The 288358-nt window shown below is 36.7% G+C and overlaps 1 protein-coding gene and 1 long non-coding RNA gene across 2 annotated transcripts; one reads left to right on the top strand and one right to left on the bottom strand.

The window, feature by feature from the left end:
• Window positions 1-45556: 45556 nt before the first annotated feature.
• Window positions 45557-282706, bottom strand: KCNK12 (potassium two pore domain channel subfamily K member 12). Its single transcript, XM_053709346.1, has 2 exons — window positions 282364-282706; window positions 45557-46522 (listed from the first exon to the last, which is right to left on the bottom strand). Exons 1-2 carry the CDS (start codon window positions 282704-282706, stop codon window positions 45627-45629), a joined length of 1239 nt encoding a protein of 412 aa, XP_053565321.1. The 3' UTR covers window positions 45557-45626.
• On the top strand, window positions 149054-170505 carry LOC128655775 (uncharacterized). The gene is made up of 3 exons (XR_008401902.1): window positions 149054-149187; window positions 170320-170373; window positions 170489-170505. It is a non-coding gene; the product is annotated as an uncharacterized LOC128655775 (long non-coding RNA).
• Window positions 282707-288358: the final 5652 nt, after the last annotated feature.

Genomic DNA, 288358 nt, shown 5'->3' with positions numbered 1-288358 from the left:
ATGAAAAAGGTACAAAAAAAACAGCATTGCAGGTATATATATACTGTATATATAAAAAAGAAAAGAAAAAGATATTTTGTGCTTTTGCATGCCAACGACAAATATAGAATCTGTAGTGAGACATTGTTCACTTCTTCTGCAGATCACTGCAATGGGCTTTGTCACATCTTAAAGTATTAAAAATTATATAACTGAAAAAATAAAAGATAAAAAATGCATTCAATTTCGCGTAGTGGGTAGTCCAAAGCATTGATTCTTGCTGCTTGAATACCTGTTGCACAAAAAAATACGACTGTGATTTAATATCTGTAAATGTGTTCTGATGTGTTAAAAAAAAGAGAAGCAAATAGTATTTTTTATTCATATAGCAATTTTAGTTCATGAAATAAAATATTTTTCTTTAGTTGAGTTTCAAAGTTATAAGACAATACACTGACAGCTATATAAGTTCTTATCAATAGCACATGATCAGAAGCTGTTAAAAAAAGGCATTTAAAGACAGAATATTTTCTAGTATTCATACATTTTTATATTCTGGTTACATTATGGATACATTTAGTTATAAATGATCATCAATTAAATATTAGTTGTGATGCAGATATCTTAACACCAAAGCAAAAACATGTTCTTATAAATGTTCCTCTTTAGCATCTGTTTAGAAAGAGACCAATAGTTAGACATATAGACAGATAGATAATAAATAAATAATGATTAAAGGGAAATAAAACAGGTTGAGATATGTGCCTATCCTAAAAGGGCTAATTAATTAAAAATAGTTTGCATAAAAAAATGTTTAAAAATTGCTGGCAAGTGTTTTAAAATAATTTCCAAAAATAAGCAAAATTAATTACATAGCTAACCTGCCTGAAGCAGCCAACTACACCACCCCCCTTATCAATGTTTAGACACAGGCATTGTATTTCAACTGAGTTCACAGCTTCTAGGAATGCTCCAGCAGATAATCCCTATGCCTTTTTGCATTTTACCAAAACAACAATAGATATAGATACAGCCATAGAAGGAATTGTGTGGGGGAGCTAGAGCTTTACAATTCGGAAACTAAAAAGAAAGGTTTAATGGCGAGGCACTACAGTATAAATTTGCAGGTAAAGTAATTAAAGTACATATTATATTTTGTCTCTATCCCAACTTGTTTTATGTCCCTTTAAATACATTTATGATGCATACTTCAGACTAATAAGAAAATTAGTTATGTAGAGTGATTCAAATTTACAGAGTGTTCCTTGTGTCCAGTCCCACCTGAGTACAGGTTATTCAATCACAATTATCAAACTACTTAACAGTTTTTAAAGGAAAATGTTACTCTGTTGGGGGTTCTAGGTCTAGAAATACAAGAACAATCATAGTGTCAATAGTATGCTTGGGCTGTACATTGGTGGTGTTATATATTTTAGAAGGTGTTAAATTATGTTTTTTTCCCTTAGGTTTACAAATCGTGGGTTAGATTACAAGTGGCGCACTAAATGTAGTGCAGGACACAATAAGCAATATTGTGACCCGCGCTAACAAGCACGCATATTACAAGTTGAAAGTAAACAGCTGTGCTTAAGCTCAAACATAATTTGCGCTCAACAGATTAGCGGGCCTGAAGACCTATCGCAAAGTGTAAGGGTTAAAAAAGTTCACTAAACACATCAAAAACACATTAAATTAAAGTATTACACTCAAATAAACACTTTCTGATAAAAAAATATTTTTTAGACATTAATATTTTTTTTATAAGGGTTAAACTTATGACAAGGTATTTGACTGGAATGGGCTATAGTTTATATATATATATAGACAAATAAGAATGACTTTGTGAATAAACAGGTCATATTTATTGATGTTTCCGGGTCAAACTTAACCCCAGAACTAAGTTTAACCCCGAAACGTCAATAAATTTGACCTGTTTATTCACAAATCCCGAGAGTGCACATTCTTATTTGTCTATTGTACTTCAATAGTGCACCCAGGTGGATGACCTTTTGGTGGGATTTAAACAACTAAGTGGATGCATATATATATATATATATATATATATATATATATATATATATATATATATATATATATATATATATATATATATATATATATATGTGTGTGTGTGTGTGTGTGTGTGAATCTGTGTGTATATGTGTATTTATGTATATACATGCATATATACACATATAAACACATATATACTCATGTGTGTGTGTATATATATTAAACATGAAAAATAATTTTTTATCAATGGTATTATATTTTTAATATGTTTTACTGTGTTTGTAATGTAAATATTTTACATTACAATGTTCTTCACTTGAAAGAAAATGCTCTTTGTATTTCTAAATACAACAACATTTAAAATTAGGGGGAGGTAAAAAGTGAGTTTAAAATCCTCCACTACGCACAAAATATAGAGAAAATAACTAATTGTGTAGTTCATTAACAAACCTACGGCTAGATTACGAGTTTTGCGTTAGAGGCTGTGCGGTGCTAATGAGCAGTTTATGTTCACCGCTCACTTACAGACAGTGCTGGTATTACGAGTTTTTACAAACCAGACAAGAAGTGAGCATTGAGCAAAATTTTGCTCATTACCGCACTCCAATACCAGCACTGCTTACGTTAGCGGTGAGCTGGTGTAACGTACTCGTGCACGATTTCCCCATAGGAATCAATGGGGAGAGCCGGATGAAAGAAAGTCTAACACCTGCAAAAAAGCAGCGTAAAGCTCCTTAACGCAGCCCCATTGGTTCCTATGGGGAAATACATTTTATGTCTACACCTAACATCCTAACATGAACCCTGAGTCTAAACACCCCTAATCTTACACTTATTAACCCCTAATCTGCCGCCCCCAACATCACCGACACCTACATTATATTATTAACCGCTAATCTGCCCCTCCGGACATCGCCGCCACCTACATTATAATTATTAACCCCTAATCTACCGCTCCGGACACCGGCGCCACCTATATTATATTTGTTAACCCCTAATCTGCTGCCCCCAACATTGTCGAACCCTACATTATATTTATTAACCCCTACTCTGCTGCCCCCAATGTCGCCGCCACCTACCTAACTTATTAACCCCTAATCTGCTGCCCCAACGTCGCCACCACTATAATAAACATATTAACCCCTAAACCGCCGCACTCCTGCCTTGCAAACATTAGTTAAATATTATTAACCCCTAATCTGCCGTCCCTAACATCGCCAACACCTACCTACATTTATTAACCGCTAATCTGCCGCCCCCAACGTCGCCGCCACTATACTAAATGTATTAACCCCTAAACCTAAGTCTGACCCTAACCCTAACACCCCCTAACTTAAATGTAATTAAAATAAATCTAAATAAAAATTCCTATCATTAACTAAATAATTCCTATTTAAAACTAAATACTTACCTATAAAATAAACCCTAAGATAGCTACAATATAACTAATAGTTACATTGTAGCTAGCTTAGGATTTATTTTTATTTTACAGGCAAGTTTTTATTTATTTTAACTAGGTAGAATAGTTATTAAATAGTTATTAACTATTTAATAACTACCTAGCTAAAATAAATACAAAAGTACCTGTAAAATAAAACCTAACCTAAGTTACAATAACACTTAACACTACACTATAATTCAATTATTTCCCTACAATTAAATAAAATTATCTTAAGTAAAAAAACAAAAACAAAAAAAAACCTCTAAATTACAGAAAAAAATAAACAAATTACAAGATTTTTAAACTAATTACACCTAATCTAATCCCCCTAACAAAATAAAGAAGCCCCCCCCCCCAAATAAAAAAGCCCTACCCTACACTAAATTACAAACAGCCCTTAAAAGGGCCTTTTGCGGGGCATTGCCCCAAAGTAATCAGCTCTTTTACCTGTAAAAAAAATTACAATTCCCCCCCAACATTAAAACCCACCACCTACACAACCAACCCTACTCTAAAACCCACCCAATACCCCCTTAAAAAAACCTAACACTAACCCCTTGAAGATCACCTTACCGGGAGAAGTCTTCATCCAACCGGGCCGAAGTCCTCAACGAAGCCGGGAGAAGTCTTCATCCAAGCCGGGCGAAGTGGTCCTCCAGACGGCCAGAAGTCTTCATCCAGACGGCATCTTCTATCTTCATCCATCCGGCGCAGAGCGGGTCCATCTTCAAGACATCCGACGCAGAGCATCCTCTTCATCCGACGGCTAAGACTGAATGAAGGTTCCTTTAAATGACGTCATCCAAGATGGCGTCCCTTCAATTCCGATTGGCTGATAGAATTCTATCACCCAATCGGAATTAAGGTAGAAAAAATCCTATTGGCTGATGCAATCAGCCGATAGGATTGAGCTGACATTCTATTGGCTGTTCCAATCAGCCAATAGAATGTGAGCTCAATAGGATTTTTTCTACCTTAATTCCGATTGGCTGATAGAATTCTATCAGCCAATCGGAATTGAAGGGACACCATCTTGGATGATGTCATTTAAAGGAACCTTCATTCAGTCTTAGCCATCGGATGAAGAGGATGCTCCGCGTCGGATGTCTTGAAGATGGACCCGCTCCACGCCGGATGGATGAAGATAGAAGATGCCGTCTGGATGAAGACCTGCCCATCTGGAGGACCACTTCGCCCGGCTTAGATGAAGACTTCTCCCGGCTTCGTTGAGGACTTCGGCCGGGTTGGATGAAGACTTCTCCCGGTAAGGTGATCTTCAAGGGGTTAGTGTTAGGTTTTTTTAAGAGGGTTGGTTGTGTGAGTTTTAGAGTAGGGTTGGTTGTGTGGATGGAAGGTTTTAATGTTGGGGGGGATTTGTAATTTTTTTTACATGTAAAAGAGCTGATTACTTTGGGGCAATGCCCCGCAAAAGGCCCTTTAAAGGGCTATTTGTAATTTAGTGTAGGGTAGGGCTTTTTTTATTTTGGGGGGGCTTTTTTATTTTGTTAGGTGGATTAGATTAGGTGAAATTAGTTTAAAAATCTTGTAATTTGTTTATTATTTTCTGTAATTTAGTGTTTGTTTTTTTGTACTTTAGATAATTTTATTTAATTGTATTTAATTGTATTTAATTTAGGGAAATCATTTAATTATAGTGTAGTGTTAGGTGTAATTGTAACTTAGGTTAGGTTTTATTTTACAGGTAACTTTGTATTTATTCTAGCTAGGTAGTTATTAAATAGGTAATAACTATTAAATAACTATTCTACCTAGTTAAAACAAATACAAACTTGCCTGTAAAATAAAAATAAATCCTAAGCTAGCTACAATGTAACTATTAGTTATATTGTAGCTATCTTAGGGTTTATTTTATAGGTAAGAATTTAGTTTTAAATAGGAATTATTTAGTTAATGATAGGAATTTTTATTTAGATTTATTTTAATTATATTTAAGTTAGGGGGTGTTAGGGTTAGACTTAGATTTAGGGGTTAATAACTTTAGTATAGTGGCGGCGACGTTTAGGACGGCAGATAAGAGATTAATAAATGTAGGTAGGTGTTGGCGATGTTAGGGACGGCAGATTAGGGGTTAATAATATTTAACTAATGTTTGTGAGGCGGGAGTGCGGCTGTTTAGGGGTTAATATGTTTATTATGGTGGCAGCGATGTCCGGTTCGGCAGATTAGGGGTTAAAAAATTTATTTTAGTGTTTGCAATGCGGGAGGGCCTCGGTTTAGGGGTTAATATGTAGTTTATGGGTGTTAGTGTACTTTTTAGCACTTTAGTTAAGAGTTTTATGCTACGGCATTGTAGTGTAAAACTCTTAACTACTGACTTTAAAATGCGGTACCAGTCTTGACAGGAGAGGGTCTACCACTCACTTTTTGGCAGACTCGTAATACCGGCGCTATGCAAGTCCCCTTGAAAAAAGAGGATATTAAATTTACGTAAGTGGATTTGCGGTATTTCCAAGTCTGGCCAAAAAAGTGAGCGGTACACCGTTAACGCTGTTTTTAAAACCTAACGCACAACTCGTACTCTAGCCACTAGGCAGGCCAGAAAGCTTGTTTTTCCCACAGAAAACTATTGAATTACATTGTTTCCAATGCAGCAAAGGATTCTGGGTAAGATATGCAAATGAGGTTCACGACACACTTTTTTACTTCAAGTCTGCTTTTCAGCAGATTTCCTTTACGCCAAAGCATCACTGTTCACACAGCTTATAAGCTTAGCTAGGGTTAGTGCAGTGATTCATAACCATCATTAACAGTGCTAAGTATATGTGCATAGTCTTCTTTATAGTAGTGTCTATTACATGCAGTTATATTAAATTGGTGTATACTGTCCCCTTAAAAAAAAAAAGAAAATTGTCTTCTATGTGAAGAACATTGAAATGTAAAATATTCATAACTCACTTTTTGGTTTACTGCAGTTGGTCTAATGCATCTTAGGATATCGAGCAAGCGATACGTTTTTTAATTTTTTTTTTATTATTCAGCGTACTCAATTGAAGTTTATGGGGAGAAGAAGTTAATACAGTCGTGATATCCGAAGTCCTGAAATTAGCGCATCGAGTTTCTTTTGTGCGCAAGCTTTTTACTTTGAACTTGTAATACTTGTGCTAACCCACCCCCTTTGTAATCTAGCCCTTTGCTATTCTATTTTAGAAGTTCCCCAAAAACTTGCCAGACGTTAGTTGTATGTTAAGTGTAAGAACTGTTTTTTTAATGCCCTTTCCACCTTTATGAGTGATCAACTCTGGTGCAATAGACATGTAAATACATTTTTTTGAAAATATTTAAATAACTACTTAGAGCATGTCATTTTCAGACTACCAAATCTAGACTGCTGTGTGTTTAACCCCTGCAAAGGGAATAAAAACACATACTAGAGCAGAGAACTGAGCAGAAAATTCTGCTTAACCAATTAGCAGTGCTAGTCGCACGACTCTGAAGTGGAACTAGCACTGCTGATTGGATTAGCTGTGTTTTACTATCAGGGCCAGCAGTGCTCTGCGAGTCCTGAATGGTATTTCTACTTTGCAAGGTTAAACACACAGTAGCCTAGATTCAATTGTCTTAAAATTGGTCTAATGGATTAGCGCATGTCATTTTTTAAACTAGAATGGCCCTGTAATATTCTACATCGGTATAAGCAATATTGTATACTAATTATAAATTCTTTATTACTTAATATATGATATTTCAGTATTCATTATGTTATATCTTAATGTTAATAGGTACCATTTAATATTAAATATTACAATTGTTTAAATATTCACATGATTTTAGAGAATATATGTGGTTTCTATTTTGTTTTAAAAATGTTTCATATTTTGTAATACTAGTACTAAAGAGCATTTTGATTGTTTATGACAATGAGAGGGAGCAGAACATGTATAGGGCTAGAAAGATAAAAAATGTGCATGAGTGCATTTCAATTTAAAATATAAGCATTTTTCGAATATACTTTCATTAACAAAAATACTTCTAGTAAAAGTCATTACTGTTTTTGCAGCATGCGCACATTTCCTGTGAATGCGCATGCACCAGAGTCAGCAGTGGCTCGTATGACAAAAAGTAAGCGTATGCCGCAGAAAGACAGTAGTAACTTTTACTAGAAGCATTTTTGTTTTGCTGATGAAAGTATATTGCAAAAATAATTTTATTTCAAACTGAAATGCACCCAAGCACATTTCATGTTTGACAGTTTTATCCCTTTAAGTCCATTTAATGGGAGCATACCATAAGCTGAGAGCTGTTAACAGGCTCAATGTAAATTGTGCAAAAATTGTGCTTTTTTAGCTTTCATGAACTTCAAATGTTGAGGAAATAGAGCTTCTGAAGTCATACTTTGAAAAGCACAAAAGTGTTTTCTTTCTCTATGGCTATTGACCAGCTGTGTAAACTCAGCCTTTACCATTGACGTGTACACGCACAAATTGTCACCTGCTAGCCTAGCGCAAGAGAAAGGGGACAATATTGGGGTTACAAAAAAGGCTAAAGCAACTTTTGTCAAGTTACATTATAGAGTAGGAGTAGTTTTGTAATATACTGGATATGTATTCTTATTAAATACTTTTGTATACACATTAAATAATTTTATATAAGATATAAGAATGGCAATCAAGTGTTTGCTCCTAATGAAGAACTTGCTACAAAAACTGGCATGCATGCCAAAACTTTTAATTGGATTGTCTTGACATAATTAAATAACTTCCAAACATTAAAGGGACAGTCTAGACCCAATACATAATTTTCAATAATTTAATTTACATACCAGAGAAGCATCCTGCAACTGGTCCATATATAAGCTTGTAAGAAGTATATGAAACATTAAAATAGTCATTGTTTGTTAGGAGACAAAAATGGCCGTCAAGCTCTGCCCACCTATTGTGAGTATATTTTGGTATGTTAAGTTTCTCCAATCATGATCAACTCTTAACCCCTTAATGGCCGCAACATACCATGTAAGTAGCCATTAGTTAAGGGTTGTCTTGCTACTAATAGTGTGGGGAGACCACTCAATTAATTCCACAATCCCCATAGAAAGACCAGAGACATACAGGGTATGTCGCTGGTCCTTAAGGGGTTAAATATATTTTCCTGCTTGCACATGTTGATTTGTGCATGTGCAATTTGAAATAGATAACTGTCACACACGAAAACAGCTAACTGTAAGAGGAGAAAGCTTTGGAGAGAGCATGGCGGACATTTTTCGCTGCTAACAAACGATTATTTAAAAGTTTAATGTACTTATTATAAGCTTATAGATGTCAACCCCATTGCAAGATGCTTGTCTGATATGAAACAATAAGTAATAAAAAATAAGTATTGGGTCTAGAATGTCATTTTAAATTAAAAGGAGATTCCAGCCAAAATTTAGAATCCACATGAATGTGTTTCAGTGTTGAATAGAAGCATTTTGTAATATACATGTATTAGCAAAAATGCTTCTAATAAAAGCTATAGCTTTTTCAAAATTGTATTGAAGTATATGACTCAATGATTTTTAATTGCTGACATGATGCATGCCCCACTGGCATACTGAATTGCTGCATTATTTAAAATGCTGGTGTACTGAGCATATCTAGCTATGCTTCACATGCATGTGCAGAGAAAAATGTTAACACTAAAACAGTGATAACTCTTACTAGAAGCATTTTTGCCAGTACATTTATGTTGCAAATATGTTTCTTTTCAAAGATGTAATTAATCTATGGGCATTTCAATTTTGACCATAATGTCCCTTTAAAGAAATAAAACTCTTCAGTGTTGCATAGTCACCATTTTATGTAAACTATTCCACTTTCACAGTTCATGGGCAATTAAATTAAAAAGTATTCAAGTCTGTTAAACTTAACAACACAACATTGACATGTGTGACTGCAGTTACCCAACCTAATTTGTGTTGCTGATACTGAGTTCTACTAAACAATTAATCAAACAACTGAACAACGACTATATTACCTGTAATTTATCTTTGTCATGACACAAATAAAATGCATTCATTCAGACAACAAATTGAAAAAGGCAAATGATTTGTTTTCATTATATTGCAAAAGGTGTCACAGTACGTTTGCACAGAATTAAAATGTACATCATCTATAATCTGATTTAGTATGTGCCTTCAGATCTTTCTGACGAATGAAATTGTGTTTATATTTCCATTGCCCTTGAAGGAAAATTATTATCAGCTGCAATATGGAGAAATGATAAATGTATTAAATGCATCTGGAAAGTCTGTAATATTTTTATAAAGTTTATCATGATACCCTTTGTGAGATAGAGATAATTGCATGCTGATTCAGAGGTATAGAACATTGCAACAATAATCAGTTTAAGATGGTTTGCAATTACTGTAATGACCAAAGTAATCTAACAAATTGAAAACTAGTTTCTAAGGTGTAATGTAGGGCAGTGTATACCAAAGACGCAATCAAGGGATTAACAGACAATCAAAGAGAAAAAATCTAAGCATTAAAAGGACATTAAATTGAATAGGTAATTACCCATAGATGAATTAAACGACCATAAATCAAAAAGTATATAATAAAAAGACAATGCAATAGCAAATTTCAAAATTTCAAATGTATCATATGACAGCCATCAGCCAATCACAGACTCATATATATAATTTTACACTGTGAACTCTTGCACATGCTCAGTAGGAGATGGTGCCTCATAAAGTGTGCATATAAAAGACTATGCAAAATTTGATAATGGTAGCAAATTGGAAAGTCTCTTATAAATCCATGCTCTATCTATCATTAAAGTTTAATTTTGATTTTAGTGTCCCTTTAATAAAAATTAACCAATATTGCAAAATACATTCATTATTAATTTTTCTTGCCTTTACTGTAAAACACATTCATTTTCTTGTAAAAATTAGACATCGGCATTCGGATGCTTTGTAACATCTGAATGCAGAAGAAGGTATCCGCTCGGGGCATTCGACTATTTCTGAGCCAGATTTCTTCTTATGAAACTGTAACAGACTAAGATATGTGGATATCAATCTTAGTGTATTGCACTTTCACATGAAGAAATCTGGCTCTAAAAAGAGCCAAATGCCATGTGTGGCTGCCTTCTTCTGCATTTGGATGCTGAGGAAGCATCCAAATTCCTATGCCTACTAAAAAATGTACTTGGCCCACACTCTATAGAGAAGATGTTAGGCAAATTCTGTAACATAAGTATGCTGCAAAATGTTGCAAATTGTCCATACCAAATACATACTACAACTGGATTGTTTACAGCAGTACACAGACTAATTTACAGTTTGCACTATCAAGTGAAAGATAATAAACATACTTACCAAGGCGCTGACATATGGTGCAAATATAAAATAAATAAATATAATACCCCTTTAGGCATAAACTACACTGGCTTAAGTTTAATAGAGTGGTAGTAAAGTACGTCAATATAATCCAATATTCAGTCCATCATTATACAATGACGTAGAGAAGTAGGTCTTTAATAATGGTCATACGAAATTTAGAAAAACAAAACATTTTGTCATATGCCTTTGAGAAAAAAACATACATTTACCCATTAGGTACATTCAGATACATTATGTTTTCTTTTTTTTTTTTAATTATTATTATTATTTTGTTTCCCAAAATTCCAAAGTAAATACTGTTCAGGGGCACAACTGCATATTCTAAACTCTTTTTCTTTCCAACGTTTTTTTTTTTTACATTAGCAAAAAACGAAGTTTTAAACATTTCAATGGTACATTCAATGATATTTGTGGAAGAGATGTGAGCCTGCATGATTCACCATTACTTTGACAATAGTTGGGTGTGAGTCTGAATATGAACTGGATCATTTATACACACCAGGATTTATTTACTGTGATGAGGTGATATGACCAAGTGAAAGAGATGTCTCATTTCTATTTTGCTGCTTTTAGCCTATAAACTGTTTTTGTAAAATCTCTTAAACCTGAAAAAGAAAACTCATAGTACATGATTAAGGTAGGTATCTCTTCTGGGAGACAATGTGGTTATTATAGTCAATATAGACCGAATCATAGCCTAGATATAATGCTTTTCCTTTACAGTCTTAATAGTTATGTTTTGAATACAATATATTATAAATTATTTTATTAAAATGTTTAGTTATTTGCCAGTTTGAGGGCATTTTATGAAAACATAACCCACATATTAATCACATACAGAATAGTAATCTGACCAAAAAATGTTTGAAAAACTTGCATCCACTTATACCTCTGTCTTCTTTGTTCTAAATATGAGCTATCATCTTTTATATCAAATATATATTTATACCCATTACCTATATATCTGTATGAATACATACAGATAGAGATACAGATATATATAGTATATACAGATATATATAGTATATACAGATATATATACTGTATATATATATATATATATATATATATATATATATATATATATATATATATATAAATATATAATAAAAAAGAAAAAACATAGAAATTTCAAGTATTTCTATTAAAAACACATTTAAAATTAATAAAAAATATATTGCATGTTTCATTGTATTTCACTGGGAAAGGCTCAAAAGTGCAGAAAGGTGTATACATATGTGTATATAAATGTATACATGTGTATTTATGTGTGTATATATATTTGTATGTGTGCAAATACATATTTACACATTTAAACACATAAATACACATGTACTGTATACACATGTATATACATATATTATTATTATACTTTATTTATAAAGCGCCAACCGATTCTGCAGCGCTGTCCATGGGTACAAAGATAAAAGTACAGTACAATACAATATAAAAGACACCAGACAAAGTTTAACAAACAAGTACAGGGAGAATTGAGGGCCCTGTTCCTGTGGGAACTTACAATCTAGATGGGTAGGAGGATGGGAAACAGGAGGCGGGGACTGCAAAAGTGATATATATATATATATATGTACAGTGAACAAGCGAGCACTCACTGGTCTTTCTCCAAAACAGTGTTTATTGTGAACATTTTGGAGAAAGACCAGTCAGTGCTCGCTTGTTCACTGTGGATATTTGATATTATCTCAAAGTACTCTGGCACGTAAACTAAAGAGGTGTGCTTGATGGCGAATTTAAAAAAATAAAATATTTATATATAGATCCAGAGAATAGAAGGCACTGGCATGGGGGTTGTGCACTCACTGGAGGTGTTTGGTGAGTACGAATATGTATTTAAACAGTTGTGAATGAGGTTGCTATCTGTTTTAATGGTTTGAGGACGGAAGTGATACCCTGAAATGTCACCTAATATATATGTATAGGCTTGGAAAAGAACAGAGACAACAAAACACGGAAGGGGACTGCACTCTCAGACTTGACTGGGTACACATCCTATGACCCTGCACCATGCACAGCCCGGGATGCTCAATAGCACTCTCAGGCAGCTGCACTGTACCCAGAGTCCCAGGCAGTTTACCCAGACAGGTCCGAGTGTAAGGCTCATAGGGAAAATTACAAAACAAATTAATACAGCACATAGAGGAAGTCCAGCACTCACTTGCAAGCTCTCAGCCAAGATTTAAAGCAAAAAAATTAAAAGTTAGTTACTGCATCTGGCCAAATGGGACAAGCCCAGGTAGCACGTCAAGGTGTCTCCCAAAACCTGGGTACCTAAAACAGCCAAACAGCCAAACAATGCAAGCTCCCAATCAAACTACTTGTTCCCAGTTTGTTTGAGTGAGTGCTTGCATTGTTTGGCTGTTTTAGGGACCCAGGTTTTGGGAGAGACCTTGACGTGGTACCTAGCCTTGTCCCATTTGGCCAGATGCAGTAACTAACTCTTCCATTTTTGCTTTTAATCTTAGCTGAGAGCTGGCAAGTGAGTGCTGGACTTCCTCTGCGTGATATATATATATATATATATATATATATACATATATATATATATATATATATATATATATATATATATATATATATATATATATATATATATATATATATATATATATATATATATATATATATATATATGAGCCATATACCATATCTCTTTTTAAAACAATTTTATTAATAAAATTATATATACCAATAACAGATAATCATATCCAGCACTTGACAATTTTAGCAACAATTATTACTTAAAAGGGTTTTTTATTTTGCACTTCCACCCTCACTTCATAACTCTTCCCACATATACATGATGATGATGATGATATATATATATATATATATATATATATATATATATATATATATATATACTGTATATATACTGCTTTATTGCTTTAGACTTGATAAAGGAAGGAACTCTTCCGAAAGCTTGTCAACTTATAAATGTATAGTTAGTCCAATAAAAAAAGTATCATTGCTCAATGCAATACTTGTTATTTTGATATCTAAATCTCTGGACTAACACGGCTACTCCAATCAACGTATATATATATGACCCTGCACCATGCACAGCCCGGGATGCTCAATAGCACTCTCAGGCAGCTGCACTGTACCCAGAGTCCCAGGCAGTTTACCCAGACAGGTCCGAGTGTAAGGCTCATAGGGAAAATTACAAAACAAATTAATACAGCACATAGAGGAAGTCCAGCACTCACTTGCAAGCTCTCAGCCAAGATTTAAAGCAAAAAAATTAAAAGTTAGTTACTGCATCTGGCCAAATGGGACAAGCCCAGGTAGCACGTCAAGGTGTCTCCCAAAACCTGGGTACCTAAAACAGCCAAACAGCCAAACAATGCAAGCTCCCAATCAAACTACTTGTTCCCAGTTTGTTTGAGTGAGTGCTTGCATTGTTTGGCTGTTTTAGGGACCCAGGTTTTGGGAGAGACCTTGACGTGGTACCTAGCCTTGTCCCATTTGGCCAGATGCAGTAACTAACTCTTCCATTTTTGCTTTTAATCTTAGCTGAGAGCTGGCAAGTGAGTGCTGGACTTCCTCTGCGTGATATATATATATATATACATATATATATATATATATATATATATATATATATATATATATATATATATATATATATGAGCCATATACCATATCTCTTTTTAAAACAATTTTATTAATAAAATTATATATACCAATAACAGATAATCATATCCAGCACTTGACAATTTTAGCAACAATTATTACTTAAAAGGGTTTTTTATTTTGCACTTCCACCCTCACTTCATAACTCTTCCCACATATACATGATGATGATATATATATATATATATATATATATATATATATATACTGTATATATACTGCTTTATTGCTTTAGACTTGATAAAGGAAGGAACTCTTCCGAAAGCTTGTCAACTTATAAATGTATAGTTAGTCCAATAAAAAAAGTATCATTGCTCAATGCAATACTTGTTATTTTGATATCTAAATCTCTGGACTAACACGGCTACTCCAATCAACGTATATATATATATATATATATATATATATATATATATATATATATATATATATATATATATATATATATATATATATATATATATAAATATATAAATAATAAAGAGAGGTCCACCCATGTGAGTGCAAAAGACAAGAATAAATATCATAAAAACAGTGCATGCTGAATCACACAAATTATACAGGAAGGGATCAGGTAATATTAGATATGATAACATAAGACAATTTAATTACAACTATGTATACAAGTACCTGAGTAAGGTAAATTGAGCAAGAGATAAATGCGAGAGAAAAAATGCATGGAAAAATTCATGGAAAAATTCATAGAAAAATTCATAGAGAAATGCATAATATAATAATAATTACATTAATACTATATACTGAAAAGTGCTGAGCTCAAGACGGAAATGGAGAGAATGCTGGAGATAAAGAGCAGATCTACTGCTGAACAGTAGGAACGAAGGAGTTACACTAGAGGGCCTATTATGGTTGCCATATAGGCTTTTTTTGGTATGTTGACTATATTTGCCTTTTGTTGGCTTATTAGAAGTAGGATTCCATGTAAGACATAAGGACTAAGGATAAAGAAGACCAACTAGTGGCCATTGTGTACAGGATCGTTTGGAGACTCATTAATACCGAATGGTATATAGTGCCAGTCCAAATTTGTGTTCAGTCCTCTGGGGCTCAATGTGCCAAGGGTGTATATCCAGAGCGATTCACACTGCAGTAAGAGCCTGGCTCTGTCTCCTCCTCTTGTGGGTGGAGAGATATGATCTATTATGGTGTATACAACAAATACAAAGAAAGGTGTATATGTGCGCTACAAAGCTATGGGGTCAATGAGAAGCTAATTAAAACAGTATAATACCTATAGTCTGAATTGGTTAAGGCGTTAAATGAAGACAAAGAAAATGTAGAATATATAAAAAATATAATTATTTATTCCTATACACAAAAATCTAAAAAATATATAGAATACACTAAATGAGTGGGTGCATTATAAAGAACATACATTAAAAACATAAATATGACCGGTCATATATCTATAATAAAACGATTTCCACCTTAAAGATAAAACGGCTACCACCTTAAGTTTCAACCACTTTGTGGCAGGTGTATAAAAGACTTATTTGATAAAGGCAGTGGTATGTAAATCCTGATATGAAGGATACGTTCTCTTCTTGTTAATCTTGATATAGTAAATTGAAGAAAATCCAGCTTGTTTGCGTGGATGAAGTATCCGGAATCAATAACAAGTGCTGGCTGACTCAAATGTATAAATATGGCAAAACAATGTCTAGTCGGCTTACATCAGATATAACAATCAACTTTTGTCCGACAAGACCAACAAATCCAACAGATACCACACTAGCACAGGCTAATACACCTCATGTGCCTACCTTGTTGTCCGTCTAGTTGGTTCTTCTGGGTTGGTCTCTCTGTGTGCTACTATGGGAAGTAGTTCCGTGATGGCAGTATATCCTTACTCTGCGCAGAGTGTATGAGTTTCTTTTACAGGAAAGTAGTCCCTTAACGAATCCGTGTCAATCCTCTACGGATATTGAATTCCTTCAATGTAAGCAAGCTGGACTTGTACCATCAACGCTTTTTCAAGATGGTAAAAGATATTTACAGATGTCTTTATAAACATGCACTTTGCTGCTGATTGGTTGGTTTACTCTACTTCATATCCGGTACTTTGTCTAAAGGTGGAAACTTTAATAAAGGTGGATTATCGTAATAATTTACATACACATACATGTGATAAGATATGCAAATATATTTAACTCATTGAATATTATACTACATATAATCAGTTATTACTTAATCTATAAGGAAATAATAAATAATAATAATAGATAGTGTGTCTTAATATCTTAATAAGAGGATTAGTATACTCGATTGGACCTAACCCCTTTATTTTAGATTAATCTCCATAGAGTATACTAATCCTCTTATTTTGCAAGTAGGTATATCCTATATATTTGATTATGGGCATTTATGTCGATATCGATTTAACTCCCATTAAGGAGTCTAATTTTTGACATGTATGACCATGGCCAGATATATATTGACCCAAATACCAAAATTAGTTCTAACTTTTACTATATAACTTTCATTTTCCAGAGTATCAGTATCTAGGTTCACATTAACTTACTATATATCTATGTTTGATATAACTTACTATATATCTATGTTTGATTTGTGGATCAAGATATTAAGACACACTATTATTATTTATTATTTATTATTTACTTATAGATTAAGTAATAACTGATTATATGTAATATAATATTCAATGAGTTAAATATATTTACATATCTTATCACATTTATGTTATGTAAATTATTACGATAATCCACCTTTATTAAAGTTTCCACCTTTAGATAAAGTACCAAATTTGAAGTAAAGTAAACCAACCATTCAGCTGCAAAGTGCATGTTTATAAAGACATCTGTAAATATCTTTTACCATCTTGAAAAAGCTGCGTATAACGGCAAAACGCGGTGATGGTACAAGTCCAGCTTGCTGACATTGAAGAAATTTAATATCCATAGAGGATTGACACGGATTCATTAAGGGACTACTTTCCTGTAAAAGAAACTCATACAATCTGCGCAGAGTACGGATATACTGCTGTCATGGAACTACTTCCCATAGTAGCACACAGAGAGACCAACCCGGAAGAACCAACTAGATGGAGCTAGAGAGACACCTGTGCCCAGCCAAACCAACGGCAATTTTAGCTGCAACAAGGTAGGCACATGAGGTGTATTAGCCCGTGCTAGTGTGGTATCTTTGGATTTGTCTGATGATTGTTGATTGTTATATCTGATGTAAGCCGACTGGACATTGTTTTGTTATATTTATACATTTGAGTCAGCCAGCACTTGTCATTGATTCCAGATACTTCATTCAAGCAAACAAGCTGGATTTTCTTCAATTTACTATATCAAGATTAACAAGAAGAGAACGTATCCTTCATATCAGGATTTACATACCACTGCCTTTATCAAATAGTTCTTTTATACACCTGCCACAAAGTGGTTTAAACTTAAGGTGGTAGCTGGTTTATCTTTAAGGTGGAAACCGTTTTATTATAGATACATGACCGGTCATATTTATATTTTTAATATATGCTCTTTATAATTCACCCAATCATTTGGTATATTCTATATATTTTTTAGATTTTTGTGTATACTAATAAATAATTATATTTTTTATATATTCTACATTTTCTCTGTCTTCATTTAACGCCTTAACCAATTCAGACTATAGGTATTATACTGTTTTAATACACTTCTCATTGACCACGCAGCTTTGTAGCGCACATATACACCTTTCTTTGTATTTTTGTATATATCTTTTCTGCTTTTGGGAGCAGATCAGTATATGTGTAGGGGTTTACTTGCGCACTACTTAATACACCTCTATCTATTATGGTGTATCTCAAGTCTGAGACTTGATGGCCTGCTTCAGCATCCTTATGCAATTTGTCCAGATGCATCTGTTCATAACTCTCAATCTCTGTTTTAGTGACTTTAACTAATCTCCCCACCTCCTCGATTACCAGGAGGATCAGATCAAGGGAACACTTATTCAGTATATTGCACCAAATGGTGCAAAATTCAGGATTATTCTTGCCAGTTGTTGGTAAATTAATGTAATTATTATTATTATCATCATGCATTTTTCTATGAATTTGTCCATGCATTTTCTCTCTCATTTGTCTCTTGTTCATTTTACCTTACTCAGGTACTTGTCTGCATAGTTGTAATTAAATCATTTTATGGTATTATGTTATCTTATCTAATATTACCTGATCCCTTCCTGTATTATTTGTGTGATTCAGCGTTCACTGTTTTAAAGATATTTATTCTTGTCTTTTGCACTCACATGGGTGGAAATTATAGGTAGTATACTGCTGTCATTGCCGCTGTTAGGCAGCATCTGGTATCCATGGCCACGGGTGGTCCTGGTGAGTCATCATTAGCAACTGGAGCCAGATGATGAAGTCACTTACATCTGGAACGCCGCCGGCAGTGGCGTGATTGTAAGCACTCGTTGGAGGGTATAAGTAAGGTAAGTCTGCACAGTATTTTGTAACATTTTGTGGTCTGAAGATGGGGGCGACCCCAAAACGTGACATGAAACCCACATTTTTTCTTTCATGATTTAGAAAGAGAATGAAATTTTAAACATCTTTCTAATTTACTTCTATTATCTAATGTGTTTTATTCTCTTGATATTCTTTGCTGAAAAGCATATCTAGATATGCTCAGTAGCTGCTGATTGGTTGCTGCACATAGAAGCCTTGTGTGATTGGCTCACCCATGTGCATTGCTTTTTCTTCAACTAAGGATATCTAAAAAATGAAGAAAAATAAATAATAGAAGTAAATTGTAATGTTGTTTAAATTTGTATTCTCTATCTGAATCATGAAAGAAAGATTTTGGGTTTAGTGGCCCTTTAAGACCCTGTGAGTGTACCTCTCTTTATTAATTCTGTACATACATCGCTAGGATCGCACCCAGGGCATGAGATATGTGACGTGAGTGCTTGACCCTACCCAGCCAGTATATATATATATATATATATATATATATATATATATATATATATATATATATATACAGCTTATTATTATCTTGTTTACTTTTTAGTTGTAAAGTTAACAAACTTTTGTAAAAGCAAAAATCTTCATGATAGCAAGACTTTTTTGCAACTATTCTGGGGTTTTATATTATGCACTGGTTTAAATATATTAGCAAGGGCTTTGCAGATTAAGTATACCTCATACATTCAAAGAAGAATACATTCATTATATTTTACTGGTGCCCTTGCTTGAAACTCTAAAAAAATATATAATTAACCTGATCAACATATCACAATTGGCTAGTTTATATATATTCACACATATGAATATGAATACTTACATATATGAAAGAAATTCTATTTATTTAGAGAAATTTAACACACATTTTGCTAAAATATGAAGATCATCTCAGCTTGTTTACATATTCCTGATTGGCAACCTTCTCCAGTAGATTCAAAGCAAGATCCATCAAGATCAATCAAACAATCCTCCTTATTTTTTATAGCAAAATATACAATGTGGTTGAGGTGCACTAAAGAATAAAAACCAACACTAGAGTAGCCCTGTTGATAAATAATCAGATCAAAGTCTTAGAGATCACAATTCTTACATGTTGACCATGCAAGTACACATATAATCCACCATTACATTATTGGTTCATAAAAAACACATTTTCCACTGTCTTATATATGCATTACACTTTGTTGCACATGTTGTTTCTTATTTCAACTGAGAGTGGTTGTGGGAGGCTGCATCAAGAGGAAGGTACGTATTACTGTCACTTTATTTGTATTGTCTTGGAATACTATATTGAAGAAGTCACAGTAAGCATCCACATTTGTTTTCACACAAGTGGAATGCAATGTGACTCTCAATTTCTGTATCATTTTTTGAATATGTACATCATATGTTATGCTTTTCATATATAGTATACCCTTTGTAATAAATATACATGTGGAATATGTTTGTTTTCTACACATAATGAATTTAAAAAAAAATAGACAAATCTACTGAACATGTTTCAAATGGCTTTGAATAAATCTCTTTATGTCCTCTTCATGCCACAGATAGAGGTGTAGTATGATATTAGGGCTAAACATTTGAGGATAATAATGAGTAAAATGTATATTTGGAAGAATTTTCTTGAGCTGGCAAATGAGAATATAATTGGATAAGGATGTGGTGGAACAGATTAAACTCCAAAACATTATAAAGTTGATCTGTTGTTGAACTGTAACATAAATAAACTTACATTATGATCAGCAGTGTAACCGGAAATAATTTTACTAATCGTTGTGTTTGTGTAAAGCCTTATTTTAGTCCTAGCTGAGTAAAAAGTAGTAGTACTTACTACAAGGCGATTATTATTTATTATAGAGGTTATATATTTAAGGCAAGTTAAATGTGTCACTGTTAAAATATTTAAAAGAATTATTGACTATTATGTATTGTATTGTGGGCAAGTCTCCAATAAAACAAAGGACAGAAGAGTCAACAAAATGAAAAAAGAATATAAAGGTTGCACAAATACTGTTCCAATGATTATTGTATATATAATAAAATAGGCATCCAAGTAATAAGAAAATAATTTATAACTATGTTCAGTTGGAGTACAAGAAACATTTAATTTAGCTTTTCATATTAAGGAGAGTGCAATTAAGACAACTGGCAGCACAACTTAGTGCTTTTATAGAGAATAAATCATTTACTACTGTAACAACATATATAATAAACATCTTTTAAAAGGGAAATTATAAAAATATGTAAAAAAAAAAATGTGTGTCAATGATTTTAACTACCTGAGGATATATATATGAAATATATTTTTGTGAAAAGGCAATATTTGCAAATTAAGACATGCAAATTTAGAAAAGGTCCTATAGACAAAATGATTTACAAACACATCAATCTTAGAGCTTTGACATTCAATTGTGGTACCAAAGGCACAAAAATACTGTTAACACCCATCAATTATGGGCAGAAAATCACGTATGAATGACGTATAAAAGTTGCATGAAATGCACATAACATTGCTTATCATTTACAATAAACACACAAGGACACTTTTGTTTAGCTTTACCACCTTTACAAATAAAATTATGGAAAAAATAATGTGTCTTTTTGTTACCAGAAAACAAACAAACAAATCAGTAACCTACTGCTTTTTTAATCTGTACAATAATTTGTTGATTTATATGAAAATGAAATTCTTAAAACTTATGACAATTTTCTAATCTTTTCTGGTAAACTATTTACCAAAACACATTAAGGATCGTGCATAATTAAGGATAAATGCTTTAATTTTTCCAATGTGTAAACACCACCACCACATGCCAAAAACCCATGATAATATAAATTAAATATCATTATTTACGTCTTCTGCTTGGATTCCATGCATTTAATTTTTTAAATCTATTTATTAATATTGCATTTCTATATATATGGTATATTTTGTGCTGATCTTTTTAAATTTCACTTGTGGCCACCATGTGTTAATTAGCAAATACACTGCACCATCTTCACAACCTCCGTGGATGATATCAGTTATATTTATAATTTGATTATTTATTTTTTAATAATCTTTCAGTGAAATGCCACAACTAATCAACCTATAGTGGTATATAATGTACCTCTTCCAATTTATTTTCACATGCAAATAAGTAGGATAAAAGCCATAAAATAATGCATACCTTAAAACCTGTATTACAAATAAAATAATATGGTTATTTAGCTAAAAGAATGAAACATTATTTATAATATTTATGAAAACCTGTGGAAACTATTAAAAACATTATGCAAAATGTACTCTCAAAAAACTCGATTAACTGTAATTAAGATTAAATTCTAGTTTTAATTAAAATTATGGAAATGTGTGTCAACTTCAGTGGCCTAAGCTATTGTAAGCAAAATGGCTTTCCCAGAGTGATCTTAGACATATCAAAAGAATATTTCCACAAAGGTTTTTTAATATTCTAAATGATAATAAAAAAAAATAAAAAAATTCTGTGTCAATTTTCTATTCTACAGAGTTATTTTGTTTAGGGCGGAAAGAAATACTAAAGTATTATCTAGATGCAAAAAGGCTGCTGTATTAATAAGGAAGAGTACTAGTAGGTTTTTAATGCTTTGCACAATTACATGCCATATGTAGAATGTGGATAGTTTTTAATAGGGGTGTGCAAAATTTCGGGATTCTGATAATTTTGGCGCTTGATTCAGTAGAGTAAAAGTGAAACACACAAATATATGGATTTGCAACGATATTTGAGTGTTGCACTTTTACTCAATTAATAAACTAGGTGATTGTCACAGACTGTGGTCATTTTCGGCCATTGTCTCACAATTTTTGAGATTGGTTTCATAACAAATGTTGGATGATGAACTTTTGCACATCACTAGTTTTTAACTAAAGAATGATTGCCTCAATTAATATAAATGGTAATAATTGCAATATACTTTGTTCTTTGAGCAAAATAAATACAATTACAATACAAATATAATTTGTAATTATAATTATATCTGACAATAACATATTTAGGGCTATATTACAAGTAGAGCAGAATTTAGTGCTCACGCTTAAGCATTAACCCCGCTAGACTTCAGCATTTTTGCGTGCTTCAGGTTGAGTGGGTATTACAAGGGGAAAATGAAATGTTTTCGCTTGTGCGCTAACTCAACACATGCAAAAAGCTGAACTAACATTGTGACTGCATTAACGTATCCCATAGACTTCAATGAAGCCGAAAAATGGAAAAGAAACCTGACACCGTACTCACCTGAAAACCCGATCTCATTTTCTCAAGTGCGCTAACTCGACATGAAAAATGAATATTTCACATTCTAATGTTCTTCATATTGAAGAATTTGTTCTATTTATTCATAAATACATATTTATATATATATATATATATATATATATATATATATATATATATATATATATATATATATATATGCATGCATTCAATATTGATGATTACTATCTAATTAATATAATATTTTTCATACAAGGCACTTTTTATTGTGTGTGAAAAAGTGTTAATATTTCCCTGTATCTTATAAGCAGAATGCATTACATGTGTACACCCTCTGCTGGCTAGATATACACATATTTCCCATGCCTAATACAAATGTGTAAGCAGTGCTATCCTATAGAGGGTGCTGCATTATACTGAAGGAGGTGATGAGGTGGGATAACAAGAAAGGGAGGTGCTATGTTTACCTGAAAGCAGAGATTAAAATAGGTGAAGGTGCATCCTCCAATACAACTATTTATCTCATCAGCTTTGGAATTTTCAGTATTCCTTTGGCCTGGTTACCGTTCTGTTTTACAACTTGCACATCTGTGCTATGGTTTACTTTCTCCCATGCCCTACTCTTTGGGCAAAATTTATCAAGCCCTTCTCCTCTCCTTGACTGAAGCTTCGCACAAGAGGATCTGCAGTGGTCATCAGACTGCTGCTTCCCTACCCTGTTCTCCACCTCTTAGGTGGAGAATATCAATATCCCCGGTCTCGTTTGACCAGGGAGATTGACAGCTCCAGCCTGCATGGGAAAAGAAACGGTGTCCTGCGCACTCGGAGGGTAATTATATAAAAAACAATCTTTATTTGAGCAAAGTGAAAAATTCTTTGAAAATGCAGGAATCAAGGAGAAAGCTGTACTAGGACAGCTTTCTCCTTGATTCCTGCATGTTCATGGAATGTTTAAGTTTGCTCAAATAAAGATTTTTTTTTTTTATATTTCCATTCTAAGTGCTCAGGATATTGTTTCTTTTTGCTATATGGTGGGTTGGTTCCCACCGCTCACCTGATGCACTGAACTGCAGTCTAGGGCTGGTAGTTCTGTAGAACAGGTTTACTATTGCTGGGTGTTCCATTTTCAGTTGCGGCAATTTCTAGTGGGAAATATGACCGCCCTGTCCACCATGGATTGATAAATCGAGTCCAAATTTTGTGTCCATTAGCCGTCTGCTCACATGCTATAGATATTAGCCCTAAAGAACTTAATGAACAAATTTAACTTCTTTTAATTTCCAAAGTATTACCTATGTTGCCAATTACAATCCATTAAAAGTCACTTTGCCTAGCCTTTCACAGATTTTTTTTAATTCAAGGACAATTAGCACATGTTTGTCACATGGTTTTGCACAATATTAAATACATAGTAAACACTTTAATATTTTATATATGGAATATACTTTCACCTAGATTACGAGTTTTGCGTTAGAGGCTGTTCGGTGCTAACGAGCAGTTTATGCTCACTGCTCACTTACAGACAGCGCTGGTATTACGAGTTTTTACAAACCAGACAAAAAGTGAGCATTGAGCAAAATTTTGCTCATTACCGCACTCCAATACCAGCGCTGCTTACGTTAGCAGTGAGCTGGTGTAACGTGCTCATGCACGATTTCCCCATATGAATCAACAGGGAGAACCGGCTGAAAAAAAGCAGCGTAAAACTCCTTAACGTAGCCCCATTGATTCCTATAGGGAAATACATTTTATGTCTACACCTAACACCCTAACATGAACCCCGAGTCTAAACACCCCTAATCTTACACTTATTAACCCCTAATCTGCCGCCCCCGACATCGTCGCCACCTACATTATAATTATTAACCCCTAATCTGCCGCTCCGGACACCGCCGCCACCTACATTATACTTATGAACCCCTAATCTGCTGCCCCCAACATCGCCGAACCCTACATTATATTTATTAACCCCTAATCTGCCGGCCCTAACATCGCCGCCACCTACCTACATTTATTAACCCCTAATCTGCCACCCCCAACGTCGCCGCCACTATATTAAAGTTATTAACCTCTAAACCTAAGTCTAACCCTAAACCTAACACCTCCTAACCTAAATATAATTAAAATAAATTGAAATAAAACCTACTATTAATAACTAAATAATTCTTATTTAAACCTAAGTTACACTAACACCTAACACTACACTATAATTAAATTAATCTCCTAAATTAAATACAATTAAATACAATTAAATAAAATTAGCTAAAGTACAATAAAAACACACTAAATTACAGAAAATATTAAACAAATTACATGATTTTTAAACAAATTACACCTAATCTAATCCCCCTAACAAAATAAAAAAGCCCCCCAAAATAAAAAAAGCCCTACCCTACACTAAATTAGAAATAGCCCTTAAAAGGGCCTTTTGCGGGGCATTGCCCCAAAGTAATCAGCTCTTTTACCTGTAAAAAAAATTACAAATCTCCCCCCAACATTAAAACCCACCACCCACACAACCAACCCTACTCTAAAACCCACCCAATACCCCCTTAAATAAACCTAACACTAACCCCTTGAAGATCACCTTACCGGAAGAAGTCTTCATCCAACCTGGCCGAAATCCTCAACGAAGCCGGGAGAAGTCTTCATCCAAGCCAGGCGAAGTGGTCCTCCAGACGGGCAGAAGTCTTCATCCAGACGGCATCTTCTATCTTCATCCATCCGGCGCAGAGCGGGTCCATCTTCAAGACATCCGACACGGAGCATCCTCTTCCTTCTGACGGCTAACACTGAATGAAGGTTCCTTTAAATGACATCATCCAAGATGGCGCCCCTTCAATTCCGATTGGCTGATAGAATTCTATCAGCCAATCGGAATTAAGGTAGAACAAATCCTATTGGCTGATGCAATCAGCCAATAGGATTGAAGTTCAATCCTATTGGCTGATCCAATCAGCCAATAGGATTGAGCTGGCATTCTATTGGCTGATTGGAACAGCCAATAGAATGACAGCTCAATCCTATTGGCTGATTGCATCAGCCAATAGGATTTTTTCTACCTTAATTCCTATTGGCTGATAGAATTCTATCAGCCAATCGGAATTGAAGGGGCACCATCTTGAATGCACAGTTGCTTCCTGGTTGCCTGCAAAAAAACTCAAACCTATTTTTTATAATAAAAAATGTACACAGTGAAATATAATTATATGAATGCTCATTTATTGTTTTGTTTTAGTTTTTGGACTTTTTGAGACATTGTAGTGCAAAATGCTCTATTTATTAGGATTTTTAGTGTGGTCAAAACGTTTTACATAAACAGCAACTCAGCATAGAAAGAGGCAATTGCCTGTAGTATTTCATCTCATGGTTGTGTTTTACCATTTTAATGCTAAATACCTTGGGGCCTATTTATTATGGTGCGAGCGGTCATGATTCGATATTGTGGATCAGGGGGTGTCAATAAACTTGATCGTATTCAATCAGGTTGATTTCTGTCCGCTGCCTCAGAGCAGGCAGACAGGTTATGGAGCAGCAGTCTTTAGATCGCTGCTTGATAACTACTGTTTCTGGCGAGCCTTACGGAGCTTGATAAATATGCCCCCTTGTCTTTGTTTTTGTTTTGTTTTATTTTAATTTTCTTTCGGCTAGATTATGAGTTTTGCGGTAAGGTAAAAAAGCAGCGTTAACAGGTCCTAACGCTGCTTTTTTACACCCGCTGCTATCTTGCAGGTATAGGTGTACCACACACTTTGTTGGCCTTACCGCAAACCCACTTACGTAAAGTTCGTAAAGCCTTTTTTCTATGGGACTTCCATAGCGCTGGTATTACAAGTTTGTCCTGGGAGGCCAAAAAGTGAGCAGTACAGCCAATACCGACAAGATTCGTAACGCAGTTTAAAGTCAGTAGTTATGAGTTTTACACTTCATCGCTGTAGCATAAAGCTCATAACTAAAGTGCTAACAAGTACACTAACACCCATAAACTACCTATTAACCCCTAAACTGAGGCCCTCCCACATCGCAAACACTATAATACAATTTTTAACCCCTAATCTGCTGCTCCGGACATCGCCGCCACTAGAATAAACATATTAACCCCTAAACCGCTGCACTCCCGCCTCGCAAACACTAGTTAAATATTGCAAACACTAGTTAAATATTATTAACCCCTAATCTTCCGCTCCAGACATCGCCGCAACCTACAATATATTTATTAACCCATAATCTGCTGCCCCCAACATTGCCGCCACCTACCTACATTTATTAATCCCTAATCTGCCGTCCCCAACGTCGCTGCCACTATTCTATATTTATTAACCTAAGTCTAACCCTAACACCCCCTAACTTAAAAATAATTTAAATAAATCTAAATAAAATTCCTATCATCAACTACATTATTCTTATTTAAAACTAAACTTACCTATAAAATAAACCCTAAGCTAGCTACAATATAACTAATAGTTTCATTGTAGCTAGTTTAGAGTTTATTTTTATTTTACAGGCAAGTTTTTATTTATTTTAACTAGGTAGAATAGTTACTAAATAGTTATTAACTATTTAATAGCTACCTAAAATGAATACAAATTTACCTGTAAAAAAAAAAAAACCTATCCTTAGTTACACTAACACCTAACCTTACAGTACAATTAAATAAATTACCTAAATTAAATACAATTACCTAAATCACAAACCCCCCCACTAAATTACAGAAAATAAAAAACAAATTACAGATCTTTAAACTAATTACACCTAATCTAAGAGCCCTATCAAAATAAAAAAGCCCGCCCAAAACAAAAAAACCCTAGCCTAAACTAAACTACCAATAGCCCTTAAAAGGGCCTTTTGCGGGGCATTGCCCCAAAGAAATCAGCTCTTTTACCTGTAAAAAAATACAAACAACCCCCCAAAAGTAAAACCCACCACCCACACAACCAACCCCCCAAATAAAACCCTAACTAAAAAAACTAAGCTCCCCATTGCCCTGAAAAGGGCTTTTGGATGGGCATTGCCCTTAAATGGGCATTTAGCTCTATTGCTGCCCAAAGCCCTAACCTAAAAAATATACCCACCCAATACACCCTTAAAAAATCCTAACACTAACCCCCGAAGATTCACTTACTGGGAGAAGTCTTCATCCAAGCTGCAAGAGGTCCTCAATGAAGCCGGCAGAAGTGGTCCTCCAGACGGGCAGAAGTCTTCATCCAGACGGCATCTTCTATCTTCATCCTTCCGACGCTGAGCGGCTCCATCTTCAAGACATCCGGCGCGGAGCATCCTCTTCAAATGACGGCTTCTTCGGAATGAATATCTCTTTAAGTGACATCATCCAAGATGGCGTCCCTTAGATTCAGATTGGCTGATAGAATTCTATCAGCCAATCAGAATTAAGGTAGAAGAAATCCTATTGGTTGATGCAATCAGCCAATAGGATTGAACTTCAATCCTATTGGCTGATCCAATCAGCCAATAGGATTGAGCTTGCATTCTATTGGCTGATTGGAACAGCCAATAGAATGACAGCTCAATCCTATTGAGCCAATAGGATTTTTTCTACCTTAATTCCGATTGGCTGGTAGAATTCTATAAGCAAATCGGAATCTAAGGGACGCCATCTTGGATGACGTCACTTAAAGGGACAGTATACACTCATTTTCATATAACTGCATGTAATAGACACTACTATAAAGAATAATATGCACAGATACTGATATAAAAATCCAGTATAAAACTGTTTAAAAACTTACTTAGAAGCTGTCAGTTTGGCTCTGTTGAAAAGGTAGCTGGAAAGCCCACTGCAAGTGGCAAATAAGACACTCCCCCCCTCCCCCTTCTTTTGCATATGAAAAGACCCTTTACACAAACAGTTGCAAGCTGGAGTAGGTAGCTGAGCGTATTCACATAAAACTTTGGGGCTTGGTTAGGAGTCTGAAAATCAGAGCAATGTTATTTAAAAATAAGCAAAACTATACATTAGTTTAAAAAAAAACCTTTATGGACTATATAAATAGATCATCTACAAAACATTTATGCAAAGAAAAAATGAGTGTATAATGTCCCTTTAAAGAGATATTCATTCCAAAAAAGTCGTCATTTTAAGAGGATGTTCTGGGCCGGATGTCTTGAATATGGACCCGCTCCACATCGGAAGTATGAAGATAGAAGATGCCATCTGGATGAAGACTTCTGCCCATCTGGAGGACCACTTCTGCCCATCTGGAGGACCACTTCTGCCCGTCTGGAGGACCACTTCTGCCAGATTCGTTGAGGACATCTTGCAGCTTGGATGAAGACTTCTACCGGTAACTGAATCTTCGGGGGTTAGTGTTAGGATTTTTTAAGGGTGTATTGGGTGGGTTTATTTTTTAGGTTAGGGCTTTGGGCAGCAACAGAGCTAAATGCCTTTTTAAGGTCAATGCCCATCCAAATGCCCTTTTCAGGGCAATGGGCAGCTTAGGTTTTTTTAGTTAGGGTTTTATTTGGGGGGTTGGTTGTGTAGGTAGTGGGTTTTACTGTTGGGAGGGAGTTTGTATTTTTTTTTACAGGTAAAAGAGCTGATTTCTTTGGGGCAATGCCCCACAAAAGGCCCTTTTAAGGGCTATTAGTAGTTTAGATTAGGCTAGGTTTTTTTTATTTTGGGTGGGCTTTTTTTTATTTTGATAGGGCTCTTAGATTAGGTGTAATTAGTTTAAAGATCTGTAATTTGTTTTTTATTTTCTGTAATTTAGTGTTTTGTTTTGTGATTTAGCTAATTTAATTTAATTTATTTAATTGTATTTAATGTAGGGAATTTATTTAATTGTAGTGTAAGGTTAGGTGTTATTGTAACTTAGATTAGGTTTTATTTTACAGGTACTTTTGTCTTTATTTTAGCTAGGTAGTTATTAAATAGTTAATAACTATTTAATAACTATTGTACCTAGTTAAAATAAATACAAACTTGCCTGTAAAATAAAAATAAACCCTAAGCTAGCTACAATGTAATTATTTGTTATATTGTAGCTATCTTAGGGTTTATTTTATAGGTAAGTATTTAGTTTTAAATAAGAATAATTTAGTTAATGATAGGAATTTTATTTAGATTTATTTAAATTATATTTAAGTTAGGGGGTGTTAGGGTTATATTTAGGGGTTAATACATTTAATATAGTGGCGGCGACGGGGACGGCAGATTAGGGGTTAATAATATTTAACTAATTTTTGCGAGGCGTGAGTGTGGCTGTTTAGGGGTTAATATATTTATTATAGTGGCGGTGATGTCCGGTTCGGCAGATTAGGGGTTAAAATTTTTCTTTTAGTGTTTGCAATGTGGGAGTGCCTCGGTTTAGGGGTTAATAGGTAGTTTATGGGTGTTAGTGTACTTTTTAGCACTTTAGTTAAGAGTTTTATGCTACGGCTTTGTAGTGTAAAACTCTTAACTACTGACTTTAAAATGCGGTACCAGTCTTGACAGGAGAGGGTCTACCGCTCACTTTTTGGCAGACTCGTAATACCAGCGGGCGTTAAAAAGCAGCGTTAGGACCGGCTAACGCTGCTTTTTAAGCTTACCGCAAAACTCGTAATCTAGCCGTTAAATTGCACTCAAGCAAACGTGTTTACTTTTAACTCGTAGTACCGCGCTACTCTCGAAAGAGCTGTGATAAACCCGTTATCGCTTGCACGCAACAGTTCGCACAACAGTTTTAAGCTTCATCAGTTAACAGAATATTATTTAATGACTTACAAAATAATAAAACCTGGTTTATTTTCACAAATGAAAAAGTTTTTTAAAAAAAAGATGAGTTCATGTGTCTAACAAGTAAAATATTTTGGTTAAGTATATTATAAGATTATATTACCTATTTAAAACTGGTAAAATTTAACTAATGTATTACTAATGTATTATCTGGTTTTATAGTCTAGCTCAAGAAATAAATACTTTAAAAGCCACAAAAATATGGATTTAAAAATTGATCAGCCATATTACACACTTAGGACCAGAAAACAAATGGCACACTAAATTATTTTTTCGCTCAAGCGCTAACTGTGCTCAAAGTGAAAATTTATCGCAGCTGCATTAGCATACGTATAACAAGTTGGAAGTTAAAAGTTAGTGAGAGAGCAAAACACCAATGTGCGCTAACTTCAGGACTTCAGATATTGCAACCTCTAGGAAGCATTGCAAAAAGAAAAAAACTGTTATCACTCGCGCGATAACCCAACACTGCACTAGAGCAACTGTGCTAAAGCCGAAAGTGTTAGGAATACTTGAAATTCCTATGTTCTTCTCATAGAAGACTGTGTTCTTTTTAATTTTAAATATATATATATATATATATATATTTCTATATAAATCTGAAAATTTGTTACAGTGAAGGAAAAAGTGGCTCAAGAAGAAGCACATTAAGGTCCTAGAGTGGCCTAGCCAGTCTCCAGACCTTAATCCCATAGAAAATATGTGGAGGGAGCTGAAGGTTCGAGTTGCCAAACGTCAGCCTTGAAACCTTAATGACTTGGAGAGGATCTGCAAAGAGGAGTGGGACAAAATCCCTCCTGAGATGTGTGCAACCTGGTGGCCAACTACAAGAAACGTCTGACCTCTGATTGCCAGCAAGGGTTTTGCCACCAAGTACTGTCATATTTTGCAAATCAATGCAAATCAATTTATAACTTTTTTGAAATGTATTTTTCTGGATTTTTTGTTGTTATTCTGTCTCTCACTGTTCAAATAAACCTACCATAAAATTATAGACTGATAATTTCTTTGTCAGTGGGCAAACGTACAAAATCTGCAGGGGGTCAACTATTTTTTCCCCTCACTGTATATATGTGTGTATATATGTGTGTATATATGTGTATATATATATATATATATATATATATATATATTGGCCCCCCTGGTAATACTTACCAGTGAGACCCCCTCTCCTGAGGGGCGTGGACAGAACTATCCACTCCCCTCATTTGCATAAAAGTCTGAAGGAGATACCGTATCATCCGCCTCCTAGTTCTGTCCAGCCTGTGTTTGGTGGACAGGGCTAGGAGTCCCTCTCCATTTTGGTTACCTTCTGGGCTTGTTTTTCACTCGTTTTTTCTGGGCTTCTTGGGCCTGTTTGTATCAGCTGACATAGTTTCAGCTAAGATTGGATCTATTGTTGTGGCTGCAGTCACTCAGATTACAAAAGGCGGTGGGTTATTCATTTTTTCATTTCCCTGTGGGGGCCGCCATATTACCGTGATGTCATCAATACCGGACGTCACGGGGGCTGTGTCTGAGGGCTTCCTCTTTGTGTACGCGTGTACATAAAGCTTGCCTCGGCATGGCTTGTAGCAGCTGCGTTTCCTGTTCCCTGCTAGAGAATTATTATATTTTCCACAGCTTGATATCTTACCAGATTAACGCTTTTTTGGTGGTAAGTGTTGTGCACTAACTTAGTGAAAATTTTTATATAAAAATGTTATTCTTTATAAGCTGCTGGGGCTTCATATCTTATATAAACTCCAACTATATATGTAGTACTCACTATGGAGAACGAAAATGATCCAGGTCAGCCTGAGTCCCAACCTGTTACAGCCCAGGAGGAATCAAGGTCAGACATAAGGTATGATTTAATACTATTTTTTTCTTGGTGTTGAAATTTATTTTATTTTAGGTTATATTATTTATTGGTTACTATTGTTTGTTTCATAGTAATTCAGCCCAGCCTTTGCCTACCTGTTCCCTATGTGACAATGCTTGCTGGCAGGACAAGAAACTTTGTAAAGTGTGTATTGGCCAGATTTATGGTGGAAGCTTTTCTATAACACCTGAGGGTTCTTTGGAAAATTTACATAACCTTGATTGTGCCTCTGATGGGGAAGATTCAGAATCTGATTTGCCTATGGTGTTTGATTCTACAAAGGTTTCTGAGTTCATTAAGGGGATTAAACATTCCCTGGGCATTGAAGATGAACAGTCTCAAAAATCATCTGATTGGTTTAAATCAAATTCTTCTACAGATCAATTTTTTCCCGTTTCTGATAACTTGAAATCAATATATTTAAATATTTTTTCTAAGCCCGATAAACAAAGTGGAGTTCAAGATAAGATATATAAAAGTTTTCCTTTGGAGAAATCTCTGCGTAACCAGTTCATTACTGTTCCCAAGATTGATGCTGCTATTGCCAGACTTTCAAAAAGATTGTTTTTTCCTGTAGATAATTCAGGATCATTTAAGGATGTCATGGATAAAAAAAATGGAACAAAATTTAAAGAGACTTTATCTTCAACAAGGGGCCTTATTTCACCCTCTGCTTGCACTTTTTTCAACTTTAAAAGCTTCTGAAGTGTGGTCTTCTAATCTATGTGATTCTTTTCAAGATAATGAAAATATTGTATCTTTTCTTGCAGATTTTAATATGGTTCTTTCTTTTTGTTTATTCTGGAGCTTAATGCAAAATCTATGTCTACTGCTAACCTTGTTAGAAGAGCATTGTGGCTGCAACATTGGGAAGCTGATGCAGGTTCCAAATTGAATTTATTAACTCTGCCTTTTGAAGGAGATATGCTATTTGGTAAGCAATTAGACACCTTAATTTCAAAGAGAACAGGAAGTAAGAGTCCTTTCCTCCCACAGGTTTTCAAAGGCCGAAAACATCCTTCCTTTGCTCACAGTCAACATAATATGCATCAAACTTTAAAGTTTCTTCCAGGAAAGAATTCTTTCAGCATCAGGATGGAAGATCAACCCTTCAGTTTTGAGGTAGAGGACGTGGTAAGTCCTTTCCTTCCTTTCAGGCTAGAAAGCAATGATGGTGCGCTGACCCAGATCCTTCCTTTGGGAGGAAGATTGTTCAATTTCAGGGGGGTCTGGGCTTCCAGTATTTCAGACCAATGGGTTCTGGGGATTCTTCACCACGGTTATTATCTGGAGTTCATCAAAAAGCCTATCCTTCCATGCTTAGTAAAAGCTCCACTCCCCAGGGATCCTGTCAAATTAGAAGCAATACTGGAATTTGTCACCAAGCTTCTTAACAATGGTGTTATTCAAGAGTTACCAATACAAGACCACGACAAGGGATTTTATTCACCTCTCTTCCAGATCAAAAAGAAGCCAGTTCTAGATCTTCGAGTGTTAAACACTTTCCTCAAAGTTCAACATTTCAAGATGGAATCCGTCCTATCAGTGATCAATATCATCCCACCAAAATCATTCCTGCTTTCCATAGATTTGAAGGATGCTTATTTCCATATTCCCATTGCAAGACAGCACAGCAAGTTTCTCTGCTTCACGGTCAGAAATCGTCATTTTCAGTTTTTTATCCACAGCTCCAAGGGTCTTTACAAAGGTTTTAATTCCTCTCATAGCAGAGTTACGTGTAAAGGGATTATTCATAATCCATTATTTAGACGACATTCTTCTATTGGCAAGTTCACAGCAACAGGCACTGGCACACAGGTCTATCCTTTTAAAAGTCCTTCAGGATCACGGCTGGAATATCAATTTCCAAAAGAGTCAACTTCTACCTTGCCAACAGATAGTTTTTCTAGGAGCACATTTCGATACGCAGAATAAGATAGTGTCTCTTCCAGAAATCTGAGTCAAATTTCTTCTAAAATACTTCCAACAGTTCCGCAGTGTCACTTATCTTACAGCCTGCCTATGGATGAAGGTTTTAGGTCACATGTCCTCAGTGATCCATATGGTGAAATGGGCCAGATGGAGAATGCGTAAGTTTCAAATCTTTTTCCTTCAAGCATTCAACAGAAGCAAGGGTTTGTCTCAGCAAATAAAGATGCCTATGAATCTAAAGATCTCTCTTCATTGGTGGTCTCAATCAAAGAACCTATCCAGGGGCCTTCCTCTTCAGGAACCGAATTGGATTGTGGTTCAAACAGATGCCTGCAAGACCGGTTGGGGGGCACATTGTCTGGACAGGTATACCCAGGGCACATGGGAAAGAAGACATCAGTCTCTTTCATCAAATCTTTTGGAGATCAGAGCAGAATTCTTAGCTCTCTTAGCATTCCAGCGATTATTGGAAGGAAAAGCAGTAAGAATCTTAACAGACAACAGGACAGTGGCAACTTATCTCCAATTACAGGGAGGTACAAGAAGTCTAAATGCATTAAAGGAAATATCTCCAATTTTCAAATGGGCACAACGTCACATTCAGTTTCTATCTGCAATCCATGTTCCGGGAAGAGAGAATATCAAGGCAGACTATTTGAGCAGAAGTCGAATTTCTCCGACCGAATGGCAACTGAACAAATGGTTGTTCCGGAAGATAACCAGTCTCTGGGGTATTCCAGAAGTCGATCTGATGGCCTCTCCATTAAACCATCAGGTTCCTCAGTTCTTCAGTCGTTACCCGACACCTTATGCATTAGGAGTGGATGCCTTTCTCCACGATTGGCCATACAACATTCTTTATGTTTTTCCTCCAATTCCTCTGATTCCCAAGTTATTGAAGAGAATTCTGCAGGAGCAGGCTACCTTCATTGTCATCCTTCCATTTTGGCCTCGAAGGCCTTGGTTTCCTCTGGTACTCAAACTAGCAATCCAACCTCCTTGGCATCTTCCAGTCTCTTGGGACATGCTGAATCAGGGACCAATTATCCATCCGAATCCACACCAATTCTGATTAATGGCTTGGTTGCTGAGGTCTCAAGATTACAACACTTGAAGATTTCAACTCCTGTCATTGAGACGCTACTTCAAGCTCGAAAGGGAAATACATCCAAAGCATATTACCGTATTTGGGATATCTTTTCATCTTGGATGATTTCACATGATATTTCTACAGCAACAATCAAAATATTCCATCTATTAGATTTTCTTCATGATGGTTTTCTTAAGGGTCTTAGTGCCAGAACTCTTAAAGTTCAAATTTCTGCAATATCTGGTACCAGGTGGGCCCAGGATCCCTTAATTATTCAATTCTTTCAAGCCTTGGCTCATATCCATCCATCTATCAAAAAACGAATTCCATCCTGGGATCTGCCTTTAGTTCTGGATTCTCTTCTAGAATCTCCCTTTGAACCTTTGAGAGAAGCTTCCTTATGGTTTTTAACATTAAAAACTATTTTCTTGGTGGCAATAACATTGGCTCGTCGAGTATCTGAACTTCAAGCTCTTTCAGTCAAGGATTCTAATATTGTATTCCATCAAGATAAGGTAGTACTTCGTTCTGTTCCTGAATTTCTCCCAAAAGTAGTGTCTGACTTTCATCAACATCAAGATATTATTCTTCCTTCTTTTTGCCCTAAAAACTCAGAATCCCAAACTAAACCTTTGTTTCATTTGGATGTGGTCAGATGTCTTCATATCTACATCTCAAGGACTCAGGATATCCAAAAGACTGAAAGGTTATTCATCGTTCCTGGTGGTCCTACAATTATCTCTCACTGGATTGTTCAGGCCATTTCAAGAGCCTATAAAGTAAAAGGGGAACAGGTACCTGAAGGGCTTAAGGCTCATTCCACAAGGGCTGTAACAACCTCTTGGGCACTTCAAGCTAATGCTTCTCCAGAAGAAATTTGTCAAGCAGAAGTATGGAAATCATTCAATACGTTTATTTCACATTATAAGTTAGATGTTCGTCAGTCTGCTGCTGCCAAATTTGGTCGAAAGATATTATCCTCCGTTGTTATGGAATAAATATTTATATTTTTTCTGCAGTATCTTTGTGTACTCTGTGTTTATTTCCCACCCATTCTTTTAAGTTTGCTCGGTATTCTCTCACTGGTAAGTATTACCAGGGGGGCCAAGATAATTGGAAATTAACAACAAAATATAAGCAAATTCTATATCTTGGCCCATACCATGGGTAATACTTACCAGGCTCCCTTCCCTAGTTTGTTCACCTGTTTCTGGCGGGACATCTCTAGGAGGAGGATGATGCGGTGTCTCCTTCAGACTTTTATGCAAATGAGGGGAGTGGATAGTCCTGTCCATGCCCCTCAGGAGAGGGGGTCTCACTGGTAAGTATTACCCAGGGTATGGGCCAAGATATAGAAATTGCTTATATTTTGTTGTTAATTTCCAATTATATATATATATATATATATATATATATATATATATATATATATATATATATATATATATATACATTTTTTCTATCTGAAGAACATAGGAATTTCAAGTATTACTATACAAAACACAGAGGCTGGTCCCAAGCAGAAATAACTGTTGACCCAATCAGCAGAAGTAGTCACAACCCAGCTGTGTAGATGCTGATACTGATTGGCTCACTGACAGTTTACACTTAGGACCAGCAGTTCTCTGCAATCTCCAAACAGTACTTTAGCTATGTGGTTAACTACTTTGCAGGGGTTAAATACATAGGGCTAGTTTACAAGTGGCATGCTAACGTAAGTGAGCGCAATATTAAAATATTGCGTCCATGTTAAATTGCATCCGTATTCCAAGTTGAAAGTAAACGCGACTGCACAAGCACAATTTTAATTTGTACTCTTTGCTTTAGTGCGACTTAAGACCTTGGGGCCAAATTATCAAGGGTCGAATGGCCCCTGATGCCCCTGTTTCCGCGCGAGCCTTCATGCTCACCGTAAACAGCAGTTAAGAAGCAGCGGTCTTAAGACCGCTGCTCCTTAACTGATCCGCCTGCTCTGAACGGTGAACAGCAATCTACCTGATCGAATACGATCGGGTTGATTGACACCCCCTCCCTGCTAGTGGCCGATTGGCTGTGAATCTACAGGGGGCAGCATTGCACAAGCAATTCACAAGAACTGCTTGTGCAATGATAAATACCGACAGCGTATGCGATGCGACAGCGATGATAAATTGCCCGCCTTGAGTAAAGGTTTAAGACTAAAATAAAAGCTGCATTACACACTGCATAAATACATTTAAATTAATAGTTTAAATAATATATGCACTATCTAATTAAAATTATTCACATACATATTAAAAAAAGTTATAAGGGTTAAAAGGTATATGGTATATGATTAGGTATTTGAATGGAAAGGGCTATAATGGATATCAGACATCCCAACTCTTCCTGATTGTAATAGCGGCTCCCTGTGTTTCTTTAAGGAATGCCTTTAGTTGCTGGGACATTATAGAACCCTCAAAGCATGCATCACTAACCAAAAAGCCAACACTGATATTAATAAAATAAAACACAAATGCTACCTTATTTACTGCACAAAATTAAACAGCGTATTCTAAAATATTTAAGCATTCAACCAAGCATACGGTCACTGGAAAATAGGTTTGTTGTATGTGGTTGTGCAATAAAGCAACTTTTTTATGTGACTTTAGTGGGAAGCTACTCTAATGATAAGTCTCTATCTTATTTAGGGTTTCAAGATGTCCAATATATAACTAGGAGGTGGGTCGGTGGTGGCTCAGTAGCCGGTAAAGCCACCTCCCTGAAATGAGTTTTTGCAGGTTGGTGTGTCTGGGATATATACATAGTTACATATGCATGTCTAAATCATATGTATTTTTATATATATATATATATATATATATATATATATATATATATATATATATATATATATATATATATATATATATATATATATATATATACATATGTATTTATGTTTATATGTGTATATATGTATAAACACATATATTTACACACATATATATATATATATATATATATATATATATATATATATATATATATATATATATATATATATATATATATATATATATATATATATACAGTACATATATAAATGTAAATATACTTTGGAGTCCTTTCCACTCAAATACCTGGAAACAAGAAAAACATTTTTAACAAATTTTAATATTTAATAATGTGTTTTACTGTGTATACATATTTTACATTACAATGTTCTTCACATAGGGGAAAGGTTCTATGTATTTTTAAATATATATTCCTTTATATATCTGTATATACCTATATATATATATAATATATATATATATATATATATATATATATATATATATATATATAAAAATAAATATATATAAATATATGTTGCAGGTAAAGTAAGAAATTGTGTAATTCTAGCATTACCCGGGTAAACCTGACATTACCCAAGTGTTATTGCAGTGATGCCTCGATATGGAGGCATCCTGCAATAACCTTACATGGCCTTCCGGTGCAGAGAGAGCCACTCTGTGGCCCTCTCTGCACCGGACATCGATGGCCGGTATCGTTGGTGGGTGGGAGCCGGCTTGGGAGGCGGGTGGGCGGCCATCGGTGTGTGCTGCTTAGTCAAGGGGGGCGGGATCGGGGGCGGGAACGTTAGGGGGCGCGCGCGGGCGCGCGCGCGTGCACGGAGGGTGGCGGGCGGGCGCGTGCACGGGCGGGAGCGGGTGGGAACCGCTACACTACGGCAAAGAAATGCCCAAATCTTTAATAAGAAATGCCCAAATCTCACAAAAAGAGATCGTGGAGGGGTGGGGGGTTGGTTTGGTGTGGGGGGAAGCTACACTACAGAAAAAATTAGTAAAAATAAAAAAAAAGCATGTTTTCTTCTAAACTGGGTACTGGCAGACAGCTGCCAGTACCCAAGATGGCGCAGATTAAGTTAGAGTGGGAGGGTTATAGAGCTGTTTGGGGGGGATCAGTGAGGTTAGGGGCTAAGGGGGGATAGTACACAGCAGCATATGTAAATATGCTTTTTTAAAAACACACAAAAAAACCAAATATAGCTTTTATTTTAGTACTGGCAGACTTTCTGCCAGTACTTAAGATGGCGGGGACAATTGTGGGGTGGGGGAGGGAAGAGAGCTGTTTGGGAGGGATCAGGGGGTCTGATGTTTCAGGTGGGAGGCTGAGCTCTACTCTAAATGTGATATTAACCCTGCAAGCTCCCTACAAGCTACCTAATTAACCCCTTCACTGCTAGCTATAATACACGTGTGATGCGCAGCGGCATTTAGCGGCCTTCTAAATACCAAAAAGCAACGCCAAAGCCATATATGTCTGCTATTTCTGAACAAAGGGGATCCCAGAGAAGCATTTACAACCATTTGTGCCATAACTGCACAAGCTGTTTGTAAATGATTTCAGTGAGAAACCTAAAATTGTGAAAAATGTTACGTTTTTTTTAATTTGATCGCATTTGGCGGTGAAATGGTGGCATGAAATATACCAAAATGGGCCTAGATCAATACTTGGGGTTGTCTACTACACTACACTAAAGCTAAAATTACCCCAAAAAGCTCCCTACATGCTCCCTAATTAACCCCTTCACTGCTGGGCATAATACACGTGTGGTGCGCAGTGGCATTTAGTGGCATTCTAATTACCAAAAAGCAACACCAAAGCCATATAAGTCTGCTATTTCTGAACAAAGGGGATCCCAGAGAACAATTTACAACCATTTGTGCCATAATTGCACAAGCTGTTTGTAAATAATTTCAGTGAGAAACCTAAAGTTTGTGAAAAAATTTGTGAAAAAGTGAACAATTTTTTTTATTTGATCGCATTTGGCGGTGAAATGGTGGCATGAAATATACAAAAATGGGCCTAGATCAATACTTTGGGATGTCTACTAAAAAAAAAAATATATATGTCAATAGATATTCAGAGATTCTTGAAAGATATTAGTGTTCTAATGTAACTAGCGCTAATTTTGAAAAAAAATGGTTTGGAAATAGCAAAGTGCTATTTGTATTTATTGCCCTATAACTTGCAAAAAAAGTAAAGAACATGTAAACATTGGGTATTTCTAAACTCAGGACAAAATTTAGAAACTATTTAGCATGGGTGTTTTTTGGTGGTTGTAGATATGTAACAGATTTTGGGGGTCAAAGTTAGAAAAAGTGTGTTTTTTTCCATTTTTCCTCATATTTTATAATTTTTTTTATAGTAAATTATAAGATATGATGAAAATAATGGTATCTTTAGAAAGTCCATTTAATGGCGAGAAAAACGGTATATAATATGTGTGGGTACAGTAAATGAGCAAGAGGAAAATTACAGCTAAACACAAACACCGCAAAAATGTAAAAATAGCCTTGGTCCCAAACGGACAGAAAATGGAAAAGTGCTGTGGTCATTAAGGGGTTAAACAGCCCTAAAATGGGAAGAGAACTACATATGGGTAACAGTGGATGTTACAGTTTTGTAAACCAATATTCCACACAACCTGGGAATAAAAGCTGTTGAATATTGGTTGCAGAGACACACTATCCTCACGAACACGAAACAAAACTTTATTTTGGAATCCATAAAATTAATCTTGGAACAAAATGACTTCCTCTTTGAAGAGGAATACTATCTACAGGTTAGCGGTACAGCTATGGGGACAAAAATCGCCCCTAGCTATGCTAACCTATGGGAGGAAGAGTGTATCTGGAACAACAACCGGGTCCTTAATAACATAGTGACATGGGCCCACTTCATAGATGACATTGTATTTATTTGGGAAGAATATCTTCAAAGAATTTCTGATATACATTAATGAAAATGAGGCAAATTTACAGTTCACGGAAAAACATAGTGAATTTGAAATGGAATTTTTGGATGTGGTATTATTTCAGGAAAGATTTGAGATTAAAACCAAACTTTACAAAAAAGAGACGAATAGCAATGTTTTTTCTTTCATGTAATTCAGTTTTACAAACTTTGCCTCCTATGGAGGTGGTGAAGTAAGTTTGTGCTTGATTTTTTTGTTTTCTTCTTGGGCTTTTAAGAATGAAGCTTCTGTTGATCAGATTTGCAAAGCAGCAACTTGGTCTTCTTTATGTACATTTACAAAATTTTACCATTTTGATGTATTTGCTTCTTCTGAAGCAGTCTTTGGTAGAAAAGTTCTTCAGGCAGCTGTCGTGATAATCAAAGTTAGTGCGCGTCAGCTTTCGTTCATGCACAAACATTTTACTTTCAACTTGTTTATTTCTGGCGGTGTTTGCGTCTGAGAGAAAGCACTAAATAGCACACCACTTGTAATCTAATCCATAGTGTTGCAGGGTTGTTTCTGATAAAATTAGATGCTCTAATAAATTAGAGCATTTTCGCTAAAGCAGGGTTTTTCCACAAACCTGCATAACAGGCCAGATTTTCAGGATTACCTTGGGTGAGAGCAGGTTAATATTTTACTTATCAGATGATTATTTCACCTGTGCTCCAGTTCAGATATCCTGAAAATCTGGCCTGTAAAGGAGGCCTAGGAACATGTTTGAAAACCCCTGATCTGTGCATTAGATCACATTCCAGATAAATGTTTTCTAACCTGACCAATAAACATTTTTTATGGTAAATTTGAGATTTTTGTTTTAGCTACCTACTGTTAAATTTACAAGATGAAATATAATTTAGCCTTGGAAACAATAACAATGTAGCTGTTGTAGATTTCTTGGGAATAATAATATTATTTTTAAAATGGCCATTGGGATCTAATTAGTAAATCGTCTTTTGAAGGAAAAAATACATTATTTTAAATTTACTATAATCGTAATATTAATTACCTTAACAATCTTAAGCACTTCTGGTAACAGAGATATCAGCAATGCCTTTAATTTAAGCTCCGCACAAGCTGTATTTAGAATATAAAGTTCCTCTCTACCACGTCATACCCTCGAAAGTGGATTTTTTTCAGCGGCATTTCTTCCTTAAAATATGTTTTTAACCTCCACAAAGGAGTTGCACTTTTACTTCAGAGTTGTACATAGCTGCTGATTGGCTGCTGTGTGCCAGTTGTGATTAGATACCAGCTTATATTCAGCAGCAGTGAACAAGTGCCGTGGAGGCATGAAACACGCCATGACAATGTGGGGTCCGTGATTCACGTTCTACCCTTCCTTCAACTATCTCTTATGTTTCTTTTTTTAAATATATATAAAGCTCCTTAGCCTTTATATTGACATTTGAAATAGCTTATTTTTGCCTGTAGTATCCCTACCTATACTGAAAGTTTTTATACCTAGGTATAAGCTAATGAGAAACGATGTAAACACAGCCAGCAGCAGAAATTATACTCACAGTGTGAAGTGGAAGAGATAACAGCTTTAAAATGTTAATTTTCAATTGTTCTAAGTATTGTACAGAGACAGAGATAAGAAAGAGAAGCATTTGAGTGATAAGATAACGAGATCTGATCTGTCAGCAAGTCAAGCCTATTTTGATAGGCTGTGGTTTTATAGAGCAAAATCAGCTATTTCTTTTGCAAAAAGAAAAATAAATGAGCAATTTCTCATACATTTTATATGCTCTAGCTGGTATAACAAGTCATGGGGAACACATTCAGTGAAAAAACTATTTTACAGCGAACTGTCCCTTTAATATTGTGGTTATCTACTTTTAAAAGGAATGAACATATTGGTAGTTCTACTTTGGATAGTTACGACTAACAGGGGTCACTTCCTGCTGCACCCAACATCAACTATACTGCGGACCAGTGCTGTTGCAGAAGACCTCCACAGATAGCAATCAGTTTAAGGCCCCCAGTAACTAAATAAGGGTTATATTCAGAAACAGATTACCACTTCAGAGCTGCCTTTAACTATGTGTTTAACACTGTTGCAGAGGTTAAATATATAATCATATGGAAGTAATCGTACCATAAGAAAATGCATTATTGCAAATTCAGGCTCAATTAATCTCAAATTATTTTAAGTTACTGTTGGCACACGGCCCACAAACAGAGTGCAAATGACAACAGAGGCATATAAAATCCCAATATCTAACCTCTCTTAGCAACATACGTATGTGTATCTAGTATAGAGCAGCCTACTTCTTGTGTTGTGCCAACAATGTTGGGAAAACGCTACCTCAGTGCCAATGTAAGTGAACAGTTTTCCAACACAACAGTTTGCTAACCACAAGGGACTTTCTGTTCATCCAGGTCTCTCATGGTGTTTATATCAGGCTGCTAATGGTCAGACCAAAGTCTTTGCTCATAACAATAGCACAATTCTCAAAATTGTTACAACCCAACTTCACCTGTGATACTGCTCTACAGCTCCAGATTATGTGGTGGTGAAACTGATGATTGCTGATTCATTTATGTAAAAAAAACTAAAATAAAGTTTATGTGTTCCATCCTGTTTAGACATAGGGAATTTTCAACTAATAAATGATAAGACTTGAATATCTTCATTAACAATTACAAATCATTTTAAAATGTGTTTATCTATATATTGCACAATACGTTATCAAAATCTAGCTACTTTTAAAAACCTAAAAGATCAAAGATTTTTTAATGCAAAATTGTTTAATGTTAAATGACTGCAACAAAAAATTATATGTGTCAAAGTGTCACCAAAAAAATGCCTTTTTGTTTTTACATATTTATCTAATATATTAAGTATTCATATTATTTAACAATAAAGTATGTACATGTAAAAAATATGATAGCCAAAAATGTATCATAACATATATTTTAAAGCTTAAATGGCAGATTTTCCTTTACATTCTCCAGTTCTGCATATATAATATAGCAGATTAGGTTTTCATGCAGAGCCTTGCAATATTCAAATGTGTTTCATATCTTATCTCCTTTTCTTATATATTTCCGATTAAGAGCCTGTCCTCCAGAGTGAATATATATATATATATATATATATATATATATATATATATATATACACACACACATATATATGCAAATTTGGCAGTGTATACAAATATGTAGCAATCACAGTTTGCAACTCATTTCCAAAGCCTTAAATAAATATGAAAATAATTGGTTAGGATATTATCTATTTGACATCATATATACCTGTACTGTTTGGAAAAATGGTAAAAATTACTGTGAAATTAATTCTGATAATTACTGTCATTCTAATAATACGAACTGAAGGTAGAGGTAGCTTATTTTCTTTAAGACATTTTATATTTCTTTACAGTTTACAGATCATTGCTTTGGTATAATAGTAATTCATACATATATTTATATATATATATATATATATACACATATACAGTATTTATATAAAACATATATATGTATATATGCATATATATATATATATATATGTATATATATACTATATATATATACTATATATATATATATATATATATATAAATAAATATACGGTATATATAAATCTTTACAGGTTTAGTTATGTGGTTTGTGTTTGTAAATATGGCTTCTTAATAACATTCTAGGACATTATTTGCTGACTCCGATATTATTCCCTGCAGTAAGCAAGTGTGAAGGTGTTCAAATTATACAGGAAATCAATATTTTTCCTCAACTAAACCATGTAAATAAAACATTCTTCTTTGTATAAGGGGAAAAAAATAAAAAATTACAAGTTGTAATAAAATAAATTAGAGTTTTCATTTTCAAGCCAATATCATTTCTAATTTCCCTTAGAGGCCACATATTATTGTCCTCTTTTGTAATCATCATGAAATTACAAATTTAATAGGTGATGCTTGTGATATAAAATACATAAATATGCAAAAAGAAATTGTGGTTTCGAGGGTGATATTCATCATGTCACTTGCCATTAATGTAACCATAAGCTTGGCAAATTTTATTTAAAAATAAAGGTACTTAAACTAAAATAGGAATTCGAAAAGACTCTACCTAGAATCACTTGTTTCTGCCAACCTATTGTTCATGATGGCTAGAGCACCGACCCCTCCTGAGAAGCCATTTTGCCTGGTGTTGATGCAAACAGTTCTAGGATAACCATTGGCTGTTTCAGATAACTGTTTCTGCAGTATTGCAAGAGAAACCTTATTTGATGCTGTCAGGTCTCTCATGGAGATCATTTCACCAGAAAGTCTCCTGCCCTCTGTGTCACTGTCGTAGGTTCCATCTGTCTCCATAGACATGGCATTCCTGCGGAAACGAGCTCCAGGAGTGATGGCATTACGACGCCCAAGACGGCTATTTGATTTATGGCACTTAGAACAACATCTGCACCTAAACTTTTTTAAAAGCCAGTTTAAAACTTGCTTGATTACAATCGATATGACGTTAAAAAGAGAGTAAATGCAACACACTCCCAGTAGTATAAACATGAAATTTCCAAACCTGTATAATCCCTGATATTGATACACTGCATTTTGGCTGCTTACTAAATCTCCAAAGCCAATGGTACTAAAGGTAACAAAACAATAATATAAAGAATCAATGTAGTTCCATTCTTCAACTGGTGTATACATGGCTGATGCACAGCAAGAAAGTGTTATAGCAAATATACCCAAAATGAGCATTACATGGTACACTGATGGCTTCCAACCAACCAGGCTGTCTACTTCTGAGATTGATGATCCTCTGCGTACGGTGGGGGGCAAAAGTCCACTTTGCCGTAGCCTCCTTTCATAACAAGCTTTCATGATAAAAGCCAGGAGAGATATTATACGTTCCAAGAAAAGGTTGAAAAACAATATAGTCCCGGCACATCCAAAGAGACCATAAAAAATAAGGAACACTTTTCCAGTAACTGTGGCTGGAGTGGTCATCCCAAAACCTACAGAAACACAGAAGATTGGACATAGTTATTCATAGTGTAACCTCAATAATCACAGTATAATTAGAGGGACATCAAATCCAAAATTCTGCTAGAGCAAACAACTTAAAACTACTTTCCATTTTTCTTCTATGATCAAATTTGCTTAATTTTCTTTGCACTTCTGGGAGCTAGCTAAACATATCAGGTGATCTGATGACAAAATGCATATACGTGCAGCCACCAATCAAAAATGCATTGCTGCTTCTGAGCCTACCTAGGCATGTTTTTCACCAAAGGATACCAGGAGAATAATGCAAATGAGATAATAGAAGTATAAAGGAAAGTTGTTTAAACTTGCATGCTCTATCTTCATCATGCACTTTTCATTTTGTCTTTACTCCCCCTTTAATAAAACAGTTTTATTCCTGGTAAGGCGTATGATAATCAGAAAACTTTAGTTGTTTTTAGATTTCTAGCTATTTTTCTTTATCCCTTAATATAAAAAGATCTGTTTTTTGTATATCTCTAAAAGCTATTCCACCTTAGTCTTTCCATATTGCAGTTAACTGATGAACCAACCATGAAATCTTGTTTGTTCTGTGGATTGGCTGTATAGGTTAAGCTGACAGCCATGAACTTCAGAGTGATAGGTTCTAGTCTTGTTTGTAATCATTCATCCAACATGCACTTTCTAAATATGAGTTTTTATTACATTCAAGAGTCATTCTTATAGAGGGTCAATGCCTCTTTATGACTATGGTCTCACTGCCTACAGTCTTTTAATGGAAGTTTGCAAGCAAGACTGTGGATTGTTATTAGTTTTCATGGGAAGTTCATCTCAATTATCCATTTCTCTTTAAAAGCCTCTGAGAACATTGCTATAAACTTCCTCATAAAATTGTACTTGTTCCACTTTCTCCAGAGTAACTTGAGTGCCGCTAATATACTTAAAGGGGCATGAAACCCATCATTTTTCTTCCATGATTTAAATAAAATATATATTAACTTACACACTTATCTAGGGCATACAATTAAAAAAAAAGTGTCCAATTTACTTCTATTATCAAATGTACTTAATTATGATGGTATTCTTTGTTAAAGAGAATATCAAGGTAGGTAGAATGCTTTTGAGCCTCAGATGGGAGCTGTGTATAACATTGTTACAACCATTCTTGCAAAACATCTTCAGCTCCTGAGCCTACCTACCTACCTGCTTTTCAACCAATGATGCAAACAGAAATAAATACGTTTGATAATAGAAGTAAATTGGATTGTTCACTCTATCTGTATGGCACAATGTACAGGATCCTATAATATTCTAAACAGTGATTTCACATATATATTTGACCCTAAATAGCCTCAGAAAAAGGAGTGATTTTAAAGCAGATCTTTCAGAAACAGATGTTTAGCAATGCACAATTGATGACAACATTTTTAATATTTATAGGGCTATTATAGTGGAAAAATGACGTGCACTATTTTTTAGATCATGTCATTTTAACACTAGTGATACTGTAATGTTTTATGTTTAACCCCCACAAAGGGTTAAAGTACCACTCACAAGCTACAGAGAACTGCTGGTCCCCAGTAGAAACAGCCAATGACTTAATCTTCAATAAATTAGAACGTCATTTTTTTACTATAATTGTCATTTAAAAAAGTCTTTAAAGTCAGTTTAGCAAGGTTTTTAAGGCTCACTGTAACCACGTACTCCCCTGTTTTTATTCCAATCAAATACATATATCATAAATGGCATCTGAATTCTGATATAATATTAAATAATAATAATAAAAAGAATAGTATGTATTTTGCATTACATTTATGCAGATTTTATTGCAGACACACAATCCAACCGGTGTTACCATTATTAGTACACATACCCATGTCTGCCAGTCAATAAAACTGACAAGGGACCGTGTACTCAAATACGTCCATATTAAAGAGCGGCATGTAAAGGTACAGTAAAACAACTTTTTGAAATGGACTTAATTAATTATTTTGCCAACTTTTTCTGTAATAAAAAAAAAGAAATAAGAGTTTTCAATTCTGACAGTCGGGAATGCTAATGACAGGGTTTACAAACTTAAAGGGATATGAAACCCAAATTTGTTCTTTCGTGATTCAGGTAGAGCAGGAAATTGTAAGCAACTTTCTAATTTACTCCTATTATCATATTTTTTCTTCGTTCTCTTGGTATGTTTACTTGAAAAGGCAGGAATGTAAGGTTAGGAGCTGCCCCATTTTTGGTTTAGCACCCTAGATAGGGCTTGCTGATTGGTGGCTACAGTCCTACTTTTTCAAATAAAGATACCAAGAGAACGAATAAAAATGAATAATAGGAGTAAATTAGAAAGAAAGAATCTGAATCATTTTAGCTTGGCTTCTCAAAATTAGGCAATCGCAAGAAAGAAGGTGTTGATGCATTCAGAACATTTTAATAATATTAAAGGGACATCAGACCCAAAAACTTTCCTTCGCAATTCAAATAGAGAATACAATTTTTTCAAAGTTTCCAATTTACTTCTATTATCAAATTTATTTCATTCTCATGTTATTCTTCATTTAAGAGATACCTAGATAGGTAGTGTGCACATGTCTGAAGCACTACATGACAGGAAATTGTTCTGTCATCTAGTGCCCCTGCATATGTATAACATTGTTGAAAAACTGCTGCTGTATAGTGCTGCAGACACGTGCACACTCTTGAGCGTACATCTCTGCTTTTCAACAATGGATAACAAGAAAAAGAAGAAATGTTGATAATAGAAGTAAATTAGAAAGTTGTTTAAAATTGTATGTTCTATCTAAATCATAAGAGAAAAAAAAAATCAGGGTTTATGTCCCTTTAATGCATTGCAATACCTTGTAATAGCCCTTAAAAGGGCCTTCACTATTTAACATTTTATGAAAACAAAGATATAATTGTGCCTTTTTTAAATGTAGACTACATATGAGCGAGAAGAGATCTTGGCATAACATCAGTATATGTTGTGCAAAAAACAGGACAAAATTGTTTTTCAAAATGTAAAAGCTTTTTAATTAACTCAAAAATCATGTGTGATGAACTAAAACGTCTTTGAAAATTATAAGAATCTTTATTTACATTGCATTAAAAGGACATGAAACCCAATTTTTTTATGATTAAAACAAATTTACAATATAGTTGTGTTATCAATTTTGATTTGTTCTCTTTGTGTCCTTTGTTGAAGGAACATCATTGCACTAGTGGGAGCTAGCTGAGCATATCAGATGAGCCAATGTCAAGAGGCATATATGTGCAGCCACAGTAGTTACCTCCCAGTAGTGCATTGCAGCTCCTGAGACTAGGTATCTAGATATGCTTTTGAACAAAGGATAATAAAAGAACGCATAAAATTAGATAATAGAAGTAAATTGGAAAGTTGTTTGAATTGCATGTTCTATCTGAATCATGAGAGCTTAGATTTTTCTGTGGAGGTTTCTCAATGCAAATCAACTGACAGGTTTTTGCAGTACAAATCCATTTGAAAGCCACATGCAAACTGATTTTTCTAAGGGATTGGAATGACTTTGATTTTGAAATGGCTTAACACTAGACATGTACAGAGACAAAAAAATGGGGTCTTTTAATATTTATTTGCTAATGAAAATCTGTTTGCATTCAAACACTCTTAACTTGATTGGATTTGATATCATATTTTTTTTAATAGCAGTTTTGGTGACCTTTAACTGGTCAGTTCACTGTAAACCAGTTTACACATTTCTTATAAATTAATTATGTGTGATGTCTAGTTAGTGTCTTTCCTTTACCCCATTTCAGGCTTTTATTTTGAAAACTGTTATAATTGTTCATTAAGGTAATGTTATTGTGTCATCGTTTTATATCACTTAAGAAAATAGATGTGAAAATCTGGTGATATGCTAAATACACTGCTTGTTCTTCTTTGTCTAAAAATGTAATACAAATAATAATACTATGAGACTTATAAAATGTACATAACTTGCCAGTAACCTTATTGAAAAAAATGCAGTAGTTGGTAATTGTTATTGTTAAATGCAACCAAGGGACTTTTTTATCTTATATATGTGATAGATTTTTCTGACAAGAAACAAGTCTATTTGACATTAATCATGGGGGAAATCAATAGAGCTTTACCAAATCACTTTTGAAGTCTGTTGAACACTTGACTGGATTTATTCTATGCATTTTCTTTATTTTGTGGTTACATTAGCTGAGTAATAATTGACTTGTTCAAGGTTCAAGTGTCAAGAAGCTTGCAAAAACAAATCTTGCGGAAATTTTAATTAAATAAAGCCAAAATTATCAGTCCTTTATGAAGTATGGTCCTCGGTTTAATAAGACAATAACATAAAACAGCAATGTACTATATACAGTACAATCTATATTATTTATATTTTCAGTTATCAACAGTTATAATCTTTGCATTACTGAACAAGTGAGCAACTGCAGATCTTTATGAAACATGTATAATTAGCACTGCATTGCCCTTGGTCATGTTATTAATTGTTACTGTTTGGTACTTCATATAGTGTGGTAAAGTATTAATGTGTAGAAGTCTTTAATGTATTCAGTTCCTTAAAGGGTCATGGAACCCAATATTTGTATTTCACTACTGGGAGCTAGCTGCTGATTGGTGGCTACACATACGCCTGTTGTGATTGGCTTACCAATGAGTTCAGCTAGCTCCCAATAGTATGTTACTGGTCCTTCAAGAAAGGATTCCAAGAGAATGAAGCAAAACTGATAATAGAAGCAAATTGGAAAGTTTTTTTAAAAAAAAATATATGCTCTATCTTAATTACAAAAGAAAAAAATTGGGTTTCATGCCCCTTTAATTATTAGGTTCACCATCTTTTTTTTTTTCAAAGAAAATTGGAGAGACTAAGGAATCAACAAATTTAATGTAGGACATCGAAATAATTATACAGTACCTACAGAAAACCCCCCCAATATTTTACAATTTGATACAATTTGGTACAACATTCTTTATACAAATGATCTTCATTCATACAGTCCAGCTTAATACATTCAACAACCTTCTGCAAATCCCTTAATTCTATTTCTCATTTAAGGCACTTTGGGAGTAAAGACAATAAACTGACTGATACATCAAAATGATTAACAAAATAAGGAGTACAAGAGACTATTGGGAGTACAATAATACATTTGTTTGAAGTTAAGATTTTCATGTTCTAAAAATATGGTAGAAAATTTTCTAAAAGAAGATAAACAAGGGAGCCTGAGACACTGTTAAAACGTTTGGTGAATAAAGGGAGATCACATGAAATAATAGGGTTTCCAACCCTCCCTTAATTATGTGCAGAATATGGGCAGGACTTCCTGCACCTAGGAAGTTTGTTATGCTGTAGTAAAGTTTTGTCACTGAGAAATGACAGGACCCACAAGGCATCTGGAGTACATTTAAATATTCTTATGATATTAATTCTGCTAGCCTTACAATTAAGTCTATGAGGATTAAACTTCAAGTGTTAAAGGGACACTGAATCCGATTTTTTTCTTTCGGGATTCAGATAGAGCATGACATTTTAAGTAACTTTCTAATTTACTCCTATTACCAAATTTACTTTATTCTCTTGGCATCTTTATTTGAAATGCCAGAATGTAAGTTTGGATGCCAGGCCATTTTTGGTGAACAACCTGGGTTGTCCTTGCTGATTGGTAGATAAATTCATCCACCAATAAAAAAGTAATGTCCAGAGGTCTGAACCAAGAAAAAATCTTAGATGCCTTCTTTTTCAAATAAAGATAGCAAGAAACAAAGAAAAATTGATACTAGGAGTAAATTAGAAAGTTGCTTAAAATTCATGTTCTATCTGAATCATGAAAGAAAAAATTGGGTTCAGTGTCCCTTTAACATTCAGATATTTGAATGCGACTTTCTAAATCTGAATGTTAAATTAGATAAGTGGAAAATGTATGTCTTTTTCAAAACCAAATCTTTAGAGTAAACAAATGCATATACTAATTATGCTGCATTATTGAAAAAAAATATTTTTTGTGCCATTTCAGTAATTTTCAATTTTTTGTTACCTTTGTCTATGTCCTTACCCAATTGTGTGTATATATATATAAATATATATATATATATATATATATATATATATATATATATATATATATATATATATATATGTGTGTGTATATATATATATATATATATATATATATACTGTGTGTATATATATATATAAAAATCACATTTTCATTCAAGTTTGTTTTTATTTGAATGGCCTAACTTAAAGCTGACAGTTGATGAAAAGTTCAGAGCAAAGATTAATTGATTTCTTTGCATAACAGTATGTTCTACCTGCATCCAATTAGTTATTAACCCCTTGGCTGCCATGGATAGTACACTGCACAAGTAACTTGTTACAAACCTCTCTGAAAGCCACAGGGAGGACAATTAAATTAAACAACACATTTTCAAGGTTCCATAGGTTCATTATCACAGGTTTCTTTAAAATGTTTCACCACTTCTATGAATTTAAGCACATCAACGAAAGTGTAAATATTGCAATATGCAATTAAGTGTGTAAGGATTTCTTTATACTATAAATTATGCATTTAAAAATGATGGGTGTAAGAATCCTACAAAAACAGACAATACATTCAGTTATGGAAAGCCAAAATATATTATTATAAACCTTATTATTCTAATTAATTTGCATAATGTATGTGTATTTTCTCTATTAATTAACATTTTGCATTATTTGGGCTAATTTAAAGAAGTAAACCCATGTTGTTATAAAGAAATCTCTTGGGAAAATCAATTGCACCATGATTTTATTTGTGGACACATCTCCTCTGAGGCTCTTACAAAAGTGTCAAGACTTAAAAAGTTGCAGGAGACGTATTTGTCTGTGTGGTTAGGGAATAAATCTGTAAGTTAAAGTTTATTTTTGCTTTTTGTTCATGGGAAACTAGAAAATTAAGCAGAATTGTAAGAAATAAAAAAAATATAAAAGAAAAGAAATTTGTAGCTGGGATTGTACCTTTTTGTTTCCTTCTGATATGTGTCTCATTACATCTGTATATAGTAAACATGTATCACATTCTTTCACAAATTACAAAGATCAGAATAGCCAAACAGAATATATATTTTTTGTATTTTGAAAGATGTAGTTTGTTTGTTCATTGGACATATATTTAAAAGTCTTAAAACTATGTTCCATGAATTTTGCTTATTAAACACTTTTGCTATGTTGATATACACTAGTGTTAAAAGTTTGGGGTCACTTAGAAATGTCATTGTTTACGAAAGAAAAGCATTTTTTGTCCATTAAAATTACATCAAATGGATCAGAAATACAGTGTAGACATTATTAAATGACTACTGTAGCTGGAAATGTCGGATTGTTAATGGAATATCTAAGTAGGCATAAAGAGCCCTATTATCAGCAACCAACTGACTTGTGTTCCAATGGGACGTTGTGTTTGCTAATCCAAGTTTATAATTTAAAAATGCTAATTGATCATTTGAAAGCACTTTTGCAATTATGTTAGCACAGCTGAAAACTGTTGTGCTGATTAAAGCAATTAAACAGGCCTTCATTAGACCAGTTGAGTATGTAGAGCTTCAGCAATTGTGTCCCCTTGACCGCATTTAGCATGTAAGCCTTTGAGCCTAGATGTTTTGTAGATCACTTTCATGAGAGTTGATTTACAACAGTGCAACTCTTGGCAGGGCCCTCTATCCTTTTGTCTTCCATAATCATTACCTTGGATATTAGACCCATGTCTATAGTTGAATCTGTTGTCACTCTATAAATAACTGATAATAATAATAATAATATTAATAAAAGGATTAGCTTTGAGAAGTCTGCAGAATTCTGAGCATTAGAAAAAACACAATTACCAGAGTGAAATTACATAAAAAGCTTGGGAAATAAATCACAAAAGTACATGGCTGTGTTTCACTACACACAACTAAATATTTTATATGAAAATCTCAATTTTACTGCCCCATTAATAACTTGTTAATTTATTATGTTTTAGTTTATTTCTGTAAATATGTTGCTTTACAGAATGTCTAGAAGTGGTAGGATGGAACACATTTATTGAAATAATTCAATAGTGCTTGGTACATGAATTATGTATAAAAAAAGATGAACAATTAAAAGATTGTGAATTTTGGCTTGGAATATGAATTTTGTATATTTTTGAAGAAGTGTTTAACAGACTATTTGGGGAATTTTGTTTCTGATTTGATAACAAGATCTATGTATGCACTATTGAATTATTGTAGTACATCAGTAGTTTATTTATTTATAACTATTGAGATTGAGATTGGAAAACGCTGAACACTTTAATGCACCCAGCTTTTGTAGTGTAACAGTTAGCATCCTTAATTCACATTTGTTGGTTTAAGTGATCACAAGACAGGTCATTTAAAAATATACTGCTATTAATCACTTTTCAATTTAAGATACCTCTAATTGTGATCTCTTGATAGTTCTTTTTTTGCTACAAGCTTAATTAAGAAACTTCAACTTTTAATTAACTTTGATGTTATTTACTCAGAAGAAAATTAGAATAAAACAAGCAATATATGTTTAGAAACACTTTTTCCAGTACACAAAACATTACTTAGCTTTCAAATAAAAATGACTAAGAATGTAGTTTACCTCCTAAATAGTATTAAAGGGACACTCAAGTCAAAATTAAACTTTAATGATTCAGATAGCGCAGCAATTTTTTTAAACAGCTTTCCAATTTACTTCCATTAACAAAATGTGCTCAGTCTTTTTATGGTGACAAGTTTTGATTCTCCAGCTCCTACTAAGCAAGTGCAAGAATTCACAGAACATACGTATATGAATTTGTGATTGGCTGATGGCTGACACATGATAGAGGGGGAGTGGAAATAGACAAAACTTTGACATTTGTCAGAAAAAAAATCTACTACTGATTTGAAGTTCAGACTAAGTGCTATGGCATTGTCTTTCTATCATGCATGTGTTGATTATGCAAATCTCCTGTAATTATTGGTCCTTTAAGTATTAACAGAATTATACTTGATCCAATGCTGTTATGTTTTCTCACCTAATTTAGGTCTAAACCCCCCCCCCCATAAATTTAGGATACAGTGCTAACACTTTTCAAATCTGAAAATATCTGCAGAAGACTTTTCTATTCCATCTGCTGCTTTCATGCGCCCTCTTTATCATGTCTCATGCAGAACCTATAATTACATAATTATACATAACAACACATTGAGTTGTCATGGTCATGTCTATTATACATTGTTTATGTAGCCTTGCCAGTAAAGCACCCATAACTTGCTCTTCTTCTTTCTACTCTTAATTTTGTGAAGTATCAACTTCCTCTGGTTTCTAAACACCATCCATATATTTCCTATACGTCGATATCAAAGCTTTATCTTTTCTCACTGACTTGACTCAATGTCACCTTTTATCTGTACATTTTCTCAGTCATACCCCATTTCATATGTACCCTGGCTTTGTTTTTGTATCACCTATATCCTGGTTTCTCAACAGCCGGGCCGTGGCCCAGTACTGGGCCGTGATAGCCCTGCTGGTGGGCCCTGACCTGTCATGCCCCCACTGCACACTCTTACCCCACTGCAAACCAGGTGCAGACTGAGACCAATCAAGGCCCCAGGAACACTGTCTCACACTGACTAAAATGTATTAAATGGTATGCAGATGTACATGGTAGCCTTCCTGCCCTGCCCCTAACAGGCCCCTCATCCTACAGAGCCAGGACCCCCAACATTAAGGGCCAGAGAAAGGGCACCCAACCTCCAGGGCCAGACCCCACACTCCATGGCCCTCACAGCGACAGACCCCTGCCAGGGCCCCCACTAAACCCACGCTTATTTGCTTAGTTACTGATAGGGCAATTGAAAACTCCAGCTTAAGGAATGCACCAGGATCCGTGGAGATACCATTTGTGGGCCCCCCTACTTGCTGGTCCCTCAGCCCAGGTCCTATTTGCCTGGCTGATCAGCCCACCCCTGCTGCTCACTATATATATATATATATATATGTATATATATATATATATATATATATATATATATATATATATATATATATATATATATATATATATATAGATATATATATGTATATATAAATATATATATAAATAAACTACTGGGCCTCGGACATGTCTAGCTAAAATTTACCGGGCCTTGAGGTCACTTTGGTTGAGAACCACTGACCTATATCATACATTCTGTCACCTCCTTGCCCTGGGCTCAGATTACTTTAGAAGAAGCAAAAAGGTTGGTCTCTTACATGTGTTTTAAGCCTGCTTATATAGGGCATCGCTTACACCAGAATTATGATTGTAGAATTGAACAGCCATAGTTCTATGTTAAGAGGTGTTTTTTAAAATGATTCTAACATGAATCAATGATAGAGTTTAGCTCATTATTTGGTATTTTACCTTAGACTTTCAGCTACTTAAAATAAGCCTGTTCAAAAGTTTTTGAGTTGTTTAATGGTGAAAGAAATGTGCTTTCCAATTTCCCAATAAAAGAGATTTTCTACGCTGTCTCATTCTTACTTTTAAAGCAATTTCACCTGTCCATAGGGATAATGCTATGACAGTTATTGTAATCCAGGCGAGATAATAATTTTTTGACAGTGTAAGAAATGATGCCGATTTGACACAGCAACTGTGACTTTTAAAATGTCAGTTACAATTCCATAAAATGTTATAAAGCTAATTTGCCAGCCATCCAATCAAATGCTGACAGACTGACTTACAAAGAAAAAAAAAAGGCTAAAACAATTATAGGAACCTTTGATGAGAAAAGGTATAAAATTAAAAAAAGTGCATCTATTATGAATCTGTGCTTTTTGCTTGGGTTCAGTCACTAAATCACTGTCTTTCACTTGTTCCTGTTTCTCTGGGGTATAAATATGAGATTGCATGCATGTAAAATCCATTTGTCACCAACCAGCATGCATAGCACAAAAGAGCTTGCTGCTGAAAGGAAACAGATTGTTGTTGACATCACGTAACAGATATAAAATATAATAAACAGAAAATACCAGTAAGCAGAGTAAGGGAAAAATCAAAAAGTCCAGAAGTGTGGCAGACAGTCAGTACGAAGGTGGCAGAGAAGAATCAATGGATCTCATTTACAGAAATGCACTGTCTAGTAGTTTTTGGGCCATCAAGATCAAATTTTAGATGTCAACATGCTTTTTGCAATTGTTGCAGAAAAAGACTTGACTAAGCCAAACCCAAGCCAAAATGATGGTAACTGAGTATTACTAATCATTATTGCAACTACACATGGAATCATTTGCCTAGATTATGAGTTTTGAGCGCTATAGGGAAATTAACGAACGCAACAAAGTGGCGTTAGGTAATCCCCTATAGCGCTGCCATTACAAGTTTCAAAAAACCCGACTTGTGCGGGGGATATGGTGCTTTTAAGCTCCATACCGCACCAAAAACTAGCTCTGTTTTGAGGTGCTTGTGCACGCTTTCCCAAAGACATCAATGGGGAGAGCGGGTCAGAAAAAAGTCAACTGCGATCGCGGAAAAAAAGCTCCGTAACGCAGCCCTATTGATGTCAATGGGGAAAAAGAAAATACCTTTTAAACGTAACACCCTAACATAAACTCCATGTCTAAACACCCCTAATCTGCTGCCCCCGACATCGCCAACGCCTGCCTACAGTTATTAACCCCTAATCTGCCGCTCCCGATATCGGCACCACCTAAATAAAGTTATTAACCCCTAATCTGCCACTCCTGATATCGCCGCCACTATACTAAAATTATTAACCCCTTTTCCGCCGCACCCCAACATCACTGCCACTATTTTAAAGTTATTAACCCCTATTCCGCCACTCCCCGACATTGCCGCAACTAAATAAAGTTATTAACCCCTAAACCTCTAGCCTCCCACATCACTGCCACTAAATTAAACTATTAACCCCTAAACCTAACCCTATCCCTAAACCTAACCCTAACGTAACCCTAACACCCCCTAACTTTAACATAATTAAAATAGATCTAATATAAAGTTACAATTATTAACTAAATAATACCTATTTAAAACTAAATATTTACCTGTAAAATAAAAGCTAAGCTAGCTACACTATAACTAATAGTTATAGTGTAGCTAGCTTAGGTTTTATTTTTATTTCACAACTAAGTTTGTATTTATTTTAACACTAGGTAGACTAGTTAGGAAATAGTTATTAACTATTTAATAACTACCTAGTTAAAATAAATACAACATTACCTGTCAAATAAAACCTAAGTTACCTTACACTAAGACCTAAAATTACAAAAAATAAAAAAACCTACCATTACAAAAAAATAAAAAAACCTACCATTACAAAAAAAACCAAACAAAATTATCCAAAAAAATATATAAATATTCTTATTCTATTACCCTTTAAAAAAAAAAAAAAACACACTCTGAAATAAAAAAAGCCTAATCTAGAATAAATTACCAAGGGCCCTAAAAAGGGCCTTTTGGGGGCCCTTAAAAGGGTCTTTTGTAGGGCATTGCCCTAAGTTAAACAGCTCTTTTGCTACAAAAACAAACAACCCTTAACAGTATACAAACCCCCACCCCCCAAACTACCAAGGGCCCTTAAAATGGCCTTTTGAGGGGCCCTTAAAAGGGCCTTTTATAGGGCATTGCCCTAAGTTAAACAGCTCTTTTGCTACAAAAAACAAACACCCCCTAACAGTATACAAACCCCCCACCCCCCTAACTACCAAAGGCCCTTAAAAGGGCCTTCTGTACACATCGAAATACATATTGTGATATGTATTTCGATGTGTATATATGTATTTAGAGACATATATACACATATAAATACATATTTATACATATATAGACATATATGCAAGTACATTGGAGCCCTTTACAGTAAAGGAGATGAAAACATGTAAAAGTATATTTATGCAATATTAATTTTTCATAAAGGTTTTAACTATGTATTTACTGTTAATATTTGGCATTCCAATGTTCTGCACATAGCAGAATATGTTCTATGTATTTCTAAATAGATATTCCTATATATTTGTATACATCTATACTTATATATAATCATCTATATACAGATATAAATATATATTTTTACCAACAATCCATCAAATATATATAGATAATTGTATTTATGGAGAAATAGAACATATTAGAATGTGAAATATTCATATTTTCATGTCAGTTAGCGCACATTAGATTATGCGATTGTGTTTGCGTGAGATTAGGGTGTTTTTCCCACTCTTTTTGCTTCATTGACTTCTATGGGGGAATACTTGAAAGTGCACATAATATTCTAACTTCAGTAAAATGCTTACTTCTAATGCAGTTAACGCTTGAGCGGGAGCTTTAAATAGTGCTCCACTCGTAATCTGGCCCACAATGTTTGTATATTCAACATTTTCAAAATAGATACATATTGTAAGAAGAAACCCATTTTTTATGTAAATGAAGATTCTCCTACCAAAAATGAATACTTGATTATCCTAGAGTAACTGCAATTACGTTAAATCTATTTGAACTGATAATAGAGCCTGTGTACTGTTCACACTGCAAATAATGCTCAGTAAGGCAAGATTACAAGTGGCGCACAATTTTTTTTCCACTTACGCACAGTTTAGCAGGTATAATACAAGTTGAAAGTAAATTGTTTGCCGTGAGCAAAACCTGATGCACACTAACTACAGGACTTTATTGCCACAGCATTAACTTCTCCTCATAGACTTCATTGCCTGCTTAGATCTACAATGTTAAACCTGAAGGTAGTTATGAATATTTTACATTCATATGTTCTTCACATAGAATAAATAGAATAAAATGTTCTTTTATTTTTAACTATATATTTCTAGATGTATCTGATGTTTTTTTTTTTTTTAAATAAATATATCTATACCTATATATATATATATATATATATATATATATATATATATATATATATATATATATATATATATATATATATATATATATATATAGGGAGAAAAAGGTACACATATGGACTAGATTTAACAAGCAGCGGATGCTGCTATCCCGTCCAAAGTTTCCCGGCTCACCGGAAACTGAAGTTAAAAAGCAGTGGTCGTAGGTGGCAGACTGCAATCATCCCAATCCGATCGGGACGATTGACACCCCCTGCTAGCTCAATAACTTTTATTTTTAACCTAGTAATACTTTTCACAGAGAAGAACTTTCCTGTAGTATATCAGTCTGATCCTGCCTTTAATGGTCAGTCCAGCACCGAAATACCAGGCCTCTCTAAACAAGGAACACGGCAGCCCCAGACAATCGTTTCGGCCTTTATTGGGCATCATCAGTGAGATACAACCAGACGTGGACTCCTTGCTCAGTGTGCTTAGTGGAATATGGATGCACCTCTCTGACGAGTCCAATGAAGGCTGAAATGATCATCTGTGGTTGCCGTGTTCCTTGTTCAGAGAAAAATTGCCACTCGTAATCTAGTCCTATATGTGAATACACGCAAGCACTGACTGCAAGTTTAATATTGACTTTCATATCCCTTATTTAGACACTTTGGCTTCTTGCACATGATTTGAGCATGAGCATATGTACACCACCACTAGTTTATATAAGTACATCAACAATAATTAACAGGTTATTACATTTTAAAGAACAATGGTATTTGTTTAACATTTGACTCTAGGACCTCTAGTTATCAAGCCGTCGACTTTCTTGAATTCGACGGCACCAATATGCTCGCCTAAGATCGCCTATAATCGCTGCCACGGACCTGAATACGTTTGCCAAATTTATCAAGAAAGCTGTCAAAAAGCCGCGCACCAAGTACGGAGCGATGAGCAGCGGACTGTTGATAACTAACAGTCATCAATCTCGCTGCTCTTTGGCTTATTTGCAGCTTTCTTGGTACCCTGTCACTAAGCACCCACACTATACTATACTGTTTTACCCCCTATACCACCGCTCCCGGAGCCCACCGCACCTAAATAAAGTTATTTACCCCTAAACTGCCGCTCCCCGAGCCCACCACCACCTACATTATATGTATTAACCCCTAAACCGCCACTTCCGGAGCCCACCGCAACTCTAATAAAGTGTTTAACCCCTAAACCGCTGCTCCCAGACCCCTCCACACTTAAATAAATTTATTAACCCCTAAACCGCCGCTCCCGGAGCCCACCACCACCTACATTATGTGTATTAACCCCTAAACCGCCGCTCCTGAAGCCCACCGCAACTCTAATAAAGTGTTTAACCCCTAAACCGACGCTCCTGGACCCCGCCGCAACTAAATAAAATGTTTAACCCCTAAACCACCGCTTACGGACCCTGCCGCCACTTACATTAAATTTATTAACTCCTAATCTCCCGCCCCCAATGTCGTGGCCACTATATTAAATTTATTAACCCCTAAACCTAAGTCTAACCCTAACCCTAACACCCCCTAACTTAAATATAATTTAAATTAATCTAAATAATAATTACTATCATTAACTAAATTATTTCTATTTAAAACTAAATACTTACCTGTAAAATAAACCCTAAGATAGCTACAATATAACTAATAGTTACATTGTAGCTATTTTAGGATTTATTTTTATTTTACAGGCAAGTTTGTATTTATTTTAACTAGGTACAATAGTTATTAAATAGTTATTAACTATTTAATAACTACCTAGTTAAAATAAATACAAAAGTACCTGTAAAATAAAACCTAACCTAAGTTACACTGACACCTAACACTACACTATCATTAAAATAATTAAATAAATTAACTACAATTAAATAAAATGAAATACAATTAAATAAAATTAACTAAAGTACAAAAAACCCCACTAAATAACAGAAAATAAAAAAATAATTACAAGATTTTTAAACTAATTACACCTAATCTAATCCCCCTAATAAAATAAAAAAAGCCCCCCAAAATAATAAAAATCCCTACCCTATACTAAATTACAAATAGCCCTTAAAAGGGCTTTTTGCGGGGCATTGCCCCAAAGTAATCAGCTCTTTTACCTGTAAAAAAAATTACAATACCCAACCAACATTAAAACCCACCACCCACACACCCAACCCTACTCTAAAACCCACCCAATCCCCCCTTAATAAAACTTAACACTACCCCCTTGAAGATCACCCTACCTTGAGACGTCTTCACCCAACCGGGCCTAAGTCCTCAACGAAGCCGGGCTAAGTCTTCATCTAACTGGGCAGTAGAGGTCCTCCAGACAGGCAGAAGTCTTCATCCAGGCGGCATCTTCTATCTTCATCCATCTGACGAGTAGCGGTTCCATCTTGAAGACATCCGACGCGGAGCATCCATCCAGACCGATGACTACCCGACAAATTAATATACCTTTAAATGATGTCATCCAAGATGGCGTCCCTTGAATTCCGATTGGCTGATAGAATTCTATCAACCAATCGGAATTATGGTAGGAAAAATCCTATTGGTTGATGCAATCAGCCAATAGGATTGAGCTCGCATTCTATTGGCTGATTGGAACAGCCAATAGTATGCAAGCTCAATCCTATTGGCTGACTGCATCAGCCAATAGGATTTTTCCTACCTTAATTCCGATTGGCTGATAGAATTCTATCAGCCAATCGGAATTCAAGGGACGCCATCTTGGATGACGTCATTTAAAGGAATATTCATTCGTCGGGTAGTCATCGGTCTGGATGGATGCTCGGCGTCGGATGTTTTCAAGATGGAGCCGCTCCTCGTCGGATGGATGAAGATAGAAGATGCCGTCTGGATGAAGACTTCTGCCTGTCTGGATGACCTCTTCTGCCCGGTTGGATGAAGACTTCTCCCGGCTTCGTTGAGGACTTAATCCCAGTTGGGTGAAGACGTCTTAAGGTAGGGTGATCTTCAAGGGGGTAGTGTTAGGTTTTATTAAGGGGGGATTGGGTGGGTTTTAGAGTAGGGTTGGGTGTGTGGGTGGTGGGTTTTAATGTTGGGTGGGTTGTAATCTTTTTATAGGTAAAAGAGCTGATTACTTTGGGGCAATGCCCCGCAAAAAGCCCTTTTAAGGGCTATTTGTAATTTAGTATAGGGTATGGTTTTTTATTATTTTATTTTATTTTATTAGGGGGATTAGATTAGGTGTAATTAGTTTAAAATTCTTGTAATTATTTTTTATTTTCTGTAATTTAGTGGGGTCTTTTTGTACTGTTAGTTATATTGTAGCTAGCTTAGGGTTTATTTTATAGGTAAGTATTTAGTTTTAAAAAGGAATTATTTAGTTAATTATAGGAATATTTATTTAGAGTTGTTTAAATTATATTTAAGTTAGTGGGTGTTAGGTTTAGGGTTAGACTTAGGTTTAGGGTTTAATAACTTTATTATAGTGGCGGCGGTGTAGGGGGGGCAGATAAGGGGTTAATAAATATAATGTAGGTGGCGGTGGGCTCCGGGAGCGACAGTTTAGGGGTTAATCAATTTATTTAGTTGCAGCGGGGTCCGGGATCGGCAGGATAGGGGTTAATAACTTTATGTAGGTTGCAGCTGTATAGGGGGCGGCAGATTAGGGGTTAATAGGTATAATGTAGGTGGCATCAGGGTCCAGGAGCGGCGGTTTAGGGGTTAATAAGTTTATTGAGTTGCGGCGGGGTCCAGGAGCGGCGGTTTAGGGGTTATTAAGTTTATTAGAGTGGTGGTGGGCTCCGGGAGCGGCGGTTTAGGGGTTAATAAGTATAATGTAGGTGGCGGCGGTGTAGGGGGGGCAGATTAGGGGTGTTTAGACTTGGGGTACATGTTAGGGTGTTAGGTGTAGACATTACCATAGGAATCAATGGGATATCGGGCAGCAGCGAACATGAGCTTTCGCTGCTGTCAGACTCCCATTGATTCCTATGGCATCCGCCGCATCCAGGGTGACGGATTGAAAACCAGGTACGCTGGGCCAGAATAGTGGCGAGCGTACCTGGTAGTTCTTTGATAATTTCCAAAAGTAGTCAGATTGTGCCGAACTTGCGTTCGAAACATCTGTTGTGACGTAACCATCGATCTGTGTCGGACTGAGTCCGGCGGATCGTATGTTACATCACTATATTCTACTTTTGACGGTTTGTAGGGTTTGATAACTACGGCGAATCAGGCTCGCCACAAATACGCTGCAGAATTCCAGCGTAAAAGTACAAGAAGACAGAGGGGCGTCTCATGTGTGGTATAATCAGATGGTATGATACAAAACAAACAGAATGGAGCCAAATGAGTACTCACATACTATTGAAGCACACCTATGTGTTGGTAGAGACAAGCTGCAATTTCAGATAGGTGTGACAGCTCACCCTCCAGGCAAAACTGTGTAGCTGGTGAGAGATTAAAAAACACAAAAAGAAAGCACTACATGTGGAGACCATTAAAGGTATAACCAGCAATATCTCTTAGATGATACAGATGGGTACTCACATACTCCTGTAGCACACTTATGTGCTGGTAGAGGCAGGCTGTAACTTTAAGACAGGTGTAGCAGCTCACCCTAGATGAAAGGATTTTAACAAAGGATTTTAACATAGAGATACATACATATACATTGCTAAAGATGTATTTGGATGTATATAGATATGTTTAACTGTGTATATACTATAAATAATTCACATTCCAATGTTCTGCACATAGCAGAATATGTTCTATGCATTTTTAAATAGATATTCCTATATATCTGCTGGCTGCCACACTTTCCTCAGGCTCCTGACCTCTTCTGGATTTATCTTAATTTTAACCTTCTTACATTCAAAATTCATTATAATTATTTCAAGGACCAATACCGACTCCACATAACGCACAACTAGACTCATAAAAATTGAACGGATGACATTACTAAAGTGAGATACTCAACGGATGGAAATATACTCCCACCGGACCATCTTACTACCAGAAAGAGATACCTTCAGCTGAACACCACAAACAAGGTACACTTAAACTAAAAAAAAAACAACCCATGCACAAATTGGATTTTGGATTTCATCATCCATTTAACAATGCTCAGATTTCATTTCTAAACACAAGAAAAACTAATTAATTAAGTCTATTTTACTAAAATACATTGGTTTTAAAACCCCTGCATGCTTTCTTATCTATCTACAATGCAGCCTGAAGTGCAAAATCTCACACCTCACTCTGCCCTGAATCCTATAGAGCAGGGCAATGTAACCAACCCCCACTGCTAACATTCCTACAAATACTAGAAGCTATTTTAACCCCTTCACTACAGAGGGAATGACCACCTATACGCCCTCACATCTGCACTCCTTAAGACCCCAAAAAGCAGTCGCAGCACTCAGTCCCTCACTAGTGGCTACCCTAAAATCACTCAGCATTTTCAAAGGGACCGACAGGGGCTGTCATGGAGGAAAATCAAAATTTAAAGTTCTATATCCTGACACTATAACAGCTGCCCCACCACCCTGTCCACCCGCAAGCCCAACTGAAGTTATCCAACCTAAAAGCCACAAAAAACGCACTATCAAATCAAGAAAATCTCTTTGTGTTATCCCTATTAGAAGACACGTTGTCTCCAAAGTACAGAGCAAAAACTCAGAATCCCAAGACTGTCCTATCAGAGCAATCCTATGCAATGCCAGATCAATAAAGAACAAAACAGCTATTATTTCTGACCTTATTGAAACATGTGAATTAGCATGCATCACAGAATCATGGTTAGATGAAAATGCAGGGCCTATTCTAGAGGCAGCTATTCCAGACAATTACACAGTGTTCCACCGCCCGAGACAAGATCGCAAGGGAGGCGGAGTTATGATCTGTGCAAAATCATCCTTAAATCCCAGACCAATATCAGTCCACAAAACCCAATATTTTGAATGTGTAGCTGCCAGCCTCTCAATAGAGAGAGGATTCCGAATACTGCGAATATACAGACCCCCAGGAGAGGGGAAGAGATTTCTTCAGGAACTCCCAGACCTTTTGGCTGGCTTAATCCTTGAACACCCCAGATGGCTTATATTAGGAGACTTCAACACTTGGATTGACAATACCCTATCCCTGCTTGGGCAGGATCTCCTCAGCTTGATGAGTACACTCGGCTTTACACAAATCGTCACCACTCCCACCCACAGAAAAGGTCATACACTTGATCTAGTGTTTCAGTCTGGACTAGAAGTGTCACCAGTAACTGTAAACCCAGTTTGTGCGATAGTCGGGAGTTCGTTTTTCCCCCACATTTTTTCTCTCCATTGACTTCTTTTTGTGTCATGTTACCGCTTGTAATAGGAGCGCAACCTGACTAGCGCAAAAAACTTAACTCTAGCAGAGTTTTTGTGATAGCAAAAACACAATATACCACGCCACTTGTAATCTAGCCCTTTATATTATCAATTTCAAAATATGTATTATCCCTTTACACCTGTAAGCTAAATAGGGATTCTAAGATAACTGTGCATTGACATTTGAATAGTTTCCCTTGATATTAATTATGCTATTCAAATGTTTTTATAGAACAAATGTTATCATCGGAATAATGAGTGCAACATTCAAGTATTTGAATGTAACATTCAAATATCACTTTGGAATACTGATTTTCACTGTCATACAGTGAAGTGAGATCCAACATTTAATTATACAATGTTACATATAATACTAATTTTAAATGTTAAAAAAAACATTAATATACATATAGAACTAAATACTAAAAATGGGGCCTGTATAGAGGTCTTGTAGATAAATGTTGAACATCTCTATTCTAAAGTTTGATGTGTCTAGATTGTACATTTAAAAGGCCATGAAACCCACATTTTTTTCTTTCATGATTTAGAAAGAGCATGCATTTTTAAACAACTTTCTAATTGACTTCTATTATCTAATTTGTTTTATGCTCTTGATATTTTTTTGCTGAAAAGCATATCTAGATAGGCTCAGTAGTTGCTGATTGGTTCCTGCACAAATAAGCCTGGGGTGATTGGCTCACCCATATGCATTGCTTTTTCTTCAACTTAGAATATCTAACAAATTAAGCAAAATAAATAATAGAAGTAAATTGTAATGTTGTTTACATTTGTATTCTCTATCTGAATAATGAAAGAAAATTTTAGGGTTTAGTGTCCCTTTTATAAAATCCTAATGTATTCTATGGTCAATATAAAAAGTTCATTTTATCTTTTTTTTTTTTTACATATGAAGAGTATTATTAATTGTGGAATATATATAGCTACAGCTGCAGGTGGGTTTATTTACACATACTTTAAGTCTACAGTAATTATATGTTATTATATACTGTTTTTAGTGGTCCCAGTATCTGATAAATTAAATATAAAAAAAACATTTCCGTTATCTGAATTTAAGAAAAAAAAAACTTGTCGGTTGGTTTATGACATGAAAATAACTATTATTACATTTGGAAATGCCACAGACCAGAATGATTCATCATTTAATCAGAAGAAATGCCATCCAGAAACCCTCAATGGTGATAAATTCTTCTCCACAACCTGTGATTAAAGCTTTTTTTTACTTTTTCTCTGCTCCTCTCCTGACAATAATGTGAAAAAAGAAAAGGGTATAAAAAATGTTGTAAATTGTGTTCGCAAATAAGGTCATAGCTACTATTCTATCCTTTCCTTTTCATAGTTTCTTTCTTATTTCCTGCCATTTCCTATTGATTGGTGTTTGGTTGATCATATTAATTGCAGTGTGGATCAGTCTATGCAATGGTTTATTTTTAACTAAGTTGTAAACTAATAATACAGAAAATATCAGATGAAGGACATGGAACTCAAAATTAAACTTTTGTGATTAGATAGTGTAATTTTTTTAAAATATATTTGTGTAGATAAATTTACTTCTTTCTTTTGGTATATGAGGTACAGGAGTGTGCATGTATATTGCATATTCTTTGGAGGCAACATTTGTATCAATAGCATATAAGCAACCTGTAGAGGAAGCTTTAGAGTGCACTACCATCAGTAACTCTATGGGAAAACTCTATGGTAAACTGATTACAAGTAGAGCGCTAAATTATAGCTCCTTTTACTTGAGCGAGATAAATAACCAGCCATTACAAATGGCTGCTTATTGCTACCGCAAGCTTGCCATAGCAATTAGTGCTTATAACATTAACCAGAGATTAAATGTTCCCTAAAATCAAGTGTAATATACTTATATAAAAAAATCGGCAGTGAAAAGTGTTTTTACATAGCGGTCTATGGGAATTGTATGTTCCCAGTAAATATATATATGTATATGCTTATATACATATATATTTACAATTCGCTACCAAAACTGCGCAATTTACCCCTTCACTGTGCTAGTTATCATGCCGTGCTACTCCTACTCCTGCCCTTTCTGCTTTGTGGTGGTCATCATCCGTCAATGCTAAACTTTTAGAGAACTGTTAGTCATTGTTTCCAAGGGGCTCTATCACTTGGAGGTGTATTTTTGGGGTTTGTGTACCAGAGGCCTACCTAGTTCAGCAGCTCTGCGGCCTGCTGCAGCCTCTCCTGCTCCTGCCCTTCCTTCTCTGTGATGTCAGTCAAAGCAATAAAATGTAGCAAACTGTTGGCCCCTGTGTCCAAGGGTCTCTAAGCACATGTTAATCCTCCTACCTTGGAGGTGTATTTTTGGCGTTTGCATGCTGGAGGCCTACTTAGTTTAGAAACTCTGTTGCCTGCTCCTGCTTTTCCTGCTTTGTGGTAGTCATCATCCATCAATGCCAAATCCTCAGGGAACTGTTGGCAACTGTGCCCACATTGGAGGTTTATTTTTGAGGTTTATGTACAGTGAGACCTACCTAGTTCAGTAAGTCTGCTGCCAGCTATTGCCTCTCCTGCCCTACCTGCTCTGTGGTAGTTATGATCATTTAATGTAAATTTTTTTTAGCAAACTGCTGGCCATTGTTTCCAAGGGGCTCTAGGCACTTGTCCTCCTCAATTGGAGGTGTAATTGTGGGGTTTGTGTACCAGAGGCCCACCTAATTCAGTAACTCTGCTGCCTGCTGCTGCGTCTCCTGCTCCCGCCCTTCCTACTCTGTTGTAGTGTTCACCCATCAATGCCAAATCCTCATAAAACTGCTGGCCACTGTGTCCTAGGGGCTCTAGGCATGTGTTTGTTCTCCTTTCTCTTTGTAGGTGTATTTTTAAGGTTTATGTACTGTGAGGCCTATCTAGTTCAGTTACTCTGCTGCCTGCTGCTGCCACTCTTGCTCCTGCCCTTCCTGCTCTGTTGTAGTCATCATCCATCAATACCAAATCCTCATTGAACTGCTGGCCGCTGTATCCAATGGTCTCTTAAGCACATGTTTGTCCACCTCCCTTGAAGGAGTACCTTTTGTGTTTGTGTACCAAAAGCCTACCTAGCTTAGCAACTCTTCTGCCTGCTGCTGCCACTCTTTCTCTTGCCTTTCCTGCTTTGTGGTAGTTATCATCAGTCCATGCCAAATCCTCAGGTAACTGCTGGCCGCTGTGTCCAATGGTCTCTAAGCACGTGTTTGTCCACCTCCCTTGGAGGAGTACTTTTTGGGTTTGTGTACCGAAAGCCTACCTAGCTTAGCAACTCTGCTGCCTGCTGCTGCCGCTCTTGCTCTTGCCCTTCCTGCTCTGTGATAGTTATCATCTGTCCACGCCAAATCCTCAGGGAAATGTTATTGTAATTGAATAAAATTTGTATCTGAATATTTGAACGAACCAAATGCGACAACAAACAAAATTCTGACAACCCGAATCGGCTAAAAATTCTGAACAAAATCTTTGTCTAATGCACATTACTTTATTGAAAAAAGTTTGTTTATAAAGCGCCTCTCATATTTTAGTGTTTCTTCCTATTCTTTTCCACTAATAAAGGCAAATCAGTATAGTAAGATACATCATCCTTATATATATGTGTTTCACAATGATTAAATGGAATAGTTTATTCACCGAGTAACCATAGTAACATAGTAACATAGTAACATAGTAACATAGTAGATAAGGTTGAAAAAAGACTGAAGTCCATCGAGTTCAACCTATACAAATCTAAAATACTTACAAAAAGCTCCAGTTAAGCTTAAATAACCCCATTAAAATGTGACCCATTTAATACTAGCAATCATATCCATGAATTTTGTTTATATACAGAAATTTATCCAGACTATTTTTAAATGTATCAATGGCATTGGCATTCACTACCTCCTTTGGTAATGAGTTCCACAATTTTATTGCTCTTACAGTGAAAAAACGTTTCCGTTGCAGGAGATTAAATCTCCTTTCCTCCAACCTTAAATTATGACCTCTTGTCAGAAACAATTTTCTTGGAATAAACAGAGCTTCTGCCATCTCTGTATATGGGCCTTGAATATATTTATATAAAGTAATCATGTCACCTCTCAAGCGCCTTTTTTCTAAAGAGAACAGACCCAGTTTGGCTAGCCTCTCCTAATAGGTTAATTTCAACAATCCCCTTATTAGCTTTGTGGCCCTTCTCTGAACTTTTTCTAGTTCTGCAATATATTTTTTAGCAATCGGTCCCCAGAACTGCACTCCAAACTCAAGGTGAGGTCTTACCAGGGCTTTATATAATGACAGAATTATGCTTTCCTCCCTTGAATCAATGCCTCTTTTAATACATGCTAGTATCTTATTAGCCTTTGAAGCCGCTGCCCTGCATTGTGCACTCATCTTTAGCTTGTTATCTATTACTACTCCCAAATCCCTTTCCTCCTGTGTTTGGCTAAGTCTTGTCCCATTCAAAAAATACATAGCCTGCTTATTTTTACTTCCAAAATGTAGAACCTTGCATTTTTCCGTATTAAATCTCATTTTCCATTCACTTGCCCATAGTTCTAATTTTAGCAAATACCTTTGTAAAGAGAGTTTGTCCTGCTCTGACCTAATGACCTTACTTAACTTAGTATCATCTGCAAAAATAGAGATGCCACTATTTAATCCTTGCTCCAAGTCATTTATAAAAATATTTAAAAGAACAGGGCCCAGTACTGATCCCTGGGGGACGCCACTGATTACCTTTGTCCAATCTGAGTATGATCCATTTACTACTACTCGTTTCTCCCTATCTTTTATCCAGTTATTTATCCATGATCTAACATTTTCAGCTATTCCCAGTCCCTTAATTTTCTGCATTAATCTCTCATGTGGAACTGTATCAAATGCCTTTGCAAAATCTAAGTATATCACATCAACTGATTCCCCTTTATCTTTATCTTATCCCCTTTATATATTTTTACTTACTTCCTCGTAGAATCTAATTAGATTAGGTTGACATGATCTATTTCTCCTAAAGCCATGCTGATTAGAACTCATAATCTTGTTTACACGAATATGCTCATCAATATAATCCCTTATAACCCCTTCAAATATCTTCCCCACTATTGATGTCAGACTAACTGGTCTATAGCTTCCTGGATCATCCCTGCTTCCCTTTTTGAAGAGTGGCACCACATCAGCTTTACGCCAATCCTGGGGTACCATGCCTGAGGATAATGAGTCTTGAAAAATTAAGAGTAAAGGTTTGTCTATAACAGCGCTAAGTTCCCTTAAAACACTTGGGTGTATTCCATCTGGACCTGGAGTTTTATTTACCTTAATATTTTCCAGTTTTTTCCTGATATCCTCTAAACAAAACTCAGTTACTGGTATGGACTGGCATGTTCTATTCTGTTCCAAAGTATCATTCAATGGTTCCTCTCTTGTGTATACCGAAGAAAAAAACTGGTTTAGTACCTCAGCCTTCTCCCTGTCATTATTTATCATGCTTCCCTCCACGCATTTTAATGTACCTATATTATCCTTCTTAGATTTTTTTGCTATTTATGTACTTAAAGAACCTTTTAAGGTTAGACTTAGAATCCTTAGCAATTAATTTTTCATTTTCAATTTTGGCTAATTTGATTGCTTTTTTGCATGCTTTGTTACATTCCTTATAAATATTGTATGCTGAGTCTGTATTATTTTCTTTTAATAATTTAAATGCCCTACGTTTTTTCCTAATTTCGCTTAACACATTTTTATTTAGTCATAACGGCTTTGTTTTTTTTTTTATTATTTTTTAACCATATGGTATGTGTTGATATGTATATTTATTTAACAAATTTTTAAATATTATCCATTTATCCTCTGTATTTTTATTAGAAAATACATTGTCCCAATTTATATTATATAATATATATTATATAATAATGTTGTGCATTTTGCTTTGCACATTTTTTATTGCATACTCTAGTGTTGGCATTTATATTCTATTTATATTCTACTTGCCTGGTTCTTTATGAATTTTTAAACATAAGGGGCGAGATTACATATACTGCATAGGTTTCAGCGGAACTGCTGAAACCCACGCCACCCATAAGTTCACCGTGCACATCGGGTGAATCACATATATGGCGCCTGCAGATGCTATACTGCCGTAAATCGGATATTCTGGCGAGGTTCAGAAATGTGTGCAAATACACATTTCTGGAGTCGCCAGTGACTTACGGCAGTATATGATCTGCCGGCGCCTAAGTAAAAAACAAAAAAGTTTAATCGCACTAAAAATGTAACCGGCCTTTAAAAAATAAACACGACACATCAAAAACCCCTATATCCGACATCCCCCACATCGCAACTACTAATAAAATGTATTGACCTCTAAACTGCCAACCCCCCACAATGCAAAGTACCTAATAAACATATTAATCCCTAGCTCGCCATCCCCCACAATGCAATCTAAATAATTACACTATTAACCCCTAATCCACCAACCCCCCACAACGCAAAGTACCTAATTAACCTATTAAACCCTAAACCACCATCCCCCCACATCACAAACTACCTATTAATACTATTAACCCCTAATCCACCAATTGACCACAATGTAAAGTATTAATCTAATACCTAAGCCCTTTAACCAAACACCCCCTAAGTTAACCCTAATTAAAATACAATTACATAAAATAAAAAAAGACTATCGTCCTAAAAAATTAATTAAAAATTACTGAAATAAAAAATTGTAAGATCACATCAAAATAAAAAATCTTTGCATTCCAGTAAAATAAAAAAAAACTAACATTACAGTAAAAAAACACCTAACATTACATGAAAGTAATAAAAAATCTAATATTACAAAAAATAAAAAAATCTAAGATTACAGAAAAAAATAAATTAAATTAAATTATCCAGAATATTTTTTTAACCTAATCTAATACCCCTATAAAAACAAAAAAGCCACCCCAAAATAAAAACATCCCCCTAAATTAACACTAAACTACCAATAGCCCTTAAAATAGCCTTTTGTAGGGCATTGCCCTAAGTTTAACAGCTCTTTTAATTAAAAAAAATACTATGTCCCCCCCTAACAGTACAACAACCCCCCAAAATAAAAAAGACCTAACTATAAAAAACCTTATCTACCCATTGCCCCTAAAGGGGCATTTGTATGGGTATTGCCCTTAAAAGGGCAATCAGCTTTTTAGTGCCCATTGAAAAACAAAGCCCTAATCTAAAAAAAAAAAAAAAAAAAAATCCTAACACTAACCCGGAAATAGGTACTCACTATTCCTGAAGTCCTGTAGTGAAGGTCTTTTTCCAGGCAGCTCCATCTTCAATTTTATTCCCAGTGTCACAGAGCTGAGTCGGCACCATCTTCAATCTTCATCTAGGGGTCACGAAGCGGAAGCGGCGTGGAGCATAAACGGATCGGTAGTGGTGGTGCTGTCATCTGATGTGGAGGCTCCTCTTATCCTATTGGCTGATTTAAAAATTTCAGCCAATAGAAATACAAGGTACCCCAATATAAAATGGGTACCTCGCATTCAATCTTCAACGTACAGCAGATGATTGCATGAAGAGCACGTCGGATGATCGCGCCTCCGCTGATTCGTCTCTGCTCCGCGACCCCTGGATGAAGATTAAAGATGGTGCCTCCTCTGCTCCATGACACCGGGATGAAGATTGAAGATGGAGCAGCCAAGAAGAAGACATTCACCCAGTGGAGGCTCCTCCATATGAGCACAGGCGCACGTGAACCCCCACTTTTTTACAGATGTAAAATAAAAAAAAATTGTTATGCATCAGTAAAGAATATGCATAACAAATGTAGTAAAAATGTTTTCCATCTTAGAAATCTTCACGGGTTTAATTCTTGAATTTTATACACCACCGCCATCTGCTGGCTGCAAGTAATATAGCAAGCAATATAATATAATATTATGATTGTGTGTGTGTGTGTGTGTAAAATATTTATCTGTGGACACCATGTGCCTGGAGGTTGGCAATCACTACTGTATATAATTTATTCAAAGAAAATATTCTAAATTTAAACATAGATCTTTACCATTGGCTTCTAAACATGATAAAAAGATACATAACTCAAACTTATGCAAACAGCGATGCAGTATTTGTGCAAAGTTTGACACAGTGAGTAGGAGAGGAAGGGATAAATTATGAATGAACAGAACACTGTATTACATACTACAAAGTCTATTTGAAAGGAAGGTGCACAAGTCCCAATGTAGGCTCACATGGGAATGCAGGTGTTTTACAAATAACCAACTTCAAAACTTTCCAATAAATATTTATGTTCCTAGCTGGTTCTAGCCAATAATTTGAATGTGTTTGATTGCAAAATCAAGCATAAAATACACACAAAAAAACCCTTATTAAATAAATGAACACAGGGAATATGCATTATTGTTGTCTAGGAACTTTCTTAAAACTAAACTATTTGCCTGGTATAACTTTTCAAAGGGGTGTTTAAATTCAAAGCAATTATAAACCTTTAGAAAACCCTTTGATGATCCACATATCACAAGCTTGGTGTGATATCCCTGTATATCATATATATGGCCATATATATATTGAATATACAGTGTGTGTGTGTATATATATATATATATATATATAAACGATAAAGAAGGGATCCAGGCGTAATCCAAGTCCATTAAAAAAGAATCTTTATTATCATCAATTTAAAAGATATATAGGCTTGAAACCAGAGCTGCCAATAGGTTTAAAAGTTAACACCTAGTCTTACATGTTTCAGCCTCCACGGCCGTAATCATAGACATATATATATATATATATATATATATATATATATATATATATATAACTTTTACATAACTATTCTGTGAACCCCCATTTGAATAACCCAAGAGTCGCCACTGCATTCACCGCCGGACTTCAGGAATGGTGAGTACCTATTTTGGGGTTAGTGTTAGGTTTTTGTGTTTGTTTTAGTTTTTTGGGTGTTTTTTAGATTTTTCTAGATTTTAGATGAAGCCGTCTGAAAAAAGACCTTCACCGCCGGACTTCAGGAATGGTGAGTACCTATTTCGGGGTCTTAGTCTTAGGTTTTTATTTTTTGGGTGTTTTTTTTTTTAAGGTTAGGGCTTTTTATTTTTTTTAATGGGCACTAAAAGATATGATTGCCCTTTTAAGGGCAATACCCATACAATTGCCCCTTTAAGGGCAATGGGTAGATTAGGCTTTATTACCAGACGTGGACTCCTTGCCCAGTGTGCTTAGAGGAATGTGGCTGCACCTCACTGACGAGGCCCATAGGAGGCCGAAACGATCGTCTGGGGTTGTCATGTTCCTTGTTCAGAGGAGAATTGCCTGGTATTTCGGGGCTGGACTGACCTTAATTGGCAGGATCAGACTGATATACTTCAGGAAAGTTTTCTTCTGTGAAAAGCACACTGGTCTAAAAGAGGCTGCTTCCGGGTGGTAAATCGCCATAGAACAAGCCACTGAGCTGTTGTTCGTTCCTGGTAGAGCGCTTCTCTCTTTGTAGGCTTTATTATAGTTAGGTCTTTTTTATTTTGGGGTGTTGAGTGGGTGGGGGATTGTACTGTTAGGGGGGACTTAGTATTTTTTTTAACTGAAAGAGTTGTTAAACTTAGGGCAATGCCCTACAAAAGGCCCTTTTATGGGCTATTGGTAGTTTAATATTAGATTAGGGGGTGTTTTTATTTTGGGTTGGCATTTTTGTTTTTATAGGGGTATTAGATTAGGTTTAATTTTTTCATTTTGGATAATTTAGTTTATTTTTGTAATCAAATGGCTAGATTACGAGTTTTGTCGGTAAGGCTGTGTGGTGCTAATGAGCAGTTTTGTCTCAACACTCACTTACAGACAATGCTGGTATTACGTTTTTTTACAAACCCGGCGTTAGCCGCAGAAAAGTGAGCGGAGAGCAAAAATTTGCTCCACATCACACCTCAATACCGGCGCTGCTTACGGTAGCGGTGAGCTGGCAAAACGTGCTCGTGCAGGATTTCCCCATAAGAATCAATGGGGCAGAGCTGGCTGAAAAAAAACCTGCAAAAAAGCAGCGTTCAGCTCTTTATGTCTACACCCTAACATGAACCCCAAGTCTAAACACCCCTAATCTTACACTTATTAACACCTAATCTGCCGCCCCCGACATCGCCGACACCTACATTATATTATTAACCCCTAATCTGCCGCTCCGGACACCGCCGCCACCTACATTATACTTATGAACCCCGAATCTGCTGACCCCAACATCGTTGACACCTACATTATATTTATTAACCCCCATGTCGCCGCAACCTGCCTACAATTATTAACCTCTAATTTGCCGCCCCAATGTCGCCGCCACTATATTAAAGTTATTAACCCCTAAAACTAAATCTAACCCTAACCCCCTAACTTAAATATAATTTAAATAAATCTAAATATAATTACTATCATTAACTAAATTATTCCTATTTAAAACTAAATACCTATAAAATAAACCCTAAGCTAGCTACAATATAACTAATAGTTACATTGTAGCTAGTTTAGGATTTATTTTTATTTTACAGGCAACTTTGTATTTATTTTAACTAGGTACACTAGTTATTAAATAGTTATTAACTATTTAATAGCTACCTAGTTAAAATAAAGTCAAATTTACCTGTAAAATAAACCTAACCTAAGTTACAATTACACCTAACACTACACTATAATTAAATTAATTCCCTAAACTAAATACAATTAAATACAATTATCTAAAGTACGAAAAAAACAAACACTAAATTACACTAAACACTAAAAAAAGTACAATACCCCCCCAACATTAAAACCCACCACCCACACACCCAACCCTACTCTAAAACCCACCTAATCCCCCCTTAATAAAACCTAACACTGACCCCTTGAAGATCACCCAACCTTGAGAAGTCTTCACCCAACCAGGCGGAGTGGTCCTCCAGACGGGCAGAAGTCTTCATTCAAGCCGGGAAGAAGAGCTCCTCCAGACGGGCAGAAGTCTTCATCCAGGCGGCATCTTCTATCTTCATCCATCCAGCATGGAGCGGGTCCATCTTCAAGACATCCGACGCGGAGCATCCTCTTCAAACGACGTCCAACTGAAGACTGAAGGTTCCTTTAAATGACGTCATCCAAGATGGCATCCCTTCAATTCCGATTGGCTGATAGAATTCTATCAGCCAATCGGAATTAAGGTAGAAAAAATCCTATTGGCTGTCGCAATCAACCAATAGGATTGAGCTTGCATTCTATTGGCTGATCCAATCAGCCAATAGAATGCCAGCTCAATCCTATTGGCTGATTGGATCAGCCAAAAGGATTGAACTTCAATCCTATTGGCTGATTGCATCAGCCAATATGATTTTTTCTACCTTAATTCCGATTGGCTGATAGAATTCTAGCAGCCAATCGAAATTGAAGGGACACCATCTTGGATGACGTCATTTAAAGGAACCTTCATTCTTCAGTTGGACGTCGTTTGAAGAGGATGCTCCACGTCGGATGTCTTGAAGATGGAGTCGCTCCGCGCTGGATGGATGAAGATAGAAGATGCCGCCTGGATTAAGACTTCTGCCCGTCTGGAGGACCTCTTCTTCCCGGCTTGGATGAAGACTACTGCCCATCTGGAGGACCACTTGCCCGGCTTCGTGGAGGACTTCGGCCCGGCTGGGTGAAGACTTCTCAAGGTAGGGTGATCTTCAAGGGGTTAGTGTTAGGTTTTATTAAGGGGGAATAGGGTGGGTTTTAGAGTAGGGTTAGGTGTGTGGGTGGTGGGTTTTAAAGTTGGTGGGGGGGTATTGTACTTTTTTTTTACAGATAAAAGAGCTGATTACTTTGGGGCAATGCACCACAAAAGGCCCTTTTAAGGGCTATTTGTAATTTAGTATAGGGTAGGGATTTTTATTATTTTGGGGGGCTTTTTATTTTATTAGGGGGATTAGATTAGGTGTAATTAGTTTAAAAAAACTTGTAATTATTTTATTATTTTCTGTAATTTAGTGGTTTTTTTTCCGTACTTTAGATAATTGTATTTAATTGTATTTAATTGTAGTTAGTTTAGGGAATTAATTTAATTATAGTGTAGTGTTAGGTGTAATTGTAACTTAGGTTAGGTTTTATTTTACAGGTACTTTTGTCTTTATTTTAACTAGGTAGCTATTAAATAGTTAATAACTATTTAGTAACTATTGTACCTAGTTAAAATAAATACAAAGTTGCCTGTAAAATAAAAATAAATCCTGAGATAGCTACAATGTAACTATTAGTTATTTTGTAGCTATCTTATGGTTTATTTTATAGGTAAGTATTTAGTTTTAAATAGGAATAATTTAGTTAATGATAGTAATTTTCTTTAGATTTATTTAAATTATATTTAAGTTAGGGGGTGTTAGGGTTATGGTTAGACTTAGATTTAGGGGTTAATACATTTAATATAGTTGCGGCGACGTTGGGGGCGGAATATTAGGGGTTAATAAATGTAGGTAGGTGTCGGCAATGTTTGGGTCGGCAGATTAGGGGTTAATAAAATGTAACTAGCGTTTGCGATGCGGGAGTGCGGCGGTTTAGGGGTTAATATATTTATTATAGTGGCGGCGATCTCCGGTTCGGCGGATTAGGGGTTAAAAATGTATTATAGTGTTTGCGATGTGGGGGGGCCTCGGTTTAGGGGTTAATAGGTAGTTTATGGGTGTTAGTGTACTTTTTAGAAGGCGTTAGCCCATAAAACTCTCAACTACTGACTTTTAAATGTGGTACCAGGCTTGACAGGAGAGGGTCTACCGCTCACTTTTTCGAAGACTTGTAATACCGGCGCTATGCAAGTTCCATTGAAAATATAGGATACGCAATTGACGTAAGTGGATTTGCGGTATTTTCAAGTCTGGCCGAAAAAGTGAGCTGTGAGCCTGTCATTTCAAGACTCGTAATACCAGCGGGCGTTAAAAAGCAGCGTTGGGACCTCTCAACGCTGCTTTTTAAGGCTAACGCAAGACTCGTAATCTAGGTGTTAGTTTTTTTAATGTAATCTTAGGTTTTTTTATTTTGAGTAAGGGTAGGTTTTTTATTTTCAGTAAAGATAGGGTAATTTCCTTTTTTATAATTTTGGTAAATGTTTATTATTTTTAAATGTAGTTAGTCTTTTTTATTTTATGTAATGGTAGTTTAATTGGGGTTAATTTAGGGGGTGCTAGGTTAGCGGGCTTAGTTATTAGATTGATACTGTTCATTGTGGAGGTTTGGTGGTTTAGGGGTTAATAGGTTAATTAGGTAGATTGCGTTGTGGGGGGTTGGTGGTTTAGTGTAATTAGGTGATCTGCATTGTGGGGGAGTTGGTGTTTTAGGGATTAATAGTGTTAATAGGTAGTTTGTGATGTGGGGGGTTGGCGGATTAGGGGTTAATAACTTTATCAGGTACTTTGTGATGTGGGGTTTGGTGGATTAGGGGTTAATACATTATATTAGTTATTGCGGTGGGGAAATGGCGGTTCAGAGGTAGATATTGCACATGAGTTAGGTGTTTGTTAAGACTTCCAGGGAGTTACGGTACTAATATATTCAGCGCAAGGCTTGCTGCGTCTGCCTATGTGTGGCAAGGTGAAAATGAAGTAAAATTTCTCCATTCTCGCCACTTAAGTCCTTGGGCTGAATATATGATACCGACTTGTGACACCGATGCTATGTTAGTTTATGGGAGTAAAAACAGCTGGCGACAGGTAAAATATACGCGCCATACTTGTATGCTTTTGCACCCAATACCGCATATGTGATCAGGTCTAAGATGTTTAGGAAAATAAACAAGTCACATAATTTTTGTCTAACTATTCATTTCCTTAAGTGGGATTTGAACTTGTAAACCATGAAAAAAAAGATGTGTAAATCTCATTTTAAGTTTATGGTGCTTAAAATGTAGCTCTGCTACATGCAGTGGCATATTTAAGCTTTGTGCTGCTCTAGGCACTCAAAATTCTGCTGCCCTCCCCCCCCCCCCCCCCAAAAAAAAGGTTTTAGGCCTTTTTTCCCCTTAATATTTTTTTTCCATAACAATTCAAAAGAAAATGGCCTAGCAAAACACTTGCATATAGGTGGGTTTAATTGCATGCATCTCATACCATATCCCTGAGAGAAGGGAGAGAAAAGAAGGGGAGGGGAGAAAAGAGAGGGAAAGGAAAGAAGGGAGGGAGAGAGAGAGAGAGTGAGAGAGAGAGAATAGAAAAGGGGGGAGGGATAGGAGAAAAGGGGTGAGGGAAAGAAAGGAGTGAAAGAAGGGTGCAAGGGAGGGAGTTGAGAGATAGAAGAGAGGGAGGAAAAGAAGAGAGGAAACGAAAGAAGGGAGGGAGTTGAGAGATAGAAGGGAGGGAGGAAAAGAAGGGAGGAAACAAAAGAAGGGAGGGAGTTGAGAGATAGAAGGGAGGGAGGAAAAGAAGGGAGGGAACAAAAGAAGGGAGGGAGTTGAGGGAGGGAGTGAGTTGAGGGAGGAAGGGAGGGAGAAAGGAAAATAAGGGAGAGAGGAAGGGAGGGAAAGTAGAATACACTTTGAAACAATCATTGCCCTTTACATGCAACACCATACAGTAATTACCATCATTCAAGTAATGAAACTTTTTAAGTGTCTGTTTACTATTTACTCCGTGGGTTCATGAATGCAGAGAATGCTATCTATTAGTAGCTAACATACATTAGCACTGAGAGTTTATGATTAGACATCACAATCTGATCTAAGCAGTGCACAGCAGTGCACAGACGCATCCAGTCTGTTAGTTAATAAGCACTGCGCTCCGGGACCCACCACAGCTGACAAGGGGAGGCAGCATATCGGCAAAATGTCTTCTCCTCCAGCCTCACCTTGTAAGCATATCCCCGGGAAAGTTTCTCACCAAGAACGCTTCCACTACAAAAATGCTGGCGGATCTAAATGAAGCAACAGTTTAAAGGAGCACTGCCTATGAAGAGTGACCTTAATCAGCACTCGTGCCTTGTCTTCTCTGTAAAAGCCTGCACTTTATCGCTCACTGTACTGTGTGCTGGCTTTTAGAGAGAGGATAGGGCAGATGTGCTGCCCCCCCAAATATGTTGCTCTAGACACCGGCCTTGTTGGCCGAGGCCATAATACGCCCCTGGCTACATGCCTTTTACAGAAATGGTTTCTTGCAAAAGTTCTGAATGTAGAAAACTCACCAGACTAGGTATAAATACAGCTGAAATGTATTCATTAATGAACCCTATATATATAAATGATCTGCAATATAGACTATTTTCTGCTAAAACCAAAGCAAACAAATAATGAGATTGTTATAAGTACAAAAAGTACTCTTTTCTCCTGCTCTATGAATAAACTTAGCATTTTAAAGGCATATAAGTCAGGTACACAACTTTTTAAATAAAGTATGGTGAGTCAATCTGGTTTGGCCTGTCCCTGAAACTATGCATAATCAGATCTCTAATAGGCATGTGCATATATTCAGCATTCATTTTTGTTAGGTAAAAAATGCCACAAATATAGCAGTGGTTTGAGGAATTTGGCTCTTTCTGCCGTCATATTTATTAGAAAAGAAGTGCAGCACATTAATATCTATGCAAATCTGAATGTTTGTGTTTTGCATATCCTTTTTAAATTAAATGCATCTGTGGAAAGAGCCGAATGCTTCAGACCACAGCTATTTTCAGTATTTGTTTACCTAAGGTATAACAAATACCAAATATATGCATATGCCTAAACTCTAACATAAATGTCCTAAGTGTATGCTGTGAAAGAAAATGAGTGATTTCAAATCAAAATTTCTAAACTAATCATGTGACTTAAATTGTTTCTGTATAATCATTTAAAATAAAAATGAAAGTTACATGGATCCACTATTGGAAACCAAATCTATACATATATACCAAATGAGTATAGCTCTCCCATAACCACATATGATGTGTTGTACTGGAATTATCTTGGAAAATGTAATCTATAGAAATGTACACATTATATGGCCAACTGTGGACACCCCTACTAATTATTGAGATCAGGTGTTTCAGCCACACTCATTGTTAACAGGCGCATAAAATGCAGCAAATAGACATGCAATCTCCATAGAAAAACATTGGCATGAAATAAGTTTCCTTACCTAAGCACCTATACACAAGACTCACATAAACATGCACAATGCCAAGCATCATCTGGAGTGTGGTGGATGCCAGCAGAACACTAACAACTGGAATGCATAGTGCATACTGTAATGTTTAGTGAAGGAGGGATAATGGTCTAGGGCTGTGTTTCAGGGTTTGGGCTAGGTCCCTTAGTTCCAGAGAAGCTACAGGATACAATTACATTTTAGACAATTGGTTGCCCTTTCCTGTTCCAGCATGACCACGCCCCTTGTGCACAAAACAAGGTTTATGAAGACATGACCTTGAGTGGCCTGCACAAAACCTGACCTCAACCCCCTTGAACACCATTGGGATGAATTAAAACACCAACTGGGAACCAGATCTGCTCGTCCAAGATCAGTGCCTAACTTAACAAATACTCTTTTGACTGAATGGACACAAATCTCTAGAGACACACTTTGAAATCTTTTGGAAAGCCTTCCCAGGAGAGTTGTGGCTGTTATACTGGCTAAGGGGATGAGGCAACTCCATATTAATGTCCAATGTTTTTGGAATGGGATGTCCAACAAGCTCATTTATGTGTGATAGTTAGGTGTTCACATACTTTTGGCCAAGTAGTGTACCTTCTATACACCTTAATAAGGACTAGATTACAAGTGGTCCATTGTTGTTAGCATGGGAGCGATCTTGCAATACCGTGCCCGCGTTAACTTGCACGCTTATTAAAAGTTAAAAGTAAATGCACACTGCAGAGCACAATCTGAATTGTGATACCTCACACAAAGCATAGGAGGTTAAAAAAGTTGCACCAAATACAACATTAATACATTAAAATAAACTGTTACACACACACAGGGAGTGCAGAATTATTAGGCAAGTTGTATTTTTGAGGATTCATTTTTATTATTGAACAACAACCATGTTCTCAATGAACCCAAAAAACTCATTGATATCAAAGCTGAATAGTTTTGGAAGTAGTTTTTAGTTTGTTTTTAGTTATAGCTATTTTAGGGGGATATCTGTGTGTGCAGGTGACTATTACTGTGCATAATTATTAGGCAACTTAACAAAAAACAAATATATACCCATTTCAATTATTTATTTTTACCAGTGAAACCAATATAACATCTCAACATTCACAAATATACATTTCTGACATTCAAAAACAAAACAAAAACAAATCAGTGACCAATATAGCCACCTTTCTTTGCAAGTACACTCAAAAGCCTGCCATCCATGGATTCTGTCAGTGTTTTGATCTGTTCACCATCAACATTGCGTGCAGCAGCAACCACAGCCTCCCAGACACTGTTCAGAGAGGTGTACTGTTTTCCCTCCTTGTAAATCTCACATTAGATGATGGACCACAGGTTCTCAATGGCGTTCAGATCAGGTGAACAAGGAGGCCATGTCATTAGATTTTCTTCTTTTATACCCTTTCTTGCCAGCCACGCTGTTGAGTACTTGGACGCGTGTGATGGAGCATTGTCCTGCATGAAAATCATGTTTTTCTTGAAGGATGCAGACTTCTTCCGGTACCACTGCTTGAAGAAGGTGTCTTCCAGAAACTGGCAGTAGGACTGGGAGTTGAGCTTGACTCCATCCTCAACCCGAAAAGGCCCCACAAGCTCATCTTTGATGATACCAGCCCAAACCAGTACTCCACCTCCACCTTGCTGGCGTCTGAGTCGGACTGGAGCTCTCTGCCCTTTACCAATCCAGCCACGGGCCCATCCATCTGGCCCATCAAGACTCACTCTCATTTCATCAGTCCATAAAACCTTAGAAAAATCAGTCTTGAGATATTTCTTGGCCCAGTCTTGACGTTTCAGCTTGTGTGTCTTGTTCAGTGGTGGTCGTCTTTCAGCCTTTCTTACCTTGGCCATGTCTCTGAGTATTGCACACCTTGTGCTTTTGGGCACTCCAGTGATGTTGCAGCTCTGAAATATGGCCAAACTGGTGGCAAGTGGCATCTTGGCAGCTGCACGCTTGACTTTTCTCAGTTCATGGGCAGTTATTTTGTGCCTTGGTTTTTCCACATGCTTCTTGCGACCCTGTTGACTATTTTGAATGAAACGCTTGATTGTTCGATGATCACGCTTCAGAAGCTTTGCAATTTTAAGAGTGCTGCATCCCTCTGCAAGATATCTCACTATTTTTGACTTTTCTGAGCCTGTCAAGTCCTTCTTTTGACCCATTTTGCCAAAGGAAAGGACGTTGCCTAACAATTATGCACACCTGATATAGGGTGTTGATGTCATTAGACCACACCCCTTCTCATTACAGAGATGCACATCACCTAATATGCTTAATTGGTAGTAGGCTTTCAAGCCTATACAGCTTGGAGTAAGACAACATGCATAAAGAGGATGATGTGGTCAAAATACTCATTTGCCTAATAATTCTGCACTCCCTGTATATGCACTATCTGGTAAACAATTATTCATAAAAATATAAAAAAACAACAACATTATAAGGTTTCAAAGGTATATGACAAGGTGTAAATATCTATGTATGTATGTGTATAAATATATATTTTTATATATTTATATATATATATATATATATATATATATATATATATATATATATACACACAGTATATGTGTATGTATACATGTGTATTTATCTATTTATATATGCATATGTATATACATACATACAGCATATACAAAAATATATACACTTTGGACTCCATTTATCATTATTTTTTGAAATACGACTTTCAGTTCTCCGCAACTCGCCTTTGGAGAGGCACACATGTGCGCCAATATTTATCATAAAACCGGTAGCATTTTAACGCCAATTTCCAAAGTCGAGATGCGGCGGATTAATGATAGATCTCGACATTAGTATTACATATGCGCCTTATTTATCATTAGAAATACTCCCAAATTTAGACTGATAAGCTAGTCTTACTTTACAGATAGTGATGAATAGGACACCAAATTGTTATATTGAAATCATATATTTATTCTAAAAAATAAAAAAATATGTTATCTTCACATTCATCATTGTTAAAATATATTATACAGAAGAAATTTACATCTTTTCATGTCTCCTTTGCATTTCCATCATCAAGACAAATTTCACTGCCCCTTGCCAAAGAAATAGCAGCCAAAATTAAGAAATATTCCATCTTCTCTCGCGAAAAAAGTGGAGTGAATGCAATGTTCTCCACAGTGGTTATGGAGAACTTTCGTGGTGGTATTTGTAGGAGAATATTAGGTTCTCATAAGGCGCAAAATAATGATAAATCTGAATTTCGGCGATTAGTGAGGCGTATTTCTAAAAATACGACCGAAAAAGCAAATTTTTAAGCTTTATTTGATGCACATGTGCGCCTTGGCGAGAGAGAATAGAGTGGGAGAAATGTGCTTAATTTTAGGTGTATTTTGCATTGATAAATAGGTGAAAAATGATGACAGCGTATTTATAGTCGCAAATGTAGGAGGATTACAATGATAAATGGAGCCTTTTGGAGCCCTTTCTTGAAAACATTAAAAAATAATTTTACTCACTTTTAATATTTACCTGTATATATATATATATATATATATTTTTTTTTTTTTTAACAAAAATGAATACGATATATATAGAAATATATATGTAAAATGTGAATAACTACCTTCGGGTTTAGCACCCATTGTCTAATGCGGTGTCGGGTTAGCGTTAGCGCATGAGTGGTATGTGATATTATTTTTTTAATAGTGCGCTCTATTGAAGTTTATAGGGAGAATAAGTTAAAGGGCCACTAAACCCAAAATCTTTCTTTCATGATTCAGATAGAACATACAAGTTTAAACCACATTACAATTTACTTCTATTTTTTATTTTGTTTCATTTTTTAGATATCCTTAGTTGAAGAAAAAGCAATGCACATCGGTGAGCCAATCACATGAGGTTTCTATTTGCAGCAACCAATCAGCAGCTACTGAGCATATCTAGATATGCTTTTCAGCAAAGAATATCAAGAGAATAAAACAAATTAGATAATAGAAGTAAATTAGAAAGATGTTTAAAAATGCATTCTCTTTCTAAATCATGAAAGAAAAAATGTGGGTGTCATGTCCCTTTAACGTGGTAGTGGTTTGTTAAGTCGTCACTCACGCGCAAACCATTTACTTTCAACTTGTAATATGCGTGCTATCCCGCACACATATTTCAGTGGTATTAGCGCTCAAGCAACAGCATTAAATGCCACTCCACTTGTAACCTAGCTCTAAATGTGAAAAACATAATTTGAGCTGATTGCTACTCCATCTATTATAGCTGTATAATAGGATAGTCACAAATTAAATTTGAATGACCAATCTAATTAAATATTTTATTTTAATTTATGATTATTCTTTTAATGCAGCACATCAGTAGCTCACTAATTTCTAAAATTAAAGGGACAGTCTAGTATAAATTAAACTTTCATTATTCAGATAGGACTTATAATTTTAATCAACTTTCCAATTTACTTTTATCATCAAATTTTCTTTTTTATCTTGGTATTCTTAGTTTAAACTAAACATAGGTAGGCTCATATGCTAATTTCTAAGCCTTTGAGGGCTGCCTCTTATCACATGCTTTTTAAATCTCTTTTCAACACAAAGAGACAGAAAGTACACGTGGGTCATATAGATAACACTGTGTTCAGGCACAGGGGGTTATTTAAGATTTAGCACAAAACAATGCTAAATTTAAGACAATAGATAACTAACAGTCACAGTCATGTGATCAGGGGGCTTGAAGAAGGTTTTTAGATACAAGGTAATCACAGAGGTAAAAAGTATATTAATATAACTGTGTTGGTTTTGCAAAACTGGGGAATGGGTAATGAAGGGATTATCTATCTTTTAAAACAATAACAATTCTATGGTAGACTGTCCCTTTAAGCTAATAATACCCAATTTCCATATTTGTGGAAAAGAATAAAGGTGTAATAAAAGCTTATCTGTGTCTAAAGATATCTTGCCATGTTTTCACGTTACTGTATTCCACATAGACTTTAACGGAGCGTGTAAACTTCCACATAGACTTCAATGGAGCGTGAAAACTGGAGAAAACACACCCTTACTTGCACACAAACCCAATCACATTTTCTCAAGTGCGCTTTAAATATTAATATTTCACATTCCAATGATCTTTACATAGTAGAATATGTTCTATTTATTTGTAAATATTTCTATATATATAGATGATGGTTTTAGTAAAATATATATCTATTCATATATAGATAATTATTTTACCAAAAGGTATATATATATATAATTATTATAATTTGGAAATTACTTTGACCCATTTACAAAAGTCAAAAAACTATCCTTCAACTTAGACGATGAAAGTCAATTAGTAATACAACAAAATGCTAATCCCAAAGAAATCTTTGAAAACTTAGAAAAACTAAGCAAAAAACAACTAACCCACTGGTATGACAACTTAAACCTAGAAAGATACCTTAAATACAAGATAATCCCCAAAGGCCTCAAACTCTATAAATCTTCCATTTTCGATCCTGAAGATGTAGAATATCTGTCAGAATGGGACACAGCTTTGGAGGAATGCTCCATCATTCTAATTAAAATTGCCTCAAAATATCGTAATCACAAAATAGAAAATATAACAGAAGAGATAAAAGAACTAAAAAATAGTCTGGAAAAATTCAAAGGGGACCCTGGGGTTAAAGAACTAGATGAAAAAAACAAAGAAAAAATCTCCCGCTTTGAAACGCTCCTAGAAGCCAAAAAGAGAAAAAAGTTTCTAAGAGACTATTTAGACATGCAAGAAGGCGAAGAGTCTAAGGGTCCAGATGGAGAGGATAACATATGGGAAGACATTAATCCCTCAGAACTACCGCCTAATGAAAACCCTACAGAAAATATACAGGACACGACACATACCAATAATCACAATAAGATTAAAAACCAGAAAGATAAGAGACAGATACACTTCAAACTCCCTATAAACAGTACACAAAGAAGAGATAGCACAATGGTTTCCTCTAATTCATCTAAACACACAATAAGAACAAACAGTATGAATTCAGACAATTCCTACCACAATAGAAACAGACAAAATCAGTATCCAAATTCCAATAGAAACAAAAACAAAACAAATAATTACTCTCAACATCCATCACAACAGAATAGTTGGTATCACAATGGGCAAAACAGGAAACATAGTGGACATACAAACAATATAGATCATGCTCACTATAACCATTACAATCAATATCCACAAAATAAGAAACATATTACATACCAACAATATTACAATAAGAAAAACAGCTATCAGACAAATTCTGAATATGACTGGAGAAACTCTAATCCAGGGCCAAGTGGGTATACCGCGCACAGACAAGATGACAGAATACCTAGAACACATACAAATAAAGAACATAAACAGAATTTTTTAGAGCAAGAATGGACAGGTTATCACCATCCACAAACCAGACAAAATACTATAGAGATACCCAAAAGAAACAGGATAGAATCAATCGACTACGAAGTGAACCTCAGACCACAATGGTCGAGGGACACAACCAGAAAAAGAAAAGGACCAGAAGAGGAAGAAGAGGAAGAGGGATGGTGGGATCTAGAAGGCGAAAAAGAAGCTCCAAGAACACCCAAGAGAGGAAAACGGGAGAGGGATTTTTAAAAATATTTAACCTCTCCAACAGCATCTTCTCAAATACACAACTAGAAATTCTATCCAAAGGTCTTAGCTTTGCACCCACAAGAGGCCCAAATTCTTTTAACCTGTTCATCGACTTTAATAAATTCATTCGCAAATTAACTCTCTGCAGACATTTTGAAAAAATCAAAATGAAAGACAAAACAAATGCGAAAGAACAATTAGAAGATACTGACTATGAAACACTAAACATTCTAGAAGAACTATATTCAAATACTGATAACCATATAGAGGATAATATCCTCAAGGCGAACAACAACTCAAATTTAAAACCCTCATCCATCTTTTATCCGACACAATCAAAGGGAAATTTTATTCCCACATTTTATGATCTAGTAATGAAAGAACTAGACATTCTCTGCACTGGCTTCAAAATAAGACATGATAACCTGTGTAAAAAGGAGAAAGAGGCTCTAAAAAACTTAATGGACATGGATGACATCATTCTAAGGGAAGCTGACAAAGGAGGGGGTCTAGTCATCCAAAATAAGACGGATTACATCAAAGAAGCATACAGGCTTCTGAATGATAGCCATACATATGTCCAACTAAGAGGAGACCCTACTGAATCTTTTCAAAAATAATACGATTCCCTCATAGACACAGCTCAGTTCAACAAACTCTTAAACACCAACGAATTAAAATTTCTAAAACACCCATATCCTAGGAAGGCAATCTTTTACCACCTGCCGAAAATACATAAGGACCCAAAAAATCCTCCAGGACGTCCAATTGTGTCAGGGATTGACTCATTAACCGCTAAATTATCACAATATGTGGACTATTTTTTGAAGCCCTTGGTGCCAAAACTAACCTCATACATAAGAGATTCTACTGATCTAATTACAAAACTAACCCAAAAGAAATGGAAAAAAACGTTCAAATGGATGACACTAGACGTGTCTTCTTTATACACTTGCATCCCACATAATTTGGGAATACAAACCATGTCTCAGGTGTTAAAAGAAACATCACTGACAGAGAATCACCAACATTTCATTCTGGACAGCATAAGATTTGTCCTGGAGAAAAATTATTTCTTGTTCGATGGCAAATTCTTTTTACAAACTAGTGGAACAGCCATGGGGACCACTATGGCCCCCAGCTACGCGAACCTCTATATGGGGGAATGGGAAAAGGCTTACATTTACACCAACAACCAATTTCAGCAAAATATAATTTGGTGGGGGAGGTATATCGACGACATCGTGGTGATATGGGAAGGAGATGACAAAACCAGCAACGAATTTATCGAGTACCTAAACACAAACACCTTCAATTTAAAATTTACATCAAAAATCTCGGATACAAACATTGAATACCTAGATCTAGTGTTATTTAATGAAAAAGAAGAGATCCTAACCAAATTATATACCAAAGAAACCGACTGCAATGGCTATCTGAGGGCGGACAGTGGTCACCATCGACCATGGATCAACAACATTCCGTATGGACAGTTTCAGAGAGTGCGAAGAAACTGTTCCAAAATACAAGATTATAATACAGAATCAGATATCCTAAAAACTAAATTCATTGAAAAGAAATACCCAAAAAAACTCATTGAAAATTCCCAGAAGAAAGTGAGACAGCTAGAAAGGAAAAATTTATTACAAGGTAAAACAACAAAAAATGGTACCAACGAAATACAAAAGATCTCTTTGATCACCACTTACAACGAGGCCGCTCCAGAAATCAAAAAGATTCTTAGGAAATTCTGGCCAATACTACAGCAGGACAAACTATTAAAGAACGCAATAGGCCCAGCACCTAAAATAATTTTTAGAAAAAATCTAAATTTTAAACAAATGCTGGCACCCAGTCAAATCAAGAAGAAGTCTGGAGAAAATTGGCTAACAGAAAAAAGTAAAGGGTTCTTCAAATGCAATCGGTTGAACTGCAAGGGATGCGAACATGCCTATGACCCAAAAAAACCGACAAAACTGGTACAGTCCCTCACTTTCCCACATAAAAAATGTAACATCAATAGACTAACCAACTGCAAAACCAATTTCGTGGTATATCTACTAGAATGCCCGTGTAAACTTCATTACATCGGACGCACCAAGAGGACGTACAAAACACGTCTGCTGGAGCACCTAAAAAACATAGAAGAAGGCTATAAAGATCATAGCCTATCGAGACATTTCAAACATTTTCACCAAAAAAATCCCGCTCTCCTAAAGGGTACAATTCTTGAACATGTTCTAGCCCCAGTGAGAGGAGGGGATAGATTCCAAAAACTGAGACAAAGAGAATCTTATTGGATACACTACATGGGTACCATGACCCCCAGAGGTCTAAACGAGGAAATAGACTTAGCAGCATTTCTTTGATAAACTATATAGTTAAATCTCCATTATTCTACATTAGTATTTAGATAGTACGTAAACTCATCAACAAACATAGTATAGTTCACTCAGAGTCCTTTCTCTAAATTAAACACAACAAAGTTTTTTCAGAAGTATTCATCTGGTCATATAGATATGATGGAGCACTCCTCGTAACTGCATTCCAGATTCCTCTTGACAGTAAAATCTCTGACATTGTCCAGCACTAGATTTGAGATAGCGGATCCTTTTTAAACACAACACACACTTCCAGAGGGGCTTTTTAAGCGACTTTCAAATAAATCCCTGAATAAGTCCATTATATATCCCATAGCAGGTTCCACTATATACTGAAAAACAAACAAAATTTTAAAAATCAATAAGTAAAAACCAAAAAAATTGGAAAACTTTCCAATAGACACGTTAACAAAGTTATCGTTTATTCCTAAATAGCATTCAGGGAAACCAGCTTGATAATCCCACTTAGCTATTTTTTGTGGAAACTAATTAGCATTTTTTCTAAACAAACTCTAATCACTACCAAAACTCATCAGAAAATAATAAGCAAATGCCATACGTAACTAAAAAGGGCATTTAGTGTTTTTCTCTCCCCCCTCTATTCCTAATCCCTTTTCTATGGCACAAAAATATCGATTCAGCCTAGAACGGACATACCTTAGCTCCCAGGTAACTAGTATTTACTCGTAAACCACTGTAACCTAGGCAACATACACAAATTGCAGCCGCACCCGCCATAACGTAAACACGCGTTACGCAAAAGGTAAAAGAGACGCCCACTCTTGGACCTTTAAAAGCCAGCACCTTTGATTAGCAAGCCACAAACTCCTCTGACGAAGAAGCAACCCCACGCTTCGAAACGCGTAAGGATTTACCTTTACAGAGTGTGGCTTAGCTCTTTTTTACCTTAGCGACTGCAACTAGCATCAGCCTTTTAACTGCGGTTAATAATATACTTTGCATACTTGTGCAGAAATACCTTTTTGACCGCCAACCGCGGCACTTCTAAGTACTTTATCATTACTTTTGGCAGCATTTTCTACGCTGCCCTGACATATCCGCATTTGCATAAACACAGTAGTCTGATAGCAGCCTCACAATACAGTCAGTAAGACTATAGGCCTATCGAACTTTACACTACACCAGCAGCTCATCCTAGGCTGCTTTAATATATCAGCATTCCAACCTTCACCTGCACGAACATAGCCTTTGCTAACAGGGAAGCCTAACAGCTTTCTGTTTTGGGACACAGAGGACACCACGTGAAGTGACTTTATTACCAGGACATACCAAATTAATTTATCAACAGACACTTACCTCAGCAACACCTGCCTAAGGTGTATAAATATATACTTACACGCCATTGCTTACCTCATACGGATTGAGGGTAATAAATGTGAGTGCATTTCTTACACCTGCCTTGTATGTAATAAATATATATTTTTTATACAGTATTACGCTATGTGCTCTTTTTCTTTCCTTGCCATATTTCATCCTACACGGTGAGAGCCAAGACCCATATCGCATTACCATACTGCGGAGAGATACCAAGTCAGCAATATCAGGGACCAGGAGACTCTAAGGTTGAAAGTACCATACACAAGCCTGGCATGAAATAAAAGAAACAAAGGATAAGAAAATCCTCCAACACAAGGAAGACTGCCAAGATATACCGGAGAGACACCGACCAGACACTCAGACATTACCTCATATGATTGAGGTACCCTCTGGTAAGGGCACACCACTGGTCTTCTAGTACCAGCATTACTGTTACCATTTAGTTGTATTGATAAATATACATCTTGAACGTATAAATATTCATCGTACTTGTTCATAATCATCATCTGAAAACCCTTTTTTTATAAGACTAAGGAAATTTGTCTACTTCAATCAAGAGACATTTTATTTTATTTCATTTCATTGCATACCATTTCTTTCTGGTAAAACCGTTCATACTTTTATACAGTCTGAGTATTTGTAGCGCTGAATATTTTTTCGATATTTCTCTTGTACACAATATATATATATATACATACATATATATACATACTGTGTATGTATATATATATATATATATATATATACATACTGTATATAATTTATATATATATATATATATATATATATTATATATATATATTTAAAAATACATAGAACATATCCCCCATGTGAAGAACATTGGAATGTGAAAAATTTACATTAAACACATAGTTAAAACCTTTTTTCATTATTAATATTTTAACTACCTGACTTCTCTGTAAATACATATATAAACATATACACACATAAACATATATACAGTATATATATAAAAATATATACATATTACAACTCCAATTTTGAAAAAGTTGGGGCAGTATGGAAAATGCAAAAAAATAAAAATAATTGTCATTTGAAAATTCAATTCACTCAGTACTATATTGAAAACACAGACAGCCAGATTACGAGTTTTGCGTTATGGCTGCTCGCTAATTACTTGTATGTTATTTTCACCGCTCACCTTTCATAGTGCTGGCATTACAGGTTTTAAAAAACCCGGCTTGTGCGGACGATATGGTTGCGTTGAGCTCCATACCTCACCCAAATACAAGCGCTACTTTGACATGCTTGTGCACGATTTCCCCATAGACTTCAATGGGGTGAACCGGCAAAAAAAAGGCCTAACACATTCGATCAAGGAAGCAAAAGCTCTGTAACGCAGTCCCATTGATGTCTAAGGGGAAAGAAAAAGTTACCTTTAAACCTAACACCCTAACATAAACCCCACGTCTAAACACCCCTAATCTGCCGCCCCTAACATCGCCGCCACCTACATAAAACTATTAACCACTAACCTGCCGCCCTTAACATCGCCGCCACTTAAATAAAACCATTAACCTTGAATCTGCTGCCGCAAACATCGCCGCCATTTACTTTACGGTTATTAATCCCTAAATTGCCACCCTCCCGCATCGCAAACACTATTTAAATATTCGGGGCTGGACTGTACTGTGAAGTCAGGATCAGACTGATATGCTTCAGGAAAGTTCTTCTCTGTGAAAGGCACATGTTGAGCAAAAATAGGCTGCTTCTTGGATGGTAACTAGCCATAGAACAAGCTATTATGCTATTGTTCGTTTCCAGGTTGAGCACTTCTCTCTTTTTATTTATGCAAATTATGACACTTAGGGATGTCTCCCTAAGTGTGATGTGAGAATCCAGACTTGGACCTGTTGCCCAGTGTGCCTAGGGGGTTATGGCTGCACCTCACTGACGAGGCCCACAATAGGCTGAAACGTATGTCTGGGGTTTTGCTGTTTCTCTCATTCTGAGAGGAATCGCCTGGTATTTCGGGGCTGGACTGTACTGTGAAGTCAGGATCAGACTGATATGCTTCAGGAAAGTTCTTCTCTGTGAAAGGCACATGTTGAGCAAAAAGAGGCTGCTTCTTGGATGGTAACTAGCCATAGAACAAGCTATTATGCTATTGTTCGTTTCCAGGTTGAGCACTTCTCTCTTTTTATTTATGCAAATTATGACACTTAGGGATGTCTCCATAAGTTTGCTGCGAGAATCCAGACGTGGACCCGTTGCTCAGTGTGCCTAGGGGGATATGGCTGCACCTCACTGACAAGGCCCAGGAGAGGCCAAAACGTACGTCTGTGGTTCTGCTGTTTCTCTCGTTCAGAGAGGGATTGCCTGGTATTTCGGGGCTGGACTGTACTGTGAAGTCAGGATCAGACTGATATGCTTCACGAAAGTTCTTCTCTGTGAAAGGCACATATTGAGCAAAAAGAGGCTGCTTCTTGGATGGTAACTAGCCATAGAACAAGCTATTATGCTATTGTTCGTTTCCAGGTTGAGCCTTTGTCCCTTTTTATTTATGCAAATTATGACACTTAGGGATGTCTCCCTAAGTGTGATGCGGGAATCCAGACTTGGACCCGTTGTTCAATGTGCCTAGGGGGATATGGCTGCACCTCACTGATGAGGCCCACAATAGGCCAAAACGTACATCTGGGGTTTTGCTGTTTCTCTCGTTAAGAGAGGGATTGCCTGGTATTTCGGAGCTGGACTGTACTGTGAAGTCATGATCAGACTGATATGCTTTAGGAAAGTTCTTCTCTGTGAAAGGCACATGTTGAGCAAAAAGAGGCTGCTTCTTGGATGGTAACTAGCCATAGAACAAGCTATTATGCTATTGTTCGTTTCCAGGTTGAGCGCTTCTTTCTTTTTATTTATGCAAATTATGACACTTAGGAATGTCTCCCTAAGTGTGCTGCGGGAATCCAGACATGGACCTGTTGCTCATTGTGCCTAGGGGGAAATGGCTGCACCTCACTGATGAGGCCCACAATAGGCTGAAATGGCTGTCTGGGGTTTTGCTGTTTCTCTCGTTCAGAGAGGGATTGCCTGGTATTTCGGGGTTGGACTGTACTGTGAAGTCAGGATTAGACTGATATGCTTCAGGAAAGTTCTTCTCTGTGAAAGGCACATGTTGAGCAAAAAGAGGCTGCTTCTTGGATGGTAACTAGCCATAGAACAAGCTATTATACTATTGTTCATTTCCAGGTTGAGTGCTTCTCTATTTTTATTTATGCAAATTATGACACTTAGGGATGTCTTCCTAAGTGTGATGCGGGAATCCAGACTTGGACCCTTTGCTCAGTGTGCCTAGGGGGATATGGCTGCACCTCACTGACGAGGCCCACAATAGGCCGAAACATACATCTGGGGTTTTGCTGTTTCTCTCGTTCAGAGAGGGATCGCCTGGTATTTCGGGGCTGGACTGTACTGTGAAGTCAGGATCAGACTGATATGCTTCAGGAAAGTTCTTCTCTGTGACAGGCACATGTTGAGCAAAAAGAGGCTGCTTCTTGGATGGTAACTAGCCATAGAACAAGCTATTATGCTATTGTTTGTTTCCAGGTTGAGCGCTTCGCTTCTCTCTTTTTATTTATGCAAATTATGACACTTAGGGATGTCTCCCTAAGTGTGCTGCGGGAATCCAGACGTGGACCCGTTGCTCAGTGTGCCTAGGGGGATATGGCTGCACCTCACTGACAAGGCCCAGGAGAGGCCAAAACGTACGTCTGTGGTTCTGCTGTTTCTCTCGTTCAGAGAGGGATTGCCTGGTATTTCGGGGCTGGACTGTACTGTGAAGTCAGGATCAGACTGATATGCTTCACGAAAGTTCTTCTCTGTAAAAGACACATATTGAGCAAAAAGAGGCTGCTTCTTGGATGGTAACTAGCCATAGAACAAGCTATTATGCTATTGTTCGTTTCCAGGTTGAGCGCTTGTCTCTTTTTATTTATGCAAATTATGACACTTAGGGATGTCTCCCTAAGTGTGATGCGGGAATCCAGACGTGGACCCGTTGTTCAGTGTTCCTAGGGGGATATGGCTGCACCTCACTGATGAGGCCCACAATAGGCCGAAATGTACATCTGGGGTTTTGCTGTTTCTCTCGTTAAGAGAGGGATTGCCTGGTATTTCGGAGCTGGACTGTACTGTAAAGTCATGATCAGACTGATATGCTTTAGGAAAGTTCTTCTCTGTGAAAGGCACATGTTGAGCAAAAAGAGGCTGCTTCTTGGATGGTAACTAGCCATAGAACAAGCTATTATGCTATTGTTCATTTCCAGGTTGAGCGCTTCTCTCTTTTTATTTATGCAAATTATGACACTTAGGAATGTCTCCCTAAGTGTGCTGCGGGAATCCAGACATGGACCTGTTGCTCATTGTGCCTAGGGGGATGTGGCTGCACCTCACTGACGAGGCCCACAATAGGCTGAAACGGATGTCTGGGGTTTTGCTGTTTCTCTCGTTCAGAGAGGGATTGCCTGGTATTTCGGGGGTAGACTGTACTGTGAAGTCATGATCAGACTGATATGCTTCAGGAAAGTTCTTCTCTGTGAAAGGCACATGTTGAGCAAAAATAGTCTGCTTCTTGGATGGTAACTAGCCATACAACAAGATATTATGCTATTGTTCATTTCCAGGTTGAGCACTTCTCTCTTTTTATTTATGCAAATTATGACATTTAGGGATGTCTCCCTAAATGTGATGCAGGAATCCAGACTTGGACCCATTGCTTAGTGTGCCTAGGGGGATATGGCTGCAACTCACTGATGAGGCCCAGAATAGGCCGAAACGTACTTCTGGGGTTTTGCTGTTTCTCTCGTTCAGAGAGGGATTGGACTGTACTGTGAAGTCAGTATCAGACTGATATGCTTCAGGAAAGTTCTTCTCTGTGAAAGGCACATGTTGAGCAAAAAGAGGCTGCTTCTTGGATGGTAACTAGCCATAGAACAAGCTATTATGCTATTGTTCGTTTCCAGGTTGAGTGCTTCTCTATTTTTATTTATGCAAATTACGACACTTATGGATGTCTCCCTAAGTGTGATGCGGGAATCCAGACTTGGACCCGTTGCTCAGTGTGCCTAGGGGGATATGGCTGCACCTCACTGACGAGGCCCACAATAGGCCGAAACATACATCTGGGGTTTTGCTGTTTCTCTCGTTCAGAGAGGGATTGCCTGGTATTTCGGGACTGGACTGTACTTTGAAGTCAGGATCAGACTGATATGCTTCAGGAAAGTTCTTCTCTGTCAAAGGCACATGTTGAGCAAAAAGAGGCTGCTTCTTGGATGGAAACTAGCCATAGAACAAGCTATAATGCTATTGTTCATTTCCAGGTTGAGCGCTTCTCTCTTTTTATTTATGCAAATTATGACACTTAGGAATGTCTCCCTAAGTGTGCTGCGGGAATCCAGACATGGACCTGTTGCTCATTGTGCCTAGGGGGATGTGGCTGCACCTCACTGACGAGGCCCACAATAGGCTGAAACGGATGTCTGGGGTTTTGCTGTTTCTCTCGTTCAGAGAGGGATTGCCTGGTATTTCGGGGGTAGACTGTACTGTGAAGTCATGATCAGACTGATATGCTTCAGGAAAGTTCTTCTCTGTGAAAGGCACATGTTGAGCAAAAAGAGGCTGCTTCTTGGATGGTAACTAGCCATAGAACAAGCTATTATGCTATTGTTCGTTTCCAGGTTGAGTGCTTCTCTATTTTTATTTATGCAAATTACGACACTTATGGATGTCTCCCTAAGTGTGATGCGGGAATCCAGACTTGGACCCGTTGCTCAGTGTGCCTAGGGGGATATGGCTGCACCTCACTGACGAGGCCCACAATAGGCCGAAACATACATCTGGGGTTTTGCTGTTTCTCTCGTTCAGAGAGGGATTGCCTGGTATTTCGGGACTGGACTGTACTTTGAAGTCAGGATCAGACTGATATGCTTCAGGAAAGTTCTTCTCTGTCAAAGGCACATGTTGAGCAAAAAGAGGCTGCTTCTTGGATGGAAACTAGCCATAGAACAAGCTATAATGCTATTGTTCATTTCCAGGTTGAGCGCTTCTCTCTTTTTATTTATGCAAATTATGACACTTAGGAATGTCTCCCTAAGTGTGCTGCGGGAATCCAGACATGGACCTGTTGCTCATTGTGCCTAGGGGGATGTGGCTGCACCTCACTGACGAGGCCCACAATAGGCTGAAACGGATGTCTGGGGTTTTGCTGTTTCTCTCGTTCAGAGAGGGATTGCCTGGTATTTCGGGGGTAGACTGTACTGTGAAGTCATGATCAGACTGATATGCTTCAGGAAAGTTCTTCTCTGTGAAAGGCACATGTTGAGCAAAAAGAGTCTACTTCTTGGATGGTAACTAGCCATACAACAAGATATTATGCTATTGTTCATTTCCAGGTTGAGCACTTCTCTCTTTTTATTTATGCAAATTATGACATTTAGGGATGTCTCCCTAAATGTGATGCGGGAATCCAGACTTGGACCCATTGCTTAGTGTGCCTAGGGGGATATGGCTGCAACTCACTGATGAGGCCCAGAATAGGCCGAAACTTACTTCTGAGGTTTTGCTGTTTCTCTCGTTCAGAGAGGGATTGGACTGTACTGTGAAGTCAGTATCAGACTGATATGCTTCAGGAAAGTTCTTCTCTGTGAAAGGCACATGTTGAGCAAAAAGAGGCTGCTTCTTGGATGGTAACTAGCCATAGAACAAGCTTCTAAAAGGTGACATCGGACAAAGAAGACAGCTCATTCCATTCTAAGAGCTGAACTTAAAAGGATCACTTAAACAGGTACCTGTAGTTTCTAGTGGATCCATTAGAGCACTAAAAAACACTGTGCTACACTAAAGGAATCACGGATACCAGTAAATCACTCATATTCATCTGCACCTTTGTGGACATTTTACTGATATGCTGACTTAGCCATATTTAACGGAAGCTATTTGGTTTATGCACTTAGCGCACATACTCTTAGATTATCAGTAGATAATTTGATGATAGATATTGTGTTACAAATTGCTTGATATTCTGATACATACAGTTCTAGTTGCTTACATTAGTAACCTACAATATATGTGTAATTTTCCTTGTGTAAATGCTTTTATAGATTACTCACATTTTAATAGAGATTGGCCAATCACATATTTTATTGTCTGAATTCTTGTATAAGGTTTTATTTATACCTAGGAGATTTTCATTTCATGTTATACATATTTTTATTTTTAGGTTCTTTTTGTGACATTTGTTGAAGAATAAATTATTTTTTATATAAACACTAAATTGCATGCTCTCTTTTTCTTGGGTATATTTTGCCTGTACTGGCGCTTTAGATTTTAATTGTTCTCTGTTGCCCGTTGCTCAGTGTGCCTAGGGGAATATGGCTGCACCTCACTGACGAGGCCCACAATAGGACGAAACATACATCTGGGGTTTTGCTGTTTCTATCGTTAAGAGAGGGATTGCCTGGTATTTCGGGACTGGACTGTACTTTGAAGTCAGGATCAGACCAATATGCTTCAGGAAAGTTCTTCTCTGTCAAAGGCACATGTTGAGCAAAAAGAGGCTGCTTCTTGGATGGTAACTAGCCATAGAACAAGCTATTATGCTATTGTTCATTTACAGGTTGAGCGCTTCTCTCTTTTTATTTATGCAAATTATGACACTTAGGGATGTCTCCCTAAGTGTGATGCGGGAATCCAGACTTGGACCCGTTGCTCAGTGTGCCTAGGGGGATATGGCTGCACCTCATTGACGAGGCCCACAATAGGCCAAAATGTACTTCTGGGGTTTTGCTGTTTATCTCGTTCAGAGAGGGATTGCCTGGTATTTTGGGCCTGGACTGTACTGTGAAGTCAGGATCAGACCGATATGCTTCAGGAAAGTTCTTCTCTGTGAAAGGCACATGTTGAGCAAAAAGAGGCTGCTTCTTGGATGGTAACTAGCCATAGAACAAGCTATTATGCTATTGTTCGTTTCCAGGTTGAGCGCTTCTCTCTTTTTATTTATTACTATTTAAATATTATTAACCCTTAATCTGCCGTCCGCCCACACTGCCGCTAAAATTAACCTATTAACTCCTAATCCTAGCCCTAACATAACCCTAACACCCCCTAACTTAAATATAATTAAAATAAATCTAAATTAAAGTTACAATTATTACCTAAATAATTCCTATTTAAAACTAAATACATACTTACCTGTAAAATAAAACCTAAGCTAGCTACAATATAACTAATAGTTATATTGTAGCTAGCTTAGGTTTTATTTTTATTTCACAGCTAAGTTTGTATTTATTTTAACTAGGTAGACTAGTTAGTAAATCGTTAACTATTTACTAGCTACCTAGTTAAAATAATCCTGCCTTACACTAAAACCTAACATTACAATAAAATGAAATACATTAAATTAATAAAATATATTTAAATTACAAAAAATAAAATAAACACTAAATTACACAAAATAAAAAATGAAATTATCAAAAATAAAAAAGAATTACTCCTAATCTAATAGCCCTATCAAAATAAAAAAGCCCTCAAAAATAAAAAACCCTAGCCTACACTAAACGGCCAATGGCCCTTAAAAGGGCCTTTTGTGGGGCATTGCCCCAAAGAAATCAGCTCTTTTACCTGTAAAAAAAATACAAACAACCCCCCAACAGTAAAACCCACTGCCCACACAACCAAATCCCCCAAATAAATCTAAGCTCACCATTGTCCTGAAAAGAGCATTTGGATGGGCATTGCCCTTAAAAGGGGATTTAGCTCTTTTACTGCCCAAACCCTAAGCTAAAAATAAAACCCACCTAATAAACCCTTAAAAAAACCTAACACTAACCCCCGACGACCCACTTACAGTTTTCGAAGACCGGAAAATCCATCCTCATCCAGGCGGCAGAAAGCTTCATCCAAGCGGGCAGAAGTCCTCCTCGAAGCCGGCAGAAGTCTTCATTCAAGTGGGCAGAAGTCTTCATCCAGACGGCATCTTCTATCTTCATCCATCTGGTGCGGAGCGGGTCCATCTTCAAGACATCCGGCCTGGAGCATCCTCTTCTTCCGATGGTCAACAAAGAATGAAGTTTCCCTTTAAAGTATGTCATCCAAGATGGCGTCCCTTATATTGCAATTAGCTGATAGAATACTATCAGCCAATAGGAATTAAAGGTTAAAAAATCCTATTGGCTGTTGCAATTAGCCAATAGGATGAAAGCTCAATCCTATTGGCTGACTGCAACAGCCAATAGGATTTGTTACCCTTTAATTCCTATTGGCTGATAGAATTCTATCAGCCAATCGGAATGTAAGGGACGCCATCTTGGATGACGTACCTTAAAGGGAAACTTCATTCTTTGTTGACCATCGGAAGAAGAGGATGCTCCGTGCTGGATGTCTTGAAGATGGACCCGCTCTGCGCCGGATGGATTAAGATAGAAGATGCCGTCTGGATGAAGACTTCTGTCCGCTTGGATGAAGACTTCTGCCGGCTTTGAGGAGGACTTCCGCCTGCTTGGATGAAGACTTCTGCCGCCTGGATGAGGATGGATGTCCGGTCTTTGAAAACTGTAAGTGGATCGTCGGGGGTTAGTGTTAGGTTTTTTTAAGGTTTTATTGGTGGGTTTTATTTTTAGCTTAGGGTTTGGGCAGTAAAAGAGCTAAATGCCCTTTTAAGGGCAATGCCCATCTAAATGCGGCAATTCAGGGCAATGGGGAGCTTAGGTTTATTTAGATAGGTTTTTATTTGGGGGGTTTGGTTGTGTGGGTGATGGGTTTTACTGTTGGGGGGTTGTTTGTATTATTTTTTTTTTACAGGTAAAAGAGCTGATTTCTTTGGGGCAATGCCCTGCAAAAGGCCCTTTTAAGGGCAATTGGTAGTTTAGTTTAGGCTAGGTTTTTTTTTGGGGGGGGAGCTTTTTTATTTTGATAGGGCTATTAGTTTAGGAGTAATTCTTTTTTTATTTTTGATAATTTCGTTTTTTATTTTGTGTAATTTAGTGTTTATTTTTTGTGTAATTTAGATAACTGTATTGTATTAATTTAATTATTTTATTTTATTGTAATGTTAGGTTTTATTGTAAGGCAGGTTAGGTTTTATTTTACAGGTAAATTTTATTTATTTTAGCTAGGTAGTTATTAAATAGTTAATAACTATTTACTAACTAGTCTACCTAGTTAAAATAAATACAAGCTTAGCTGTGAAATAAAAATAAAACTTAAGCTAGCTACAATATAACTATTAGTTATTTTGTAGCTAGCTTAGGTTTTATTTTACAGGTAAGTTTGTATTTAGTTTAAAATAGGTATTATTTAGTTAATAATTGTAACTTTAATTTAGCTGTATTTTAATTATCTTAAAGTTAGGGGGTGTTAGGGTTAGGTTTAGGAGTTAATAAATTTATTATAGCGGCGGTGTGGGCGGACGGCAGATTAGGGGTTAATAATATTTAAATAGTGTTTGCGATGCGGGAAGGCGGCGGTTTAGGGGTTAATAGGTTTATTATAGTGGCGATGATGTCGGGAAAATAGGGGTTAATACATTTTTTAAATTGCGGCGATGTCCGGAGCGGCAGATTAGGGGTTAATACATTTATTATAGTATTTGCGATGCGGCAGGGCCTCGGTTTAGGGGTTAATAGGTAGTTTATGGGTGTTAGTGTACTTTGTGACAGTTTAGTTATGAGTTTTATGTTACAGCTTTGTAGCATAAAACTCATAACTACTGACTTTAGATGGCGGTACGGATCTTGTCATTTTAGGCTGTACCGATCACTTTTTGGCATCACAGCAAAACTCGTAATACCGGTGCTATGGCAGTCCCATTGAAAAAGGACTTTTCTTAAAGTGCGGTACTGACGTTGCGTGACAGGTAACTAGCCATAGAACAAGCTATTATGCTATTGTTCGTTTCCAGGTTGAGCGCTTCTTTCTTTTTATTTATGCAAATTATGACACTTAGGAATGTCTCCCTAAGTGTGCTGCGGGAATCCAGACATGGACCTGTTGCTCATTGTGCCTAGGGGGAAATGGCTGCACCTCACTGATGAGGCCCACAATAGGCTGAAATGGCTGTCTGGGGTTTTGCTGTTTCTCTCGTTCAGAGAGGGATTGCCTGGTATTTCGGGGTTGGACTGTACTGTGAAGTCAGGATTAGACTGATATGCTTCAGGAAAGTTCTTCTCTGTGAAAGGCACATGTTGAGCAAAAAGAGGCTGCTTCTTGGATGGTAACTAGCCATAGAACAAGCTATTATACTATTGTTCATTTCCAGGTTGAGTGCTTCTCTATTTTTATTTATGCAAATTATGACACTTAGGGATGTCTTCCTAAGTGTGATGCGGGAATCCAGACTTGGACCCTTTCTCAGTGTGCCTAGGGGGATATGGCTGCACCTCACTGACGAGGCCCACAATAGGCCGAAACATACATCTGGGGTTTTGCTGTTTCTCTCGTTCAGAGAGGGATCGCCTGGTATTTCGGGGCTGGACTGTACTGTGAAGTCAGGATCAGACTGATATGCTTCAGGAAAGTTCTTCTCTGTGACAGGCACATGTTGAGCAAAAAGAGGCTGCTTCTTGGATGGTAACTAGCCATAGAACAAGCTATTATGCTATTGTTTGTTTCCAGGTTGAGCGCTTCGCTTCTCTCTTTTTATTTATGCAAATTATGACACTTAGGGATGTCTCCCTAAGTGTGCTGCGGGAATCCAGACGTGGACCCGTTGCTCAGTGTGCCTAGGGGGATATGGCTGCACCTCACTGACAAGGCCCAGGAGAGGCCAAAACGTACGTCTGTGGTTCTGCTGTTTCTCTCGTTCAGAGAGGGATTGCCTGGTATTTCGGGGCTGGACTGTACTGTGAAGTCAGGATCAGACTGATATGCTTCACGAAAGTTCTTCTCTGTAAAAGACACATATTGAGCAAAAAGAGGCTGCTTCTTGGATGGTAACTAGCCATAGAACAAGCTATTATGCTATTGTTCGTTTCCAGGTTGAGCGCTTGTCTCTTTTTATTTATGCAAATTATGACACTTAGGGATGTCTCCCTAAGTGTGATGCGGGAATCCAGACGTGGACCCGTTGTTCAGTGTTCCTAGGGGGATATGGCTGCACCTCACTGATGAGGCCCACAATAGGCCGAAATGTACATCTGGGGTTTTGCTGTTTCTCTCGTTAAGAGAGGGATTGCCTGGTATTTCGGAGCTGGACTGTACTGTAAAGTCATGATCAGACTGATATGCTTTAGGAAAGTTCTTCTCTGTGAAAGGCACATGTTGAGCAAAAAGAGGCTGCTTCTTGGATGGTAACTAGCCATAGAACAAGCTATTATGCTATTGTTCATTTCCAGGTTGAGCGCTTCTCTCTTTTTATTTATGCAAATTATGACACTTAGGAATGTCTCCCTAAGTGTGCTGCGGGAATCCAGACATGGACCTGTTGCTCATTGTGCCTAGGGGGATGTGGCTGCACCTCACTGACGAGGCCCACAATAGGCTGAAACGGATGTCTGGGGTTTTGCTGTTTCTCTCGTTCAGAGAGGGATTGCCTGGTATTTCGGGGGTAGACTGTACTGTGAAGTCATGATCAGACTGATATGCTTCAGGAAAGTTCTTCTCTGTGAAAGGCACATGTTGAGCAAAAATAGTCTGCTTCTTGGATGGTAACTAGCCATACAACAAGATATTATGCTATTGTTCATTTCCAGGTTGAGCACTTCTCTCTTTTTATTTATGCAAATTATGACATTTAGGGATGTCTCCCTAAATGTGATGCAGGAATCCAGACTTGGACCCATTGCTTAGTGTGCCTAGGGGGATATGGCTGCAACTCACTGATGAGGCCCAGAATAGGCCGAAACGTACTTCTGGGGTTTTGCTGTTTCTCTCGTTCAGAGAGGGATTGGACTGTACTGTGAAGTCAGTATCAGACTGATATGCTTCAGGAAAGTTCTTCTCTGTGAAAGGCACATGTTGAGCAAAAAGAGGCTGCTTCTTGGATGGTAACTAGCCATAGAACAAGCTATTATGCTATTGTTCGTTTCCAGGTTGAGTGCTTCTCTATTTTTATTTATGCAAATTACGACACTTATGGATGTCTCCCTAAGTGTGATGCGGGAATCCAGACTTGGACCCGTTGCTCAGTGTGCCTAGGGGGATATGGCTGCACCTCACTGACGAGGCCCACAATAGGCCGAAACATACATCTGGGGTTTTGCTGTTTCTCTCGTTCAGAGAGGGATTGCCTGGTATTTCGGGACTGGACTGTACTTTGAAGTCAGGATCAGACTGATATGCTTCAGGAAAGTTCTTCTCTGTCAAAGGCACATGTTGAGCAAAAAGAGGCTGCTTCTTGGATGGAAACTAGCCATAGAACAAGCTATAATGCTATTGTTCATTTCCAGGTTGAGCGCTTCTCTCTTTTTATTTATGCAAATTATGACACTTAGGAATGTCTCCCTAAGTGTGCTGCGGGAATCCAGACATGGACCTGTTGCTCATTGTGCCTAGGGGGATGTGGCTGCACCTCACTGACGAGGCCCACAATAGGCTGAAACGGATGTCTGGGGTTTTGCTGTTTCTCTCGTTCAGAGAGGGATTGCCTGGTATTTCGGGGGTAGACTGTACTGTGAAGTCATGATCAGACTGATATGCTTCAGGAAAGTTCTTCTCTGTGAAAGGCACATGTTGAGCAAAAAGAGGCTGCTTCTTGGATGGTAACTAGCCATAGAACAAGCTATTATGCTATTGTTCGTTTCCAGGTTGAGTGCTTCTCTATTTTTATTTATGCAAATTACGACACTTATGGATGTCTCCCTAAGTGTGATGCGGGAATCCAGACTTGGACCCGTTGCTCAGTGTGCCTAGGGGGATATGGCTGCACCTCACTGACGAGGCCCACAATAGGCCGAAACATACATCTGGGGTTTTGCTGTTTCTCTCGTTCAGAGAGGGATTGCCTGGTATTTCGGGACTGGACTGTACTTTGAAGTCAGGATCAGACTGATATGCTTCAGGAAAGTTCTTCTCTGTCAAAGGCACATGTTGAGCAAAAAGAGGCTGCTTCTTGGATGGAAACTAGCCATAGAACAAGCTATAATGCTATTGTTCATTTCCAGGTTGAGCGCTTCTCTCTTTTTATTTATGCAAATTATGACACTTAGGAATGTCTCCCTAAGTGTGCTGCGGGAATCCAGACATGGACCTGTTGCTCATTGTGCCTAGGGGGATGTGGCTGCACCTCACTGACGAGGCCCACAATAGGCTGAAACGGATGTCTGGGGTTTTGCTGTTTCTCTCGTTCAGAGAGGGATTGCCTGGTATTTCGGGGGTAGACTGCACTGTGAAGTCATGATCAGACTGATATGCTTCAGGAAAGTTCTTCTCTGTGAAAGGCACATGTTGAGCAAAAAGAGTCTACTTCTTGGATGGTAACTAGCCATACAACAAGATATTATGCTATTGTTCATTTCCAGGTTGAGCACTTCTCTCTTTTTATTTATGCAAATTATGACATTTAGGGATGTCTCCCTAAATGTGATGCGGGAATCCAGACTTGGACCCATTGCTTAGTGTGCCTAGGGGGATATGGCTGCAACTCACTGATGAGGCCCAGAATAGGCCGAAACGTACTTCTGAGGTTTTGCTGTTTCTCTCGTTCAGAGAGGGATTGGACTGTACTGTGAAGTCAGTATCAGACTGATATGCTTCAGGAAAGTTCTTCTCTGTGAAAGGCACATGTTGAGCAAAAAGAGGCTGCTTCTTGGATGGTAACTAGCCATAGAACAAGCTTCTAAAAGGTGACATCGGACAAAGAAGACAGCTCATTCCATTCTAAGAGCTGAACTTAAAAGGATCACTTAAACAGGTACCTGTAGTTTCTAGTGGATCCATTAGAGCACTAAAAAACACTGTGCTACACTAAAGGAATCACGGATACCAGTAAATCACTCATATTCATCTGCACCTTTGTGGACATTTTACTGATATGCTGACTTAGCCATATTTAACGGAAGCTATTTGGTTTATGCACTTAGCGCACATACTCTTAGATTATCAGTAGATAATTTGATGATAGATATTGTGTTACAAATTGCTTGATATTCTGATACATACAGTTCTAGTTGCTTACATTAGTAACCTACAATATATGTGTAATTTTCCTTGTGTAAATGCTTTTATAGATTACTCACATTTTAATAGAGATTGGCCAATCACATATTTTATTGTCTGAATTCTTGTATAAGGTTTTATTTATACCTAGGAGATTTTCATTTCATGTTATACATATTTTTATTTTTAGGTTCTTTTTGTGACATTTGTTGAAGAATAAATTATTTTTTATATAAACACTAAATTGCATGCTCTCTTTTTCTTGGGTATATTTTGCCTGTACTGGCGCTTTAGATTTTAATTGTTCTCTGTTGCCCGTTGCTCAGTGTGCCTAGGGGAATATGGCTGCACCTCACTGACGAGGCCCACAATAGGACGAAACATACATCTGGGGTTTTGCTGTTTCTATCGTTAAGAGAGGGATTGCCTGGTATTTCGGGACTGGACTGTACTTTGAAGTCAGGATCAGACCAATATGCTTCAGGAAAGTTCTTCTCTGTCAAAGGCACATGTTGAGCAAAAAGAGGCTGCTTCTTGGATGGTAACTAGCCATAGAACAAGCTATTATGCTATTGTTCATTTACAGGTTGAGCGCTTCTCTCTTTTTATTTATGCAAATTATGACACTTAGGGATGTCTCCCTAAGTGTGATGCGGGAATCCAGACTTGGACCCGTTGCTCAGTGTGCCTAGGGGGATATGGCTGCACCTCATTGACGAGGCCCACAATAGGCCAAAATGTACTTCTGGGGTTTTGCTGTTTATCTCGTTCAGAGAGGGATTGCCTGGTATTTTGGGCCTGGACTGTACTGTGAAGTCAGGATCAGACCGATATGCTTCAGGAAAGTTCTTCTCTGTGAAAGGCACATGTTGAGCAAAAAGAGGCTGCTTCTTGGATGGTAACTAGCCATAGAACAAGCTATTATGCTATTGTTCGTTTCCAGGTTGAGCGCTTCTCTCTTTTTATTTATTACTATTTAAATATTATTAACCCTTAATCTGCCGTCCGCCCACACTGCCGCTAAAATTAACCTATTAACTCCTAATCCTAGCCCTAACATAACCCTAACACCCCCTAACTTAAATATAATTAAAATAAATCTAAATTAAAGTTACAATTATTACCTAAATAATTCCTATTTAAAACTAAATACATACTTACCTGTAAAATAAAACCTAAGCTAGCTACAATATAACTAATAGTTATATTGTAGCTAGCTTAGGTTTTATTTTTATTTCACAGCTAAGTTTGTATTTATTTTAACTAGGTAGACTAGTTAGTAAATCGTTAACTATTTACTAGCTACCTAGTTAAAATAATCCTGCCTTACACTAAAACCTAACATTACAATAAAATGAAATACATTAAATTAATAAAATATATTTAAATTACAAAAAATAAAATAAACACTAAATTACACAAAATAAAAAATGAAATTATCAAAAATAAAAAAGAATTACTCCTAATCTAATAGCCCTATCAAAATAAAAAAGCCCTCAAAAATAAAAAACCCTAGCCTACACTAAACGGCCAATGGCCCTTAAAAGGGCCTTTTGTGGGGCATTGCCCCAAAGAAATCAGCTCTTTTACCTGTAAAAAAAATACAAACAACCCCCCAACAGTAAAACCCACTGCCCACACAACCAAATCCCCCAAATAAATCTAAGCTCACCATTGTCCTGAAAAGAGCATTTGGATGGGCATTGCCCTTAAAAGGGGATTTAGCTCTTTTACTGCCCAAACCCTAAGCTAAAAATAAAACCCACCTAATAAACCCTTAAAAAAACCTAACACTAACCCCCGACGACCCACTTACAGTTTTCGAAGACCGGAAAATCCATCCTCATCCAGGCGGCAGAAAGCTTCATCCAAGCGGGCAGAAGTCCTCCTCGAAGCCGGCAGAAGTCTTCATTCAAGTGGGCAGAAGTCTTCATCCAGACGGCATCTTCTATCTTCATCCATCTGGTGCGGAGCGGGTCCATCTTCAAGACATCCGGCCTGGAGCATCCTCTTCTTCCGATGGTCAACAAAGAATGAAGTTTCCCTTTAAAGTATGTCATCCAAGATGGCGTCCCTTATATTGCAATTAGCTGATAGAATACTATCAGCCAATAGGAATTAAAGGTTAAAAAATCCTATTGGCTGTTGCAATTAGCCAATAGGATGAAAGCTCAATCCTATTGGCTGACTGCAACAGCCAATAGGATTTGTTACCCTTTAATTCCTATTGGCTGATAGAATTCTATCAGCCAATCGGAATGTAAGGGACGCCATCTTGGATGACGTACCTTAAAGGGAAACTTCATTCTTTGTTGACCATCGGAAGAAGAGGATGCTCCGTGCTGGATGTCTTGAAGATGGACCCGCTCTGCGCCGGATGGATTAAGATAGAAGATGCCGTCTGGATGAAGACTTCTGTCCGCTTGGATGAAGACTTCTGCCGGCTTTGAGGAGGACTTCCGCCTGCTTGGATGAAGACTTCTGCCGCCTGGATGAGGATGGATGTCCGGTCTTTGAAAACTGTAAGTGGATCGTCGGGGGTTAGTGTTAGGTTTTTTTAAGGTTTTATTGGTGGGTTTTATTTTTAGCTTAGGGTTTGGGCAGTAAAAGAGCTAAATGCCCTTTTAAGGGCAATGCCCATCTAAATGCGGCAATTCAGGGCAATGGGGAGCTTAGGTTTATTTAGATAGGTTTTTATTTGGGGGGTTTGGTTGTGTGGGTGATGGGTTTTACTGTTGGGGGGTTGTTTGTATTATTTTTTTTTTACAGGTAAAAGAGCTGATTTCTTTGGGGCAATGCCCTGCAAAAGGCCCTTTTAAGGGCAATTGGTAGTTTAGTTTAGGCTAGGTTTTTTTTGGGGGGGGGAGCTTTTTTATTTTGATAGGGCTATTAGTTTAGGAGTAATTCTTTTTTTATTTTTGATAATTTCGTTTTTTATTTTGTGTAATTTAGTGTTTATTTTTTGTGTAATTTAGATAACTGTATTGTATTAATTTAATTATTTTATTTTATTGTAATGTTAGGTTTTATTGTAAGGCAGGTTAGGTTTTATTTTACAGGTAAATTTTATTTATTTTAGCTAGGTAGTTATTAAATAGTTAATAACTATTTACTAACTAGTCTACCTAGTTAAAATAAATACAAGCTTAGCTGTGAAATAAAAATAAAACTTAAGCTAGCTACAATATAACTAATAGTTATATTGTAGCTAGCTTAGGTTTTATTTTACAGGTAAGTTTGTATTTAGTTTAAAATAGGTATTATTTAGTTAATAATTGTAACTTTAATTTAGCTGTATTTTAATTATCTTAAAGTTAGGGGGTGTTAGGGTTAGGTTTAGGAGTTAATAAATTTATTATAGCGGCGGTGTGGGCGGACGGCAGATTAGGGGTTAATAATATTTAAATAGTGTTTGCGATGCGGGAAGGCGGCGGTTTAGGGGTTAATAGGTTTATTATAGTGGCGATGATGTCGGGAAAATAGGGGTTAATACATTTTTTAAATTGCGGCGATGTCCGGAGCGGCAGATTAGGGGTTAATACATTTATTATAGTATTTGCGATGCGGCAGGGCCTCGGTTTAGGGGTTAATAGGTAGTTTATGGGTGTTAGTGTACTTTGTGACAGTTTAGTTATGAGTTTTATGTTACAGCTTTGTAGCATAAAACTCATAACTACTGACTTTAGATGGCGGTACGGATCTTGTCATTTTAGGCTGTACCGATCACTTTTTGGCATCACAGCAAAACTCGTAATACCGGTGCTATGGCAGTCCCATTGAAAAAGGACTTTTCTTAAAGTGCGGTACTGACGTTGCGTGACAGCCAAAAAAGTGTGCGGTACAGCTATTCTGACAAGACTTGTAATACCGGTGTTAGGGAAAAAGCATTGTTATGGGCCATAACAATGCTTCTTTACTCATAACACCAAACTCGTAATCTAGCTGAGTATTAACATACGGCAAGATTGCGACTTGGTGCGTTACGGTTTTAACGCTGAAAAAATGGCCATTTCAGTGTAAAAACAGTAAGGCAGCCATTATGAGTCTTGTTGGTATAGCTATACCGTAAGCATTTTAGCCTGTAACGCAACGACAATTCTGCACTCAAAAAATGTAAGTTTTTACGTGGGATTTCCGTAGCGCCGGTATTACAATTTGTGCGGTGAGGCTAAAATGCATGCGTTACAGCCTAAACCGACACAATCCATTCTGCTATCTAAGACAAGTAGTTAAGACAAAATGTGAAGTAAATAGGGGGCGCCCTTGTTAGACCTTATGTAGTATGCTCAAACTATATAGGTACTAGAACATAACTCAAGCAAGTGTAAGTAAAACAAAAAAAATTACAATTGAATGATAAACAGTAACATTAATGTCTCTATAATAGATACTAAAAAACATATGTGGCACAATGGTGGCCAGATAAAGCGAACGGAGGATGTATCCTTATCTGGAAACCTTTGTGGAGACCAAAATTATCCTGTGGAAAAAGGTACTTTCTTATTAATATTGCTCAATGTCTAGCAGTAATCAAGTCTCATAAGAAGTGATGGTGTCAACACTGGTATATTATTGAGCAGGTTGAGGCAGCTATCTGTAGAGGATCAAGGCCACAATCAGGATCAGTGATCTGCAGACAACATAAAAGGACAGAGGCGCCACATTACCCAATATTGTTTGATGCAATGGAGATAATATGTGTGAAAGATGCACTCACATTTAATGTGGCACCCCTAGTGGTGCAGAATGATCAATCTGGGATCAATAGCAGTCACCCAGAAGACTGACCTCCGGTAGGTATTCGGTGATCTGTAGAGGATAATACAGAACACAAGGGTGCCTATATGGCCTAGTATTGTTTGGGGAGGCGAGATATAATATAGTATACAATACACTCACATTTGGTAGAGCACCTCCCTTGGTGCAGTGGAAGCAAGCTGGGATCAATACAGTCACGCAGTAGACTAATATGCGGAAATCAGGAACTCCCAGCAAGCCAGAAAATGAGGTGTAGGTACAAAAGAAAGTAATGTATTCCGTCAGCAAGTGGTAAGTGTATAAAACTTACTTTATTAAAATATTATAATTACTAGCCAACCAGTGGCTGTTTCATCAGGCTTAATAAAATGAATAATAAACACTTGCTATATATGCCAAACAAACAAACCTAAATAATAAACAACACCTGGAGTGGGTGTTAATTAATTAGACCAATCATGTGAGTGAGTAAAAAAAAAAACAAATGAGACTACATTATGTGACCTCACAGTTTAAACAAGGATACAATATCATGACTAAACAGCATAATATAAGATATTCACAGTCAAAGAAAGTAATTGTATTAGATTGCTAGATGCTTTAAATGTTTTGAGACAACTAATACACAAAATATATAATATAATCACATCATAGACTTTTTCTTATGCCTGAGTAAATGATGGTTTATAAAGTTGCCCAAGGTCATTATACAAGTCACTTAAACTATGTTAGACAACTAATACACAATGTATATAATAATCTCACCACAGCCCTTTTCTTATGCCTAAGTGAACAATAGTTTGTAGGAATGTCTAATATCGTTAATCAGATCACCTAATCCCTGTTATTTATTCAAAAGGGTGAAAAATGGCGATATATTTGTAGTCATTTTTGTCTATTGTATAAGTGCGCCACAAAAATGTTTCACAAAACTCATAACTAAACTGTTACAAAGTACACCAACACCCATAAACTACCTATTAACCCCTAAACCGAGGCCCTCCCGCATCGCAAACACTATTTAAAATGTATTAACACCTATTCCGCCGCTCCCCGACATCGCTGCCACTATAATAAAGATATTAACCCCTATTCCGCCACTCCCCGACATTGCCGCCACTATAATAAAGTCATTAACCCCTATTCCGCTGCTCCCCGACACCAATAAAAGTTATTAACCCCTAAACCTCTGGCCTCCCACATAATCGCCACTAAATAAACATATTAACGCCTAAACCGCCAGCCCCCCACATCGCAAAAAACTAAATTAAACTATTAACCCCTAAACCTAACAACCCACTAACTTTATTTTAAAATTACAATATCCCTATCTTAAAATAAATAAAAACTTACCTGTGACATTAAATAAACCTTAGTTTCAACTAACAATTAATCTAACATAATAACTACTAAATACTAAATTATTATACTAAAATTAAAATAACTACCAATTAAATAAACTAAATTACACATTAAAAAAAACACTACTAAAAAAATGTAAGTCTAAAATTACAAAAAATAAAAAATACTAAATTACGAAAAATAAACAAAATTATCAAGAATAAAAACAATTACATCTAATCTAATAGCCCTATAAAAATACCCCCTACAAATATAAATACCCACCTAGCCTACAATAAACTACCAATAGCCCTTAAAAGGGCCTTTTGTAGGGTATTGCCCTAAAGAAATCAGCTCTTTTACCTGAAACAAAATACAAAGACCCCCAACAGTAAAACCCACCACCCAACCAACCCCTCAAAATAAAAAACCTAACTCTAACAAAAACCTAAGCTACCCATTGCCCTGAAAAGGGCATTTGTATGGGCATTCAGATATTTTACATTGCCCTGAAAAGGACATTCAGCTCTTTTACGTAAAGCCCAAACCCTAATCTAAAAAAAATGTGTAATTTAGTTTTTTAATTGGTAGTATTTTAATTTTAGTATAATAATTTAGTATAATGGTTATGTTGATTGTTAGTTTAATATCACAGGTTTATTTATTTTAAGATAGGGATATTGTAATTTTAATTTAAAGTTAGGGGGTTGTTAGGTTTAGGGGTTAATAGTTTAATTTAGTTTTTTGTAATGTGGGGGGCTGGCAGTTTAGGGGTTAATAGGTTTATTAAGTGGTGGTGATGTGGGAGGCCAGAGATTTAGGGGTTAATAACTTTATTTAGTGTCGGCGATGCCGGGGAACGACGGAATAGGGGTTAATAGCTTTATTATAGTGTCAACGATGTTAGGGTGCAGGTGAATAGAGGTTAATAACTTTATTGTAGTGGCCGAGATGTTGGGGAGCGGCGGAATAGGGGTTAATAGCTTTTATTAGTGGCGACGATGTCGGGAGCGGCAGATTAGGGGTTAATAACTTTATTTAGGTGTCTGCGATGTCGGGGCGGCAGATTATGGATGTTTAGACTTGGGGTTTATATAAGGGTGTTAGGTTTAAACGTAACTTTTTTTACCCCATAGATATCAATGGGATTGCGTTACAGAGATTTTCATTCCGCACTTCAGGTGTTAGTTTTTTTTCTAACACTCTCTCTCCATTGATATCTATGGGGGAAAGTGTGCACGAGCACATCAAAGCAGCCCTTGGATTTTGTGCGGTATGGAGCTTATCACCACCATATCGCGCGCACAAGGAGGCTTTTCTGAAACTTGTCATGGCAGCGCTATGGAGGGTGAAATAACGCAACTTTTGTTGCATTCGTTTCGCACCCTCTATAGCGCAAAACTTGTAATCTAGGTGATATTATTTTATGTTTTACTTTGTGAATTTAGTGTATTTTTTGAAAATATACTCTAATTTTAAATCAGATGACTGCAACACAATCCACAAATGTTGAGACAGGGGCAACATTAGTCCAGAGTAAACGGCGGCTATACAAGACATGCTGGGAGTTTGAATAATATGTCCTCATCAGCCAAACCAGTGCTGCTGGGAGACAACCTTCTGGTTCTGATAAACCCACCCGGCTGCTGATATGAAGTATGGAGAAAATTGGAGTGGAGGAACTGGCAGTAGTAGAACTGAGTGGGTGGCGCTGGGGCAAACACTGATACAATTAATTTTGGGAACAGAGTGGGAGTAGAAAGTTGACAAGTACATGGAGGCTACATGGTAACCTCAGCCCCCTTTCGATTATAGTACTAGGCTTGGAGCCAAACAATGTCAATATAGCACCTACACTTTCAGTTCTTCTCATTTTCCTCTTTACTTTTATGGGTGGACTTAGATGACCCTTACTTCTACAGATGCTGCTGCTACTAGTTCTGGTTGGCCCTGCATATCTCCCACTTCTAGTGGACATGGGATTGCCTGCTACAGCAGATGCCAAAGTTGATCTTGCTGCTATTGCCACAACTGCTGCTGCTCCTCTAGGTGCTTGAGCCAGAGGAGGAGACAATGGACTTGAAAATGGTATTTGACTCAGTGCAGCAGAGGTAACAATGCTTGTCCCACTTCTTCCCATAAGACAAGTAGAAGTAAACACAGACCTTGCACTGGTAGTGACGGTGCTAGTGGCAGTGGCGGCAGCTGAAAACATAGTACACTCTGACCGACTAACAAGTCTATGACAGAATAATATAATTATATAATTATATATTATTAGTGAATAGTTTTTTTTTGTTAGTGCCCCACTGCAATACCAAATATAACTTCAAGTAGTTGATGACTACACTGTACTATGACATATGTAATACAGATAGTATACTAGTGACAGTAACAGGCATGCACTCTGTGCACAGTGTGCAATATAGCCAGTCACTGAGAAATGATTATTTTTGTATTATATTTTACACCCACATGACAAGCTATGCTACTATGGTGCTTTAGAGAACCTTTTGCAAACGGCCAGAACCCTTGGAGCCCCGACTGCAATAACAAATATAGTTTTAATTAGATGAGGGGTACACTGTGCTGATAGTAAACTAGTAACAGTATAGGCAAAGGACATGCACTGTGTGCAATATAACCAGCCAATGAAAAATTATTATTGTTTTTATATATTTTACAGCTAAATAAAAAAAGGTGTAACACTATAGTGCTGTAGAGAGCCAGGCTGTAAACAAATTGCAAGGAGCCCTCAGTGCCCCCACCACAATAAGAATTATGGTTTAAAAATAAAGAGGGAGACAATAGGTGACTTCTAATAGGGGGTGCTTAATATCACAAAGATGTAAACAGAGATATATTAATATTCACTTAATATGCACGAAAAGATTATGCAAGAAACTGATATAAAGATGTACAAGTGGTGAGATAATATAAGTCAATCTCCTGGCAGAAAAATATATCAATATGGTGAGGGATCAAAATATTCCAAAGTGGTCAAATGACATCAGGGGACAATATCTGTCCAATGTTAGGGTCACCGATAATGGCAGCACTCTCCTCACACCTTGGTGTCTGATAATCTGAGATTGGATGCAAGCAAATAAATAGAGAGGCGTCTGTGTGTATCAGTATAGCCAGTAATCGTAGTAAAATATCCCTGATACAGAGTACTCACATTTCTTCATAGCACACAGACAGTGCTATCTTGTGCAGGCTGGATGTTTAACAGCAACCCAGCTAGCTGATCACCAGAATACTGGAACGCTGAAGTCTCCAAGCTCTCCACTCCCAGTGAAAGTGATTGGTAGTATGAAGCAAACAAACTAACTTTAAATAGGAATAGGAGGGGGAGAGGGGGTTTTAGACTAGGCTATTATTTCTTAATTATTTCCTTTCTTTTTTTCCTCTCTGCTGTTTTCTTTTTTATTTTATTAGATGTAACTAATTATAATTTTATTTTATACTAAACGTACGAATATGATGTACAAATTGTAATATATATTGTTTGATGTCCATTTGCTTTATCTCTTGAAAGGAATCACTGTGTAAATATTGTATTCATTGTATTGTTTCCTTATCTATGGAAACTAACATGGCCTTGTCTCATACTGGAGGCAGACATATTTTTTCTATTTGTATATTACACAGTGTATTAACAAAACAATAAAAATTATACTTGGGGGAAAAAAATGAAGTAATTTTAAAAAAATAAAAACAATTTATTAAAACTCAAATATTTTAATAAAAACAGAAGAGTAAGAACCAAGGGAGGCAGCAGCATGAATAATCACAATTGTTTATTGGCACAAAAAGCCCACAAGGTTTCGGGGGTTCACCCCTTAATAATGTGAACTCCGAAATGTTGTGGGCTTTTTGTGCCAATAAACAATTGTGATTATTCATGCTGGTGCTTCCCTTGGTTCTTACTATTTTGTGGGACTGCAGTATATTGGGCAGCGTGCAGTTTGGTGAATGAGTGCTGGACTCCTCTGACTTTTTTTTTTTTTTTAAATTCTTTTTTATTAAAGAAACACAGGTACAATTGGTTAAGTAAACATACTGTTAGAATTACAGCGGTATTACAATTCAAATTATAGAATGAGCACAACATGTTGAATAGCCATATAGTAGCATGAAGACACAGTTGTTATAATAGAATACAAAGAGACTACAAGTTCTTTCCATAAAGCATGGTGTCTATGAAATCCACAAGTTTGAATGTTAGAACAGTGTTATGATATGGAATGGTCCATTCATACAGGGTTACAGCAAAATTGATTAAATATCGTCTCATAATGCACCTGTGCTTCTCAGTTTTTTAATAATAATACAGTAACACATAACACAACAAACAACATAAATTAATAAAAATAATAGACTAATAAAATAAAATAAAAATAAAAAAGAAACAGAACATTGCCATCTTCACAGCCATTCCAGACAGTCCTGCAATCTTTCTTTAATTTTGACAGAGTTAATCAGTCTCGGTGGCATATTTGGTATTAATGGTCAGACTAAGCTAAGTGTTTGATGGTATGATTAGACATGGCATTAGAGGGGTCTAGGACAACTCTAGTTAGTGGTGCCATAGTTCGAATACAAAAACTTTTCACTAAGCAGGGTCAATACGTTAAGCCAGGTTTTACAGTGGTGAAGCAAGAACAAGCATATTATCAATAGCAAGGATAGGCACAGAAAAGCAAGCGATTCATAGATCCTATAAAGATTGCCTATATAAGGACTGATTTAAGCCACTACAGGGGCTGCCCGAGAATTCCTTTGGAATAGGCGTATTAACAAGACACTGAGAATTTTAAACATAGCAATCAGCCAACCGGGTCAAGACCCGATTTCATTACAAAGCAGCCTCATCTCATACCGCAATACATTTTACCCCTATTACAAAAAGAGTAGTCAGTTTGATTTGACAGTGTATGAGAGAGAGAGTCTCACCCCAGCGAAAGAGCATGTAGGTCCTCTTGCAGATTTTTATGAAAATATATATAATTTAGGCGTGAAGATATTATAATAAACTGCCAAGGCGGGTGTTGCAGACAATAAACTACAAGAGCATTGCAACCACTCAGTAAGCTTAGCGCGCCTAAAAACCCTCTCTGTCTGGGTGATATCTGGCGATATTGTAAACTTTTTTGAACCAGCAATATTAAATTACATCAGGGTTGTACGCTAGTGTGCTTATAGCCTTTTGCAAATTATGTGAAGCAAACCCTCCATGATTAATAGACAGGATTATGCTCAGTAAAGTACCATGCCAAGCACACCAAAGGTTATGTTGCCCCAGGTTGCTTATCTGAAAACAATACTGACCAAAACGTATGAAAAATAAAAAACAAAGAAAAATAAAATTTTAAGGGAGGGAGTTTAGGGGCTCCTGTAGGGACAAACCAAATACTGAAAATTAATGGGGTTAAGGTATGATATAAAGTCTGCTGTCATTTTATAAATAAAAGGAACATAAATAAAGACAACGTGAAACAACATAAGAGGCCAACAGGGCCAAAACAGTAACGGGAGGCATGAAACAGTAACAGCATACAGTAGTAGGCCAATAGGCTGGCTCCCTATCCATTGCTATGAAGTGAGATGCATACTGTTATAAGCCGTGTTAAATTCTTCTGACAATGTGCGATAGAAATAAATCAGGCTATAGTTAATGTTCCAATTGCAAAAAAGCCGATCAAAACAGTAGAAGTTTTTATTCAGCAACCATAGGAAACGGTTGGATCGGGAACCACTGGCATTAACCTATTCCCGCCCTGGTTAGAGCGAGCGATTCGTGATGTGGATCTGATGGCCGGCTTAGCTGTTGTACATGAAGAGACTGCTCTGCTGCGCTGCGTTCACAGATGTCCCGTGTAGACAAGCGTATCCCGCTGGTATAGACATCCCTCTCAATTAAGATGCCAGAGGAAGATCTACCTGAGATGGGAGTTATGTACATTAGGGTGTCCGTGGTGCAGTCCACAATCATAGAGGCCGGCTGTATACCAAGTTCAGAAGAAACTGACTGTAGTGAGAAAGACATAAGCGGTGTCTCAGCGGTAAGTCGTCCTATATCTTGAGCAAGACTAGCGTTCTCCAGCGGAGTGAGAGTCCCAGCAACCCTTCCAGGGTCGCACGCCGGATTGGAAGACGAATGTAGGGGGGGCAGAGCTTTTTCCTCTCGGTATGATGAGCGGTCGGCAAATTCCAAAGCAGGAGCGAGTGAGCAGTTCATGGAGATAGATCCATGTAAATAAGTACAGGGCAGATTGTGCGGATTGCGATCTAAAGGGTAGGTTGGCATGTATATCGGGTTACTGCTTATAAAGTGAGGCTTCCCAGCCGCTTGTACCGCATCCTGTAGCCTCTCAAAGCTCATGAGTATGCGATCCAGCGAAGGCTGTAGAATTGCAAGTATCTGCTCAGTCAATTCACACTTTGCATCCATTTCCCTGAAGCAGCGGTCCCGCAAATGATATGTACAAAGTCCCTCGTGGGTTCTATTTTTGTCAAATGACTTCCGTGGAAGAAAAGAGTGGTATATTTCTATCTGCTTGAGGTTCCCGGATAGCTTTCCTATCAAGGGAGATGCAGATGGCATAGAATGATGGCAATATAGTTTAGATTAGGGAAAGAGTTCTTCAGAGCAACAGAAGCTTGCAGCCATTTTCTAGAGCCGCCCACCGGAAGTCTCCTCTGACTTTTTTAATAAAAAACAAAAGAACCAGTGTAGAGGTAAGGTCTGCTAGATCACCCTCCTCAAACTATGCAACGCGTTTCTCAACGTGTTCAAACAAAAACTCTGTGTGCAATATAGCCAGCCACTTAGAAGTACTTGTTATTAATTATTGATGTTATATATTTTACTCTCAAATGAAAAGGTATGCCACGTAACTACTATGGTGCTGTAAAGAGCCTAGAGCAAACTTCCAGGTACCCACAGTGCCCCCACTGCAATAACAAATATGGTTTTAATTAGATGAGGGGTACACTATACTATGATATATATATAATACTGATAGTATACTAGTAATAGTATAGGCAACAGACGTGCACTGTGTGCAATATAGCCAGCCACTGAGAAAAATTATTATTAATTATTGTTGTTATATATTTTACACCCAATTGAAAATGTATGCTCCATAACTACTATGGTGCTGTAGAGAACCTGTATCAAACTGCCAGGTACCCATGGTGCCCCCACTGTAATTACAAACATTATTATATATTTTGCAACTGAGCCATCACTCACAGTTCAAAAAAGCAAGACCCAGAATGCATCCAAAACAGATTATAGCCAATACAAAAGAGCACTCTCCAGGATTTGTAACAATTCGTTCCCCTTTATTGTGAACGTTTTGGTGTTTTACCCCCTTCATCAGACATCAAGGTAACGGCAAACAAGTGACACTTACCCCACCACCATAGACACAGCACTGGTGCGGGATGCCCCGACTCCCAGGTTCAACTCTGCCTCTCAGACATGACGTCATCATCACGGGCAGCACGGTGTGTAGCCTGGATCACTAAAAAAAGTTATTAAAACAGATAAGGACATAGTAAATAGGTCCTTCTACATTAAATGTTATAGTATTCACCAGATCTTTAAATATGCTCAACTGGTCATATTGTTGGGCATATGTGGATCCCGTGCAGCATGGTTGCCATAGCAACCGTCAAAAATACTATACGTTACAACTTAGGATCCAAACATATACAACAATAGAACCTTGTGTGTTCTATACAATGCATCACTTTCTATTATCAATAAATCTGACACAAAGGTTTAGGTACTGTTCTCATTCTCATGAAGGTTATTGTAGCAACCACAATCAGCAATTCATTCATATTATTTGTTCAACAGAATTTTTGTAATCATCAAACTTAATAGATAGGTAAACTCTTCTACATAACATACAGCATATAGAAATACCAAAAGGGGACAATGCAATTGGGTATATATGGACCACATGTGATATAAATTTTCATAGCAGTCATCAACGATACTGTGCACTAAATAGTGCAGCCAAAATGTACCAAATAGTGGGGGCTACCCCTTTTAATACCGAAAATCCCAATCTACTGTCAACAATTATTAAACCATGATATTTAAATTACAAATTAAAATCTAAAATTAGCCGTAACGGCCATAAGAAATATTATTTATTATTGTGGATCACCTCCTTCTGTAATAATATTTTGTCTCAATCACCCCATATGCATGTGGGGAGACATGATCTATAATAGTATTATTAAGGTCCATAACAGAAACTCCCACTGCTGCAAACTGGAGAGCCATGGGTTGTTCTAATGTGCCTTTACTTATTGCTGTATGTACAGCTGAATGGAGATTTGTGATTAAACTTTTTCTTTTTGCAAGGATGTGTGAAGTACTGAAGTACTGTCCAGATATTAGTCCATTGCAAGTGGTACCTCCGGCACAGCTATAATATACAGGCTTGTTTGAACTTAACCAAGTTTTCTTCTAGTAACACTGTCTAGGGTCAGTCTTGACCAAAATTTCTTTTCTAAGCCCCACTCTAGGAGGTGACATCCCTTGAAATGGCAATGTAGGGTCAGAAGCTAAAAATGTGGCAGTTATTTTGAAGGCATTTACTAAATACCAGCTTGTTGCTTGTAAAGGTAGTTGCAAAGGTTGGTATCTGGATATTGGATACTCTGGTATCAAATTGCACAGCTTGTTTTTGTGTATTCAATACCTTATATGGATACCCTTGCTGAATAAAGCATTCCTGCATCTCAGTCAGCTTTTTATTACGATTGGTAGATTCTGTATTGTTATGCTCTACCCATTTAAATTGAGATTTGGGTAATGCCCGTTTAAAGGGTGACACAGCTGGTAGATAAGAATAAAGAGTTCCTGTATGCATTTTTTTCTATTTAGTGTCGAGTGTAGGTGATTATCCACCTTAAGTTTGCATGGTTTAACCATCCAGATCATCATAAGATCATTAATGTATCGTTTGAAGAATTTGACTCTTGGGTCCCAAAACAAGTTAGTACCCAAGGTCTCAAGCTCAGCCGTAATCGAATTGGCATTTGATGGGGCCACACTGGACCCCATTGCTTGGTCAGTCAATTGTAAAAGATATTTGTTGTTTATATAAAAAATGATTCATCGTAAGACAGAATTCAAGAAGTTGTAAGATTACCTCAAAGGGAGGATCCACATATAAATTTTAATAGCCTGTAGTCCTTCATTGTGTGGAATGAGAGTATACAAACTTGTTATGTCTAGTGTAGCAAGCAGATCCTCTAATAAAGAGTCCATCTGACGAACCAGAGGTTGCAAAAAAGAATCCAAGTATGTGGCTAAAGGCTATTGTACAGAGACAATAGCCGAAACAAAAGGCCTCTCTGGTGGTTTTTTAAGACTTTTGTGGATTTCCTCTTCTAATAAAGAATCCATCTGATGAACCAGAGGTTGCAAAAAATAATCCACATATATGGCTAAAGGCTGTTGTACAGAACCAATAGCCGAAACAATAGGCCTCTCCTGTGGTTTTTGAAGACTCTTTTGGATTTTTGGGAGTGCATAGAAGATTGGCATTCATAAATATGGTCCGTTAAATAGTCCATTGTGTCTTTGTCAATATATCCCTCAGAATTAATAAGGAGTAGGCATTCATCTATCTGCTTCTTATATTACATTGTAGGATCCCTAGGGAGCTTACAATAGGTGATAGTGTCTTCCAGCTGGAAGAGAATTTCAACCCTATAATCCCTATATCTTAAAAGGATTATAGCCCAACCCTTGTCCGCCTCCCATATGATTATCTGGTTACAGTCAGCAAGAGTCCTTAATACCTGTTGCTTTTTCCTACTCAGATTATTAAATACTATTCCTTTATGTTCTCGTAAAGACATTTCCATTTATGCCAATCTTGAGTAAGTGCGAATACTGGCATTGGTGCTTGTGGGATCAAAACAAGATTCTCTTTTAAAGCGGAGATCATCATCATTTTGAGTGTCAAAAAAATTATTTTAACCTAAGTTGATGCTAAAATTTCTAAAAATACACATAGAGATCAAATTGGTCAGTCAAACATGTGGGGATAAAAGAAATTCCTTTATTCAGAACTTTTAATTCAGGTGGATTCAGGACATAATAACTTAAATTAATAACAATATTATTAAATTCCGATTTGATCGTGTAACAACTCCCCCTTGGTTAAGTACAAACAAGCCTGGATGTTATATATGTGCCAGATGTAACAATTGCAATGGATTGATATCTGGATAGTACTTCACACATCCTATATATAGTAAATGTATCGGACTGTACTTGTGGCCTATTTTATGTAGGTAAGACTAATAATGACCATATGGCAAATCACTGTTCAGCTATATGCACAGCAATATATAAAGGCACATCAAAACAACCAGTGGCTGTTCCGGATCTTAAATATGCTATTATTGATTGGCTCACCCCACTAGCACATAGGGGTGATCAAGGCAAAATATTATTACAGAAGGAGGCGAGGTGGATTTTCCCCCTGGACACACTTATTCCAAAGGGCTTAAATCTATATTTGAATTGGCACTTTTTTTTATAACAATGCCCTTCATATGTTTTTCCATCTTAACAACTGGTTTTATATCCACTATAATGAAGAATGTTTCTTATGGCCTTTACAGGGTTTTTTTATGAGACCTAAACAAGTGCTTAAATTTGTAATTTAAATGTCATGGTTTAATAATTGTGAGCAGTAGATTGGATTTTCTGTATTAAGTGTGGTAGTCCACTATTGGGTACATTTGGGTTCCACGATTTAGTGCACAGTATTGTTGATGATTTATTTGACAATCTATATCACGTGGGGTCCACATATACCCAATTACATTGTCTCCTTTTGGTCTTTCTATATATGTTATGTAGAGGGGTTTACCTATCTATTAAGTTTGATGATCACAAAAAGTCTGTTGTACAAATAATATGCATGAATTGCTGATTGTGGTTGCTTTGAAAACCTTCATGAAGAATGAGAACAGTATTTTAGCCTCTGTGTCAGATGTATTAATAATAGAAAGTTGTGCATTGTCTAGAACATGCAAGGTTCTATTGTTGTATATGTTTGGATCCTAAGTTGTAACATATTGCATTGTTGACGGTTGCTATGGCAACCATGCTGTACAGGGTCTATATATGTCCAACAATATGACAAGTTCAGCATATTTAGTGATCTGATGTAAACTATAACATTTAATGTAGAAGGACTTGCCTGTTTTCCTATTTACTATGTCCTTATTTGTTTTGATAACTTTATTGTTTTTAGTGATCCAGTTGCCTCCCATATGATTATTTGGTTACAGTCAGCAAGAGTCCTTAATGCCTGTTTCTTTTTCCTACTCAGATTATTAAATACTATTCCTTTATGTTCTCGTAAAGACATTTCCATTTATGCCAATCTTGAGTAAGTTCGAATATTGGCATTGGTGCTTGTGGGATCAAAACAAGATTCTCTTTTAAAGCGGAGATCATCATCATTTTGAGTGTCAAAAAATTCTTTTAACCTAAGTTGATGCAAAAATTTCTAAAAATACACATAGAGATCAAATTGGTCAGTCAAATGTGGGGATAAAAGAAATTCCTTTATTCAGAATTTTTAATTCAGGTGGATTCAGGACATAATAACTTAAAGGGACATGCCACCCACATTTTTTCTTTTATGATTTAGAAAGAGAATGCAATTTTAAACATCTTTCTAATTTACTTATATTATCTAATTTGTTTTATTCTCTTGATATTCTTTGATGAAAAGCATATCTAGATATGCTCACTAGCTGCTGATTGGTTGCTGCACATAGAAGCCTCGTGTGATTGGCTCACCATGTGCATTGTTTTTTCTTCAACTAAGGATATTTTAAAAAATGAAGCCAAAGAAATAATGCAAGTAAATTGTAATGTTGTTTAAATGTCTATTCTCTATCTGAATCATGAAAGAAAGACTTTGGGTTTAATGGCCCTTTAAATTAATAACAATATTATTCCATTCCGATTTGATCGTGTAACAACTCCCACTTGGTTAAGTTCAAACAATCCTGGATGTTATAGATGTGCCAGATGTAACAATTGCAATGGAATGATATCTGGACAGTACTTCACACATCCTATATATAGTAAATGTATCGGACTGTACTTGTGGCCTATTTTATGTAGGTAAGACTAATATTGACCATATGGCAAATCACTGTTTGGCTATATGCACAGCAATACATAAAGGCACATTAAAACAACCAGTGGCTGTTCCGGATCTTAAATATGCTATTATTAATCAGTTCACCCCACTAGCACATGGGGGTGATCAAGGCAAAATATTATTACAGAAGGAGGAGAGGTGGATTTTCCCCCTGGACACACTTATTCCAAAGGGCTTAAATCTATATTTGAATTGGCATTTTTTTATAACAATGCCCTTCATATGTTTTTCCATCTTAACAACTGGTTTTATATCCACTATAATGAAGAATGTTTCTTATGGCCTTTACGGGGGTTTTTTATGAGACCTAAACAAGTGTTTAAATTTGTAATTTAAATGTCATGGTTTAATAATTGTGAGCAGTAGATTGGGATTTTCTGTATTAAGTGTGGTAGTCCACTATTGGGTACATTTGGGTTCCACGATTTAGTGCACAGTATTGTTGATGATTTATTTGACAATCTATATCACGTGGGGTCCACATATACCCAATTACATTGTCTCCTTTTGGTCTTTCTATATATGTTATGTAGAGGGGTTTACCTATCTATTAAGTTTGATGATCACAAAAAGTCTGTTGTACAAATAATATGCATGAATTGCTGATTTTAGTTGCTTTGACAACCTTCATGAAGAATGAAAACAGTATTTTAGCCTCTGGGGGGTAGTTATCAAGCCGTCTACTTTTCTGGCTTCGCCGGCCCAATACGCCCGCCTAAGCTCGCCTCACATCGCCGCCGCGGACCTGAAAAAATACGCCTAAGTTATCAAATAAAGCTGTCAAAAAGCTGCGGGGCGATGAGCAGCGGACTGTGACAGTTATCACTCATCCGATCTCGCTGCCCTTCGGCTTTTTCCCAGCTTTATTGCTAGCCTGTCACTAAGTACTCACACTAAACTACACTGTTCTACCCCCTATACCGGCGCCCCCGGAGCCTCCCGCAACTCAATAAAGTTACTAACCCCTAAACCGCCGCTCCTAGACCCCGCCGCAACTCTTATAAATGTATTAACCCCTAAACCGCCGCTCCTAGACCCCGCCGCAACTCTTATAAATGTATTAACCCCTAAACCGCCGCTCCTAGACCCTGCCACAACTCTTATAAATGTATTAACCCCTAAACCGCCGCTCCCGGACACCGCTGCCACCTACAGTATACCTAGTAACCCCTATCCTGCCCCCCCTACACCGTCGCCCTCTATTATAAAATTATTAACCCCTATCCTGCTGATCCCGCACCTCTCCGCAACTAAATAAATAGTTTAACGCCTAAACACCCGCTCCCTGAACCCGCCGCAACCTATATTAAACCTATTAACCCCTATCCTGCCCCCCCTACACCGTCGCCACCTATAATACATTTATTAACCCCTATCCTGCCCCCCACTACACCGCCGCCACTGTAATAAAATGATTAACCCCTAAACCTAAGTCTAACCCTAACCCTAACGCCCCCCTAACTTAAATATTAATTAAATAAATCTAAATAAATTAACTCTTATTAACTAAATGAATCCTATTTAAAACTGAATACTTACCTTTAAAATAAACCCTAATAGAGCTACAATATAAATAATAATTATATTCTAGCTATCTTAGGATTTATTTTTATTTTACAGGTACCTTTCAATTTATTTTAACCAGGTACAATAGCTATTAAATAGTTATTAACTATTTAATAGCTACCTAGCTAAAATAAAGAGAAATTTACCTGTAAAATAAATCCTAACCTAAGTTATAATTACACCTAACACTACACTATACTTTAATAAATTATTCCTATTTAAAAATAAATACTTACCTGTAAAATAAACCCTAAGATAGCTACAATATAATTAATAATTATATTGTAGCTATCTTAGGATTTATATTTATTTTACAGGTAACTTGTATTTATTTTAGCTAGTTAGAATAGTTATTAAATAGTTATTAACTATTTAATAACTACCTAGCTAAAAGAAATACAAAATTACCTGTAAAATAAATCCTAACCTAAGTTACAATTAAACCTAATACTACACTATCATTAAATTAATTAAATAAACTACCTACAAATAACTACAATTAAATACAATTACATAAACTAACTAAAGTACAAAAAATAAAAAAAGCTAAGTTACAAAAAATAAAAAAATAAGTTACAAACATGTTAAAAATATTACAACAATTTTAAGCTACTTACACCTAATCTAAGCCCCCTAATAAAATAACAAACCCCCCCAAAATAAAAAAATGCCCTACCCTATTCTAAATTAAATAAATTTCAAAGCTCTTTTACCTTACCAGCCCATAAAAGGGCCATTTGTGGGGGCATGCCCCAAAGAAAACAGCTCTTTTGCCTGTAAAAGAAAAATACAACCCCCCCCCCAACATTAAAGCCCACCACCCACATACCCCTAATCTAACCCAAACCCCCCCTTACAAAAACCTAACACTAATCCCCTGAAGATCATCCTACCTTTAGTTGTCTTCACTCAGCCGAGCCACCGATGGAACTGAAGAGGACATCCGGAGCTGAAGAAGTTAATCCTCCAAGCGGCGCTGAAGAAATCTTCCATCCGATGAAGTCATCATCCAGGCGGCGCTGAAGAAAAGTCTTCGATCCGGCCCATGTCATCTTCAAAGAGGCGCTGAAGAGGTCTTCTATCCGGGCGAAGTCATCTTCCAAGCTGGGTCTTGAATCTTCCTTCCGCCGACGCGGAACCACCTTCTTCACCAACGGACTACGACGAATGACGGCTCCTTTAAGGGACGTCATCCAACATGGCGTCCCCTCAATTCCGATTGGCTGATAGGATTCTATCAGCCAATCGGAATTAAGGTAGGAAAAATATGATTGGCTGATGGAATCAGCCAATCAGATTGAGCTCGCATTCTATTGGCTGTTCCGATCAGCCAATAGAATGCGAGCTCAATCTGATTGGCTGATTGGATCAGCCAATCGGATTGAACTTGAATCTGATTGGCTGATTCCATCAGCCAATCAGAATTTTCCTACCTTAATTCCGATTGGCTGATAGAATCCTATCAGCCAATCGGAATTGAGGGGACGCCATCTTGGATGACGTCCCTTAAAGGAGCCGTCATTCGTCGTAGTCCGTCGGTGAAGAAGGTGGTTCCGCGTCGGCGGAAGGAAGATTCAAGACCCGGCTTGGAAGATGACTTCGCCCGGATAGAAGACCTCTTCAGCGCCTCTTTGAAGATGACATCGGCCGGATCGAAGACTTTTCTTCAGCGCCGCCTGGATGATGACTTCATCGGATGGAAGATTTCTTCAGCGCCGCTTGGAGGATTAACTTCTTCCGCTCCGGATGTCCTATTCAGTTCCATCGGTGGCTCGGCTGAGTGAAGACAACTAAAGGTAGGATGATCTTCAGGGGATTAGTGTTAGGTTTTTGTAAGGGGGGTTTGGGTTAGATTAGGGGTATGTGGGTGGTGGGTTTTAATGTTGGGGGGGGTTGTATTTTTCTTTTACAGGCAAAAGAGCTGTTTTATTTGGGGCATGCCCCCACAAATGGCCCTTTTAAGGGCTGGCAAGGTAAAAGAGCTTTGAAATTTATTTAATTTAGAATAGGGTAGGGCATTTTTTTATTTTGGGGGGGTTTGTTATTTTATTAGGGGGCTTAGATTAGGTGTAAGTAGCTTAAAATTGTTGTAATATTTTTAACATGTTTGTAACTTTTTTTTTAATTTTTGTAACTTAGCTTTTTTTATTTTTTGTACTTTAGTTAGTTTATGTAATTGTATTTAATTGTAGTTATTTGTATGTAGTTTATTTAATTAATTTAATGATAGTGTAGTATTAGGTTTAATTGTAACTTAAGTTAATTTTGTATTTCTTTTAGCTAGGTAGTTATTAAATAGTTAATAACTATTTAATAACTATTCTAACTAGCTAAAATAAATACAAAGTTACCTGTAAAATAAATATAAATCCTAAGATAGCTACAATATAATTATTAATTACATTGTAGCTATCTTGGGGTTTATTTTACAGGTAAGTATTTATTTTTAAATGGGATTAATTTATTAAAGTATAGTGTAGTGTTAGGTGTAATTGTAACTTAGGTTAGGATTTATTTAACAGGTACATTTCTCTTTATTTTAGCTAGGTAAGCTATTAAATAGTTAATAACTATTTAATAGCTATTGTACCTAGTTAAAATAAATTGAAAGGTACCTGTAAAATAAATATAAATCCTAAGATAGCTAGAATATAATTATTATTTATATTGTAGATATATTAGGGTTTATTTTAAAGGTAAGTATTTAGTTTTAAACAGGATTCATTTAGTTAATAAGAGTTAATTTATTTAGATTTATTTAATTAATATTTGTTAGGGGGGCGTTAGGGTTAGACTTAGGTTTAGGGGTTAATAATTTTATTACAGTGGCGGCGGCATAGTGGGGGGCAGGATAGGGGTTAATACATTTATTATAGGTGGCGACGGTGTAGGGGGGGCAGATTAGGGGTTAATAAATTTATTATAGGTGGCGACGGTGTAGGGGGGCAGATTAGGGGTTAATAAATTTATTATAGGTGGCGACGGTGTAGGGGGGGCAGGATAGGGGTTAATAAATTTATTATAGGTGGCGACGGTGTAGGGGGGGCAGATTAGGGGTTAATACATTTAATATAGGTTGCGGCGGGTTCAGGGAGCGGCGGTTTAGGGGTTAATACATTTATTATAGTTGCGGTGGGCTCCGGGAGCGGCGGTTTAGGGGTTAATATGTATAGAGTAGCTTGCGGTGGGCTCCGGGAGTGGCGGTTTAGGGGGTAATAACTTTATTTAGTTGCGGCGGTGTAGGGGGGGACAGATTAGTGGTGTTTAGACTCGGGGTACATGTTAGGGTGTTAGGTGTAGACAGCTCCCATAGAAATCAATGGGATGTCTGTCAGCAGCGAACTTGTACTTTCGCTATGGTCAGACTCCCATTGATTCCTATGGGATCCGCCGCCTCCAGGGGTGGCGGATTGAAAACCAGGTACGCTGGGCCGTAAAAGTGCAGAGCGTACCTGCTAGTTTTTTGATAACTAGCAAAAGTAGTGAGAATGTGCCGCACTTGTGTGCGGAACATTTGGAGTGACGTAAGAATCGATCTGTGTCGGACTGAGTCCGGCGGATCGATGCTTACGTCACAAAATTCTACTTTTGCCGGTCTCGAGCCTTTGATAACTAAGGCGTATCAGCCTCGCCACAAATACGATGCGGAATTCCAGCGTATTTGAGGTTGACGGCTTGATAACTAGGCCCCTCTGTGTCAGATGTATTGATAATAGAAAGTTGTGCATTGTCTATTTACTATGTCCTTATCTGTTTTGATAACTGTATTGTTTTTAGTGATCCAGGCTGCACACCTTGTCGCCATGGCGGTGTTGAACCCGGGAGTCATGGTGTCCTGCACACGTATCACTTGTTTGTTTTTTCTAACAATGTTCACAATTAAGGGAAATAAATTGTTACAAATCCTGGTGAGTGCTCTTTTATATTGGCTATATATATATATATATATATATATATATATATATATATATATATATATATATATATATATACAGGTAGCCCTCAGTTTACGCCGGGGTTAGGTTCCAGAAGGAATGGTTGTAAATTGAAACCGTTGTAAATTGAAACCCAGTTTATAATGTAAGTCAATGGGAAGTGAGGGAGATAGGTTCCAGGTCCCTCTCAAAATTATCATAAGTAACACCTAATACATTATTTTTAAAGCTTTGAAATGAAGACTTTAAATGATAAACAGCATTATAAACCTAATAAAATAATCACACAACACAGAATATATAATTAAACTAAATTAAATGAACAAAAACTTTTGCTAAACAGCATTATAAGCCTAATAAAATAATCACACAACACAGACTTCACTTGCATTTTTCTGCAAACAGTTCTTTCTATGCATTCCAGTCTGGACTGATTTATAGACAGGAAGATCTTGTTCCTTTGAAATCTACTCGATAGCTCAGGTCTGGTTAAACTGATAAATTTCAGCTTGCTTGGCTTTGCTGCGACACAAGCGGACAGCTCCACCTACTGGCTATTTTTATAAATGCACTGCTTGTCAATGCTTTTCAATAGCAGTCACATGACTGGGAAAAAAGGTTGTTATTCTGAAACGGTGTAAATTGAACCGTTGTAAAACGAGGGCCACCTGTATATATATTTACTGTATGTATATATATATATATATATATATATATATATATATATATATATATATATATATATATATATATACTGTATATATATATACTGTATATATATATATATATATATATATATATATATATATATATATATATATATACTGTATATATATTATGAGCCTTTTTATCATAGGTCTTGCGGACCTGATCCGACAGTGCGGATCAGGTCCGCAAGACTTCGCTGAATGCGGAGAGCAATACGCTCTCCGTATTCAGCATTGCACCAGCAGCTCACAAGAGCTGCTGGTGCCACGCCTCCCCCTGCAGACTCGCGGCCAATCGTCCGCCAGCAGGGGGGTGTCAATCAACCCAATCGTACTCAATCGGGTTGAATTCCGGAGATTCCTGTCTGCCTCATCAGAGCAGGCAGACAGGGTTATGGAGCAGCGGTCTTTAGACCGCTGCTTCAAAACACGGCCCTCAAGCTCAAGAAACACGGGCCCTCAAGCAATATAAATGTGCAGCCAGTGTGATGCACTCAATACAAAAAAACAACAACTGATAATGCGCACACAGGGTTAAATTAACCCCCCCCCATAAAGGCAGGAGATGTACAAGTTACAGTAATGTTCCCTACTGCAATATAAATGTGCAGACAGAAACTAATTCTGCACCCAAAGGATTAAATTAAAACTTTTCCCCCCAACAAAGGCACAAGACCTAACAGTTCCAGCAATGTCCCCACTGCAATATAAATGTGCAGACCTTCCCCAACAAAGGCAGGAGACCTACCAGTTCCAGCAACTCTGTAATATTAAACAGGTACAGAAAAATAATAAACCTCTTGTCCCCAGAGTGAAAATAATAATGCAGTATGTGCACTGCAAAAACATCTGATTTTTTTCCCAACAAATAAACCGCACAGCAAGCTGACAGAAGCACACACCACTGCACTGATCAGAAACTGAAGTGAAAGTGATTAAAATATGGATGATGTTTACTTAGACTACTACCTCCCTATGCTAAGTTAAAAGTGGATTGGACACGCCTGTTACTGTGACTTGCTGGCCCTAACACCAAACATTTAGTAATTCTCTATCAGCATTGGGCAGGGGAAGCTGTACACATGAATGGTCAGACCTCCTGTACGTCACTGCAAAAGAATAAACTGATCTATCTCAGTCAATTTCAGCTCCTTCCCCCTTTCCTATGTTCTCAGCTACTTTTTTTTGGGCACCAGAAGTGCAGAACAAAAACAAAATGAAAGGGACTAATAAACATGTAAAATTTTGTTACTTGGCCATTTTGGTCCTATTTCCATTCATCTACTCGGTTGTGCAGAAGGAGGCGCTGGTTCACTATGCATCCCGACTGTTTGCTTCTGTGTGTTCCAAACCCCTTTCAGACATTGAAGACGAGAAGACAACTACATTGAAGGTACCTTTTGGAGTTATCTACACTATGAGGCGCTGTCTTTTTGTATCTATCCCTTTCAGACATTCATCTGGAGAACTGTACTCCTAATTCTGATTAAAAAGATTGTGCTGAAATGTTGCATTCACACCATATAATAAAGTGTAGATACTCACAGCATATATTTAGAATAAATGGCTCCTTGTGTATTCAAAGAAAAACCTCACCAGCTTTTACGTATAAAAGCAATTTTATTGTGCCCAACGCGTTTCAATGGACCAAGCTGTCTTTCTCAAGAGAATTTACAAATTAAAAAATTGCTTGGTTTGTAAAGCACTTTTTTAATTTGTAAAATTTAAGTTTCATGGTTCAGATAGAGCATACAACTTTACAAGAATTTTCAATTTACTTCTATTATGATTTAATTCTCTTGCTATCCTAAGTTGAAAACCCTACTTAAGTAGTCTCAGGAACAGCAATGCACTACTGTTGGCTTGCAAATGATTGGTGGCTACACACAGATAAAGAAAGCTCCAAAACAGCACTGCACTACTGGGACCTAGCTGAGCACACAAAAGGCTAGATTACGAGTGGCACGATAACTCTAGCACGCAATCGATATACAGTGTTTAGCGGGTTTTTGCACACAACGGAAATAGTGCACGTATTATGAGCACAATCGAATATAACAATCATTGAGATAGCATCCCTTCAGAGCTCTACACTCATAATAACATAGTATGATAAAATTTATTTAAAAAAAAAAAAGAGGTCTCAGGTGTTAGGGAAAAAAAGGGCTGCAAAGAGCTTTAACATAGAGATACCTACATACACATGTGTATATATACATATATATATATATGTTTATACAGGGAGTGCAGAATTATTAGGCAAGTTGTATTTTTGAGGATTAATTTTATTATTGAACAACAACCATGTTCTCAATGAACCCAAAAAACTCATTAATATCAAAGCTGAATATTTTTGGAAGTAGTTTTTAGTTTGTTTTTAGTTTTAGCTATTTTAGGGGGATATCTGTGTGTGCAGGTGACTATTACTGTGCATAATTATTAGGCAACTTAACAAAAAACAAATATATACCCATTTCAATTATTTATTTTTACCGGTGAAACCAATATAACATCTCAACATTCACAATACATTTCTGACATTCAAAAACAAAACAAAAACAAATCAGTGACCAATATAGCCACCTTTCTTTGCAAGGACACACAAAAGCCTGCCATCCATGGATTCTGTCAGTGTTTTGATCTGTTCACCATCAACATTGCGTGCAGCAGCAACCACAGCCTCCCAGACACTGTTCAGAGAGGTGTACTGTTTTCCCTCCTTGTAAATCTCACATTTGATGATGGACCACAGGTTCTCAATGGGGTTCAGATCAGGTGAACAAGGAGGCCATGTCATTAGATTTTCTTCTTTTATACCCTTTCTTGCCAGCAACACTGTGGAGTACTTGGACGCGTGTGATGGAGCATTGTCCTGGATGAAAATCATGTTTTTCTTGAAGGATGCAGACTTCTTCCTGTACCACTGCTTGAAGAAGGTGTCTTCCAGAAACTGGCAGTAGGACTGGGAGTTGAGCTTGACTCCATCCTCAACCCGAAAAGGCCCCACAAGCTCATCTTTGATGATACCAGCCCAAACCAGTACTCCACCTCCACCTTGCTGGCGTCTGAGTCGGACTGGAGCTCTCTGCCCTTTACCAATCCAGCCACGGCCCATCCATCTGGCCCATCAAGACTCACTCTCATTTCATCAGTCCATAAAACCTTAGAAAAATCAGTTTTGAGATATTTCTTGGCCCAGTCTTGACGTTTCAGCTTGTGTGTCTTGTTCAGTGGTGGTCGTCTTTCAGCCTTTCTTACCTTGGCCATGTCTCTGAGTATTGCACACCTTGTGCTTTTGGGCACTCCAGTGATGTTGCAGCTCTGAAATATGGCCAAACTGGTGGCAAGTGGCATCTTCGCAGCTGCACACTTGACTTTTCTCAGTTCATGGGCAGTAATTTTGCGCCTTGGTTTTTCCACACGCTTCTTGCGACCCTGTTGACTATTTTGAATGAAACGCTTGATTGTTCGATGATCACGCTTCAGAAGCTTTGCAATTTTAAGAGTGCTGCATCCCTCTGCAAGATATCTCACTATTTTTGACTTTTCTGAGCCTGTCAAGTCCTTCTTTTGACCCATTTTGCCAAAGGAAAGGAAGTTGCCTAATAATTATGCACACCTGATATAGGGTGTTGATGTCATTAGACCACACCCCTTCTCATTACAGAGATGCACATCACCTAATATGCTTAATTGGTAGTAGGCTTTCGAGCCTATACAGCTTGGAGTAAGACAACATGCATAAAGAGGATGATGTGGTCAAAATACTCATTTGCCTAATAATTCTGCACTCCCTGTATATGTGTACTATACATATGTATTTATATATTTATTTGTGTACATATGTACACACATAAATACATGTGTATGTGTGTGTATAAATAAATATATATATATATATATATATATATATATATATATATATATATATATATATATATATATATATATATATAAAACTATATATATATATATATTGAATTGGAGCCCTTTCCCGTCAAGTATATGAAAACATGAAAAATCATATGTATGCAATACTCATATATACTATAATTGCGTTTGTAATCTCAGTTGCGCACGCATCCTCAAAGGAATGTTGGCAGCGCGAGGCAGCCAACAGAATTCACCTGGATGCAGCGAAGCTGCATCCTGGTGGATTCCGAAAATGGCAGTGTGGTGAAAGAATCCACAACAGGTGGATTCTTTCACCACCCTGCCATTTTCGGAATCCACCGGGATACAGCGAAAGCAAACAGAGCATTACAAAAAAAAAACATGTAACCACCCGCACTAAGTATAAAAAAAAAACATGTAACCGCCCGCACAAAGTATAAAAAAAAACATGTAACCGCCCGCACAAAGTATAAAAAAAAACAAAAAACTTCCACACGAAGTATTAATACCTTAACCGCAAACCCACACATTGCAAAATAATAAAGTAATTAACCCCTAATCCGCAAATAACATAACATATTAATCCCTTAACCATGAACCACCCACATCACAATAAACCTAATTACCCTATTAACCCCTAAACCACAAAACCCCAACATCGCAATAAACCTAATTACCCTATTAACCCCTAAACCGCAAACCCCCCACATTGCAATAAACCTAATTAACCTGTTAACCCCTAAACCGCAAAACCCCCACATCACAATAAACCTAATAAACCTAATTAACCTATTAACCCCTTAAACTGCCAAAACCCACAATGCAAATAACTAATTAAATTACTAAACCCCCTAATCTAACACCCCCTAACCTAACACCACCTAAATTAAACCCAATTACCTAAATTAAAAATACAAAATTACAAACAAAATAAAAAAAAACTAACGTTACTTTAAAAATAAAAAAAATAAGTTTAAATTAAGCTAAAATTACAGAAAATAAAATAGTCTAACATTACAGAAAATAATAAACAAATTATCAAAAATAAAAAAATTAAACCTAATTCCTATGAAAATAAAAAAGCCCCCCCAAAATAAAAACACTGCCTAATAGAATGCTAAACTATCAATAGCCCTTAAAAGGGCTTTTTGTAGGGCTTTGTCCTAAGTTAAACAGCTCTTTTGCAGTTACAAAAATTGTAAGTCCCCCCTAAAAGTAAAACCCGCCACCCACCAAACCCCCCAAAATAAATAAACCTAACACTAAAAAACCCTAAACTACCCATTGCCTTGAAAAGGGCATTTGTATGAACATTGCCCTAAAAAAGGGCATTTATCTCTTTTTCACTTTAGCTTTTTTAAGAAGTGCCCATCCCTAATCTAAGTAAAACAAACCCCCCCAAAAAATTTTTTAAAAACCTAAATCTAACCCCCAGGTTGGTACTCACGGTTGCTGAAGTCCGGCGGATAAGGTCCTGCTCCAGGCGGTGACATTTTTTTGGGGGGGGCTGTTTTTTTTTTAGATTAGGGTTATGGGCACTTCTTAAAAGAGCTGAATGCCCTTTTTAGGGCAGCAAAAGAGCTGAATGCCCTTTTAAGGGCAACGCCCATACAAATGCCCTTTTCAGGGCAATGAGTAGTTTAGGTTTTTTAGTGTTAGGTTTATTAATTTTGGGGGGTTTGGTGGGTTGTGGATTTTACTGTTAGGGGGGACTTAGAATTTTTTGCAAAAGAGCTGTTTAACGTAGGGCAATGCCCTACAAAAAATTATTTTAAGGGCTATTGGTAGTTTATCAATAGATTAGGAGTTGTTTTTATTTGGGGGGGGGGGCTTTTTTATTTTCATAGGGATTAGGTTTAATTTTTTTATTTTTGTGGGTTAGACTTAGGGGTTTTTTTTTTAGATTAGGGTTATGGGCACTTCTTAAAAGAGCTGTTTAACTTAGGGTAATGCCCTACAAAAAAGCCCATTTAAGGGCTATTGCTAGTTTAGCATTATATTAGGGGGTGTTTTTATTTTTGGGGGGATTTTTTATTTTTATAGGGGTATTAGTTTAGGTTTAATTTTTTTAATTTAGATACCTTTTTATTTTTTTCTGTAATTTTAGTTGTTATATTTTTTGTATCTTTAGCTTGGGGGTTGTAGTTTTTAAACATAGACTCCCCTCTGGGCAGGCTTATTGCCTAGTATTTAATAAAGTGTTTAACTGTATTTACTGTAAATATTTCACATTCCAATGTTCTTCAAACTAGGGCATATGTTCTATGTATTTTTAAATAGATATTCCTGCATATTTATCTATACCTATATATATATATATATATATATATATATATATATATATATATATATATATATATATATATATATATATATATATATGTAAATATATATATTTTACCAAAAAAACATCATATATATATTTATTTAAGAATACATAGAACATATTCTTCTATGTACAGAACATTAGAATGTGAAATGTTAATAATGCATGTCAAATTTAACGCACTTGAATAACATGATTGGGTTAGCATGTAAGTATGGGTGTTCATTTTTTTTGCAGTTTGCACGCTCCAGTTTAAAGGGACACTGAACCCAAATTTTTTTAACTTTCTAATTTACTCCTATTATCAAATTTTCTTCATTCTCTTGGTATCTTTATTTGAAATGCAAGAGTGTAAGTTTAGATGCCGGCCCATTTTTTGTGAACAACCTGGGTTGTCCTTGCTGATTGGTGGATAAATTCATCCACCAATAAAAAAGTGCTGTCTGGAGTCCTGAACCAAACAAAAAGCTTAAATGCCTTCTTTTTCAAATAAATATAGCAAGAGAAAGAAGAAAAAATGATAATAGGAGTAAATTAGAAAGTTGCTTAAAATTGCATGCTGTATCTGAATCAAGAAAGAAAAAAATTGGGTTCAGTGTCCCTTTAAGGGAGAATGCATTAAAGTGGTCATGAAATTCAAAGTTCAACTTTTTGCAAGTTTCAAGGTTTCGCTAGCACGCTAACTTTTTACTTTGAACTTGTAATACGGGAAGGGTGCAAAAAGCCTGTTGCCATTGTTGGCATGGGCAGTGATTCAATCATCATCAAGAAATAGCCGTCTCCATTGCTGATATGTGCAGTGCCATCTTGTTTTTTGGGTCTGAGAATATGCAGTTAGGTGGCTGATATTGTTATCAGGCGTGTGTTATCAGTCAATATGTGGGTGTTGAGTCTTTATCAAGTGACTTTGACAGTTGAATTTGTTGCATTAATTTTGTTGTCAATATTTAGTTGATAACGTGTGCTTTGTGATCACTGAAGTTGATGCTGCACATGCATCCTACAAGTGACTTTTCCAATATCTGCTCCACTCCAATATTTTTTGAATACGTAACCAGTGTTATTAATTGGTCTGTGATCTCTCCAATGTAAAAAAAAAAGTCAAACAGCAGATAAACACGGCCGACAAGATAGGAATTGACTCCATAGTTATATACAAGCAAAAGTGCATTGTATGTCCCTTTAAAAATGCTCTGAATGGCTGTAATTATTACATTAAAAAAAGACAGTTGAGATTATTATTATTATCTATTCGCAAGTTTGTTTATTTTGTATTGAGTAAAAGAGAAGGCTTTAAAAAAAAAAGATATAATTAGTGACTTTTTTAGTATTTCTCATTTGATGGAAATTTTATATATATTTTTTTTTATAATATTTTCATAAAATTTAAATATTCACCTATGAACAATGAGAAATAAACACTTCATAATATTTTTTCCTTTGATTTATTGGTTTATAATTTCTCTAAGCCAAGTACCAGAGTGTGTAAGCTGAATAAGTAGTTAAAGGGACAGTCTAGTCCAAAAAAAACTTTAATGATTCAGATAGAGAATGTAATTTTAAACAATTTTCCAATTTTCTTTTATCACCAATTTTGCTTCCTTCTCTTGGTATTCTTAGTTGAAAGCTAAACTTAGGAGGTTCATATGCTAATTTCTAAGCCATTTGAGGCTGCCTCTTCTCTCAGGGCATTTTGACAGTTTTTCACCACTAGAGGGTGTTAGTTCATGTGTGTCATATAGATAACACTGTGCTCATGCACGTGGATTGATTGGCTAAAATTGATGTCTGTCAAAAGAACTGAAAGAAGGGGGCAGTTTGCAGAGGCTTAGATACAAGGTAATCACAGAGCTAAAAAGTGTATAAATATAACTGTGTTGGTTATGCAAAACTAGGGAATGGATAATAAAGGGATTATCTATATTTTTAAACAATACCAATTCTGGTGTAGACTGTCCCTTTAACTAACCCTCCTACGATTTGCTATTACCTTGAGGTTTTGGATTTAGGATTGATAATGATTGTATATATGGGGCCTAGTTATCAAGCCGTCAACCTCAAATACGCTGGAATTCCGCATTGTATTTGTGGCGAGGCTGATTCGCCTTAGTTATCAAAGGCTCGAGACCGGCAAAAGTAGAATTTTGTGACGTAAGCATCGATCCGCCGGACTCAGTCCGACACAGATCGGTTCTAACTTCTTACGTCACTCCAGATGTTCCGCACACAAGTGCGGCACATTCTCACTACTTTTGCTAGCTATCAAAAAACTAGCAGGTACGCTCGGCACTTTTACGGCCCAGCGTACCTGGTTTTCAATCCGCCACCCCTGGAGGCGGCGGATCCCATAGGAATCAATGGGAGTCTGACCATAGCGAAAGTACAAGTTCGCTGCTGCCAGACATCCCATTGATTTCTATGGGAGCTGTCTACACCTAACACCCTAACATGTACCCCAAGTCTAAACACCACTAATCTGACCCCCCCTACACCGCCGCAACTAAATAAAGTTATTACCCCCTAAACCGCCGCTCCCGGAGCCCACCGCAAGCTACTCTATACATATTAACCCCTAAACCGCCGCTCCCGGAGCCCACCGCAACTATAATAAATGTATTAACCCCTAAACCGCCGCTCCCTGAACCCGCCGCAACCTATATTAAATGTATTAACCCCTATCCTGCCCCCCCTACACCGTCACCACCTATAATAAATTTATTAACCCCTAATCTGCCCCCCCTACACCGTCGCCACCTATAATAAATTTATTAACCCCTATCCTGCCCCCCACTACGCCGCCGCCACTGTCATAAAATTATTAACCCCTAAACCTAAGTCTAACCCTAACCCTAACGCCCCCCTAACTTAAATATTAATTAAATAAATCTAAATAAATTAACTCTTATTAAGTAAATGAATCCTATTTAAAACTAAATACTTACCTTTAAAATAAACCCTAATATAGCTACAATATAAATAATAATTATATTCTAGCTATCTTAGGATTTATATTTATTTTACAGGTACCTTTCAATTTATTTTAACCATGTACAATAACTATTAAATAGTTATTAACTATTTAATAGCTTACCTAGCTAAAATAAAGAGAAATGTACCTGTGAAATAAATCCTAACCTAAGTTACAATTACACCTAACACTACACTATACTTTAAGAAATTATTCCTATTTAAAAATAAATACCTACCTGTAAAATAAACCCTAAGATAGCTACAATATAATTAATAATTATATTATAGCTATCTTAGGATTTATATTTATTTTACAGGTAACTTTGTATTTATTTTAGCTAGTTAGAATAGTTATTAAATAGTTATTAACTATTTAATAACTACATAGCTAAAAGAAATACAAAATTACCTGTAAAATAAATCCTAACTTAAGTTACAATTAAACCTAATACTACACTATCATTAAATTAATTAAATAAACTACCTACAAATAACTGCAATTAAATACAATTACATAAACTAACTAAAGTACAAAAAATAAAAAAAGCTAAGTTACAAAAAATAAAAAAATAATTTACAAACATGTTACAAATATTACAACAATTTTAAGCTACTTACACCTAATCTAAGCCCCCTAATAAAATAACAAACCCCCCAAAATAAAAAAATGCCCTACCCTATTCTAAATTAAATAAATTTCAAAGCTCTTTTACCTTACCAGCCCTTAAAAGGGCCATTTGTGGGGGCATGCCCCAAAGAAAACAGCTCTTTTGCCTGTAAAAGAAAAATACAACCCCCCCCCCAACATTAAAACCCACCACCCACATACCCCTAATCTAACCCAAACCCCCCTTACAAAAACCTAACACTAATCCCCTGAAGATCATCCTACCTTGAGTCGTCTTCACTCAGCCGAGCCACCGATGGAACTGAAGAGGACATCCAGAGCGGAAGAAGTTAATCCTCCAAGCGGCGCTGAAGAAATCTTCCATCCGATGAAGTCATCTTCCAAGCCGGGTCTTGAATCTTCCTTCCGCCGACGCGGAACCACCTTCTTCACCGACGGACTACGATGAATGACGGCTCCTTTAAGGGACATCATCCAAGATGGCGTCCCCTCAATTCCGATTGGCTGATAGGATTCTATCAGCCAATCGGAATTAAGGTAGGAAAAATCTGATTGGCTGATGGAATCAGCCAATCAGATTGAGCTCGCATTCTATTGGCTGTTCCGATCAGCCAATAGAATGCGAGCTCAATCTGATTGGCTGATTCCATCAGCCAATCAGATTTTCCTACCTTAATTCCGATTGGCTGATAGAATCCTATCAGCCAATCGGAATTGAGGGGACGCCATCTTGGATGACGTCCCTTAAAGGAGCCGTCATTCATCGTAGTCCGTCGGTGAAGAAGGTGGTTCCGCGTCGGCGGAAGGAAGATTCAAGACCCGGCTTGGAAGATGACTTTGCCCGGATAGAAGACCTCTTCAGCGCCTCTTTGAAGATGACATGGGCCGGATCGAAGACTTTTCTTCAGCGCCGCCTGGATGATGACTTCATCGGATGGAAGATTTCTTCAGCGCCGCTTGGAGGATTAACTTCTTCCGCTCCGGATGTCCTCTTCAGTTCCATCGGTGGCTCGGCTGAGTGAAGACGACTCAAGGTAGGATGATCTTCCGGGGATTAGTGTTAGGTTTTTGTAAGGGGGGTTTGGGTTAGATTAGGGGTATGTGGGTGGTGGGTTTTAATGTTGGGGGGGGGTTGTATTTTTCTTTTACAGGCAAAAGAGCTGTTTTCTTTGGGGCATGCCCCCACAAATGGCCCTTTTAAGGGCTGGTAAGGTAAAAGAGCTTTGAAATTTATTTAATTTAGAATAGGGTAGGGCATTTTTTTATTTTGGGGGGGTTTGTTATTTTATTAGGGGGCTTAGATTAGGTGTAAGTAGCTTAAAATTGTTGTAATATTTGTAACATGTTTGTAACTTATTTTTTTATTTTTTGTAACTTAGCTTTTTTTATTTTTTGTACTTTAGTTAGTTTATGTAATTGTATTTAATTGTAGTTATTTGTAGTTAATTTATTTAATTAATTTAATGATAGTGTAGTATTAGGTTTAATTGTAAGGTTAGAATTTATTTTACAGGTAATTTTGTATTTCTTTTAGCTATGTAGTTATTAAATAGTTAATAACTATTTAATAACTATTCTAACTAGCTAAAATAAATACAAAGTTACCTGTAAAATAAATATAAATCCTAAGATAGCTATAATATAATTATTAATTATATTGTAGCTATCTTAGGGTTTATTTTACAGGTAAGTATTTAGTTTTAAATAGGAATAATTTATTAAAGTATAGCGTAGTGTTAGGTGTAATTGTAACTTAGGTTAGGATTTATTTCACAGGTACATTTCTCTTTATTTTAGCTAGGTAAGCTATTAAATAGTTAATAACTATTTAATAGCTATTGTACCTAGTTAAAATAAATTGAAAGTTGCCTGTAAAATTAAAAAAAATCCTAAAATAGCTAGAATATAATGATTTATTATAGGTGGCGACGGTGTAGGGGGGGCAGATTAGGGGTTAATAAATTTATTATAGGTGGCGACGGTGTAGGGGGGGCAGGATAGGGGTTAATAGGTTTAATATAGGTTGCGGCGGGTTCATGGAGCGGCGGTTTAGGGGTTAAACAATTTATTTAGTTGCGGAGAGGTGCGGGATCAGCAGGATAGGGGTTAATAATTTTATTATAGAGGGCGACGGTATAGGGGGGGGGCAGGATAGGGGTTACTAGGTATACTGTAGGTGGCAGCGGTGTCCGGGAGCGGCGGTTTAGGGGTTAATACCTTTATAAGAGTTGCGGCAGGGTCTAGGAGCGGCGGTTTAGGGGTTAATACATTTATAAGAGTTGCGGCGGGGTCTAGGAGCGGCGGTTTAGGGGTTAGTAACTTTATTGAGTTGCGGGAGGCTCCGGGGGCGCCGGTATAGGGGGTAGAACAGTGTAGTTTAGTGTGAGTGCTTAGTGACAGGCTAGCAATAAAGCTGGGAAAAAGCCGAAGGGCAGCGAGATCGGATGAGTGATAACTGTCACAGTCCGCTGCTCATCGCCCCGCGGCTTTTTGACAGCTTTATTTGATAACTTAGGCGTATTTTTTCAGGTCCGCGGCGGCGAAGGTAGGCGAGCTTAGGCGGGCGTATTGGGCCGGCGAAGCCAGAAAAGTAGACGGCTTGATAACTACCCCCCTATGTGTGCATTTATGTTGTGATAATCACTTTTACTGTAGTTTTTATGTTTAACAGTCAAGGTTAAAATAGATATAAAGGGGTACTTTGCATTTTTCATGTTTGTATTCCTCTAGCTCTCATTTTATCCTTACTTAGGTACAGATTATGTGGTTTACATGCTGTATGTTTGGCAGTGAAAAATCTTTTTCTAGAATTCCTGTCTTATACATGATCCTCAGAGACAGCTTCTTGGATGCTCAATAAATCGCTTTTTAAAAAAAAAAACTAAGACAAGTAATGCCAGAATAAGGCCACGTGCCAACTTTATATAGAACACTAATAAGGCTTAAAGCCCAGAGGCTGAAGCAGAAACAATGTTTGCATAATAATTCAGCAAACTGTGTTTTACATTTTATTTTTCCAATTTATGTTTGTGTTCCCTAAATAATTAACCTATGCAAGGAAAATATTCCGAGAGGTATATATTTAATATTATGTTCCACACAGCCAAATTGGTAACAATAACAGTTAATTTCCTGCTGTATTTGCTTCACCAGAATCTTTAGCTTTTAGGTGCACCCACGTTAGAAGTTTGAGCACACATTTTAATTGTATATTTCAGGATATTTCTTGATTTTGCATGGTCATTGCATGTTTGCTGTTATTATACTTGTATAGCTCTTTAGACATTAACATTTCATATTTAATGGGCCTCCTGGGTACAGTTGCTTCATAATTATATGTGTAGATACTGATTGTTCTTTTTCTTCAGTGCAAATTAGCTCTCAGTTAGATGAGGTTCCACCACAAAAATTCAACTGGATAAAATAAATGATATTGCAATAGAAATGTATTACAAATAACCCAAATCAGTTGTTTTAATAACCATATTAAATGTAATTATGAATACTTATTGGTACTTATATCAAATATTCAGGCCAATATTCTTTAAAAGTGTACAGCCGTGACAATGGCCTCTAGTTATCAATGTCTGTCGGACCTGATCCGACAGTGCGGATCAGGTCCAACAGACATCGCTGAATACGGCGAGCAATACGCTCGCCGTATTCAGCATTGCACCGGCAGCTCACAAGAGCTGCTGGTGCAAGGCCGCCCCCTGCAGACTCGCAGCCAATAGGCCACCAGCAGGGAGGTGTCAATCAAAGCGATCGTACTCGATCGGGTTAAATTGCAGCGATGTCTGTCCTCCTGCTCAGAGCAGGCGGACAGGTTATGGAGCAGCGGTCTTTGTGACCACTGCTTCATAACTGCTGTTTCTGGTGAGCCTGCAGGCTCACCAGAAACACGGGGCATCAAGCTCCATTCGGAGCTTGATACATATGCCCCAATGGGTCAACACATGATACTGTGGAATGTATTTAACTTGCTGTGATTTTAGTGTTCACCAAGATCAATGATCATAAGAAATGTTGGTAAGGAAAAGCAATTTGTATTAAGTTGCCATCCAAAGAAGAAATTGAAACAAATTTGCTCTTCATATGCTTACATTCACTTTGAATTCACTTAAAGGGACAGTCAACACCAGATTTTTTGTTGCTTAAAAAGTTAGATAATCCCTTTATTACCCATTCCCCAGTTTTGCATAACCAACACAGTTAAAATAATACACGTTGTACCTCTGTAATTATCTTGTATCTAAGCCTCCTTGCCCCCTTGTTTCAGTTCTTTTGACAGACTTGCATTTTAGCCAATCAGTGCTGACCCCTAGGTAACTTCATGTGGGTGAGATCAATGTTATCTATATAACACACATGAACTAACACCCTCTAGTGGTGAAAACTGTCAAAATGCATTCACATTAGTTCTAAGAAATTAGCATATAAGCCTACCTAGGTTTAGCTTTCAACTAAGAATACCAAGAGTACAAAGCAAAATTGGTGATTAAAGTAAATTGGAAAGTTGTTTAAAATGACATGCCCTATCTTAATCATGAAAGTTTATTTTGGACTTGACTATCCCTTTACATACAAGCAACTTAAGGTACTGTTGAAACCATCTTGTAACATCACATTTGCCCTTAGTACAATTCTCAAGTATGTCCAGGCACCGCAAACATTTAGATCATTGTTATACAGGTACAAATTCCCAAATCTGGAATTACAAAATCCAAACATTCTGAAATCCAAACTTTTTAATTAATATTTAAAAAATAATAACAACATTTTTTACTGTTTTTCCCTGACTGTAAGTCACAATCTTTTCTTTCTGTGTTTTTGGTTTGATTATTAAAGGGACATTAAAACCAATTTTTTTTCTTTCATGATTTAGAAAGAGCATACAATTATAAACAACTTTCTAATTTACTTCTATTATCTAATTTGCTTCATTCTCTTGATATTATTTGCTGAAAAGCATATAGTAGTAAATTGGAATCTTGTTTAAAATTGTATTCTCTACCTTAATCATGAAAGAAAATGTTTGGGTATAGTGTCCCTTTAAGTTCTAAAATGCAAATAGTAGTCTATATTTATATAAAACAACAACTATTAAATTTCTTATTAGAGTAATGTAGTATATTTATTTAGAGACCAAAAACAGAGACTTTTGAAAAGTCTGTATGTTAAGATTGTAAGAAGTTGAGTCTAAAGAAAATAAATACATATGAACAAAACCTTCCCACGTATCAAATTGAATCTATAAAGGCCTTGGAAAGTAAAAAGGATGTGGTAATAAAACCTGCGGACAGAGGGGGATGGATTGTGGTGATGAGCAAGTCAGATTACCTTAAAGGGACACTGAACCCAAATATTCATTTCGTGATTCAGATAGAGCATGACATTTTAAGCAACTTTCTAATTTACTCCTATTATCAAATTTTCATAATTATCTTGGTATCTTTATATATATCTTTGTATATTTGAAATGCAAGAATGTAAGTTCAAATGCCGGCCCATTTTTGGTGAACAACCTAGGTTGTCCTTGCTGATTGGTGGATAAATTCATCCACCAATCAAAAACTGCTGTCCAGAGTACTGAACCAAGAAAAAAGCTTTTTTTAAAAATAAAGATATCAAGAAAATGAAGAAACATTGATAATAGGAGAAAATTAGAAAGTTACTTAAAATTGCATGCTCTATCTGAATCACAAAAGAAAAAAATTGGGTTCAGTGTCCCTTTAAGGAGTCTTTAAGAATTTTGGGTGATTGAACAATCCTACTGAGGTATATTAAAAAGATCTTGTATTTTTCCTGAACTCTAATAAAAATTTTGGAGCATTAAAAAATTATGAATATAAATATCTCTCACCAAATTACCCAACAATACAAATATTTTATTACACAAAAATACACAAGTGATTACACAAGTGATTACACAAGTGAAATACACAAGTGATTACACAATACTCCTGGTAGACCGATAATATCTGGCATTAATTCCTTAACCAGTAATTTGTCAGAATATATTGATATTTCTCTAGAAAAGTATGTAGTTACATTAGATCCATACCTACGAGACTCTACTCAACTTCCTAATTTGCTTAAAGACATCAATTGGCAAGACAAGTATTATCTGGTCAATGGTCATCTGGGAAATTTCGTCTTTAAATACATGTATTCCCCATAAGTTAGGTTTAATGCTGGTGGAAAACTTTCTGTTAAAAGATAAGGATATAGCTACAGAACAGAGAAAGTTTATCCTAGAAGGTTTTATGTTTATTTTAAACCACAATTATTTTAACTTTATTAGAACTTTTTACAACCAAGTCTGTGGTACCACTATAGGTACCAGATTTGCACCAAGTTATGCCAATTTATTTTGTGTTTTGTTCTTTTGTTCCCCTCCCATTTACTTCCTGTGCAGCTGCTGCTGGATTGTTATCGGGAGAGCAAGTTATCCGGCACCCATCTGAACACCCCATAGAACGGGTCAACTAGGACGGTGGTGGGAGTTAGCTGGACGACTCATAAAGTTCCAGAAGGCGTTTGTGACACTTCTCAAGTGTCAAGGAGCTTGTAAGTACCAGTTTTACATGCGCATCTGAAGCTTGTCTGTATCCATTGATCGTACACTATGGTGGCGCCTTCTTTTCCATTCTATATTTCTACAGATTTTGTTCTTTTGGGACACCAGCAAAAGTATTGAAGAAGCCGCGAGCCATCATCTGACAGAGCCTGAGGGAGCATTCTGACCCCCTAGGTCTCAACAAGTAATATTGACTTAGCGGTACTAAGCTAAGACATCTGAATATTCACTTTTATATCATCACCATTGACTTTTATTTCCACATTTGTGAAAGAGTATATTTTATATATATTTATATGGTTAATAATTTTTAGCACTGTATTTATTTATATGGTCAATAATTTTTAGCACTATATTTGTTGGCGCACTGTTCATTTATAACTATTTCTGTTGAACATATAGAATATGTTTGCAAATATACACGTGTATATATATATATATATATATATATATATATATATATATATATATATATATATATATATATATATATATGATTAAGGGATGTGTAAAAAAGACTCAAAATGGTCAAATTATATATATGTGTATAAATATCTATATGTCATATATTAAATGTGAAAGAGAAAAAAATCAATTTGCATTCAAAAATAACAAATATACAAATGAGATAATAAAATGATAAAATAGAACCAATAGTCTCTCTTGAGGAAAAAAGTCCCAATGGTAGATCCAGATAAGAGGGGTGATAAAAAAAGAGAACATTTACTTGATCACTGATGGTTCTAAACTTTTACCTATAGATCAACTAAGACCTAGGAAATTACACATTTATGACTTGGTACCAATATAACCAAATAATGCGTTTCTTACATCACCATGCTGAGAATATTTTTACTTCGTTCACAAACACCATTTTATCTACTGTGCAGCACCCACCCGTGAACTCACCTAAACACTCAGTATCCTCGATATATAAGATCCTGGTATCACCACAACATAAAAAACAACCATCATATACCAAAAAATGGCAAGACTCTTTGCCTTATCAGTTAACACAAACTAAATGGAATTCAATTTACCTACCCATTTCTCATTCTTAGCACTCATCGACAATATTAGAGACAAACTACAAACTTCTTATGCAATGGTACCTACCACCACAAAGGTTAAAACACATTTTTCATCAAGCGTCAGATAAATGCTGGAGGAAATGCGGTCAAATTTGCTCACTTTATCATATCTGGTGGGATTGCCCAAGCATTGGAAAATATTGGGAGGAAGTCAGAGTTCATATAAATTATTTATTCAAATGTAACTGGCCTCTTGATCCACTAATTTTTCTGTTTAATTTGTTCCCTAAAAATCCCTCAAAATTACATAGTAAATTATTCCATACTATTTTAAATAGCGCAAAACAACTGATTCCACGACTTTGGAAACAAGATAAAATACCCTCTGTACAGAACTGGCTACAAGAAATAAATACAAACATATCTCTTGAACGGTACTTTTATATGTCTATAAACAGACTAGATGTCTTCTATGACATCAATTTTCTATGGGAAACAAAAGCACAGATACCTCCAGGTTTAATATGACTACCAGTCGGGCAAACTCCCTACCTCATCATACTATCCCAAACATACAAGATATTGATTATCTATATTTTATTCTAACCACTGATCGCCAAAATAACAAACCATGAGGCCTATGTATTAAAGGTCTTGCGGACCTGATCCGACAGTGCGGATCAGGTCCGCAAGACTTTGCTGAATGCGGAGAGCAATACGCTCTCCGTATTCAGCATTGCACCAGCAGTTCACAAGAGCTGCTGGTGCAACGCCGCCCCCTGCAGACTCGCGGCCAATCAGCCACCAGCAGGGAGGTGTCAATCAACCCAATCGTACTCGATCAGGTTGAATTGTGGCGATTCCTGTCCGCCTGCTCAGAGCTTCATAACTTCATAACTGCTGTTTCTGGCGAGCCTGAAAACTCGCCAGAAACACGGGCCCACAAGCTCCATACGGAGCTTGATAAATGGGCCTCCAATTGTGAACTCTTTCTCCAAATATATGAATTAATAACTTTAAGATATAGTGTTATCTTGTCTAAATAATAACCTTGTCATTTGTGGAAGTCGTGTATTTTAGATCAAATTACTCATTTAGAATAGAAGAGATGCTAAGATGTTTCAACACGTTTTATGTACCAGTACAAAACCTGTCTATATCTAAGTTGTATCATTTTTTATTTCATGCTTTTCATGTAATACCTTTAATTTTTATGAATAAAAAGTTTATTAAAAACAAACATCTTTAACAGATTAAATGGCGTAAAGATGACTTTCCCATCTATAAACATCACAAGGGTAGTACTAGAAGTCTGAAATACTGTGGACTACAAAAGGTAAAAAAAAGATTGGCGAAAAGGTGATTTTGAGAATCGTAGGTGAATTTAAGTGGATCTTTAAACTCAAAAGCATTTAAACCTAGGGGTTTAAATGCTGAATTATTATATAATGATTTCCACTAGGCTATATACAATATTACTTTAATTGTTATTATTTTTATTATCCCTATTGTGTTATTTATCACATTTACCGGTATCACAGGGTTATGTATTTTAACCCACATAGCAATGTTATCTATTCATGGTGTCATCTATGTGTTGATATTTCACTAAGGAATTCTATTCTAATGTGTACTTCATGAGAGTTTATAATCATCAATGTATATAGGTCCACAGTGACTGCAATGTCTAGTTTTATCTTCTTCTAATTTGCTATATCGAGTTTTATTACACGTAAATTACTAATATAGAATACACAAATGTTATATTTTTAGTAATATAAGTAAAAACATAAGCAAAAAAAAGGTTAAATTTATTTTAATAAAGTATATTTATATTTATTTTATTACAATATTTGTTACCATTTTATTTTAAAAAAGTGTTTTGTTTTGCGCCCCACTTAGTAATACCAGCGCACACAAATAGCTGGTTATTTATTGCGCACCCATAAACGGGCAAATTTGCCTGTTTATGGGCACGGAATAAATTAACGTTCCACTTGTAATCTAGCCCTAAATGTCAAAATAGCTCTAGGTAAATATTCTGGGGTGTCTAAATTGTAAAAATATATACTTTTGTGTGGTGGTTTTGAATTAGGTGACCCCTAAGTCTTGTCGGTATAGCTGTACTGCAAGCCTTTTAGGCTGTATCGCAACGTCAGTCACACGTAAAAATGACATTTTTTTCATGGGACTTCTATATCGCTGCCATTACAAGTTTTGTGGTCAGGCTACAAAGCTAGCGTTGCAGCCTTTACCTACAAGATCCGTTCCGCAATCAAAACTGTAACATAAAACTCATAACTAAACTGCTACAAAGTACACTAAACACCCATAAACTACCTAATAACTCCTAAACCGAGGCCCCCCGCATTGCAAATACTATATTAAACTTATTAACCCTTAATCTGCCGCTCCCGACATTGCCGCCACTAAAAATAATTATTAACCCCTATTCCGCTGCTCCCCGACATCGTCACCACTATAATAAAGCTATTAAACCCTAAACTGCTGCCCTCCTGCATCGCAAACACTATTTAAATATTATTAACCCCTAATCTGCCGTCCGCCCACATTGCCCACTCTGTACTAAAGTTATTAAGCCCTACACCACCGCCACTATAATAAACTTATTAACTCCTAAACCACAAGCCCCCCACAACAAAATATACTAAAGTAAACTATTAACCCCTAAACTGAAAGCTCCCCACATTGCAATAAACTAAATTAAACTAGTAACCCCTAAACATAACGCTCCCCCTTACTTTATATTAAAATTACAATTTCCCTATCTTAAATTAAATTAAAGCTTACCTGTAGTGATGTCGCGAATAGTTCGCCAGCGAATAGTTCCCGGTGAACATAGCATGTTCGCGTTCGCCGCGGCGGGCGAACATATGCAATGTTCGATCCGCCCCCTATTCTTCATCATTGAGTAAACTTTGACCCTTTACCTCACAGTCAGAAGACACATTACAGCCAATCAGCGGCAGACACTCCCTCCCATACCCTCCCACCTCCTGGACAGCATCCATTTTAGATTCATTTGGAAGTTGCATTCTTAGTGAGAGGAGGGACAGTGTAGCTGCTGCTGATTTAATAGGGAAATTGATAGCTAGGCTAGTGTATTCAGTGTCCACTACAGTCCTGAAGGACTCATCTAATCTCTGCTGTAAGGACAGCACCCCAAAAATCAGTCTGTTTTTTTTTTCCCCTGTGTAATCTAATTGCAGTTGCCTGCCTGCCAAGACACTTGCCCAGTGCCACCACTCATATCTGGTGTAACAGTAGTGTAAATTATAAAAAAAAAAAAACGTTTTTGACTGTGAAACATCAGTCTGCTAGTATAATCTAATTGCAGTTGCCTGCCTGCCAGCGTGTGTGCCAGGCCCACTTGCCCAGTGCCACCACTCATATCTGGTGTAACAGTAGTGTAAATTTAAAAAAAAAAAACTTTTTTGACTGTGAAACATCAGTCTGCTAGTGTAATCTAATTGCAGTTGCCTGCCTGCCAGCGTGTGTGCCAGGCCCACTTGCCAAGTGCCACCACTCACATCTGGTGTAACAGTAGTGTAAATTTAAAAAAAAAAAAAACTTTTTGACTGTGAAACATCAGTCTGCTAGTGTAATCTAATTGCAGTTGCCTGCCTGCCAGCATGTGTGCCAGGCTCACAGCATATACTGTGCCCACTTGCCTAGTGCTACCACTCATATCTGGTGTAACAGTAGTGTAAATTAAAAAAACAACACTTTTTTGACTGTGAAACATCAGTCTGCTTGTGTAATCTAATTGCAGTTGCCTGCCTGCCAGCGTGTGTGCCAGGCCCACTTGCCCAGTGCCACCACTCATATCTGGTGTAACAGTAGTGTAAATTTAAAAAAAAAAAACTTTTTTGACTGTGAAACATCAGTCTGCTTGTGTAATCTAATTGCAGTTGCCTGCCTGCCAGCGTGTGTGCCAGGCCCACTTGCCCAGTGCCACCACTCATATCTGGTGTAACAGTAGTGTAAATTTAAAAAAAAAAACTTTTTTGACTGTGAAACATCAGTATGCTTGTGTAATCTAATTGCAGATGCCTGCCTGCCAGCGTGTGTGCAAGGCCCACTTGCCCAGTGCCACCACTCATATCTGGTGTAACAGTAGTGTAAATTAAAAAAAAAAAAACTTTTTTGACTGTGAAACATCAGTCTGCTTGTGTAATCTAATTGCAGTTGCCTGCCTGCCAGCGTGTGTGCCAGGCTCACAGCGTATACTATGCCCACTTGCCCAGTGCCACCACTCATATCTTGTTTAATAGTAGTGTAAGTGTACATTTAAGTGTACATTTAAAAGAAAAAAAAAACTTTTTGGACTGTGAAACATCAGTCTGCTTTTTTGTGTCAGGCTCACAGAGTATACTGTGCCCACTTGCCCAGTGGCACCACTCATATCTTATTTAATAGTAGTGTAAGTGTACATTTAAAAAAAAAAAAAAACTTTTTGGACTGTGAAACATCAGTCGGCTTTTCTGTGTCAGGCTCACAGCGTATACTGTGCCCACTTGCCCAGTGCCACCACTCATATCTTGTTTAATAGTAGTGTAAGTGTACAAACCAGCTTATCTTCGGGCAGCACCTCTCAAGTTACCACTCGCCCGCCTGCCAAACGGGGAGTTTGGTCTGTCACTGTGAAGCAGGCGTAACCCTTACACTACCTGATCGATACAACATCATACCTGATGTTTTAAAGCACGTTATTCCAAACAATTTAGGAATGTTAGGTGATTTATGCCCTTTATGGATTAAAAACAGACTCTGGGGGGTAGTTATCAAGCCGTCAACCTCAAATACGCTGGAATTCCACAGTGTATTTGTGGCGAGGCTGATTCGCCTTAGTTATCAATAGTGATGTCCCGAACTGTTCACCCGCGAACGGTTCACAGCGAACATAGCTTGTTCGCGTTCGCGTTTGTGGGCGAACACATGGCGATGTTTGATCCGCCCCTATGTGTCATCATTGAGGAAACTTTGACCCTTTATGTCATAGCCGTCTGACACATTAGAGCCAATCAACATCAGACACTCCCTCACAGACCCTCCCAGCTACTCGGAATCCGCCATTTTAGACTCATAACGACCTTGCTTTCTTAATGAGAGGACGTGTTGTGTTTTTGCTCCTGACATTAATAGGAAAAACATAGCTAGGCTAGTGTATTTAGTGTCCACTACAGTCCAGAAGGACTCCACTCATCTCTGCTGCAAGCACAGCACCCCATAAAGCCCTTTTTAGGGCTATATTTCGTGCCTTTTTTTTTTTCTTCTTTTTTTTTTTATTAGCATTTGCCTGGCTTTAAGGCTTTGTGTTTAAGACTCACAGCATATGCTGCTGTGATTACTGTCACCACTGATATCTCCCTAACAACATTAGTTTAAATGTAACTAACCAAAAAATTTAATTATTTTGCTAGTGTAATTTTTTTAATTTTCTATCAGGCCTGTGTCATACAGCATATACTCTGGTTCATTGCTCTGTGCCAGCCACCAGTGTTAATATCCGTTTATAACATTATTTTAAATTTAAAAAGAAAAAAAAAAATATTTTGCTAGTGTAATCTAATGACATTTACTATCAGGCCTGTGTCTGTCAGGCTCACTCAGCATTAATATATCTCATTTTTTTTCAGTCTTTTGGTTAATTGGTCTGTGCCAGGCAGCCACCCAGCACTCATATCTTCTTCACCTTAATTTAAATATAAAAAAAAAAAAGTTTAAATTTGTTTGATAGTGTAATCTAATATAATTTTCTATCAGGCCTGTGTGTTTTGCTGACATACAGAGCCTACTGTGTTTACTTGCTGCCCTCCCTAGTCTATGAGCCACGACTCATATGTGTTTAACCTTTTTTTAATTCCCCCCCCAAAAAAATAATTTAAATCATTTTTCTAGTGTAATCTAATAGTATTTTCTATCAGGCGTGTGTGTATCTGACTTACAGAGTCTACTGTTTTTAATAGCTGCCCTTCCAAGGCTATCAGCCACGACTCACATGTATGTGCTTAACCTTTTTCTTTAAATTGCCAAAAAAAAGTCTTTAAATCATTATGCTAGTGTAATCTAATTTTATTTTCTATCAGGCCTGTGTCTAACTGTCTATCTGACTTACACAGCATACTGTTGTTAATTGCTGCCCTATGTAGCAGCCAGCCAGTGCGACCACTCATATGTGCATTGCACTTCTTAACATAATTTTAATATTAAAATCTAAAATTTTCAAATATTTTGCTAGTGTAATCTAACTTAATTTTCTATCAGGCCTGTGTTTTTGTCACTTACACAGCATACAGTGTTAAATTGCTGCCCTACCTACCATCCACGACTCATATCTGCCAGCCTGTGTGCCAGGCCCAACTAGCCAATTAGTGGCACCAATCATAATTCTTGTAACAGTATATAAAAAAATAAAAATCATAATTTTTTGGACTGCAAATATTCAGTCTCCTAGTGCCATTGAATTGCATTTACCTCCTGCCTGCCAGCCTTTTGTGCCAGGCCGTCTAGCCAACTATTTACACCAATCATAATTGTGCCCTAGAATTGCACTTTTCTACTGCCTTCCAAGCCTGTGTGCCAGGCCTACTTGAAAAATATTTACACCAATCATATTTGTTGTCACAGTATTCTTAATAATTAAAAATTAAAATTTTTGGTAATAGTTGTTGTGAATCCTCAGTTTGCTGGTGCCATTGAATTGCACTTTCCTCCTGCCTTGCAGCCTGCTGTGTGCCAGGCCCACCTAGCCAATTATTGCCAGCAATCATATTTCTTTTAACAGTATTGCAAAAATTGTCAATCATCACTGTTTTGACTGTCAGTATTCAGTCTCCTAGTGTCCTTGAATTGCATTTACCTCCTGCCTGCCAGCCTTTTGTGCCAGGCCGTCTTGCCAACTATTTACACCAATCATAATTGTTGTCACAGTATAGTTACTAATTAAAATTAAAAAATTCTTGATTGTTGATCTTAATCCTCAGTTTGCTCGTGCCCTAGAATTGAACTTTTCTACTGCCTTCCAAGCCTGTGTGCCAGGAGTAGAAGTAGGAGGACAGAACAATCATCTTCTTCCATCTCCTGGTTCCAAAAATGAAGGCCATATAGACCTCATCTGATAGGGGGAGTAACAGGTTGTAGTAAAATGTCAAGAATATTACTACTTAACACACCACGGGTCACAGACCACATGTCTTATTGTTATACTCTGTCAGGGAAATTATATATATTTCAAATCGATTAATTTATATATCAAATCAATCGAACTATCAAACGTATCGATCAAATGTAGATTGCATCTATTGATCGATGTAATTCGTATCTATAAAATGTATATTACATATTTTGGGTGATGTCATTCGTATCTATAAAATGTATATTGCAACTTTGATTCGATAACATTCGTATCTATCAAATGTATATTGCATCTATTGATCGATGTAATTCGTATCTATCGAATGTATATTGCATCTATTGAGCTATGTACAGTCTATCGATCATATGTATATTGCATCGATTGAGCTATGTAATCTATGTATCTATCTATTAAATCTATCTATCTTGTGGTTGTGCAAGTGGACTGTTTGCAGTTGATTGCGGTGCGAAACACTTGGAGTTTGCTCTGTCATTGTGATGCGGCCGTAACCCTTACACTACCTGATAGATACGACATCATAACTGATGTTTTAAAGCACGTTATTGCAAACAATTTGGGAATGTTAGTTGATTTAGGCCCTTTATGGGTTAAAAGCAGACTCTGCATAAACTATGTAATTTTCCATGGGAGTTTTGCCATGGATCCCCCTCCAGCATGCCACAGTCCAGGTGTTAGTACCCTTGAAACAACTTTTCCATCACTATTGTGGCCAGAAAGAGTCCTTGTAGGTTCACGACATCACTAGTTATTGTCAGACGCTTTGGAATCAGTCCGGGATGCAACCCAACTGCTAGCGTGAATAGAAAGCACACGCTAGCACACTGAGAAATATCCAGGACGTGACCCACTCAGGAAACAGATGAGAAAAATTACAAAAAATAATAGTTGCTCCAGAATGCAGGGAAACCACAAAGGAAAAAACGTCCCTTTAAGCAGGTCAAAGAATATAAAGGAAATGCTCTTATTTGCAGCTTAGAAAAAAGGTCCTTATTAGCAGGCTTGTAACAAAGTTCCTTTTTGCAGCTTTGAAAAAGTAAATGTCCCTTTAAGCAGGTTATAACAAAACAGAAAGTCAAAGTTCTCCTTTGCAGTTTGTAAAAGAAAATGTCCCTTTAAGCAGGTTTATAACAAAACAGAAAGTCAAAGTTCTCCTTTGCAGTTTGTAAAAGAAAATGTCCCTTTAAGCAGGTTTATAACAAAACAGAAAGTCAAAGTTCTCCTTTGCAGTTTGTAAAAGAAAATGTCCCTTTAAGCAGGTTTTATTAATCAAAGAAATGATTGTGGAATAAGGCAAAAGCAAGGTCAGGCAGGCAGAAGTCGGCATCCAAACATAAGCAAAAAAGGTTTAAGGCAAAAGGCTTGGTCAGACAGGCAGAAGTCGGTATCCAAATATCAGCAAAAGGGTTAAGGCAAAAGGCTTGGTCAGACAGGCAGAAGTCGGTATCCAAATATCAGCAAAAGGGTTAAGGCAAAAGGCTTAGTCAGGCAGGCAGAAGTCGGTATCAGGAAAAACAGATTTTGACAAGGTACTCACAAACTCCAAGGGAAACAAACAAACGGGCCCCGATTCAGATCTCCCGCCGTGGTTTAAAGGCAGGAGCGGCAACGTCATCAGAGGGGTGTGTCGAGAAAGCGTCACGTTGCTAAGCAACGTGACGTCAGTCACACAGAGGAGATCCGGGAGCCGCGGCGACACGGCAATGAACGGACGAAATCATGACAGCACCCCCCTCCTCAAGGACCCCTCCGGGGGACAGGACCAGGCCTATCAGGATGAGTCTTGTGGAAGGTCTTGATCAAAGTAGGAGCATTTACTTGATGAGCCGGTTCCCAAGAACGTTCCGTGACTGGATAACCTTTCCAATGAATGAGATAATACAATTTCTTGCCACGCAACTTGGAATCTAGAATATGGCTGATCTCAAACTCAGGGTGTCCATGCACAAATAACGGTGGAGGTTTAGAAAAAGGCTTAGAATACCTGTTAGTCATCACAGGTTTTAAAAGAGAAACATGAAATACCGGATGGACTTTGAGAGTCTTGGGTAAAGCCACCCGATAAGCAGTAGAACACACCTGACCCAGTATTCGGAAAGGACCCACGTATCGTGGTCCCAATTTGTTAGAAGGTTGTTTCAAGCGAAGAAATCGAGAGGAAATCCAAACTTTATCACCAGGGCGATATTTGGGAGCTTTCTTCCGTCGAAGGTCTGAAAAGAACTTGTAACGTCTAGAAGTTACAGAAAGAATACGATGTATTTTCTGCCAATGTCGAGTTAATCTTCGGGCTGTAAGATCAGAAGCAGGATTCACTGTGGAGGAAGTATGCAAAGGAAATGTTCTGGGCTGATATCCGTAAGCTGCATGAAAAGGAGAAGTCTGAAGGGAGGAATTGTACCGGGCATTATGAGCCAATTCAGCCAAAGGAAGGTAAGAAGTCCAGTTAGAGTGATAATGATCCACATAATGTCTAAGATATGTTTCAAGACACTGGTTTACTCTTTCAGTCTGGCCATTCGATTGTGGGTGGTGAGAAGTAGAGAGAGATATAGTAGTTCCAAAATGTTTACAAAGTGACCTCCAAAATCGAGAAACAAACTGTACCCCTCTATCTGAAACAATATCTAGAGGAAATCCATGGATTCTTACAATATGTAAAATAAAAAGTTCAGAGAGTCTTTTGGCAGATGGTAATCCTGGTAAGGGTACAAAATGGGCAGTCTTAGTGAACCTGTCGACCACCACCCAGATAGTATTGTTTCCAGCGGACAAGGGAAGGTCGGTAATGAAGTCCATGGATACATGAGTCCAAGGCTGGTGAGGTATAGGCAATGGTTGGAGCAATCCTGAAGGAAGTTGGCGTGGAGTTTTGTTCATGGCACATTGTGTGCATACTGAGACGTAATCCTTCACATCTTGAGAGAGAGTAGGCCACCAGACATGTTGTTTGAGGTTTCGAGTGGTAATACTGATGCCAGGATGTCCAGAAAGAGGACTATCGTGAGCCCAAAATAAAATCTTGGAACGAAGGCGTTCAGGAACAAAGAGTAAACCATCGGGAGGTTTACAGGACAAAGGAAGATTCCCTTGAGCAGACTGTAATTCCTGTAACCAGGAAGTTGTTAACTGGGCTATGACTTCATGAGGTTGGAGAATGGTACCAGACTCAGGAACTGGGGAATCTTGAAATTGTCTGGAAAGGGCGTCTGCTTTAATATTTTTTGAACCAGGTATGTAAGACAAATTATAGTGAAACCGGGAGAAGAATAATGACCAGCGTGCTTGCCTGGAATTCAATCGTTTGGCTGTTTGGAGATACAGAAGGTTCTTATGATCAGTGAGTATAGTAAATGGCAAAGAAGTACCTTCCAGCCAATGTCTCCATTCATCCAATGCCATTTTGATGGCAAGCAACTCTTTATTCCCTACGTCATAGTTAAATTCAGAAGGAGTGAATTTTTTAGAGAAGAAAGCAACTGGATGAATCTTTCCAGTCTCTGGTATTCGTTGAGACAGAACAGCTCCAGCAGCAACAGAGGAAGCATCAACTTCCAGGATAAATTGAAACTCAGGATTTGGATGACGGAGAATAGGTGCAGAGGAAAAAGCTTCTTTGAGAGACTCAAAAGCTTCTATAGCCTCAGGAGGCCATTTTTTACAGTTTTGTCCTTTTCTAGTGAGAGCAGTAAGAGGAGAAGTAATAGTAGCAAAATTCTTGATGAACTTCCTGTAGTAGTTGGCGAAGCCTAGAAAACGTTGTAAAGCCTTCAAAGAATCAGGTCTAGGCCAATCCAAAATGGCAGAAAGTTTAGTAGGGTCCATTTCAAATCCAGATGCCGATATTACATAACCCAGAAAGGGTATGGATTTTTGATGGAAAGAACATTTCTCCAATTTAGCAAACAGATGGAATTCTCTTAAACGTTGAAGTACTTTCTTGACGTGGTGCACATGATCTTGGTGATTCTGAGAAAAAATTAAGATGTCGTCAAGGTATATGATGACAAAAATATTCAAAAAATCACGAAAGATCTCGTTTACAAAATGTTGAAAAACCGCCGGAGCATTGCATAGCCCGAAGGGCATGACCAAATATTCATAATGCCCAAATCGAGTGTTAAAGGCAGTCTTCCACTCATCTCCTTTGCGTATACGGATCAGATTGTATGCACCACGTAGGTCGAGTTTGGTGAATATGGTGGCTCCCTGAAGATAAGTAAAAAGTTCAGGAATAAGGGGTAGAGGATAACTGTTCTTGATGGTAATCTGATTTAATCCTCGATAATCAATACAGGGTCTTAATCCGCCATCCTTTTTTCCTACAAAAAAGAAACCAGCCCCTACAGGGGAAGAGGAGGGTCGAATAAATCCTCTAGCCAGATTGTCTTTAATATATTCTTCCAAAGCCATGTTTTCTGGTTTAGAAAGTGGATATGTCTTGCCTCGAGGATAGGCAGCCCCGGGAAGGAGATCAATGGGACAATCAAAAGGGCGGTGAGGAGGAAGACGTTCAGCTTCTTTTTTGGAGAAAACATCCACAAAGTCATGATAAGGCATAGGTAAGGAGTCCGGGGTTTCAACTGTGAGAGCAATAGTGAGTGGTAACTTGATAATCTTTTGAAGACATTTAGTCTGGCATGTAGATCCCCAGGAAGTGAGTTCACCGAAAGTCCAAGAAAAAATGGGATTGTGAATTTGGAGCCAGGGTAATCCCAAGATAATAGGAAATTGTGGAGTGGGGATGACATCAAAACAAATTGTCTCGGAATGAAGTATTCCTACGGTGAGGAGTAAGGGTTGAGTAGAAAACTGAATATATCCAGAACCCAAAGGATCTCCACTGACCGTAGAGACTGAAATGGAATACTCCTTCTTTAGTAAGGGTATAGAGTGAGCAGAGACGAATGAAGAGTCAATGAACACTCCTCCAGCACCAGAATCAATTAGAGCTTGGGTATAAATCTTCTTATGTCCAATTAGAAGGGTTACTGGAACAAAGAGTTTCTTGTATAGGGAATGGCAACTGTTTTGGCTTAACTCAGTTCCCTGGACTAGAGTTAAGCCCTGGCTTTTACTGGCCTAGTAGGACAATCCCTTAATAAATGCCCTTTAAGGCCACAGTACAGACATAAGCCAAGAGTCCGTCTTCTCAATCGTTCAGTCTCAGTTAATTTTATACTTCCCACTTCCATGGGTTCAGCCTGATCAGTAGTAGGAGAGACTGGAGTGACTGGATTAGAAAAACGAGGAGCCAAACGAAAAGGAGTTCGAGTTGAAGACCTCTGTGTTCTATCCTTTTCCTGTTGGCGGTCACGAAACCTGGCGTCGAGACTGATACAGAGATTTATTAAGGCTTCTAAGGACTCTGGAAGTTCACGATACACCAATTCATCCTTGAGACGCTCAGAAAGTCCTTTACGGAAAGCGGCTCTGAGTGCTCCCTGATTCCAAGTGGTTTCAGAGGCAAGGGTGCGGAACTCAATAGCGTATTGAGAGACTGGTTGATTACCTTGACGTAAATCCAGGAGAGTGGCTTCAGCAGCGGATGACCTTCCAGGTTTATCGAATACATTTGAGAACATAGATAGAAATGTATCAACATCCAAAAGTATAGGATCATTCTTTTCTAGCAAAGGTGATACCCAAGCCAAGGCTTTTCCTTTCATTAAGGAAATAAGAAATGTGATTCTAGAAGAGGGAGTAGCAAAAAGAGTAGGGCTATTTCGGAAATGAAGACGGCATTGATTCAGAAAGCCTCTACATTCTTCAGGATTCCCATCATATTTATCCGGAAGAGGTATCCTGGGACTTAGTTGTACCTGAGACTGATTGTTAGGAATCGAAGGAGGTAATGCCTCAATAGGATTAGGATTGGGATTAGGATTGGGAGGTGCGGTAGCAACCAAATTTTGTAATAGAGCAGTTATTTGATCAAGTTTAGTGTCCAGAGACTGCAAGTGAGTGGCATGAGATCCCAAAAGCTGTCCCTGGTGAGCCACGGCCATGGATAATTCAGTGGGGTCCATTTTTATGGCCCGTTTGTAATGTCAGACGCTTTGGAATCAGTCCGGGATGCAACCCAACTGCTAGCGTGAATAGAAAGCACACGCTAGCACACTGAGAAATATCCAGGACGTGACCCACTCAGGAAACAGATGAGAAAAATTACAAAAAATAATAGTTGCTCCAGAATGCAGGGAAACCACAAAGGAAAAAACGTCCCTTTAAGCAGGTCAAAGAATATAAAGGAAATGCTCTTATTTGCAGCTTAGAAAAAAGGTCCTTATTAGCAGGCTTGTAACAAAGTTCCTTTTTGCAGCTTTGAAAAAGTAAATGTCCCTTTAAGCAGGTTATAACAAAACAGAAAGTCAAAGTTCTCCTTTGCAGTTTGTAAAAGAAAATGTCCCTTTAAGCAGGTTTATAACAAAACAGAAAGTCAAAGTTCTCCTTTGCAGTTTGTAAAAGAAAATGTCCCTTTAAGCAGGTTTATAACAAAACAGAAAGTCAAAGTTCTCCTTTGCAGTTTGTAAAAGAAAATGTCCCTTTAAGCAGGTTTTATTAATCAAAGAAATGATTGTGGAATAAGGCAAAAGCAAGGTCAGGCAGGCAGAAGTCGGCATCCAAACATAAGCAAAAAAGGTTTAAGGCAAAAGGCTTGGTCAGACAGGCAGAAGTCGGTATCCAAATATCAGCAAAAGGGTTAAGGCAAAAGGCTTGGTCAGACAGGCAGAAGTCGGTATCCAAATATCAGCAAAAGGGTTAAGGCAAAAGGCTTAGTCAGGCAGGCAGAAGTCGGTATCAGGAAAAACAGATTTTGACAAGGTACTCACAAACTCCAAGGGAAACAAACAAACGGGCCCCGATTCAGATCTCCCGCCGTGGTTTAAAGGCAGGAGCGGCAACGTCATCAGAGGGGTGTGTCGAGAAAGCGTCACGTTGCTAAGCAACGTGACGTCAGTCACACAGAGGAGATCCGGGAGCCGCGGCGACACGGCAATGAACGGACGAAATCATGACAGTTATCAAGCCCTAGATACCGGCAAAAGTAGAATTTTGTGACGTAAGCTTCGATCCGCCGGACTCAGTCCGACACAGATCGATTCTTACGTCACTCCAGATGTTCCGCACACAAGTGCGGCACAATCTGACTACTTTTGCTAGTTATCAAAAAACTAGCAGGTACGTTCGGCACTTTTCCGGCCCAGCGTACCTGGTTTTCAATCCGCCGCCCTGGAGGCGGTGGATCCCAAAGGAATCAATGGGAGTCTGACCATAGCGAAAGGTCATGTTCGCTGCTGCCAGACATCCCATTGATTCCTATGGGAGCTGTCTACACCTAACAACCTAACATGTACCCCGAGTCTAAACACCCCTAATCTGCCCCCCTACACCGCCGCAACTGAATAAATGTATTACCCCCTAAACCGCCGCTCCCGGAGCCCACCGCCACTATAATAAACATGTTAACCCCTAAACTGCTGCTCCCTGACCCCGCCGCAACTATAATATATGTATTAACCCCTAAACCACCGCTCCCAGACCCCGCCGCCACCTACATGATACCTATTAACCCCTATCCTGCCCCCCCTATACCGCCGCCCTCTATAATAAAGTTATTAACCCCTATCCTGTCGATCCTGGACCTCGCCGCAACTAAATAAATAATTTAACCCCTAAACTGCCGCTCCCGGACCCCGCCACAACCTATATTAAACTTATTAACCCCTAATCTGCCCCCCCTACACCGTCGCCACCTATAATACATTTATTAACCCCTATCCTGCCCCCCACTACACCGCCGCAACTGTAATAAAATTATTAACCCCTAAACCTAAGTCTAACACTAACCCTAACACCCCCCTAACTTAAATATTAATTAAATAAATCTAAATAATATTTCTATTATTAACTAAATTAATCCTATTTAAAACTAAATACTTTTACCTTTAAAATAAATAAATACCTTTAAAATAAACCCTAATATAGCTACAATATAAATTATAATTATATTGTAGCTATTTTAGGATTTATTTTTATTTTACAGGTAACTTTCAATTTATTTTAACTAGGTACAATAGCTATTAAATAGTTATTAACTATTTAATAGCTACCTAGCTAAAATAAAGAGAAATTTACCTGTAAAATAAAAACTAACCTAAGTTACAATTATACCTAACACTACACTATACTTTAATAAATTCCTATTTAAAACTAAATACTTACCTGTAAAATAAACCCTAAGATAGCTACAATATAATTAATAATTACATTGTAGCTATTTTAGGATTTATTTTTATTTTACAGGTAACTTTGTATTTATTTTAGCTAGTTAGAATAGTTATTAAATAGTTATTAACTATTTAATAACTACCTAGCTAAAAGAAATAGAAAATTACCTGTAAAATAAATCCTAACCTAAGTTACAATTAAACCTACACTACACTATCATTAAATTAATTAAATAAATTAAATACAAATAACTACAATTAAATACAATTACATAAACTAACTAAAGTACAAAAAATAAAAAAAGCTAAGTTACAAAAAATAAAAAAAATAAGTTACAAACATTTAAAAAATATTACAACAATTTTAAGCTAATTACACGTAATCTAAGCCCCCTAATAAAATAACAAAGCCCCCCAAAATAAAAAAATGCCCTTTTAAGGGTTAATAACTATTAAGTCTACCTAGTTATAATAATTACAAACTTACCTGTGAAATAAAAATAAAACCTAAGATAGATACAATATAACTATTAGTTATATTGTAGCTATCTTACTGCTAGATTACGAGTTTTGCGGTAAACTGAAAAAGCAACGTTAACAGGTCCTAACGCTGCTTTTTCTCTACCGCTGGTATTACGAGTCTTGCAGGTTTAGGGGCACCGCACACTTTTGTGGCCTTACCGCAAAACGACTTACTTAAACTTCGTAAACCCTTTTTTTATGGGACTTCCATAGCACCGGTATTACGAGTCCGTCCTGGAAGGCCAAAAAGTGAGCGGTACACCCTCTACCTCCAAGATCCGTAACGCATTCTAAAGTCAGTAGTTAAGAGTTTTATGGTACAATGCCGTAGCATAAAACTCATAACTAAAGTGCTAAAAAGTACACTAACACCCATAAACTACCTGTTAACCCCTAAACCGAGGCCCTCCCGCCTCACAAACACTATAATACAATTTTTAACCTCTAATCTGCCGCTCTGGACATCGCCGCCACTATAATAAACATATTAACCCCTAAACCGCCACACTCCCGCCTCGCAAACACTAGTTAAATATTAGTAACCCCTAATCTGCCGCCCCTAACATCGCCGCCACCTACATTATACTTATTAACTCCTAATCTGCTGTCCCCAACATCGCCGCCTCTATATTAAATGTATTAACCCCTAAATCTAGCCCTAACACCCCCTAACTTAAATATAATTTAAATAAATCTAAAGAAAATTACTATAATTAACTAAATTATTCCTATTTAAAACTAAATACTTACCTATAAAATAAACCCTAATAGTTACATTGTATCTAGCTTAGGGTTTATATTTATTTTACAGGTAAGTTTGTATTTATTTTAACTAGGTAGAATAGCTATTAAATAGTTATTAACTATTTAATAACTACCTAGCTAAAATAAATTCAAATTGACCTGTAAAATAAAACCTAACCTAAGTTACAATAACACCTAACACTACACTACAATTAAATAAACTAAATTAAATTAAATACAATTAAATAAATTAACTAAATTAAATACAATTAAATAAATTAAATTAGCTAAATCACAACCCCCCCACTAAATTACAGAAAATGAAAAACAAATTACAGATATTTAAACTAATTACACCTAAACTAATAGCCCTATCAACATAAAAAAGCCCCCTAGCCTAAACTAAACTATCAATAGCCCTTTAAAGGGCCTTTTGCTGGGCATTGCCCCAAAGTAATCACCTCTTTTACCTGTAAAAAAAAAATACAAACACCCCCCCAACAGTAAAACCCACCACCCACACAACAAACCCCCCAAATAAAAACCTAACTAAAAAAAACCTAAGCTCCCCATTGCCCTGAAAAGGGCATTTGGATGGGCATTGCCCTTAAAAGAGCAGTTAGCTCTATTGCTGCCCAAACCCTAACCTAAAAAATAAACCCACCCAATACACCCTTAAAAAAAACTAACACTAACCCCTGAAGATCGACTTACTGTTCTGAAGACCGGACATCCATCCTCAAGGAAGCAGCAGAAGTCTTCATCCAACTGGGCCGAAGTCCTCAACGAAGCCGGGAGAAGTCTTCATCCAAGCACGGCGAAGTGGTCCTCCAGACGGGCAGAAGTCTTCATCCAGATGGCATCTTCTATCTTCATCCATCCGACGCGGAGCAGCTCCATCTTCCAGACATCCGACGTGGAGCATCCTCTTCATCCGGAGTCTTCTTACTGAATGAAGGTTCCTTTAAATGACTTCATCCAAGATCAGCCAATCGGAATTAAAGTAGAAAAAATCCTATTGGCTGATGAAGTTCAATCATTCTATGCGAGCTCAATCCTATTGGCTGATTGCATCAGCCAATAGGATTTTTTTCCATCTTAGTTCCGATTGGCTGATAGAATTCTCCTGACTTTGTTGAGGACTTCGGCCCGGTTGGATGAAGACTTCTGCCGCTTCCTTGAGGATGGATGTCCAGTCTTCAGAACAGTAAGTCGATCTTCAGGGGGTTAGTGTTAGGTTTTTTTAAGGATGTATTGGGTGGGTTTATTTTTTAGATTAGGGACTTTGGGCCGCAATAGAGCTAAATGCCCTTTTAAGGGCAATGCCCATACAAATGCCCTTTTCAGGGCAATGGGGAGCTTAGGTTTTTTTTATTTAGGATTTTATTTGGGGGGTTGGTTGTGTGGGTGGTGGTGGAAATCGCGCACAAGCACGTATGACCAACTCACCGCTGACTTAAGCAGCGCTGGTATTGAAGTGAGATATGGAGCTAAATTTTTCTCTAGGCTCACTTCTTGTCTTTTAACGCCAGGTTTCTGAAAACCCGGAATACCAGCGCTGTATGTAAGTGAGCGGTGAGAAAAAAATGCTCATTAGCACCGCATAGCTCCTGACGCAAAACTCGTAATCTCGCCATAAGAGCGCTATTTATTTAACATGAGCTGTGTTAGCACTCTTTACCACTCCACTTGCAATCTAGGCCATAATGTTTACTATGCTACATGTTCAACTATCTTTTACTATGGAAAAAAAACTTCTCTGTTAGTATTCATTATTTTCATAACGTATTTTAATTCCCATACAGAGTGGCCGAAATTATTTTCATAACGTATTCTAATTCCCTATATATAGGGATATATATATATGTATATATTCTAATTCCCCCTCTAATTCCCATACAGAGGGGTCGAATTATATATATATATATAAACACATAAATTCATATGCATATATATAAAGACATATATTTAAGTGCATTGGAGCGCTTTGTAGTCAAGTAGATGAAAACATGTTAAAGCATATTTATGCAATAAATATTTTAATAAAGTGTTATACTGTTTATTTACTGTAAATATTTCCCATTCCAATGTTCTGCACATAGCATCTATAGATATAGGTATAGATAAATATTTTACCAAAAAAAATCATATACAGTAATATAGTAAAAGGTATTTATGAATAAAATGTATTAAGAACATTGGAATGTGAAATATTTTCATGTTGGGTTAGTGCATTTGAGAAAATGGGATCAGGTTTTTGTGCGAGTAGGGTTTTTCGCCCACTTTTCTTTTTGGCTTTTCTTGCACGTTGGGTTAGCGCTAATGTGAAAACTTTTTACTTTCAACTTGTAATACGCATGCTACCCAGCACACGCAAAAAGCTTACTTCTATGGCACTTTGCGCACTAGCGGGAACACTAAACAGCGATCCACTTGTAATTTAGCCCTTGGTTAGTATATGTAATTTTGCTTATGTATCAAAACCGAATATATTATGCAATAAAATAGAAATACAGAAATATTTTTTCAGCTTGCATTTGCAAAAGAATAAGTAAAAATTACAGTTCAATGAATGGGAGAAGATGCTGTAAAGAGCTTTGACACCAGAGGCAGTCATGCAATTAAATATGACAAAAATACAGATGATCCATTCACCCTCAGAAGAGTTGGTAAATTAGAGGAAAATATGAGAAATTCATATGTTGCAGAAAAAGTAAGAAATTGGGTAATACTAGCATTACCCAGGTAAACCTTACCCCAAGCGGCAGTGGGTAAAGCCCAATGTAACATGATAAATCATCTCAGAGTGCATTGAGTAGCCGCATCAAACATATATATGCACTGTAATTCAGAAATCTTCTCTATCTTTTTTTTGCCTCTGCCTGGTGGTTTAAGGGGGCAAAGCCCCCCTTGTAAATCTCATTCCCCAAGGTTCACTTGGGGTGGATGCCAGAGGATCGGCGAGGCGCCTTCCTTGAACCCCCCCAGACAGAGGCAAAAAAAATGGTGTAGATGGGGGAATTACAGTACATTACATCGGGCTTTACCCACAGCCGCTTGGGTAATGTCAGGTTTACCCAGGTAATCCTAGGATTACCCGGATTTCTGACTTTACCCATAACACATACTAAGAATTTCATACACATAACTAAAACAAACATAGACAGAGAAATATAAAAGATAAAGAAATACTATGCACACTGGAAAACAATACACATTCTTACTATGGGGCCTGCAGGCAGAATGGTAAAACAGTCACTAGAACAAAAATGTCAGACAAATACACTTACAACAATAGGGAATGTATCTTGAACAGGTATATGTTACATTTGATGCATGTGTCACTCAAAAAACACAGCAATATCATGAAAAAAATGTCATGTTTACAAATGATTTCATCTGTCCAATGTCTTTCAGATTCCAAATTGTCAGAGAGGGACAGGTCACCCATACTACAGTCACCCACAATATGTAAGTACTACTGAGAAAACAAGGTAAGCTTAAGCTTGTTGCTAGGAGAAAGGACTAGGATACGTCTCCATGCCAACATACTTACACTTTCTTTCATCTGTTCCAACTCTTTCAGATTCAAAAATGTCAGAGAGGAACAGGTCAACATGATCTTGTGAGTCCTACTGAACAAACCCAAACCCATGATTCTAGGTATGAAAACTATTATAGCATAAGCATATACACATGTCAATATGTCATACTTACCTGTTTATCCACCTCTCCAAAACCACAGTCCACAAAGAGACGTAAGTATCTATATATAAAAACATACAAAAAAGAGACTGTTCATGACAACCAAATCTTTCACATCTCCTAAAGAAATGGCAGCCATTTGAAGCACATAGAGTATTAAAAACTACTTAAAGGGATACTAAACCCACATTCTTCATTTAATGATTCAGATAGAGCATGCAATTTTAAGTAACTTTCTAATTTACTATTATAAATTTTTCTTTGTTCTCTTGCTGTCTTTGAAAAGCAAGACTGTAAAGCTTAGGAGCAGTTCTTGATTCAGTACCTGGGTTGCGCTTGCTGACTGGATCGCTAAATGTAGCCACCGATAAGCAAGAGCTATCCAGAGTGCTGAACCAAAAATGGGTCTGCTCCTAAGCTTTACATTGCTGCTTTTCAAATAAAGATAGCAAACGCATGAAGAAAAATTTATAATAGGAGTAAATTAGAAAGTTGCTTAAAATTGCATGCTCTATCTGAATTATGAAAGAAAAAATGTGGGTTTAGTTTCCCTTTAATCATGCTATAACTTAAAAATATACATTGAAAAATATATCTGCAAGGTGGCACGATGAAGTGTAAAAAATTTAAATGTATTAAAATATTTTCTGAAAAAGATAAAAAAATAAAATCAACTGGATGCTGTATACATTAAATAGGTCCAGGAGAGATCACTGATTAATTCCCCCTGACCCCCCCCCCAGATTGTAAAGACATATTTTTCACTGCCTGAGGAAAGAGTTCCATAAGCACTGTGAAACGCGTTGCAGATTATATTTAAGTTTTAAATATATATTTTTTTCAATAAATAGTCCTCTATGCTAGAGGTTATTTTGGTTTTTATTTAAAACTGTGAGTGTTTTTTTAATTTTAACTGTGGATCTGGTGCCTGTTTGCCTGAGTGAGCTAGATGGTGGGCTCATATTAACCCAGCTTGTTTGACTTGCACTGCAATATAGTGCGCCACTTTTGTGAGTATATTTTTTGTAGGGTCTTTGGGATTTTCCTCTATTTTGTAGTGATTTCATGCACTATTGGAGTACCCTTCCCCCACCCTCCTTGCATTTTATTTTGCAGCAACCATTGTTATATCCACGATCTGAAGTGAGCCAGCTGGTGGGCTCTGATCTATCCAGCCTGCCTGACTTGCACTGCCACATAGCGCGCCGCTTTTGTGAGTATCATTCTGTAGAGTGATGTATTGAAACAATTTCCAACAATTGTTGAGATCTTCTACACAATTGGAGTGCCTTTTTCTGATTTTCATATTTGCAGTTTCTCCACTTTGTTCCAAGAAGAGCTGATCCTCGTGTATCTCTCCTTAACCATCAACGGTAGCCTCTAGAGGGCGCCTTTCTCCTTAGGGACCATCTTTGATGGACTTTATTTGGTGATTTTATGTAAAGACATATCTATGCCATTAAGGAACACCTGTGACAAGACACATCTCCCTCTATCTGGCGAGTACGTGCATACACTATATAAAGCTTATTAATCCATCACTGAATATCAGCAAGACTGTCTGCAACAGTCACCATACATAACAGCATCTACAGACTGGAAGAAACACACTTGTATGTGAAGATGAAACTCCCACTTTAAAAATAAAAATAAAAAAATATATATATATATATGATTGATTGATTGGCACATGCCATCTACTCCAGTGGTTACCCAGCACACTCTGATCCTGATATAGTCAGTGTTCTAGATCAGCCTACCTTTGGACAGGCTAATCAAAATGTCATGTCTAGTCAACCTGCTGATGCTAAACATGCTAATCTCCCAATCAGTGTCCACCGTTGATGTGATATATATTCATAATTACCAATGCTTGTAGAGTAAATTCAGTTACATAATGAGAATTTAAAATGAGTTAGCGCTGCAGAATCTGTTGGCGCACTACAAATAACCGATAATAATAATAATAATAATGAGTTCAGTAATATGGAAAAAAAAGGTTCTCAGACTCAAACTTAAACAGGCCAAAGCAATGAATGATCAGCTAAACAGAAGTTTGCAAAATATACAGAAACAGTTAGCAGCATTTAGAAAGGAATTTAATGCCAAACTTGATATATGTTGTAATACACATTCACTAGGTTCTGTAATGTTTTGCAGTTATAGCTGTACCGCACACCTTTTTGGCAGTCACCCAACGTCAGTACCGCACTTTTAAAAAAGTCCTTTTTCAATGGGACTTCCATAGCGCCGGTATTAGAGTTTTGCGGTGAGGCCAAAAAGTGAGCGGTACAGCCTAAAATGACAAGATCCGTACCGCCATCTAAAGTCAGTAGTTATGAGTTTTATGCTACAAAGCTGTAACATAAAACTTATAACTAAACTGTCACAAAGTACACTAACACCCATAAACCTATTAACCCTTAAAACAAGGCCCTCCCGCATCGCAAACACTAAACTAAAATTATTAACCCCTAATCTGCCGCTCTGGACATCGCCGCCACTTAAAAAATGTATTAACCCCTATTCCGCCGCTCCCCAACATCGTCGCCACTATACTAAACCTATTAACCGCTAAACCACCGCCCTCCCGCATCGCAAACACTATTTAAATATTATTAACCCCTAATCTGCCGTCCGCCCACACCGCCGCTATAATAAACCTAATAACCACTAAACTGCAAGCACCCCACAACAAAATATACTAAATTAAACTATTAACCCCTAAACCTCTGGCCTCCCACGACACTACATAAATATATTAACCCCTAAACCTAACCCTAACCCTAATGTAAACCTAAGCCTAAGTCTAACCCTAACCCTAACACCCCCTAACTTACATATAATTAAAATAAATCTGAATAAACCTTACAATTATTACCTAAATAATTCCTATTTAAAACGAAATACCTATAAAATAAAACCTAAGCTAGCTACAAAATAACTAATAGTTATATTGTAGCTATCTTAGGTTTTATTTTTATTTCACAGGTAAGTTTGTATTTATTTTAACTAGGAAGACTAGTTAGTAAATAGTTATTAACTATTTAATAACTACCTAGCTAAAATAAATACAATGTTTCCTCTGTACAATATCAGGGGTACTATTTTTAATTGATTTTGAATGTAATATTACTACACCTTATTAGAAGAAAAACTTTTATATAGATTTAAGCAGCGCCTTGTATATTCTTTCTTTTGTTTCTGTGTCTAAAATAAATACAAACTCACCTGTAAAATAAAACCTAACCTGCCTTACACTAAAACCTAAGATTACAACCAAATAAAATAAATTCAATTAATCAAATACAATTATCTAAATTACAAAAAATATAAACACTAAATTACACAAAATAAAAAACGAAATTATCAAAAATAAAAACGAATTACTCCTAATATAATAGCCCTATCAAATTAAAAAACTCCCCCCCAAAATAAAACAAAAAAACCCTAGCCTACACTATACTGCCAATGGCCCATAAAAGGGCCTTTTGCGGGGCATTGCCCTAAAGAAATAAACAAAAAATACAAACAACCCCCCAACAGTAAAACCCACCACCCACACAACCAAACCCCCCAAATAAAATCCTATCTAAATAAACCTAAGCTAACCATTGCCCTGAAAAGGACATTTGGATGGGCATTGCCCTTAAAAGGGCATTTAGCTCTTTTACATTGTCCAAACCCTAAGCTAAAAATAAAACCCACCCAATAAACCCTTAAAAAACCTAACACTAACCCCCGACGATCCACTTACAGTTTTCGAAGACCGGACATCCATCCTCATCCAGCTGGCAGAAGTCTTCATCAGAGCGGGCAGAAGTCCTCATCGAAGCAGGCAGAAGTCTTCATCCAAGCGGTTCAGAAGTTTTCATCCAGACGGCATCTTCCATCTTCATCCATTCGGCATGGATGGTCCATCTTCAAGACATCGGGCGCGGGCCATCCTCTACTGACGATGATGTGGTTTTTATGTTAGGGTGTTCGGTTTAAAACGAAACTTTTTCTTTCCCCACAGACATCAATGGAGCTTTTCATTCCGCGATCGCAGGTGTTAGGCTTTTTTTTAGCTGACTCTCCCCATTGATGTCTATGGGGAAATCGTGCACAAGCACGTCAAAGCAGCGCTTGTATTTGGGTGAGCTCAACGCCACCATATCGCCCGCGCAAGCCTGCTTTTTCAAAACCTGTAATAGCAGCTCTATGAAAGGTGAGCAATGAAAATAACGTACACGAAATTAGCGAGCAGCCATAACTTGTAATCTTGCTGATTATTAGTTGCTGATTGGTAGGTGTGTTCACTGCACAGAGCATTTGTATCTGTCAACACCTGTTTAAAAGCAGAAAACTACATAGTGTGTGGATGTGGGCTTTAAAAAAAAAAGCCAGCATTTTATAAACTGCTACAAGGGTAATTTAAAAGGGTACAGCTGTTTTGCTTCCATTGTCAAGCTAGAAGGCATATATAATTTGAAAATATTTTTAAACTTTAATCTTTTTATCTATGTGTTTTCCCAGAGGTCAAGGGGTGTAAAACCGTTCTCTACTGCTATAGTGGTAAACTCATTGCTATGTCTACATCACTGGAAGTCGGTGGGTGTAAAACAGTTCAATATTTCCATAGTGGTTAAAGGGACAGTCTAGTCAAAATTAAACTTTCATGAATCAGATTGGACATGCAATTTTAAACAACTTTCCAATTGACTTCTATTATCTTATTTTCTTTGTTCTATTGGTATCCTTTGTTTAAAAGCATACATAGGTAGACTCGCGAGCAGCAGTGCACTACTGGGAGCTAGTTGTCGATTGGTGGATGCCCAAATATGCCTCTTATTATTGGATCCCCAGATGTGTTCAGCAAGCTCCCAATACTGTGTTGCTGCTCTTTCAACAAAGGATACACAAAAGATTAAGCATATTTGATAACAGTTGCTTGAATATGTAAACTCTACCTGATTGATGAAAAAAAAAAAGGGTTTTATGTCCCTTTAATATCACCTTCCCATGTGTTACACAATTTGATTTTCTTAGGTACTGGGACCCATAAAGTTATCATTATTATGGAATACATGAAGTCAAATATTAAAGGTTAAAAATTAAGTACTCAGGTATGATTTTGTCTTTAACTTGGCAGCCCCAGGAAATCTCCCCATGCATGTCAAGAGGTTCTAGCTCCTCCTCCACAACTTTGTCCGGTCGTACCTCCCTCAAAATGCCATCACGCTGCGCCAGATTGTGCAGGCAACAGCACACCATGATGATCTTGCTAACTTTTGATGGGAGTAGTGCAAGGTTCCACTGGAGGGATATAAACACCTGAACTCGGATCATATTTCTGCCCCTCCAGTGGGCTTTGTTGTAAGCTCTCTCCACTGGACTAGGATTGTGGGTAATGGGAGTGTGCAGCTAGGTCCTGCACCCATATTCTGTGTCTCCTAGGGAAGGGGACAAGCATTATGAGTCCATATGAGAGAGGGTGTGCTAGAGTGATTTATTGTGCAGAAGCAATCAGTCCCAAGACATACAGAACATTTGGATGTAAAGATCAATCATTGTTTGAATCCTGTGTGTGAGCATTAGACCATGTGCATGTATGTTTTTGAGGTGGTGAGAGGGTGTGGCCATCATACATACAATATATTATGCTAACTGACCAAGCCTCCAATGTGCTCTCTCACTGCCAGCTTCACCCCATAGACTCTCTCCTCATTAGAAGATGATTCCAAATGACCAGGCCATTCATCCTTATTCTGCTGGTCCATCAGTCTCTCCTCTCCTGACATAGTTCGCTTTCTCAGCAATGTGGTCTGTTTGTGATCTGTTCAGCTGCCAACCCACAAGTAGCGTAGGAGCATGTGAAGTGTAGGGGGAGGGAGGGGCTAGCTTGCCGTAGCCTAGTGGCGCTGGGACCGGTATCCTTAGGCCATCCTCTTTAGAGCTAAACTGTGATCCAAGGAAACGGGACTGCAGTGCTGCCTGGCCAATCCGTGCTCTCAAAGGTATCCAATGGAATAAAATACAAAAAGCAAAACAGAGATCACTGAATAAAAGGAAAAACAAAAAAAACTTTATTCCTTAAAACATGGAAAAAAATGGTTACAGCATATAACTAAACTGGCGATATCGTAGGTGTGGGTATCCACGTACCCTCTGGCTGACGCATTTAGGCTTTTGCCGTATTTGTAGCTAATGGGTACCTGTATCTACACCCTTTAAATACTAAAACACATATTTGCTCACGTGTATAGTAAAAACTATACACGTGACCATACAAACACACCTACAATTAAGTGTTGAAAACACGCCTATTTTGAAAGAGGGCTTTAAACTGTCATCTGGAAAATTTTAACCCAAATATCTGTATTTATCTTTGTTTAAGTTTATTGATACGTTTACCACCCCTAAAGTATTAATATTCCTAATGTTGAAACTCAATATATATAGAGAAAATTCAGTACATGCAAATTTTAGGGGGGACTTGTATTCATGACTACTATTGAACTCCCCTTATCAGCTGCCCTAATGACCAAACCATGATTGCTTTCCAAATTTTTGAGAGCTAGTTTTTCTTTAGCTGTCAAATTACCTTTGGAGCCCATCGTTGTGGTATAAGCTAAATTTTTGAGGTCATTTTCGACCCTCTTCTGGAATTTTTCCATAAGTTGTCCTCTGGATTGTATGGGGTAAAATGTTCAGACTGTTTTAAGCGTGGGATATCTTGTTATGTTTGAATCCATCAAAACATCATCCTCAATAAGTTCCTCTGCTTGCAGAGCCTCAAGACTTACCACATCACAGCATTCACAAATCACTGTATGTTAACCCCAAATTCCCACCTCCTGATGTACCACATGCTGAGTTTGTGTTTAAGGAATTGGACTTAAAGTGTTTCTTAAGCGTGAATGTTCTAATCATTTTGTTTACGTCTAACAACAAATTAAAATCTTCTGTAGGTACAAAACTCAATGCTAGACTAAGAACCTTTTCTTCTATTTTATTAAGGCTATAGTCTGATAGATTAATAATGGGAGTCAATTGAATTGTACTTTGTGTGTTGCCGGCCTCTCCGGACTGGATACCTTCCTCTTGAATGCTCTCCATCTCTGCCCCCCCCTTCTGGTCCTACGGGAGCCCTGGAAAAAACCTGTTCAAGGTCTACCCTTTCTGTTTCCACTAGGGATGCGGAGGCAGTGGACTCCGTGATTTGCCTGGCCTCCACCTCTTGGTATTTTGACCATCTGCCTCTACCTCTGCCCCTAGTGTACAACTTGAGTATGGGTGTACTAGATTTTGCTACTGCTGTAATGGACTGTGTATTCTCTTCCCCTGAGGACGAGCCTGCATACTGTGTCTCATACTGTGATTCCACTTCACTGTCTGAAAAAGTGACTTTTTTGTGTGATTGTTTGTTCTTTTTGTTATTACCTTTGTGGTCTTTCCCTCTGTGCTGTTTCTTTTTTGAAAAATTCCAGAAGAGGGTCGAAAATGACCTCACAAATTTAGCTTATACCACAATGATGGGCTCCAAAGGTAATTAGACAGCTAAAGAAAAACTAGCTCTCAAAAATGTGGAAAGCAATCGTGGTTTGGTCATTAGGGCAGCTGATACGGGGGGTTCAATAGTAGTCATGAATAGGGATTATTTCATTTATGAAGCCCATAGACAACTAGAAAACCCCCTTCAATATACCAAATTGGATATTGACCCCACAAAAAGGTTTCAGAGAGAACTTACACAACTCATTGATGATGGTAGGGAACTGGGCTTTTTTGATCAGGAGACCTGTAACTTTTTATACCCACCATACTCTAGGATATCGATTTTTAACCATCTTCCAAAGTTCCACAAGACCTTGGAGAATGTGGAGGGTAGACCAATCATCAATGGGATTGGTTCCCTGTTGGAACCACTTTCAGAGTGGTTGGATACCCTTCTTCAACCTTTGGTGGGAGATTTTATGAGCTTTTTGCAATATACAAAACAACTCCTGAATGAGATTGAGAAAGTCACTTGGGAGGAAGGCAACGATGTTAAGGCACTATATTCGTCGATCCCACATGATCAGGGAATTGAAGCAGTTGCCTTCTTCCTAAGGAGAGCAACTAATTATGATAGCGACTATGTACAATTTATACTTAGGGTGACCAAATATTTGCTCACTCATAATTATTTTATGTTTGAGCAAACTTTCTATCTTCAGAGATGTGGCACAGCTATGGGGGCTAAATTTGCCCCATCATAAGCCAACCTTTATATGGGTTGGTGGGAGCTGTGCCACATCTTTGGAGAGAGAAATACTTTTCAATCGAATATAGCCTACTATTAACGCTATATTTATGATTTGCTTGTGATTTGGAAGGGGGGTAAGGATAGAGCAGTTGATTTTGTCCAGTACTTAAACACCAATGATGCTAGCCTTCAATTTACGTTTGAATTTGGGGAATCAAGTATCAACTATTTAGATGTCATTTTGAAGGGAGTTAAGGAACAGAAAGTAATGGTTGAACTGTATAGAAAACCTATAACAGGAAATACCCTACTACATCCCCAAAGTAGTCATCCCAAGCAGGTCTTTAGGTCTGTGCTGAAAGGCCAGTACATCAAGGTAAAGATTAATTGTACCAAATATGAGGATTATTCTAGACATGCTAAAGCTCTGACTGATAGATTTCTTGAAAGGGGTTACCCTAAAGAAGCCATAGGCTATACACGTAAAGTGGTAGAAAATTTGGATAGATCCAGCCTTTTGAAGGATAAAAATAAACCAGTAGAAGAAGGAAAAGGAGTTAGAAGGGTGACATTTGTCACACAATATAGCAGGCAGTATCACCAAGTGTGTAATATCGTCTGCAAACATCTAACAATGCTTAAAGCAGATGATGATTTGACAGAGGTTGTCTCTAAAGGCTGTCGATTTGCGTACAAAAGAGGCAAAACATTAGGGAACCAACTAGCTCCCACACAACTGAAAGACTATGATAAGAGGGAATCTTCCTGGCTTAGGTTCAAAGGGGTTTATAAATGTAGTTACACAAACTGCACAGCGTACGAATATGTTAAGGCAGGAAATGGTTTCAAAAGTGTTTATACAGGAGAGACCGTTGAACATAAAGCCTGTTTCAATTGCAGGTCCACTTATGCAATATATCTTTTGAATTGCAAATTATGTGAAATCCAATATGTAGGTTTAACCACACGCCAGGTGAGATCTAGGATTCGGGAGCATGTAAATAACATTAAACAGGGAGATCTCACTACACTGTTGGTACAACATTTTAGGATGAAAAATGGAAAGAACCCAAAATCATTAGTTTGGACCATCATCGAGAGGTCATGCTTTCAAAAAGAGAAGTCTTTTGGATACATAGACTCAATACTAGGGTCCCTAATGGATTAAATTCGGAATTTGACCTAATTAATTATTGGCACTAGTCCATGTATATATATAAAAATAAAATTAAACATCAGCAATAATTTCATGTTTACATCTATAAACTATGAATTACAACAGATGAGACACTAAGTCCTGACCCTGTACAAATGCAGTGATTCATTCCCCTGAGCTATATAGGGGTTAATAAGGACACATAAGTTAATAAGGATAGTTGGACAACATTGTAGGACAATTAAATATGAGTTGGTATAAAAAAAAATTCAACTAAAGGTTTATCGAACAAACAATTCCTATAGTTGTTTCCTTTAGACACTTAAGTATACGCATAGGTTTGGTAATTAAATTATACAAGTAGGGACTTAGCTTTGTCTTCGCCCTTTTAGTCTAGTTATAAGTCCCTCAAACCAGTATGTATGAACGTTTTCTATAATGCCACACCATTAGGAATATCAACTCTTTATGGATGGTAAGCATAGGTTTGGTAATATTATATAAGTAAAGTTATAGTTGTGTCCTTGCCCCCTTTGTTCGAGTTACAAGTCCCCCCTAAAATTTGCATGTACTGAATTTTCTCTATATATATTGAGTTTCAACATTAGGAATATTAATACTTTAGGGGTGGTAAACTTATCAATAAACTTAAACAAAGATAAATACAGATATTTGGGTTAAAATTTCCCAGATGACAGTATAAAGACCCCTTTCAAAATAGGAATGTTTTCAACACTTAATTGTAGGTGTGTTTGTATGGTCACGTGTACTGTTTTTACCTATGAGCAAATATGTGTTTTAGTATTTAAAGGGTGTTGATACAGGTACCCATTAGGTACGAATACGGCAAAAGCCGAAACGTGTCAGCCAGAGGGTACGTGGATACCCACACCTACGATATCACCAGTTTGGTTATATGCTGTAACCATTTATTTCCATGTTTTAAGGAATAAAGTATTTTTTGTTTTTCCTTACATCCGGTGCTCTTGGTTAATTTGTGGTAGAAAAGATTGTTATTGCCAAATATGTTGTTATCCATGTATTGTATGGCAGATTTTACTGCTATTTTCTTGGATCTTATCCAAACGTTTCCAAATATAGAACTGGTGTAGTCGCTTAGATCACTACGAACTTGAACAACACTAATAATAATAATAACACATTTTGGTGACCGAAAAACTGCTGATAAACAAGATAAAAAGAAACAGAATCAGCCCCACACTCTGAAAACTTAATATCTATGGAATACACTCATGTCAATTATAAATATATTCACACAATTTTATATCTAAAATATGATTACACAATTGGAGGTGTGCATCTAGATTTCCATAGCAAGCATTTTTATAAAGGGTCTGATAGTATATCTGTGGTGTGTGGTCTCACTATGCATCTTATTGCTTTATCAACATCCTTGGGGTGTAGTGTGTTTCTTAGAGTGTTTCTTAGTACATACTCATTGTTCACTCAGTTTGCCTGGAATTGTTTTGGATTATTTGAGCATTGCATGATGTTTCCTTGTCTCTACCTTTACTGTGAAATTACCTGGGGAACTAGAGGGGCCTCAGAAGTAAATTAAAAGTGAAAATGATAACTTCATATATCCCCTTTCTTCATCAGCCTTCTTGGGGAACTAACGGGGTCTCAGGGTCTAGTGGAACAAGATATATTAATTCCCTTACTTCAATCCCATGTTGTCTAGCAAGGATATAGTGGGTCACATGAAACCTACATATGACCTCTTTATTACATTTCCTAGGAAGAGGGCATGTTATGCTATTCACCTCTTACATGTCTTAATTTCTTCTAAGTCTAGTGGAGGCAAAGGGACCTTTCATGTGCTCCTTTGTTAAATTCCCTGGATATCTAGTGAGGTCTTAGGGACAACATTAATCCTCCATGTGCTGTTCTTACTATATTCCATGTTCATAAACAAACCCTATATACAGGTAAAGTTACTGTCTCAGCAACAACAACGCAAATCTACTTGAAAAAAATAAAATAATCATAACTGACAATTCAACTTTTCATAAATATGCACAAGCCTATACTTTATATGTACAATACAAATAGCACACTGCCATGCCATATCAATAAAGGCATTACCTCTATAGACCTGTTTGTATGCCTACCCAAGTTTGCCCTTCCACTGCTGCAAATAGCCTTTTATTGGTTACTTCAATAAATCAACCTTCGGAGGTTAAATTTTATTTCTGGTTTTCATGGCAGTAACCCCTGTCTCTGCAACCTTCACATCCCAACACAAACACCGGCCTATACTGCCTTATTTACTACATTTATTTACTTATTTACTACACCCTCTAGTAAATATGTTACAGACTTTTAATTATTCCAATAGAACAAAAATATGAATATAATTTTTTAATTAAGATATTATTAATTAATGTAGAAGTAAGCATAGATTGTTTAGAATTAAAATAAAGCATAGTGTTTTTTTTCTTTTTGTTTAACCCCTTAATGACCAAGGACGTACGCCACACGTCCTCAAAATAAATACAGTTAATGACCGAGGACGTGTGGCGTACGTCCTTGGTCTGGAAAGCAGCTGGAAGCGATCCTGCTCGCTTCCAGCTGCTTTCCGGTTATTGCAGTGATGCCTCGATATGGAGGCATCCTGCAATAACCCCCCTTGGCCATCCGATGCAGAGAGAGCCACTCTGTGGCCCTCTCTGCACCGGACATCGGTGGCCGGTATCGTTGGTGGGTGGGAGCAAGTCTGGGAGGCGGGTGGGCGGCAATCGATGCGCCGATTGGAGTGAAGGGGGGCGGGATCGGGGGCGGGATGGGCGGGAGCGCGCATGGGAGCGCGCGCGTGCACGGGGGCGGTGGGCGGGCGTGTGCACGGGGCGGGAGCGGGAGGGAACCGCTACACTACAGAAAAATAACTGTAAAAAAGTGAAAAAATAAAAAGTTTTAAAAGCTGTAAATAAACAGCTAAGGGATCTGGAAGGGGTGGGGGGTTGATCTTGGGGGGGGGAAGCTACACTACAGAAAAGGGCATTTTTTTTAAAAAAAACAAGGCATATTTTTTTACTAAACTGGGTACTGGCAGACAGCTGCCAGTACCCAAGATGGCGCCCATTAAGGCAGAGGGGGAGGGTTAGAGAGCTGTTTGGTGGGGGATCAGTGAGGCTGGGAGCTAAGGGGGGATCCTACACAGCAGCATATGTAAATATGCTTTAAAAAAACACAAAAAATGCCCAAATATAGCTTTTATTTTAGTACTGGCAGAGTTTCTGCCAGTACTTAAGATGGCGGGGACAATTGTGGGGTGGGGGAGGGAAGAGAGCTGTTTGGGAGGGATCAGGGGGTCTCATGTTTCAGGTGGGAGGCTGAGCTCTACACGAAAGCTAAAATTAACCCTGCAAGCTCCCTACAAGCTACATAATTAACCCCTTCACTGCTAGCCATAATACACGTGTGAAATGCAGCGGCATTTGGCAGCCTTCTAATTACCAAAAAGCAACGTCAAAGCCATATATGTCTGCTATTTCTGAACAAAGGGGATCCCAGAGAAGCATTTACAACCATTTGTGCCATAATTGCACAAGCTGTTTGTAAATGATTTCAGTGAGAAACCTAAAATTGTGAAAAATTTAACGTTTTTTTTAATTTGATCGCATTTGGCGGTGAAATGGTGGCATGAAATATACCAAAATTGGCCTAGATCAATACTTGGGGTTGTCTACTACACTACACTAAAGCTAAAATTATCCCTAAAAGCTCCCTACATGCTCCATAATTAACCCCTTCACTGCTGGGCATAATACACGTGTAATGCGCAGTGGCATTTAGCAGCCTTCTAATTACTAAAAAGCAACGCCAAAGCCATATATGTCTGCTATTTCTGAACAAAGGGGATCCAAGAGAAGAATTTACAACCATTTAAGCCATAATTGCACAAGCTGTTTGTAAATAATTTCAGTGAGAAACCAAAAGTTTGTGAAAAAATTAGTAAAAAAGTGAACGATTTTTTGTATTTAATCGCATTTGGCGGTGAAATGGTGGCATGAAATATACCAAAATGGACCTAGATGAATACTTTGGGATGTCTACTAAAAAATATATATATACATGTCAATGGATATTCAGAGATTCCTGAAAGATATTAGTGTTCTAATGTAACTAGCGCTAATTTTGAAAAATAATGGTTTGGAAATAGCAAAGTGCTACTTGTATTTATGGCCCTATAACTTACAAAAAAAGCAAAGAACATGTAAACATTGGGTATTTCTAAACTCAGGACAAAATTTAGAAACTATTTAGCACGGGTGTTTTTTGGTGGTTGTAGATGTGTAACAGATTTTGGGGGTCATAGTTAGAAAAAGTGTGTTTTTTTCCATTTTTTCCTCATATTTTATATATTTTTTTTATAGTACATTATAAGATATGATGAAAATAATGGTATCTTTAGAAAGTCAATTTAATGGCGAGAAAAACGGTATATAATATGTGTGGGTACAGTAAATGAGTAAGAGGAAAATTACAGCTAAACACAAACACCGCAGAAATGTAAAAATAGCCTTGGTCCCAAACGGACAGAAAATGGAAAAGTGCTGTGGTCATTAAGGGGTTATAAAGGGACACTGAACCCAAATTTTTTTCTTTCGTGATTCAGATAGAGCATGACATGTTAAGCAACTTTCTAATTTACTCCTATTATCAAATTGTCTTCATTCTCTTGGTATCTTTATTTGAAATGCAAGAATGTTAGTTTAGATGCCAGCCCATTTTTGGTGAACAACCTGGGTTGTCCTTGCTGATTGGTGGATAAATTCATCCACCAATAAAAAAAGTGCTGTCCAGGGTTCCGAACCAAAAAAACCCTTAGATGTCTTCTTTTTCAAATAAAGATAGCAAGAGAATGAAGAAAAATTGATAATAGGAGTAAATTTGAAAGTTGCTTAAAATTGCATGCAAACAATTTGGTTCAGTGTCCCTTTAAGGCAGGTTTTTTTTCTCCTCTAACCTGTCCTTCTGATGAGACTCCCACATCATTTATGTTAACATGAGGTCCAAAAGTAGCCTCTATGTGATCTTCAAAGGACTTTTTGATATTGTAAGATTCTAATAATATTTAGTTGCTCCTGTTTGACGATGTAGCTTATGGTTGGTACTTAATAAAACAATAAAAAGGAAAAAACACAACATTATCCTTGCTTTTATCTAATCTTTTTGAATCTCCTTGTTAATTAGTCATAAAATAATTAGTAATCATGGAAGACAAAGCAAGCGGCAGTTTTATTTGGTTAGGACTTTGTACAGATATTACAATATACATGGGCATTCTGGCAGCAACATTCATAACTTCCAGGTAATACATAATGCATTTTCATTTAATAAACAATATTTCTATCGGTGTGTAAGTAAATATATGTATCTTACCTTATCAGTATCAATTTACAAGCAATCAAAATCAAGTTCATTAAAGGGACAGTGTACTCTTGTTTAATGTGTTCCCAATGATCAATTTTGCCTGCTAGGGTGTATTAAATGGTTTACAAACAGCTCCTTTAACTTGATTTTGTCACTGAAAATAGTTGTTTTTGCCTGTTGTGTATCCACCCATACTGAAAACTTCAATACTTAAGTAATGGTTATTAAATAACTAAGGCCTAGATTACGAGTTTAGCGTTATGGTGCGGTACGGCTATACCGCTGAAAAATTGGCCATTGCACTTGGAATGGCCGGTAATGCATATTTCGAGTCTCGACAGTATAGTTATACTGCAAGCATCTTAGCCTGTAACGCAAAGTCCATTCTGCATCAAAAAAAATGATATTTGAGTGCGGGATTTTCCATAGCACCTTATAACAGGTTGTGCGGTCCTGCTAAAATGCTTGCATTACAGCCTATACCGCCATCTGAGACCTGTAGTTATGGATTTTGCAAAACAAAAATATTTCACAGAAAGTGGCGGATTAGAGGTTAAACACTTTATTTAGGTGCCAGCGATGTCGGAAGCGGGGGATTAGGGGTTAATCATTTTATTTAGTGTCGGCGATGTCAGGGGCAGCGGACTAGGGGTGTTTAGACTAGGGGGCTATGTAAGCAACATCAATGGGGTTGCTAACGGCGATTTGCCATTCCGCGATCACAGGTGTTAGATTTTTTTCTAACACTCTCTCCCCATTGATGTCTATAGGGGAAAGCATGCAAGAGCACATAAACTCAGCCCGTGGCTTTTGTGCGGTATGGTGATTACGCACCATAACGCACACCACAAGGAGTTTTTTCAGTAACTTGTAATGGCAGCACTATGGAAAGTGTGATACTGCTCATTTTATTGCGTTCTTTTCGTAATCTAGGTGTATGTAAACAAGAAGGTTTAGAAGTAACCATACTCCCAGTAAGGGTTGGATATAGAGGTATTTTTCATTGTTCTCTTTAAGTATACGTCCCACTGTGTATATAGATATAAGATAAGTAGGATTTTACAGTACACTGTTCCTTTAAAATATGCCTACATCACCCAAACCCACATCACACAACAAATAGTGGTAGTTAATACCTTTTATGGGTCTCAGAAAACACACTATTTGCAATGAATTGTGTTCTGTTGGTTTAAAATTTAAAGTTTTGGTTACAATTTTCCAGTTGGATTGTAATTATGGGGTCAATTCCAATCTTTCCTTTTTTCCCCATATCGGACTAGATTAGATTAGGTTAGCGTTATCGGTATTATCGTGGGTGTTTGCTTGAGTGCAATTGAATATAACACATGTCGGGTTAGTGCAACTTTAGAGCTCTGTTTGCCTGCTACGCTTGAATAAAAAGTGTCCCGAAAAACATAAAAATTGCTTTTCCCAGTACAGTTACACTCATAATAACACTCACCTAGATTATGAGTTTTGCTTTACGGTTTTAATGCTGAAAAAATTGCCATTTCAGCGTAAAAACAGTAACACAGCCATTATGAGTCTTGTCAGTATAGCTATACCGCAAGCATTTTAGCCTGTAACACAACGTCAATACCGCACTCAAAAAAATGACGTTTTTGCATGGGATTTCCATATTACAGGTTGTATGGTGAGGCTAAAATGCTTACGTTTCAGCCTATACTGACACGATCCATTCCGCTATCTGAAAGCAGTAGTTATGAGTTTTGTGCAACAAAACTGTTACACAAAACTCATAACTAAACTGTTACAAAGTACACTAACACCCATAAACTAACTATTAACCTCTAAACTGAGGCCCTCCCGCATCGCAAACACTATAATAAAGTTATTAACCCCTAATCTGCCACTCCCGACATCGCCGCCACTAATACAAATTATTAACCCCTTTTCTGCCACTCCCGACATCGCCACCCCTAAACCTCTGGCCTTCCACATCACTGCTACTAAATAAACCTATTAACCCCTAAACCGCCAGTCCTCCACATCGCAAAAACAAAATTAAACTATTAACCCCTTAACCTAACAACCCCCTAACTTTAAATTAAAAGTACATTATCCCTATCTTAAAATTAATAAAAATTTCCCTGTGAAATTAAAAAAAACTAAGTTTAAACTAACAATTAACCTAACATAACTACAGGGAGTGCAGAATTATTAGGCAAGTTGTATTTTTGAGGATTAATTTTATTATTGAACAACAACCATGTTCTCAATGAACCCAAAAAAACTCATTAATATCAAAGCTGAATAGTTTTGGAAGTAGTTTTTAGTTTGTTTTTAGTTATAGCTATTTTAGGGGGATATCTGTGTGTGCAGGTGACTATTACTGTGCATAATTATTAGGCAACTTAACAAAAAACAAATATATACCCATTTCAATTATTTATTTTTACCAGTGAAACCAATATAACATCTCAACATTCACAAATATACATTTCTGACATTCAAAAACAAAACAAAAACAAATCAGTGACCACTATAGCCACCTTTCTTTGCAAGGACACTCAAAAGCCTGCCATCCATGGATTCTGTCAGTGTTTTGATCTGTTCACCATCAACATTGCGTGCAGCAGCAACCACAGCCTCCCAGACACTGTTCAGAGAGGTGTACTGTTTTCCCTCCTTGTAAATCTCACATTTGATGATGGACCACAGGTTCTCAATGGGGTTCAGATCAGGTGAACAAGGAGGCCATGTCATTAGATTTTCTTCTTTTATACCCTTTCTTGCCAGCCACGCTGTGGAGTACTTGGACGCGTGTGATGGAGCATTGTCCTGCATGAAAATCATGTTTTTCTTGAAGGATGCAGACTTCTTCCTGTACCACTGCTTGAAGAAGGTGTCTTCCAGAAACTGGCAGTAGGACTGGGAGTTGAGCTTGACTCCATCCTCAACCCGAAAAGGCCCCACAAGCTCATCTTTGATGATACCAGCCCAAACCAGTACTCCACCTCCACCTTGCTGGCGTCTGAGTCGGACTGGAGCTCTCTGCCCTTTACCAATCCAGCCACGGGCCCATCCATCTGGCCCATCAAGACTCACTCTCATTTCATCAGTCCATAAAACCTTAGAAAAATCAGTCTTGAGATATTTCTTGGCCCAGTCTTGACGTTTCAGCTTGTGTGTCTTGTTCAGTGGTGGTCGTCTTTCAGCCTTTCTTACCTTGGCCATGTCTCTGAGTATTGCACACCTTGTGCTTTTGGGCACTCCAGTGATGTTGCAGCTCTGAAATATGGCCAAACTGGTGGCAAGTGGCATCTTGGCAGCTGCACGCTTGACTTTTCTCAGTTCATGGGCAGTTGTTTTGCACCTTGGTTTTTCCACACGCTTCTTGCGACCCTGTTGACTATTTTGAATGAAACGCTTGATTGTTCGATGATCATGCTTCAGAAGCTTTGCAATTTTAAGTGTGCTGCATCCCTCTGCAAGATATCTCACTAATTTTGACTTTTCTGAGCCTGTCAAGTACTTCTTTTGACCCATTTTGCCAAAGGAAAGGAAGTTGCCTAATAATTATGCACACCTGATATAGGGTGTTGATGTCATTAGATCACACCCCTTCTCATTACAGAGATGCACATCACCTAATAATTGGGTGGTGCGGTCACATTATATCTCACATAGTATTTTGGTCCGTGACGTGCACACCTACTTGTGATTAGTATGATGGAGGGGACTAAGATGTTTGCTTACTCAGATTTGGATGCCTCACGAATAGCCACCTTATGTGTTGGTAATAGAGACTTTTTGAATACTGAACCTGATGTTAAGGAACCGCCGAGTTTAGAGCAGATGATTAAGCAAAAAATTGTGTATGAGTTACATTCGGTTACCTTAGCAGAATACTTCAGACAGAAGCATATTCCTAGGGGTCTCAGAAGTCATCTTCATCCCACACTGTTTAGGGAGAATTCAGAGTATTGTGATAAATTTGAGGGCATTTTAAATAAATGCTCTTATGATATCTTAATTTTGACAATTGAGTATATACAGAAGGAGTTACCTAAAATGCAGCAGGAGATTGACAAAGTGGAACTGTCTCTCAAGGAGTTAAAGACTGATACAGACTTCAGCAATTTTAAGTCCAAATTGGATAGTGATCTATCTACCTTTAAAAACAGTTTAGAAAGTAAGAAATACAAGAAATTTCAGAGGGATCTTACTGATTACCAAAATAACAAAGTCTATAGATGGCGGAATCCAGACTTTACACCTTTTAGAAGGTTTAGAAGAGGGGCACAAATGTATAATTTCCCGGGTGAGTCCTCATCTGACAGTGATTTCAGTGACTCTTCAGTCCCTTTTCCCTTAAGAGGACGTGGCACAAGGAATCGAAGAAGAGGAAGAGGAGGGGGGGGGGGAGGAAACACAGGAGACACTACATATCAGATCTTAACCCGACAGAATCGGAGAGAACAGAGAGTCTAGTAGTGAATATATCAGGGATTGAGATCAGTGAGGCAATTTTAGGGGTATTACAAAAGGGTTTTTCTTTTGTCCCAACTACCCCTCCAGATTTCTTTGCACTAGAATGTGACCTCCATCGTTTCTTTAGGAATCTTAGACTAAAGAGTTTTTTTGTGAATAAAGAGGTAATAAACAAAGCTGAGTCCACCAGTCCATTTCAATTTCATGTACAAAATATTAAACCTAAAAGCACTTTCAATCCTCCTCATACTAATGCTTCAGTTGAAGCATATATTACTTTAATTAAAAAGGATTTTGAAAAATTTAAAAAAAAATTCCGTACAAAGGTTAAGTTTAATATTTCTAGACAAGAGAAGCTGGCACTTGAATCTATTCAGAAAAATGAGAATTTGATCCTTAAGCCAGCCGACAAGGGCGGGGCCCTTGTCATTATGCATAAAAACAAATACAAGGAGGAGGTCCTCCGACAATTACAAGACACAGAGAATTATGCTAAATTGACGGCTGATCCCACGTTGAGGGTAAAAAGTAAAATCAGTAAGTGAGTTGAGGAATCCTTAGCCTCTGATATTATTACAAATAAACAGGCTAAATTCCTGATCAAAGAACATCCGATTATACCGGTGTTCTATGCATTACCCAAGATACACAAAAAACTTCCGACCGATTGTCGCAGGCACTGATTCAATGTTTCAACCGATTGCAGTATTCTTGGATCAACTCATCAGATCTCTGTTAGGTTATTTAAGTTCATATCTACAGGATACAACTGATTTTTTGTGCAAAATATCATCGCTGGTAGTTCCTACCAATAGCCAGCTAGTAACGATGGATATAGCTAGCTTATATACTTCGATTCCTCATGAGTTAGGAATCGAGAGTATATTTTATTTCTTAGACAAGGACAATCTATATTCCCCTAGTGAAAGAAGATTTATGAAGGATCTTTTAAGATCATTCTTTATGAAAATTTCTTCTTATTTGAAGACACATTCTTTGTCCAAAAACAAGGTACGGCAATGGGCTCAAATGTAGCACCTACCTATGCGAACCTCTTTGTAGGCAAGTTCGAGGAGGATGTGGTCTTCAGGGATGAAGGTTATAAGAAGTCCATTTTGGGCTGGTATCGTTACATAGATGATATCTTCTTTGTTTGGACTGGTAGTGATGATGGGCTGACACAATTTGTATCAAAACTTAATTCGGCTCATGAATCATTAAAATTTACCATAGAAGCAAGTAAGTCTAAAGTAAGCTTTTTAGACACTATGATATCGATTGTAGATCACAAACTCAGAAGTGATTTATTCTCTAAAGAAACGGATAGGAATAACACTTTACGTTATGAAAGTTTCCATCCCCCCTCTCTGATCAAGAACCTTCCATTGGGCCAGCTGTTGCAGACCAAAAGGATTGTGGATGATCCAGTCATTTGCCTACAGAGATTGGATGAAATGTCCAAAAAAGTTTTGGACAGAGGTTACCCAATACAAATTCTGAAAGAGAATATGAATAAAGTATTGAATACTGACAGGGCTAGCCTACTGAGTAAAACCACTCGTGAATCAAAAAAAATTTCGGTGCCCTTTGTGAGCCATTTTGGATTACACAGTAAAGTCTTAAAAAGGATAATACTACAACACTGGCACCTGTTGAGAGAGGATATACACGTGGGCAAGATTTTCAATGAGACTCCATTATTTTCTTTTAGGAGAAATAGAAACTTGAAAGATGAACTTATACGTGCTGATTGGGGTACCATGAGAAAACCCATTACAATTGTTAAGAAAGGCTCCTTTTCTTGTATGAACTGTGCTCTTTGTCATAATATGTTACAAGGGGATCACATTACCCATCCACTTTCGGGTAAAAGGATTCCAATCAATGGCAGGTTCTCCTGCAATTCGAAATATGTCATATATGTCATTAAGTGCCCGTGTGGCCTGGCATATGTAGGAGAGACCACCCAGACTGTCCGTGATAGGATACGTCAACATAAAGCAGCTATAGGTAAGGATGATGAAGATGCACCTGTGGCCCATCATTTTACTCGATTGGCACACAACAAGAGTCAGTTATGGTTTCAAGTCATTGATGGGGTCCCCCCTTTGCGTAGAGGAGGGGACAGACAAAAAATATTATTTCGAAAAGAAGCACAGTGGATTAGACAATTAGATACCATGGTCCCCAAAGGCTTGAATAGAGATATTTCTTGGGGAAATTTCATTTGAGCTATAATGCTTTCATTCTCTAATTGGTGAGTTTCTCTACTCTCATCCCTGTAGGTATTAATAGAATGTGTTCTTCTTCTAGGTATGGACAGTGAAGGAGAAGAAGAAGTGGATTCAAACACTGTCATTTTTGGATTTAAAGATTAAATAATTCCGGAAATCTGTTATTTTTCTCATAAAAATATTATTGACTGTATATGGATGAATTACCTCTGTGTGACTCATTTGTCAAATAAGATATGATTTCGTGAATTAACATTAAATTAGGTAAGAAAGAGTTTTTTTGAGACCCCTGGGAGACGTCTTTCTGTATGGGGGATATATTTCAGTTCAATTCCGGTTTAAACTCTATATAAGTCTACTTCTGAATCTGTTTGAAGAAAGGGTATCCGATATAGGGATCCCCGTTACTGAGTCAACACTTATGACAGCAGATATAATTTAGTTTACACTGGTATTCTATGCTTAGAATACCACTGTCAGGGAGTTCATTTATTAAATTGCGTTTCATGATAGATATCGTAGAATTGATCTTGAATTGACATTGAGAGTTTCTGTATTGGTACTATGAGCAATTATCAAAATTTTAGTATTCGTTTTATGTTTGTTTCTTTTATGTACATATTCGGTTATATATAGAGGTTTTGTCTTGAAATATATCGCGCTTTGGCACTGAATGGCGGTTTTTACAGTACTGTGGTTCTTCAACAATCATAATGTTCACTCCGTTATACTTAGCAGCTATTTGTGAGTCTTAGATACATTCGTTTTCAAACTAGGCAATGATAACAAATCTGTATGTGTATAGCGTGATGTCAGAGTGGAGGTGTGCATGCAATTAGCCAATAGGGATACATACAATTCTGTTTAAGTTGCACCTCCCCACCATTACCTGCAAATTCCTTGAGAAAGGGGCGGAGTCCCGAAACGCGCGTCGGAACGGTCAGACGCCACCGCTGAGACCTGTCTATCCTGCTGTCCGAGCCACAGAAATTGTGAGGTGAGACTATAATTCTGCATTGGAGGGTCCTAATAACCACACTGAAGATACACGGCGAGATCCGAGTCTCACAGTATCACCTAGAAAGTGCACATACACTGAAGGAGGTAACACTGTTATCCATGTATTTTCCCTGATTTGAACAAGCCAAAGGCTATAAGCTGCTATGAGGGTATGAGATACTCGCAGCTCTTGCAGAAGCTAATTTTGGGCTATATTATATGATACCGTGAGTGAAGTTGTAAGAGAGTGTGTGTTTGGGCCGAAGTTACGTTCATAGCTCCCCACTATACGTTATGTGGCCAGAAGCAGGGCAGGTTGGAGGGACATTTGAACCGTAACATTGATACAGCTACAAGATATGTCACTGAGGTCTCTGTAGGAATTACTCATTATGGATTACAATTGCTGTAACACGTTGTGTTTCCTGTGACTGTCCTTATATATTGGCAACAAGATATTTGCCTATGTTTTCGAGTGATCACACACTGTTACAGTTGGAACACCTGCAACATAACGAGACATTCTTGTTCGAGGAGTACCCGCAACATAACGAGACATTCTTGTTCTATATAATATCATAGAGTTACAGATTTAGCGGACACTCTTTAGGGTTCTAACATTAATAGAGTCCTGGTTTGGTGGTGTGTATTCACACTCCCTGGGGACGCCCTGGGAGTGATAGTGAAGTTTTCACTTTTGGTACTATTATTATTTTTCTTGATTTTTACGTTTTATAATTTGTGCTGATTGTTGGATACGGATGTGTTTGGTGGATGGGGTATGTGTGGATCTGAATGAACTTACATCAGACGTTTCCCCTATGTTTGTTATGATTGCATAGTGTGAAAGATCACACTGGAACATATCCTTTGTTGAAGAATAAAAACGTCTTTATTCTAAGACTCATTGGCTGGGATTCTTGATTTTTATTATTATATAGTCTGGGACCGGACTTCATCCCGTGCCTGAGCATATCTTCTAAAAATTGGGTGGTGCGGTCACATTATATATCACCTAATATGCTTAATTGGTAGTAGGCTTTCGAGCCTATACAGCTTGGAGTAAGACAACATGCATAAAGAGGATGATGTGGTCAAAATACTCATTTGCCTAATAATTCTGCACTCCCTGTATTATACTAAAATTAAAAAACTACCAATTAAATTAACTAAATTACACATTAAAAAAACTAACACTACTAAAAAAAATTAAACCTAAAATTACAAAAAATAAAAAATACTAAATAACAAAAAATAACAAACACTAAATTAAAAAATAACAAACGAAGACCTAGATTACGAGATTTGCGTTAGAGGCTGTGCGGTGCTAACGAGCAGTTTTCCCTCACCGCTCAGCGCTCACCTACAGTGCTGGTATTACGTTTTCAGAAACCCATCGTTAAAAGACAAGAAGTGAGCGTTAATCAAAATTTTGCTCATTACTGCACTCCAATACCAGCGCTGCTTAAGTCAGCGGTGAGCTGGTGTAACATGCTCGTGCACGATTTCCCCATAGGAATCAACGGGGAGAGATGGCATAAAAGCAGCGTAAATTACTTGACGCAGCCCCATTGATTCCTATGGGGAAATAAAAGTTATGTCTACACCTAACACCCTAACATGAACCCAGAGTCTAAACACACCTAATCTTACACTTATTAACCCCTAATCTGCCGCCCCTGACATTGCCGACACCTGCATTATATTATTAACCTCTAATCTGCCGCTCCGGACCCCGCCGCCACCTACATTATATGTATTAACCCCTAATCTGCTTCCCCCAACATCGCCGACACCTACATACTATTTATTAACCCCTAATCTGCCTTCCCCAATGTCGCCAACAAATAAATTATGTTATTAACCCCTAATCTGCCGCTGCGGACACCGCAGCCACCTACATTATATGTATAAACCCCTAATCTGCTGCCCGCAACATCGCCGACACCTACATACTATTTATTAACCCCTGATCTGCCTTCCCCAATGTCGCCGACACCTACATTATATTATTAACCCCTAATCTGCCGCCACCAACGTTGCCGCCATTATATTAAAATTATTAACCCCTAAACCTAAGTCTAACCCTATACCTAACACCCACTAACTTAAATATAATTTAAATAAATCTAAATAAATATTCCTATCATTAACTAAATTATTCCTATTTAAAACTAAATACTTACCTATAAAATAAACCATAAGCTAACTACAATATAACTAATAGTTACATTGTATCTATCTTAGGGTTTATTTTTTATTTTACAGGCAAGTTTGTATTTATTTTAACTAGGTAGAATAGTTATTAAATAGTTATTAACTATTTATTAACTACCTAGTTAAAATAAATACAAAAGTACCTGTAAAATAAAACCTAACCTAAGTTACAATTACACCTAACACTACACTACAATTAAATTATTTCCCTAAATTAAATACAATTAAATTAAATTATCTAAAGTACAAAAAAACCCCCACTAAATTACAGAAAATAATAAACAAATTACAAGATTTTTAAACTAATTACACCTAATTTAATCCCCCTAACAAAATAAAAAAGCCCCCCCAAAATAACAAAAGCCCTACCCTACACTAAATTACAAATAGCCCTTAAAAGGGCTTTTTGCGGGGCATTGCCCCAAAGTAATCAGCTCTTTTACCTGTAAAAAAAAGTACAAATCCCCCCCAACATTAAAACCCACCACCCACACAACCAACCCTACTCTAAAACCCTAACTAATAGTTACCTTGTATCTAGCTTAGGGTTTATTTTTATTTTACAGGCAAGTTTGTATTTATTTTAACTAGGTAGAATAGTTATTAAATAGTTTTTAACTATTTAATAACTACCTAGCTAAAATAAATACAAAAGTACCTGTAAAATAAAACCTAACATAAGTTACAATAACACCTAACACTACACTATAATTAAATAAATTAACTAAAATAAATACAATTAAATAAATTACATACAATTATCTAAATTAAATTAAATTAGCTAAAGTTCAAAAAAACAAACAAACAAACAAACACTAAATTACAGAAAATAATAAACAAATTACAGATATTTAAACTAATTACACCTAATCTAATAGCCCTATTAAAATAAAAAAGTCCCCCCCAAAATAAAAAAAAACCCTAGCCTAAACTAAACTACCAATAGCCCTTAAAAGTGCCTTTTGCTGGGCATTGGGCCCCAAATTAATCATCTCTTTTACCTGTGAAAAAAAATACAAACAACCCCCCAACAGTAAAACCCACCACCCACACAACCAACCCCCCAAATAAAATACTATCTAAAAAAACCTAAGCTCCCCATTGCCCTGAAAAGGGTATTTGGATGGGTATTGCCCTTTAAAGGGCAGTTCGCTCTTTTGCCGCACAAAGTCCCTAACCTAAAAATAAAACCCACCCTTAAAAAAACCTAACACTAACCCCCTGAAAATCGACTTACCGGGAGACATCTTCATCCAAGCTGGGCCGAAGTCCTCAACGAAGCCGGGAGAAGTCTTCATCCAAGCCGGGCGAAGTGGTCCTCCAGACGGGCAGAAGTCTTCATCCAGACGGCATCTTCTATCTTCATCCATCTGGCGTGGAGCGGGTCCATCGTCAAGACATCTGACGCCAGAGCATCCTCTTTTGCCGACGGACTAACGATGAATGAAGGTACCTTTAAGTGACGTCATCCAAGATGGCGTCCCTTAGATTCCGATTGGCTGATAGAATTCTATCAGCCAATCGGAATTAAGGTAGAAAAAATCCTATTGGCTAATGCAATCAGCCAATCGGATTGAGCTTGCATTCTATTGGCTGATTGGAACAGCCAATAGAATGCCAATTCAATCCTATTGGCTGATTGGATCAGCCAATAGGATTGAGCTTCAATCCTATTGGCTGATTGCATCAGCCAATAGGATTTTTTCTACCTTAATCTTGGATGACGTCACTTAAAGTTACCTTCATTCGTCTTTAGTCCGTCGGCAGAAGAGGATGCTCCGCATCCAATGTCTTTAAGATGGACCCCCTATGCGCCGGATGGATGAAGATAGAAGATGCCGTCTGGATGAAGAATTCTGCCCATCTGGAGGACCACTTCGCCCAGCTTGGATGAAGACTTCTCCCGGCTTCGTTGAGGACTTCGGCTCGGCTTGGATGAAGACGTCTCCTGGTAAGTCGATCTTCAGGGGGTTAGTGTTTGGTTTTTTTAAGGATGTATTTGGTGGGTTTTATTTTTAGGTTAGGGACTTTGGGCGGCAAAAGAGCTAACTGCCCTTTTAAGGGCAATGCCCATCCAAATGCCATTTTCAGGGCAATGGGGAGCTTAGTTTTTTTTAGATAGTATTGTATTTGGGGGGTTGGTTGTGTGGGTGGTGGGTTTTACTGTTGGGGGGTTGGTTGTATTTTTTTACAGGTAAAAGAGCTGATTACTTTGGGGCAATGCCCCACAAAAGGCCCTTTTAAGGGCTATTGGTAGTTTAGTTTAGGCTAGGGTTTTTTTCATTTTGGGGGGCTTTTTATTTTAATAGGGCTATTAGATTAGGTGTAATTAGTTTAAATATCTGTTATTTGTTTATTATTTTCTGTAATTTAGTGGTTTTTTTGTACTTTAGCTAATTTAATTTAATTTAACTAATTGTATGTAATGTATTTAATTGTATTTAATTTAGTTTATTTATTTAATTATAGTGTAGAGTTAGGCGTTATTGTAACTTAGTATAGGTTTTATTTTACAGGTACTTTTTGTATTTATGTTAGCTAGATAGTTATTAAATAGTTAAAAACTATTTAATAACTATTCTACCTAGTTAAAATAAAAACAAACTTGCCTGTAAAATAAAAATAAACCTTAAGCTAGATACAATGTAACTATTAGTTATATTGTAGCTAGCTTAGGGTTTATTTTATAGGTAAGTATTTAGTTTTAAATAGGAATAATTTAGTTAATGATAGCAATATTTATTTAGATTTATTTAAATTATATTTAAGTTAGGGGGTGTTAGGTTTAGGGGTAGACTTAGGTTTAATATAGTGGCAGCGACGTTGGTAGAGGCAGATTAGGGGTTAATAATATAATGTAGGTGTCAGCAACATTGGGGAAGGCAGATTAGTGGTTAATATATATAATGTAGGTGCCAGCGATGTTGGGGGCAGCAGATTAGGGGTTCATAAATATAATGTAGGTGGCGGCGGTGTCCGGAGCCGCAGATTATTGGTTAAAATTTTTATTATAGTGTTTGCAATGCGGGAGGGCCTCGGTTTAGGGGTTAATAGGTAGTTTATGGGTGTTAGTGTACTTTTTAGCACTTTAGTTATGAGTTTTATGCTACAGCGTTGTAGTGTAAAACTCATAACTACTGACTTTTAAATACGTTAGGGATCTTGACAGGGTAGGCTGTACCGCTCACTTTTTGGCCTCCCAGGACAGACTCGCAATATCAGCGCTATAGAAGTCCCATAGAAAAAAGACTTTACAAAGTTTACGTAAGTTGTTTTGCGGTAAGGCCAAACAAGTGTGCCGTCACCCTAAACCTGCAAGACTCGTAATACCAGTGGGCGTAAAAAAGCAGCGTTAGGACTGCTTAACGCTGCTTTTTTACCCTAACGCACAACTCATAATCTAGCCAAAAATTATCCAAAATAAAAACAATTAAACAATCTAATAGCCCCCAAAATAAAAAAAAAAAACCCTACACTACAACAGACTGCCAATAGCCCTTAAAAGGGCCTTTTGTAGGGAATTGCCCTAAAGAAATAAGCTCTTTTACCTGAAAACAAATACAAAGACTCCCCTACAGTCTTAATGTGGGTGGGTTAGCGCATTTGAAAAAGTAGTAATCTTAATGTACGTTATTGAAATATTACATTTAAAATATATTAAAAAAAATTAGACATCTAAAATATATAAATATATTCTCTGGATTATTTAGAATATTTTACAGTTTGTTTAACAATTGTGTTAAATTCAATGTGTCCATTTTGTTGCTGAAATAAAGTACAAAACCCATGGTCAGGCTTGTGATTGCAGAATCTATTGCTGTCCATGCTTTGTATGGGTGATTTTCCTGCTATTTGGGTGCATCTGCTCTGAACTTTTTCCATTATAGAAATTGTGTTATCATTTGGAATGTGATCACTCTGAACTTGAGCCGAAAAAACACCAATAAATGGGATTGGAAGTATTTGACTTAACCCCTAGTACTTGCTATAAGATATGAAGATACTTTAAAACAATGTTTCTAAGCATATAACCATGATAGCTTTTTCTTTCCAGCATAAATGTATTCCCTGCCTCACCCCCCCAACTTTTACATTGAGAGAATCCAAGTATCAACTTAGTGCTCATTTCCATTGAGTCATAATTAGGTTTGTGCGAGGTCGCAAACCGATAAATATCCTGTCAGAAGTAATTTTGTCTTGTGCCCCATAGAAAATATTAAAAGCCGTTAAGCAGTAACTTCTACCAGGTTTCCAATGAAAGCGTGAACCGTTAATACACTGTCGGAGGCTGGCGATAAATTGAAAAAAAATACACCCAGCTCAACTAGGTGTAAAAGAGGAAAAAGGGGCTTTTTGAGACCTATTTCCCATTGAAATTTTAAAACTTACAAATAATGCAAGTGTTTCAATGTAGAGAAAAAAATCATATGTCATATGTTATATTTATTGTTGTCCCATGTATAGGAATAGTTGCACTTATGTTCTTATGGAAATATCAGTATAAATTTACATATAAAAATATATGCAAGCACATACAGTATCTACAAAATTCAAACTAGAACTATGCTTAGGATGGCAATACATATTACATATATTAAGTGGAAAATATAATTATAATAAAAAATAGTATTTGCTTATACTTAAAAAATATGTATTATAAATAAATGTATCTTTGTTTCTCTTTCACAGATAAGGAGCGCAGACGTTAAACGTACATTTTATAGTGTAAGGTTGGTTACTTGATTTTCAAGAAATCCGACGTTGGATGAAAGCGTTAACAAAACGTTAACTTGCACCTACACAAAAAGTGCGACTGCACACAATACACAAAATATTTCAATGAAACCTAGTACTAAAATGGAGCCGTAAACTACTTTTAGCTGTTGGGTACTTCAGTAGCTTACGGCTCCAATTTTTACGGCTCAATGGAAGCGAAACCTTATTTTTAAACTTTTCAGAAGTGTTACTTCTATTTTAAAATTATGTTTAAATCTCGCTGATGGTAGTGGCTTTTGAGAGTAGTTTTATATCTTAGCATTTTGTGAAAATAAAACATTGCCATTCTCACTATTCCATATGTGTATGTTTGAGAGAGAAAGAAGAAGGAAGAGAATAATTGCACCAGTGGCTTAGGGGTTAAACATTCGAAATATGACATGTGCACCTCACTTTCTGCAGATGCTTTTCTTTCCTTTTATTAGCTGCTGAGCTTCATGGGGTTAACATTCTCTCCCAAACTCTTCTTATATGAAGTTTAAGGGTATTGGTATAATGTTTCTTTTAAGGGATGTTTTATTATTGTAATAAAAAAGCACTAAGCAGTTGCTTATACTTAATAGAAATCATTGCAATATGTATTATTTGTCTGTTGAAATGGATTTTACCTTTTATTTACACTACATTTGTGCAGTGTTCATTACTTCCTGTCTCAGTCCTACAAGGAGGAGGGGCCTCCTACAAGGAGGAGGGGTACTCTTATTACACTGGGGGCAGAGGCTACACTGATAATTTGCATTTGGGGCTATACATCTGTTGTAAAATGTAAACTCAAGTAAGGTTATCTCAGACATTTTAATCAAATGTTAATATTTAGGAAATTCTTCTGAGCATACAGAGTACAATATTACATGTTTGAAATGAAGGTTTTACATGTTGTAAAAAATAAGGCAGAAAAAATTCTAAGAGCAGCTAAATAAGGGAACCTGGGAGACTGTAATAGGTGTGTGCAAATGATGGAGATCCCTGGAACTAAGGGAGTGCTGGCAATTCCTAAATCAAGGGCACTTACATAGACCAGTCTCTTGCTACTACGCCAATAGATTATTCATATTTGAGGTCACATACCTCTCAACATATTTCATCTACACAGATGCCATTACCTCCTTTTTGTTTCTTTGGTAAGACATTTTGTTTTGGTACAAATCACTGCCAAATATTCTGTATTTTGATGCCTTTGTTTCTTTTCCCTATAGAGGCAACGATTCTTTGCACAATTTATTATAGATTTAATTATCTCTGCCTTTGATTATCCAGTAAAGAGAGGACGAATTGTAAGGAGAAAAGTTTGATTTACTATTTTATAATGTGGTTACGGAGTGATAATATAACTGCAGTGTGGGTTAAAAGAACACATTTTATCACAGACACATAAACGTAGAATGTTCTTTTTAGGCTCCTAAAAAAGGTATAAAAATACACTGCAATGGTTCTCATAGTTAATGCTGAATTTCCAATATAAATTCCCCATTATCTATTTTTGGAAGCTTGCTTCATAACAATTTATTAAATAGGCAGTTTCATTATTTAAAACATGAAAGTGGCTTTAACAGAATGAATGCATTTAAGTGAAAATGAATATATTATGTCACTGTACAAGGTGACCGAATGAGAGACAACCTTAAAACTTCTCTTTTTACACCATCTGCTATTTCTATTCTGCAACCAGCCTGCAGAAAATATTCAGATAATGTAATGTTTTTCCTTTAACCTTTTATTAAAGCTTATCAATCCTCACTCAGGACCTTAAATTGTTAAAGCTTTCACAAGACTACGGGTAGTATTCATCATGGCACTTACAGACTCTTTTCTATTGTTACGAAAGTACTACTATACTATGGGCCAGATTACAAGTGGAGCACAGTCATTTTTCACACGAGCGATAAGGGGTATTTTGCTAGGGTATGCGCTCATCAGGCTTACCGCTCGTATTACAAGTTGAGCCTTAACGCAATTGCATTTGACTTCTATGAAGGAATACGTTAACGTGCATGCAATATTCTAACTTCGGATTTTGTGCTAGTCAGGTTACCGCTAGAGCCTAAACAGTTTACTTTCAACTTAATTCTAGCGGAGTAAGTGCTCTAGCGGAAGCTCAAAATGTCGCTCGACTTGTAATCTAACCTAAAAAATCTGTTCTAATTTTGCCATTTATTTTTTGGTTATTGTATCTAAATATGACCTATGTGGACCCAGCCTTTTCTGTTTGCAAGTTGCTGCTAGCAGTTTCTTCTTAAAATTGCTGCTGTTCCGATCTAGTCTTGCTGCTATGTGTGCATGATATAGATTGGGATAGTTTATCTGCTCCTACAAGATCCTAAACCTATTCGCATTGATACAAACCAATACTATATGGCTAACTTACATTTTGGAACTGCAGTGAGCTAAAGTCTTAATATGGAATAAAGTATGTTGTGTATATCCAGTACTAACTGCTGTAATATAAGGATAGCACATCTTCTTTTATACTTGTAGCTAACCATTTTAACAGGGCCTGCCCATCCATTAGGTGAACCTTGGTGGTTGTCTGGGGTGCAAAGGGCCTAGAGATGCATTCCAACCAGAGGAGAAACTATAGCAAAGAAGGAATTGTAGCTGCCTCAGTTGGACCCTCACTGGGCTGAGTGAGCACCAGGAGCTGTGTCCTCTAAATTCCTTGCTCTTCTCTCTTCTTCTTCCTTCACTGCCCCCTCCACTGATTTCCTCAGTGATGCTGAGGCTTCAGCCAGATGCAAAACATCACTAGGCCCTGACATACTGGAACTTATCAGCACTACCTGGGTACAGACCGTGGCCTCAGTAGCAGCAAAAAAATAAATAAAATACATTTAATAAATGATTTCACCATAAGTAGACCATTAGGCCTCACTATATGTATATTCAATGTACCTTACAACGGAGATGTGTTTTGTCGCATTGGCTGCTAGTAACAAAAAAAACAGTCAGCTAGATTACGAGTTGTGGTCCTAACGCTGCTTTTTTACACCCGCTTGTATTACGAGTCTTGAAGGTTTAGGGTCACCGCACACTTCTTTGCCCTTACCGCAAAATGACTTACGTAAACTTCGTAAAGTCTTTTTTTCTATGGGACTTCCATAGCGCCGGTATTACGAGTATGTCCTGGGAGGTCAAAAAGTGAGAGGTACACCCTACCCTGTAAAGATCCCTAATGCATTTAAAAGTCAGTAGTTATGAGTTTTATGGTACAACGCCGTAACATAAAACTCATAACTAAAGTGCTAAAAAGTACACTAACACCCAAAAACTACCTATTAACCACTAAACCGAGGCTCTCCCGCATCGCAAACACTATAATAAAAATTTAACTCCTAATCTGCCACTCCAGACACCGCCGCCATCTACATTATATGTATTAACCCCTTATCTGCTGCCCCCAACATCGCTGACACCTACATACTATTTATTAACCCCTAATCTGCCGCCCCCAATGTCACTGCAACCTAATTACATTTATTAACCCTTAATCTGCCACCACCAACGTCATCACCACTATACTAAATGTATTAACCCTAAACCTAAGTCTAACCCTAACACCCCCTAACTTAAATATAATTTAAATAAATATAAATAAAATTACTATCATTAACTAAATTATTCCTATTTAAAACTAAATACTTACCTGTGAAATAAGCCCTAAGCTAGCTACAATATAACTAATAGTTACATTGTAGCTATCTTAGGGTTTATTTTAATTTTACAGGCGAGTTTGTATTTATTTTAACTAGGTAGAATAGTTACTAAATAGTTATTAACTATTTACTAACTACCTAGCTAAAATAAATACAAATTTACCTGTAAAATAAAACCTAACCTAAGTTACACTAACACCTAACACTACACTATAATTAAATAAATTAACTAAATTAAATACAATTATCTAAATTAAATTAAATTAGCTAGAGTAAAAAAAAACCCCCACTAAATTACAGAAAATAATAAACAAATGACAGAAATTTAAACTAATTACACCTAATCTAATAGCCCTATTAAAATAAAAAGCCCCCCCCCCCCAAATAAAAAAAACCCTAGCCTAGACTAAACTACCAATATCCCTTAAAAGGGCCTTTTGCAGGGCATTGCCCCAAAGTAATCAGCTCTTTTACCTGTAAAAAAAAAAAAAAAACCCCAACACTAAAACCCACCACCCACACAACCAACACCCCAAATAAAATACTATCTATAAAAACCTAAGATCCCCATTGCCCTGAAAAGGGCATTTGGATGGGCATTGCCCTTAAAAGGGCAGTTAGCTCTATTGCAGCCCAAAGTCCCTAAATTAAAAATAAAACCCACCCAATACACCCTTAAAAAAAACTAACACTAACCCCCTGAAGATGGACTTACCATGAGAAGTCTTCATCCAAGCCGGGCCGAAGTCCTCAACGAAGCCAGGAGAAGTCTTCATCCAAGCCGGGCGAAATGGTCCTCCAGACGAGCAGAAGTCTTCATCCAGATGGCATCTTCTATCTTCATCCATCCGGCGAGGAGCGGGTCCATCTTCAAGACATCCGACGTGGAGCATCCTCTTCATCCGATGACTAAAGCTGAATAAAGGTACCTTTAAGTGACATCATCCAAGATGGCATCCCTTAGATTCCGATTGGCTGATAGAATTCTATCAGCCAATCGGAATTAAGGTAGAAAAAATCCTATTGGCTGATGCAATCAGCCAATAGGATTGAAGTTCAATCCTATTGGCTGATCCAATCAGCCAATAGGATTGAGCTTGCATTCTATTGGCTGTTCCAATCAGCCAATAGAATGCAAGCTCAATCCTATTGGCTGATTGGATCAGCCAATAGGATTGAACTTCAATTCTATTGGCTGATTGCATCAGCCAATAGGATTTTTTCTACCTTAATTCCGATTGGCTGATAGAATTCTATCAGCCAATCGGAATCTAAGGGACATCATCTTGGATGACGTCACTTAACGGTACCTTCATTCAGCTTTAGTCGTCGGATGAAGTTGATGATCCGCGTCGGATGTCTTGAAGATGGACCTGCTCCGCGCCAGATGGATGAAGATAGAAGATGCCGTCTGGATGAAGACTTCTGCCCGTCTGGAGGACCACTTCGCTTGGCTTGGATAAAGACTTCTCTCGGCTTCGTTGAGGACTTCGGCCCGGCTTGGATGAAGACTTCTCCCGGTAAGTCGATCTTCAGGGGGTTAGTGTTAGGTTTTTTTAAGGATGTATTGGGTGGGTTTTATTTTTAGGCTAATGACTTTAGGCTGCAATAGAGCTAACTGCCCTTTTAAGGACAATTCCCATCCAAATGCCCTTTTCAGGGCAATGGGGAGCGTAGGTTTTTTTAGATAGTATTTTATTTGGGGGGTTGGTTGTGTGGGTGGTGGGTTGTACTGTTGGGGTGGTTGTTTGTATTTTTTTTACAGGTAAAAGAACTGATTACTTTGGGGCAATGCCCCGAAAAAGGCCCTTTTAAGGGATATTGGTAATTTAGTTTAGGCTAGGGTTTTTATTTTTTTTATTTTTTTGGGGGGGGGCTTTTTTATTTTAATAGGGCTATTAGATAATGTGTAATTAGTTTAAATATCTGTAATTTGTTTATTATTTTCTGTAATTTAGTGGGGGGGTTTTTGTACTTTAGCTAATTTAATTTAATTTAAGTAATTGTATTTAATTTAGTTAAGTTAATTTATTTAATTATAGTGTAGTGTTAGGTGTTATTGTAACTTAGGTTAGGTTTTATTTTACAGGTAATTTTGTATTTATTTTAGCTAGGTAGTTATTAAATAGTTAATAACTATTTAATAACTATTCTACCTAGTTAAAATAAATACAAACTTGCCTGTAAAATAAAAATAAACCCTAAGCTAGCTACAATGTAATTATTAGTTATATTGTAGCTAGCTTAGGGTTTATTTTACAGGTAATTATTTAGTTTTAAATAGGAATAATTTAGTTAATGATAGTAATTTTTATTTAGATTTATTGCAATTATATTTAAGTTAGGGGGTGTTAGGGTTAGGGTTCGACTTAGGTTTAGAGGTTAATAACTTTAATATAGTGGCGGCGACATTGGGGGCAGCAGATTTGGGGTTAATAAATGTAGGTAGGTTGTGGTGACATTGGGGGCAGTAGATTAGGGGTTAATAAATAGTATATAGGTGTCAGCGATGTTGGGGGCAGCAGATTAGGGGTTAATATACATATAATCTAGGTGGCAGAGGTGTCCGGAGTGGCAGATTAGGGGTTAATAATTATAATGTAGGTGTCGGGGTGGCAGATTAGTGTTAATAAGTGTAAGATTTGGGGTGTTTAGACTCGGGGTTCATGTTAGGGTGTTAGGTGTAGATATAACTTTTATTTCCGCATAGGAATCAATGGGGCTGCGTTAAGAAGTTTTACGCTGCTTTTTTGCAGGTGTTAGACTTTTTCTCAGCCGGCTCTCCCCATTGATTCCTATGGGGAAATCGTGCACAAGCACGTATCACCAACTCACTGCTGACTTAAGCAGAGCTGGTATTGGAGTGTGGTAATGAGCAAAATTTTGCTCAATGCTCACTTCTTGTCTTTTAACGACGGGTTTCTGAAAATTCATAATACCAGCGCTGTAGATAAGCGATGAGGGAAAACTGCTCATTAGCACCACACAGCCTCCAACGCAAAACGCATAATCTAGGCCAGTGGTTTTTACCCTTGCAGCTAATACACACAGCAGCAATTGAGCCTTACTTGACGGCTAATAGCACATGCAGAAAAGTGATTTAATCCATTTTGTACAAGTTCTACAGTGATGATTGTTTTTTATCCCTTTGTGGGCTAGATTACAAGTGGGGTGTGAAAGTTGGCTCGGGTCATGATAATCAAATCTGAGACTGCATTAAATGGTGCGAATATCACAAGTATAAATTAAACAACAGTAACTTAACATATTTTGTGCTGATAATTACTAGAAGAATGATTGTAATCCTTTTTGTACTAGTAGCACAATGAACAGCCATTTTTGGTAGATAGTGAAACATTCCTGTGGTTATCTGCTCCCTACATTCCAGTGTAACTATTCCACAGTAACCACAGTTATATCTGTAAGGGAATAAAGTATCACTGAGTATAGCTGCCACTTAGAGAACTTTAATTGTGGTTAACCCCATTTCCAGATAATTATGTGTTGAGTTTTTTTTGATCTTACTTAAAGTCATTTATAACACCAGGTTGTCCAGTTCATTACCAGACATCTGGCAACCTTACCTGTATATTATATTGGAACATATGTAAAGGTGTGTGTATGAACATATTAAACAACAAAACAAAAAGCAGGCAAAAGCTTAAATTGCTGAATATGATAACAATGGACTCTAACTACTTGTGCTTATGCCATGATAAATGAGGGCAGTTTATTGCTACCCGTTTGCCACAAGGCTGGGCAGATAATCTACATGACAGCGAATCTCGTCCACCCACATGATGATAAATGGAGTCTATAGGAGTCAATCACAATCCTGTAGAAAAACTCATAAATGATTTATTTACAAAAATACTAAAAACCATTAGATACATTTTTCTTATTGTGATCGACCCCATAGTTAAAGGGACATGAAACCCACATTTTTTTCTTCCACGATTCAGACCGAGCATACAATTTTAAAAAGTTTACAATTTACTTCTATTATCAAATTTGTGTCATTCTCGTGTTATTCTTTGTCGAAGAGCTATCTAGATAGGTAGAGTGCACATTTCTGGAGCACCACATGACAGGAAATGGTGATGCCAAGTAATGTTTTTGTTAATGTACAACATTGTACATTATACAAACAAATTATACATACAAAACTGCTGCCACATAATGCTGCAGACACGTGCACACTCCTGAGCTTACCTTTCTGCTTTTCAAAAAAGGATAACAAGAAAACAAAGACAATTTGATAATAGAAACAAATTGGAAAGATGTATGCTATATTTGAGTCATAAAATAATCATTTTGGGTTTTATGTCCCTTTAAAGTCAGCTATAGAACAACAATGCACATCTTGTCAAGCCAGTGACAACCAATCACCAGCTAGATACTGGTAGAGCATCAGTGCTTCTAGGTATGTTTTTTAACATACATAAGGATAACAGGAGAGTGACTTAAAAATGAGAATACAAGTAAATGGAAACATAGATCTGAACTATTGAAGTTTAATATTAACTTTCATGTCCATTTTTAAGTAATTAATTGTAATCCTGTAATATAGAAAGAATCTTTGTCTGATCATAAGTCAGTCAATCAGAAATGTGCTTAATAGACTAACAGATCATTTGACAGGCATGAATAACCATTAAATCAGTCATGTTAGGATTTCTTATTAATCCCCTGTCAACACCCTACTACAGAGTACAGCTCTGCTACTTAATAAGCCAATCATTTTAAGGGAAATGTCACTGGATTTTTGCATCCATTTTTCCATTTTATAAAGCATGAAGCCTAGCAAACTACTGACAACAGCATTTTAAGTAACATTGACATCTAATTTACTCACTCAAAAAGTTTTGCCCCAAGTTGACATAAGTGTTTATAAAGGCAATCTGCATCACCTGCAAGTATTGTGCACAGTAACTGGATATATCCTCCATTAAATAGTTAATTAATATAGTAAAAAGCACATACTATATTAAGTATTTATTTTTTTCCCAGTGAAAAGAAGCCATTGGTTGCAAACAAAACAATAAAAACATGAAAAGTAAGAATATCAAGGATACTCTCCACCTCTTTTAAAGGACACGATAACTAAATGCTAAATCACTTTAAACTGATGCAGCATATCTGTAAAAAGATGACTGAAAAATATCACATGAACATCGCTATATAAAAAAGGAAGATATTTTTCATCATAATTTCCTTAGTAGCCACATCCCATTGTAGGGGGACTTTAAGCAGCCAATCAGAATGATTGTCCAAGAACTTGCAAGGGATCATGTAACTGGCATGTGCAGGCACATGCACTTGATTTCCCTTCTCAGTATAAGTAAGTTTACTATGAAATCTCGCAAGATTATGGTGAAATTCCATGAGATCACAGTAAACTAAAGTGTGAATTCAGCACTGAGATGATGCTGATTGGCTGTTTATTTTTGTGTGTTTTTTTTTAAACTATGCAGATGACGGAAGATAAAGGATAATTACCCATAGAGCACTAACTCTGGTGAACTTAGAACATTTTGAGGTAAAATATCTTCCTTTTTACATAGAGATCTTGATGTGATATTTTCTAGTCAGCTTTGTACAAATATGCTCTCTAAATTTCAAGTGATCTAGTATTTCGGTATTATGTCCCTTTAAAATTTTACTTGAGCAAGTCAAGTTCTATGATTAATTTACTAAATTATTCGAATATTCACTTATCCATATAAGTTATGTAGTTAGTAGCAAGTGGGTCGGGCTGATTTTCACGTCGATTTATTTAGGAGCACAGGGAAGATTTTATGAGTAAAAGGTATCTATAATTCATACATTAAAAATATATATACATCTACATAAACAAAATCATTCAAGTTGTATTATTTAATGAAACCACTATTGTTTACCAGTTCATTTAGGAAATACATAATAAATATACTCAGAACTAAATAAATGGTTATTGCTTATAACTATAATATTGACATCTATGTTTTATAATGTTACTTCAGGAAACAGTATGATTTGCCAGTTATGCTAAAATAGCAGTAAGCAGGCTGAATTTTTTTTTAAAATATGTTTACACCAGGGGTGTCCAAACTTTGCTCTCCAGAGGTTTTGGAACTACATTTCCGTTGATGCTCAGCCAGCATTTTATCTAGCTGAGCATCATGGGAAATGTAGTTCCAAAACCTCTGGAGAGCAAAGTTTGGACACCCCTGGTTTACACAGACTGAAGGCCAAATTCTCTGAAGCTCTCTGCTCATGCAAACTTCTCTAAAGGAATTCATCAGTGTTCCAAGAACATCAGCAAATTATATAATTCATTTTTGGGATTGAATATAACAGAGGACTAATGTTTAAATCCTTTATTTAGTTCCAGTGATCAATTAATAAATATGTTTACATTTAATGTTATACATTCTATTTTTATGATTCATTTGGTGCTCTGTTAATATTTTTTGAGCAGTAATATTTATAACTGTATATTATATTCTTTGTAAATACATTAACTTTCAAATTTGCATATTGTACATTGTATAAAGAACTAACATTGTGATACTTTGATATTTATGCACATTTTGTCATTTCCTCATTGATGAATTGACAACATGAATTAGATTGTATCTATATATCCACTTGTGCTTCTGTTTCTATTGTCAGTCGAGGCTAAAAGTGTTAATGCTGTTCAATCTATCAATATGAGCAGTAGGTGTGTGTTTTTAATTAACCATTGGTATTTGCTTGTGCCTTTTAAATATTGTGCCACATCTGATGTAACTTATGGTCTATGATTAAGGCAACGTGTTGCCAAAACGCTTAAGACTTTGTTTCTGTACTATTGTTGGAGTGGTGTCGCTATGGATGTCTTTTTAATTTTACCCCAATAAAGGATTTGATAATTTCTTAAGAAGACTGCTTTTATGGAACTTTATTTATCCTATGTTCACTAGGGGAGTGGGGAGCTCCTCTGTTCCTGTTAAGCCTTTTTGGCCACCTTACTCATTTTTCAAATCCCGAACATTGCAGTTCTATGTCCTGTGTGGAAGCGCGGTAGGCGATTAGGATCATGGAGCCAGCTGGATACTGGCTGATGACGTCACCCGGAAATGCCTAGTACACACGCTGCTTGCAGTTGTAGAGAGCAATGAGCAGTGAGAGCTCTTCATATGTCCGTGTCTTGGTTGGAGCCACGGTCGGTCGAACAGAGACAAGGGTAGGAGTGGTTAAACACTACGGTCCCCGCTGGTTCTGGCAGAGTGCTCTTCTTTATAGAGTGACTTTTGAACCTTGTTGTTTGTTCCAAGAACCTTCACAGGATTCTTTAAAGGAACATTTCACCTTGAAAGCTTTGTATATCGCTACATGGTATAACCTACATTTATGTATGTGAAGCAGAGACATACATTATAATATAGTGCTTAGTAAAATAAAACAAGTAAAAATCTTATTGAAAGTACAATGTAAAAATATTATGCATCAAAAATTGTATTAATACAATGAATTGCAATTCATATAAATATAACTTATAATATGGTTTCAACATACAAAGTTAAGATCCTACCAAAAAGAAGGAAATGCAAAATATATTTATTTTTTTATTGTCATATATGTATCAGATCCTTGGCTAGTTGGTTGAACAGGGTATTTTTTTGGGCATAAGCAAACAGGATTGTGAGCGGTGAGCTCTCTCTCCCCTGTACACACATTCAACGGCAAACAGGAGAGTGGGGTATGACGTCAGACGCGGTCAAGCTGTGCTGAATAGCGCATTCGTCCAGAGCGCCCAAAGTGATGCAAAAATACAAAAGGTGAGTCCAAAGCACCAACCTTAGTTGTCAGTAAAATCCCAAACTTTTATTCCAAATAGTAAAAACATGTATGGTAATCAGCCATAAATATCACTTAGATACTTAGCATAGAAGGTGAAGCCATGCTCCTAAGCAGACATGTTTTGTGCTCAATGCACTTGTTCACTGCATACAGAAGCCCCAGCCTCTTCCGGCTTTTATTCACCATTTTTTTTTTTTACAAGAGGCTGTAGAAAGTTATCTATTACATCTGATAGCGGTTCGTTTAAGGAGTCTATCCCTACAATTACATAATGTATTTATGACATATAGGAATATATATTAACTGTTTTCCATGGATTAAATAGATAGCCTAGGATATGTTTTAAGAAATGTTCTATCACTTTAAGAAAAAGGTGAATAAAAGCCGGAAGAGGCCGGGGCTCCTGTTTGCAGTGAACAAGCACATTGAGCACAAAACATGTCTGCTTAGGAGCACGGCTTTACCTTCTATGCTAAGTATCTAAGTGATATGTATGGCTGATTACCATACATGTTTTTACTATTTGGAATAAAAGTTTGGGATTTTACTGACAACTAAGGCTGGTGCTTTGGACTCACTTTTTGTATTTTTATTTCTTGGGCATGTCTGGAGTTTTCTCACAGGTCTGGTAGTATTCTTTAAGAATGCAGGCCTCACTGTCTTATCTCGCTAATTGAAGCTGGTAAGTTTATCTAAAAATATGTAATGCTGTTTTTTTACTGACAAAGATATGTATATAAAACAAGAAGCAAATGCAAGGTAAAGTATGCTGAAAACAGCATAATTTGATTTGTATGTTCTCCATGTTGTTACTATTGCCTAGATAATAGATAGATGATCGATCGATAGATAGTTGATAGATAGATAGATGATAGATAGATAGATAGATAGATAGATAGATAGATAGATACAGGGAGTGCAGAATTATTAGGCAAATGAGTATTTTGACCACATCATCCTCTTTATGCATGTTGTCTTACTCCAAGCTGTATAGGCTCGAAAGCCTACTACCAATTAAGCATATTAGGTGATGTGCATCTCTGTAATGAGAAGGGGTGTGGTCTAATGACATCAACACCCTATATCAGGTGTGCATAATTATTAGGCAACTTCCTTTCCTTTGGCAAAATGGGTCAAAAGAAGGACTTGACAGGCTCAGAAAAGTCAAAAATAGTGAGATATCTTGCAGAGGGATGCAGCACTCTTAAAATTGCAAAGCTTCTGAAGCGTGATCATCGAACAATCAAGCGTTTCATTCAAAATAGTCAACAGGGTCGCAAGAAGCGTGTGGAAAAACCAAGGCGCAAAATAACTGCCCATGAACTGAGAAAAGTCAAGCATGCAGCTGCCAAGATGCCACTTGCCACCAGTTTGGCCATATTTCAGAGCTACAACATCACTGGAGTGCCCAAAAGCACAAGGTGAGCAATACTCAGAGACATGGCCAAGGTAAGAAAGGCTGAAAGACGACCACCACTGAACAAGACACACAAGCTGAAACGTCAAGACTGGGCCAAGAAATATCTCAAGACTGATTTTTCTAAGGTTTTATGGACTGATGAAATGAGAGTGAGTCTTGATGGGCCAGATGGATGGGCCCGTGGCTGGATTGGTAAAGGGCAGAGAGCTCCAGTCCGACTCAGACGCCAGCAAGGTGGAGGTGGAGTACTGGTTTGGGCTGATATCATCAAAGATGAGCTTGTGGGGCCTTTTCGGGTTGAGGATGGAGTCAAGCTCAACTCCCAGTCCTACTGCCAGAGGGAAAACAGTACACCTCTCTGAACAGTGTCTGGGAGGCTGTGGTTGCTGCTGCACGCAATGTTGATGGTGAACAGATCAAAACACTGACAGAATCCATGGATGGCAGGCTTTTGAGTGTCCTTGCAAAGAAAGGTGGCTATATTGGTCACTGATTTGTTTTTGTTTTGTTTTTGAATGTCAGAAATGTATATTTGTGAATGTTGAGATGTTATATTGGTTTCACTGGTAAAAATAAATAATTGAAATGGGTATATATTTGTTTTTTGTTAAGTTGCCTAATAATTATGCACAGTAATAGTCACCTGCACACACAGATATCCCCCTAAAATAGCTAAAACTAAAAACAAACTAAAAACTACTTCCAAAAATATTCAGCTTTGATATTAATGATTTTTTTTGGGTTCATTGAGAACATGGTTGTTGTTCAATAATAAAATTAATCCTCAAAAATACAACTTGCCTAATAATTCTGCACTCCCTGTAGATATGCCCTAGCATACAAAATTCTAAATATATTTTAAAAATAATAAGTAGGAATATTTGACAAATTAAAACAGTATTACTTCCATCACAAAAAAAGACCTTTAAGTTGTTCCATATTCAAGAGATTTAAATTTTACTTCAGGTCTAAAGTGATTGATTAAGCAATTATATTTAAATAAAAAATGCTTCATGATTTTAAAGACTATGATTTTTCTTCATGTTGAAATTTTAATACACTTTATTTTAAACATGCCATTATAAGGAATATTCATACTTTAACAGCTACAGTAACTGATCTGATGTATTATTTATGACTTACGCTGTTAAAGCAAGATAATATATTATCTACACAAGGTTTTAGCTGTCCAAAGGGATATACAGTTTTTATGTTACTGATGAGGTATTTTAAAAACAAAAAAAAATACTCAAACAAAATATTATTAAACTAGAAAGACCAAATTACAAAGACAACGTTAAAGCTACTGTAGTACACAAATACATAAATAATAGCATTACTTTTGGAATGCAAAACAGCTTAGTTTTAGATTCCAGAATAGTAATATCTAAAGTATCACTACTAATAAATTAAATATAAAGAAAACAAATTGTCATGAGTTCTACCTCACTCAGAATATCTTATCTTTTACTTCAAAATCACATTAAAATCTTTATCTATAAGTAGTATACTGTATAACAATGCAAGTTGCAATTTACTTTTATTGCACAATCAAAAACACAAAATATAAAGGTTACAGTGTAAAAAAATGAATAGTACTTAAGGTTTGTGCTGTTGGTTTGATAGTATAATGATGCAGCTTTCAGTTTAGAAAACAGTTTGAACAACAGTTCTGCAAGAACAACTGAGCATGCAAGTAGGTTAAGCAAACACTTACAATGACGCGCATATGCAATTTCACTGCCAGCTGCACTAGGGACATTATAGGAGCAATTTGCTAAATGTGCTTTATCAGGCTGCAGCCAGGCTTTTCCATAGAGCAACAGAGGAGCTGTTTTAAGGCCTGAAAGTTGCCACCTGGCCAAAAAAGGTTGATAAGTACCTAATTTAAAAGCACATTAATCAATAATTCCAATGTTTTCTTAAGGGATATTAAACACCTCTTGATTTTGTGCAAAACGTTTGCTTGAGCCGTGTTCCTTAAAGAGACCTAAACCAATGTTACCATGTGATTGCTTAGAGCAGACGTCACAATTATTTACAACTGGTCCTAATTGGCCACAATAATAAATATAAAATATACTCACCATGGTTTTAAGTAGTTTTGCACATCATTAATAAAGTGGCCATTTTAAAACATTTATTTTATACGTAGATCTTTTGCAATGTAGTAGTACAGGCATTTAATATAAAATTAAAATGTATTTATTGCCCCGTTTAATTGCATAACAGACATTTTAATCCCACTGGAAAGCAGTAAAACTATTGTCCCTATTCTTCTTTTGACACAGATTAACTCTCCTCAGCTGATAAACTGCAATATGCTAGAGTATGGGTAGAGGCACTCCAGGCCTTTTGTGGGAGGTGAAAATAAACCTGATTTGTTGGTGTAAATCACTGGAAATGGATGCTGCAATTTTTGCTTTCTTAAATAAAAATTTTGTGGGGGTTTTAATTTGTTGTCTAATGGCCCTTTAAATGATATCTTGCACTTCCATTTACAGGCCTCATTTACTTACTTACTAAGACTAGAGGAGTTCACAAATGTGACAAACAATGAAACACTGAGGTGATATCTTTAATGACTAATTGAAAGGGAAAAAAGCTTTCAAGGCATAAAAGGTCATGTTTTCAGGCAAAGGATAATAAATGAAGCTCAGGCGCATACAGAGTGTGATGCACATTTTAAAGGTTGTTCATAAAATACAGGTTAGAAGTAGATGTCATGTGGTAGGACATTGTAAAGGCAATGGGAATAATTTCACAATGTAAAGAATGACTTCTTTGAGTATTTCAAGTTCATTTAGATCTTATGGACTATAATTTAACAAATAATTAAGTAATTAATGAGTTACTAGACCTGTGCATTTAGAGGTTTTGGATGTCTCCTAATTCGGTATAGCTCATTTTGGAGCCTGATTTATTCTTGTGAAAGTGCAACAAACTAAGAGCTATGCAAATCCAAATCTTAGTGTTTTGTGCTTTCACAAGCAGAAAAAACTATCCAGGAAAAAGACAAACACTGCGTGGCTGTTTTCCTCCGCATTTAGAGGTATCCGAAACCTCTGAATACCCAGGCCTATGAGTTTCTATTCACTCTTTATTGGGTAGTGCCTTTGCAGATTACTTCTTAATTTACTTTCTAACTTCACAATATGACCTTTTATTATTTTAATATTAATCTTCCTCTAGAAAATATGTTCTTCCTAAACATTTCTAAATTCCTATATATAATTTAAAGTTTTTAGTTTTAACCATATCCTCTGTTCATATTTAGGTCATGAAATATTTCCTTATTCAAAAATTTGACAGCATGTTGGATGCATGAATTAATCCTTCAGAATATGGAAGATATTACCGTAAAGCATTTAAAGAATTCTGTGCATCTGGTAAAGCAATTCTGATAGTTTAAGCTACATATATTTTTATATATAATAAAATGCAGACTAAATATTATGGAAGTTTATATTCATGTTTGAAGTCTTATCCAAAACATATATCCCAAGGCTTTTTGCAAATTGAAGGTCATTGTAATCCAGTTTAAATAACAATAGATACACAAGTTATTGGGGTAGAGTCAATAAAACCTGTTAGTAATACTAACATCCCATAAAAAAAATTGCTGCAACATTGCAACGTGAAAATTGTGCAATCCAAAAAGATTTCTACCTGTCTCTTATCACAGCTGTGAGTTGCAAGTCCCTCTCCATTATAATCTATGGAGCCTTATCTATAATGTAACCATTCACTTCTCAACCAAATTCCATCGTGAAAGATACTGGTATCAAAGAAACACAGTCAAAACATTACAGAAAAAACTCATCAAAACAAAACAAACAAAAAAACTACTTGCATAAAATAACCTACTCTAAAGTATATATAAAAAAACAATAGATGAAAAATATAAACAAGGTGACATAGCTTTGAAAAAGTGAGACATGACCAAGAAACAAGATACTTCACATTGGCAATAGAGACTTTATTTAATTTTGTTCTATCCAGAAAGACTACGTTACCATGACAATTACTAATACTGTAAGTGTGTTTCCTAAGTGTTGTGGTTGTAAATATTCTGTTTTCCAGGTTGCTGGCAGAAACGTGCTCTAACAAGAGATTAAAAAGATAGGTGAAGTGATGCTCAATGAACTTCATATATGAATTCAGTAAGGTCCTTGGCAACTTCACTAGCATTTATGTATCTTGGCCACTGTTTAGTTTTCCATTGACTTTGCACTACATTATCTAAACTAATAGTTTGTATGGAAAAACATTTGTCAGAATCCAGAACAGAAATTTTACATTGTGATATTATGCATATAATCATATTAATCATTTTTATAAGTAATTCATTATATTACTATATTCATACATTTCATACATGTATCTTTGCTGATATTTATGTATGTATGTATGTGTGGGTTGTAGGAAGTGATGAGCAAAATGGCTGCAGATAGTGATGTCCGTGCTGTTTTCAAACAGCATTTATAGCTTTATCCAGAAGCGTTTGTGTAATCCTGGTAACCCGGGTAAAGCCAGATGTATGATCTTCCATTGGGCTTTACTCAGAGCTGCTGGGTAATGTCACTTTTACCCGGGTAATCCTAGGATTACCCGGATATCTGACTTTAGCCGTAACATATGCATTATGAAACACAAGTATTGATTGTTGGTGTTGATGGAAATCAGTTCCATTTTCTATACAAAAAGAAATATAAATTACAAGAATAAAATCCTTACCTTTATATTCGGAAAAATCTACATACATTAGCAGTAAAATAGAGTGACCTCCAAATTAATTCCAGGATCTTGCTCTACTTCAATTGTTAGTGCTTGCATATAACATTATGGGGCATATTTATGATTGTGCAAGCGGACATGATCCGATATAGCGGATCATGTCCGCTGCACATCGATAAATGCAGACAGCATACGCTCTCAGCATTTATCATTGCACTGCTGGTGCAATACCGCCCCCTGAAGATTTGCGGCCAATCGGCCGCTAGCAGGGGATTTCAATCAACCCGATTGTATTTGATCGGGTTGATTTCTGTCGATTTCTGTCCTTCGCCTCAGAGCAGGCGGGCAGGTTATGAAGCAGCGGTCCAACCACTGCTTCATAACTTCTGTTTCCAGCAAGCCTGAAGGCTCGCCGGAAACACGGGGCATCAAGCTCCGTACGGAGCTTGATAAATATACCGCTATGTGATTAGCCTGAAGGCTCGCCGGAAACACGGGGCATCAAGCTCCGTACGGAGCTTGATAAATATGCCGCTAAGTGATTAGCACTTTGTTATCTTTAAAATCATGTACAAGCATAAACTGTAGACATGTGCACGGGTCAAAATTTTCCGTTTGAATCTTTTGTTTAAAATATTCAAAAACTTTGTATTTTGAATATTTTGTTCCCTGTGCTATTTGTCTTGTTTAAAACAAAACATATACCAACCATTCATGGAACATTTACATTAGTTTTCGTTAAAATAATGTAAATGTTCCAAAGCTACAGGTGAAAAAGTTCACCTGTATTTTAAAATTGGAGAGCCGTGCCAAGCCGCTCCTCTTCTTCACAGAGCCCTGGCAGCGTTAAAAGGAGGCTTAGCATGGTGGCTCCCAGGACCTGCACTAATGGACCTTAAGAGCCGCCGCGCTAAGCCTCCTATTAGCGCAGCCTGGCCACCGTAAAGAAGAGGAGCGGGTTGTCGCTGCTCACCAGTATGCTAAAGGTAAGTACTTTATCTATTTAAAGAAAATCAATTAATATTGACAAATGTGTTACAAAGGTCTTCCTTTGTTTTCTTTAATTTTCATGCTGCATTCGTTCAGTTATTTGTTTTTTGAAAACTAGATGAATATCCGCTTTTTATTAGTAACAATACAAATGCACATGTGTAATAAACTGTAAAGATTGGCTCTAGTTATTTTCAATACCATATAGTTTATAGGTTACAATACTTTGCAGCCATGGTGACATTTTTCTTTACATAATTTCTAATGACTAAATAATCTAGAAAGGTCAAAAAATCCAAAGACTGTATTGAAATTATCAGACACATATCTGTGAGGACACTGAAACTTTTTCTTTAAGAGACAGATAAGTCATTTTGTATTTGCTACTGAAATAAATTAAAACAGCCTTTTTAAAATGCTCATTGTTTTGTAATCCAGAGACATGAAACATCTATTGATTATTATCTTTTTTGGGCTCCTGCACTGTTCAAATAATCACTGTATAGCATATAGTTTTCTGACTTTCAATCAATACGCTCCAGTCTTTTTGGGTTGGATGGCAAAACTACAATTTACAGATTTAAATGATAAAAATAGCAAAATAAATCATAATTGTGCAATGCAAAGTATTTTAACAATACATAATCATTTTATTTAATTAATGCAATGTCCCTTTAAACTTCAAGATATTTATACATTTTTAAAGACATTTTAGTTCATTTAAAAAATGTAAAGTAACAATAATAAAGTAAAATAAACTTTATAGTGCAGTAGTTAAATTTGCAATATCCATGTGGATCAAATAAATCCATTGGGGTTTTGGGAGTGACCCCCGTGCACTACTGATTCAAGTTTCATGATTTAGATAGAGCATGCAATTTAAAAAATATATATACTTCCATTATCAAAACGTGCACATTCTTTTTATGTGAACACTTTCTGAGGCTCCTAATGAGCATATGCAAAAATGCACAGTATATACTAAGTGGCCAATTGAACAAAGTGCGAGTGGACATGATCCGCTGTAGCGGATCATGTCCGCCTCACATCGATAAATGCCGACAGCATACGCTATCGACATTTATCATTGCACAAGCAGTTCTAGTGTACTGCTTGTGCAATGCAGCCCCGTCCAGATTTGCGGCCAACCAGCCGCTAGCAGGGGGTGTCAATGAACCTGATCGTATGCGATTGGGCGGATTTATGTCCACCGCCTCAGAGCATGCGTACGAGTTAAGAAGCAGCGATCTTAAGCTGCTTCTTATCTCCGGTTTCCAGCGAGCCTGAAGGCTCGCACGGAAACAGTTACATTCAGGGCCATTTGGCCCTTGTTAAATGGGCCCCTTGATTGGCTGATGGCTGTCACCTGATACAGGGGGAAAGAAAATATTCTGCTGCTTATTTCAAATTGAGTGCTATAGCATTGTCTTTTTATTGTGTATTTGCCATGTATTCAATCCTACTGTATTAAGTGGTCCTTTTATTTAGTGATGTAGTAAAGATGGTGTAAGAGCAGCTGTGATCAAAAGACAGAATGTGTTGGAGGATAATATGAAGATTTGATAAGAAAAGGCAAAAATATGTGAAGCTCAACATAATGCCCCGTTAGATTTGTAATTATCTATGTATAAATGCTATCTTCCGTTTTATATAATCAGATGTAAATTACTTAATCAGTATATCTGCATGTAATTCCCTAAATAACAGATTCATATCCTTAAGGGTTTTAGAATTTAGAATGTTATAAAATCTCATACTGTAGCTGAAGGGTTCTCTACTTATGGACTTGAAAAGAGTGGATAAAGATTGGAAGAAAATGTCCTCACAGTGAAATGGCAACCATGAAAAAAAAAAATATATATAAAATATTCATAGAATAAAAAAAGAATTAGAAATATTAATCATTCATATTGCATAATAAATGCTCTAAAAGCATTCAATTGAAAGATGAATGCATCATTTTGACACTATCACTTCAAAGCAGGAGATGTATATTAAACCAAATAGGAAATTGTTAAGTGATTCCCAGGCAATGCAAAGTTGTCTCTTCTGGTCTATCAGTGCTACCTCTCTTAAAAATCCCAAGGGAAATAGGAGATTTTAAAGGTGCTGAGACATTTTTATGGTTTATTAGATACTTTGTAAAAGAAAGACATGTTACTCATGAATAAATCAACCTCCGTATATCTCATAAGTGGAATCTATTTACAAATTATTACTTTAACACTAAAAACATTATTTTTAATCTACCATCTCTGGGCTAGATTCTGAGTGGTGCGCTATCATTGGCCCATGAGCGATATCAGGTTTTTGCTACTGTATGTGCATAAAATTCCACTCGTATTACAAGTTGAAAGTAAATGTGAACGCGTGAGCGCAATCATGATTTACGCTAGAATGATAACTGTGACTGCAGAGCTCTGGTTAACTATTACATGAGTGAACAAAAGTGTCATAAAACACATCAAAATTGTATTTAAATGCACAGTTACAATCATAATAACACTGTCTACTAAAAGTTATTTAAAAAATATTGCACAAAAAAGTTATAAGGGCTCAAAGATATGATGTCTCAAGTGAAAAAAACGGCAGGCAAAGGGCTTTAACCTAGAAATACATACATATACATGTCTAAAGTTCCAAATCACCAATATTAGCATTTGCCTGTGAATCCGGAGTAAGGGCAGGGATACGGCACAATGGAGAGTGGGCGGGGACACACCCCCTTGTTGCGGTCAGCGGATAGGCTGCTACTCTGGGCGGACCTGCTGAACGCGTCCCAAACAGCAATAGCATAGAAATATACAAAGATGGATAGCGCTCAATCCACAGAAATCCCAGATAAATGTATGGGGTATTGTAGCGAACAAGAAACAGAGCTCCAGGCAGGAATTAAATTAAAAAGTCAAATTTTATTCCTTAAAATGGACAAACATCAACCAGTCATCCAGACAAAGAGAGCCAGCAATGAGAACGGCAATCAGGTAGTTGAGCTGATCCCCATTCAGACGCGTTTTGTGCGCATGCGCACTTGTTCACTGCTTACCTGGGGATCAGCTCAAACACCTTTTAAAGGCTGATACGTTTCATGATAGTTTCACTTCCGTTACCTGATTGGAAGCAGACATGAAGGAATCTGATCAGTCAATAAAGGATATGCGTGCACATTTAGAGAGTATTAAGTAAAATACGAAAATATATGTCCAATCATGGTTCAGCTTGCTTCATGTAGCGCTCTAACATGAGCTCAATGGACATTATAATCGTGCAATAATGTCATACAGAAAAAAAGGACATCATATACAATCTATTGTGATACGTTGGACTTATAGATAACTGAACCTAAAGGTATGTTAGAAACGATATGACCATTGTTCAGCATACTTCATTTAACGCTCTAACATGAGCTAAGTGAATGTTATAATCGTGCAGCAATATCTAACAGAAAAAAGGACTGAACATGCAATTTATCATAATAGATAGGGTTCATAGATAACTGAACCTAAAATTTATAAGAAACAATATTACTATATCTTATATCTTATGTTATAGTTTATATTGTTATCCCTATTCCTTACTAGACATAACACAGCAGACCAATATTATCATCATGTGTAAACATTACTTAATTGAAAGCATAAGATAAGGGACTTTGAATATTTCTGAGTAGGATATTTAGTGTAAACATAATACCATGACAACTGATATAAAATAATTAAATTGTGTATATGTATGGAAAATTGGAGGAAAAGTCAGCAAAAGAAAGAGTGATGATTGTTATAAACCTATGTAAATACATCTAGGTCTCGTCTGACATTCAGACCATCAGGCTCACTGGTCTGCAATGTGACCATCCATAAGATTTCTCTTTTGTTGAGCAACATTTCTCTGTTGCCCCCTCTCTTCCATGTAGGTATGTGGTCAATACCCTGTATTTTTAAAGAAGCTACCTCAGAGTTGTGTTGTAGTTTGAAGTGTCTAGATACTGGAGTTTCACTTTCTACATCCTCAACAGATCTTAGGTGTTGTAAAAACCTGTCTTTGAGGGACCTCTTGGTTTTCCCTGTATACTGTTTTATTTACATATTTCACATGTGAGAAGATAAACAACATGTGTAGTTGCACAATTTATAGAAAATTGGATGTCATATTCCTCATTTGTAGTGCACAAAATAAATTTGCTTCCCTCAAAGACAAAATTGCAAGTTTTGCATATTGGACGTCTGCATCTAGAAAAACCTTGTTTTCTTTTTAGTCAACATGTATTTTTAGGGGGCTTCATATCTGAAGGAGACAGATAATTAGCCAAGGTCTTTGCTCTCTTGGGAATGAAGTCACATCCTGAGGACAAGGTTTCTTTTATGACCGGATCAGAGTATAAAATCGGTAAAGCTTCTCTAACTATTGTACATATCATGTACTCAGCACTATAGGAAGTAATACATTTTATTTTGGTCTGTTTATCCTCCACTTTCTTTGGTTTATATTTGAGCAACTTTTCTCGTGGGATCTGATCTACATTATCTTTTGCTCTTTTTAGAAGATCTTCTCTGTACCCTCGTTGCTTAAATCTTTCTGTGGCTTTCCTAGCCTTTTCCTGATATTCTATCTCCTTAGAACAATTTCTTTTGATGCATATGTATTCCCCCTTGGGAATGCCCCTGAGAACATGTCTAGGGTGACACGATTCATATTTGAGTAGCGTATTTCCTGCTGTGTCCTTTCTATACAATCTCGTTTGTATTGTAGACCCATCCTCTCCCCCCTGGACTGTGAGATCCAGGAAATCTACACTTTCATTACTGTGTTTTCCTGTAAACTCAATTCCATATTGGTTATCATTTAAGTACCTGCTGAAATTGTCTGCTATCTTTTCATCACAGTCCAGGATGAAGAACAGGTCATCAATATAGCGGAAATATTGCAATATAATATCTTTGAAAGGATTACTATCTCCAAAGACACAGGACTCCTCCCACCAACCCATGAAAAGGTTGGCGTAGGAGGGGGCAAACTTGGCCCCCATAGCCGTCCCGCGTCTCTGGAGATAGTATTGAATCTGAAACATGAAAAAATTATGTGTGAGCAAGTACTCAATTGCTCTTAACAAAAAAATATTGGTTGCTGCTTCAAATTTACATGTTGAATCAAAAAATTCAATAGCAGTGTGACCCTTCTGATGGTCAATGGAGGTATACAAAGAGGGGAGTCGGTGACGTCTACTACCATTAATCTATAGGTGGATTTCCAGCTGAAATGTTCAATTTTATTAATAAAAGTGGTAGTATCCTGAATGTAACTGGGTAGTTGGCTAACCAGAGGCTGCAAAAAAGTGTCTACAAGCTCAGACAGAGCTTCGTTAAGGTAGCCAATGCTCACAATTATTGGTCTCCCCGGCAGGAGATTGGGATTTTTGTGAATTTTTGGGAAGTGATGAAATATAGGTGTGACAGGATGCTGCACCATTAGCCTTTCCTCAACTGTCTGTTTAATGATATTATTATATCTCGCATATTTGATAATGTCTGTAATCTCTTTTTGAAACTTTTTTGTGGGATTCTCCCTAAGCCTGATATATACATTTTCATCCCCAAGCTGTCTTTTAGCCTCAGCTACATAATCTGATTTATTGAGGACCACCACGTTGCCCCCTTTATCTGATGGCCTAATGATAATATCATCATTGCCTGATAGTTCTTTATGGGCAAGTTTCTCTTTAAATGTTAAATTTGTGTAGTTCTTTGTTTTTTTTTGGAAATTGATTCATTTAGATCTTGTAGCTTAACTTCCACCGTTTTCTGAAAAACATTTATCACTTTAGGACGTGTGTGGACTGGGTAGAATGTACTCTTATTCTTAATGTGTTTTAGGGAGATGTTCCTTTCCTCCAAAAGATCCCCCCTCTCTCCTTCTCCCTCCTCTAAAAGTTTTTCTAAATCTCTAATGGTGTTTAGTTCTGAAAAATTTGATCCTGTGTCCCTGCAACATCTTCAGCAAAAAAATGCTTTTGTAATGTTATTTTCCTTGCAAATCTATTGATGTCCAAAATTGTCTCAAAGATGTTAAAATGTTCGGAGGGCACAAAATTCAGACCTTTAGATAGAACATTCACCTGTGTGGAGGTAAGGGTTAGTTTGGATAGGTTAATGACATTTTTATCTTTATCTATGCATATTTTTTGAGCTCCTTCTGTGATCTGGTTACATAAGAAGTCCTTATATTCGTTCTTCTGTTTTCTTTGGGCTTTTTGGCGGCCTCTTCTGCATCCTCTATGTGTTTTTTCTGACCCCTGAACAGTCTGTCGCTGCCCGTTTTTTGACTGAATAATAGGTACCTCACAGTACTGTGAGTTGTCTTCTGTTTGTAATACCGCAGCTGTTGCTCCTTCTTCAGTTATATCCCTGTCTGAGGAGTCACATTCGTATTCTGTATCAGAGAAGGTTACACTTGTTCCTTTCTTGTTGCCTTTCGCCTCTCTGTTACGGTTTTTATGATTCCATTTGTAGCCCTTCCTGGTGGTATCCTCCTGTGTCCATCTATAGACTTGTTTGGAGTCATAATCCTTTTTATCCCGATTAATTTTCCTTGATTTAAATATCCACAGTTCTCTTTTAAATGTGTTCATCTTTTTTTCGAATTCCTTATCATATTTTATGAAATCAGGATCTTGTTGGTATTTCTTAAGGATTAGTTGTGTCTCCTTTACTTCCATTGATAGATCTATTCTTTGTTGCTTCTTATATGTAATTATTAGGTCAATCAATGCAAAAGAGCAAGAGTCCAGTATTGCATTCCATTTTTCAATAAAATCGATATTGGACACAGTGAAGGAAGGAAATTTCTTTATCCGTAATCCCCTAGGGATACGCTGCTCTTGTTTGTTTAACAGAAAGGATTTAATATCTAAATCAAGTTTGATATCTTTTGTCTTTAAAGTGTCCATATAAAAAAAAGGCTATCCAATGTGTGTATAATTTCGTTATACAATTCAGTTGTCTCATCCTTAAATTCACTCAGCACATAAGCTTCCTCCATTATGTTTTTTGATTAAATCCTTTATTAGGAATTCTTAAGTATAGTTCATTTACTATTTATCACGAAGAAAATGTTTTATTGAAAAACAAACAATTTCTTAGAATTCTTAAAATAGTTGAAGGCAAAAAAAAGGTGTTTTTTTTTTCCAAATCAGAGTCTGCTTTAAAACATAATGCTGACTCTCAATGTATTAATCAGATATAATAAGACTGCCTATAGAGATTAAAGATGCAAATAACCCACCTCGTCTTCAGGCGACTTAATCTCCCTGTTAAAGTCCCGTATATAGTGATGCAAATATACAGCATAGGCAATATAGCATGAGAGCGTAAACGTTCATATAGAGAAACAAGCTGTATTGTCACTTACCTCCGTTTCAGACTTGGGCTGCAAGCCGGTGAAGCAGAAAACATAGCGCAAAGTTACAAAATCACAGATATTAGCGCTCGCCTGTGAATCCGGAGCAAGGGCAGGGATACGGCACAATGGAGAGTGGGCGGGGACACACCCCCTTGTTGCGGTCAGCGGATAGGCTGCTACTCCAGGCAGACCTGCTGAACGCGCCCCAAACAGCAATAGCATAGAAATATACAAAGATGGATAGCGCGCAATCCACAGAAATCCCAGATAAATGTATGGGGTATTGTAGCGAACAAGAAACAGAGCTCCAGGCAGGACTTAAATGAAAAAGTCAAATTTTATTCCTTAAAATGGACAAACATCAACGAGTCATCCAGACAAAGAGAGCCAGCAATGAGAACGGCAATCAGGTAGTTGAGCTGATCCCCATGCAGACGCGCTTTGTGCGCATGCACACTTGTTCACTGCTTACCTGGGGATCAGCTCAAACACCTTTTAAAGGCTAATACGTTTCATGATAGTTTCACTTCTGTTACCTGATTGGAAGCAGACATGAAGGAACACCCCCCTGATCAGTCAATAAAGGATATGAGTGCACATTTAGAGAGTATTAAGTAAAATACGAAAATATATGTCCAATCATGGTTCAGCTTGCTTCATGTAGCGCTCTAACATGAGCTCAATGTACATTATAATCGTGCAATAATGTCATACAGAAAAAAGGGCATCATATACAATCTATCATGATACGTTGGACTTATAGACAACTGAACCTAAAGGTATGTTAGAAATGATATGACCATTGTTCAGCATACTTCATATAACGCTCTAACATGAGCTAAGTTAATGTTGTAATCGTGCAGCAATGTCTAACAGAAAAAAGGACTGAACATGCAATTTATCATAATAGATCGGGTTTATAGATAACTGAACCTAAAATTATATAAGAAACAATATTACTATATCTTATATCTTATGTTAGAGTTTATATTGTTATCCATATTCCTTACTAGACATAACATAGCAGACCAATATTATCATCATGTGTAAACATTACTTAAGTGAAAGCATAAGATAAGGGACTTTGAATATTTTTGAGTAGGATATTTAGTGTAACATAATACCATGACAACTGATATAAAATAATTAAATTGTGTATATGTATCTATAAGTCCAACGTATCATGATAGATTGTATATGATGTCCTTTTTTTCTGTATGACATTATTGCATGATTATAATGTACATTGAGCTCATGTTAGAGCGCTACATGAAGCAAGCTGAACCATGATTGGACATATATTTTAGTATTTTACTTAATACTCTCTAAATGTGCACGCATATCCTTTATTGACTGATCAGGGGGGTGTGTTCATTCCAATGAGGTAACGGAAGTGAAACTATCATGAAATGTATCAGCCTTTAAAAGGTGTTTGAGCTGATCCACAGGTAAGCAGTGAACAAGTGCTCATGCGCACGAAATGCGTCTGCATGGGGATCAGCTCAACTACCTGATTGCCGTTCTCATTGCTGGCTCTCTTTGTCTGGATGACTCATTGATGTTTGTCCATTTTAAGGAATAAAATTTGACTTTTTCATTTAAGTCCTGTCTGGAGCTCTATTTCTTGTTCGCTACAATACCCCATACGTTTATCTGGGATAAAAATAAATTTTGTTTTTCTGAGACCCAAAATTTTCCTGTGAGTGCATCTCTTTTTGTATACGTATTTGGATACATATTTGCACCCAGGTAGTTGTCGCATGCTGGGTGGATTAGCTGTTTGGACGGAATATATATATATATATATATATATATATATATATATATACTGTATATACAAAAGTCCCGGAAACCCAGCACACCCTCATCAATTCAACACCCAGGGTGCCTGCCAAATGTCAATACAGCAAAGTTCCATACAAGCAAGCACTCTCTGGCTTTTTGCAAAAACAGATTTTACTGTGTACAAAGCATACAATAGTTAACGTTTTCGGGCCACCGTCCATCTTCATGTCTGAGGTAGATTTGGCGCACACACAGAGGTAGCCAACTGGAAAAGTACCTCATGCCTACAGTTAAATATGGTGGTGGCTCTTTAATGTTTTGGGGCTGAATTTCTGCCAGAGGACCAAGACATTTTTTTAGGATACATGGCATCATGGACTTAAATATCAATAGATATTAAATAAACACCTGACTGCCTCTGCCAGAAAATGTAAAATTGGCAGTGGTTGGATCTTCCAGTAGGACAATGATCCAAAACATACATCAAAATCAACACATAGATGGTTTACTGACCACAAAGTCAATGTTCTGCCATGGCCATCCCAGTCCCCTGACTTAAACCCCATAGAAAACCTGTGGGTTGAACTGCAGAGGAGAGTCCACCAGCGTTGACCTTGAAATCTGAAGTATCTGGAGAGATTCTGTGTGGAGAAATAGTCCCAGGTCCCATGTATTCTCCAACCTCATCAGACATTATAGCAGAAGACTCATAGCTGTTATTTTGGCAAAGGGAGATAGCACAAAGTATTGACTAAAAGGGTGCCAATAATTGTGCCACACATATATTTAAGGAAGATTTAGTTTTTTGGATAAATATGTTGCTTTTGCAATTGTTTGATATCCATGAGAACAGAATATTTTGTTTACTTTTTTAACAAAAGATCAAAAGGTTAAACAATAAAGACAATTTTTTTCATAGCCTTCTTTGCTCATATTTACCAAGGGTGCCAATATTCTAAATTTTACTAGCATATCTTAACGTTTCTGTTGTAAACATATGGCTGAATACCATTTCAGTAGATGTATGTGTGTGTTTAGTTTATATAATCAAAGTTAAAGTTGAATTTTTATCAACTTCTTTTTTTTTTTTTTTACTGAGTTTGGTAAAAACTAAATATTAAGTTTTCTTCCATGATGCAAATTCAAAAATGTAATCTGGCATAGCTGCACAGTTGCCATGGAAATGTAGTATGTGAATGAGCATACCCTATTCTTAAAGAGACATAAAACACTAAATAAATGCCAGATAGAATGATGGATTCTAGAAAAGATTAGTTTGAGAATAACATATAGATGTATTTTTAAAGTTTCATTAGTTGTTTAAATAGTGACAAAATAAGTGTAAAGGTTTAATGTCTATAAAACAATGGGATATGTCATGTTGTAACTTAGGTTACCTTCTCTGCAGTTATAAATAGGCCATCATAGTGTGCAGCCAATGGCTGTGTGGAATATAACAGTGTTCTGCATTTTCATTTCAAACAGGAACTGAAATGCTCACAATTTCAGAATAGAGTTACAGAAAAAAGTGGACAAAATAAATAATGAAAGTAAATAGTAGAGGTTTTTTTTAAATATATGATTTATCATTTTGTATTACCATTAATGTCCCTTTAATAAACATCAGTCAGGGTAGCATGGAAATATGGTATGAATTGTAACCCATGTCTGCTTTAAGATGTCAGAAGCTCTAAACTACTATACCTTTTCATCATACTGCTTGGCACACTGCCCCAGACCCCTGGCATACACCATTTTTGGATCACTTTGTGTTTGCTGGACTGCATGCACAGAATTAAATCTTGTCCTTTCAGTAATTATAACAGCAACACTCACTAACCTTCATATTGAGTGTCCTTGAGCATTATGATTTAATCCTGTGCTGTACAGCCCAATGGTTGCACACTGAGCCATTGTGAGAATGTAGGCGCTGAGCCGTATAATGAGTACAGACACAGCAGTCTTAATCACAGTATGCACAGAAGACACTTTGGTGCAGATCAAAGGCTCATTGTGGCTTAATTTAAAAAATGTAGAACATGTCCAAGTGGAAATGGATTAAGTAATTCACAAGTGGGTTATCTACCTTGGCCTATCTTCTTTTGTTGGGCCATAAAAGTAGAATAAGTCTGCTAAGAGTCATTTTGAGCATTCAATCTCAACAGGGACACAAAGGTTTTCAGGTGATACTTGTAAAAAGTAAGTAATATCCACAACAATTATAAGGCAAAATTACAATATCTGACTCAAGTCAGCTAATATACAAGTATAAGTTGCCTACGTTCTAGTAATGCTGATTATTAGGTACTTCTTTAAGTAGCTATAAGCCAATAAACAAGTGCACTACTAATACTGCTATATTAAAGGGATATGACACCCAAATGTTGAAGCACATGAAAGTGATACAGTATAGCTGTAAAAAGCTGACTAGAAAATATCACTAGAACATCTCCTCAAAATTACAGTATTCACTCCACACTGTAAATAGACTTTAACAAGCCAGTCAGGATGCTAGTCCCAGGACTTACAAGGGAGTGTACATCTGGCATGTGCAGGCACAGTCATGTTATTTTCCTATTCAGTTTAAGGAAGTTTACTATGAAATCTCACAAGATTTCAGTGAAAACCTCATGAGATCACAGCAAAGCAAAGGATGACCTCAGTACTGCTAATGCTGATTCAGCGAAACGTACGTCGGAATTGACACTCTCTTGCGTCTCTACATCTGCTTATTCACCTGAGGGAGGAGCGGTCTTTCTGGCACTGGGAAGTGGTGGTTCTAAGCGGTTAAGATTCTGCTTGTCCATCCATCTCCATCCAGGACTGGCATCTACTCTTTTGAGTAATTTTACAGCTATTATTACTCTGTTTCCCTTTGCAAAATGTGTTGTAAAAGCATTTGTGACGCTTTTTTATGTATTTTAATAAATGTTTGCTTTTATAAGATTTGCCTGAGAGTACTGTTTTCCCACCAGTATAAAGTGGGAGTGCGCATTACCCTGAGCTTGGCCATATCGCTGCCTGCCTTGAACCTGAGATGGAACATCAGTCCAACGTAAACGGTAGTAGGAGATATCACCACCGACGGGCCTCATAGGCTGCACTCAGACTGGCGACCCATCACGAGTGGAAGTATATCACAGCTTGCAGCCCTTCAGCATCCAGGCTACCAGATCCAAGTAGGCAGGGCTACTCCCTCCACCCTACAAGTGATCGTGACAGCGGCACCAAAAATTAAGCTTACTGCTCCTGCCAGTAGACAAACTCTGCTACTCAACGTTGGCTGTGTGTCATGGTTAACATCACCCTCGGTAGAGGACACCACAGGCTGCACTAACTTAGTGATCCTTCATGACTAAGGATACCTGCCGATCATGGTACACAGACCTATCATATCGCAGTTGACAAGCAGCTCCCATTTTCTGATACACCTACACAGGAGCAGACTCCCTTACTGATGATGCCAGATGAAGGCCCACACCAGCGGGCAGCTGTTCAAGATATCGCCTTTGAATCTGCTGAAAATCAAGGACCATCTGAACGCCAGACTGCTCTTGACCCGCAGACTCCGCGCACCAGTAGAGATAACATAGTAACTCAGTCTACAGCCGTGAAGCCCCATAAATGCTCTGTACAGCAGCCACCATGTATGACACAGAGAGATTGGGGAGCCCACCCTGGCTGCAAGAGGTTTTCTATGTACTGGGTCCTCTTATACCTTACTTTGCAAGCTAAGACTTAATTCGATATCATTGGTGTAGGTTAAAGAAAAACTTGATATAGTGTACTTCAGATGCCAGATCCTCTGCTGACTTGTACCTACAGTTCACCAATGATAAGTATACCCAGTACTATTTAGGCTCATAACCCATAGTCTCTGTGATCAAAGTCAAATTATATAACCAATAAACTATATAACACATTAGTTGAAGTTGCCGACCTAGAGAAAGGGACTGAGTGACCAGCCTATTCTTAGGTCAACACCCCAATGCTACCTAGATAAGAGGTCTGAGGATCCCTCACCCATAAAAGTGTTAGAATCTATGAAGGTCATGAGCTTGAATTTCAAATCTAACACTGGAAATGTATGTGCGTAGAGGTTCCCTACTCTATTTTCACCCAATACTATAGACCATACTTAACTGACATGTCTTCCTGAACTACATAAGCTGTAATCCTTCTGACCTGTTAGTAACCCTTCCCCCCCCTAGTTATTGGTCAGGTCCGTGTATATCACTTACTGTTGATAATAGTACTTTCAATACTGTTTCTATCAAGTTCAGAGTTATATGTTGTAATACAAAGTGGGACCATATGTTCACTATATGTAGATACCTACATATGCCATAAACCCCTGTATATCCCTAGATTTCTGCTAATGTAACATTAATGCTTTTTCCTATATTACATTACTAGTCCAACATAGATATAAGTAACAAAGGTACTCAGACTCCTTATATTATTACATATATGCCTAACCCAATCCTTCTGTTAGCGGCCATAACAGTAGGTCTAACGTTCTTCATTTAATGAAAGGGTAGTTTGAAATATATATATATATATATATATATATATATGCTTATGTCTACGGTGAACTGGATTCTGATGTCTTATTTATTACTAGGTACTGTTTGTGCTAGGTACTATTAGTGCTTGGTATGGTTTATGTTTGGTACTGTTTATGCTAGGAACAGAGAGTGCCGGGTACTGTTTGTGCCAGGCACTGCTTGTGCTAGGTACTGTTTGTGTTAGGTACGGTTTGTACTAGGGTCTGTTTGAGCTGTGTGCTGTGTGTGCTAGGTGCTGCGTGTGCTAGCTGCTGTTTGTGCTAGGTACTTCTTGTGCTAGACACTGTTTGTGCTGGATACTGTTTGTGCTAGGCACTGTTTGTGCTAGGTGCTGTTTGTGCTAGGTACTGTTTGTGCTAGGTGCTGTTTGTGCTAGGTGCTGTTTGTGCTACGTACTGTTTGGGCTGGGTACTGTGTGTGTTGGGTGCTGCTTGTGCCAGGTACTGCTTGTGCTAGGTACTGTTTGTGATAGGTACTGTTTGTGCAAGGTACTGTTTGTGCTAGGTACCATTTGTGCTAGGTGCTATTTGTGCTAGGTGCTGTGTGTGCTAGGAACTGTTTGTGCTAGGTACTGCTTGTGCTAGGTACTGCTTGTGCTGGGTACTGCTTGTGCTGGGTACTGCTTGTGCTGGGTGCTGCTTGTGCTAGGTACTGTTTGTGCTAGATACTGTTTGTGCTAGGTACTGTTTGTGCCAGGTGATGTCTGGGCTGGATGATGACTGTTCTGCGTGTTTGTGTTAGGTACTGTGTGTCCTAGGTTCCAGATGTGTTCGGCACTTTGTGTGCTGGGTACAGAACGTACTAGGTACCGTGTGTACTAGGTACAGTGTGTGTTAGGTTCTGTTTGTTCTAGGTACTTTAGATTATCTTGTGACTTTACAGTCTATGCTATCTTCTTCCTCAGGTTGCTATGCATGGTTGGTTTAGTTTATACTGTGAGACCGATATAACACTATGTATCGCTGGAATATAATCTCCTCCTGAAGTACAACAGTTTTTGTTCTCACAGCCTCTTTATATCTCACATATACCTTGTGCTAACTTTTGGAGGACTAAAATTAATTTATATGCCCTAGCTTCCCCCTCCCCCTTTCAGAGCCCACACCAGTGTTCAATGTAGGTGAACTATTTTCACCACAAACTCTCTCATTTTACCCATTCTTCCCTTTTAGTATTATAGAAGTGTGAGTTCCCCAATGGTCAGACCTATATTGAATTTTTAGAGTTTATTTATAGAGTTTATTTATTTATACGACTGTCTGAACTCTTATTTCTTGGTTTGTCCTTGGGGGAATTGGTTTAAAGTTCCCTTCCCTCATTAAGGAAGGGTTACCTGAATTATCACTGTTTGACAATAATTTTAACCGGACCTGCGTGTCCATTCCATATGTTTGTGTCTATTGGAGCAGGGGTCCTGCATGTCCCCAATTGTTACCTCTACTTCTGAAACTGAATGACTTATCACTCTTTGACAATAATTTTAACTGGACCTGTGTGTCCGTTCCATATGTTTGTGTCTATTGGAGCAGGGGTCCTGTGTGTCGCCAATTGTTACCTCTCCTTTTGAAACTTACATAAAATAAAAAAAACTAACATTACATTTAAAAAAAACTAACGTTACAAAAAAAAAGCTAAGATTACAAAAAATAAAAAAGCTAACATTACATAAAAAAATAACATTACAAAAAAAAGCTAAGATTACAAAAAATAAAAAAGCTAACATTACAAAAAATAACAAACTAAATTATCAAAAATAAAAGTTATTCCTAATCTAAAAATCTTAAAAACAAAAAAGCCAGCCCAAAATAAAAAAACCCTAACAATCTAACAATAAACTACCAATAGCCCTTACAAGGGCCATTTGTAGGGCATTGCCCTAACTTTAACTCTTTTTCCCTGAAAAAAATGTTACCCCTAACATTACAACACCCAACCCCCCAAAATAAAAAATCCTAACTCAAAAAATAGGTTTTATTTTAGGTGGTATTGGTAATTTATTTATAGATAAGGGTTTTTTTTTATTTTCAAGTGCATTTTTTTAAAGGGGGTATAAGATTAGGAATAAAAAAAAATATTTTGGATAATTTCGTTTGTTATTTTCTGTAATGTTTGCTTTTTTTATTTTTGTAATCTTACCTTTTTTTTGTAAAGTTAGTTTTTTTATTTTAATGTAATGGTATTTTTTTTTTTTTAGTAATTTAGGTATCTTATTTTTTGTAATTTTAAAATAATTGTTAATGTAGTTGTTAGTTATTTTTTATTTTATGTAAGTGTATTATAATTGGGGTTAACTTAGGGGGTGTTAGGTGAGGGGGCTTAGTTTTTAGTTAAATACTTTGCGTTGTGGAGGGTTGATGCTTTAGGGGTTGATAGTTTTATTAGGTACTTTGTGATGTGGGAGGATGGCGGTTTAGGGCTTAATATGTTTCTTAGGTACTTTGTGTTGTGGAGGGTTGGCGGATTAGGGGTTAATACATTTATAAGGGACTTTGCGATGTGGGGGATGGCAGTTTAGGGGTTAATATGTTTATTAGTTATTGTGAAGTGGGGGGATGGTGTTTTAGAGGTTGATGTAACACATGCGTTAGGTGTTTGAGAGGGCTTCCAGGGAGTTACGGTACCGACTTGCAACGCCGCTTCTATGTTAGTTTATGCGAGTAAACACTGCAGGCAACGGGTAACTTGTATGCTGTGCCGTATATGTGATCGCTCAATTCAACCTGATGTCTTCTATTTATACGACTGTCTGAACTCTTATTTCTTGGTTTGTCCTTGGGGGAATTGGTTTAAAGCCCCCTTCCCTCATTAAGGAAGGGTTACCTGAATCATCACTGTTTGACAATAATTTTAACCGGACCTGCGTGTCCATTCCATATGTTTGTGTCTATTGGAGCAGGGGTCCTGCGTGTCCCCAATTGTTACCTCTCCTTTTGAAATGTACATAAAATAAAAAAACTAACATTATATTAAAAAAACTAATGTTACAAAAAAAGCTAAGATTACAAAAAATAAAAAAGCTGACAATACAAAGAATAAAAAAACCTAACATTATCATAAAAAATAACATTACAAAAAAAGCTAAGATTGCAAAAAATAACAAACTAAATTATCAAAAATAAAAAGTTATTCCTAATCAAAAAATCTTAAAAACAAAAAAGCCAGCCCAAAATAAAAAAAAAACCCTAACAATCTAACAATAAACTACCAATAGCCCTTAAAAGGGCCATTTGTAGGGCATTTCCCTAACTTTAACAACTCTTTTTCCCTGAAAAAAATGTTACCCCCTAACATTACAACACCCAACCCCCCAAAATAAAAAAAACCTAACTCGAAAAATAGGTTTTATTTTTAGTTAGGTTTCTTATTTTTTGTAATTTTAAAATAATTGTTAATATAGTTGTTAGTTCTTTTTTATTTTATGTAAGTGTATTTGAATTGGGGTTAACTTAGGGAGTGTTAGGTGAGGGGGCTTAGTTTTTAGTTAAATACTTTGCGTTGTGGAGGGTTGACGCTTTAGGGGTTAATAGTTTTCTTAGGTACTTTGTGATGTGGGAGGATGGCAGTTTATTGCTTAATATGTGTATTAGGTACTTTGCGTTGTGAAGGGTTGGTGGATTAGGGGTTACTACATTTATTAGGGACTTTGCGATGTGGTGGATGGCAGTTTAGGGGTTAATATGTTTATTAGTTATTGGGAAATGGGGGGATGGTGGTTTAGAGGTTGATGTAACACATGTGTTAGGTGTTTGGTAGGTCTTCCAGGGAGTTACGGTACCGACTTGCAACGCCGCTTCTATGTTAGTTTATGCGAGTAAACACTGCGAAACTTGTATGCTGTGCCGTATATGTGATCGCTCAATTCAATTAAAACTTGGCGATGCCAGGTTTTGTGCCCAACGTTACATATGTAATCACGACCTCATAAGAGTAAATGCGTTTGTGAAAAGAGCCAAATACTGTGAGCGACCGCCTTCTTCCTCATTCGTTTGTATCCCAAACCTCTGAATGTACAAGGTAATTATTAAGCTCCTTTTACAGTATTTACCTATGGCTGAATACACATTAGGCTTCAAATATACATTAATCTTTCATAATAAAAAAATGTTATTTAACCCTTTGAGTGCTAATGATGGCTCTGAGCCGTCACAGAGTTTCCCACTCTGTTGCTAATGACGGCTCAGAGCCGTCACTAGCACTCTCCCACCTTGAGGGAGATCTGGGGGCTCCCACCCGCTCCTACCCCAACGATTATGCCTGTAGAGTGACAGGCATTGCTGGGGCTTCCCGTTTTGCGTGGTGACGTCACATGCAATAACGTGATGACGTCACTGCGCAACTGTATTTATACTTAACAATGTTAAGTATAGAAGCAGGGGGCATGCTGCTTAGAAGCCTGTATCTCCAGAATCTAAGCAGCTACAGACCCCCAAGACCCACCATTGGAAAGGTAATCGTCTAACCTTTCCAACAGTGTGAGTCTTGGGGGGCTGAAAAAAAAAGTTAAAAAAAAATTTGTTCAAAAAATAAAAAAACTTAAAAAAACCTTAAAAAATAATCTTAGCACCCAGGTGGGAAAGTGCTTAGCACTCTAAGGGTTAACAACCAAAGACTCACATTATTATTCTTTTTAGTTTATTTGACAGTGTCTCAAGCAAATAGAAGGAAAACACTAATTGAAAGATTTATCTTGGTATGCAAAAATGTTTGTACATTTTTGACCATCCATTTATCTGTTGTGTTGTAAACATAATTTTCCATATGTTTTTAAAGGGACATGAAACTCAAAAATATGATTTCATGAGACAGAGAGAACATGCAATTTAAAAAAACTTTCCAATTTACTTCTGTTATATTATATGCTATGTTCTCTTGGTATACTTTGTTGAAAATCATATCCAGGAGCAGCAATGCACTACTGGAAACAAGCCGCTGATTGGTGCACATTTACGCCTCTTGTCATTGTCTCACTCGATGCGTTCAGCTAGCCCCCAGTAGTGCATTACTGCTCCTTCAACAAAGGATACTAAGAGAAAGAAGTAAATGTGGAAATAAAATTAGAGAGTTGTTTAAAATCAGATGCTCTGAATCGTGAAAGAAAAAAATTGGATTCCATATTCATTTAATGGTTCATTTGATAAGAGCTGCAACATCAGCAAAGTGTCTAAAGTTCAGGTGATCTATTCTACTGTAATAATTAGTATTGTAGTTTGCTACTTGTAGAATTATTTTCCCATTTTCCTCAAACAAAACAAGAGATTATATCTGACCAATTTGACTAAAAATAGCGGTCAAAGGATAATATTCTTTGCTTGTTAATAATCAGAGCCGGATTTGATTTGACAAGTAATAAAAGATTGTGAGCCTTCGGGCAGATTAATAATGTTGTCCGAAGATGAAAAAAATGTAACACTGTAATTGAATTTTCAGAATAATATGTCTACTCAATTATGCCTTTTTTTTAAAGTTATTTTTCAATTTAATGCAACAATCATGTCTTCCGCAAAGATATATCTTTAAAGCATTGAAACCAAAGGGTTCCTTTTCTTAGATAGCTGTTAATTTAGATCTTAGTCATTAAAGTTTCAGTATGTCATAAAATAACTACAATAAATTAAAAATGTATAAATAAAGCATTTTTTGGAATGCAATAAGCAGTTCAGCAATTAAATTCATGTTTAAAACATTAAGGGCCAGATTACAAGTGGATTACAAGTGGAGCTCAGAGTAAAAAACTAGAGTAGCCAGATTAGCTTGCGTATTAAAAGTTGAAAGTAAAATGTTAGCGCTAGAGCGATAGATTAAGGCACACTTACTTAAGGATTTCAGATATCCCAACAACGCTAACTCTTTCTTCCCATAGACGTCTATGGGAAGTGCTACATAAAGACTTATTAGTTATTGCTTGCGTACTAACCCAACAATGCGCTAGAGCAACTGCACTAATCTGAAGGTGTGTTTGGAAATACCTATGTTTTTCACATAGAAGAAAATGTTGTTTTATTTTTAAACAGATAATTCTATATATTTATAAATGTTGCTTTTTTTTGTAAAATATATATCTATATTTCTAGATGAATACAGATGATTATATACAAATATAGATAGAAAACATGTGCATTTGTTCACTACGAATGGGTATTCGTGATGGAAATACGGATATTAATTTTATTTTCATGAAACGAATATCCGAATGAATGCACAAACTAATTTAAATAAAACAAAAATATACAAAATGTCTTTATTTTCGTTTCCTGTAAGTTAGCATTGAAAGGTAAAATACTTACCTAAGGCATGCTGGGGACGCCACGCTAATCCCGACCCTTCTTCACAGAACTCATTGCTGAGCTAATAGGATGTTTAATGTGGCAGATTCCAGAACCTGTGCTAAAGGAGACTGCATCCTATCATTATGTCCCTGTGCTCTTTGAAGAAGAGCTGGGGGTTGGCGCGACTCCCCCAGCATGCTATAGGTAACTATAAAACTACAGGTGACAGATTATTACCTGCAGTAAAGAAACATTTACTTTTGTTTTAAAGAAAACTAATGTAATTTTTTCAGAATATATGTAAATGATAAGTCTGAAACAAATTATTCACTGCTGCACAAGTCTAATAGAAAGATAGATAGATAGATAAATAGATAGATAGATAATGTATAGATATATATGGAAATATCTACATAAAAAGACTTCTGTCTGCTTCACTGAGGTTTTAACTTTTTCTTTCCCCATAGACATCAATGGTGAGAGCAGGCAAAAAAAAAGCCTAACACCTGCAATTGCGGAAACAAAACCTCCGTAACGCAGCCCAATTGATGTCTATGGGAAAGAAAAAGTTATGTTGAAACCTAACACCCTAACATAAACCCCACGTCTAAACACCCCTAATCTGATGCCCCTAACATCGCTGCCACTTACATAATGCTATTAACCCCTAATCTGCTGCCTCTAACATTGCCGCCACTTACATTACAGTTATTAACCCCTAATCTGCTGCCCCTAACATCGCTGCCACTTACATTACAGTTATTAACCCCTAACATCGCCGACATCTACATTAGAGTTATTAACCACTAATCTGCTGCCCCTAACATCGCCGCCACCTACCTACACTTATTAACCCCTAATCTGCCACCCCCAATGTTGCCACCACTATACTAAAGTTATTAACCCCTAAACCTAACCCTAACGTAACCCTAAGCCTAAGTCTAACCCTAAACCTAACACCCCCTAACTTAAATATAATTAAAATAAATCTAAATAAACCTTACAATTATAAACTAAATAATTCCTATTTAAAACTAAATACAAACTTACCTGTGAAATAAAACCTAAGCTAGCTACAATATAACTAATAGTTATATTGTAGCTATCTTAGGTTTTATTTTTATTTCACAGGTAAGTTTGTATTTATTTTAACTAGGTAGACTAATTAGTAAATAGTTATTAACTATTTACTAACTACCTAGTTAAATAAATACAAAGCTATCTGTAAAATAAAACCTTACCTGCCTTACACTAAAACCTAACATTACAATAAAATGAAATAAATTAAATTAATAAAATACAATTTACTAACTTACAAAAAAAATAAACACTAAATTACAAAAAATAAAAAAATAAATTCTCAAAAACGAATTACTCAAAATAAAAAAGCACCCCCTCAAATAAAAAAACCCTAGCCTACACTAAACTGCCAATGGCTCTTAAAAGGACCTTTTGCAGGGCATTGCCCCAAAGAAATCAGCTCTTTTACATTGCAATAAAAAATGCAAACAACCCCCCAAAAGTAAAACCCACCAACCACACAACCAAACCCCCCAAATAAAAACCTAAAAATCTAAATAAACCTAAGCTAAACATTGCCATGAAAATGACATTTGGATGGGCATTTGCCCTTAAAAGGGCATTTAGCTCTTTTACGAATTGCCAAAAACCCTAACCTAAATTTTTTTTTGATTGGATCAGCCAATAGGATGAAAACTCAATCCTATTGGCTGATTGCAACAGCCAATAGGATTTTTCCCCTTTAATTCCTATTGGCTGATATAAATATTTCAGCCAATAGGAATGTAAGGGACACCATCTTGGATGACGTTACTTAAAGGGAACCTTCAGTTTACGCCGACGAACATAAGAAGAGGATGCTCCGCGCCGGATGTCTTGAAGATGGACCCACTCCACGCCGGATGGATGAAGATAGAAGATGCCTTCTGGATAAAGACTTCTTGCTTGGATGAGGACTTCGCCAGCTGGAGGAGGATGGATGTCCGGACTTCGATAACTGTAAGTGGATCGTCGGGGGTTAGTGTTAGCTTTTTTTAAGGTTTTTTTGGGTGGTTTTTTTTTTTAGGTTAGGGTTTTGGGCAATTCGTAAAAGAGCTAATTGCCATTTTAAGGGCAATGCCCATCCAAATGCCCTTTTCATTGCAATGTTTAGCTTAGGTTTATTAGATAGGATTTTATTTGGGGGGTTTGGTTGGGTGGGTGGTGGGTTTTACTGTTGGGGGGTTGTTTGTATTTTTTATTGCAATGTAGAAGAGTATATTTCTTTTGGGCAATGCCCCGCAAAAGGCCCTTTTAAGGGCCATTGGCAGTTTAGTGTAGGCTAGGTTTTCTTTTTATTTTAGTGGGGCTTTTTATTTTGGTAGGGCTATTAGATTAGGAGTAATTCGTTTTTATTTTTGATAATTTCGTTTTTATTTTTTGTAATTTAGTGTTTATTTTTTTGAAAGTTAGTAAATTGTATTTTATTAATTTAATTTATTTCATTTTATTGTAATGTTAGGTTTTAGTGTAAGGCAGGTTAGGTTTTCTTTCACAGGTAACTTTGTATTTATTTTAACTAGGTAGCTAGTAAATAGTTAATAACTATTTACTAACTAGTCTACCTAGTTAAAATAAATACAAACTTACCTACAATATAACTATTAGTTATTTTGTAGCTAGCTTAGTTTTTTTTTTACAGGTAAGTATGTATTTAATTTTAAATAGGAATTATTTAGTTAATAATTATAAGGTTTATTTAGATTTATTTTAATTATATTAGGCTTAGGGTTACGTTAGGGTTAGGGTTAGATTAGGGTTAGGGTTATGTTAGGGTTAGGATCAGGGATTAATATATTCATGTAGAGTTAGTGATGTGGGAGGTCAGAGGTTTAGGAGTTAATAATTTATTTTAGTATATTTTGTTGTGGGGGGCTTGCGGTTTAGTGGTTAATAGGTATATTTAAGCGGCAGTGTGGACGGATGGCAGATTAGGGGTTAATAATATTTAAATAGTGTTTGTGGGGGGGATGCTTCCGGGCGGCGGCCATGATGGACGCTTATTTTAGTGGTTGAGGAATCGGGCTTATATTTCTGCTGCATATGGCTTGATTGTGGTACCATTTATGTTTGAGTGTGTTATACTTTGAAATCACAGAATCTGCTGCACACTTTGATGCTTTTCTACACGCCGACTTTAGCCCTAAAGTACCGGAATGAGGAGATACGCAGTAGCAGCCTAGAAATGGCCAGACCTTCATCTACACCCCCCCCCCCCCGGGTATATTGTACCTATACCGATATTATCACCATGGCACTTGAATGGCAATCCCTTGAAGAAGCAATCTGCAATCTCTTAGAAGACCATTATCAGAAGCTATCCAGCCTGATCTCTAACAGTTTTAGCACGCAATTGCCCTACCATTCAGCTAATGAAGTCGATCTGCAGCCTGCGGAGCCCCAGTACGTATGTGCAATTATTGATAATGACTTGACCTGCCTTGCATCTACACTGGTAACAGAGGAGACTCATATCGTTGTCCCGGTTGGTACTGCAGGAGAAAACTCCAGATCACTTCAAAACCCTACCTCCGGAATGGAGAATGACAATACACTAAAATCTGAAATCTGGGGTCGACCAGAGGAGTGAGCCTGAAAGAGTACGGCTAGATTTGGAGGACCGATCTATACCGGCAGAGGTACGCTGGTCTGGCGACAACATAGCATGCCAGGAGATAGAGCACTACGATATGAGACAGGACCAGCGGAGCAGGGATTTTCTTAATATAGATAGGAAATGGTCCTCTGAACTGGCTGTGAGACAATTTACTCTGCTCGGTGAATTGGCGGACCGCCATGCCATCTCTGCTATTGGAGCCTTATACAGCATAGGGGATTTGGCTGGTGCTCCTCCAGTGACTTACAGTGATAAGATTGGTATCAGTTGAAGCCCCAGCACCACATAGACACCAGCAGCGGGTATGAGTTTCTCTGTGACTATGTATATTTCTTTGTTGCAGTCCTACCCCCATGGAGTCTATCTTGCCCTTATGATGGCGATTATGCCTGATGTCGGAGAGACTCTAAGTGCTAATAGCATACCCACTTGGAATGGGCTCCGCTAGTAACCACAATCTGGGGACTCACAAACTTTATTAGATCCTTTTGTAAATAAGAAACTTCTGTTTTAAAATAAGTTTTCAGATTTGTGGAAATTGTTTGGTTGCTCAACTATCTATAACAGGTTCTGAGGATGCTCTGCTTTAAGTGGGTCTGTCTACTCTCTGCCAGATTTAGCTATATCACGGGAGAGCCATTACTCAAATATATACCTTATTTAGGAACACCCTTTGTTTATCACATATTTAATTAAGGTCTGTGCAGGGGTTCTAAATGTGGCATTACTCATATAAGTGGGACTATTGATTGTATGAAACATTTCCTGACTTTACATTTGTCCTCATTAACTGTAATTATGCACAGAGTACCAACACTTTTTTTGAATATCTGGGTGAGATTCAGTGTGGCTTTGTTGTAACTATGAAATGGTTTGTATGTGAGAGAGCATATGTATACTGTTACCTTAACAGCATAGCAAATGAACTGAGATGGCTTCTACAAGCCCTATATTGCAGAATCTTACAGACCATACAGCTACTATTCCTGTCCTATTACCAATATGAATGTGCTAACTTTATATTATGGTCCGCCAATCACAGCTATACCTATAACAGGAAATAATCCTAGCCAGATAATTTGCCAAAGGAACTACATGCACAATTCTTACTAATGCCCCCATACCCATAATTTAGCAGTATGGTCCTGCACCCCCCATTTATGGGATGGCTCACTGAGCAAATTATTACACTCACACTAAGTGGCTACAAGTTTAGTTGGAGTATTAGCCTACAATCACTTTATCTTTTCATTTCATCATAATTGCCTTAGTGGTTCTGAGATTGGTACAGTCCTTCAGGGACATGTTCAATATATTACCCCTTGAATTCACCACTCAAGTATTCTTATTAGACCCAAGAGCGGTCTACTTTGTTTATACAAGGGATTAAAGAAATTGAGGATTTTGTTTGTTCACCATTAAGTTACTGACATGTTCATTTTGAGAAGACAGGCTCTGTCTTGCTTTATATTTTTGTTCTTATGACAATCCATGTAACTATGAAGAATGTAACCTGATTTCATGCCTGTAAACCATTTATTTTTCCTCAATAAAAAAAAATAAATAAAAATAGTGTTTGTGATGCGGGCGGTCGTCAGTTTAGGGGTTAATAGGTTTATTATAGTGGCGACGATGTGAGGGAGTGGCGGAATAAGGGTTAATACATTTTAATAGTGGCGGCAATGTCCGGAGCGGCAGATTAGGGGTTAATACATTTATTATAGTGTTTGCGATGCGGGAGGGTCTCAGTTAAGGGGTTAATAGGTAGTTTATGGGTGTTAGTGTACTTTTTAACACTTTAGTTATGTGTTTTATGCTACAGCTTTGTAACGTAAAACTCATAACTACTGACTTTAGATGGCGGTATGGATCTTGTCGTTATAGGGTGTACCACTCACTTTTTAGCCTCCCAGGCAAACTCGTAATACCGACGCTATGGGAGTCCCATTGAAAAATAACTTTTTAAAAATTGCGGTACTGACGTTGCATGACGGCCAAAAAGGTGTGTGGTACACCTATACCGACAAGACTTGTAGTAGCAGCGTTAGGGAAAAAGCAGCGTTATGAAGCATAACGCTGCTTTTTCACTCATAACCCAAAACTCATAATCTAGCTGATATTTAATAAAGCTCTCAGCACTAGATTAAGTAATGGTGCCAACAAGTCTCCCCTAAAGTAAATAAAAAAATGTTAATCTGGGTTATTGCTTGCTGATTTCCAGTGATAAGAACCCCTTTCACACATTGTTTGAGAAATTGCTTATTAGTATTCACTAACTCACTTAAAGGGACAGTATACACCCATTTTCTTATAACTGCATGTAATAGACACTATAAAGAACAAGATGCACAGATACTGATATAAAAATCCAGTATAAAACTGTTTAAAAACGTATTTAGAAGTTCACAGTTTAGCTCTGTTGAAAAAGTAACTGGAAAGCCCATTGCAAGAGGGAAATAAGACACTCCCCCCTCCCCCTTCTTTTGCATATGAAAAGACCCTTTACACAAACAGGTGCAAGCTGGAGTAGGTATCTGACGGTATTCTCCTAAAACTTTGGGGCTTGGTTAGGAGTCTTAAAATCAGAGAAATGTTATTTAAAAATAAGCAAAACTATGGGCTATATAAATAGATCATCTACAAAACATTTATGCAAAGAAAAAAATGAGTGTATAATGTCCCTTTAACCAGTGTGCACACTGGCGCAGAACTGATGTCGCATTTCTGTTCTAGTAAGGGACCAAAGAGCATATAGCCTCATAGAGAAGAAGTACAATCAATAAAGAAGTACAATCAATCTCAGACATCAAAACACAAGAGGGGTTAAGCCCTTTAATTGATAGCACCAAGCCATTTCTATAGGAGAGATATATGTATATGACTAGTTGTGCATTTACTATTAGAACAATAATTCCCAGCCATCAATAAAGCGGAGTCAAACGTTTTCTTTTGAATTCTTCATAAAATAATTAAAATGTTAAAATATTTCAATCTTTCTCATGCATAACAATGGAAACCTTGTCCATCTGATGTTTCATAAATGGACGCCTGTGTTAAATGGAGAGTAAGAGGCACATCATTTAATTCTTGGACCCAGATGGCACAGTTTCTTAAGCTGACCTTTATAGAGGATCACAGCACTCATCCCTAAACAACTCTGAGAGTACTACTGTTTCATTTTTAGATGCCCATCTAGTGATAAATTGGGACCTGTGTTGGATGAAGAGTAAACAATGCATTATTTCATTCTTGGACCCATATGGCACAATTTCTTGAGCTGGCCCTTTATAGAGGATATCAGCCTTCAACCCTATTCAACTCGGAAAGTTCTACTGTTACATTTTTAGATGGGAGAAGGAAAAACCAGTGTTACAAAGTTGGACAATAAAGAAAGGAATTGTATAAAAAGCAAATGTGATAAAAATAAATGTGATACTGGCATGCAGAGAGCTTCATTTTACCCTAACCATAGCCATAATATTGTCACTTTAAATCACACTCAGACAGACTGTTCAATTCTGTGTATTTAACCCTGGATTGATCCTATGACTATGCAGACTGCGCATTTATTATATACTCATCTTTATATTGAGATCATATGTATAAGAGAGGCATCTCTTAAATTATTGCTGTCTTCCATATATTAAGCCACACCATCAGCCATAGTTTGGGACTCCAGCTCAAACATACATTTAAGGACATTATCGCCTAGATTTAGAGTTTGGCGTTAGCCGTCAAAACCAGTGTTAGAGGCTACTAACGCTGGTTTTGGGCTACCGTTGGTATTTAGAGTCAGTCAGGAAAGGGTCTAACGCTCACTTTCCAGCCGCGACTTTTCCATACCGCAGATCCCCCTACGCCATTTGCGTATCCTATCTTTTCAATGGGATCTTTCAAACGCCGGTATTTACAGTCTTGGCTGAAGTGAGCGTTAGAAATCTAACGACAAGACTCCAGCCGCAGAGAAAAGCCAGGAGTTAAGAGCTTTCTGGGCTAACGCCGGATCATAAAGCTCTTAACTACTGTTCTCTAAAGTACACTAACACCCATAAACTACCTATGTACCCCTAAACCGAGGTCCCCCCACATCGCCGCCACTTTATTACATTTTTTTAACCCCTAATCTGCCGACCGCACACCGCCGCCACCTATGTTATACCTATGTACCCCTAATCTGCTGCCCCTAACACCGCCGACCCCTATATAATATTTATTAACCCCTAATCTGCCGCCCCCAACGTCGCTGCTACCTTACCTACAATTATTAACCCCTAATCTGCCGACCGGACCTCACCGCTACTATAATAAAGTTATTAACGCCTAATCCGCCTCACTAACCCTATAATAAATAGTATTAACCCTTAATCTGCCCTCCCTAACATCACCGACACCAAACTTCAAGTATTAACCCCTAATCTGCCGACCGGACCTCAACGCTACTCTATTAAATTTATTAACCCCTAAAGCTAAATCTAACACTAACACCCCCCTAAATTAAATATCATTTTTATCTTACGAAATAAATTAACTCTTATTAAATAAATTAATCCTAATTAAAGCTAAATACTTACCTGTAAAATAAACCCTAATATAGCTACAATATAAATTATAATTATATTGCAGCTATTTTAGGATTAATATTTATTTTACAGGCAACTTTGTATTTATTTTAACCAGGTACAATAGCTATTAAATAGTTAATAACTATTTAATAGCTACCTAGTTAAAATAATTACAAAATTACCTGTAAAATAAATCCTAACCTAAGTTACAATTAAACCTAACACTACACTATCAATAAATTAATTACATAAAATAGGAGGAGGAGAAAACAAGGGGCGCCAACATAGTGTAAATCGTATAAAAGTGATGTGAAACAATAAAGTGCATGAAATCTACTCACAAATAGAGTGGCACCTTGAATGAACTAGGTGCAGGCAGGCAGGCTGGCATTCAGGTCCAGCAGTCAGTACGCTGGAGTTCTCACCCGGGAGACCTATGGATGGGAAGTGAAGGTGGAGATTGGAAAAAGCCGGATTGCCAATAGAGGAATTCAAACGGCTGTGCTGGTTTCTCCCAAAAGTGGTGCAGTGCTCACACGATCGAGCTTGGTCCCAGAACACACTGACAGCGTCAGTATGGAGGAAAGTGCTAGTTTAAAATCCCACAGGAACAGATAAAACTGCAAGTAGCAATAAAAGAGGAGCAAAAACCGGGTCTGGCTTTAAAAACTTGGTATTTATTTGCTACGCGTTTCTCAGTCCGTAAAGAACCGTTTCATCAGGCATATAGAAAGGTGTTTTACAGGTTACTATTTATACCTAACAATGACCCGGAATTTGATGTGGAGGTCATCTCCAATACAATTAGCAAAAAAAAAAATCTTAAAAACATGATATTAAAAATACAGATTGAATAAGTACCAGTGTCGTATTATACAACATTCTGGGAACTTGTACATATCTTATAATTAAAAAAAAAAACATATATATATATAAAACAAAGACAAATAACGTGCATTTCAGTCAATTAATGACACCTGTGCAAAGGCTTCTATGGGTTTATAACCAAATGTATATATCCTTCAAAATATAAGTCATTTCGTAACAATTCTCACTAATGACTGACTAGTTTACTTCTGATTGAAGTCCCGAAAAAACTAACACAAAATCCATAATAAGATTGGTGGATAATATTAACATTTCTGGGTTGGGCTAGAACCATTGACCTTGTGTATGCTAAGCGTTTCTTGAACCAAAAGAGCTATCTAGGTGTAACACTAAAGGAGATACTATTGGTGAAATTGTATTCGACCATACTAAAGAGTAGTTGGATTCCGATATTATCAAAAAAGTAAAAGGGTTGCCCTATTGTCAGAAAATGTCTCCTGTGAAGAGCCTCATATCTTTATAGTAGGTGTGCAAATTTGCAATTAATTATAAAATTAATTAATAAATATATATTATTAGTTTCTTAGATTAGACTAGAACCAATGTCCTTATATATGTTGAGCATTTGTTAAGCCAAAAGAGCTATCTGTATATGACAGTCAGAGAGAAAATTAAGATGAAATTGTATCAGAACATAATAAAGAGTAATTTGATGGTACTATTATCGATTCTAATCCCCGGTTTAGGAGGTTCAAAAGATTTCTCCTATTTACTGGCTATTCTAACACTAAAAAGTCTGCTCTGTAAAATTTCTTGACATGACATATTACGATGAGATTTGGAAATAGGTATTCCACTGTTTCTAGGTTGGACTAGAACCGATGACCTTGTGTGTGTTAGGCCTCTACTAAGCTAAAAAAGCTATCTGTTTATGTCAACAAAAATAGTGGTTTTGGTTTAGTTGTATCTAATAGTGTGGATGAGTCGTTTGATTGTGCTAAGTGCTATTGCAATGGTTGATCTCAATTTTGTCGTTGCTAATGTGTATCCCTGATAGTGTGTTTGAATGATAGGTGTACTGAAAATACATCATGTGAACATATGTTAATGTGTAATGGTGTCTCTGTAGTATAAAGATAATGTATGCAGATTTATATGAAAGCTGCCAAATCAACATTGGCATTCAAACCCAATGGATACAGAGTTTTAAGTTTGTGTATCCAGTAGGTTTTTAATTGTCTAAGTTTAATTAAACGGTCATAATCGGTAGAAGGGGGTACATGATCTATTGAAATGATTTTAAAAATATCTGGTCTACCGTCATGCATCATTTCACAATGGTTGGGAACGCTATGATTGATTTTGGTTTTCTTACAATTCTTACAGTTCCGATAGTGTTCACCCCAACGGGTGCGTATGTTTCTGATGGTACGTCCTATGTATTGGACCCCACAGACACAATTTAAACGATAGAGTATGTATTTGGATTCACAATTGAAACGGTGTGAGATCCGATAAGTAAGGCCGGTGGTATTGGATTTAAATGTTTTTTGAGAACTAATAAATTTACACATATTGCAACCTCTTTTCCCACATTTATATGAACCATATGATGTCAAAAAATTCTGAGTTTTTTTTCTGTTTTTTTAGAGAGGATTGGCAATGTTTAATTCTTTTGCGTGGTGCTAATTTGTTCCTAAGGGTAGGTGCCCGTCTATAGACAATTTTGGGTCTCTCACTGACTATATTTTTCAAAAAAGGATCCTTTTGAATGATATTCCAATGTTTGTTCAATATATTGCAAATTTTTTTATGGTTATTGTTATATTGTGTGATAAAAAGGGGTTCTCTATCAACATTCGTGCTCATTGTTTTAGTGTGATTAGTTGTTCTATTCTCAAACTTTTCAAAAAAGAGATCTCTGTCTAAGTTTCGTGCTTTTTCTAGACATTGATCGAGTAGGTTTGAAGGGTAGCCTTTGTCTAAAAAACATTGGTACAAAATCATACTTTGTAGATCAAAGGTGTCTAAATCTGAGCAATTTCTACGTATTCTTTGGAATTGGCTGAATGGGATATTTCTTTTCCACCCAATGTGGTGGTTACTGGAATAATCCAAGTAGCTGTTGCTGTCCACCTTTTTAAAGAAGGTTTGGAAGATAATATTTCCTTTCTTATCCCAGCTCAACAGTAAATCTAGATATTCTATTGAAGAGTTTTGAATGTTTGCTGTAAAAGTTAGACCCATATGGTTATTATTAAGATGTTCTACTACAGGGAGTGCAGAATTATTAGGCAAGTTGTATTTTTGAGGATTAATTTTATTATTGAACAACAACCATGTTCTCAATGAACCCAAAACACTCATTAATATCAAAGCTGAATATTTTTGGAAGTAGTTTTTAGTTTGTTTTTAGTTTTAGCTATTTTAGGGGGATATCTGTGTGTGCAGGTGACTATTACTGTGCATAATTATTAGGCAACTTAACAAAAAACAAATATATACCCATTTCAATTATTTATTTTTACCAGTGAAACCAATATAACATCTCAACATTCACAAATATACATTTCTGACATTCAAAAACAAAACAAAAACAAATCAGTGACCAATATAGCCACCTTTCTTTGCAAGGACACTCAAAAGCCTGCCCTCCATGGATTCTGTCATTGTTTTGATCTGTTCACCATCAACATTGCGTGCAGCAGCAACCACAGCCTCCCAGACACTGTTCAGAGAGGTGTACTGTTTTCCCTCCTTGTAAATCTCACATTTGATGATGGACCACAGGTTCTCAATGGGGTTCAGATCAGGTGAACAAGGAGGCCATGTCATTAGATTTTCTTCTTTTATACCCTTTCTTGCCAGCCACGCTGTGGAGTACTTGGACGCGTGTGATGGAGCATTGTCCTGCATGAAAATCATGTTTTTCTTGAAGGATGCAGACTTCTTCCTGTACCACTGCTTGAAGAAGGTGTCTTCCAGAAATTGGCAGTAGGACTGGGAGTTGAGCTTGACTCCATCCTCAACCCGAAAAGGCCCCACAAGCTCATCTTTGATGATACCAGCCCAAACAAGTACTCCACCTCCACCTTGCTGGCGTCTGAGTCGGACTGGAGCTCTCTGCCCTTTACCAATCCAGCCACGGGCCCATCCATCTGGCCCATCAAGACTCACTCTCATTTCATCAGTCCATAAAACCTTAGAAAAATCAGTCTTGAGATATTTCTTGGCCCAGTCTTGACGTTTCAGCTTGTGTGTCTTGTTCAGTGGTGGTCGTCTTTCAGCCTTTCTTACCTTGGCCATGTCTCTGAGTATTGCACACCTTGTGCTTTTGGGCACTCCAGTGATGTTGCAGCTCTGAAATATGGCCAAACTGGTGGCAAGTGGCATCTTGGCAGCTGCACGCTTGACTTTTCTCAGTTCATGGGCAGTTATTTTGCGCCTTGGTTTTTCCACACGCTTCTTGCGACCCTGTTGACTATTTTGAATGAAACGCTTGATTGTTCAATGATCACGCTTCAGAAGCTTTGCAATTTTAAGAGTGCTGCATCCCTCTGCAAGATATCTCACTATTTTTGACTTTTCTGAGCCTGTCAAGTCCTTCTTTTGACCCATTTTGCCAAAGGAAAGGAAGTTGCCTAATAATTATGCACACCTGATATAGGGTGTTGATGTCATTAGACCACACCCCTTCTCATTACAGAGATGCACATCACCTAATATGCTTAATTGGTAGTAGGCTTTCGAGCCTATACAGCTTGGAGTAAGACAACATGCATAAAGAGGATGATGTGGTCAAAATACTAATTTGCCTAATAATTCTGCACTCACTGTATTGTATTAGCTAGTGTGAGGTCCCCTCTTAAAATAAAAATAAGATCGTCAATGTAGCGGCCATAGAATACCAGGTTCGCCCAAAAGCCTGAGGCATAGATGTATTGATCTTCGAAAATTCCCATAAAGAGATTGGCAAAGCTTGGGGCGAACCTGGTACCCATGGCCGTACCCTTGACTTGCAAAAAGAACTTGTCCTGGAAAATAAAATAATTATGTTTGAGGATATATTCTATCCCTTCTAATATATATTCATTTTGAAGATCTGGCATATATAGGTCTTTATCTAAAAAAACAGAAATTGCATTGATTCCCATACTGTGACAAATATTGGAATAAAGAGAGCCAACATCACAAGTGATCCATATTAGATCATTGTTGTTGCAAATATTTCTGAGTTGATATAAAAGATGTGTACTATCTTTGATATAAGAGGGTAGATTGACCACATATTTCTGTAGAAATTGGTCTAGATAGAAAGAAAGATTGCAAGTAAGGTTACCTATGCCTGCTATAAACACTGTTAATATTGTAATATTGTTTTATTATAATTGCACATACTGTTATTTATCAGAAATTGTTTGCACATTTGAGAATTGAAAACATATATATAATTTTTTTTTTTTGATTAATATATTTTTATGCTAATTTGAACCAGACACCAAAGGGTTTTAAACCCTATTTCACTGTCATCTCCACATTAGGGCATCCTCTTAGTTTTTTCTCTTTCAGAAATCACTGTACTAATTACATAAAATACCTACAAATAAATACAATTAAATAAACTAACTAAAGTACAAAAAATAAAAAAGAACTAAGTTACAAAAAATAAAAAAATAATTTACAAACATTAGAAAAAGATTACAACAATTTTAAGCTAATTACACCTACTCTATGCCCCCTAATAAAATAACAAAGCCCACCAAAATAAAAAAATGCCCTACCCTATTCTAAAATTAAAATAGAAAAGCTCTTTTACCTTACCAGCCCTTAAAAGGGCCTTTTGCGGGGCATGCCCCAAAGAAAACAGCTCTTTTGCCTGTAAAAAATAACATACAATACCCCCCCAACATTACAACCCACCACCCACATACCCCTAATCTAACCCAAACCCCCCTTAAATAAACCTAACACTAAGCCCCTGAAGATCATCCTACCTTATCTTCACCACGCCGGGTATCACCGATCGGTCCAGGCTCCGAAGTCTTCATCCAAGCCCAAGCAGGGGCTGAAGAGGTCCATGATCCGGCTGAAGTCTTGGCCCAAGCGGGGGCTGAAGAGGTCCATGATCCGGCTGAAGTCTTCATCCAAGCGGGAGCTGAAGAGGTCCATGATCCGGCTCAAGTCTTCTATCAAGCGGCATCTTCAATCTTCTTTCTTCCGGATCCATCTTCATCCCGCCAACGCGGAAAATCCTTCTTCACCGACGACTTCCCGACGAATGACGGTTCCGTTAAGGGACGTCATCCAAGATGGTGTCCCTCGAATTCTGATTGGCTGATAGGATTCTATCAGCCAATCGGAATTAAGGTAGGAAAATTCTGATTGGCTGATTGAATCAGCCAATCAGATTCAAGTTCAATCCGATTGGCTGATTGGATCAGCCAATCAGATTGAGCTCGCATTCTATTGGCTGATCGGAACAGCCAATAGAATGCGAGCTCAATCTGATTGGCTGATTGGATAAGCCAATCGGATTGAACTTGAATCTGATCGGCTGATTCCATCAGCCAATCAGAATTTTCCTACCTTAATTCAGATTGGCTGATAGAATCCTATCAGCCAATCGGAATTCGATGGACGCCATCTTGGATGACGTCCCTTAAAGGAACCATCATTCGTCGGGAAGTTGTTGGTGAAGAAGGATGTTCCGCGTCGGCGGGATGAAGATGGATCCGGAAGAAAGAAGATTGAAGATGCCGCTAGATAGAAGACTTCAGCCGGATCATGGACCTCTTCAGCTCCCGCTTGGATGAAGACTTCAGCCGGATCATGGACCTCTTCAGCCCCCGCTTGGGCTTGGATGAAGACTTCGGAGCCTGGACTGATCGGTGATAGCCGGCGTGGTGAAGATAAGGTAGGATGATCTTCAGGGGCTTAGTGTTAGGTTTATTTAAGGGGGGTTTGGGTTAGATTAGGGGTATGTGGGTGGTGGGTTGTAATGTTGGGGGGGTATTGTATGTTATTTTTTACAGGCAAAAGAGCTGTTTTCTTTGGAGCATGCCCCGCAAAAGGCCCTTTTAAGGGCTGGTAAGGTAAATGAGCTTTTCTACTTTCATTTTAGAATAGGGTAGGGCATTTTTTATTTTGGGGGGCTTTGTTATTTTATTAGGGGGCTTAGAGTAGGTGTAATTAGCTTAAAATTGTTGTAATCTTTTTCTAATGTTTGTAAATTATTTTTTTATTTTTTTTACTTTATTTAGTTTATTTAATTGTATTTAATTGTAGGTATTTTATGTAATTAATTTATTTATAGTGTAGTGTTAGGTTTAATTGTAGATAATTGTAGGTATTTTATGTAATTAATTTATTGATAGTGTAGTGTTAGGTTTAATTGTAACTTAGGTTAGGATTTATTTTACAGGTAACTTTGTAATTATTTTAACTAGGTATCTATTAAATAGTAAATAACTATTTAATAGCTATTGTACCTGGTTAAAATAATTACAAAGTTGCCTGTAAAATAAATATTAATCCTAAAATAGCTACAATATAATTATAATTTATATTGTAGCTATATTAGGGTTTATTTTACAGGTAAGTATTTAGCTTTAAATAGGAATAATTTATTTAATAAGAGTTAATTTATTTTGTTAGATTTAAATTATATTTAATTTAGGGGGGGTGTTAGTGTTAGGGTTAGACTTAGCTTTAGGGGTTAATACATTTATGAGAGTAGCGGTGAGGTCCGGTCGGCAGATTAGGGGTTAATACTTGAAGTTAGGTGTCAGCGATGTTAGGGAGGGCAGATTAGGGGTTAATACTATTTATTATAGGGTTATTGAGGCGGGAGTGAGGCGGATTAGGGGTTAATACATTTATTATAGTAGCGGTGAGGTCCGGTCGGCAGATTAGGGGTTAATTATTGTAGGTAGCTGGTGGTGACGTTGTGGGGGGCAGATTAGGGGTTAATAAATATAATATAGGGGTCGGCGGTGTTAGGGGCAGCAGATTAGGGGTACATAGGGATAACGTAGGTTGCGGCGGTGTACGGAGCGGCAGATTAGGGGTTAAAAAAAATATGCAGGTGTCAGCGATAGCAGGGGCGGCAGATTTGGGGTTAATAAGTGTAAGGTTAGGGGTGTTTAGACTCGGGGTTCATGTTAGGGTGTTAGGTGCAGGCTTAGAAACTGTTTCCCCATAGGAAACAATGGGGCTGCGTTAGGAGCTGAACGCTGCTTTTTTGCAGGTGTTAGGTTTTTTTCAGCTCAAACGGCCCCATTGTTTCCTATGGGGGAATCGTGCACAAGCACATTTTTGAAGCTGGCCGCGTCCGTATTGAGAGTTGCAGTGGCGGTAAATTATGCTCTATGCTCCTTTTTTGGAGCCTAACGCAGTCCTTCTGTGAACTCCTTCAGTATTTAAATGGTGCGGGGGAAAAAAAGCCAGCTTTAGCTACGCGGGTCGTTACCGACAAAACTCTAAATCTAACCGTATATTTCTTAATACAAAGCGAGCTTCACAAAACATACACTTTTTCACAGGGACTAAATAATACCCTTGTTTTAAATATTTAACAGATTTTGCCTCAACAATTTATTGAAAATTAAAGTTATATAACCTATTTAACTCTGAAAGAGATCAAATCAATTAGGTATAAATACCTGCAACAAATCTTTGGTGAGAACTTTAGATGAAACTTACTGCCAATTTATCTGCTGAGTCCACAGGGGCCAGGCACAGCAGGCAACCAGTAGATTGATAACGTTGTTGAATTTATTTGTACACTTTCATCTTTTTGCCTTGGAGTCACCTTGACGGTACACAACACTAAACTTTGAATTATGTCACCTAAACGAGTAACCAAATATGACAAAGCTTCACAAGCCTCACAACCATCCATTCTTTCAGTAAACAACTACTTCAATACACTAGATACTCCTCAGTCATCTTGCAAAATGAGCAAGATGGCCCCCAATGCCTCTAAGTTAGGCTCAGATGAAGAATCAGAGGAGGCAACTAAAATTACAAGATTCCTAAATCCCTACTAGCATCTCTGCCTTTTAAAGATGATTTTGTTTCCCTAATTGCTCAAGTTAAAACATTTATCAAAGAGGAACTGGTAAAAGTATAAAAAATATATCAGCACGTAGAAAAGCATGAAGAAACTTCAGAAACTCATACTTCTGACCTCATGGATCTGCGTAAGGAGCCACAAGACCACCAGGACCAATTTAGAATGCTGCAGGACAAAAATGAGACAGTGAGAAAGTTAATGATTTTTTTTTTATTTGATCGCATTTGGCAGTGAAATGGTAACATGAAATAGACCAAAATGGGCCTAGATCAATACCTTGGGTTGTCTACTTAAAAAATATACATAGTTTTGACAGGTAAATAAAAAAACAAGGCTCTATATCTGTTTAAATGGAGTGATAGTAAAAATGCTAAAAATTCAGTTTTTTTGGGGCAAGTTTTTCTCTGAAAGTCCCGGTAGTGAAGGGCTTAAAGGGAAAGTCTAGTCAAAATTAAACTTACATGATTCAGATAGGGCATGCAATTTTAAACAGCTTTCCAATTTATTTTTATCATCAAATTTAATTTGTTCTCTTGGTATTCTTTGTTAGGTAGGCTCATATGCTAATTTCTAAGCTTTTGAAGGCCACCTCTTATCTCAGGGATGTTAACAGTTTTTTTTTAGAGATACACAGCACTAGTTCATGCGTGTCATATAGATAACATTGTGCTCACTCATGGTGAGTTATCTATGAGTCAGCACTGATTGGCTAAAATACAAGTCTGTCAAAAGAACTGAAATAAGGGGGGAGTTTGCAGAGGCTTAGATACAAGGTAATCACAGAGGTAAAAAGTGTATTAATATAACTGTGTTGGTTGTGCAAAACTGGGGAATGGGTAATAAAGGGATTATCTATCTTTCTAAACAATAAAAATTCTGGAGTAGAATGCCCCTTTAAATACTGTGGTAACAGTGAGGAGGAGAGGGTGAGTAAGAAGCCAGCAGAGTTTTACCAGGCAGGGGAGAAAGGCAAAGTTGAATTTAGGATCTGTGTGGATCATTCCAGCTCTTCTGATATTAACACAGAAAACTGTCCTTAGTAAATTACAGTTATTTTAGACATGGGGAACTAGGGATGTCAGCTATTGACTCCCTGGCTGTCAGCACACTAGTTAGGGAGTAAAGGAAAACCCTAGCTCTCTCATGAGTGTGCAATACAAACGTATGCAAATGCTGTGAAAACACTGCAAGGTTTTTCTCATTTTTAGCAGCTTTATTGGAAAAATAGCTAATACATGTATATTGCAAACTTTATATATATCTAAAGCTCTATTTATATGGCCATAATTTGTTTTTACTATACTGCCCATTAAAGGACTTTGTTGTGCATGTCCCTTTCAGACATTTAGGGAGTGCTGTTCCATTAAGGCTGTGTACAGTGTGTGTATGTGTGCTGTGATCTATCTTTTTAAAATGAATTGAGTGGGCTTTAAGGAAGCTTTGTTCAAATGTGTCTGACCATTTAAGACTGTGCTCATGGTGTGCGCTGTTCCTTTAAGGCTGTGTAAACTGTGTGTGTGTCTGTGAGCATGTCTTTACCATTAAGACTGTGTATGAGTGGTGTGAGTAGTCCCCTTTAAGGCTGTGTGTATATTTAATTTACTTTTAAGATGGTGTACATGTGGTTGAGTCATCCCTTTAAGGCTGTGTGTTGTGATCTGCCCCTTTTTGGATGAGCTTAAAAGCTCTGTACTATGTTTGCTTGTGCCTGTCCTTTGAAGATTGGACTTGATGTGAGCTGTCCTTTTAAGGCTGTATGCATTGTGTGTGTGTGAACATGTCTGCGCCATTAAGACTGTGTATTAGTGGTGTAAGCATTCCCTTTAAAAGGCTGTGTGTATATTTACTGTACCTTTAAGACTGTGCACATGTGGTATAAGTTGTCCCTTAAAGGTTGTGCATTTGTGAATGTTGGGATCTGTTCCTTTTTTGGATGAGCTTAAAAGCTCTGTGCTTTGTTTGATTAGGCCTGTCCTTTGAAGACTGTGCATGTTGTAAGCTATCCCTTTAAGGCTGTATGCATTGCATCTGTACCATTAAAGGGACACTGAACTGGGGGGGCGTGTGCAAGCAGCAGCCATGCTAGCATGGAAAAATGGGAGCTCCTCTCTTCTTCTACCAAGTTCAACGGTTATTTTGACCTAGAGGAACCATTACCATCCTTTATACAGAGTACAAGATGTGTTATCATCTACTGCACTGATTGATATCGATATGGTACAAATAACAGCGAGGAGCTCTATTTTAGACTGATGACAATAGTGGCTGTGGCCTATGCTCTCTTCCCTCTACCACCAGCTTCCTCACACCTTGCCAGGATAGCAACAGATCGTATGCAATAGTGGGGCTCGCTATCCTCCCTTCAAATTTCTTCACCTCCGAGAACTGATTATGGCAATGCTGGCGGCATTCAAGGGTGCCATTGAGGGCCTCTGTGCGCGCATGGATTTACAATTCCACTCCCTCAAGCAGGAGATCGCCACCCTAAACTTACAAGCTACCACAGTTGATCCAGCCTATACTAGGGGCAATTTACACCTCCATCTGTCCCTTACCATACAAGACACATCAATGACCCAGCATCTGGTGAGTGCAGTAGCCCTAGCTCCGGATGAGACATCTTCTCTTCACTCGGCAGTATCTCTCAGAAGCGACCGCAACTCAGAGGGTCCCAGCAACTGGATGGGTATAGCAGCTGCACTAGCACAACAGAGGAGCGTAACGTTAGAACCATCCCTACAAACAGGGGTCTATGCTGTTACCACAGGTCCTCAACTTGCTTCAAAGATCCCACCTGAAGCCCCTACCGGGATGTGGTACGAATTCGGGTTTGTGAACAAAAGCTGGCCCGGCGCAATACCTACAGCGCTGCTGTACACAGCCCACAATAAAATGAAGATCCCAATGAAAGCAACAATCGAGCGGCAGATAAGACTTATTGCATCCTTCTCCCAGAGTGCTAGAGACTTTTCCAGACCAATGCAGAAATCTGGTGTGGGCTAGTTTATTGTCTCTTCTGGGACGTACTTGTTGAGCCTTATGCTAGGAGTCACTCATGTTATATATATCTTGTTTATTCTTTTAGTCTTTCAACAATTTGATATTACTGCACACAGAGTTTCTGTTAGGCTGTTAACAGCATGGACATGCTAGCTGCTAATGCTCATTGTTATTTTTATTTATAATTTGATATTATGACACTTTTATCTGTTGAATGTTTCTTGCTCATCTACACTTTTGTATCTGGAGATTGATCATTTTTCCCATGACTACTTATTTACAACTTTAAGCTGGTAAGGTAGGGAATAGTCACATGTGTAGAAGGCCTCGTTATGATACAGAGCTATATCTCTCTGACTCTACAGGTTAAATCTCTCTTTTGCTATTTGGAAGGATGAGGCTGATCTCTTTAAACACAGCTGTTCATTTCCTAGCTACAATGCAGTGCTATTGTGACAAAACTCATGGAAATCTTGTTAACCAGTTTAATGTTCATAATATTTCATGTACTGCGTTATAGGCACGCCCAATTATATATATTAGATTGTAGTGGTATCGTAACTCATGCTGTTTAACATTAACATATGTTTTTATTAACTACCTTTGTAATGCTCCTATTGCTATTAGGTATGTCCAAAAATAGCTCTTTACATTTATTACCTGAGTTGTATATAACCTCAATTATATACTCATCTATTTTGGCTTGTGTATTGGACTGGGAAGGCTCTAGACACTTCTTAATCATAGTGGTGATTGTAGTGACCCCCTTAACTTATTACTCACTTCTAATTAGCATAGAGAAATGTTTCCATAGCCATCTCTGTATTGGTTTTAATCCTACCAAATGGCCTCTAATAAGGGACCCTCATCTATTTTTTTAGCCTTATGCTCCAGTGATTCAGAAGAACCTATTAAGACTTCCCTGTTCTTCAACACCTGCATCAGCATTAAACATAAATGGTAACAAACACACATAATGCCAATATCTACATTTTACTTGTCCTCCTCTATATATCTCCATTTGCTCAGTAACCAATCCTCAAACATATATATACATTTATATATACTCTTAGTAAAATGCCTTCTATTCTACTTACATTTAAGAAACTTAGTGTCACTGCCCAGGACTAAGTAGTAAACCTTGGGATCTGCTATTGCTCAAACTGCTTATAGATATACATAAGCCCAACAATGCATATCATACATCAAAGAGGTTAGTTATGCTGGATCGTGAAGCCCACGCCCCCCACCCCCCTTCCCCTTTCACTTCGAGCGGCTCTGGCCCGCTGACCACCCTTACTAAAAAAAAAAAACTATAGCCCATACAACCCCATAGGTACGTTGAATATTATGTTACATCATACTCCTTCACAGATGAGTGTTGAGTACACAATCTATATGGCTTGTGGCTTGTGTGATATACCTATCCATCTTTACATTCTAACTTTATTCACCCTGCAAGTTATAAGCCCATGACCTTCTCATCCCTTTATTATAATACTTTATGCGCACCTAAGCCTTAACTAGTACCTTGGGGATATACAAATCTTATTTAGAAAATGAGGTTCAACACTCCAGTCACTGGAACCATCTCTTTTATTCAGACATTTTGCTGGATACTTGAGTAATATGCTAACTCTCTAATATTTGTTTGTATAGCTTAAAGAAAGCTGATAAGCAGTTAGTTATTTCAGTATCATTGTTTATATGATTTACCACTTGTGACACTAGCGATATGTAACCCTGCTATTTTAGTCCTGTGACTGTATTTTGTTTATATTTCTGTTCATGTATCGAAATACCTCAATAAAAAATAATTATATAAAAAAAAAAAAAAGGAACACTGAACTGAAAATATTTCTTTCGTGATTCAGATAGAGCATGCCATTTTAAGCGACTTTCTTATTTACTCCTATTATCAATTTTTCTTCATTTTCTTGCTATCTTTATTTGAAAAAGAAGGCATCTAAGCTTTTTGGTTCACAACTCTGGACAACACTTTTTTATTGGTGGATGAATTTATCCACCAATCAGCAAGGACAACACAGGTTGGTCACCAAAAATGGGCCGGCATCTAAACTTAAATTCTTTCATTTCAAATAAAGATACCAAGAGAAAGAAGAAATTTTGATAATAGGAGTAAATTAGAAATGTCATGCTCTATCTGAATCACGAAAGAAAAAAAAATGGGTTTGGTGTCTCTTTAAAGGGACAGCATACTCCAGAATTTGTATTGTTTTAAAAGATAGATAAACCCTTTATTACCCATTCCCCAGTTTTGCATAACCAACACGGTTATATTAATATATTTTTTACCTCTGTGATTAACTGCTGACTCCTAGGTAACTCCACATGCTTGAGCACAATGTTATCTATATGACACACATGAACTAAAGACCTCTCGCTGTGAAAAACTCTCAAGATGCCCTGAGATAAGAGTCGGCCTTCAACGGCTTAGAAATTAGCATATGAGCCTACCTAGGTTTAGCTTTCAACAAAGAATGCAAAGAGAACAAAGCAAATGTGAGGATAAAAGTTAATTGGAAAGTTGTTTAAAATTGTATGCCTTATGTAAATCATGAAAGTTTAATTATGACTAGACTGTCCCTTGAAACTGCAAAGGGCTCGGATGCACTTATATATGTCTATATATACAGTATGTATACATATGTATTTAGGTGTTTATATGTGTATATATGACTGTAAATACATATATAAATACATATGTACACACACACATAGAGATATACACACCCGCCGTCTTGTGTTTGGCGTTTTTTTGTTGTTTTTTTATGGTGAAATCGTTTTTATTAAGTTTTCCTAAAGTAAAAGAAATAAACCTAGTAAGAAACAATCAAAAGAATGAATACAGGTAACTGGGTTTCCCCATGTATATGAGCAAATAAGTATTGTAAGTAAACAATTACATAGGTTTGTGGTTTACAAAAAATATACTGAGTATTCCTAATCTCATATATAAACCTTTAAATACTTGACCAAGAATCTTAAAGGGACACTGAACCCAATTTTTTGCTATCGTGATTCAGATAGAGCATGACATTTTAGGCAACTTTATAATTTACTCCTATTATAAAATTTTCTTCATTCTCTTGGTATCTTTATTTGAAATGCAAGAATGTAAGTTTAGATGCCGGCTCATTTTTGGTGAACAACCTGGGTTGTTCTTGCTGATTGGTGGATGTATTAATCCACCAATAAAAAAGTGATTCAAGAGTGCTGAACCAAAAAAGCCTAGATGTCTTCTTTTTTTCAAATAAAGATAGCAAGAGAGCAAAGAAAAATTGATAATAGGAGTAAATTAAAAAGTTGCTTAAAATTGCATTCTCTATCTGAATCACAAAAGAAAAAAATTTGGGTTCAGTGTCCCTTTAAAGATAAATTGGTTTATTCCTCTAAGAATATGTGACTTAATTTATAGATGTATTTGGTAAACTTTATCTCATCAACTGTATTTAGATCCTTCCTTAGGTTTAATAGCAAAAAGCAAACTAGTAATAAAGAATTGAAGTGAGAGAAAAATGAAGAATAATAAATGTCTCTTTTGTCGTTAGGGTTTCTCTGCCAGACCACCGGATCCTCATACCCATCTCTGTTATCACGAAGCAAACATCCTATTCCCCCCTGTCATCCGCAAGTGTCAATGGGTTTGTTTGTTTTTTAAAAAGCCCACTTGTCTAGAGACATAGGAAGAGACTCTTTCATCTGTTTTCCCCAAGTACCTGGGACGATCTGAAAGATTGCGTGAGGTTTCGCTGGAATTTCCTTGTGGACTCCGTTGTGGGACATCATATGTTTCAATGCTTTTAACATACCTCATACCTGTTTGAGGTTGGAAAGTGTGAGTGTGCAATTGTGTTTTAATAATTTTTTTTGTTGTTTTCACGACTACACTTAGAGGAGTCTGCACCTTTCTAACTTTTTTTTGTTTTACTTAGCCCCATCCAGCATCCAGTGCTGTGTTTCATGAGTGGCAGCAACTCCGGCTATCGATCTGTACTGATCCTGGTCTATTCCATCAGTCACATATCTTTTGGCAATTTGTGAAGCTTTATACAGGACGCTTGTTATTGGTTTTATTTTCATTTCTTCGAGTGTGATATATGTTCATATATATATATATATATATATATATATATATATATATATATATATATATATATATATATATAATTATATACATGCATATACATATTTAGACGTGTATGTACAGTATCTCTTTGTTAAAGCCCTTTGCATCCTTGTTTTTTTTCTAACACCTGAAACCATTTATAACTTTTTGGTGCAATTTTTAAATATGTTTTTATTGGAAATTGTTATTATGAGTGTAAGTGTACTTTTAAATTTATTTTTGATGTTATGTGACACTTTTTTGTGTTAACTTTAATTGCACTCAAGCGATCACATTTACTTTCGACTTGTAATATGAGCGCTACACCCGACACACAAACAGATGCAATAAACCACTTTTCAATTGCGTGTAACTGTTAACTTGCCACTCATAACTTGGCCCTATGTGCACTGGTTGTGTGTGTGCCTGTCTCTTTAAGAACATAGAAGCATATTTCTTCTGCCTTGACTTAATGTTCTCCTCAATAAAAATTTTTAATTATCTCATGTAAATCTGCAGCCAAACTCTGAAAGAATGACATAACTCCACCACTGAGGGTGTAAAAAAAGCATAACATATATATATTTATATAAATATATATATATATATATATATATATATATATATATATATATATATATATATATATATATATATATATATATATATATATATATATATATACAAAACACGGAAGGGAACTGCACTCTCATACCGGACCGGGTACACATCCCATGACCCTGCAACATGCTCAGCCCTGGGTGCCACTGGCACTCACAGGAAGCTGTGCTGTCCCCAGAGCCACAAGCAGTTAACCCCAGACAGGTCTGGGTGCAAGAACCATAGGGAAAATTACAAAACAAATTAATACAACACACAGAGAAAACCCAGCACTCACTTACAAGCTCTCAGCTAAGATTTAAAAGTAAAAATGGAAAAATGGAAAGGTTAGTCACTGCATCTGGCCAAATGGGACAAGCTCAGGTACCACGTCAAGGTCCTCTCCAATACCTGAGACCCTAAAACAGCCACACAATGCAAGCTTTCAAATCCAAACAAACTGAAAACAAGGGTGGTTACATATTCCTGTGCACCCTTCCCTTGTTTTCAGTTTGTTTGGATTTGAAAGCTTGCATTGTGTGGCTGTTTTAGGGTCTCAGGTATTGGAGAGGACCTTGACGTGGTACCTGAGCTTGTCCCATTTGGCCAGATGCGGTGACTAACCTTTCCATTTTTCCATTTTTGCTTTTAAATCTTAGCTGAGAGCTTGTAAGTGAGTGCTGGGTTTTCTCTGTGTGTTGTATTAATTTGTTTTGTAATTTTCCCTATGGTTCTTGCACCCAGACCTGTCTGGGGTTAACTGCTTGTGGCTCTGGGGACAACACAGCTTCCTGTGAGTGCCAGTGGCACCCAGGGCTGAGCATGTTGCAGGGTCATAGGATGTGTACCCGGTCCGGTATGAGAGTGCAGTTCCCTTCCGTGTTTTGTATATGTCTAGGGTGATTACATATTCCTGTGCACCCTTTTTTTGTTTTCAGTTTGTTTGGATTTGAAAGCTTGCATTGTGTGGCTGTTTTAGGGTCTCAGGTATTGGAGAGGACCTTGACGTGGTACCTGAGCTTGTCCCATTTGGCCAGATGCGGTGACTAACCTTTCCATTTTTGCTTTTAAATCTTAGCTGAGAGCTTGTAAGTGAGTGCTGGGTTTTCTCTGTGTGTTATATATATATATATATATATATATATATATATATATATATATATATATATATATATATATATATATATATATATATGTGTGTGTGTGTATATGTGTGTATGTGTGTGTGTGTGTGTGTGTGTATGTGTGTGTGTGTGTGTGTTAAATATAAAAAATAAAGAGCACAACTTGTACTATATACTAAATATAGTAAGATCGTCTTATTTAACAAAATATAAAAGGATGGCTTTGATATTTGATTGATTGTTTTGTAATCTTATGTGACTCATAATGTCTCACACCTGAGGTTAGATGCCTGAGGCTGATGTTTGACACATGAGGTAGGAAGGTGTTTAGGAGGAGAGAGTTTTATTGCATGACTGAGGGAGATTCACAGGAAAGAGGAGGAAAAAACACCAGCTTTTCTCCTCCCTCTTAAACAATCAGCCATCAACCTAAACTCCCTCCTCACAAATTGTCAGTCATTAAACTGAACTCTATACTCCCTCCTCACAAACTCTATTAGCCATCAACCTAAACTCTCTCCTCACAAACTCTGTCAGTCATCAACCTGAACTCTATACTCCCTGCTCACAAACTCTGTTAGCCATCAACCTAAACTCTCTCCTCACAAACTCTGTCAGTCATCAACCTGAACTCTATACTCCCTCCTCACAAACTCTGTTAGCCATCAACCTAAACTCTCTCCTCACAAACTCTGTCAGTCATCAACCTGAACTCTATACTCCCTCCTCACAAACTCTGTTAGCCATCAACCTAAACTCCCTCCTCACAAACTCTGTTAGCCATCAACCTAAACTCTCTCCTCACAAACTCTGTCAGTCATCAACCTGAACTCTATACTCCCTCCTCACAAACTTTGTTAGCCATCAACCTAAACTCTTATGTCAAAAACTCCATCCATCCTCATGCATCAGACATCAGGACTCAGGCATCGCATAATATCACAACAGAATCCATGAAATATCAAAGCCATCCTTTTATATTTTTGGCATATGATGACCTATCCATCAGGAGTTTATAAACTACAAGATTCAGTGTTTATTTTTTTATATCTAACATAAAGTAAATATATCTCTATCTTTAAAATTATATACAATTACAAATCTATATATGTAAAAGAAGAAGTCCTGACTGACTGACTCTTAACCGCCCAGCTCAAACCGTTTAACCTAGGAATGTGAAATTTGGAAGGTATGTTGTTTTTATGATGTAGGCACCCACTAAAGAAGGATTTTTGGAAATGACATCCCTAAGGAGGTGAAAAAGGCGGGTGAATTATTTTTATGAGGATAGCTATCTATGTCTCAAAAAACGAATATGTTACAGACATGAAAATTGGTATTTAGATTCTGCTTTAAAAATAAACAGGTGTTTTACTATTTCCCAAAAATCCACTTAAGGGGGGTTGAAAAGGGAAGGGGGGGATTTATGAGGATACCTATATCTCAAAAGCCGAAGATGTTAGAAAAGTAAAAATGTTAAATCTTTATTATAAATTAAGTTTACATGCCACATTTCTTGATTCTAAGGTCAGTAGTTCTCAAGATATGGATATCACTAAAAAATCATTTTCTTTTTTCACATCTGACAGTTGAGTCATAATATATAACTACAATTTAATACTTGTAAACAGAATAATAATAACAACATATTTTTGATGAGCCGGACAGATACCCCGCCCAAAACTTAGCTGACTGGTGCCCATGTACAAGAAACACAGAGAATTAACGAAAACTCACGAAGTCAGAGAGTGTGCAACCCAAACGAGCACACACGTGAGGGCACACAATGTTGCGAGTGGTCGTGTTTTTCGCTATTTTTTACAAATCACAAAAGAGTTTTGCTTGCACCATATAAGCTGAACATGTTTGGATAATCATTTGTCCAAAATATAATAGGATGGCTTTGATATTTGATGTGGTTACTTGATAAAAACAACACAAATATATATTTTATTTTTTTTTTTTACTTGGTATGACTATAAAAGGTTTTAATCATATCAAGTTTATCAGTTAAAAAAAAGCAAAAACACAAATGTATATGTGATTATATATTGTTATAAAGTAGATAATAAAAAAAAAAGATCAGCTTTTACTATATAAACTACCTGACACCTGGAGGCCTAGTTATCAACGTGTCTACTTACCTGCCATCGCCGGCCCCAATACGCCTGCCTAAGCTCGCCTCACATCGCCGCCGCGGACCTGAATACGCTCGCCAAAGTTATCAATAAAGCTGTCAAAAAGACGCGCACCAACTACGGGGCGATGAGCAGCGGACTGTGATAGTTATCACTCATCCGATCTCACTGCTCTTCGGCTTTTTCCCAGCTTTCTTGATACCCCTGTCACTAAGCACTCACACTAAACTACACTGTTCTACCCCCTATACCAGCGCCCCTGGAGCCCCCCGCAACTAAATAAAGTTATTAACCCCTAAACCACCGCTCCTAGACCCAGCCGCAACTATAATAAATGTATTAATCCCTAAACCGCCGCTCCCGGAGCCCACCGCCACCTACATTATACCTAGTAACCCCTATCCTGCCCCCCTTATACCGCCACCACCTATAATAAATGTATTAACCCCTAACCTGCCGATCCCGGACCCCTCCGCAACTAAATAAATTGTTTAACCCCTAAACCGCCGTTCCCGGACCCCGCCGCCACCTATATTAAACGTATTATCCCCTAATCTGCCCCCCCTACACCGTCGCCACCTATAATAAATTTATTAACCCATATCCTGCCCCCCTTCTACACCGCCGCAACCTATAATAAATTTATTAACCCCTACCCTGCCCCCCCTACACCGCCGCAACTATAATAAATATGTTAACCTCTAAAACTAAGTCTAACCCTAACCCTAACACCCACCTAACTTAAATATTAATTAAACACATCTAAATATTATAACTCTTATTAACTAAATTAATCCTATTTAAAACTAAATACTTACCTTTAAAATAAACCCTAATATAGCTACAATTTAAATAATAATTATATTGTATCTATCTTAGGATTTATTTTTATTTTACAGGCAAATTTCAATTTATTTTAACTAGGTACAATAGCTATTAAATAGTTAATAACTATTTAATAGCTACCTAGCTAAAATAAAGAGAAATTTACCTGTAAAATAAAAACTAACCTAAGCTACAATTACACCTAACACTACACTATCATTAAATAAATTATTCCTATTTAAACTAAATACTTACCTGTAAAATAAACCCTGAGATGGCTACAATGTAATTAATAATTACATTGCAGCTATTTTAGGATTTATATTTATTTTACAGGTAACTTTGTATTTCTTTTAGCTAGTTAGAATAGTTATTAAATAGTTATTAACTATTTAATATCTACCTAGCTAAAAGAAATACAAAATTACCTGTAAAATAAATCCTAACCTAAGTTACCATTAAACCTAACACTACACTATCATTAAATAAATTATATTAATTAACTACAAATACCTACAATTAAATACAATTAAACAAACTAACTAAAGTACAAAAAATAAAAAAACTAAGTTAAAAAAATAAAAAAATAAGTTACAAACATTTAAAAAATATTACAACAATTTAAGCTACTTACACATAATCTAAGCCCCCTAATAAAATAACAAAGCCCCCCAAAATAAAAAAATGCCCTATCCTATTCTACATTAAAAAGTTAACAGCTCTATTACCTTACCAGCCCTTAAAAGGGCCTTTTGCGGGGCATGCCCCAAAGAAATCAGCTCTTTTGCCTGTAAAAAACAAATTACAACCCCCCAACATTAAAACCCACCACCCACACACCCCTACTCTAACCCAAACCCCCCTTAAATAAACCTAACGCTACCCCCCTGAAGATCATCCTACCTTTAGCCCTCCTCAGCCAGCCGACCACCGATGGAACAGAAGAGGACATCCGCAGCGGCCGAAGTCATCATCCAAGGGGCGCAGAAGAAGTCTTCCATCCGATTGAAGTCATCATCCAAGGGGCGCTGAAGAGGTCTTCCATCCGATTGAAGTCTTCATCCAGGCGGCGGCTTCAATCTTCATCCATCCGGAGCGGAGCCATCTTCAGACGAGCCAATGCGGAGCCATCTTCTTCCACCGAAGACTTCCCGACGAATGACGGTTCCTTTAAGTGACGTCATCCAAGATGGCGTCCCTCGATTTCCGATTGGCTGATAGGATTCTATCAGCCAATCAGAATTAAGGTAGGAAAAATCTGATTGGCTGATTGAATCAGCCAATCAGATTGAAGTTCAATCCGATTGGCTGATCCAATCAGCCAATCAGATTGAGATCGCATTCTATTGGCTGATCGGAACAGCCAATAGAATGCAAGCTCAATCTGATTGGCTGATTCAATCAGCCAATCTGATTTTTCCTACCTTAATTCCGATTGGCTGATAGAATCCTATCAGCCAATCAGAATTCGAGGGACGCCATCTTGGATGACATCACTTAAAGGAACCGTCATTCGTCGGGAAGTCGTCGGTGGAAGAAGATGGCTCCGCGTCGGCTCGTCTGAAGATGGCTCCGCTCCGGATGGATGAAGATTGAAGACGTCGCCTGGATGAAAACTTCAATCGGATGGAAGACCTCTTCAGCGCCCCTTGGATGATGACTTCAATCGGATGGAAGACTTCTTCAGCCCCCCTTGGATGATGACTTCAGCCGCTGAGGATGTCCTCTTCTGTTCCATCGGTGGTCGGCTGGCTGAAGATGGCTAAAGGTAGGATGATCTTCAGGGGGGTAGTGTTAGGTTTATTTAAGGGGGGTTTGGGTTAGAGTAGGGGTGTGTGGGTGGTGGGTTTTAATGTTGGGGGGGTTGTAATTAGTTTTTTACAGGCAAAAGAGCTGATTTCTTTGGGGCATGCCCCGCAAAAGGCCCTTTTAAGAGCTGGTAAGGTAATAGAGCTGTTAACTTTTTAATTTAGAATAGGATAGGGCATTTTTTATTTTGGGGGGCTTTGTTATTTTATTAGGGGGCTTAGATTATGTGTAAGTAGCTTAAATTGTTGTAATATTTTTTAAATGTTTGTAACTTATTTTTTTATTTTTTAACTTAGTTTTTTTTATTTTTTGTACTTTAGTTAGTTTATTTAATTGTATTTAATTGTAGGTATTTGTAGTTAATTAATTTAATTTATTTAATGATAGTGTAGTGTTAGGTTTAATTGTAACTTAGGTTAGGATCTATTTTACAGGTAATTTTGTATTTCTTTTAGCTAGGTAGATATTAAATAGTTAATAACTATTTAATAACTATTCTAACTAGCTAAAAGAAATACAAAGTTACCTGTAAAATAAATATAAATCCTAAAATAGCTGCAATGTAATTATTAATTACATTGTAGCTATCTTAGGGTTTATTTTACAGGTAAGTATTTAGTTTTAAATAGGAATAATTTATTTAATGATAGTGTAGTGTTAGGTGTAATTGTAACTTAGGTTAGTTTTTATTTTACAGGTAAATTTCTCTTTATTTTAGCTAGGTAGCTATTAAATAGTTATTAACTATTTAATAGCTATTGTACCTAGTTAAAATAAATTGAAATTTGCCTGTAAAATAAAAATAAATCCTAAAATAGATACAATATAATTATTATTGATATTGTAGCTATATTAGGGTTTATTTTAAAGGTAAGTATTTAGTTTTAAATAGGATTAATTTAGTTAATAAGAGTTATAATATTTAGGTAAGATTAGTGGTTAATATGTATAATATAGGTTGCGGCGGGGTCCGGATTTTTTATTTTGGGGGGGTTGGGTGGTGGGGTGTTGTAATGTTAGGGGGTAATTTATTTATTTATTTTTTTCAAAAGGGCTATTGGTAGTTGATTTCTAGATTAGTTTTTTTATTTTGGGGTGTTTTTTTAACACGGGTATCAGAATAGGAATATTTTTTTGGATATTTTAGTTTGTTTTATTTTTTGTAAGGGTATTTTTTTATTTTCAGTAATGTTAGGTTTTTTATTTTAAGTAATCTTAGTTTTTTTTATTTTCTGTAATGTTAGGGTTTTTTGGTAATGAAGATTTTATTATAATTTTTTATTTTTTATTTTTTTAGGTATTTAGTATATTTTTAATTTTATTTATGTCTATTTTAATTTGGGTTAAGTTAGGGGGTGTTAGGTTAGGGGGTTTAGTTATTAGTTTAATACTTTTTAGTTGTGGGGGGATGTTGGTTTAAGGGTTAATAGTTTATTTAGGTACTTAGCATTGTGGGTGGATGGCGGTTTAGAGGTTAATAGTTTATCTAGGTATTTTATGTTGTGGGGGATGGAGGTTTAGGGGTTAATAGTTTAATTAGGTACTTTGCATTGTGGGGGGATGGCAGTTTAGGGATTCATACATTTTATTAGTGATTGGGATGTGGTGGGATGGCGGTTTAGGGGTTAATAACTTTTATTAGTGATTGCGATGTGAGGGATGGCGGTTTAAGGGCTTTGAATGACGTTTTGGGGTGTTGGTTTATTTATTTATTTCGGTTTCGATTTTTACATGTGAATTTAAATCACACAAAAAATAGTCTTTATTTTTATTTTATGTGTGCAGTATACTGGCTTAAGTTTAATTGGGCACACTTCTGAACCTTGCCAGTTTTTCTGATTTTCGCCAGTATATCATATGGCGCCGTGTGTTATGTAATTCACCTGATGTGTAAGGTGAACTTACGGGCAACATGGGTTTCAGCAGTTGCGCTGAAAAATATGCAACATATGTGATCGCTCCCCTGATGTACAGTCTGACACATGATTCCTGATACCTGAGGTACGATTGAGTTTTAAAGGAGGGAGTATGGAGTTTCAGTGGATGAGTGATGGAGTTTGAGATGAGAGATGAGGTTTCACATTAAAATCAAATTGGTATTAACATGATTTAGTAATAGGGAAAAAAAATGATATTTTTATGAACACTTTTTTTAGAATTTAAATAAAACACATATTCTATGATAAAAAACAACTGCAAATGAAGAATAAGTGAAAGTTATTTAGGCTTAATAAATAACAAAGCCATTTTCCTTTCATATATTTCTAAAACAAATGTTATTTTCCCACTGGATAGTCCTGCAGCAAGGAAATGAAGAGGTTATTTTGACATTACTCCATCCTAACAGGGTCAGATGTTGGTCAGAGGAAATGATGTGATGTTTCATTGGTTAAACAAATCGCATGCTGTGCTCAAGAGAGACAATACTGGGTTTTAAACATGTTCCCTTGGCAGCAAGCTCCTGGTGTCACTTAATGACGTGGGAATGAAAACATTTCCACTGAATCCAAAGGGAGCATTCAAGCACTTCATTTTGAGTTCAGAGAATTACAGAGATTTGTAACTCATACTGGGAACTACAGTAAACATTATGTAAACTAGGAGGTTCCTAGGCAAATTCATTTCTAGTCAAAATATGATGAAAGAGAAATGACAGGCTAGTTAACCCTTTGGTTACAAGTCAATGTGTTGCAGCTATCTCTGGCATTTCCTTGGTGAAAGGCTCCGGCAGCTGTTGAGAAGAAATTTGCTATATCTTATGCTAAAAAGTATAGACTTCAAAATATTTAGGGCATGAGATTAATGGAACATAAAAGTGCAAAAAGAAAATGCTCTAAAATGTAAGAGTTTTATTGTTGCACTATTGCTTATATCTGTGTTTAACGTATGCAAATGTATTAAACACATAGTTTAAGTCAGCTCCAGTCCAGCAATGCACTACTGGGAGCTAACTGAGCACATGTGGTGAGCCAGTCACAAGAGACAAATGTCTTTTTCAACAAAGGGAACGAAGAGACTAAAGTAAAACTGAAAATAGAAGTAAATTTAAAGTGTCTAGAAATTATATGCACTATCTGAATCGTGATATTTAAAGGGACAGTAAACCTTAAAAATAATATTATATAATTCTGTACATAGTGCAGAATTATATAACATTATTTAAGTGCTATAGTTATAAATGCCTTTTTTACATTTTAATATGTTAAAAATATGGCGCTTTTACAGACCCGCTCTCTCTGCTCTCTGCTGAGCGGGTCTGTTATATTTAGTCAGCGCATTGGGCCAGCTGTATAGTCACAGCCCGGCCCGACCGCGCCATAGGACTAAGTGCAGCTCGCTCCTGTGACAGGAAAAAAAAAAAATTGGAGTTTTATTTTTTTAATTGTACCCTGTTTCTGAATCTTAAAGGTTTAATGTTGACTTTCATGCTTCTTTTAAGTGATGTCTTTGTTATATAAGTTTCATGCTTAATATAATGTTAAAGAAAACTGGCAGCCAAAAATTATTGACTTTTTTTTCTGCACTTTAATATTCAGAAGTAACATATACTAACAGTAATTTGAACTTCAAACTATTTATGTAATTTTTCTTCTTAAAGGGACATAAACCAGGTTGAGATCTGTGCCTATCCTAAAAGGGCTAATTAATTAAAAATCGTTTGCATAAACAATTGTTTAAAAATTGCTTGCAAGTATTTTAAAATAATTTTCAAAAATAAGCAAAATTAATTACATAGCTAAGCTGCCTGGAGAAGCCAAGCACCCCCCCTCCCCCCTTATCAGTGTTTAAACATAGGCATTGTATTTCAAATGAGTTCACAGCATCTAGGCATGCTCCAGCAGATAATACCTATGCATTTTTGCATTCTACCAAAGCAACAATAGATATAGATACAGCCATAGAAGGAAATGTGTGAGGGGAAATAGAGCTTTACAATTCCGAAACTAAAAAGAAAGGATTAATGGTGAGGCACTGCAGTATAAATTTGCAGGTAAAGTAATTAAGGTACACATTATTATATTTTGTCTCTATCCCAACTTGTTTTATGTCCCTTTAACCATTTTATTATTTATTATTCTTTACACGTTGTCATTCTAAGTGCAACAGATTCTTACAACCAATTGGTTAATAAGTACAATTCCTAAGGTGTCTACAGCTGGGGCAAGAAGAGGTTAATGCTGGACGTGCCAGCTTGAACACATCTCTAGAGTCTAATACTGAAGGTAGACAGTAGTAAATCTCCTAATTAAGCCTGGTGCGACTATGTGGCCCCTCATTTTAAAGAAAAGTAACTTCTTTTGCAACTGAGGTGTTCATTGTTCCTCTGCTTATCACACGGTTATTGTAAAAACAGCAGTTTTGTACGCTAAATGTGGAAGGGCTCTGAATCTTTCGACTCAAAAGTAAATCCATGAACCCATGAGTAAAATCACTTAGGAGTGTACATTCTACTCTTTTAAATAAGGGTAGTACAAACCTCACATGATACAGGGGGCAGAGAAATGTAAGGACAATTTGAAATTTGAACACAAACAATGTCTGTAAAGAAAGAGTGCACAGCAATACCTCTTATCCAGGCATAAGATAAATTTGAAATTTGTCTGAAAAAAATCTACAGCTCATTTAAAATTTAATGTGCTAATGCATTGTTTTTTTATTATACATTTGATGATTATGCAATCCTACAGGATTTAATAGTCCTTTAAATTCATCCATCCATGAGGCCACTAATATGAAAGAGATTATTCTTTCTAATGTGAGGTAACCTGTCTCTCTAGATGTCATATGTATGTAGTAAAATATTAATAACGTATTTCAGTAGATATTTGTGATAGAGTAAAAAATACTGTGTTTAGCTCTCTCTTTCTCTCTCTCTCTCTCTCTCTCTCTCTCTCTCCCTCCCTCTCCCTCTCTATACAGTAAATATAAAAATATATATATATATATATATATATATATATATATATATATATATATATATATATATAAAAATATAAAAAATATAAAAAATATAAATATATATTTATTACTTTTTATTTTATTTGATTGTCTACACCAATATTATGATTGGGAAATTATTATTTATTGACCTCCCTCCCCCGAGATCTAAATCTAAGCAAATCTCTGATTATTTCAGTTGTTGTTCTTTTTTTAAAATCATATGGAATATTTAATTTACCAATATACATTATATTGCCAAATGTATGTGGACACCCCTACTAATTATTGAGTTTAGGTGTTACAGCCACACTTATCACTAGCAGGTACATAAAATCCAGTACATGACCATCAAATATCCAGTGACAAACATTGGCACTGCAATGGGTCATATGGAAGAGCTCAGTGACTATTATTGTGACACTGTAATGGATGACACCTTTGTCATAAGCCAAATCTGCCCTATTTAACTGTAAGTGCAATTATTCTATAGTGGAAGACCCCACAAACTCACAGAGGGCAGCTGAAGCACATAGCATGTAAAAATTGCCTATAACCTGTTGCATTACTCACTACAGAGTTCCAAACTGCCTCTAGAGGCTACAACAGCACAAGAATTGCGCTTAGGGAGCTTTATCAAATGGGTTTCCATGGCCGAGCAGCTGTACACAAGCTTCACATCAACATGCTCAAAGCCAGTGGTGTAAAGCAGATCCCCACTGGACTCTGAAGCAACGAAAAAACATGTTTTCTGGAGTGATGAATCACATTTCACTATCTGGCAGTCTGATTAAAAAATCTGTGTGTGGAGGATTCCAGGATATAGGTCTGGGATTGCTTTTATGGTTTTGGATAGGCTACAGGATACAGACCTATTTCAGACATGCTGCACATTCTCACATTTTGTCATACTGGGAGAATCTTTCTTTAAGTATTGCCTTCCCTCTTCTTGTTATTGTTTTATTTCTCAGTATCAAAATGATTTAACCACATTTCACATTTAGGAAATTTGCTCACATCTACGGCAGAAATGATCTGCCACGATATAGCACTTCTGCTTCGTACAATGTCACAAATACTAGACACATAGGGCTCCATGTACTAAGCTGTCTGCGAGGTCTTTGTGACTATTTCCGTCTAAATTTCTGCGTGCTGATCAATAACCATATGTACTATGCCACGAATCCATTGAAAACCTTACATTTACAAATGTCGATCGAACTTGTCCGCAACTCTTGATTTCCAGTCTTTTTGGTAGCTATAAAATACTCGCTCGACATAAATCTTGCACAAAACAGTAATTACTAAACTATCTATTTATACGCTCGTGAATTTTTCCACACCTACCTCTAATAATAATCTATCCCAGCAATCTTTGATCACTCACTTTCAGTGCACCTACGATCTTAAATATCAACATAAGTAAAAATTAACAACCAGAATGCAAGATTGTAATAATTTTTCATTGCAACATTATGTAATCAGAGGAAAATCCTCATTTATATTGATGTAAGAACTTGCTACCTGTCAAAATATTACAACCGTCCATGCTGAGTAATAAGTACACGCCCCTGTTAGCATGTGTATCTAGCCTCGCCAATGACGAACGCGCATCACTAACAGATCCATTTAATCTGACCAATCAGTTAACAGATGGTATTTTTCATCACTAAAAATTAATAACCAGAAAGAATGCGGTGGCTCAACTTTTGATAAAGTCTACGGGTGAAACATGTCAGGGGAGTGGGGACGTTTATCCTTGTTTTAATTTGCAATAGTGGCAACTTGATGCTTATTATAAAAACCGTACCTTAATTTAACCTTACTAGAAGACACTTGTGGCTGACGATTTGTGTCACCCCTTTGTAAAAACAGCTGTGCATAGTATTCCCCTGCAGCTTACGATCAAATTGTGTATACCACAAATAGCTAATGATTTCACTTTGATAATTGAAGCAGGGAGTATTGTAACAAACTATTGGTGCAAGATGTGCGCCTTTGTCTAATCATAGAGCATTACAGCGATATATACCCTATAGCTAGGATTATAATACCAATATTGGTGCAAAATGTGCTCCCATGTTTAACTATATAGCATTTTAGTGATATATACTCAATAGCCAGTATTTACTACAACTATTGGTGCAAAAGGTGCGCCTGAATTTGATTAAACAGCAGTTTTTGTGACCTATATTCACTAAGCTTACATTTATTAAAATTGTGGGTGCAAAATGTGCACCTTTGTTTAAATATATAACATCTTAGTGACTAACATTTGTTTCCCAACAGGAATTTTATTTGCCTATACACTCTCAGACCAATAGTAATTATACTATACAGTGGTGACTACCTTACCTATTTTATACTACCAAACTATATATTATATCTTGCTATATTAAGTTTATAGTCCCATATAACTAATGTTTGGTCTCTTAGAGTAGATAGAGGCAGCACGATAACCATAAACAAGCTCACTATTATTAGTGTACGATCCAACCTGGATATTACCATCCTTATTTAGCTCACTTATTTATTTACAGCATTCTATGTGAATAAACTCTTAGTTATATATGCATACATTGACTATTAGAGTAACCACACAATGGGACACTGTTTCCAAATTATAATTTTGCTGTTCCTTTAAAAATAAATTTGTGAGTGGCTTTATTTATAATATGTTGGATCTATAAATAATCCGCTTTTTCTTTTATTTTGTAAATTGGGTTTTGACATCTTACTTGTGAGTTTTCAGTTTAACATTAGTTGTGATACATAGGTCACTGGGGGACCCCCTGGTATACCATTTAACTGGATAATTATCCAGCCCTTACATATTAGTATATATGGTTTAACATATTTTAGCAATACTGCATCATTCTGTCCCCATTGTGGTTTTTAAGTATTTATTTTATTAAATTATTACCCCTTCTTTCGGGGAATTATCTATTTTTGCCCACCTATTAGATATATTTAGCAGTGTTGTAAATGATAGTTAGTACACACTTTATAAGCGTCTTTCACTTGATTTTCTCCCAAATACATTTCAGACAATTGTGTGCTTACAAACTTTGTGGCAACAGTTTGCAGATGGCCATTTCCTGTTCCAGCATGTCTGTGCCCCTGTGCACTAAGTGAGGTCGAGGAAGACGTGGTTTGATGAGTTTGGCGTGGAGGAACTCAACTGACCTGCACAGAGCCTTGACCTCAACCTTACTGAACACCTTTGGGATAAATTGAACCCTTATTGCAAGCCAGACCTTATCTTGCCAACATCACAAATCCACTTTTAGCTAAATAGACACAAATTAGTACAGACACACTCCAAAATATTGAATTATAGCTGCTAAGGAGGGGGAAATTCCAAATTATTGCCCAGGTGTTTGGCATGGGATGTCCAACAAGCTCTTGTAGGAGTGATGGTTAGGTGTACACATACTAGTAGCTATATAGTGTATTAACAAGCTTAAATATAATTATAGATATAATATGCATCACACTTCCCTATAAGAATATGAAGCCTGCCAAGGTCTCTCCCAAAACCATTTTGGATTCCTTTGCAAACAAAGAGACAGCCCTTCTACCCCACTGTTGGAAGGGTGTTGATGAAACATCACTATTGTGAATCTATTTTTTCGAGATCTGCACAGACTTTGGAACTTTGCAACTGGCGGGATAGAAGCGCCGCCTCTTTGTGTGCAAAGGGAGCCATATAGTGTATGTATGTTGTATAGTAGGGCCACTAAAGATAATTATTTATAGCACTAGGTGTATTTGCTTCTGAAAAAAGTGAGTCACTAATTTACACCATGCCCTTATCACTGGCTGACTGGCAATCAGTAAAGCATTTCTTATCTGAAAGTTTCCTAACAAATTAAGGCTGTAAAATAAATACAGGTATACCTCACTTTACAGCGCTTCACTTTACAGCGATTCGCTAATACAGCGCTTTGTGGAGCTGAAGTTCAACCTCCAAGCATTTTGAAACAGTGCTGTAATCATTGTGAGATTGCGAGAAAAGTGACTGGCACCATTTTGTTATGCTTAGTTCACTCTGTTAACTGCATTGCAGTGCAATCTGTGTCTCAGTGCTATAGTCTGGCAAATTTTACTACAGTAATTGTCACTATTTTACAGGTACAGAATCTATTGAATACTAATTGAATACTTGCTGTGCTAGTGTTAAACTAAACATAGCACTATTGCACCCCTAATATATGTTAGTTCAAACATGTTTTTAAGATTTTAAACACTGAAAAGAAAGCTAAAACTGCCTTGTTTCACTTTAAGGTGGTTTTCACTTTACAGCGGGGCTCCGGTCCCTAACCCGCTGTATGAGCGGGGTATACCTGTAAAATGAGACTATCCACCATGGAAAAATAGTCTATAGATTGAGTTAAAGGGGCAGTCTAGTCAAAATTAAACTTTCATGATTCAGATAGGGCATGTAATTTTAAACAACTTTCCAATTTACTTCTGTTATCTAATTTGCTCAATTCTTTAGATATCCTTTCTTGAAGAAATAGCAATGCACATGTGTGAGCCAATCACACAAGGCCTCTATGTGCAGCAACCAATCAGCAGCTACTGAGCATATCTAGATATGCTTTTCAGCAAGTGATATCAAGAGAGTGAAGCAAATGAGATAACAGAAGTAAATTAGAAAGTTGTTTAAAATGACATGCTCTTTCTAAATCACGAAAGAAAAAAATTTGGGTTTCATGTCCCTTTAAGTGTGCATTTAAAAGCATATTTTTTTTATGTAACTTGTCATTTAATATGTTTGGCAGCCAGTGGAGTGCAGCACTCAATCCAAATATCAGTATAGTAATATGATGCAATATGAAAATCCATAAAGCAAATGAAAGTAATAGCTTATTTGCAGCTTATGTAATATAACATATTTTCACAGCTGTTCGTTTGTTTGTTTTTTTGCTATACAAGACCATTAATAAGTAGGGCTGGAAAAAGTGTTGATTATTCTAATATACATAATTAATGAATAACGAGAATCAATAACTGTTACAAATTATATAAACGTCAACAGATTTTTCAAAATGTCATAGGCTTTGGAGATGTTCCAGCATTATGAGGCTTTCTTACTATAGTTATTGTATATTTGCTCCAATATCCAAAACCTTAAAAATAATAGCAATGCCAGTTGGCGGCAATTCTGATCATGTTTGCTACCAATTAAATATTCAGTAGTTTTGGACTTCTGGATTATTAAGGGTTATCATCCCTATAACAGAGATGGATTAACTGCACACACAAGAAACAGAGACTATACATCAATCATGTTCTTACTGTAAATCTTTGGTGCATATTAGACAGTCTATCAGACTCTTTTGTCTGCAAAACATCTTGTAGTAGTCAAAGGAAAGGTATATTTATGGTATTTATAAGCAATTATTAGTAAAATAGCAAGCAATGCCATTGTGAAAGATTAGATGTGGAGAAGAGAGATTTGATGAAGCAAATAGGTTTACAGTGAATAATGTGATGTTTATGTTATGTGATTAATTGGAAAAAGTAAAACAGTTCAATATTGTTTCCCATCCCCTACTTGCATGTGAATATCATCAATTTTAGCTTATCTGTTTAGTTTTGGAATCCTGATTCTTCACAAAGGATAACAAAATATTTAAAAAAATAAAAATAATAAAGACGGTACGTGACATCATGTAATTGATAGATTGTGCAAACCACAAACACCTACTTGAATATATTAATATAGCTGGATATCACAATAGTAATGTTATAATTGCTAACAAAGATGCTGGTATTTGTTTTTGCTATGAAGATCACAAACATGAATATTTCTAAGCCATTAGTAGGGCTGCCCTTTAACATGTCAATATGGCTTAATTAGTTAATTGATCCAATTAAATTATTTATATTAATTGACATTACAAGACTGAAACACTACTTTTCTACCAAAACAGTACTGCAGTTCAAAGCATTTGCATTAGATTATAATCAAGCCTTAAAATTGCATATAAATAAAATTCACTCTTTAGTAGTTATAGTTTTAAACTACATAACATAACATAACAGAGACATAAACATAAATGTTACAATAGGGATACAATTTTTTATATATACTGTATATATATATATATATATATATATATATATATATATATATATATATATATATATATATATATATATATATATATATATATATTATACATACACACACACACAATATATATATATATATATATACTGTATATATGTGTGTGTATGTATATACTCTCCTGGAAAAGCCTGCTGGGATGTTCCTGGTTTCTTTTGCTATAGCAAATAAATGTAAATTGACTTGTGCTCTCATCTAGGCAATCTTTGTGTAGGAAAATACAGTCATTATGCTCAAGTATCATGGAGGCACTCCAGTCTTTCTGGAGTGTAAGGAACAAGCCCAAATTTCAGAGGCATTGTACAACAAAAATGGGCAAAATAAAACAAAAACCTGTATATTAAAATATATTTTTTTCCCTCAATTAAAAAAATCATGGGGGTTAATTTCCTCTTAGTAAAAAAAAATACATCTTAATGCACTTTACATTTAATTTTTGTAACAAAAACTAACAAGCAATTTTACATTATATTAATGTAGTACAAAAAAAATAAAAGTGTAAACTATATATATTTTTGTGCATTGCCTAAACTACAATTGAAACGAGATTGGCTAGTATGGTAAATACTTTAAACTTTAGTAAATTAAGTTAATTTAAATGCATTAGCAATACCATGCTATCAACAATATCAACCATCATAAAAAGAGGTTTTACAGATTAGTTTTTAAAATAATAATTCAAATAAATCAAATAAAATTAGGTTTTAGGGTAATGTTTGTATGCAGATAGATAGATGATAGATAGATAGATAGATAGATAGATAGATAGATAGATACACACACACATCCATGAAGTGTGTTAATGTCTTATTATTCGTGTTATGTACATTTCAAATGTAACATAGGAAAACTATTATAATGCCATTAGAATCATATTTATTTATTATGTAAAATGTGCATGGTAAATATAATAATAAACCACTAATTACACTTACTTTTTCACAGACTAGGCCTTTAAACTTACTGTAAGTCTTTAGTTTGCACTCAATATTTTGCAGTGTTTGGTTACTTATTATATATGTCATATATAAGTTGACTGTATTATATGCCAGAGAGTGTTAAACCTATGGTGTTATGGAATCCAAGATCAAATAAAATGTTATACCTATAGGTCATTATGAGTTAGGATACAGAAGTTGCATTTTGTATTGAATCTTGCTTGTATTGAGTTGATGTATTAGGAATTTTGAAAAACAGGTATAATATACAGTAAAGAAGTAGTATAAGATAAGAAGATTTATTTAGGCAGTTATAAAATTTAAATGTAAAAATAGCTTAACCTTTATACATTATTACTTTTAGTGCATTTAAAAATATTATTACACTCAAAGTAAACCACATCTATATATAATTAATTCAATTTATCTTTAACATTAGTATTTTCTTTTTGAATTGCAAAGTGAAAGACTGTAAAATTGTATTTGAATGTTAGACTTAGTCCTACAGTATTATACAATGTTCTGCTTATATAGTGAAAAGTATAATGCAGACCTTGAGAGGGCACTATTTCAATCAGTTGCACTTTCCAGTTGCCATAACAACACAGAGTAAAACATATTACCTTATATTTTCTGCTGTGACAGTCTAACTTTTAATGTCACATTAACTATGGAAAACAATTTTGTGGAGTAATGAGAATTCCTCACAAAATGTGTGCATTTACTGTTAAATATCCGTACCTTTTAACAAAATAAAAATAAATTGTATTTTACTTACAGATAATTACTGGAATAAACATTCTCATTATTACTTCATAAAACAATCAAGCTTTAAATATACTACACACCTCTAATTAAAATGATAGGCGTTTCTTACCAATAGTTGACACGACTGTTCCTACAAAGTAGAGAGCTCCAGTGAAATCCCACCTTGGCCTGAGAGCATCTGCCCTAATTCCTGCAGCCATTGCAGCTTCATAATCTCTTAGAAAGGATCGCAATTCAAGAATGCTGATATTAAAAGAACTACTAAAGTTGTTCAGTATCCTATTCCAGCGATTATGAGCTAAGGCTTCAGACGGGCTCTCAATTGTGGAAAATATAGTAGCCCCAGCTATTAGATAAAGTATAATGAAAATAGCAAGAAGCAGAAAACGACCGTTGTCTTCATTCAAGGGCAACAAGCAGCAGCAGCTTTTGGTTCTCCTGCTAGGCATCATCCAAATTTCAGCACCACTGAGCGGGGGGACAGCAGCCAACACTTCATTGGATAGAGAGGCATTGGATCGCTCTTCATGAGGGACAATATACAGAAGTTCAATGCAGGTCAATTCCTGCAAGTTTTCCTTGAAGCAGACACCAAACAAAGCTGTGTGTGGGGTCCCATATTGTGTGTGTATAATTTTAAATCAAGGTAGTGAGACACAATTGAAGTATCGAAGGTTTTTTAAAGGAAATACAATTGTATAAGACTGTTATAGGAACTTTACCTTTAATATTTTATTTTTTGATAGTTTTTAAGTTAAGCCTACAGACTTTTTGTCATTTCGATGCTAACTAAAAAAAATACTGTAAAGTTGATTTCTTAATATTTACAGTTATATATATACATACAGATTTGTCTTAAATTATATAAGTGACTTTTGCTTATCCATAATGAGGACTGGTTCTGCCGAACTAATGTAAAGACTGTGAATATAAAATCCCACATACAAGAAATAATAGCCTGCTATATGACGTGAACTCCAAATACACCTCAAGGGCTTTGGGCACACACATTGTATCCTTTCTAGCAATGCCAATATAAAAGTTTGTAGATCACTTGAAATATCTGTAAAATTGTATCCACTGAGTCTTCATATTTTTGTAACGTTGCATTTCAGGGTTTGAATCTATATTCAGTTATCTAGTGTATGTATTTCCAGCATTGTTTCACAGTGAAGCATAATCTTTATATATCCTGATCATCTGTCTCCTGCTTGTCTCGTACCCTGTGTTAGAAACACAACTGTTAATAGTTTTCCATTGTGTTTTCTGTACATGTGCTGACAAGGATAAAATAATTCAGAAAGTATATCATAGATAAAAGGTTTATCTTTATATTATAATGAAAACGTGAACCTACATAGTGCATTAACTACAAGATATATACCTGACATAAATAACATATATATTATATATATAAATATAGATCTGTTACTAAGAAGGCAATTTAATTAAATTAATCTTAGTGCCGAATACATATACTATACGATGTAAGCGGTTAATTACACAATACTGGATAAAAATAAACCACAATTAATTAAAAAAAAATAAAAACAGTATTTTACTATGTCTATTGACTTTATTTACCTCGTGTCTTTGAAGAGCTTCTTTGATGAATTTAATTTTTGCAGCTGCCCAAAAATGTTCAGTTTTGAAGTAAGAGAAATACAACAAGGTGTATTCAGATATCTGCATGCTTTTCCATAGTATGAGAGAGCTGTTCTGTTGCATAATCAGCTTTGCATAGTTTTACCGTGCAGTTCAAGGCTTGGCTCAGTTCAGAACCTTGGAGAGCGGTGTTGGCACTCTGCGCAGTGTACTCCTTAGGTCAGCACTGCAAGGTTTGAAGTGCTGCAGGCTATACAATGTGCAGCTTCAGACTACTGCAGCTCTATAGTAGCTTTAGCCTGGTATTTTAAGTGCTCAGTTTAATTTAAAGGCTGGTTTTCCCTTCAGTTTTATAAAAGCAGACAAAAGAACTGCTGCTTCACAAACACCGAAGAAAAAATCAGACCCGGACAGCAAGCACTGCAGATCCTTCCTTAGTCTTTGCTTTAGTATTTTCCATTAAACACTGTCAAATGGAAGTGAACAGTTGGTCTACAGCGCACACTTGAGAGATGATTTCTTATTCTGTAGGCAGTTTGTCTTACATCAGGGATAATATGCAATAACCAGGGCTGATTTTAGCCAAATATAACCTATACACAATATATTTTGTTTAGAATTGCTATTCTTTTTGGTAGAAATCTTTCGAAAAGAAAAGTAATTGTTTTGCTGCAGCAACATCTGAATTATTGCTACTATCAGACAGATTAACAAACATAATTGCTGTTTTCCAAATTATTCTATGCATGAAAAGGCTAAAAAAAAATGAGACCTTGTTTTTGTGAGATTGATCATTCTCTGCTTGTTTTGCACCGTCATCATAGACAGCATGCAGTAGTTACTGGCGTCTACTGGGAATCGTAGAGTATATAATGCTGTAGCACAGTAAAAGCAAACAAGAAATGCTCTTTTTTCCCCACCTAATGATAAGGTTGTAGAAATAAAAATAAAAATCTTTAACTGGAAATCCGGTAAAGTGATGTTTTGTCGTATTGAACAGTTTAATAATAAAATATTCATTTTTTTCTAAAGTTCTTTTTTAAAAATAGCAAACCACTGAATCCAATGTAATATTTTTAAAGATTAAAATAATCTCTAGGGACACTGAACCCACAATTTTTTTTTCTTTCTGATTCATATAGAGCATGACATTTTAAGCAAACTTTCTAATTTACTCCTATTATCACATATTCTTCATTCTCTTGGTATCTTTAATTAAAAAGCAAGAATGTACATTTAGAAGTTGGCCCATTTTTGGTGAACAACCTGGGCTGTTCTTGCTGATTGGTGGATACATTCACCCACCAATAAACAAGTGCTGTCCATGGTCTGAACCAAAAATTGGCTGGCTCCTTAGCTTAGATGCCTTCTTTTTTAAATAAAGATAGCAAGAGAATAAAGAAAAAATATAATAGGAGTAAATAAGAAAGTTGCTTAAAATTGCATGCTCTATCTGAATCACGAAAAAAAAAAATTGGGTTCAGTGTCTCTTTAAAATAAGCAGATAATGCACATTTATACATTTACCAAAGCATCATCTAAAGTCATAGCTTATTGATTCATTTCCATTTAAACATACACCCAGTCTATTATACAATTTATTTACATAGTGTATGAACACCTCAAGGCATATTTGCACAGCCACACCTTTTCTTTAGGTTTATGAAAGGTTCTTTGTTAGTTACAAATGTCTTTGTTAAATACATTATAGAATTAATGTTGCAGAACTGTTGTATGGGCTATTTAATTGTATATTATGATAGTTAAATTATAATGATACATTTAATGAACAAAAACCTTACTTTCAAAACAGCTTATATTTAAAGGGATACTAAACCCACATTCTTTTCTTTAATGATTCAGATAGAGCATCCAATTTTAAGCATTTGTTTGGGTTCAGAACTTGGGTTACTCTTGCTTATTGGTGGCTAAATGTAACTACCAATAAGCAAGCCCTATCCAGGGTGCTGAACCTAAAATAGACAAGCTCCTAAGCTTTACATTCCTGCTTTTTAAACAAAGATAGCAAAAGAATGAAGAAAAATTACAATAGGAGTAAATTAGAAAGTTTTTTAAAATTGCATGCTCTATCTGAATCATGAAACAACACATTTGGGTTTACTATCCCTTTAATTTAAAAAAAGTACATCTATAATCCAGTAGTGATTAATGGTAACTATATCAGGTGTCACATATAGTAACCAACTATAGTTATACCAGGTTATTGGCTAGATTACGAGTGGATCACTAAATTGCGCTTTCCTGAGCGCAATATACTGTATGTGCTCCACTCAGTTATACCGGCTCACGCAAATGTGTGAGGTTTGACCGCTGGTTAATTTTGCTTAGAGCAAAGTGCTATAGTGAGCTTGAGGTAGCATTAACCAACCACTTGTAAAGGTTAGTTATTTAACATGTGCCTGTAAAAGAGCAAATTCAGGGTGCTCCACTTGTAATTTAGCCCTATGTTGACTGGGAAATATCATAAGAGAGATTGTATGCTTTGAGATGGAATTACAATCTGAGTGTTTAGTGAGATACAGTTAACATACAGGTCCTATTTATGATATTAATTTCCCAGCCTATATTAGACATTTAAGTGCAACCAGTTTTAGTCTCTGGCATATTTATTTTTATAAAATCTATAAAAACTTTACTCCCTTTATGAAACTATTGTTTTTTGTGTTTTTTTTTTGTTTTTTTTCTTCAATATTTAATTTTTATTATACAGGTCATGAATAGAATGTGCTTATAACATACAAATACAACATACATACAAATACCTGTTAATGATTATGATGATAATAATAATTACAAGGATTAGAATAATCAGAATAGTCAACGGTTATTTGTGAATTTGGCTGGCAGCATCTTTTAGGTTGTCAAGTTGGATGAGCTCAAATTAACATGTAACACATGAAAGTAAGGAACCTAGAAAGAGGTACTTAAATCAAATTTTGCTACTAGTAGTCATATATTTGACTATGCTGGCATATTTATATTTATAAAATCTATAAAAACTCATGGTCGATTCAAGTATTCTTGGTAGTTAATGGTATACATCTTTACTCTCTTTATGAAACTATTGTTTTTGTGGGGGTTTTTTTCCAATATTTCATGTTTATTATACAAGTCATGAATAGAATGTGCTTATAACATATTCTGCATTATTTAATCAACAAAATATCACATGTAAGTTCACTAGAACACCTGTTCTAGATAACATATATATGCAACTTTTGGACAATCCTCCCTACCCATTCATTACTTCTGTAATTGTCTTTTGCAATTATTACCCTGCCATCATGAATATTTGTTCATAGTACTCAGTGCAGAATATGTAGACACTTTACAAATACCTGTTAATGATTTTGATGATAATAATAATTAGAAGGATTAGAATAAGCAGAATAGTCAACGGTTACTTGTGAGTTTGGCTGGCAGCATCTCTTAGGTTGTCAAGTTGGATGAGCTCAAATTAACATGTAACACCTAGAAAGAGGCACTTAAATCCAATTTTGCTACTAGTAGTCATATATTTGACTATGCTGTCACCTTTGATAAACATTAGTAACAGTCCCTGGAACATCAATATTTCCTATATCTGTATTGGTCCTGGTAAACACAGCACGAGTAATAAACCCACTGTAAGATTTTTTTTATATACGACCTTCATATTGATACTTTCCTAAACCATTCACCATTATATTATCAAAACATCTATTAATTAGAAAAAAATCCTAGTCACCATGAAGTATTATTGCAAGGGACCTTGGTTCCCAGTGATTCAAGATGGGATGTAATGGTATTGATTAAGAAAGAATCATTAATACATTGCTGAAATAAATAACAAGGGAAGAACATGTGGATGATGTTCCTTGGGTATGAGTCTCTCTTTGAAGGGTTATTCAAATGTTAGTGGTTGGTTAGTGTTGGGAGAAGAATAGCGTTACCATAGAGAGATGAGAATTAATAGGGAGGGGGTGTTGGAAATGGGTTATCATTCAGATGGATACGTTTGTGGGACTGCTTGTATTCAGAAGTTGTGTAAGGAAATTGATAGGCATGTGCACAGGAAAAAAAATTGGTTCATTCGAAAGATTCAGTATTTTTGGCTAATTCAGGTAGTTTTGTTTGTGGTCGCGTTTAATTTGTCAGAATATTCAGGAAAGTATATAGTTCAAAACAAAATCATTTCATTATATTAACACCCATGGAAAGCCCACAAAACATTCCTTTCATCAACAAAATTAAACTACTAGTAAATGTCAACAATTATAAGGTGCTAACTTGGACGTGTGTGTATATACAGGAACTAGAACACTTTTTACAAAAGAGAATTCAAACAATTGGAACAAAAACCATTTGATAATTACAATAATATAAATTTTTCATTAGTGCTACCTTTTTCCAACACCAAATTGTCTCCCCCCCATCTAACCTTTCACTTTGCACCACTTATCTTTCTGTACAATCTTACTTTTTTATCCATCTTTTTT

The sequence above is a fragment of the Bombina bombina genome, chromosome 4 (assembly GCF_027579735.1).
Source record: "Bombina bombina isolate aBomBom1 chromosome 4, aBomBom1.pri, whole genome shotgun sequence".
Lineage (NCBI taxonomy): Eukaryota > Metazoa > Chordata > Amphibia > Anura > Bombinatoridae > Bombina > Bombina bombina.
This window is presented reverse-complemented; position numbering and strand designations above follow the sequence as displayed.

Bases quoted from the DNA above. Each gene is read 5' to 3' on its own strand.
- KCNK12 (XM_053709346.1), bottom strand. From the start codon at position 282,706: ATGATGCCTAGCAGGAGAACCAAAAGCTGCTGCTGCTTGTTGCCCTTG. The intron at 46,523-282,363 runs GTAAGAAACGCC...GTGTTTCTGTAG, and splicing joins AACAGTCGTGTCAACTATTG to GTTTTGGGATGACCACTCCA.